Below are 288,358 nucleotides of genomic sequence, written 5' to 3'. Positions count from 1 at the left end.
ACTGTACTCACCCCCTTGTGGCTACTGTGATTACCACCCATCCAGCTCCGGGTAGGCAACCGCCAGTATGCGGGCCATCAGATGGGTCAGGTTCCGACGGGCACCCCTTCCTTGTTGGGAGACAATCCCCAGCTGGGCCTCCACAGTCTTCCATGCCCAGCGTCTCAGGTACTCCCACCGTTTCCGACAGTGGGTGCTCCGCCTGCCATAGACCCCCAGGGTCAGCAAGTCCTTGGCGAAAGCACGCCATAATCCCTTCTTTTGATGGGCGGTGACCTGCAGAGACGTTACAGACAGGAGAACACCATTAAACAAACAGTCCAGCATGTCACACAAATGTCCCAGCATTCCCGGTTCCATGACCATTGGCACACGCATCGTCCGGCGCACACCATGTACAACACTACAAGACATTCCCCCCGCCCCTCCCGATGATACGATGCTTGCACACACATCTCCATGCATCCTCCCCACATGCATCGTGCCCAATGTGTACTCACCTGTTGGTCTGGTGGCCCATACAGCAGTCCGTACTGGGGTAGGACCCCATCCACCAGTTGCTCCAGCTCCTCCGAAGTGAAGGCCGGGGCCCATTCCTGGTCACACAGGCCATGGTGGGTTCCAGACACAGGTCACATGCATTGTTGGTGTTCTCCTTTTGAAGGTCAGGAAACAAGTGAGGAATCAGATAGTAAATGGTGGTCACGTCCAAGGCAGTGTATACCGTCACCACCAGCGCAGATCCCCATTGGCCACTGTATTCCATAGAGCCCCATATTATCCAATGAGGAATTGCACGGCAGTGCAAGACTGCCTTCTGCCACGATGCCCAACGTCAGCGGAATTACCTCACTTCCACCTGTCCCTACATACAGGACAGGCAGTCGCCATTTCGGGAGGTGGGGGACAATGGTCATATCGACATTAACTGCGTCACAGATTAGATTGGCACATACCTCGCCATTAACACTGTCCCATTACATAAATGCATCATGTACACTGAAGTTGTGGTTCCATTGTTCCAGTTGTGACAGCCTACTCACTCTTGTGTCCCTTAGATACCTACTGCTGAGGATAAATAGGAGGAGGAGCCATACCCCCGTGTACAGACCCCTTGTGGACTTGGCTACACTAGAGGACAGGCACAATATCCTCACCTATAGACTGGACAGGGCCACAATCACAGAGCTGTGTGCCCAATTGGGGCCAGACCTGATTTCATCTATCCAACAGGGATCCCCCCCTCTTGTGCAAGTGCTATCAGTGCTCCTTGGCAACTGGTTCTTTCCAAGTGACACTGGGCTTGGCAGCAGGAATGTCACAGCCAATGTTCTCAGTTGTGCTAGCAAGAGTCTTGTCTGCCCTGGTAAAACACATGTGCAGCTACATTTCTTTGCCCCCAGGTGGAAGATTTGGCCACTGTGAAGGCCGGATTCTATGCAATGGGACATATCTCCAATATTATTGGGCGATAGACGGGACACATATTGTGTTTTTCCCCCCTGCCAGAATGAACAGGTGTTCAGGAATTGTAAGAGTTTCCACTCACTGAATGTGAAGATGGTGTGCCTGGCGGACCAATACATCTCCCACGTCAATGCTAAGTATCCTGGGTCAGTGCATGATGCCTTTGTTCTGAGGAATAGCAGCATCCCAAATGTGATGGCCCAACTACAGAGGCACAGGGTGTGGCTAAGGGGTGAGCCTTGGTCCTCACCCACTGTATGTTAGTGTATGCCTTCAGGTGTCCCCCCCCCCCCCCCCCAGGGAGTGTGTGAAGCTAAATGGTCCCTCATTACTTGCAAGTGACTCTGGCTACCCAAACCTATTGTGGCTGCTGACCCCTGTGAGGAATGCCAGGACAGGGTCTGAGGAACGTTATAATGAGGCACATTGGCGAACCAGACGGATCATCGAGAAGACTTTTGGGCTCCTTAAGGCCAGGTTCAGGTGCCTCCATCTAACAGGTGAATTCCTGTGCTACTCACCCAAGAAGGTCTGCCAGATAGTAGTGACATGCTGCATGTTGCACAACCTGGCCTTCAGACTCCATGTACTTTTTCTGCAGGAGGAGGGGATTGGAGATGCCCCTGTGGCAGCAGTAGACCCTGAGGACAGTGAGGATGACGAGGCTGAGGACAACAGAACATCAGTTATCCGTCAATACTTTCAGTGACACACAAGTGAGACAGAGCAACTGACCATTCCTATGACTATTGGTGTATTCGGTGTGGCTGTAGCGTGATGGCATTAAATTCCTTTGCATCTCAACTTACAGTCACCTATGGCTTGTCATTTTTCAGATGTTAGTGATATAACAACTGTGTACCGATGTGCTGACTACAGACAGCTACAAGTCATTATTTTTATGCTCTCACAATGTTCAGATCATTTGCACTAGATTTAACTGTTTCCATAAATGCACATTTTCAAAACATAAAACACTAGTAGTCAAGTTGTGTTCAAGGGTGTTTGTTGTAGTGCTAAGAAATTGAGGGGAAAGTGCAAAGGAATGGGGTGATGGTAAAGGAAAGTCCAGGGTATTGTTCAAGTCTGTTTGTAGCACAGGTCCAGTGTCCAAGTGGCCATAGGAAGGGGAGCAAAGCCAGTTCAAAGTGGACAAGGTGACAGAGTGGGACACAAGGTGGACAATCAGGAGAGTCTTATTTCCTGGCGGTGGTCTTGGCAAGTGTCTCTGGCTTCTGTCTGGGTCACAGGGAATGTTTGCAGGGTGGTTCACCTTCTACAGGAGGGGAGGGGTGCTGGTGGCCTGTGGGTCTTGTGGCGGGGCCTCCGGCTCACTAGATGCAGCTGAAGTGGAGGGCTAGTCAATAGACTGGCTACTGGTAGGGCCCCGCTGCTGTGCTGTTGCCTCCCTCACAATATTGGCCATGTCTGCCAGCACCCCTGCTATGGAGATCAGGGTGGTGTTAATGGCCTGCAAGTCCTCCCTGATGCCCTGATACTGTCCCTCCTGTAGCCACCCGATTCTCCTGCAAGTTGTCAAGGATCTGGCCCATCGTGTCCTGGGAATGTTGGTAGGCTCCCAGGATCTCGGAGAGTCGGTACCCTGGTCCTGTCCTCCCCCTGGTGCACAGCAGTCCTCTCAGTGGCCTTGTTCCCCTCTACCTGTGTCCCCTGAACAGTGTGCCCACTGCCACTGACCCCACGTCCCTGATTATCTTGGGTATGAAGTGTGGACTGGGGTCCCTGTACAGGTGGGCACACTGCTGATTGGTGTTGGATGCTGATGGGGAGGCTCTGTGGTGGACTGTGAGTGGGCTGGGATGACCGGCTGTCTAGTGGTCCCTGATGGGCCAGGTTGTTGGTCTAGATCCTGAAGTGCAGAGTTACTGTCAACACTGGGGGCATCTTCTGTTGGGGGACTGGATAGTCGTGGCACTTCCTCTCTGCTGACATTGGCTGGGGCACCTGTGGGGATGTAAGTGATGTGTTATGCTTCATGTCTGTGACATATTGTACATCCCTATCTTCCCCTCTATCATTGGTGTTGCCCTGCCACCTTTTGCTTGTGTATGGTGATGTACTGTGTGATTGTTAGTTTCCCTATGCTGCACATGCTTTTGTGATGGGTGTCCATGCAGGACTGGGAAGGCTGTCCATGCATTGGTATAGGATGCAGGGCTTGGCATTGGGGTTAGTCATATGTGTAGGTGCAGTATGTGGGACGTGGTGGAGTGAGGAGGAGGATGTGAGATGGCATGCAGGTAAGGCGGGGTGATTAGTAGTAAATATTGACTTACCAGTGTCCAGACCGCCGGCTACTCCAGTGAGTCCCTCAAGATGCAGTAATGCCAAGACTTGCTCCTCCCATGCTGTGAGCTGTTGGGGAGGAGGTGGGGGTCCACCGCCAGTCCTCTGTATGGCAAGCTGGTGCCTTGCTGGCATGGAACGTACCTTCCCCTGTAGGTCGTTCCACCTCTACTTGATGTCGTCCCTTGTTCTTGGATGCTGTCCCACAGTGTTCACCCTGTCCATGATTCTCAACCATAGCTCCATCTTTCTTGCAATGGATATCTGCTGGACTTGTGCTCCAAAGAGCTGTGGATCTACCCTGACAATTTCCTCCACCATGACCATAAACTCCTCATCAGTGAAACGGGGGTGCCTTTGTGGGGACATGGGTGTTGTGGGATGTGTGTTGGTGAGAGTGTGTTGAGTAATGTGGTGGGGTGTGTGATATGGGGTGCGTGATATGGGGTGCGTGACGGATGTATGGGTGTAAGTGGTGTGTGTGTCTAGTTGTTGCAGTGGTCTTGGTGTCAGTCTGGTGGCAATAATTTGTATTCGTAAAGGGTTGTGGGCAATGTGGGTGTGTGTTTTATAGTGTTGTGGGTGTGGTGTGTGTATGAGTGTCAGGTGTGTGTTTTTAGTATTGGCCAATGTGGTGGTGTTTTGTATGTGGGTGTCCATTCTGAGCGCAGCGGTATGTTCCGCCAATGGTTTACTACCGCTGAATGTCTGCCGTGGTGATTCGTGGGTCATAATGTGATGGGTGTTGTTTTATTGGCGTAACAGTATATGTGTTAGAACCGCCACTTTTCCAGTGACCTTTGGGCTGGCAGATTTGTGTATGTGGCTGCATCCTGTTGGATTGGTGTGTGTGCGCCATAATATGGCGAATGGATATTCGCCACCGCAGCGGTATGTTGGCGGCCATCACCACGGCGGTAAGTGGGATTTACTGCCAGTGTCATAATGAGGTCCTTAATTACTAATCTGACAAATGAAAGTGCTGATTTGAAAGAATTGAATGAACCAGGTGTTTGAGAGAAGATTGGTAAAGGTTTTGCTTCAGTGGGAAATTGGCTCAGCAACATTTGGAATGGGATTCTATTGAAAATCTTGGAGGGGATATTGATTACTGTGGTTTGCCTAATTGGAATATGGGGATTGTGTAAATTATGCAAAATAATTCAATTGAACAGGTCGAAGAATAATAAGAGGAGGGAAGAAAAGGGAAAAATTGTTCAAGTAAAATTCAAAAAGGGAACAAAAGTATGAAGGGTTCGAATTGACAAAATTTTAGCTGATGGGTGGTAGTTGGTGTGATAAATTTTGTCATCAGAGGAGGGATTGCTAGCACAGGTGTTTTAATAAAAATTATGAGTGTTCATGTATTCTGAGTAATGGATTTGTGTAGAAAATATAATAACTTAGAAAATAATTGTAGGAAGGTAGCCTCTTTCTAGCCTTGTTACCCCCACTTTTGGCCTGTTTGTGAGTATATGTCAGGGTGTTTTCACTGTCTCACTGGGATCCTGCTAGCCAGGGCCCAGTGCTCATAGTGAAAACCCTATGTTGTCAGTGTGTTTGTTATGTGTCACTGGGATCCTGCTAGCCACGACCCCAGTGCTCATAGGTTTGTGGCCTATATGTGTTCCCTGTGTGGTGCCTAATTGTATCACTGAAGTTCTGCTAACCAGAACCTCAGTGTTTATGCTCTCTCTGCTTTCTAAATTTGTCACTGCAGGATAGTGACTAAATTTACCAATTCACATTGGCACACTGGTACACCCATATAATTCCCTTGTATATGGTACTTTGATCCCCAGGGCATTGAGGTTCCAGGAGCTCACTATGGGCTGCAGCATTTCTTTTGCCACCCATAGGGAGCTCAGACAATTCTTACACAGGCCTGCCACTGCAGCCTGAGTGAAATAATGTCCACGTTATTTCAGAGCCATTTTCACTGCACATAAGTAACTTATAAGTCACCTATATGTCTAACCCGCACTTGGTAAAGGTTAGGTGCCAAGTTACTTAGTGTGTGGGCACCCTGGCACTAGCCAAGGTGCCCCCACGTCACTCAGGGCAAATTCCCCGGACTTTGTGAGTGCGGGGACACCATTACATGCGTGCACTACACATAGGTCACTACTTATGTGTAGCGTCACAATGGTCACTCCGAACATGGCCATGTAACATGTCTAAGATCATGGAATTGTCACCCCAATACCATTGTGGTATTGGGGGGACAATTCCATGATCAACCCGGGTCTCTAGCACAGAACCCGGGTACTGCCAAACTGCCTTTCCGGGGTTTACACTGCAGCTGCTGCTGCTGCCAACCCCTCAGACAGGTTTCTGCCCCCCTGGAGTCTGAGCAGCCCAGTCCCAGGAAGGCAAAACAAAGGATTTTCTCTGAGAGAGGGTGTTATACCCTCTCCCTTTGGAAATAGGTGTGAAGGGCTGGGGAGGAGTAGCCTCCCCCGGCCTCTGGAAATGCTTTGATGGGCACTGATGGTGCCCATCTCTGCATAAGCCAGTCTACATCGGTTTAGGGATCCCCCAGCCCTGCTCTGGAGTGACCACTCCCCTGTACCTCCCAGGGGAGATGCCCAGAGTTCCTCCAGTGTGTCCCAGACCTCTGCCATCTTGGATTCAGAGGTGTTGGGGGCACACTGGACTACTCTGAGTGGCCAGTGCCAGCAGGTGACGTCAGAGACCCCTTCTGATAGGTTCTTACCTCTCTTGGTAGCCAAACCTCCTTTCTTGGTGGCCAAACCTCCTTTTCTGGCTATTTAGGGTCTCTCCTCTGGCGTATTCTTCAGATAATGAATGCAAGAGCTCACCAGAGTTCCTCTGCACTTCCCTCTTCGACTTCTGCCAAGGATCGACCGCTGACTGTTCCAGGACGCCTGCAAAACCGCAACAAAGTAGCAAGACAACTACCAGCAACATTGTTGCGCCTCATCCTGCCGGCTTTCTCGACTGTTTCCTGGTGGTGCATGCTCTAGGGGTCACCTGCCTTCACCCTGCACTGGAAGCCAAGAAGAAATCTCCCGTGGGTCGACGGAATCTTCCCCCTGCTAACGCAGGCACCAAAAGACTGCATCACCGGTCCTCTGGGTCCCCTCTCAATCTGAAGGTGGGTTGGGAGCACACTGCCTCACATCCCAGTCGAGTTCGCCCCTTTGCATCCTGGTAAATGCAGTTCAAATTTAACGCTTACTTGAAAGTGTCCGTAGTTTTTCACTAAAGTTAGTGCAGTCATTGCTGTTCATCTCTATACACGTGTTTCAGGGTAATTGCCCTTCATCAGTAGAGAGTAGAAAGCATCAAAAAATATCTGGGGTTGCTGGAAATGCTGCCAAAAGCGTCTCAGGTCTAGTACCACTCACAGGCTCACAGGTGCGTCTCCAGAGCTCGTCAGTTCAGTGGCTCAAGGGAGCCTTTTAACAGGAAGGCGGGTTGGGAGCACACTGCCTCACATCCCAGTCGAGTTCGCCCCTTTGCATCCTGGTAAATGCAGTTCAAATTTAACGCTTACTTGAAAGTGTCCGTAGTTTTTCACTAAAGTTAGTGCAGTCATTGCTGTTCATCTCTATACACGTGTTTCAGGGTAATTGCCCTTCATCAGTAGAGAGTAGAAAGCATCAAAAAATATCTGGGGTTGCTGGAAATGCTGCCAAAATCGTCTCAGCATTTCCAGCAACCCCAGATATTTTTGAAAAACTACGGACACTTTCAAGTAAGCGTTAAATTTGAACTGCATTTACCAGGATGCAAAGGGGCGAACTCGACTGGGATGTGAGGCAGTGTGCTCCCAACCCACCTTCCTGTTAAAAGGCTCCCTTGAGCCACTGAGCTGACGAGCTCTGGAGACGCACCTGTGAGCCTGTGAGTGGTACTAGACCTGAGACGATTTTGGCAGCATTTCCAGCAACCCCAGATATTTTTTGATGCTTTCTACTCTCTACTGATGAAGGGCAATTACCCTGAAACACGTGTATAGAGATGAACAGCAATGACTGCACTAACTTTAGTGAAAAACTACAGACACTTTCAAGTAAGCGTTAAATTTGAACTGCATTTACCAGGATGCAAAGGGGCGAACTCGACTGGGATGTGAGGCGGTGTGCTCCCAACCCGCCCCCCTCTCAATCTGACCAGCGTGGTCCCGGGAACACAGGAACTCTATCCAAGTGACTCCCACAGTCCAGTGATCCTTCGGTCCGAGTTTGGTGGAGGTAAGTCCTTGCCTCCCCACTCTAGACTGCAAACCTGTGCACTGTGTGATTTCCAGCTGCTTCGGCTCCTGTGCACTCTTCCAGGATTTCCTTCATGCACAGCCTATCCTGGGTCCCCAGCACTCCGCCCTGCAGTGCTCAACCCTCTCAGTTGGCCTCCAGCGTTGTGGGACCCTCCTTTGTGACTCTGAGCCAGCTCCGGTTCACAAATCTTCCATCTGCCTGATTGGGTGCTTCTGCGGGTGCTGCCTACTTCTGTGGGGGCTCTCTGAGTTGCTGAGCACCCCCCTCTGTCTCCTCCTCCAAGGGGCGATATCCTGGTCCTTCCTGGTCCCCAGCAGCACCCAAAAACCTCTACCGCGACCCTTGCAGCTAGCAAGGCTTGTTTGCGGTATTTCTGTGTAGGAACACTTCTGCAACCTTCATCGCAACATGGGACATCTTCCATCCAAAGGAAAAGTTCCTAGTCCTCTTTGTTGTTGCAGAACTCCAAGCTTCTTCCACCTGGAGGCAGCTTCCTTGCACCTTCATCCGGGGTTTTCTGGGCTCCTGCCCCCCCTGGACACTATTGTGACTCTTGGACTTGGTCCCCTTGCCTTGCAGGTCCTCAGGTCCAGGAATCCACCTTCAGTGTCTTGCTGGTGTTTGTTGTTCTTGCAGAACCCCCCTATCACGACTATTGTGCTCTTTTGGGGTAATAGGTGCATTTTGCTCCTACTTTTCAGGGTCTTGGTTTGGGGTATCTTGGACACCCTGACTGTTTTCTTACAGTCCCAGCGACCCTCTGCAAGCTCCCATAGGTCTGGGGTCCATTAGTGATTTGCATTCCACTTTTGGAGTATATGGTTTGTGTTGCCCCTAGACCTATGTTCACCTATTGCAACCCATCGTAATTCTACACTGTTTGCATTACTTTTCTGACTCTTACTTACCTGTTTTGGGTTTGTGTACATATAACTTGTGTATATTACTTACCTTCTTACTGAGGTTACTCACTGAGATACTTTTGGCATATTGTCATAAAAATAAAGTACCTTTATTTTTAGTAACTCTGTGTATTGTGTTTTCTTATGATATTGTGCTGTATGATAGAAGTGGTATTGGAGGAGCTTTACATGTCTCCTAGTTCAGCCTAAGGTGCTTTGCCATAGCTACCTTCTATCAGCCTAAGCTGCTAGAAACACCTCTATTCTACTAATAAGGGATAACTGGACCTTGCACAGGGTGTAAGTAACACTTGGTACCCACTATAAGCCAGGCCAGCCTCCTACAATAATGCATGCATTTGAAAATGTGATTATGATGATTGGCCGCTAATATTCACGAAGTGTATTTATTAATAGTCTAATGCTGTGAAATGCATTATGTATTAACTTTATTAGTTGTAGGTCTTAACTTAGCGAAGGTCTTGGCCTACTTGGTAGGCCTCATGTCAAGCTGTATTTCTTAATGTTTAATAAATAGGTGTCCCAGAGAGTTAAACTGTGATTTTCAATTGTATTGTGTAAATGTGCTCACAGCTGAGAAAGTTTTCTCATGAGAACCGACTGCTCGAAGATGCTGTTCTTGCTAAATGTAACATTGTGTGTAATGTTTGTAAGACTGACTTTCTCAGGAGCAGAACAATGGAGACACTGACTGGAGTAGAAGCTGCAACAATATTGTTACCTGATGAACCGGATGATGAGAACATTGCAGGAAAAACCATCTGAACGTAGTAGGGGTAGAATTCATAGATTTGGAGTTTTAGTTTTATTACACAAAGTGTGAACATGCGATCCCTTGACCAATAGGGATTTGGGAAGTAGTTTTGGGGAATTTAACTTAACAAGACTGCACCGAGGGAAGACAGCCGCATTGCCCATTTTCTTGCCGGCCGAAAGGTCAATATTTTCTTGTCCGTCTTGACAAGAGATGTGCTTAACTTTATTGCTTAAAGACTTTGCGTTTTCTGAACTTTGATGCTGTGTCCTGATGCCTTGCTGATCGACTGATGTCCTGATGACGGACTATCTTATCTTGCTGATCCAAATGAGGAGAGGTATTATTTGTACCCATGTGTCTGTTTTGCATATTTTCTTTTTCATTCTAGGTACCAACCGCACTGTTTTGCGAGAGCCATAGTTAGATGTTTTTCCAAATTCGTGTTACTAAATTGTTTTGCATGAAATCCAACATGCTGATGCTAATCTGGTTTTAGTTAAGGATCCTCACTAATGAAAATCTGCTAATAAGGAATGATGTTTGATAAATTTCTTTGCTGAATCTACTTGAAAGTGATCTCGTAACAAAATTGTTCTTGTACTTAATTTGCACTCTAACCTTAGAAAGTGTAATAGTTCAAGCTTGGATTAGATTACATTTTCTCTGTCGCTTTGAACAGCCAGTGTTGTTTCTGTATGTGTATCATTTGATTTTGAAATTAATTTACATGACTTTAGCATTGTTAAAAAAAGGAAATAAATATCCTAACTTTTACTGAAAGATGTTGTTATTCATGGCTGAAAGGTCATAGTGCGTGACAATTACTGACTCTATTGATTATTAATGTTATTAGTGTTGATTATTGATATTGTGTGTTGGTTATTGATCTGCATGTACTGGAGTTATGGTGGGATCATTTGAATTGTGAGTCAAAAGGTTCATCGACCTATTTGCGTCCCCTTGGAAGTTAACTTATTAAGGTCAGATGCGTTAACAACATCTACAGCAAATTTGCACACCAACCCAACCGCAGAGATCTAATCGCTAACTTACCCACCACCAATCAAGATGACCCCCTGACCTAATGGACATCCCTCACCAGAAACGACACAGTGACAATCATGCGGACTATCCACACTGGGACCCCAACGGACCTGTGCCCCACCACATCTACAACTTGAGAACATCACTAATCAGCACCTCCATCATGTCCACCACTTTCCTGGATGAAAGGAGATTTGCTGAAATCAACACCCTCCTCAAGAATCCTACAGCTAACCTGAATTAACTGAGCAACTTCCGACCCATCTCCCCTATCCAGGCAAAGTGATTGAGAAGGCCATTAACAAGCAATTCACAACCCACCTCTAACTTCGACAGCTTTTAGGCAACACACAATCAGGAGTTAGAAAGAACCACAGTATCTAAACAGCACTCATCAGAGCCACCAACGACTTTCAAAACATCCTGGACCGAGGAGAAACTGAGGCCCTCATCATGCTTTGACCTCTCCTTGGCCTTTAACACTGTTTCTCACAACACCCTCATCAGAAGACTCCACAAGACTGGCACACAAGGATCCACTCTTAAATGGATCTGTTCCTTCCTCACAGGAAGAACCCCAAAGGTCAGACTGCTACCCTTCACATCAAAGACCTTAAAATTGATATGTGATGTCCCACAGGAATCGTCCCTCAGTCCCACTCTTTTCAACATTCACATGACACTGCTCGCTGACATCATCCAATCACAAGACATCACTATCATCTATGGTGATTACACCAAACTCATCCTCTCCCTGATGGACAAGACAAGCACCAGCATAACCAACTTTACTGACTGCATGACCGTGGTAGCAGACTGGATGCAAAACAACTACCCGAAGCTCTACTCCATGAAGACGGAAGTACTGGTCTTTGGAAACAAGACCTCCCCATGAGATTCCACCTGATGGCCGTTGGAGCTTGGACTAACACCCACAGATCACACAAGAAATCTAGGGATCATCCTAGATGAAAAGCTCAACATGACTGCACAAATCAGTGCAGTGTGCACCTCCTGCTTCCACATGCTATGCATGCTGTGAAACATCTTGAAATGGTTGTCTCAGAATACCAGACAGACCATCACATAAGCACTCATTACCAGCTTGCTGGGCTACAGCAATACTCTCTAAGTGGGAATGTCCAAACAACTCCCTCACAGACCCCAGACCATCCAGAATGCATTCACAAGACTCAAAACTTGATTTTCCATGCCAGGCTACACTCAAAATACACCACACCTCAGGAAGCTTCACTGGCTCCCCTTTCACAAACACAGGCTATTCAAACTTCTCAGGCAGACATACAAAGTGCTGCACAGCACAGGACCACAATATCTGAACAGATGCATACACGTTCACCAACCCACCAGACACCAATGTTCTGCCTCACTTTCACACTCACCACGTCAGCAAAAGTAAAACAGGAGGTTGCTCATTCACCTGCATCTCACCCAAGACATGGAACGACCTCCCTGAATACATCAGAGCTGCCTCCTCCTTACTTCTTGAGTTCCGCAAGAAGCTAGAGACCTGGCTCTTCATATAAGCACCTTGGGAGTACACACCTTGCCCAAGCACCTGGATACCCTCTCGGTGATTAGTGCTCTATACAAATGAACATAACAATGTGCTTGAGGGCTTACTGAATAGTAATGTCTTTGTGAACCAGACGTGTTGTTCTGACAACATGTGAGCAGCACAACAAAATAAAACAAATATACTTCAGTGATTAGTAAATAGCACTGTCTACAAGGTATTTAAGTAGCACACAGTTTTTACGAAAAACAGCAGCAGTCAAAATGTTGTTCTGTCTGTAAATACATTAACAAAAATCACACTGGCTTGTAATTGCAATCAAGACAGTTTGTCAAATTTGCAGTAAACAGCATCAGTGTTGCCAAACTCCTGTGGGAGCACAAATGGGAGAAATGTATCCTTCCATGAAATGGCATGACAGTTCATGCAACCAATGGCAAACCGTAAAACACATAAAGTCCAATGGCTGGCTGAAGGTGGATGACTCGAGGCCCACTCTTTCCCTGTACTCCTTACTCTACTTTTTTTCAATAATAGATGGCATGGTATCTTGCAGACAGATAAAGCAGAAATGCAATATGTTGACAATCATTGTTGGGACAGGTGAAATGATCTGGTGACAAAACTCGAAAAACATGGATCTTATTGACACAGTGTGGGCAAGTGGCTTTTGCAACCTCAGCTTCAGTTCTAATGGGCACATGCTTAGAAATAGATTAAAGGTGTATTTAAAGTGCTCTATAAATAAATGTATATCCAAGTCAAGTTCAGGTTTATTGTTAGATACCTAAACTGGAATGCAGTATATCAAACAAATTACAAACACTGCTTAAACCATTACTAAAAACGCATACGTTGGCTCTTTAAACAGCTTTCCAAGGAAAGTATTACCAAAAACCTACCGAGTAAGTAAGGCTCCTCAATCTTAAAGCAAACAGATAAAATCAGCACAATAATGTAAAAGGCTGCAAACTTCTTATTGAAAACTGAAAATGTAACCGGGAAATCAGTTTTCATTTTGATTATTTTCTTCTTCCATGCCCAATCTCGCCATAAAATCTATTCTACCACATGCTGGTTAACCACATTCAAGGTGAAGTGAAGCACCATCTAGAGAGAAATATAATACTGCCTTGCGCTCGTGACTATTATTATTATGCCATTACACCCAAAAGACCTGCTGATACCATAACCATCAACCCAGCCAGTGGTCAGTGGCAGGATTTCCAACCTCAAGCTGAAGTTCAGTTTCTTCATTTCACGGGGGATTTTTAAACTGAGATAAACTTAAATACAATCAAAAGGTAAATGGGACTGAGGAAATGTCCCCCCTTTGTTAGCAGGGTTAGCTTTCACACACACAATATATAGCCTTGAATTTCGATCTATGGCGGTGCAATTAGGTTTTGTGATAAGTCTCGATATAAGCAAACCATAGCTCTGCTTCAAACATGGCAACTAAAATATGGTAGGCTTCAAAAGCAGTTGAGACAATGTACAAGTCAAATGGAAAAACGAACGATTGCCCCAGAAAATCGTGCAAGCGTCTTTCTTCTTTCAGTTAGCCTGAAAGCCCCAAGGGCACTAGCAAAATAGCGGATTGTTAGCTAATAAAGGGTGCCACTGTTCAAACCGGGTTATACTCAATTACATTCTTCCAGCATTCAATATTTTGGGACCACTGACACAAAATCCTTCAGGAGTGTCTGACACCTATTGTGATATAGAAAATAAAATTTGGATCATCTGCAAAACTTATGATTAATGGAATGGTGGCATTTGCAGTGGCTGTCTCATCAGTATGATCATTCAGAAACGGGGTTAATTGTGTTGCCGCCAACACAAAACAGTATAGAATACCAGGGATTACTGGAATAGGATCAGTACACTCCAAGTGTATGCTTTCTATAAGCATTTACAGAGCGGCAATCATTCTGTTAAAGTGTAGCACTTTCAACAGAAGAGTCCTAGAAACGAGGTCAAATGCAAAAATGGCATCTTCAAAAGTCCTTTCCTTAAAAGCACATACTTTCATCACAAAAGTAAACACAAAAACATTGCTCAATATTATTTATTCAAATTCGTTAGCCTGCTGGGACAGAAGATTTATTGGAGCGTAACCCACCAGTAATAAAAGTAAGTAGCACTTTGCCAGATATCTTTTCAAGAGTGTGATTGAGTGAAATCTGTTCAGTGTTTTGATGGATTTTTCACCCTTTTCTTTCTTTGCACATTGGACGACTTATATAAATGGTATCCTGCGGATTAGTAGGCCTGCCTTAGAGATGAGCAGAAGAAGAGGTGCCAAATTTGGAGATTGGATTTAAATACATGAAATTACATATATTCTGGACTTAGGGCATTGTTCTTCATTTGCACAACGAGAGAGAGGATGGCCTCTTCCAAAGAGAAGTGGGCTGTGTCAAAAGCGCCTGCCCCATGTTTGGTAGGCCCCACAGCTTGATTACACATATACTTGGGGTAATTGTTGGAGACTTATCATACAGGCTAGGACATCTGCCAATTAAACAATCCAACCTTTGAGCCCAAGGCTACTACCGGCCAAAACCCCTTAGCCTGTTTGAAATTGCTGTCTTCGATTACACTGCACCAGTTAACCGGGCTCCCATTCCTGTCGGTTATTACATACTTGAATGCCGACCTCAATTGGGATATTGTAATCATTTATTCTGATTGTTCTCCAAAGGATACCTCATGGTTCTATGAAACTCCCTTTTTAGCCAAGACCACTCACTGACAAACCAGGAATAGTTGGAATTCAGCTTATCCTTTAGAGACTGTAGAGTGGTCTGACTAGATGGTACATAATATACTTAGACCCATAACTTAGCATCTTAAGATCAATATGGACACTGGTTAGGGGGCTAAGATGTCTTCAAAGTGCAGGAAAAGCATGGATATGATCAAGGGAAGCTTTGCCTTAATCAAAAGATCTCGACTCAACAGACCTGGAGCAAGATTCAATTTCCAGGTGAGGCTCATGTATGCTGGATGTTTGTAAGAGAGGTAAGCTGAAGACAGCAACATGTTTAGTGTTAGATAATAGGCACATTCTGTTCTCAGGTGACCAAGCAACCTTCATCTAGACACAAAACGTTATCACTTGGGCATCAGTGTAAATCTTTCGGAGAACAGCTAGGCTAGAACTGAAAATTATCAGCTTTCCACTAAATCTTCGATAGACCAGTGTCCTGGCCAAATAAGCGGAAGCAGGGTCTTTTGCTTCAAGATTGCTTGTCCTTTTTTAATGACCATAACCTGTAAGCACCAAAATGACACGTCACAACTCAATAAATAAAAGAGGACAACAAAACAGATAATTTAATCAGAACATAATACCCATAGTATTTCATCAGATGCTAAATCAGACTGCCATGGAAACCTAGAATGTCATGGGAACCCTGCAACCATTTGGAGTGCCACTTGATTGCCAAAACTGTGTAATGCGTTACAAACTGCAGCATGCGCTTTGTAAAAATGCCTGTTATTTAGCATAGAATTACATTGTGCGGCCCAACCACCTATACTCTGAGGAGTGACAACATCATACTTAGCTGGAATGTTATATCTGCATTTAGAGTCCAAATGTGTTTTCCACTAGGCAAGTCCTCACCGGATACCACTGAGTTATTAATTTGCCATTTTGTACAACTGTTTGCAGAATAGACTCTCCGTAGGCCAAGTCTTCCTAATAAATGCCCTAAATCATCAGTAGTGCACAGATTTCTGAGGGTTACATTGGGATCTCCTGTTCAATAAACAAAACGGGGAAGTTAGAGCGATCAGTTCTATCGAATTAATACGCCTAGCACTCAGCAAATAATTAGTACAGAGCACCCTTGAAGAATCACCTTGCTTGATATTAGTAGTCTATACATTGATCAAATCAATCCGGAAGTTTACATATTTGGAACTAATTATTAGCATATAAGAATACTTTTCCATTTATAAAGAGCAACACAAAATCCAAAAAGGAAGGTGGAATGATGTGCAGTACTTAGCAGAACAGTATACACATATTGCATAAAAACATAATCCTATTAAAACACAATTGAAAACATGATGTATATCCCTTGCTAATGGCAGGTTTGTGTTTATAACATAAGGTATGCATTCAGTGCGGCACAAAACCAAGAAACCCCCCTTAGACTCTTGACATTTATTGTAGGATGAATACAGTTGTAAACCATGGCAGCTTAACAATCAAATACAACATTTTTTATTGAGCAATTACCAAATGCATATTCGAATTGTATACATGAAACGTTAGACAGATTTATAAAAAAATTGATAACTTATTTAAAATATGCACAGTAATCACTGAAAACTCATTACATTTGAACTAAAACCTGACCCCGAAATCTCTCCCATAAACCACAAATACTAGCACTCAAACATGTAAAACAACAGGCCTAACTAACCATTTGCGATCCTAATCAATAATCTTATACAATTCACACATGAATTTTGGATACTGGTCGTCGTGGCTAATGAGCATTAAAATGACTTTGATAAATCTTTCTGTGGTGAAAGAGAAATGTAACACAAGCTTGTTCAGGACAGCAAAAAGTTGTAACCCTGGAGTCACCAATGAGATTTCACTATTCAGTCAGGGTCCGAAGTAGTAGGAAAATGCCATAAATTTATTCACAGCTTATGCTAGAGGAAAAGGCATTATACTCTGTCCACTTGTTAAATGTACTATGCTTGGTATCAGTAGTGTGATAGAAAATCCCGGAGTTAATACAGATGTCCATCTAACTCAATTTATCATATCGTCATTGGAGGCAACACATCTGGACTATCTGTTCATTTGTTTTCGTAGAAGTGGATACATCTCATAGATATTATCTTTCATGTACCTTATGTTTTTTATATGACGGTGACAGGTATCACACATCAGAATTAGCCAGTGTTGAATCAGTACGTGCATGTACGGTAACTGTACAGCAGCTAAAACCAATATGAATCTACCCTTCAATCCTTTGGAGGCTCGAGATGTCATGGCAGGTCTACTGAAGGCATTGTTCAAAGATTGGCAGAGTACTATGTCAGGAACGTTTTGCTGTTTTTGGGGTGTGTTTGTTCTGGTATGTCTGCTGCTTCGCATTACAGGTATAGCAAAGTTTGAGTTCTAGATCTGGCCTTCCCTCTAATCCGGAAATAGCCAGCCTATAAATAAAAAAATGTATGTCACTCACCAGAAATGAGTTCCATGGTTTCAACCAACCTATCTCGTATGCCTGACGAAATTAGGGCTAGGAGAATGCGAGGCTAAGGTCGATGAGGTGTGCTTTCCTTCTTCATGCTGGTGACCTGAGGAAACACATCAAACACAGCTAGTGGTGCACACCAGACGTAAGCAACATTCTGTGTTCCAGTAAACATCGTGATAGTTGTGGGAGGCATTCTATAGGGCGCAACACTTGTGATGGACTGAAGGTGGCCGGGCTACCTGTCTGGACCAGTATGATTCCCACCAGTGTAAGAATGTAGGAATCTTTGCCAACCAAAATGGAGTGAAATGGGAATAGCATGCCCCTCAGAGGGAAGAATAATGTATGTGTGATGATGAAGCATCAGTGCTGGAGGACTGCTCCCTTCTGTGCAAACGGAGGTTTGTTTTGTGAGAAAGCACTAAAGGGTGAGAAGCGAATAAAGGAGGGGATAGAACCAAATTCGAGATGCAGTGACACAAAGAAAAGACATGAAAAAGCATTACACCCCTGAAGAGGATTGGCAAGGCACCACTAAAAACAAGAGTATCAATGCAGTCATTTTGTTAGGAGGACACTAATTTAAGAAATGATACATAAAGGCTTTGTGCATGCTGAAGACAGACACTCATGGGCTATCATTTTACACAAAAGGTTGGAGATCCCTGGGCTAGACATAGTAAACTCCACTGAAGCTTCACAGCAGGAATGCAAGTTGATGTTGGCAGCAGACCGCGCATAAATTGTACCTTCTTGACTAATGCAGTCTCATAGAATATCTCGTAAAAATTGGGTTACTTTGTAGATACAGTAAGAAGTGTTTACCAAAGACTCAAGTGGAGCAAGTTGTAACAGACCTGCAATGATGGCGCTGATTGAGACTGAGGAAGATGCTGACACATCAACAAAAAAAACTGGAAGGTAGAATTGATGAATAGTGGGTGCACAACGTCTTGCTCTGCCGCCAAGGCCTCTTAAGTATTTCAGGCAGGAACCCTGAAACAGAGGGTAGAGTGTCAGAACTGGAAAATATAGAACATTAAATGAATCTGAGAGACCCATCACTTAACTTCTGTCATGCAGTTGGAAAAAAGTGCAAAAGATGTGGAAAAAACGGCCTGGAAAAATATCAGTGGTATGACAGGCATTCTGGCAGCAACAAAATACAGAAAGACAGAGGTCTGAAAACTGACCAGATTGGGGAAAGCAAAGCTTTACACATTCTTTGTGGCTTTGGCACCAGGACCTTCCCCAGCTGTTTCAGATAATGCACTCTCTGCTAAACAAATTAACTATAACTTTAGGAATATCACTCTGCAGTCAACAAGGAAACAATGCCGGAAACAATATTAGTAAATAATAGCATTTGTTTTCTGAGACAATATCAGATATTTGCGAACAACATAACCCCCTTGAAAAAGTTAGAAAGAAACTAAGCGAGCTGTATATAACTACACGGAATGCAACATCACTGAGATACCACTGCATAAAAGGCACTATAATGGAATTCTTATTATCTAGAACGCCGTTGTTTTGTCTAAGCTAATTACAAGGGTAAGAGTACTAAGTCTAACTCTAGGTCTAGCCCATTATCTTAATCTTTTCCTTATTTAAGTCTCACCCGAAGCCTAGCCAATACTCTCACTCTAATCCTAACCATATCCATAATTAAAAACTAAACCCTTCATTTTTAACACAAACCCTAATAAATCTAACCTTACCCTAACCTGAACACTAACAGTGCCTATTACTGTAACCTTAACTTGCATTCTAAACAAAACCTTAAACCCTACCCAAATGCTTACACTGGCCTATAGTAGGCATATCACAGAATCTGAGATTAAGCCTACCTCCACCTGTCACTGTGTAACCCAATCACTATCTCTTACCTTCACTCTAAACCTTAGATTGGTATCCATTTTATATAAAGGATTAATATTCTCCCTATTCTCAGTAGGGCTAATTTATAAGGAGCGCCATCTTTTGTATTTGTACATTAACTGAGTGCTTTTTCAGTACAGGGGTATACCACTGAGATCCCTTTTTTGCAGTATGTGTTACAATTATCAGTAAACCTAAAAACTGAATGCAATGGCTATGTTCTTTGACCTGTCTGGAACAGCATAGCTAAACGTAAAGAACTATCTAGGTGAATCAGCAAGGAGGGCAAGAATGCCAGTCTAGGGGCCTGCAACTCACTGGTGGCAGAAACTAACACGATTGACCTAATAATAAGTCCTGTTGAAGAAGTAGTGTGGAGGAGAAAGAATGTGAAACAATTATGAAAATGATTACAGCTTTGGGGTGGCATTCATGCCAATATGCAGAGGAAATCTGAACTACCACACTGATATGTAATCCCTGGGCATGGGAGCTTATTACCCAGTAGGAGGCATGGAAAGAAGATATTTACCTTTTTACAGTTAGACTGAAGAAATGAATGGGGATGATATGGTTTTAATTCTACACATGGCACTAAAGATTGTTCGCTAGGAAGTGTAAGAGAGAGAAGGGAATTGGGGGATAGAATTTGGGGAAAGTATTACACAAATTGAGGTAATGTGCCTCTGAGGTAGTATTATCGGGGTAGGGGCACAGATGAGGAGGAGTTAGATTTGGTTGTGGAAGAGTTAGTTCTTTGAGTATTCGCGCTGCAGTGTACAATGATTCCTATTATATTTATGAAGCATCTTAATTACATTAAGGTCAGTGATCATCAGGGTCTAGATGCGTGTTTACTTGAGATGTAAGAGGACATAGTGATCAGTTCAAACCTGATTGGTCATATTTTGAGAGGCAAACTCTTCATTTTCTCCTTGAACCACACCTAGTGGGTCCAACATGATATTTTCGATGGGGAAACGTTTCTGCCAACTCTTTCATGCAGGTTTCATGAGTGGCTCACAAGAATTTGAAATTGTATTCAGGAAAGACATGGAGATGCAGATGGGGAAGGCCCAGTGAAGTTGATAAAGTCAGTAGGTGTGAGAGAACAGGGCTGATTGCAGAGGCCCCCTAACTTGTTGCCCCCATTGTCCACTTTTTGCTGGTGTTTTCCTGACTCTGATGGTGCCCTGGGTACTGCTAACCAGTCCCAGGGCCTGTGCTCTGTGTAAAATCAGTATGCAAATTAGGCTAATTATAATTGGCTAAGTCCACCAACCTATAAGCCCTAGTATATGGTAGGGCATTTAGGTTTAGGGACCCCAGCATAGGTAGTGCACCCATAGGTGCACTGCTGAGGTGCCCAGTGTCATTTTAAAGGCTGGCCTGCCTTGCTGCCTGCTTTTAAATTAAAGTTATATGCAAATTCGACTTTGGAATTAAAAGTAGTTCCAAAGTCTTAAACTACCTTATTTTTACATATAAGTCACCCCTAAGGTGTGCCCTATGTGCCCCTAGGGCTGGGTGCCATGTAACTATAAGCAGGGACCTTAAAAAATAGTTTTGTAAGCCCTGGTGAGGTAAAACAGCCACATTTGTTTTTCCCTCATTGTAGTGAATGGCCTCCATAGGCTAGAATGGGGAGACTTTATTTTAATTTTAAAAGTCCCCTTAAGTAACAGATACCAAGAGTCTGGTATCAAATTAATTGTTATAATAAATCCCACAACTTGCAGTTGTTGGATTTAATATAACTTGTTCAGGTAAAGAGTTTGAAACTTTATCTGAAAAGTGGCCTACTTCAGCCCTGCAGTGTTTTTGCTGCTGTGCTCTGATTGGCCAGCCTCTGGCAGCCTGGCCAGGCTGCCTTGATGAGGTGTGAAGTGGCCTTGCTTCACAGAAAGAGATGTGCCTGTGGGAGGAGATCTCCCCCCAACAGATGGTGAGGTAGGAAGGGGGAGGGCTGCCAAACTGATCTTCAAAGGCAGAAAAAGACATTTGGAGCAACCCAGCAACACCCCGCCTCCTGCAAACCCAGACAATTAGGTGCCCCCTTGATTAGATTAGACGAGGGCAGGAGAGGGGTGTGTTTAGGATTTTTAGCCACACCAGTGGGTGGGCTCAGCCAGATATAACCTCCAAAAATCACTTTCAGCCATGATGGATTTTTGAGGAATGTTGCTCCCTGGGATTGGTTTTTGCCACACTTCCCAGGAAGTGGTCATCACAGGGGGAAGGACCGTGCCCCTGATTGGAGGACCAGGACCCCCCTGTTTTTCACCTAGGAGCAGGGATAAAACTGGCAGACCTGCACCCACACCTCAGATCCCATTCAGATTCCAACAAGGAAGAACTACAGGTAAAGAAGGACTGCCCTGCTGGACCCCTGACCTGCACCTGGACACTGCACTCTGCAGGGCTGCACACTTGGGCTTCACCACTAAAAAGACTTTACCTGTCTTCTACTGCTTCAAGAAGGGACTCCCTGTTTGCTACAGGTACAAAGGAGCTGCCCAGAGTCCCCTGCATCAAGTCCTGCAAGCAGAGCCCAGCTGACCAGCGTCCAGTGGCCATTTGAGGATTCTGACCAGTTGCATTCTGGAAATTGTAGTCCCAACTCCCAAGGAGCAACTCAGAGCTTCTGGAACCTTGGATCAAGTTTTGGACACTTCAAAGACGCAAAAGGACCTCTGGAAGAAGATCCAGAAGTTTGGAGACGTTTGGAGCAACTCCATAAGTTTAAAAGGTGCATTGTGGGAGTTGTAGTCCCAGACCCCACGAGGCACACCAGAGCCTCAGAACCCTTGGCTGGTGCTGTTGACCAGTTTCCTGAATCAAACACTTCTGAAAGTAAGTGTGACAGTGTTACCTTGTGGGTGGCCTGAACTCTGGACTTTGTTGCTTTCCAGTGTGACCTTTTTTAACCCTTTGAGTGCTAGTTGCTTCTATGCGCTAGAAAGCATTAATTCTTTAAAAATTCATATCTCTGGTTCCCCTTATCTAATTTTATTCGTTTTGGTGTCATTTTACAGATAAAAATATAATCTATTTTTATTAATTAGTTTTGGATTTTTAAACTGTTTCCTGTGTTTTATTTAATTACTGTTTTGTGATATTTGAATGCTTTACACTCTGTCTCCTAAGCTAAGCCTTGTCGCTCGTTGCCAAGCTACCAAGGGTTGAGCTGGGTATAATTTACTGAGACCTAACTGGACCTAAGTGGAGGTTGGTGGCCTATTGCTAAGTGTAGGTACTTACCTGCCCTTACCAATAACCCATTTTCCAACATTTTTGGTGCGCAGTGGTGGGATCCTGTACTTGTGTTCAGTATCACATTACAGTTTTAAGTAAAACAAATTAAAAGTCCTTTAAATTGTCCTAGTGCAAAAATTGTTTTTAATTTTTAATTTGGATTAATTTAAATTATTTAATTTTTGTGATTTTTCTAAATTCTTGTTTCCAATTTTTGCAAAAAGTTTTTGTTGACACAAGGTACTTACCTGCCCTTACCAATAACCCATTTTCCAACAGTAGGGAAAGCAGTGGTAGATAAAGAATTGAGATCCTGAATCACTTTATTGCATTGGCGGAAGACTTTAAAAAAAATGTGATTTTAGAGGTACCGGACAGGTCAGATGTAATGGCAGGTATTTTAAATTCAGCACCAGACAATAGGGCCCAAATAGCAAGTTTGGAGAAATATTTTGTGCAAATTTCAGGCACATTCCAGGTAGCTGATTGCAGATATGGGTGGAAATCTCTGCACGAAATTCCTTCAATTATGAGTAAGATACCTCAGATAGGGTAATAACTTGGTAGAATTCTGCAGAAAATGCCCAACTCCGAGGGGTTTAATGAGGACATTTACCACCTGCTCAGAGCAGTTGGTAAATATCTGCAGTACCGCTCTATGGGGGAGGGTAAGGAGGGCAAAGAAGATTGTTGCAAGAAAGGGGGGAACATTACATGCCCTTCTGTGCCTTGGCTGATGATTTAAGTGCAATGCACCCCTTTCCCAAAGTGATTTCACAGATTGGAATTTTTGGCCACTGAAGCTGGGTCTAATGTTCTTCCACCCGGAAAGTCTGTGTGTGGGTACAATGGGCCACTGCTGCTATGAAGTTGAATTCCACACTGGTTTCCACTAGCAGTGCTTGTAATGGGGGCCCAAAGGTGATTGAGGTGAGAAATGTCCCAGATAGGGTCATGGAGTTCATACTGCTTGGTCAGTTCACTTAGACACCGGATTAAGAGAATGCCACCCAAGTGAGGGAGGGCATCTCCCTTACACATGCACTGGCACATTGAATTATCTTTTATCCCAAACACAGAAACATGTAGGCTATTCAGCATTGAGTTCTTTTCAATGTCAATTTCAGACTACTGCTGTATAATAAAGTGTGACTGGCCAGACCAGGTTGTCAGGCTATATGGCGGCTCCTCATATGACACTAACTTCTGAAAGAACCATCATATTACCATGCAACTAAAACAATAGTGCTTTAGTTTAAATGAGAACTCAGTGTCACCACGAATGACATGCTATTGGTATATAAAATAACAGTTCATAGAAAGGCCTCAGGCATGATTACCCAACAACCACAGATCAGATTGTAAGAAAGGTCACTTTATAAGGACAGGTCTGCAGTATCTCCACATTATTAACATGTGATACATGAATAATCCCAAACCTCACTAATACATAGTATACCAGCTCAGCTAACCCCCACTTAAAATATTCCCCCAAAATGGAAACATCATCCCCAAGGACCTCTCACTTGTCTGCCTTTCTTTTTTCCCTTTCACATCTCAAACCCATTCTTGCCAGAGCCACCTCACCCTAGCATGCCATCAAATGCTTCCATCTCTCAATCATCTTGATTGTATATTGCAACAGTCCCCAAGGTTATTCCCCCAGGATCTGCTCTGTGCTCCACTAGAGGAGTAGATACGCCTGCTCGTGACTCACCATACTCCAGCTACTGCCACTGAGGACAACCTTGCTAAGGTATTTTCCTGCCCCATCCTTCCCCACTATTTATTGAACCATGTACCACTACTTCCAGGAAAACATACATCTAGCACCAAAGACATTCCCCCCACAACCTCACCAATAATTCCTGTAACTCCATCAAATAATATGCATTGCCAAACAGTGACAAATGAACCTATCATCCTTAAAAACATTAACAGCAGATTCAACAATATGTCCATACGCCAAAACTTGTATGCCCATTGACCAACAGAAAACTTGCATCGCCCCGTTGAGCTTTATCCTCGCTTTGACAATTGCAACATGCTTTACCACACTTCACTAATGTCTCAGGGACACATACTCAGTCCACGTCTGTTGTAAATCAGTAGCGATTAGATTAAGCATTAGCAGAAGACATCTTATATTTAGCAACTATTGTAAACATTTCGCGGAATCCATTTTCTCTACCATGTGCTCGCCATGTGCTCTGTCCTACCTTTCTGTTAACTACTCTTGAAAATCTGTCTAGTGACAAGTTATATTTAGCATCTCCCACTTTCGCACATGCCCAGTAAGATCTGCAGCTGTTAGTAATCAGTAACAGACAGTAATGTGTTAACTAGTCCTTGAAAACTGTTAGTCCCTCCTACCTGTCAACTGTGCATTTCCATATGACCTTATATGTATGTAAGTCTTGCTTCTATAATTGTACCACCTTCTTTTAGCCCCTGCGTGGGTATAAAAGGAGCATGCTCTCTTAGTTCAGTGTGCTACTTCAATCATTACCAAAGGGTGCTGTTTGAACTGTAGTACCACCTCATGAGGTTTAATAAACGTTGTCTTTTATTTCAGTTTCTGTGCCAACTTCTTCCTATATGGTCTGAGGACTTTGTGCAGAGAAGGGCGAACCCCTTGCACTAGTAGGCCTTGCTGAGGCTTACTTCGACATGTCAGGCAAGGATCATTCCAAAACTGTTGTATCCTTGTTAAATCTTCTTTCATTGCCTTCAGCAGTAACAGGCCTGAAAATTGGAATAAATCACTCTCTCTCAGATGAACAATTAAAAGATCCAGATAGTCTCCACCAATGAACAATTCTGCTAATAAGGGCAGTGACTGTTTTATCTCATAACAGTCTGACCCCACCAACAGACCTCATGTCAGCTACTTGCCAGACCTAATAATTGTCCACCAGGTCTGTTGTCTGCAACTTTTGCCACTCATCGAACCAAAGAGTGGCCCACAATTCAAGTCACTGTTTTCTCTGAGGCTGGGCCTTTCATACAACCTATAAAAATAAAAGCAACATTAGTATAACAAAACAACAAAATTGTTCAAGATATATCCTTCCCCCGTCTTACATGATGGTCCACACGTCTAGGAAGCCACCTCCCTACCCTCCACATGTCATCGCTCTGAAGACCTAAGTGCGCTACTTGAGATGTAGCTCCAAAACAAAAGGAATGCATGCCCAATCTTCTAGATTCACAGCTCAGGTACTTCAGCGCCTTCTCAGTACCTTCATCTAGTTATCTCCTGTACCCATTGCACCGTTGGCATGACAAAATATCTCACCCATTTTAGTACATATGCCATACTGCCAAAGGACAAACGTCCCCCACAAAACACTGCTTAGGAATGATCCACTTACCTCTGCCCCATTTACCTGTCTTCAATCAGCACAGTTAAATCTTCAGGACCCCATTTTTTCTCACTATATCTTGAATTAGTAAACCAGACCTGTTGTTGAAACCAAACAACTTGGACACCCTGAAAGTCCCCAAAAACATCAAAACCATGCAAGGCTTAAAAACCTCTGCCTCAAACTTGTGAAAACACCAAAAAATGCATTTGACAACTTGACAAACAGTGCAAATATCATTGGTTCATTTGCAGTTCCCAATATTCCTTGCATCTATGATCACCCCAACAAAACCATGCAAAGCTTTAAAACCTCTGCCTCAAACTTGTCATAACAACAAACAAACAAAACATCTGACAACTCGACTAGCAGCGCAAACAAAATTGGTTCCTTTGCAGTTCCTTGTATTCCTTGCATCTTTGATCACCCCAACAAACGTGCTACTTGCTGCACCAAATGGCCTTCCACTTGATCGTAACACTAAAACAACTTTTCATAGAATGGCAAAACAGCCATCTTACCAGAACTAATTGCTAATGATGAACCTTTACTTATTAAAGACTACACAAATCTCATAACATCACCACGCCACTGTTGAATACTATCACCTCCATTGTCTCTCAGGCTCACCTCGATTTCCCAAAACTCCTTCCGTGCTTGCAAATATGACTGCCGTGTAGACCTGGAAACTGAATACTCCATGAAAAGCAAAACATTTCCCCAGTGCCCAGATGTCCAGTGGCAACTCTGTTTTCTTGTTGTCTTCTCCTGGGGCCAACTGGCGGAACTCCTGCCACAGTAAACGAGATAAAGTGTTAGCCATATCATTATTTGCTGCCAGACATGAATCGCTTTAAAAATCATATTAAAATATAGACAGCTCAGCATAAATCTCTTTAACAACCTCAAAATCCTCAGGACCAGAGCATTCTGCATGTTCACCAACTGGACAACCGTCATATTGTCAACATTAAAATTAACCCATCTATTGGCCAGCTCACAACCCCAAACTACCAGTGCCTTTGAAAATGGGGAAAATTAGAGGAAGACAATACTATTACCTTTTTCAACCAATTCCCAGTCCGGCCGCTGCTCGGCACCCTACTGTCTGTTGCAAAAAAGCCCAAAGCCCACTGCCTGAGCTGCATTTAAAAAGTTTGCACTTGCCATGTAGTTTCATCCTCCCCAAAAAATCATGCTGACCACGTTGCAGCAAACCAAAAATTGCTGTTAGACTTTATAATCGTCCCTCAAAGCCAGCATAACCCTCACTCTATGATGTTGTAACTGCACCCCTGGCTTGGCCAAACCAATCTTCCTCCAGAATGGTCTTCCTACTCTAACAACTCTGCAAGCAAAATTAAGATCACCTAATCAGCATTGCACGTAGAGCAATTCCAATTTCATCTCCTTTCTTGCCTCTTCCAACAAGGCAATATATTTTTTTCACTTTGTCAGCTGACAGTCTCACCTCCATATTTTCCGTATCAAGTTCAATGCCTAGAAAAAACAACTTTGTGTTTGAACCTATTGTTTCCTCAAGAGCCAGGGGATGCTTAAACATCTGCAACCACTTGAAAAGTGTTCAACTGTTTACAGCATTGCCCTGAACTGCCTCAACCAACAAACAGAAAACCATTCAGCTAATGTGACATCGACTTTGAACCTGCTTTCATCATCACCACTCACTGCAACAAAGTACTGAAACACTCAAAAAGGGAGAATTAAATTACACCGCCAGAGAGCAAAAATCTCTCCACATACATTGCCCCTACAAACTGCATTCCTAAAAGCTGGTAATCAACTGAATGAATCCGCTTTAAGAGAAATGCCGACTTCACATAATATTTGGCCAGTTCTGCTCCCTGACCACTTCTGCACACCAGCCTAATGGCATTGTCCACTGTAGCATAGTGAACTGAAGCATCCTCATCTGCAATGTAATCATTGACCAATGAACCAGATGGCCATGATAGATGGTGAATCAGGCGTTATTCGTCTACCGTTTTCTTATGAACAGCCCCTAATGGAGATATCACATGATTAGGTAGTGGCCAATCGCAAAATGGACCCACAATTCTACCCTTCAGTACTTCTTAGACACCTTTTCCCTCACTACATCAGGCATATAATTTGCAGATCTCAAATTATCTGCCCAACACTGTTGTCTAGGACTCTGGTAACCCCACCTGAAACCAAACCAAAAAAACGCTTGAAGTTTCAGTGCTGCCTCCCTGTCAGGATACCATCACAATGACCAGGACAATTTTTTAATCTTAACCTGAATAAGTGATTTTGTGTAAAGATTGGTTTTGTTGTTCCCAAAAAGGCCTCCCATGCTCACCCTGTGGAAACTGTCCAAAACATTGTGTAAGTGGGTGCCTACCACTGCACCCTGAACACTTGTGCCCGTACCTGCACCTGTTACCTGTTGGAAACACACTCCTCTGTTGAATCTCCAACATGCTCCACATGGCACCATTGGCTGACCTCTCCCACCAAACTCCACCTCTCTTCTGTGTGGGAAATCCCAGAAAGGACCGGTAATGTAACAGGAGTCGCCTAGCAGTGTGTGCAGTGGATGCCAGATGTGTTGGTGATATCCATTGTAACAACAACTCTGAATGCACCTCATCCCATGGCTTACGTGGCTTACATGGCTTAATACTTACTCTAGCCTTAAAGCTGTCATTGGAACTGTGTCGTAAGTACCTCTATAACCTGAGTTGGTCATCCCATTTTAGCTTTGTTTTACAGTTCATATTTTATTCATTTTAGTTAGGCCGTTTTTAGCAACAAAAAAAATTTATATTTCTAGCAGCATGCTTTTATTCGAGGAAATTTAGGATCAAATTGCTTGCTTAGTTATCCTTTGTACGACTTGCAATCAGTACTTTCTGTCCAGGGTTTAAGAACTCTGTACACGATTTGCTAGTGGTGTTGCCTATTCAGGAGACAGCTTCTAACACCTAGGCACAACATTGCATGAGGACTGTATTTCCAATACAGTATGGTTTAGTATATAAACAGTGCACAGACCCAGAGGGGGCAGAGGGCACTCTGGCCACAACTATCCTGGGATGTGTGCTGTGTGACATGAGGCGTTGCTGGTGCTGATCTACAAACCTCCTGAGAGGATTGCCATCTACATCACAGACCAACTTGTGACACTGTTTCCAGGTATGGCATTGGGGCTAACACCTTAGATCAGGCCAGGCAGCATAGACATAGAGTTAGGTAGGAACCTCTAGAACATCTAGAACCACATACACCATGGTTGGACTTTTACCATGTTCATAATGCTGATCACCTTGCTTTGTTTCATCTGCCTAATTATTGCAGCTCATTATTTATATGCTAGATGGCGATTGTTTTAACTCCTCTTCTGTCTTCCTAACTTGTCATTCTGCAACACCTTCTGCCTTCTCAAAATTCCTTCCCCCAGATATTAACTTGTCTTTTGTTAACTCAAAACCACACTCTTGTTTCCCCCTTTGATGGACATACTCTAGCCTCCTGTTTAGACACCCCACCATAATTACCATGTCTCCAACTCCCACCAATTTTGTGTGCCTTCTTACTTCCCCTGAAGATCACACATCCCACACTGACCACCAAGTCTGCCCACCATTTGAAAGCTGGCTCCCCATCTCTGACCAATCGTCTCAAACCCCGATCTTCAGAAAAACATCTCCACCTCTGCAGGGAGGGCTGAGGTGCCTCATCTACTCATGATTCCTGAAAGGCACCAAACTACCTACTCTGATTAACCAAACCACCCCTCATATATCTTAAGAATGGTCTTTGCCCTCAACACGCACTCCACAATCTCTCCCTCTTTCACTTCACCTTCATCATCATCAAAATCCAGGAACAACACATCATTAGCAGTCTCTACATGTGTGTCACCACTCACTCCAGGTTGTTCTCCATCGCCCAAGCAATCCATCAATCAACCAATCGACTTGTAAAGCCCGACTTGTCACACATGAGGGTCGTCAGCAGGGTCCAGGGTCTCAGTCAAGTGAATCTTGCTGCGTTGTTCTGGATGGTCTGTAGTCTTTGAACTATATGGGCCTCGATTCCCACGTAGAGGGTGTTTCAATAGTCCAGTCGATTTAAGATGAGGGCTTGGCTGATGGCGCGTCTCACGTTTTTGGGAAGCCACTTGAAAATCTTATGTAAAATGCACAGGATGAAGAAGCAGGAGGATGACACTGCATTGACTTGGGACCTCATTGTGAGTTTTCTGTCCAGGATGACACCAAGATTCCTGGTGTGCTCAGCTGTGGTTAGAGGGGGCCCCAATTCTGTGGGCCATCTGGAGACGTCCCAGGCGGGAGCTGTTGCTGCAGAAGATCAAGGCTTCCATTTTGTCTGTGTTGAACTTGAGGCAGTTATTCCTCATTCGATTAGCGACATTAGTCGTGCAATGGTGGAAGTTGGTTCTGGCGGTGGTGGAGGTTTTGGAGAGGGAGGGGATGAGTTGCATAGTATATAATGTTTAGTCAATGGGATATGACTATGTTGGTGAGGGCATGTAGATGTTGAAGAGGGTGTGGCTGAGTGATGAGCCTTGAGGGACTCTGCAGATGATTGGTCTGGGTTTAGAGGTGAAGGGTGGAAGGTGTTTCGTCGGTGAGGAAGGAGGCAATCCATCTGAGGGTGGCTCCTTGGATGCCTATGTCCTGATTTGGCAATGAGAGTATAGTGGAAAACGGTTTTGAAGGCTGCTGAGAGATTGAGGAGGATAAGTGTGGTTGTCTCCCTTTTGTCGAGGAGAGGCAAGAACCTGTCTGTGACCTTGATCAGGGCTCCCTCAGAGCTGTGGTTGCTGTGGAATCTGGATTGGGAATCATCCAGTAGGTGGTCCCATAGTGAGTTGTTGGTCAATGGCTTTTTCAATGACTGGCCAGGAAAGGGAGCAGGGATATGGGTCTGTAGTTACTGAGTTTGTTGGGGTCTGCTGAAGGTTTCTTCAGCAGGAGTTTGATTTCTGCGTGCTTCCAGTCTTCTGGGAAGGTGGCAGAATCCAGTGAGGTGTTGAGTAGGGTGTGAAGTTCAAGGCTGTTCCTGGATGCTCCTAGGTTGAAGGTGTGATGGGGAATGAGTCAGATGGGGCACCTGAGTGGATGGATTTCATGATGATAATGATGTCCTGAGTGGTTCCAGATAGTTAGCCTGGGGATGGTTGTATGTGTGGAGGTATGGTAGTTGAAAAAGTCTTCAGGGTTGTGTTCAGTGGTTGAAGTTTCTGTAGATTTTCGCTATTTGTTCAGGAAGAACTCTGTGAGGCTATCAAGTAGGCCCTGAGAGAGTTTGCTTTTTGTCATTGCAGGAAGAACTGCTAGGGTGGCATGTTGAGCAAAAGAACGATGGATTAACCCAGATCTGTCTGTGACTGGGGGTGAGTGTTTGAAAAGTTTCAGCACTCCAGCAATCATCCTTTTGTGTTGCTAAAGCCACCCTAAGTGGGAAGGGTATGCCCAGATGTGGGTCCCATGCTCACTGTGCCACTGGATTGAAGCTAGCCTGTCTGATGAGGGGTGATACCCTGAAACCGGTCCCAGAATGCTGGTCTCCGATCCAGGGAGTACCTGGCCTGGCAGTTCAGGCTGGACTCTTCCCATGTGGAGCAGGGTCGAGACTGATTTGCATATGGCTACGGAAGCTGTTCTTATCTGATAATAGATCTGATTCTAAAGACGTAATGGAGCCAAAACAAAAAGTTAGATGTGAATCCTTATAAGGTGTTATTTTCCTTGTAATATTAGTACTGTTGCTAATAGGAGCCGTTCGTCGACGTTTGGAGCTAACTAAAATGGAACTCAACTCGCTCTATACATCGCAAGCAGAATTTGCCTTACAGAGACTGAAAGGCCATCATTAAGAACACGGCGAGAAGGCAGGCCGTCTACTGGCTGCTCAACTCCGTCAGAGGGAAGCGGTGCTGGCCATCCCAGCTTTACGCAATCCCGACGGTTCGTTTATCACCCACCCACAGGCAATTGCGGAGGAGTTTGGTCGTTTTTATCGAACCCTATAAACACCAGAAACTACTGAAGATATTGGACGATTGGAGGCCTTCCTTGATAGAGCAAACATTCCATGCCTTTCAGATGAGGGTAGAGCACTCTTAGAGGGTGACATTAGCAAAGAGGAGATACAGCAAGCTGTGGCCAATCTTTCTTACCATAAAGCACCTGGTGAAGACGGATGTACGTCAGAGTTTTATAAATGGGTAGGAGTAGATGCTGTTGATGCATTATATGAGGCATTTCGAGGGGCTGATCAAACAGGTACATTACATCCTATTTCCAACAAAGCCTCCATAGTAGTTCTCCCCAAACCGGGCAAAGACCCTCTTCTATTCAGCAGCTATCGCCCTATATCTCTTCTTAATGGAGATATTAAGATATTGGCAGGGATTTTGGCGTCTCACCTCAGAACGTTAGCCCTTCTTTAATTCATCATACCCAAGTAGGTTTTGTTCCGGGTTGTTCGTCTCGAAATCATCTTTGCACATTACTTCACGCTATTTGGACTGCCTGGGACTCCCAGGAGGAGGCCCTTGCTCTTTCACTTGATGCTGAAAAAGCAATCGATTGAATAGAGTGGTGGTATCTCTTCGAAGTATTGCGCTGTTTTGGGCTAGGGACGAATTTCATCAATCGAGTACGTTTGCTCTATAACTCCCCGACAGCTCAGGTAAACTGTGGTGGGTTCCTTTCTGATGTTTTTTCAATTAGTAGGGGGGACACATCAAGGTTGTCCTCTGTCCCCATTAATATTTATTTTTGCCGTGGAGCCCTTAGTGGCACTAATACGCAATTCCAATCTTATTTCCGGCATTCCTGTTCCAGGTGGTCGATCCACCATTTATTTGTATGCTGATGATATTCTCCTCACTCTCACTGACTTATCTACTTCTCTTCCAGCTCTTCGAGCTGTTCTGGAGGAGTTTGAACATATTTCCGGTTACCAAATTAATTGGGACAAAAGTGAGGTGTTACCATTATCTCCAGTAACGGTTTATGCTTTAGTCCAGGGACTTTCAGTTAAATGGAAACAGGCACGTCTCTGTTATTTGGGTATTGATGTCTACAGAGGTTTGGACAACATGGTGGCAGATAACTTGGATCCTTTAATTTGCAGTATGAAACGGGATTTTGCAAAGTGGACCCATTTGGGCCTTTCTATGTGGGGTAGATTTCAGGCGGTGCGAATGGTGACCTTGCCACGTTTCTTGTATGTTTTAGGTATGCTGCCTCTACGAATACCCCTCTCCCTCCTCCGAGGGATAGATCGTCATATTCAGTCTTTTGTTTGGGGATCCTTGCGTCCGCGGTTGCCCCGAACCACCCTACTTGCCAGACGTGATTACAGAGGTTTAAGTGTTCCCTCAGTAGAACATTACACCTTGGCTCTACACTTATCGCAAATGGTCTATTTACTCCCGGGAATTCGAGATCCGCAACATTGGGTGGAAATCGAACGACTGCTTTCAGATGCCAAATCAGGACTCCAAGTTATATACAACGCAGGTTCGACTCCCCACTGTATTCACAACCCTATGATTGGGGCCATGCGTACTGCATGGCGGGAGGCACACCGTTTATTGAGTCTACATACACGACAGGGCAATCATTTGGGGCAATAAAGGTTTTCTTATTGGAGGAAAGACAATTTTTTGGAAGGATTGGGGCCTGAAAGGTCTTATGAGGATAGATCAGTTTCTTAAGGAGGATAGGTGGAAGACGTTCTTGGAACTTAAGGAGGAATTCGGGCTTTCCAAACACCATTCATGGCATTTTATGCAGCTCAACCTCTGTCTGATGAGTCGTCTTGGGAATCCTCCTCAACGACTTATTCAATCTCCAATACTTCATTACTTGGAAACGCGGGGACAACTGAAGGGTGCTGTATCAGGCCTGCAAGCCTTGCTAAATCGTCACCTCTTCTTGCTCCCCCTCCTGGTTTCTCTCAAGAACAAGGGGGAGGCGCGTCTACAGGTTGACTACGACTTAGAAGATTGGGCGGATATAATCGAAGCTAGAGACCGTGGAGCTCGGGAGGCCCGCTGAAAATTCAGTCTTTTAAAAACATTACACGATTGGTATTGGACCCCCTTGAAGCTCCGTACTGCGGTGTTACTACATCATGCCTCCTGCTGGAGGTGTCCTCATGAGCGCTGCGATTTACCTCACATTTTGCATGATTGCCCAGCCATACAGCCTTTCTGGCGAGCTACTCTTCGGGAAACACTACCCCTGCCACTTTATCTTATCCCTCATCTTCTTTTACTGCACGACACCAGGGAGCTCCCTAATCTCTCCAGACCACAATGTCGCTTGTTGCACACTGCTCTAGCCACGGCAAAGATATGTATCCTCAGATATTGGCGACCGCCACGTATACCCTTCCACGGGGAGTGGATCACTGCAATGTATCAGACTGCCTCACATGAGTGTCTTATTTATGATCTGCAGGATAGGTAAGAAATGTTTCTACAGACATGGGCGCCCTTTCTCTCTGGACCGATGACCTGATCATCCTCTGTGCGGAATACATCACATATGCCCCAGTATGAACCGGTCCTTTTTATTCTACTCTTCTTTATTACACATTGGACTCCACTGAGTGTGCACATGCATTCTCTTCACGTATTCCTCCATACCTTTTCTTCCCTCCCTTATGTATGTTGGTCTTCCGTAGGCGTGTTTGTTGTTTTTCCTCCCTTTCCCCCTTGGTCACTATTAGTATGGTTATTCTTACTTTTATTACTATTATCATCATCATTGTCTTTTTCTCGGCTTCTGTCCTCTCTAATTTTCCTCGTTCTCTTTCTTCTGCTTTTACCTTTTCTGTTATCTTCTTTGATATTTTCATCCGATCTTATCAGATATATTTTCCTTAAATAGGACTAAATTCATGTCATTGAACTCTACTATTTAGGGACACTTATCTCTCCCTTTTATTTGGGTCCATAGAACATCATGTACCATGTACTAAAATCAGATTTCCCCAGCTTGGAGGTACAAAAGTGTTCTGTACCTATAGTTCCTTCAACACTCAGTTGGGGTCTTTGTAATGAACGACCTCTAATGATGGGGCAGGTTGGAGAGGGTGGGTCTATTAGGTCGATTAAGTCCCTCAGGAATACATTGTAAAATGTTGATGATGAATTGCTCTTATGCGTACGTTATGTTGTTTTGTTCTATTTTGCTATATCATCTCATTTCTTCATTGTGGAGCGGTGTTTAGGTATTGTATTACAGATGCTTCATATGGTATATTACAGTAGATGTTGTATATTTTAGAAATTATTGCTAGATAGCAGACATTTTTGAGAAGTTTTATATCCATTGCTTGTCCAGGTGGATTATTCATACGGACGTTAAGGAATTATTGCTAGCTCTTTGTTTCTGTAGGCTGTATATTGTTTTGAAAAGTGACAATAAAAATATAAAACACAAACTGGGGCAGCATGGTGAGCAAAAGAATGATGGATTTAACCCAGATCTGTGACTGGGGGTGAGCATTTGAAAAGTTTCAACACTCTAACATCCTTTTGTGCTGCTCCAGTTGGGGAGACTTCCACACTTCACAGCAGTCGATGTAACCATGATCACCTGGTATGGGCCACGCAAATGCAGTTGCAGACACATTTTCCTAATATGTTTCTTCACCAAGACCCAATTTCTGGGATTAAGGTCATGGCAAAGTTCTTGTTACGGGGGGGCTGTGGCTGCTCCGACCTGATGAAACAGAGAATGCACTACGCTAGTCCCTTGTAATAGTCTATGGCCATATCATTTGTTATATTCACAAGCGCATTCTCAGGAATCGCCGGCAGTCTCATCACACTCCCTATCAGGATTTCGTGGGGCAACAGTCCAGTCTTCCACTCAGGTACTCTCTGAAGACTCATTAAAGTAAGGGGCAAAGCATTGGGTCATTTCAAAGATGTCAAAGCACACCCTTTTGCTAATCTTGATTTCAGCATGTCATTTACTTGCTCAACAAGACCCGAAGCCTTAGGTCTGTCGCTGCATTGCAAACTCCATTTGGAATGCTGCACACAATTTCAGGACCTCATTGTTAAAATTAGTCCCTCGCTCTGATTCTAAAGAAGTCAGAAAATCAAATCTGGGAATGAGTTCCCTCAACAGTAGTTTGGCTACAGTAAAACTTTAATTTCACCTAGTTGGGTACTCTTTGACCCAACGGGAAAAAATGCATCCAATGACCAAAGCATATCTCAATCCGTTGCACACAGGCATCTCAATAAAATACACCTGTATCCTGTTGGAAGGCCCTTTTGACCTTCCTATGTGGCTCAATGTAACTTCAGTTCTTTTCCCACATTGCTCTGTTGTCAATTAACACGCCTGTGACATAATGTTTCAGACATCAATCTGAATTTTGAATTAAACCAGGTCTGCCTGAATAACCTCTCCATTGCGTCCCTACCAACATGAGCTGGACTATGCAAATGTCTAGCCATACTGTATGAGGCAACAAACTATTTCGTAACACTGGTCGTCCATCCATTAAACTGAATGTCATCATCTGTTTTGACACAACCTTCTCTTATCCAACTCTGTTGTTTCCCTTCAGACACTTCCTCTTGAAGCCATTTCGCCTCATCCCAGGTACCTGCTGGTATCAACAAGAGGTTAAAGTTAGTTTCAACCATTCCCTCATACTTGAAGTCCCCATTTAATGTACAAACATTATGAGTGCAATACTTGGCAACCTCATCAGCGTACCTATTGCCCAAAGTCACATGATCATCTCCAGAATGATGGGCAGGGCACTTGACCACTGCAACTTGTTCAGGCAATTGTAGTGTGTCGAAGAGGTCTCTTACTTTTACGCCTTTCCGGATCGGAGATCCAAGTGACATCATAAACCCTTGCTGAGACCACAGTTGCCCAAAGTCATGAACACCACCTAAGCTGTATTGACTATTAGTAAAGATTGTCACTTTCAATTAATCAGAAACACAACATGCTCTGGTGAGAGCAATCGATTCAGCCACTTGGGCAGAGAATATTCCTTGACGCCAGGAAGCTTTGACAACTCATATAGGGTACAGACAGCATAGGCTGCTCTTAAACTTCCTCCACTGTGTCTCAAGCATGAGGCATCAAAGTAAATGACCTAACTGGATTCAGTTAATGGTTCATCTCATATATCTGGTCTCAGCTTGGTTCACAGTTCAGGAACATCAACACATTTGTGGTCCCCTTCACAATCTTCATTGGTTCCCTGACCCACTGTTCTCAACAGAGTAGCAGGATTCAAAATTCCATGATGTTTGATTGTCAAATTCTCTATAGCCAGGATCACTTGCTAATATTTGGTCAGTCGACTGCTTGTCAGATGCTGTGTTCTAGGTCTAGTAAAGAAATGTTCTACCAAATGGGGCATGTACACAGTTAATGGGTGACCCATAACAATAATTTCACACCTCTTGATAATAGTGCTGACTGCTGCGACTGATTTTAGACATCCAGGCAATGCAGAAGCAACACAATCTAATGTGGCCGAAAAATTTGCCGCTGGTCTCTTAACATTTCCAAGTGTTTGAGTCAGCACTGAGAGAGCACAGCCCTCCCTCTCACTGCAGAACAGTGTAAAAGTTTTTTTTTTAACATCAGGCATTCCCAGAGTTGGGGCACAACAGAGATATTCTCTCAGCTCTAGGAATGAGACAAGGCAATCGTTGTCCCATGGTACTGGATCAGACACATTCTTATGTGTCAACCTCTGTAAAGGTTTAGCTACCAGGGAAAAGTTGGGTATCCACTGTCTACATTAGTCCACCATTCTTGAAACATTCTGACTTCTCTCGGTGTAGTTGGCGGACGCGTTTTCAATATGACAGAAATCCTCTTTTGTGACACTTTTCTCACTCCTTTCTCAATGTGGTACCTCAGATATTGACCCTCTTTCTAACAATATTGTAACTTTCCTGGGGATACTTTATGTCCATTCTCAGCCAGGTGGTTCAGAAATACAATGGTTTCCTATTTGCAAGCCTCTTGAGTATTCGACTCCACCATCAGGCTGTCGATGTACTAAATCAGTGAAGTTTTTCTTCAAAATCAAATCGAAGGAGACTCAGTATAACCTTGTGGAACTCGACACTGTGCCAAAACCCTGTTTCTGAGCCGAAATGTGGAGGGAAATTGACTATCCTTGTGCAACATGGAATCTGAAACAATATCACAGCTGGATTTGGTACCATGGAGCAACAAGGAACAACAATATTATAGTTTCCTAAGATCCTGTACAATTTTGTACATGCCACTTGGTTTCTGAAGACCCTTTTGGGAGAGTTACATGGACTTGCCATTATCTCCTTCGGAATTCCCTGCTTTATCATGAACTCAATTACAGGCGTTATTCCAGCAATTATGTCAGGGGTCAAATTGTACTGTGGGGTTCTCAGGAATTCAGCATTAGGTTACCAGCTATTCAGACAGTTTCTACACCTTTCATCAGTCTGATATCTTACCCTGAGGAATCCCACATTTCCTCCTTGACAGTTTCTCTCAGATCTGAAGGCAAATCATTAGCTGTAAACAAAGTCAATAACGTGAGACAAGATTCAGTTCTTAATACTTTAAAGAAAGCATCTTCATCGTGAGTCTGAATCTCAATTCCGTCTGGGGGTACAAAAAAAGAACACAATTCAGCTTTGTTAGCAAGTCTGTTACCAAGAGGTGCACTGGGGTGTGGTCACACAATATACACCTATGCTTGTCCACAAAAGATCCTATTTTGACTGTGATTGAGCTGTCATTTTCTTATTTTCAACACCAACAGCTTGGACCTCAAAAGGGGTAGGTTTGGAACTTCTACTGTTGTTAGAGTAGAACGGGTAGCACCAATGTCAATCAGAAATGACACGGGGTGGCCATCCACTTCACTGTCTATGAATGGTCCACTCTGGTCTACTTTTAAGGCTACACCAAGTACACAGTGTTCCTCTCCTCTTAGGCATTGTCAGGCTGACTGATCAGAGCCATTTCCCTCATTCAGATCAAACAAAGGAAATTGTTGAACTGGATTATTATCCTGCGTCTGATTCGTACTCATTCTCCAACTCGGATTTATGTTCTGATGCAACCCAACAGCATTTTGCTGTGGCATCGGAGGTTGAGGTACTTGCATTATTAGAGCTTGGGGCACATTAAAATATTAGCTCCTTGGTCTTTGGAAGCCCTGTATCTGATTAGAATTATTATTCTGACAAGGCACAAACCCTGCATTTCGGTCCTGATTGGCTGGATTCAAAGACATTCCCGCTTCCAATGTCCCAGCTCATTGCAGATGTGACAAGGAGTTGATCTTTTTAGGTGTTTTACATCCATTCAGGTACCAGGATCTATAGGGACTCCCCAACCTCTACCTTGCATTGGAGTTTGTGGTTTTGATGTACACCTTGGATTGTTCCTGCATTTTTTACAGCTAGGGGCATCTGGCTAGTTCTTTGAGTGGCTTTCATTTCAGCGACCATCAACTTTTCCATGAGCTTTTTCTGCTTCATCTCTGTCTCATCATGGCAGTATGTTGCACAGCACAAAATTTTAATAGGCTCATTCTGCCAACAAAACAAATATTGCTGTATCATTAGAATTATTTCTGACCTCAGCTCTGCCACAAACCTTGGCAAAAAATGTCTCAAACCTTAGCCCCTATAGTCTCTATACCACTATACTGTTTGAATGCTTGCAGTAAAGTTTCATAATAAGCATGGGTTGACTTCTTTGACTCTTGAGTTGTCCTGTCAATCTTGACACAATCACCATCTTGAAGAGTTACCTTTCCTTTGAAAAACATCATGACCTCCTGAAGAACCCTTGGTTAATGTATATCTATTCAGTTCCACCTCATGCCACCTAGGCTCCTTATTAGTTTCAGCAACTGCTGCTTTAGAAAAACATGCAAAAAGCAAAGTTCACATTGAAAGTAAAAAAACAGGAAAGATGTGAGCCTTCACTTGGCCAAGCTAAATATGCACAAGTACACTTTCACATGAAATGGTTTCTGCATGTCTTCTTATGTTAAATATAAAATGATAATAAAGAATAATAGTGCTTAAAACACTGTAACCTAAATATTTTTCAAACAATGATTAAATGTGGCATACATGAAACATTATATTATCCTTTTCATATGCATATCAGTGCAACATGGTTAAATGAAGAACACGTTACCTTTATACAGGAAAATAACCACCCCTTCATTTCATGTTTGAAGAGATGTAATGGGACAGCCAGGTTATGCTCTTCTAATATCACTGCTTAATTTATAAAACAATGACACCCAAGCCTAAAATGTTGCTCAGAAGGCCGTGGCCAGTGAAACACATTTCAGAGGAGCTGAATATCAAGGGTACACAGACTTGATTACATCTCTATCCTCTTTCACCAGACCACCAGATGCTCCATGCCCCTTTACCTCACTCTTGAAGATTATTTTTCATCCCTGCTTTCTCCCTTTTGCATTGTTTTTCAGTCTTCTCTTTCTTCCCCTCTCTTTTATGTTTTACTTATCCTTGCTCTGGCCAAACGTTTGATGAGGAAAAATAAGTGCTGCCTCCATAGGGAGTGTTGATGGACCCCACTGGCTCAAATAAAGCACTGTGTATGTCATATGGGCTGCATAGAGTCTAGCCACAAGCATATGTTGTCTTTTTTGTGCGTCACATGTCATATACAGCAGTATTTAAGAAAGGCTTATTTAAATTTAGAGAGCTACTGGATGATGCATGTCTCCTTGTACATGCATTTTATATATTGTATCGCAGCTCAGAACTTATTGGCTGCACTAGCCAGTTCAACTTCTGCTATCTCTAGACTTATAGAGGAGCTGATACAAAACTCACACAAACACCTACTTAATGTATACTCTATACCAGTGCTTACTTTGTAAATGGATCGGTCCCGGGGCCCCAAGTTTTATTCAGAAGCTTGCAACTGGCACTATCAAAGGTTGGAGTGCCGAACACCAAGGCTGCATATTCTTGCTTCCACCTCAGACCTCGCTAATTTGCCACAGGACACCTACTCGCTCCTGATCTCACTCTTTCAGGTTATTTTTACTGTTTAGGAAAAATAAGTGCCAGTCCACAAAAATGAGTGCTGGTAGGCCCCAATTGCAACCACCAGCTCAAAATAGGCATTGTTTGTTAATTAATATAATATATGTGAGTGACGGGAACACAAACATAGAAACATTAAGGACATCGCCACCCTATGCTTCTGTCTGAAAAGCATCCAGCTCTAGATGTCCGAAAATATATTGTACTGAACACACACAAAACAGGAGTCCTCAATCTTACACCTTCCCATAAGTGCACACTTGACTTACAATCTTGGGTTCACTGAAAGTCAAAAGATATACTCTCTCATTCTTAAATCCCTTGGCTTTACCTTAGGTACTACCCCCCCCAAGTTGCATACCTCACATCAACTGAGTGTCTGCTCTTGTCTGCCTTTGTCCCCCACGCATTTCTAACACCTTATACCACCTCCCCCAAGTTGCATACCTCACATCAACTGAGTGTCTGCTCTTGTCTACCTTTGTCCCCCACGCATTTCTAACACCTTATAACTACAGACCACCTGAAAACAGCAGTATGTGCTCTCGTCTTCAGAATGGACTTTGGGAATGTAATCCTAGCATGTGTCCCACAATCGTCTCTTACTGCAAAAAGCAATATTTCATTGAGTCACGTTATTGTGCAGCCATTTTAGCTATAATTGTACACGTTATTTTAGTAAATTAGGAATGCCGATGTGCACTTTAACCTACATATATTTTATTCAGCTTCGTTTTATTATTTTAACACTAGCCACATTTGCGGTCTTGTTTTATTTTCTCTTTCTAGCTGTTCTTCACCTAGGTCAGAACTACGTTCTTAAACAAAAAATTTCTTTCACTCTGTGCTTTTCTCAAGGCTGCAGTAAGATAGGGTGCTGGCTAAAGTGGTACGCTTTGTCTCTAATATTCACAGAAACATACACACTGTTACGTGTGGATCCTTTCTTAGAACATCAGCTGTTTTATTATAGAAGCACTACTTTGACCCATGTATGTTAGATGGAGATTCCAGCCAGATGACCGTGACTGTATGCTGATTGCTTCGCTGCAGCTGCTTATGTAGACTACAGGCCTCTTGCTCAGGTATGAGGAATGTCGTCTTCCCAGGGGAAACCTGAAGGGCAGAATTAGAGCTTAACATGCTGTGCTCTAACATAGCCTAATTAGGAACTATCCTTAACAATCTCAGGGACACTATGATAGTGTTATTTTTGTGTTTTACTCTCTTTGTCACAATTTTAATCCTGTTGTGCTTCATCATCTTAGTTCTTGCAATACTTGCCTTATTATCTAAGATGCAGTTACTTCAATAAAACTTTATTGAACTATACTCTGCCTCTGATTGTCCTTTCATACGTGAGACTAATGTAACTGAGAGAAACAGATGAGATCTGAGTGACCACGATTTCCCTGAGGAGTCATTTGTGTCATGCGCCCGGTTTTCCCAATCATCCCTGCTCTCGGGTGGAGATGAGGCACTGCTAGCTAGCCGGAAGAAAACCCGGATTAGGCCGACAGGTGCCACCTGGTGTCGGATCAGACTCAGTCCCCCACAATACAAGTGATTATGCTGCCCGAATCTAGTGGTTTTATTAGAACATTGAGAACGTATACGACAACTAATCTTGTTTGCTTCAACACTATTCAACAAAACACTCCTCTTCATATGAGCTTAGAGGACGCTGAAGTTGGCACACCCTGCAATTTGTGGGCAACTAAATTCAGAATAACACTTGCACATAAAACATGTTTCACTTGTGCCACAGCTATCGGATGGATACCCTTACCACTCAGCATAAGGGCTGAGTCCTTTTTCCTTGCGTTAGGAAATCACCTAAAACTCTTCTCTTTTGCCTCTCACTCTGCTAATGGTTATTCTTTCCCTATACCCTCAAATTTGTCTCACTCACTGTTTCCTGTCTCGTTTTCCTCCGTGCAGCCCGATGTTCCCTTGCAGCTTCTTAATATGGAGTCATTGATTATCTTTACTAACTACATGATTACTGAGCCATGTGTAAAGTACCCTAATACCTATCTTATAGGAACTAGGGCATGGGACTAAATATTGAAAATACTGAGTTTATAGCAGTTAGGTTGATTGCTGGGGTCGCTGGTGCATCCAAGTGAAAGTAGTCTCAAGGTCAGTAGATCCACAAGGCATAATCCTATATGTCTACACAGCATGCCTGCAATGGCAGGTTACATTGAGAGTCCTTAAACGATTCTAATGTTGATTATGGAAAAATCATATTATAAGTTAGGCTCAAAGGTACCACTAAACTATAGGTCTGAATGTTGCTATAGGAATGTTGTGGAACCCAACAGTCTTCTTCCTCTTTGGCTGTTCCAAGACTTTTCTTCATACTGATGGCGAAGAGGGGGGAAGGGTGATATGCAAATGAAAGAAGGCACACAAGAGTCACTGTCGGGTTATAGTCAATAACTCGTCTCATGCACTGGATGCTGACACAGGTGTTCTGCAATATGAGTGACAACTCTGTTTTACTAACCAGAACACAAGACTAATGTTATTCTTTGCTCTGACAGTATCAATTGCATATATATTTTTTCTTTTACTTGAATTGTAACATTCTACAAAAAAATGAAGAAAGACCAGAATTACAACAGGTACATTATACTAAACACTCAATATATGAATTGCACAATAGCTTTATCTTGCTGGAGCCAAAGGAAGCGTTGTGAAACTGGTCCTGTTTCATTGTCCTATTCAGAGTTGTTTAAACTCCACAACATGAGGCCTCTAACATAAAAACGAAGATGTATTCATTCTTTGTAACTATCTCTGTGAAGACTCAACAGACACTCACATGACAGCTTAGGCGGTAAGGCAGAATTCCAGTCTGTTAAATCAAGAAGCAGTTCAAACATCCAACAGTAGTTTCACAAACCAAACATTTACAAATCTAACTCTCTCTAGGTAATCACTAACTTGAGGCCTCTGAAGACAGCTCTGTAAGAGATCTAAGAGTTACAAGGATGTAAGGAAATTCCTTGATGAGTCCATTGAGTCAAATCATTTTTTTGAAGTGACACTGCAGAAGAAGTACAAGGTGCACTACAAGCAAAAACCCTATGCGAAGATGAACTCATCATCCACTTTAAGATTGTCTCAGCTGGAGAGCCAGGTCCACAAGTGAAGATCAGAACCCAATTTGAGACTTCCTCTGATAAATAGGGATAAAAGCCAAGCACCTGGCCATGCCCTAGGTGTGGCCTCTAGGTACTGTGGTATCCTTGAATCTTGCTGTAGATCCTCAAGTGCTGAGATACGTTAATCTGAAATTCTCATTTTCTGTGGTAGGTCCTTGAACCTATGGATCCTGTGTTAGATCCTCGATTCATGATGTATTCTGCCACTCACATGGTGCATACTGTGTCAGCTTTTGGGGTGCTGCATGAGGACAGGATTGGGTATGGTTATAGGTAACAACTGGGCAGCACACATGTGGCAGACACAAACCTGGGTGTTATAATTCCTATCTCACTAGGGCAGCCCATATTCTGAATGTCAATGTCCTGAGCAAGGTGGGGCGACGCTGCAGCAATAATGCCCAGGACCAGAGGTGGATGGGGTGGGGCCAACACTTGTGCCAAGCAATGACGTGGCATTGACGCATAAACTATTCTGGTCCACATGGGTCTCAAATCTGCATGCACCAGGCATGCGCTCCCTCCTGCCTGACACTCTCCTGTCAGGAATAAGGCCATGCGCGTTCCAAGTCCCGCCCGAACCTCCGCTGCGCGGCTCTGCAGCACTTTCTGCGCACCACTTGTCATCCCCTCTTGCTCCAAAGGTGGCCATCAGCGTCGTCTGCCCTGTGGCAAAGCTCATAGAGCTGCAGGTTCCGGACATTGGTGGACAAGATGCACTTATCAGTGCTATTCCATGAAGGGACTACAATTCCCATGTTTTTAGAGGCAGCTGCCATTTTGGGGTGTGGCAGGCCTATAAAGCCCACCCACACCCAAGCACATTGCTCACTATTTTGAAAACTTAGATGGAGTCAGACCTTGTTGGGGGTTCTCTGAAGAAGAGCAGAGTTCCTGCATGGCAGAGTGACATCCAATCGAAGTATCCTTATTTCCATGGTGAATTCAAAAACGAGTAGGCCGTACTCGTAGCGGTAAGGCCTTGATGAATCCAATTTTGGAAGAAGTCATTACTTCCAGAAGTAAAGCGCCCCTTAGCACAACCAGGAAAGCGGTTTGAGTTTCCAGAGTACATCGGCCTTGGCGCGACGATCAAAGGCGTTTTAGAGCACAGGTGTAAAGCGCTCTTTGTACGACAATTCAAGTGCTTCAGTTCACAGATGTAAAGTGCCCTAGGCATGGCAATTCAAGCGCTTCAGTCCACAGGTGTAAAGCGCTCTTGGCAGGGCAATTCAAGCGCTCAGTCCACAGATGTAAAGCGCTCTTGGCACGACAATTCAAGCGCTTCAGTCCACAGATGTAAAGCGCTCTTTGCACGGCAAATCAAGTGCTTCAGTCCGCAGGTGTAAAGCGCTCTTGGCACGGCAATTCAAGCACTTCAATCCACAAGTGTAAAGCGCTCTTGGCACAGCAATCAAAGCGCTTCAATCCACAGGAGTAAAAGGCTCTTGGCACAACAGTCAAAGTGATTCAGGCCACATAAGTAAATTCCCCCTTTAGCATAACCAGCGTAGCGCTTCAGGCAAGACAAGTAAAAACGCTTCCTGGTATTATAAGTAAAGCGCTTCAAGTTCAATGAGTAAAAACTTTTCAGCCTTTATAGTTGTGAATGTGAAAGTATTTTTGGAGATAAGGAAATCATAGTTTTCATTGTTTTTTTTGGAAAGCATAATATGTGAAAAGCATATTTAATTCTTTGAGATTTTCTAGGTCATGATCAAAGGTTTATGTTATGAATGCATAGATGTTACAGGATTGATATTCTGAGTATGATCATAGTCCAAAGCTCTTGCCATCTCTTGGTTCTGAGGTTGTAGTTTATTCTTGTTTCATGATGATCATAGTCCAAAGCTCTTGCCATCTCTTGGTTCTGAGGTCGTAGTTTATTCTTGTTCCATGATTCAAAGAAGGGGCTTTGCCCTCATTTCAAAAGGGGTCTCCATCTGATATCGGAGACGCATTTAGTCAAGAGTGTATTGATAAGTTATATTTCTATGAATGAGTAAGTGCATATTTGTTCAAACCTTTTCTTTTCAGATCACTCTCCCTGCTATTCGCTACCCTAATTCCCTTCCCCCCCGACTGGCTTCATCATAACTCTGTGCTATAATAGCTTTCTGAGTTGGTGACGCCAGAAGGTGGGCCTTTTGTTCAGCAACGTGCAGAGCCCGAGGAAAGGATACCGTGACATCTCCTTGCTGTGTTGGGTGGTTAAGCCATCTCCCCTTTCTTTTTCCATCTACAGATGTTCCCCTGTGCTTCTTGGTTCCTGGTTGTGGAGAGCAAAGTGGGATGCAATGCAACACCATTCGTACCTACTGATCCTGAGTTCTTAATCCTTAATTACTCAACTAGAGATAAATCCCTCAATAGTGTTGGGTGATCTATCACGGAGGTCTTCTGGACTGTATAAGCCAATCTTCTGGTAGCCCAGTATGTGTGTGATTTTGTCTTCAAAAGAAAAATATTACATTTTGCTACACTGTTTGTGAAAATTGTTTGGTTGGTATAGGATAAAAATTTGACTATGCAGTCTGCAAATCCACCTCCTCCTTTTCTGCAATCGCTGGGTGAACCACCCATTAAGTGGAAAACCTGGTATAGGACTTTTACAAAGTATTTGGGAGCAATGGGAGGGAATCAATATTGTCCAGAGGAAAAGATTCCTTCTTGAACAGAATCTGTGATTTGAGGGCCAAGCCATATATGAACATCTCCCCCCGTTACAACATGCAACAGATGATGAAGAGGACAGGGATGAGTTACAGGAAGCAGTTCAGAAATTGGGAAAGCAATTAGATTGTCAGCCAAGTTTGATTGTCAACAGGCACAAATTCTTTACTAGAGAGCACCACCAGGAGGAGTCCATAGACTTACATGTTGCAGCTTTACGCATTCTACCTGCAGATTGTGCATTTGAGGTTTTCACAATCCAAGTATATCAGGGACCCGATTGTAATCAGGTGTCAGGATAACAGGTACAGGAAAAACTTCTCACATACAAGAACCCATCTTTAAATGAGACTATTGACATCGAAAAAAGGCATAGAAATATCCCATAAAGTGACTAAAGAATTGATTAAAAAATATAGGGGGTTATTCTAACTTTGGAGGAGGTGTTAATCCGTCCCAAAAGTGACGGAAAAGTAACGGATTTACCACCAGCCGTATTACGAGTCCATTATATCCTATGGAACTCGTAATACGGCTGGTGGTATATCCGTCACTTTACCGTCACTTTTGGGACGGATTAACACTCCTCCAAAGTTAGAATAACCCCCATAGTGTTGGGGCGGTGACAGATAGTAGTTCAGCGATTGAGACCATTAGCAAAACCTAGAGGGGGCAATAATCTTTTTTTCAAGCAAAAATATAGGTTTCAGGAGTGGTTTTTCTCAGCATGCTCCTACGGGACATCCCTGTCCTGCTAGAAGTGCCATTTGCAAAAACTGTGGAAAGGTTTGGCATTTCACCAAAGTATGTCAGTCAAAATGTCAGTATGCCAGTCAAAGAAAAATAGGGTGAATGATGTGTGGGACTGTGATTCTGGCGACAATATATTTGATGTTGTGGAAAAAACAAAAGACTTATTAGTATTAGTTGTACAAGAGGAAGACGAATATGATTGTAGAGACCTATACACTTATTTGAGTGTGGATAGAAAGATGTTGAAATTGCTGGTTTATTCTGAAGCAAAGATGGCCATTATCACAGAAGAGTTAAAAAATACATGGGACAACAAAGAGCTGTTGCCTCCTGACAGGTGTCTGGTTTCTTATAATGGTATGTTGCTAAGAAAGGAATTATATTCTAGGATGGTATCACCAAGGGCTTTTTAGTTTGACTTTGAGACCTGGTAAGGATGTTCAGGTATCATTAGTGAGGGAGGGGCACTCTGATATGAACAATGTCTGGATTGAAAAATTTCCCAAAATTTTAGAGGAGAGACTAGGGAATTTCAGTGGGTTCAAACACGAGATCAAGGTTCAGGATAATGCTGTACCAATAAAACACAAGTAGAGAATGGTGCCTTTTAGCATTAGAGGTGAGCTGAAAAACATACTTGAGAAAATGTGCATGCAAGGGGTTATTGGGCCTATAGAATCTCTGCTTTAGTTGTCTCTGTTGGTTATCGGCAGGAAAAAAACCAGGAGATTTGAGCGTTTGTATTGACCCGTGCAATCTTAATAGAGTCATCTGGGTGGATTTGCATCCTCTGCAATGAAACGATTATATTGTATTCAGTTTTGCTGGTTCATCTGTTTTTAGCAGAATTGGTTTGACTTCTGCCTACCATCAGGTGGAACTGCAACAATACTGCAGGCATCTCACAGCTTTTGCCTCTCGAATGGGCACGTTCCTGTTCAAGAGGATGCCTTTCGGGTTAGCATCTGACGTCTGTCTTTCAATGCATCATGAAATCTTTGCTCAAGGGGATCAAGGATGTAGTGGAGTTTCAAGACGATGTACTTGTAGCTGCCAGAGATGTGCAGGAACATTACAAAGTTATGCATAATGTGTTGTAAAGGTTAGAATGGACTGGGGTGGTTGCAAATGTAAAGAAATGTGAGTTTGCCAAGTCCAAAATTGAATATTTGGGTAGAACCACACCAGGGCTTAGTTGAAGCTATTGTGAATGCACCTCCACCTAGCAATACAGAACAAATGTCATCATTTTTGGGTGTTTGCTAATTTTATGCTAATTTTATCAAGAATTTTGCCAGTAAGACTGAGAGGTTGATAGATTTACTGAAAAAAACATTGTTTTCAGTGGAATGAGAAGTGTCAGGAGGATTTTATTCAGTTGAAGCATGAGATACATTCAGAGAATATTTTGTCTCCTTTTGATTCTGCCAGTCAATGCCTTATCATGGTTGACACAAGTAACAGTGGGGAAGGGGCAACTCTTGCCCAAGTAGTTGGAAAAGTTGAAAGGACTGTTAATTTTGCTTCCAGGGCTCTGTGAGACAACGAGAAAAAAAAATCTACATTTGAAAAATAACTGCTTGCATGTTGTTGGGCGGTGCAGCATATCAAATGTTTTGTTTTGGGGGAGGAGGTTTACGATATTAACAGACCATAAATCTCTCATTGTTATATTGAATGGAAATGTTATCATAGATCATAGACACAATGCAATTTTGATGTGGAGTACATCCCAGGTGGGAAGAGTATTAGGGCGGATTATCCGTCCATATCACCATCCACTCATATGGGGGATGAGCCTGAGGGTGTAGATAAAGAATACCTCATTGCTGGTGTTGATCCATGTGTTGGGAGTACTTTTGACTGAGTAGAATGGATGGATTGTATGGGGAAAGGTGAATTTCTAAGTACGGTTAGTGAATTTGTGGTTGGAGGTTGGCCTAAAAAGAGCTCATTACCATCAAGTGCACAACCTTACTTTAAAATTTAAATAAAGCTGATGATAGAGAACGGGAATTTAATTATGAGAAGTGACAAGTTCATACCACTGGCTTTACTTAGGGAGTGATCATTTATGCTGGACATGAGGGTCATCTGTGCCAAACAGTCACTAAAAGAAGAATATGTTGGATGTAATGGTGGCTTAATATGGACAGGGACATTGTACAAACCATCAGAAATTGTGTCATATGCTCGAATAGTGCTAAAAACTGCTAACCTACCTCGTCACCCTGTTGAGTTCACTGAAAGACCTTGATCCAAGGTTACTGTGTATTTTATCGGACCATTCAGTACTTAATCACCAAGGTGTGGGTACGCCCTTGTTTTAGTTGATTATTATAGCAAGTGGTGGGAGGTGAAATATGTGGAGGAACCAAATACTGGTACTGTATATCATTTTTCAGCGAAATGTTTGGGAGAAAAGGGTTTCCCAAGGATTTATTCTCCGACATTGGAGTTCAGTTTGTCTCTAAAGACATGAAAGATGTTTTTATTAAGTTTGGAATAAACACAAAAGAGTTGCACTATATCGTCCACAAGGAACACTTGTGGAGAAACACTAACAGGACATTATTGGATTGTATTCAATGGTCAGTTAAAACAGGATTCAGGTACATTTGGATGTGGATAATATGTTGTTTGCCCATTGCACCAGTCTCAATGCTATTACAGGCAAAACACCTTTTGAGATTGAGAGGTAGAATACCAGCTAGTTAGATGTTTCCAGCATGGATGAGAGAGTAACACTCTTGTACAACGCATTATAAAGAGGTGAACAAGTGAGTTTGCTCGAAGGTGGAAGTGGCACAGGAAGAAATTAAACAAAAATTTGATATGAAACATGGAACAGATGCATGTGATGACAACATTGTTAAAGGACATTGGGTCCGCATTAAGGAGCCTTGTCATGTACCTAAAGGTCAATCAAAGTTCGGAGAACCTGTAAAAGTTGAAGATGTCAGTGGCCACCCAGCTAGAGTGAGAGGAAATGAATGGCGGAATTGCTCGAGAGTGGTGATAGTTAAAGAGGTGGATGCCAAGGAAGAAGGGTGCTCTTCTGGGGTTTCAAACCAAAGTGTAGATAATTCTACTCGTCCAAGAAGAGTTATCAAGAAACCTGTTAGGTTCCTTTAACAACTGGTAGCATGCTTGTGTAGCACAAGTTAAGTTTATAAGATTTAAAAGTTACGTTTTCCTTTATATTTATCTTTGTGTTGTATTTCCTGTTTTGCTGCCAGGTTTAATCGTTTTTTTTAAAGTTGCATTTTATTCTAGGATCAGAAGCAACTTATCCAATATGTAAGATTGGAAGATGTTGTGGTCATCTATCACTGAGATCATATGTTCTGTGGCATGTGATGTGTATGCATTCCAAGTTATTATGGAATGTTTGTGTTCAAACCAGACAGACCGGACTTTTTTTAATTTTCTGCTGCTGTTGAGACCTGACATGAATAAAGACTTCTCTTCTGCATCCTGTGTATGGTAGTGTTCCTATCTACCACATCCTGCCCTAGGGCACCAGCTGTGGGCCCAAAACACTACTCATCTGAGTGACTAGGACTTATTCAATATTTCAGTGCATGTTGGGCCAATTCACATAGGGTTTTTGCGTCTTGCTCCTGGTGGTATGATCCAGCGAGCAGGGGTGTGCTTCCGGGGTCTCTTAACCCCAGTACTTAATTTGGATTCTAGGTGTCTTTCTGCCTCTGTCTCTGCTGCCTCTTCCTCCTCAACTCTGCCTAGCCTGGTTACTTGCCTCTAGGACTTCAAAAAAACCATTGTGTTAACTGGAACCAAAGGTCTGCCAGTCCTCCCTTTGACCATGTGGGAACATCTTGCTAGCTATGTGATAGAGCTGTACTGCTAAGAGCTACGGAGAGTCCATATGCCATTTCCCTAGTATAGGCCTACATTGTTTTCAGAGTGCTTTGATCCGTCAGCTGGACAGGATAGTATTTACCTCTCCCAGCAGGGCTGATTAAAGCACAAATCTCATTAAAACTGGCCTAGGAAAATATGCCACATGAAGTAGTTAAATTATGTCCAAATATGTCAAATTTGAACTTGAATTTGACTTCCGGACCAACTAATTTGAGTACACGGAGGATGCATTTCTCCGTTGTATTACAAACCAATCTGGAAATAACAGTAAAATCCATTTTACTGATATAGTGTGCAGTAAAAAGATTGAACATAGCACTATATCTAGGATAGGATAGTGCATTCACTTTTGGTCTCAAGTCAAAATCATAATAATTTGAAATTGGCCAAATCTGCAGCAATGCTACCTGTCTGCAGATTCTACTCTGAATCAAGCAACAGTATTCTTTGCTCAACCTGCCCTGATATGCACATGCAGCTTGTGCAGCGCCTCTTTCCTCAACTGCACAACACATGTGGGCACATGATGGGTTGCAGCTCAAAACTATTTTGACAAGAGCATTGTAGTGGGTGAAACTCAATTTAGGAGACTTACAACAGAGGTCCAGAAACCAAAGGTGATAAAACTGTGTTTTTCACAAGTCAGAACCCACTTTTGTAAGATTTTGATGAAATATCAAAACATGGCGATATTGTGGAAGCAAGAATGCTAAAGGTGGCCATGGACTTTCACAATTAGTTTGAATTAAAAACATCTGTTTGATAAATACTTACTGTGAGAAACTGGGCTGTTGGTTGAGGGGGTGAAACCCTGCTTAAGTAACAGCTACAACCCTTGTCAGGGTGAATCACAAAAAGTCACTAAATTAATCTTTGCTTAACCCTCTGATATCTTGACAAATAAACAGTCACGCTTAACATAGAGGCAATGTGGAAAGTATATATGCAGCACTTAAACACTAATTAAATGAAAACACAACACAAGAAAAATCCCACACCAATTTAGAAACATAGAGTAAATTGTACTAGATTATTTGACACCACAACAGAAAAAATCCAATCAGTAGAACCGGAGTTAATCATTTTTAAAGGTTAAAGTGAAAAACAGCCCCGAAAACATCAAACTGCCAACTGCAGAGCTGTTGGAGTACTGGAAAATTTTAGCCAGTGATGGGTTTTTACAGACCTGTTGGCGGTGGTTGATTGGACACTATTACATACACTGGAGCTCACAGTGGGCAGCTGTCATTAATGTGCAACAATTCCAGGAATTTTTCCTTTCAAACTCTTGTCCTCTATAGAACTGATAATATTCCACGACCAGTGTACACTGATGTTTTTTCATTAATTCCTTTTAAAAGACACTTTTGACATATATATTACCCTTGATTCCTTCAGGTACTAACTCTAACCTCTGCCTATCAAGTTAGCTTTTAATGTTATCCAGTCATATCACTGTTACGGATGCTTTGTACTTCAATATGTGTCAATTTCTTATTCTTCAATATGTAGCATTGGCATTAATTTTCTCAAACAATGCTTGGGGCGGGGTTTAGAATTTCTAAAGCCCTTATAAAGTTGTATTTAAATTGTATTCCATTTTGACTAACATTGCTGCTTTAGTGTTGTTCCATTCACCATGACATATGACAAGCCCTTTCCCTGAGAATCTTCAAGCCCCCAGTGAAGATTCCTACTAATCTTATCGAATGTTGGCCAAGTTTACTTGCTTAGTGTACTCGCTGCACAATACTGAACACTTATGTTCTTACGTATTACATGGGAGACTCTGATACCCCGCCTGTAAGGATGTCTTTAAGCTATGTTCGGTTTTGAGTAATGCCCTAAAGTGTACTACCAGTCACCTGCTTTCAGCTCCGGAGAGAACAGCATAAAAAAATGATATAAATCCTATTTACCACACCATTTTTTCAAAGCTGTCACATTCAAACCGTCCCTCCTCCCGCTAAACCCTTCTTTGTCATTGCTGGGGACACCTTCGAAACACATATTCCCAGCCTACGACTCTGAGGATATGGAAACAATTGTACCAAGTAATGTACTGTAAATCCCAAGGCAATTAATGCTGTGCCGTAATATGTTTGTGCACACAAATTATTGTTGTTTTAATTGTAGTAATAAAAAGTAGGATCCACTTTATTTTTTGAAAAAAGAAAAGAAATGGAAACCCTTGGTCATAGTTTTGGCTTTTAATGAAAACTGCATAGATCGGTATGATGAGTGAAAGTCAAAAGGAAAAAAATTAAAAAACAGACGTGGAACGTATTACCGTGATTTTTAAAGTGCCGGAAAAACAAATGCAGCAAGTAAGAAACAAATGAAATAAAGGTTGCTAATGATTGCAAATGTCAAGGATCTTTCTGACGATCAAGTGTTCCGGCCTGAAACTTTTTCATGGGATGTAAAATAAAATAAACACAATACAGTGGTAAAAATATAATATGTTTACGTTTGTGAGCAGTAGCATATTTTACAATTATAATACTGTATCTATGTATGTCTATAATAGAATGTTTATGTTCGTGAGCAGTAACATATCTATCTATCTATCTATCTATCTGTCTATCTGTCTATCTGTCTATCTATCTATCTATCTATCTATCTATCTATCTATCTATCTATCTATCTATCTATCTATCTATCGATCTATCTATGTTAGCTTAAAAAGCCAAAGGTTACAGGCATGTTATAGTTAGGTTCACATTTTACTCGCACAAAACCATAGAAATTCAGTAGTTATAGTTATCGATATCTCAAGTAACTATAACTCACTCCCTTAGGTAACTATAACTTGTGCCCCCGCCATATACAGTTTTCTCATCAATAAATTCACTACATATGTTATCAATGATGTAATAGACGATGTTATGAGTGATGTAATATGTGGGGTAATTCGCAGGGCATGGCAAGGGCGTGAGTTATAGTTACCTTAAGGCATGAGTTATAGTTACTTGCAATGACCAAAGCTATATCTGCTGAATTTCTATGGTTTTGTGTGAGTAAAATGTGAACCTATCTATAACGTCCCAGTAACCTTTGGTTTTTAAATCAATTTCTTTGTTTTTTAAAATTCTATTTCCTAACTATAACGTCCCTGTAACCTTTGATTTTTTTCAGTGAATTTCTATGGTTTTATTGGCGTTAAGAAATATTTAGGGCCATATGTACGAACACATTTTCCCATAGACACAAAATGGATAAAACCCTTTTATACATCTGGCCCTTAATTACCTTATGTTACTTTACGTTAATTCGTGATCTGTTAATTGAATAAATATATAGTGCATCTCCTGCACTACAGCTGCGTAAAGGATGCCCAGGTAATTTGATTCCTAGTTCTTCTTCTTTGTTTACTTTATTCGGTGCAAAAAGACCATAAAAGACATAAAATAAATAAATAACATACAGATTTCACAATCATAAAAATTTCTAAAAGCGTTGTTAATACATTTTCCGAACACCAAAAGCAGCATGTATAAAATTTAGCACAGCCTGAATTATGTCCATATTTCCCAAGTCATGTAAGTGGGAGTAAGAAAGTTGGCTAGTTCTAATGCTGTTAGACTGAAAAAGGGGACGTAAAAATCTTTTTCTTGGAGCAGTATATAAAATACAGAAAAGCATAAAATGTAGTGTACTTTGAGATGTCTTTCCATCGCAGCAACAAGGAGGGAGGTTCTTAAACCAGGTTCCAGCAACTGGAAATGCTACCAGATGGTGTAAGGTGTTTAGACGTAGTCTTGTGAGTAAAAACCTTTGTCGCTCATGGTTGGTGATGGTCAGATACAGCTTTGGTTGAAGTTGTTGTGTCTCATAACTTGTCCATAATCTCATTGAGCTAGAGGCTGGGTCCATGTCCTGATTTTTCTGCCAGAATATGTCTTTGACCTTCTTAATGTCTTGTCTTGTTAGAGTTTCTGGTTTGAGGAAAAAATCTCCTAGTCCTAATGATAGGAAAGAAAGATAAACATATCTAAGCCAGGGTATATCTAGAGATCGTGACAGGAGACAGTCTTGTATCACCTTTCTACATAAAAGCGCTTCAGGCTTAGTCCAGATTTTTACCCACAGTATAAGAGGTTGAAGTTTTATATAGCTAGATATGTATCTTAAACCTACTTCTTTATGACAGAACTTTGCTGGTGTAGATTGGGGGACTGATAGTAGTCTTCTTAGAAATGTATTTTCTATAATCTGGAGCCCTGAACATTCTGCAAGCCCCCAGACCCCAGCTCCAAATGTCGCGACAGAGAGGCATTTAGAAGTGAAGACAGTCATCATTTCTTTAACAGGTTTATGCCGAAGACTTCTTGCAAACCTAAAAAGAGCTTCAATGGTTTTTTGGAATTGTGTTGAGCGTATATTAACTAAAAACTTCCAATTAAGATCAGCATCAATAGGGACCCCCAGATACGTAAAATGTGGGACCTTAAGTATGTCATGCCCATTTAGAATATTTTTTTTAGTTTTTGCTAATTTAGGACCGCACTTTATAACAAATGACTTAGTTCTGTTAATTTTAAGACCAAGGTTCCTCATAAAGGTATTAAAAGCATTCAATAAAATCTGGAGGCCATTTGCTGTCCTTGAAATTAGTACTGCATCATCTGCATATAAAAGTACAGGGATTGGGGAGTTATTGATAACTGCGGAATCTTTCCCTAATTCGCAAAGAAATTTCTCCAGCCCATTTATATATAGGAGAAAGAGGAAGGGGGCAAGAACACATCCCTGTCTGACCCCTTTTAATGAGGGGAATTTCTCTGTCAGGCCTCCCTCCCGGGAGTAACGGACCCAAGCCTCTGTGCAGGCATGAAGTTTACTAAGTAGTATAACTATGTCTTTTTCCACGCCCATACCCAGCATTACCTTCCATAATTTCTCCCTGCTGACTGTATCAAAGGCACAGGAGAGATCCATAAATGCTAAGTGTATACAGCCCCTTTTGGCTTTAGTATATTTCTGGACTATAAGTGTCAAATTAAGAGTTTGTTCGACTGTACCCACCCCTGGGCGAAAGCCAAATTGTATTTCTGAGAGGGAGTGAGTATCAGTCACCCATTTTTCTAGCTTGTTTAAAATTACACGGCCTCAAATTTTGACTGAACTGTCCAGCAAAGAGATTAGGCAATAGCACAGGGGGTCTGCCCTATCTCCCTTCTTGAAAATCGGGACAATGATCGCTTCTTTCCAAGAGTCTACTAAAGGGCCTGCCACAGCCGTTCTCATGACATTGGTTAGCAGTGGACCCCAGAAGTCTGGAAGAGCTTTATATAAGTCGGCAGGAATTCTGTCTGGACCCGGGGCTTTCTCAGATGGACTATCTTGGATTGCTTGTTTAACGTCCTCCACGCTTATAGTATTACTAAAGGCCGAGCTTAGCTGATCATTACCTGCAGGTTTTAGACAAGTTGGCATTTCTGATTGGGTATTTGTCTCTATGGCGAAAGTTTTTTTTAAAATAGTCCACCCAGCTCTTGGCTGGGATGACAGTGTCCATGGGCGTCTCATATTTATCGCACAATAGTGGAGAGTTAACCACACGCCAGAATGCAGCTGTATCTTTGAGTTTGCTTGCAGCCATCAATTCCTCCCACGCAGATTCACTTAGTTCAACTTTCCTTTTGGCAAGAACTTCCTTATAGTTTTTCCTGGCAATCTTAATTGCTTGTAGATCTTTGGGAGATGCTTTGATTGTTTTTTTAAGCTTGCTTAGGGATGTGGTACATGCGTGGTTAAACCATCTTGGCCCATGGGCTTTATTAGCTCGTTGAGGCTGTAGTTTCTCTGCCATATATTTTGTCAGAGAGGAGAATGCACAAATAATTTCACGTGGGGCCTTATTTTCATCCATGGATGTCATAACGTCTGGCCATTTATTCAAAAATAAATCTCTAAAAAAATGTTGCTGTTTATCTTCCCCCATTTAATTGTAAGCCCTTTTTGGGATGAGAGCTTCATGGCAGCGTGTTGCTTCCCTCTTCTTGAATCATTTGTCAGATCTAAATTAATCTCAATGGACAAGGGATTATGATCACTAAAACAGGTCGGGGTAACCCTGAATTGTCCTGTAATAGAGGACAATTCTCTAGAGTAAATAATATAGTCAATAGTGGTGTGAGTGTCCCTCCTTACAAATGTTGGTGTACCTCTAATAACAGGTGTGGGGAAGGAAAGAGAATTTACTGTTATCAAAGAATTAAGAGCATTCCCGTACGGGGAATGTTTGAAGTGTTGAACGGGACTGTCATTCTCGGCCAGGATTCCACAGCAGTCAAGGAGCTCTGGCTCGCAGAGGTGGGCATTGAAATCGCCAACCCAGACTATTCTTATGTCCTTTTTGCTGGATACTGTTACCTTATGTATTAAGGTCTCCAAACTACTGACCGCGCTAATGTTCGAATTATCAAAGGTGTTGTTATAGTAGTTGATCAGTAGTATGTCAAATGGTTCTTCTAGTTTCAGAGATAGGGCCAGAAAAAAAGGCGATATGCCTACAACACGTGCTTCCGTCCCTCCAGCCTCCACAGATAAGAAGATGGCCAGACCGCCCTTAGCTCTGCCTGCAAGGGCCTTGGTTGCAGGAACATAGTATGTGGTATAGCCATTGATATGTGGTGATTCTATGAGCCAGGTCTCCTGGCAACAAATAATAAGGTTTCCCATCACTAGATCTATCCAATCAGGGTTTCCAATTTTTGATTTTAGACCTGCAACGTTCCATGAAATGATCCCTAGGGGTGTCATACCCTGTATATCGCGTATATCAGGGATTCCTTTAGATTCTAAGGGGGACTATGGGAGTACGTTTGTCTCCAAGGGGCCTTGCAGGGATGACTCAGTTAGTGATGGTCAATCTAACTGCTCTAGTGAGGTCAGGGTCTCATACCTATTAGATAATGTTAAAGGAGTGTCAGAGGGGTTAGAGAGACCAGGGTTGCTGGGATTCTGATTCCCAAAGTGGGTTGAATCAGAATAACATGAGTTTGATAGCGGAGGGATGAACTTGGTGAGACGTTGGACTCTTATAGACCCTACAGATGATCTCATAGTTGAGAGATGGTGATACAAAGCATTAACAGTCCAGGGGGTTCTAAAGTTTATTATTATACAGTCCCCAGTAGAAATTTTAGGGGATGAGCCAACCCAAGGTACCCTTCTTACAGTTAGAATGTCCCTATGGAAATCAACCCGCCCTCCCGTGTGTTTTCCTACCTAATGAGTCACCTTATTCAGCAGTGAGATATGGGACTCGTAGGGGGTGCTTTCCAATATAGGGGCATTTTCCAAAATTAAAACATAGGGGGCGCATGCCAGTGGTATCCTTGGGCAGGCTACCTGAGTAGTTGTAGTCTCCTGGCCCAGCCGGCCTTCCCGTTTTGTTTGTGCCCCACTGATGCTGTAGGTTAGTAGAATCCTGTGAAGCCTCTATGTTCAAGGGTTTTTGGTTTGGATTCTGGGCAGGAGATATTCTAGAATTCTGGTGCTGTTGAGTAGGTGGAGCTGGTAAGCATTCAGGAATGGAATGAGTGTTCTGAGATTCTGCCCTCGGTGGTTTAGGTTTTATATTCGTTATAGATTCGACCTTCTGCTCGAGAATGGTCACTCTCTCCAGAACTGATGAGCATAACTTTTTGATGTCTCTAAGTTGATCTTCAATTTGCAAAAAACAAGTTTTAATTGGGTCCGAATTTTTAGAGTCTTTTGGTTGTTTCCCTATAGTTCATTTTATTTTTTGGGTTTTAGAGGGATATTTGCTCTTGGTCTTCTTGGTTCCTGATGAAGACTCTCCTAAGCCTTCCCTATCTACAGGAGATCCCACTTGGTGTATGGGGGTTACTGCCGTATGGGGGGGAATTATTTGCCTGCTTTTTTTTTAGGGTGGGCTCTCTGGGGTTGTAGGTGAAATTAAATCAATTAAATCAATTTCTGTTATTTTCAAGGGTTTCTTTTCTTAGTCTTGCTCGGCAGCAGTGTTGCCGGCGGATTCCGTCCCCCCTCCCCAGCCTTCCCTGCTTTCTCAAGAGACGACTCTAAAGTAGCTTCTACCCTCCCTATCTCTGTCTTAATGGCACCCATTACAGACGTTAGGTAGCTTGTTATTAGCCTGGGTGGGGGGGCCTCCTGAGTGGGCTCCCTTCCCCCGTTGTCTCCCTTACGTTTTCCCATTTTGACAGGCTAATCCCTTTTATCCAAGATAGGGCGCCGCAGATTTCTTTAACGGATATAACAGACTCAAATCCCCTGACTGGGGAGAAAAAAAGAACCAAATTATACTCAGACCCTACTTGGTTCAAATGTCCAGACATAGCCTTTTACCAGACCGAGTCCCCTGCAGTTGTGGAGTGGTAGGCCTGACTTACGCCTTGCGCGTAATTTGCCTATGTCAGTATTTACGTGAGGGGGGGCGAGTTCTTCAATTTAGAAATCAGTACTCCTTCACAGCAGCACCAAAGACGCACTTCCTGAAGACCCTATTTTATGTTAGAGAATAATCACCAGTACCTCACCTTTAGGTAGCTGTGTGCATTTGGGCTATCTGGTCCAGACGTCTTTGGATGGATGTCAGGGGGGTGGCCTTGCCCTGCCTCTTCCTGGCAATGACGGGCACGGACAGGCCCGGGCGCGTCCCGCGAGGCGGGAGCGTGGTCTGATTTTTAAAGGGCTCCTGCCCCTCCTCTCCACACAGAAGCGCTTCCCGCGGCGGCGGGAGCGCGGTCTGATTTTTAAAGGGCTCCTGCCCCTCCTCTCCACACAGAAGCGCTTCCTGCGGCGGCGGGAGCGCAGCCAATGTTTTCAAAGGGCTCCTGCCCCTCCTCTGCACACAAACGCGCTACCCGCGGCGGCGGGAGCGCGGTCTGATTTTTAAAGGGCTCCTGCCCCTCCTCTCCACACAGAAGCGCTTCCCGCGGCGGCGGGAGCGCAGCCAATGTTTTCAAAGGGCTCCTGCCCCTCCTCTGCACACAAACGCGCTACCCGCGGCGGCGGGAGCGCGGTCTGATTTTTAAAGGGCTCCTGCCCCTCCTCTCCACACAGAAGCGCTTCCCGCGGTGGCGGGAGCGCAGCCAATGTTTTCAAAGGGCTCCTGCCCCTCCTCTGCACACAAACGCGCTACCCTAGTTGGGAACCCAGGGGGGAGCCTCAATGGCCCCACAGGTTCCCCACTTCCTGCTGGAGCCTGCTTTGCTCCTGCACACAGGGAGCTGCTAAAGATGCAGCTCCGTAAGTGCAGAAGCAATCCTGTTGTCTTTTTCCCTGCCCACTTAGCAGTGGGCAGGGAAAGAAATGAAATGAACAGTAACTCCTCTACCAGCAAGCGGGAGTAGGAAAACTGCTTCCGCTTGTTGGGAGTGGAGTTACTGTTTGCTCTCGGTTGGCGGGAGCTGTAAAATCTCCCACCAAGTGAAAGCAAACTGCTATCTCCTGAGGGTGGGCACCTCAGGAGATAGCAGGAGCTGGCCCTGGGGGGTGGCAGACCACAAGACCATCAGTGGCTCCAAGAGGGGGGCTGCGTGCCACCCCTCCTTTGTTTCTAATAGGAGGACCGGGGGTGGTGGCCCACTGTGCCTAAACCGGCCTGAGAGAAGGGCTGTGCTCCCCCCTCCCTTTCTACAATTTGGCCATACCTCAGGGAGGTGGTGGTCCGTAGGGCCACACAGGAGGCTTGCATGGCTGCTTTCAAAATACTGAAGTATGCCCCAGGGGGGGATGGTCCCCGGGGCTAGAGCGGAAATACTAGGGAGGTCCGTGTGGCCCCCCTCCATTTTTCATACAAAGTCCAGGGGAGGTAGTAGTCAATAGAGCTTGAGGAGAGGGACCGTGTGGGCTCCCCTTGTTTTATATCTGCATGCTACCCGGACCTTTAAAGAAACAACTGCGGGATCACCAGATTTTCTGATCCTCTGTGATTTTCAGCAAAAAATAAAAAAACTGCTTTGTTCATTCTGACAGGGTCCATGTGGGACACCAGCACCTGGGCTAAGGGGAAAGGGTATTCCTAATCTGCCCAGTTTATTTTTTTCAAAATGGCTGCTAACACGTCCTGGTTAAAGTGTTGGCAGCCAACCAGATTTCAGCATGAGATCTCTGTGATACATGGAGCCTTTGCGACCCTAGATATACAAGTCTCTTATTCCTTTAATAACTCCAAAACTACAGAATGGATTAACACCAAATAACAAAAAGCATGATCTGTGCACCAAGATCTAGCATCCTAGCAAATTTTGTGCTATTCTGTTCAGGGGTTCAGGCTGTAGTCGTATCTAAAGTCCCAATAGGAAAATGCATGGGGAAAACACATTTGGGACCCCCTTCTTCTTGGCCCCCACTTAACAAATCACTCAGCTGAAGTTAGTGGTGTACTAATTTTGTCAATTTTGTGAAGGTTCGTCAAACAGTGCCAAAGTGATTGGCAAAAGGAAAAAACAATTTTCCTATGGAGACTAGGTCCTAACTATAAGTACCTACATGCGACTAACAGTAAGCAGTTATAGTTAGGACCGTGGTTCCATAGTTAAAGCTTTTTTTTTACGTCTATGTCTTTGCTGTTGTTTGTCAAATCTTCATGAAATTAAAAGAAAAAGCGTGCCAGTGATTCTTGGAGCAAATGGAAAGTTTCAAGGTGATCTGTCAAGTAAAACCAAAAATAAGGGAGGGGGTGTAAAAAAACAATTGGCGGTTCCCTGTTAATTACCATAGGAGTTTGTAACATGACTACAGCCTGAACCACTGGAAGGAATTACACCAAGTTTGGCAGAAAGGTAGATATTGTTCCACAGATTGTACTTTGTGTCATTTGGTGTAAATCCATTCAGTAGTTGTTAACCTCTTAGCTGCTGGGCCTTTCCCCCCCCCCCCCAGTGCTGAGCCCTTTTTTGGCTATTTGGGGTAGTTCACGCTTAGGCCTTCATAACTTTTTGTCCACATAAGCTATCCACGCCAAATTTGTATCCTTTTTTTCCAACGTCCTAGGGATTCTAATGGTACCCAGAGTTTGTGGTTTCCCCTGGAGGAGACCAAGAAATTAGCCAAAATACAGTGAAAAATATTGTTTTTCCAAACAAATGGGAAAAAAGGGCTGCCAAAGAAGGCTTGTGGTTTTTTCCCTGAAAATGCCATCAACAAAGAGTTTCTGGTGCTGAAATCACCATCTTCCCACCTTTCAGGAACGGGCAGACTTGAATCAGAAAACCACATTTTTCAACACAAATTTGGCATTTTACTGGAATATACCCCATTTTTACTATTTTTGGTGCTTTCAGCCTCCTTCCAGTTAGTGACAGGAATGGGTATGAAACCAATGCTGGATCCCAGAAAGCTAAACATTTCTGAAAACTAGACAAAATTCTGAATTCAGCAAGGGGTCATTTGTGTAGATCCTACAGGGTTTTCCTACAGAAAATAACAGCTGAAATAAAAAAATATTGAAATTGAGCTGAAAACAACAGCCATTTTTCTTTATGTTTTACTCTGTAACTTTTTCCTGCAATGTCAGATTTCTGAAAGCAATATACCGTTTTGTCTGCTGGACTCTTCTGGTTGTGGGGATATAAAGGGCTTGTAGGTTCATCAAGAACCCTAGGTAACCAGAGCCAATAAATGAGCTGCACCCTGCAGTTGGTTTTCATCCATACTGGGTATAAAGCAATTCATTTGCTGAAATATGAAGAGTGAAAAATAGGTATCAAGAAAACCTTTGCATTTCCAAAATGGGCTCAAGATAAGGTTTTGAGGAGCAGTGGTTATTTGCACATCTCTGAATTCCGGGGTGCCCATACTAGCATGTGAATTGCAGGGCATTTCTCAAATAGATGTCTTTTTTACACAGTCTCTTATATTTTGAAGGAAAAAATGTAGAGAAAGATAAGGGGCAATAACACTTGTTTTGTTATTCTATGTTCCCCCAAGTCTCCCGATAAAAATGATACCTCACTTGTGTGGGTAGGCCTAGCACCCGCAACAGGAAATGCCTCAAAACACAACGTGGACACATCCCATTTTTTTGACAGAAAACAGAGCTGTTTTTTGCAAAGTGCCTAGCTGTGGATTTTGGCCTCTAGCTCAGCCGGCACCTAGGGAAACCTACCAACCCTGTGCATTTTTGAAAACTAGAGACCTAGGGGAATCCAAGATGGGGTGACTTGTGGGGCTCTGACCAGGTTCTGTTACCCAGAATCCTTTGCAAACCTCAAAACGTGGCTAAAAAAACACGTTTTCCTCACATTTCAGTGACAGAATGTTCTGAAATCTGTGAGGAGACACAAATTTCCTTCTACCCAGCGTTCCCCCGAGTCTCCCGATAAAAATGATACCTCACTTGTGTGGGTTGGCCTAGCGCCCGCGACAGGAAATGCCCCAAAACACAACGTGGACACATCCCATTTTTTGACACAAAACAGAGCTGTTTTTTGCAAAGTGCCTACCTGTAGATTTTTGCCTCTAGCTCAGCCGGCACATAGGGAAACCTACCAAACCTGTGCATTTTTGAAAACTAGAGACCTAGGGGAATTCAAGATGGGGTGACTTGTGGGGCTCTGACCAGGTTCTGTTACCCAGAATCCTTTGCAAACCTCAAAACGTGGCTAAAAAAACACGTTTTCCTCACATTTCAGTGACAGAAAGTTCTGAAATCTGAGAGGAGCCACAAATTTCCTTCCATCCAGCGTTCCCCCAAGTCTCCCGATAAAAATGATACCTCACTTGTGTGGGTAGGCCTAGCGCCCGCGACAGGAAATGCCCCAAAACACAACATGGACACCTCCCATTTTTTGACAGAAAACAGAGCTGTTTTTTTCAAAGTGCCTACCTGTAGATTTTGGCCTCTAGCTCAGCCGGCACATAGGGAAACCTACCAAACCTGTGCATTTTTTAAAACTAGAGACCTAGGGGAATCCAAGATGGGGTGACTTGTGGGGCTCTGACCAGGTTCTGTTACCCAGAATACTTTGCAAACCTCAAAATGTGGCTAGAATAACACATTTTCCTCACATTTCGGTGACAGAAAGTTCTGGAATCTGAGAGGAGCCACAAATTTCCTTCCACCCAGCGCTCCCCCAAGTCTCCTGATAAAAATTATACCTCACTTGTGTGGGTAGGCCTAGTGCCCGCGACAGGAAGTGCCCCAAAACACGACGTGGACACATCACATTTTTTCATAGAAAACAGTGCCTACCTGGGGATTTTGGCCTCTAGCTCAGCCGGCACCTAGGGAAACCTAGCAAACCAGCGCATTTTTGAAAACTAGAAACCCAGGGGAATCCAAGATGGGGTGACTTGTGGGGCTCTGACCAGGTTCTGTTTCCCAGAATCCTTTGCAAACATCAACATTTGGCCAAAAAAAACAGTTTTTCCTCTCATTTCGGTGACAGAAAGTTCTGGAATCTGAGAGGAGCCACAAATTTCCTTCCACCCAGCATTCCCCCAAGTCTCCCGATAAAAACGGTACCTCACTTGTGTGGGTAGGCCTAGTGCCCGCGACAGGAATAGATCACACACCGGTCAATGTTGGTCCTTACATGAGGCAGCTGTTGACCCTGGGGTGATCCATTCCTGACGCAGGCACTAGGTGTAGGCACTCAAGTGGGGTAGTATTTTTACCAGGACAGGTGAGGAGTCACTGGGTGGTAGGAATTTTGTGGATCCCAGCATATTCCTGTAGTTTGTGTGACAGAAATGCGAGAAAAAAAGAGTTTTTATTCAACATTTCAGCTTTGCAGGGTATTCTGGGTAAGAAAACTTTGGGCAATCCACACAAGTCACACCTCTGTGGACTCCCCCGAATGTCTAGTTTCCAGAAATGTTTGGGTTTAGTGTGTTTCTCTATATGGCCGCCGAACCCAGGACCAAAAACACAGGTGCATGCCTTACAAAACCAGTTTGTTTTGCCATAGATAATTTTGATGTCTCCACAATACGATTTGGGCGGTGGAATTTGGGGCTGAACTAAATTGGGAAGCTCCCAAGAGAACACTCTCTCTCTCTCTCTGCTTGCCGCCGCATTCACCTGCTCTCTGGGTTGGGCTAACCCACTATTACCCAGTTGCACAAACTGCTTGCGAAGGGACAGCAGGACTGTCCTCATCACCTCCCTCATAATGTACTGGAAGAGGAGTTATCGAATGGGACTCCTCCGACTGAAAAATCACTCCCAGAGTCTGCGCCATTGTCCTATCCTTCAGATGCTGTCTCAGTATCTGATGTCTCAGTCTCTGATCCTATGTCAGAGCTGTCCTCTATAACATGAGTGCCGGCAGCTGTCATCCATCAAGATGCCATCTCTGCTATTGGCTGAACTGTTGCTCTAAAACACTAGCCTACGTAGACAGTCACAAAATCGATGGTGTGTGTGAGATACGTGAAACAGTAGAGGCCACCTTACCTGCGCTTCTTCCCTCATTCAGCACGTTCTTTCAAGACACTCAAAAAACACCTTGTCACATACCATTCGTCACAGTCTTTAGCACCTCCAGCGCCCCCTGTCCAACAATCATTATTGGTGCTCCCACTCTCTCCGCCTCGGATTCCCTCATTACCACCCAGCAAAAGTGCCCTTCATCTCTCCATAGCCGCCCTCCACCCCGCACATACATTTCATTGGTATTATAGCGCAGGTAATGGCTGACTTTACTAATGTACTCAGCTATTTACATAAAAGACAGATTTGCTCTTTGCAGTAGGCATATAAACCTTCTGCGCTTCTTTATGGCACTAAAACTGCCACTAGACAAGTCTGACCCTTTTGTAGCAGAAACATAGTCACAATACTTACTTGACTTTTTTATTGCTGCCTAAAAGCTACAGTTGAAAAGCGTCAGTTGAAGTATGTGCATTACTTTGAAGACGCAAGCTGCAACTGCAAGACAACTGGCGGCAAATCTATATATATATATATATATCACTTTTATATGTGGGCCCCCAGGGAAACCCTACCACAACTAAAAAAAATATTGCCCCCACAGGGGGTCGCCCTGCCACGGGCGACCCCCTGTCCATTTATTTTTATTTATTTTATTAAAAAAAAAAAAAAAAAATGTTTCCCCTGGGGGGGGGGGGGGGGGGGGACCTACCTTTTTTTTTTTTTAAATATGCCCCGGGGGGAGGGGGGTGGTGGACCGTTTCCCTAGGGGGCCGACCCCCCCCAAGTGAAATCCCTGGCGTCTAGTGGTGTTTCCTGGCCCCCGATCGAGCCAGGAAACACTTTCAGAAGGCCTCGGAAGAAAGGGGAGACTCTCAGCTTTCTCACGAGGCCTTCCCGAACGTGGGGAAGGTCGTGTTCCCCATCGGAGCAGGAAGTGGCCGCAAGGCTGCTTCCTGCTCCGATGGGGAAATCAACTTTGTTACGTCAGCGCGCCGGGCGGTTGGGAGACACAAAAGCTTCCGTGTCTCCCGTGGATAGAAAAAATAAATAAATAAATCCTCGGGTGCGACGCACCCAAGGATTTATTAACCCCCTCCCTGGTGTCGGCCACTGGTCGTGACCCGCACCAGGGAGGTAGTGCGGGCGTCGGCCTGTGGCCGACGCCCGCAGTGAAGGAGTTAACATATTGAAGGGAATATAAATTTGTATATCTAGGGCTGTGGATCTGTCACAACATTTTCACGGCAATCGTGGCGAGATTGCAAATGCACCTATTGATCTCTCTCTCAAAGGTTGAAGGGATGTTATAGTTAGGAAATAGAATCCAAAAAAAAGGAATTAACTTAAAAAAACAAAGGTCACAGGGACGTTATAGTTAGGCTCACATTTTAAATGTACAAAACCATTTAAATTTACTGGTTAGAGTTATTTCAAGTAATTCATGCCCTAAGGTAACTATAACTCGCACCTTCGCCATGCACAGTTATTTGTTCAATTGAAAATTCTGATTTCAGTAAGCAGGAGCATTTTGACAACTCCCGCTTGCAGAAAGCAAAGTTTTCACTTTTGCTTGGCGGAAGCTGTCAGCTCCCATCAGGCAAAAGCAAACAGCTACCACCCTAGGGTGGGCAGTGCAGGAGGAAGCAGGCGCCGTCCTTGGGGAGTGGTGGTTCCCAGGGCCATATATGACTCCAGGAGGGGGGCACTCGGCTCTCCTCTTTCTATTTTAAAATATTAATTGGGCCCAGGTGGTGGTGGGACCTTGGGGCCCCCGATCATTATGTATTATTGCCCCAGGGGGTGGTAGTCCCTGTGGCCCAGGGGATCCACGGGGCCCTATGCATAATTGTATTAATTTAGCCCTGCATCTATTTTTAATTTATTGGCCCAGGGAGGTGGCGATCCCCTGAGAGGTCTGTGCCGCCCTCCTGCATTCATTTTATATGTAGCCCTGAGGAGGAGGTGGTCTCCGGACCTTAGAAAGTTCTAGGAGGGAGACCCGTGCCCACCTCCTCATTTTTTTTATAAGCCTGCATGCCCCTGAAAGCCTGTCCACCCGCACAGGAGATTGCGCTTGCTTTTTTTCTTTTTAATTCACAGAAGTTCCGGATATTCTCAGATTTCACCATGAATTAAAAAACTAAATGTTTTTTTAGCCTGGCAGTGTTCCAGGGGGATCCCTGCACCAAGGCTAGGGGATTAGGGCAAACATACCCTTCGCTCTTTTCTTGTGTTTAGGTTGAAGTGTTGGCAGCTAATCAGATCTCGATATGAGATAGGGAGGATTTGCTAAATATTTGCTCTTCTAGATATGCAAATTTGTTTTTCCTTTATTTCTCTTAAACTACTGAACAGATTTACAGCAAATAAGAAAAAGTGTAATCTGCATACTGAAAAGCTGCCTTTCTGCCAAATTTGGTGTAGTTTTATCCAGCGGTTCGGGCTGTAGTCGTGTTCAAATCTCCTATGTGAATTACCATGGGAAATGCACTTTTTTGACCCCTCTTTATCTCAGCCCCCACTAGATGAATCACCCCGAAACCTCACATGCACAACAACATTTGTGGGCACACTTTTTTTGGAAATTTTCTTGAAGATTCGTCAAATGATGCCAAAGATATGGGCAAGCCAAAAACACTTTTTCTATTGAAACTAGGTCCTAACTATACCTACCTATTGGCGACCACCAGTGGGTGATATATATACTCATTTAAACAAACAAAGTTTACAAGGATGTTACAGTTAGGTTCTAAATTTACTCACACAAAACCAAAGAAATTCAGAAGTTACAGTTATAGTTATTTCAATTTGCTATAACTTGCGGCCTGTCATGCGCAGCTTTTGTTCAATTATTTGACTTCTAATGTTTCATGGATATTTTTGTTGACGTTATAAAAGTTGTCATGAGTTCTGTAATATCTGGGGTAATTAGCAGTGCGTGGGGAGGGCACGAGTTATCGTTACCTAAGGCTACGAGTTATAGTTACTTGAAATAACTATAACTATAACTGCTGAATTTCTCTGGTCTTGTGCAAATAAATTCAAAACCTAACTATTAGGTCCTCGTTTTTTTAAGTGAATTTCTACGTTTTTAAAATTCTATTTCTAAAAGATAATGTCCCTATAACCCTACTGTGCACTGTATGCATAGGAGGTTGGCCGCAGGGTCTGGCCTGTGGCCAGTTCCCATGGGCAATGCCCCTATCCACCCAACCCTGTGCCTTTGGCCATGTGCGGCGGGAATTGGCCAAAAGGCCTGTCTTTTTGGGTGTGAGAATAGGTGTGAGAGGGTGGCTTTAGGTGTGAGAGTGTCTGTCTGGGTGTGAAAGAAGTGGGTGTGAGGGTCTATGTGGATGTCAAACTGGGTGTGAGTGTGTCTGTCTGCATGTGAGAGTAGGTTTAAGAGGGTGTCTCTGGGTGTGACATTGGGTGTGAAAGTGTCTCTGTGAACAGGTGTGTCTGTGTGGGTCTGTGAGTGTATGTGTGAGAGTCTGAGTGGGTCTGTGAGTGGGTGCCTGAATGTCTGAGTGGGGTTGTGCGTGGGTGCATGAGTGTGTACGTGGGTCTGTCAGTTAATGCGTGAGTCTGAGTGGGTCTGTGAGTGGGTGTCTGGGTGGGTCTGTGAGTGGGTGCTTGAGTCTCTGAGTGGGTCTGTGGGTGGGTGTGTGAGTCTCTGAGTGGGTCTGTGAGAGGGTGCATGAATGTGTGAATGGGTATGTGAGTGGGCGTGTGAATCTAAGTGGGTCCGTGAGTGAGTGCATGAGTCTCTGAGTGGGTTTGTAACTGAGTGCATGAGTCTCTGAGTGGGTCTGTGAGTAGGTGCATAATTCTCTGAGCGGATCTGTGAGTGCATAGATGAGTATCTGAGTGGCTGTGTAGGTGCGTCAGTAGTTGTGTGTTTGTCACTGCCACAAAGGAACCTCACCTGCCTTTTTATCCTTCAAGAGTCCACAGTTTTGCATGAAATATCTACCCAAGTGGAGGTCTTTCTTCCTCCTTGGGTAAATGTCCAGTATGTATTCTACACTACAGCTGTGGGAGCACAAGGAAATATCACTAGTTACCTTATGTGCATTTGGCAATGCATTTGTTCCTTGTGCATCTTTCTCCAAACGTCTGCGATAATATAAATCCTCCTATAGAGAGGCAAACAAGACTACAAAGATGTAAATCCCCACCAAACTAGTAAGTGCTTCTTTGTTTTGTGGAGATGTCCTCATACTCCTCAGCGTCAAGATAGTGCCATCAGAATTGGTGGGAAACACACTGGGGACCCTGTGGTAAGCTGTCTATTAACCTGGCAAAGAGGGGAAGACATATGCATACTACTTAGGTAGGCAGTGTGGGGCCAAGCAGGTGCAGCGTCTAGGTGAGTTGCAGTTTGAAGGGAGAACCATGGGGTGGGAGGACCATAGCACCCACTCATCCAGCTGATTTCACCCCCAGGGACCCTATCCCTCAGGGCCTTCCCCTATTCAATGGGGGACTGGGGCCTTGTGGCCCTTAAGCCAAATTGGGCCCCGGGGAACCTATCCCCCTGGGCCTGGCCTTAAAATATATTATTTGTTATTAGGGAGGGGGTTGAGCACCCTTCGCCCCAGGCCAATCTGGGCTTTGGGATCCCATACCCCAGAGCCCAACCTTTTCTTAATGGAGGAGGGGCGCCACATGGCCCCCTCCCTGGGCTGGTTTTGATCCCGGGCACCCCATCCCCTGGGGCCCGGCCATCTTTCCTGGGTGCCTTCCAGAGCACCCAGTGTGCAAAGCAATCGAGGTGAGGGGAGTCTGAAGGCCTCACAGTCTCAGCTGGCTCCCTGCCTCCTGTAGGGAAACAGAGGAAACTGCAGCTCCCAGCTAGTGAGAGCTGTTTAACAGTGTTTGCTCTGACTTGGCGGGAGCTGTCAAAGCTCCGGCGAAGTCCAAGCAAACAGCTCTGTCCCTGAGGTGGGCACCTGGGACACAGCAGGTGCCAGCCCTGGGGGAAAGGGGTGTGATCCCCAGGGCCATTATTGGTTCCTCAAGGGGGGGCTGTGTGGCGTCCCTCCAACATTTGTTCTTAACCCTGGGGAAGCGGTGGTTCGTAACTGACCCTCTATCTTCTTTTATTTCAGCCCTGGAAAGGTGGGGGTGCCAGGGGCTTAGAGAGCCACTTGGGCCCCATGTATACATTTTAGAATTAGCCCAAGGAATGTAGCGTTCCCTGGGGCTGTGGCAGAGGCCTTACAGGCCTCCACCATTTTAAATAATGATTTTGCCCAAGAAAGGTGGCGGTCCCCGGGGCTATTTGAAACCCTATGAAAGGGGCCTTGTGTGCCCCCCTCCTTTTTCAATCCCTTGATAAAGGAGGGGGGCACATGAGACCTGGCTCACCCAGGGACAAATTTTAAAAAAGGGCAGGACACCGCCTTTTAAAAAAAAAAAAATTGGAAAAATCTACGGATACCGATCCACTGTTTTTTCCAGGATTTCTTTCTTAAAAAATGCTTGTTAGCCCTGGCAGGGTCCGTGAGGGACTCCTAGGCCAAGGCTAGGGGCTCAGGATGTCCCTACCCTGCCCCTATTCTTTTTTTTCTTTTTACTTTTTTTGTGGGACTCAGCTGAAGCTAAGTCCAAGAATGGTTGCCAACTCTTTCTTGTTGAAGTGTTGGCAGCCAATCATATATCAGTATGGGGACAGTTGGGTCTGCGGACCCTAGATATCTATATTTTTTAATCTCTAATTACTCCAAAAATGCTGAACAGGCTTACACCAAATCACAAAAAGCATGTTTTCTGGCCCCAGAGCTAGATGTCTGCCAAATTGGGTGTAATTCCACCCAGCGGTTCAGGCTGTAGTCGTGTTCAAAATCCATACGGGAAAATGCATGGGTAAAACGTGTGTTTTGGGACACCCTCTTTTTATTATATATATATATGTCCAAGCGTGTCCTGTTATTCTTCCTGTGCTCACCTGAAGAGGTGGGTGCTCAAACAATGGGCACAGGACCCATTCTAAATATGCTTCACATAAGATTCAAATGACGGCACTCCATGCAGTTTGCTGTCCTTTATTTATGTCAGAAATTCCATATCAATTCAAAACCTCATGGAATCACAGGTTTGGGGCGACGTGTTTCAACCATCACGGTCTTCCTCCTGGCCCTCCAAGTGTTCAAGTCATGTGATCCATCTTACTCTTTAAATAACCACTAGTCTAATTAATAGACATAGAAGAAATATCTATTTTTTTCCCCTTCTTCTTTGTGTCCCATATGCATTGCTCCTCTATGTGAATTATACATTTCTAATTACCTAATTCATCTTTTCATCTCTGATGGGCATCAGTGCCCCTCCCAACCTCAAAATTAACCTATAGGACAATACGTCATTATTTATACCGTTCCTTGTCTCCCTTTAAGGAGGAGTCACCACATGACTTCACTAACTGAGTTAAAACTATAAAACTAAAAAACTACCAATTTGTGGAACACTAACCCAATTCTCCCTTTACTGGATTTTGTGCACTCATCCAATATGGACATGAGGTTCTTCATCCTTGTTCAATCCCCACGGGAAACGACAATTCAATCGAATAATGTATTCTGATTCCATGTTCCACAATTGGTTCTCTCTGTCGCCCCCCCTGATGGTACCCATTACCCTATCAATCCCAAAGAATCTCATCTCATCTAATTTCCCATCATGTACTAAGTTACAATGGCGCGCCACTGGATATGTAGGCCCGTATTTATACTTTTTTTAGTGCTGCATTTGCGCCGCTTTTTGAAGCAAAACGGCGCAAACCTACAAAATACAATGGTATTTTGCAAGTTTGCGCCGTTTTTGCGTCAAAAAACAACGCAAATGCGGCGCTAAAAAAGTATAAATACGGCCTGTAGTATCCTTATTCACTATCACTCTCCAATGTTCTAAGATACATTTTGTAAGAGGGAAAATTGTACTGCCAACATGTTGCAACCCACAAGGGCATTCAATGACATAAATGGCAAAATCTGAGGTACAGGTGATAAATTTCTTAATATTCTCTTTTTTGCCCGTCGGTAAAATATACTGTTTCCGATTACTACTATGTCTGCATGCTTTGAATTCGGAACATTTGTAGAACCCCAATTGTGTGTCTAGAAAGGTTCCCTCCTTTTTTGGTACAAAACTGTGTACCAGAATATTTAGCATGGAACTACTTTTTCTGTAGGTTATCAGTGGTAGGGGACTGACTAACTGGCCAATCACTTTATCAGCTTTAATTAAATGCCAATATTTGGTCATAATCTTCTTAACCTCCAATGAATATGCATTAAAAGTTGTCACAAATCTCGGGGGACCAGGGTCAGTCTCCTTCTTTTTCGGGACTAAAAGTTTCTTTCTATGAACCTCCCCTGCCTTACGACATGCCTGCCTCACAATATTATATGGGTATCCCCTGGATTTGAACCTCTGTATCATTATATCTCGTTCCCTGTCAAAACTTTGCCGTGTACTACAATTTCTCTTTGCTCTAAGCAATTCTCCATAGGGAATGCTTCATTTAACACAGGGTGGGTGGTGACTTGCGGCATGTAGGTTACTGTTACTGGCTGTGGTTTTCCTGAATAGCCTAGTATGTAGGGTGCCATCTGCTACGCTGACCTCTACATCTAAGAAATCCATATTCTGGCTGTGTATTTTATATGAAAACTGTATATTCAAATCATTATTTGGTAAGGCACTCAAAAATTCATGTAACAGTAATTCTGGAACGTCCCAAATCATAAGAATATCATCGATGTATCGTGTCTAAAAAATGATACGTTGGAACCATTTCAAGTTCTCATCTGCCATTACCCATTGTGTTTCCCACCACCCCATAAACAAAGCAGCTCCCCATTGCAGTTCCGGTAGTTTGTTTATACCACTGATCCTCAAATATAAAAAAATTGTTCTCCAAACAAAACCTCAACATATTCAAAAGACACTCAGAATGTTCCAAAAGTCTAATAGGTTTGTCTCTGAAAAAATGTCTGCATGCTCGAATTCCCTTCTCATGTGGGATGCATATATACAGTGATACCACATCTATGGTCACCATGATATAATTAGTTTGCCACTGTATGTCCTGTATTTTGGTCAAAAAATCCATAGTATCCCTACAATACGAACTTAGATTCAAAACATACGGACTTGGGAAGTGATCTAAATAGATTGAAGCATTCTCTAAGAGACTGCTTCTTGCTGACACAATAGGTCGCCCAGGAGGGTTATCAAGATCCTTATGTATCTTCGGTAACAGATAAAAGCAAGGTGCCACTGGTTTCCGTACCAATAAAAATCTATACTCATCCTCAGAAAGCAGGCCTCTGCTGACACTATCAGACAAAAAATCATTAAACCTACTTGTAGATCGTCGGTATGCTGAAACAGTAGATATCTCATAACAAGTAGATTCTAGCAGTTGTCTCTTTGTTCCATGCAAGATATTTTGGTACACAGTTTTGCACCGAAAAAGAAGGGAACCTTTCTAGACACACAATTGGGGTTCTACAAATGTTCCAAATGCAAAGCATGCAGACATAGTAGTAATCGGAAACAGTATATTTTACCGACGGGCAAAAAAGAGAATATTAAGAAATTTATCACCTGTACCTCAGATTTTGCCATTTATGTCATTGAATGCCCTTGTGGGTTGCAATATGTTGGCAGTACAATTTTCCCTCTTAAAAAACGTATCTTAGAACATTGGGGAGCGATAGTGAATAAGGATACTACACATCCAGTGGCGTGCCATTGTAACTTAGTACATGATGGGAAATTAGATGAGATTAGATTCTTTGGGATTTATAGGGTAGTGGGTACCATCAGGGGGGGCGACAGAGAGAACCAATTGAGGAAGATGGAATCAGAATACATTATTCGATTGAATTGTTGTTTCCCGGGGGATTGAACAAGGATGAAGAACTTCATGTTCATATTGGATGAGTGCACAATATCCAGTAAAGGGAGAATTGGGTTAGTATTACACAAATTGATAGTTTTTTAGTTTTATAGTTTTAACTCAGTTAGTGAAGAGATGTGGTGACTCCTCCTTAAAGGGAGACAAGGAACGGTATAAATAATGACGTATTGTCCTATAGGTTAATTTTGAGGTTGGGAGGGGCAATGATGCCCATCAGAGATGAAAAGATGAATTAGGTAATTAGAAATGTATAATTCACATAGAGAAACAATGCATATGAGACACAAAGAAGAAGGGGAAGAAAAAGGAAAAAAAGAAAAAGGAGAAAAAAAAGGAGATATTTCTTCTATGTCTATTACTTAGACTAGTGGTTATTTAAAGAGTAAGATGGATCACATGACTTGAACACTTGGAGGGCCAGGAGGAAGACCGTGATGGTTGAAACGCGTCGCCCTAAACCTGTGATTCCTTGAGGTTTTGAATTGATATGGAATTTCTGACATAAATAAAGGACAGCAAACTGCATGGAGTGCCGTCGTTTGAATCTTATGTGAAGCATATATATATATGTATGTATATATATATATATATTTATATATATTACACAGTGGCAGTTTCCGCTGTATAGTTATAGTTAAGTCCTAGTTACCATGGGAATTGTGTTTCTTTGGTTCGCTGATAGCTTTGAGGCCATTTGACAAATCTTCATGAAAACTCCCCCCAAAAATAATTCATCCTCAATAGTTTTTAGGTGGTCAGTGGGGAGAAAAAAGGGTAGGGGCCCAAAATGCTATTCCCCGAAGCAATTTCCATAAGGATTTTTGAACAGCGCTACAAATTGTTTTAAATTTGTCTCAAGTCCTCGCAGGAATTCAATGGGACCAGCCAAGAAATAAAAAAAAAATGTGGAACACCGCATTTTGTGGTTTATATCGCAGGTGTGGGTGATTATGGGGATGTGGGGTGCATGGAGACCCCTGCCCCAAAGCTACATTCTGGCTTCAGGGATCACATCCACTGGGGCCTGACGCCATGTTAGGAACCCCTTCCCACAGGACAGAGTGGTAGTACCTCCCCGCACTTGAAGCAGCCTGGGAAACAGTGATGTGTTGTTGCCGGATTGGAGCCTTTTCCCGCACAACCCCGTAGCACAGGCACTGCATACGATGAGCCAACAGGGCCATGGGAGGCGCAGGGCACCCCCTGCGGCTCCCACAATAAAATAAGCAGTGGGTGTCCTGGGTAGGACCAGGCACCCACATTTAAAAAAAAAACAAACACAAAAGAATAATAAATGGAGCAGCTCATTTATTATTCACTGCTCCTGGACAGAAGTGTCCGATAATGCCCTTCATGTGGCAGTTTTTCATATTCTTTGTGCCTTGTGGTGCCCCAGTCTGGGCAGGGGCACCATCAACATGTAACAAGGGTATAGTAGGTGCCACAGCTAGCTCAGCAGCCTCCCAAGAAAACCTTTTTTAAAGCAACCCTATGTTTCCTGGGGTCTATTGAATGTGAACCCAAGAAAAGTTAGTAATGTCTTTAAGCTTTTCTTGAGTGGGAGCTTTTGTACTTTAGCTGAGGATTGCAGGGGTCTCTTGTGGTTGTTGTTGTGGTTGTATTATGTGGCCTGAAGAGTGTAAAAGAAATACTCTGACAGAGTTTATTATTTTTGACAAAGTCAATGGCTTTGCCTTTATATATTGTGTTAGTGACTCCTTGACAAAGCCAATAGTTTTTGTTTGCATATTTATGTGGTTACCCTTTAACAAAGCCAGTAGCCTTGTCTTTATATAATAATGTGATCACCCTTGACAAAACCAATATGTTTACATTGTATGTTAACATGGTTACCTTTTGACAAACCAATAGGATTGCTGTTTTTATATTGACATGGTGACATCTTGAGAAAGCCAGTCAATTTGCATTCTTTAAAATGAATCCACTTTATACTGTGATGAGCCCTCTCATTGGCTGGTCATGCAGGGGTGGGAATTGGCCTCCTGTGCAGCAATTCAGTACATGGATTGGCAGCATGTGAGGGGATAGCTGTGAGATTTAGATAAATTATTTGAGACCAAAACTGCAAAAATCAAAATAATAGAACTAGAGTTATGATTTTTTTTAAAGGTTAAGGTAAAAACTAGTGCTTAAAAAATCAAAATGCCAAATGAGAATATTTAGTCACATGACCTTGATATGAAGCACGAGTTGGATACAAAAAGTGGATTTGCCCAAGTCAGTGCTTACCTTTGGACTTGGAAGAAATTTGAAAAAAAAGTATTTGAGAAGGTAAAGTTCAGTGGGGCAAGGCTGCAGGGGGTGTCCAAGGAAGAGGCATCATCACCAGGTAGCTGCTGGACAAAGTCACAGAAGATTTCCACATTAGGACTTAGGGCTTGATTTACAGTTTGGCAGAGGGGTTACTCTGTCACATACTTGACGGATATCCAGTCCGCCTATATTACAAGCTCCACAAGCTATAATGGAATCGAAATTCCATGCTTGGGATATCTGTCACATTTGTGACGGGGTGACCCCCTCTGCCAAACTCAAAAGCACACCCTTTGTCTCTTTTTTAGAAGTTGAAAACTTCCAGTAGGGAGAGGCTGGAGACTGTAGTTGATGAGAGTTCCAGGAGGCCGGATACCCCATTGGCAAAGGACTGCTAAACAGGATTTGATGCTGGGGGCAAGAATATAGTGGGAACTGCCACAAAGTCAGGCCAACCAGTGATGCACCTTGGGGGGGGGGGGGAGAATACAAGCAGGTTGGTCCCGGTCTCCACTTGGGCTCTCAGAGAATTTTTTAGCCAAAACTCTTCCAATTCCCAAATTTTGGATTTTGGCTATCTGGGTGCCTTTGCACCATCACTAAGGATCCAGGACTGGAGGAGCACCATTTGGAGGGGGGGAGGGAGAGGTGGAGGGGGGTGGTTAGGACTCACTTAGATTGTGTCCAGGTGCGGGTTCAAGATGGTTGGAGTCTTTTCTGTACCTGAGGCTCTGATAAGGTGGCCAGCAAACTAGCCCTTGTGTCACTCTGGCAGTCCTGGGTTCAGCAGTAGAACAGGGCTCAACAACAGAGCAGGCCTCTGAGGGTTCAAGGCAGGCATCAGCCAGCAGACCAGTCCTTTCAGGTGCAGCAAAGCAGTCTTCTGAAGTACACAGCAGGTCACAGCAGCAAGCAGTCCTCAGAGTCCTTTCGTACGTCCAGAAAGTGAACTGAAGAGTGAGTCTGAGAGTCGTATTCTTATACCTGGTGCCCCCTCTGAAGTAGCAGAAGTTTCTAGACAACTCCATTTGAGGTCCTTGAAATTTCCTGCCTCCCCTGCCTGGGATCCAAACTGGCTGCATGAAAAAGGCAGTGACTGCACGTCCTTTGTGTGTAGTCATAGCACAGCCTATTCAGTGGCAAGTGGCAATCCTGACAGTTGATGGCCCATACAGGCACACCTAATCTCTATTGTGTGGCTGGCTGGGAGGAATAAACAAAGTCAAACTGCCAACTACACCCTGTTATGTGACCCAGGAGCAGGCTGCAGGTACCAAATCGTGAGAGCAGGGAAATGCCTACTTTCTAAAAGTGGCACTTTCAAAATCATAACTTAAAATTTGACTTTACCATTAAAGAAGGTTTTAACTTATAATTTCCCAGAAACCAAATATGAAATGTTGACCTGTTCCCAATCAACAGCACCTACTAGATTTAACAAGGCAACCCTATGTTTTCTATGGAAGAGGAAGGCCTCACAGTAGTGAAAAACAATTTAGGAGTTATTCCCTACCAGGACATGTAAAACCTAAACATGCATGTCCAACCTTTTAATTACAATGCACCCTGACCTTAGGCATATTTTAAGGGTGACATATACACAATAAAAGGTGAGTTTAAGGCTTGGCAAGGGAGTTATAGTACCAAATAGAATTTTCAGTTTAAAACTGCATTTGGGCTGTCGTGGCAGACCTTGGACATGTGTTAAGGGGCTAAAAAAGTGGGTGGCATAATCAGTAATGCAGTCCCACTAGTAGCATTGAATGTACAGGCCCCAGGGTTATGGTATACCACTTTACTAGGGACTTATAAGTAAATTAAATATGCCACGCTGCAGTAAGCCAGTTTTACCATGTTTAATTAACAAAGTACAAGCACTTCAACACTGGTTACTAGTGGTAAAGTGTACAGAGCCCTAAAGACAACAAAAAACAAATTTAGCAAAATCAGAGTGGTGAAGGCAAAAAGTTTAGGTGTGGCTCTACAGGGAAGGATAAGTCCTACAGCAGGCCGTTAGGGCCTGGGTTCTTTCTTCTCTTCAACTATGAGAGATCTTCTGATATTTCATCTACCTTCAGATCATCCTCCAAAATGTCTTGATGGTTACAGTTATGCATATCATTATACTTGTTCTATATCACTTGTCATTTTAGAATTAAGATAGCAATTCAGGGGCAAATTAATGTTGGAAATGGCCCCTTTTGCAAGGCTATTCCCAAACATTTTTTCCTTCTTCCTCCTATTTTTCAAGCTCTGTTTTGGCTGGTTTATTGTCTCTTCACACTTTACCAATACAGGTCAGTGCCAAAGTGCAAAGCACTCCCTGTGTAAATTGTATTGGTGATTGTGGTTTAGCTATGATTGGTATGTTTGATTTATTAGCTCGTCCCTAGTAAAGTACACCATGTGTGCCCAGGGCCTGTAAATCAAATTCTACTAGTGGGACTGCAGCACTGATTGTGCCACCCACATAAGTAGCTTGTAAACATGTCTCAGACCTGCTACTGCAGTGTCCGTGTGTGCAGTTTTAAACTGCCAATTTGACTGGGCAAGTGCATCCAATTGCTAGGCCCAAACCTTCCCTGTTACTACATGTAAGTCACTCCTAAAGGTAGGCCCTAGGGAGCCCCATGGGCATTGTGCAACGTATTTAAAGGGTAGGGCATGTACTTGTGAATTTTATATGTCCTGATAGTGAAATACTGCCAAATTTGTTTTTCACTATTGCAATGCTGATCTCTCCCAAAGGTTAACATGGGAACTGCCTTTAAAATGTCTTTTAAGTGCAGTTTCCCACTGGGAGCAGCTAGAGATCTGGAGTTTGGGGTCTCTGAACTCACAATTGAAAAATACCTGTTTAGTTAGAGTTGGTTTTTAGACTGTTTGAAAATGCCACTTTTAGAAAGTGAACAAACAAATGATGGATGGAATACGGAACCAATCAAACATTCACCCCCAGTCATAGATCTGGGATTAATCCATCAATTCTTTTGCTCACCAGACCCAGCCATATGCAAATCAGTCTTGACCCTGTTCCCTATAGAAACAGTCTAGCCCGAACTGCCAGGCCAAGTCCTCCCTGGACCGGAAACAAGCATACTGGGACTGGTTTCAGGGTATCACCCTTCATCAGCCAGGCTAGCTTGAATTCAGTGGCATAATGAGCCTGGGACCCACGTCTGGGCATACCCGTCACACTTGGGGCAACAAAAGCAAACAAACACAAATAATGGACGGAATGTGGAACCAATCAAAGATTGCTGCTTTTGCCTGAAAGAGGACAAAGAGCTTGCCTCCTGTTGGAAGTCTCAGGGATATCAAAGACTTCAAGTTAATCTGCCTATAGCACTGGGAACTGTGTGCTTTGTGCTGCAACAGAAAAAAAGCCATCACAACGCCATCAACAAAGCTGCTGCCTGCGCTGTAACCTGACAACACCACACACCACACTCAACCCTGGTCTTACTGCCACCGCCACCTGATGCTGCTACTGAGCCTCTGCTTGCACTGTGACCTGTGAACCCCGCACTCCGCACCGCCTTGCTCACACCGCATCCTTGGTATCCCCGACGACAATGCTCTATGCTGACACCAATGCCGCTGTCTGCACCGTGGGCCTGAGGACACCGCTCGTGAGGTACACGAAGCACCGTCCTGTCCCATACCACTGCCCCCTTCCTCTGACGGCAGCATCATCGACTCCAGCATCGTCAACAGATGCACCTGCCTGCACCGTGACCCGTGGGTGCCGCCCAGGGCCTGCCCCGCCCCGCGTTGTACAGCTGCCTTTGGCCCACAGAGGACAGCACTTCAGCAACTTGATGACACCGCACATCATATCGCCCTGCTTCACACCGCAGCCCTGGTCTCACCGAAGCCACAGGACGCCATCACTGAGCTGCTGCCTGCACCGTAACCTGTGGGCACCACATGTCGCATCGTCCCGCTTTGCACCGCAGCCCCGATGCCATCAACGCCAACGCTCCTGACTTCGTCATCAGTCTGGAGTTCGATCTGCAAAGCGTGTGACTTCAGGGGCCCGATGACCTCGCACTGACCTCCAAAACTGACGCCCGTCGACACCAATGACGCCGCAATCCAGATCTCATCGCGAGGACCATGATGCCCTACATTTCTAAGGTACTGTTTGCGGGTCTTCCTACCACCGTAGCTGGCCCGCGACTCTGCAGTCGGCCTGAAATGTTGGATTTGTTGTTTACGACACAGTATTAGCTCCAGAAGGAGCTATTGACTTCATAGAACTGTATTTTTAAGTAATTCTTGCAAAGTTCATATCCTTATTGCTGCATGTTGGATTTTTTTAGTTATGGTCTTGTTTTACACAGATAAATATTGGCTATTTTTCCTAAAACTGGTATGGTGTCCTTTTGTTGTGTTTTCACTGTATTACTGTGTGTTATGTGCAAATGCTTTACACATTGCTCCTGAGATAAGCCTGACTGCTCGTGCCAAGCTATCAAGCGGGTGAGCAGAGTTATCTAAACTGGGTATCTCCCTTACCCTGACTAGAGTGACGGTCCCTACTTGGACAGGGTGTAATTCCGACTGCCAATTAGAGACCCCATTTCTAACAATTACCATGCAGGAATAGTAACCTCTAGCTGAAGATAAGAAAGTGTATTCCCCCGGCAAAAGAATTGTAGTAAGTACTCTAAACATCCGTGAGCCCAAGAATATCAATCAGTGAGGAGAGAGGCGTCGCTCCATCATCTGCATTCATTTTCTGTGGATGCCATATGTCTAATGTTGGGGCTACCACCCCATTCCAGTCACCCTCCAGCACCACCATACCCTCCGGCAAGTCACCCCATAATTTTGTCAACATTTCGTGAATAATCTTCCCAGGGGCTGTGGGGCATACATGCAGAGCAATGCAAGTGACTCTCCGTAGAGCAACTCCGTCACTGCAATGTAGGAACTGTAGGGGTCCGACCATGTCTTAAGGTGCTGGAAGGAAAGCGACCCGTGAGTCAAAATTGCTATGCTCCGGCAGCCTCTCAGGAACCCAAAGTGGTAAGCCTCAGTATACCCACCATTGTTGACATGGGAATTTGTTGCTGCTGAAATTAATCTTCTGGAGCAGCAATACCATGGCCTTCGTTTATTTAGCCTGCTGAAAGACAACACCCCTCTTGACTGTGTCTAGGAGACCATTGACATTCCAGGATACCATACGGAAGTTGTCATCGGGCCCAATCTGATTCTCAGGGTTCTGGTCTCTATGATGATGTAGTGTCTGCATAAGTTAAGTTGACCACGTGACTTGGAAATAGTAGACAAAGAGTCTCTGGCATATTAGTAGTTTATGTAAAGTGTGCCATAGTGCCAATAACAACAGAAAACAAAACCAACCATAACTATAGCTCAATAACCCTCTCAACCCAATACTTTGAAAACATGAAGTATCTGTTGCTGAATTGGAATCAAGGAGACCCCAACTGGGTAATTGGCATGACCAAGTCCAAAGAATCCAACCCTGAACCCCTAATAAACCAGGAAAGAAATAGGGAAGATCAACAGGAGGGAGAGGATAGGTAAGAGGAGGTAGTGCTTGAACACAACTCACACAAAGCTCCCTGTTAGCAAATCAGAAACATATACAAGGAGATTGATCAGTAGACCATCGGGTAATAGGGTCCACGTTTAAGAGTTTGTCAGTGGAGGATTTCTCAGCCATTGTTGTTGAATCCATCTGTCTGGGCCGCTGCCAGTTGGATACGTCCTGCAAGCATTCTGAGACTTGATGTACTTGAGCGGGTTAGTTCTTTGGGACGAATGTGAGTCCCATCTTGGTGGAGTGTGAGGTTCAATGAGAAATCTCTCATCTACCCACTGGAAGCCCTCCTTCGGGGCATCAAAAAGAAGGACTACGCCTGATAAAGCTCTTTAAGTTTAGCAGGGAATCGGAGCCTGTATTGAATGTTCAGGTCACACAGACGTTGATTGGCCTCTTGAAAGGATTGACAGCGTTATTGTACTAGTTTGGTGTAGTCTGGTAAAATCAGGATGATGTGGGACTGATATTGTATTTTGTCCTGAAGGTGAGCATGTTTAAGTATTGCATGTCTGTCAAGATAATTTAACAGTTTTGCAATGACGAATCTAGGCCTAGCCCCCAAGGGGTGACACAGAACAAGGGCTCTGTGGGCTCTTTCAAACACAAAATAGGAGGATAGAGTTCCAGGCGGCACCAGTTCTTGGATTCAAGTGTCTAAAAGCCCTTTGCAGCCCCCGGGAACCCAGTAAACCTTAAGTTGTTATGACGAAACCTCCCTTTAGCGTCTTCCAATCATGATGCCAATTCCTTCGTCACTGATGTCAACCTTGAAACTGATAGTTTCAAGGAGTTGATTGTGTCTTCCGCGTCTGATACATGGGGCTCTGTGGCCGTACTAGGTTCAACAGCATTGCAGTAGCTGGACCGCGGGTCCAACAGCTCCTATCTTGGCATCAAGGGTGTCCCTGGATTGCGTTATAGCTACCAGGATCGCAACATTTTCTGGTCCAATACTAGGTGGGGTGTTGTGTCCTGCTGGCATGATGGTAGCAAGAATGTATGTGGCTGCCGATTGGCATCTATCTTTAGACATGTTGAACACAGTCTATATGTCGAAGGCAGCCAATGTTATGACTCCCTCGGGGTATCGCCAGTAAGCGAAATCGATCTCTAGGATACTGAACTCAGTAAGTAAGTCCACCCAAGCCAGGAGATGCTATGGGAACTGAATGTTGTGCCTATAGTCTGGAGCACCCTCCTTAACTTCGGAGCCAGTAACCCCGAGACCCGAGTGAGGGAGCCGATGCAGCAGTCCGTCGAGGAGTCCCTGAAGACTGCAACATTGTCTTCCAAGTGCCCCCACCTCCTCTGTTCTGAGTGTCAATTATGGTATCATCCAGATGGAATGAGAGCCGTTGCTTTATCCACTGTCCTAACGGAAATTAAACTATTGTCTATTCAATATGGGCAAGCAATCAGGGTTATACAGATAGTCTCAAAGTATCATAGGGCTAGCAGCGTTCTTATTGTTACTGTGGTCATCTTGAAGCTTCAGCATAAAGTTCACATGTTGTCAAGGGGAGGACAACAACCCCACCCCCCCATGTGGTATGTGCAGACTGGAGGGTGAGGGGAAGAAAACTACTCCCCTCGCCACTGCACTGGGAAACCAAGGCACTCCTCCATGTGCTCCATTGCAGCCCAGGCCTCCACTCGAATGACTGGGCCCGAGTGTGACAGTAACTGCCAGTGTTCTCTTCAGGCACCGGTCTTGAAGAATCACTGCATAGTACCGGCAGGGCAGCACCACCCGATTAGTCCCTCTGCAACCAGGGACAAGGCCCGCTCACCTTTACAGTGTGGCCCCCGGTATCCGCTGGCCTTGCCTCCACAAGGCCTGCTCTGAACAGCTATCCAGCTACCCCAGCAGCTGCCGGCCACAGCAGGTAAGATCACTGGAGTCAGGAGCCGTCCAGCCCCCGCTAAAGCCTACACTGCAGCCTCCACCACCAACAGATGATCCCGGCAGACATCGGCCCCAGTAGACTCCTCTTGTACACAGCAGAGGCAGCACCGTCCAGTCAGCTCCTCCGCAGCCTGGAACAGGCCCCCCCGGTTGGAGCCCGCCACACAGCCTCAGACTATCTCAGACCTCAGTGCACCATATCCACTCCATACACTCGGACAGTCAGTCCAGGTGGCCGTATCTACCTTTGGTAGGATCGAGCACCAGAACTGGGCACTGCACTGAGCCCGATGCAGCCAAGTGGATCGGGCACTCGTTCCTGATATCACAACCTCCAAAATCTCCACTGTCGCTCTCACTGGCCTGGTGATGATATCTTAGCCTGACACCCAATTCATTTTATGTACATTGTAGATGGTAGTAAGAATTTCTGCTGTGTTTAAAAGCACAATTTTGACAGATGACTGGTGGCGGCACAGAGTTGTGTTAAATTGCGCCCACTATGTTTGGTGTCCAGGCGACGCCCCCCCTTGTCTCCTCTTAACTAAAATCCTACATTCCTCTTTCTTAATCATGAATTGGTATTCAATATCCACAATCAGCCTCCTTAGATATTGGCCTTGAAGTTCTAAGAGTTCATTGTTAATGACTAGTGCCTCTTCCTCATCCAATTTTTTTCTTTCCTGCCCCCTCAGAACAGTTTTATATGTCTCTCATAATGTAAGAGCCTAATTGACCGAGATCTCAATGGGTAGTAAGCCAAAATAGCCCTTGCAAGGTATGCAAGTCTTTAAGTATAGAACTTACAGTTGAACGAACAGGCATTCTAGCCTAGAAAGGACTTTGGAACTATCCCTTTGCTCTCCAACAACTCCTTTAGTGCCACGCAACAGCCCTAAATAGCAGTGTTCTCCTTGCATTACAGGAATAAACCCTGGGTGAGCTAAAAGAGTGCTTTCCTTTGTCAAAAAATATAGTTATTGCCCATTACGTGTATTCTACTACTATCTCTCGTCTATGTCTATTAAGAAACTGGAGCACCACCTCTCTTTTGAGTTTGAAGCCTAGGCCACTCAGAGATCTTGAAGCCACTCATGATGGTGATTAATCCAGGGCCATTTTCAGTCTCTGTTTCTGTGAACTGGAATTCAGTTTAGGATTATTCAGCATGTGGGAATCATCAAGTCGTACCCCAGGTCATATACCCCATGTATGGGTTCAGGTGGGGGGAGCATCAACTCCTTGCTATCATCATTGCTTGTAGTCGTATAACCCTCAGCACCTACTCTGCATAAAATGGCATGCCCTTATCTTCCAGTGCAGCCCTTGTTACGACAGGCTTTTTTCAACATGACAGGGTGACAGTGACAGGTTTGAAAATTTACATTTGTCACAATGTAGCTTTTTAAATCTGTTATTTTAAAATTATAACAAGGCAACAAATAAAGAGCAGAGCAGCTTTCAATGCAACACAACACACCAGTGCAATGAGTGTTATCAATTACTCTGTAACACAGCAAATGCAAGTAATAAATAGTGGACCACACATAATACATCATTTTGAGCTGTCAGTTGTTCAGGCTTAGAGCACAAGCATACATTGTGGCCCATTTAGGAACATCACTGTTGGGCAGCATTCCCAGCAAGGTATTTAATTGGCCCCAGATAGCCTGCAATCAAAACATTCTTGGGCTCATAGACATATATAGCGCTGATTCCTTGCAGCACATAGATAGATTCCTCAGCCAGTATTCAAATTACAGAGGCTCTCTGGAGAACCTCTCTCCTTGTAGGGTGTCTGAATATTACTATGTTATAATGGGTTGGTCACCCACCCATTCAAGCTTAACTATGAGTGTCCTAAGTTAGCCAAATAAGGCTCTAGTAACCAGGACGGGCAGATTCTGAAATGGGTATAATAATTTAGGCAACAGCACCATTTTCATAAGTGCTACCCTGGCTGCTACTGACAAAAGGCCGCATAATCCACTCCTCAATGAGCTATGTTAAAATTACTAAGCATTTACCTTAGTTTTCTCTAAATATTTTGTCTATGACCCAAAGGTAATGGATACCCAAGTATTATATTGGTTCTATCTGCCACTTTATTTGGATGTCCAAATCTGGTGGAAGGGTATCTTTATGGTTTATGCTTATGGTAGCCTACAGGAATTAGACCAATTTATCAATATGCCTGACCAGCTATCAAAGGTGATTATTTCCCTCATTATAGGATTCATATTCTGCTCCTGAACTTTAGCCAGCAAAAGAATGTCATCTGAACACATTGAGAGCAAGATTCTTTGGTCTCCAAATTTGATACCACAGTGACAAAAAGGGCTATTAAGACCTTTTTATTTGTCTAAGCTTATCTGTTGTGTTTTGTCTTCTTTTGCCCGCTTTTAGTGCTGTGTTGTGTTTACCTTCTCAAAGCGCCGGGACGCCCCTTTGCTGGGGCAGCTGTGCGCGGTACAAATAAAAATAACATAACATAACATAACAATGGTATTCATTAGGGATATTAGCAATGGGTTCAACTGCCAGGTCAAATAGAATTGGCAACAGCGGACAGTACTGCCTCGCCCCCCCCTGCAAATTGCAATTTTAGTTCTTGCTTTAGTTTCTACCCACAGTAGATTAATCGATTGAAGCATAGCGTTACCCATGCCCATTTGCTCTATCACTGTTAATAAATATGGACATTCAATAAAGTCAACAGCTTTGAAAACATCCATAAACGTGGCAGCTGCTGGTATGCCAGTATAATTTTGTTGGGCAACTGCACATAGAGTTCACAGACTTTCTCCTGTAGGTCTACCAGGAATAAAACCTGACTGATCTGGTCTGTGACCAATCCAGGTAAGAGAGGAAGATGCCTATTGGACACAATGTTAACTGGTATGTTATCAACATTGATCAACAATAGTGTGTGATAGGATTGCCATACGTGTGGGGGGTGTACCATGTTAAGTAGGGTAATCACTCTAGCCTTACAGAGCAATGGAGGAAGCACTCCCTGTTCAAATACTTCTTCATAAACTGCCAGCAAGAATGGGGAAAGCTACTTTGTGTATTCTGTGATGAGCACCCCATCCCCACCATGTGAGGACCTGTTTCTCATAACCCTATTCACTTCTTTTATTTCCTCAGAGAAGAGAGCAGTTTGCGCTTATTTGCCTCCAACCATGCTAGCGTGGCTTTGCCCAAATAGTTGTGAATGTCATGGGCAGTTAAGTCTGACCTAGCAGAATATAGCTCAGTGTTAAATAAATTGAACATGTTCAGTATACCTTTAGGGTGGTGGGACGTATTGCCCCTCCTTGGATTCTATTTAGCCAATATCTGATGCAGCCCACGAGGGGCAGATTACCACTGCAAGTGTATGTCCCTGGTGCTCTTCTATCATCTGGCACCTATATACCTGGGGATTTAACCTCCTGGCTGCCATAACCTCAAGTCTACTAGGTTTAAGTTCAGGTCTGTTAAAGAGATGAAGTTCTGCATCCTGCCATAGTCCTTTTCCAATGCTGTAATTTTAAATCTGAGTATATCGAGCCACTTACAGATTGACATAAGGATACCATGACCCTTTGCAATACATTCCCTTGTACTACCGACTTGAAACCCTCCCACAATGTGGCAACTGATCCCTGATTTATTACTTAGTTGGACTTTCTCACTTGCAAAACCCTCACTTAAATACAGTGTTCAGTAATTCACTCTACTGCAGCCGTCTTAACTAATGTAAACGCACATCCCTGGGGACAGCTAATGTTAAGATTTCAGGTGAGTAGTCTAAAAGGGGCCTGGAGAGGTGTGAAATAGAGTTGCCACATCCCTGGTAGCCAACCAATAGTCTATTCTTGATGAAGAACCATGCACAGTGGAGTGAAATGTAAATACTGTGGAACCCCTGGTGCTCTCGGCCTGTGGCAGGTGGTCCACCTCCTTTCCTGATTCCCCAGATGTCACTCTGTGTGCCATCCTTCCATATACCAATCTGACCAGACCGTCTCCATGAGCTCCATTTCCCTGGGGAGTTGTTTCTCCTCCCAAGTAGACATCCACTACAGTTAGGAGGAAACCATCCGTTTAGTGGGGCTGCGCCTTTTCGCCTGCTGGTCAAACCCACCATGGCCTCCAGCCAGTACTAGGCATCCTCTGGGATGGTGAAAAACTGCACCTTCTCTTCATATCGGACCCACAGTTTAGCTGGAACATTAGGCCTATACAGACGTTGGCTGGAAAGGTGTGGAAAAGTGAAAATGTGAACTTTGACTGTCATCTCATGCTTCCTAGACAGAAGAAGCAACAAAGGGAAGAGTTGTCATTGAACCATGGCTCGCGCTTGATAGTGTGGCCTAAGCAGGAGGGTAATCTGTCCAGAAAATGCTTATGGTGATGTGTGTAACAACTAACGAAACAGTACTGTTAAAGTTAGAAAGAGCCTAAAGGTCTAGCCAAATTAATTGAAAACAATACATAATGCATAAGAAAAAGATCGCAAAAAGAAGAATGTTGGATTAAAGGTAAACATAGGGGGTGCAAAATTGTCTTTGGGAAAATGATAATAGAGTGTTCAAAAGCAAAAATCAAAATAATCCATTATTAAGAGGGTCTATTACGGTGAATTGCACTTATTAACTGAGCAGCTATAGCATTTTGAACATAGTAAGCACTATGGTGTATAAAACAGTGCCATAGGGTAAATTATTTTGAAATTAAATTGAGGTAATCAGTTCTTCTGTGGGATATATAAATGGCCTTGGAAAAACAGAACAGATAGCTTATAATACAACTTTTTTTAGTGTAACATACTGTTGTAAAATAAACATTTTTACATCAGGACATAACAAGTGGGGCAATAGTTACTCATGACCTTCTAGTTGCAAGAGATGGTACTCCAGTACTTAAACTTCTTGGGGCTGAGACTGCATATAATTCAGGTTTTAGAAAGTTGAGTGGAACAGGCCTACAAAGTAAAACATTCTGGAACCTAGTAGAGACAAATGTGACTTGGGTGAAACTATGAGATTTCTGGTTAGGGTAGGTTCTGGGTAGGAGTGTATTGAGAAGCAATGTTGAATAAGGTGTGGGAGCCATTTGAGTGTATTGAATCCAAGCCTCAGTAGTTTACATTTGGTCTTGTTTTTGGTCCGAAGCCATTGAGCTCAGAGCTCATGTTATGAAGAGTGATTATAGCCAGGAAGATTACACAACATTAATCTTCCTTATTCTACAACTTTAACTCTAAAGAAAGTGACATAATTTATGTTTCTTGCACCCATCTCTACTGGAAGTGGCAACACTGCATTTCCAAGCATACATCTCTAGAGGAAATGACTTCTCTGGTTTCCAAGCATAACCACCTTTAAGAAAAGAAGAAGTCTGACAGAAGCTCTTTCCACATCATTCATCCTTACATGAAGTGCAATTAAAGAAGTTCCAAGCATCCATCTCTACAGGAAGTGACGTATTTGCCTTTTCTAACATCCATCTCTGCAGGAAGTGATTGCATTGGTTTTCACCTGAAATCTATTGCCTCATCCTCTACTTCAGTTAGCTCCTTGATGCATCCCAATGCTTGGAGATGCTAGCCCAGGCACTCTCTCTACTCTTTTTCACAATCTCACACAGCCATAGACCACACAACCACACACTGCATCCTCACAACACACATACACAACCTCTTACATGTCCCCTTACCAGCACACTCTGACTACCAAACACATGTTCCAGCTCAATCTCATTAACGCATGCTGTCCAGTGAGCCATGCTATGCACATTGCAGACCTCAAATCTTATTGCAACCTTGATGCAAAGTTTATTACAGAAACATAACTCACTCCCACTGCTTTGCACATCCTAGATGGCCTTACTCACACAGGACAAACTATGCATGTGGACTGGAAAGGTTCAGGCTTAACTGTCATCCATAAATCCTCCTAGCCCAGTACCCTAGATACCCAGTTGCTTGAGGCTCTTACATGTCACTACCTACTCTCAGTAAATCAGTCCTCTCCTGTACTCCTCATTGTTGGCCTGCTAAACAGACAAGTTATTTGATCTCCTCACCATCTCATCCAACTGACTCACCCAGATCCTTCTCAGTGACTCAAACTCCCAGACAACTCAAACATGAAAAAACAAGACACCCTCCTCAACCACATCAACATAGTGAATGCGGTAAAGCATGTCACCTAACCAGACACTCCAAATCCTCAACCTTGCTTTTATGACAACATCAACCATCCATTGCAAACTTCCCATAAACCTTGACTGGCCTGATTCGCTAGCCATCCCCATCCTCCTGCTCAGCATCCAACCAACACACCAAGGTAAACTCAAAAAAGCGTAACACAGCTGTAGATCCTTCAAAGACTTCCCCATTGACAATCAAAATCTCACACTCATGTTTTGTCCTGCCACCTCCACATCTAATGTTAACATTCTTCTGAAAGACTCCAACATATTTCTGGAAAACCAGAAGAAACTATACTCTCTCTATAACATGCAAGTGCAGACCCTTCAGCTCCATGGTATGCCAAATAACTTACATACAGCAAATGCTGCAGAAACAGACAGGAATGAAAGCGCTAGAATATATAACCCGCAGAGACCTCACACTACTAAGATCCCTCTGTTCAACACACAGACAACTAATCACATCATTCAAAGCCACATACCATACCAACACCATCAATGGAGCTCTCAACAGAGGCAGAATGCTCTTTCAGACAGTAAAACATTGCATTGACAACCTGCCTGACTCTCCAATTCAATACTCCATAGACAAATAAAATGCCATCAACAACTTCTTCAGTGAGAAATTCCAGAAGATCCGGCAGAACATCAACAACACCAAGCCTGTTTCTACTCTGATAATCTCCCCTCTGTGCCACATACCACAATGATTATTCCTCCAACCCCTTACTCTCCCAGACCTGGCCAATGTCTTTCACTTCCTCAAAGCCACCTTTTGTGAAGATCGTGTTTTACCCCATCCTTCTTCAAGTCCCTCACCAGAGAAGTAGTCTCACTCTTACTCACCATTGCTAAGGTCTCCCTCACTTAAATAATTTTCTCTGTATCTGTTGAGATAGGCCAGGTCCTTCCACTCCTGATGAAACCCACACTATATCCTGATGACCTTGTCAACTACAGGCATACCACTTACCCACTTTTTGTTGACAAGATAGGAGAAAAAGCAGTCTACAGACAACGCTGAGATCAAGATCACTTCAACACTAACCATCTCCTTCCACAACTACAAATCTGGCAGCACTATGGAGACAGCTACATTACAAATCATGGATGATTCCCTCCTGACCACAGATAAAAATGACCCTGTCTTCTGATATTGCGGTACCTCTCAGCTACCGTCTGCACCACTGACCATGCCATCATCATTTACATGTAGAAGTCACAAATGGAATTCACTCTCAAAGTCATTCAATCGCTCACCTTTTGTCTATTCAACTGACATCAGTTTGTTCATACCGGCACCACCAGATTGCAGAAGATCTCTATCACCTGCAGAGTCCCACATGATTCCCTCTTGTCCCCTGTTCTTTTCAGCCTCTACATAGAGTCCCTTTGGACTCTCCTGACCAATAGCATCGTCTGAATTTACCAATATACAGAAAAAAACATAACTTTGCTTGAAAATCTCCTCGGTTCCAGACATCCAATGCCTCATATATTCCCTGCACCTTATCTTTTAAGTCCAGCACCTAAATGAAACTTAAAACCATCAAGCCAGAATCCCTACTATTCACCAATAACAAAGAGCAATAAATCCTCCAAGTGTTTCTCAAAGTATGAACCTAGATGGATTTGAACCTCAACTGTCAACAACTGTCACCCCATGCCCAGTCACTCAGTTTCACCTTGGACATCAGCCTCATCCTCAAGGAACACATCATCAAAACACCAAGATGATCAGGTGCCAGCACTGCAATTCCTCTCAGGATAAGGACTTCAGAACTGCTGTTCAAAACCTTGTATTGTTGCAGTTGGGTGGTGGCACTGCCCTGCTTTTTGGCCTTCCAGCCTCTCTACTGCCCCCCTCCTTAGAGGCATTTTACACACCAAACCATGCTCCATCAATGGCCTGAAAAACTATGACCACATTGATCTCACCCTGGTGGAATTCCTATGACTCCCTTTCCCAACCAACACCATCTTCAAAACCAACTGCATCATAGACAGAGCCATAACAAATTATACCCCTTCCTATCAGGATGGCAGGCCCACTGGGTCTAGAGGCTCTTGGCAGACATTCCACAAAAACATCACTAGAGATGAAGCAGTGCAAAAAAGAAAAACTTAAGCATCAGGTTTTATCCGTGTTTGAATGACTGACATTTCTGTATCCATCACCTCTACCATTAAGGGGAGGTCCAGTAACCCCAGCTGTATCTGGGTCAAATCTCAATACACAGTTATAAATATACAGAGGGGATAGATTATATACCCATATATTACAAATGAAAACATCAATTAGTCATTGTAGACAATTGTCTTTTTTATATTTTTAATAATTATTGATGTTTTTGTGTCTCCCTATTTGACTTGTATCAAAAAGTGGAATTGCATAGTGAACACAACTATACACATAACTACAACACTATATTCCCGACAATATACAAAGAGACAAATAACCAATAAACTAACAAACATCCTAAAACCACACAATTAAAATGAATGAAAATAAAGAAAAAATGATTTTTCAGCACTGAAATCAGTCTTTTTTAAATAAGCTGCTGAACCTTCTTCCGGCAAACAGTCTTATACCGTGAGGTAATGGTATTTGGTATTGTTGTCCTTAGGGGTATTTCCTCCCAATGTTTATACACAATACCATCTCATTTCCATTGTTCCATTACTCCAAAATTTCAAGAACATTCCTCTAAAAAATAGTCGGCACGTTTCGGCCTTTCAACTTCTGGCCTCCTCAGGACATCAGACACAGTGCCTATATACAGATTTACAATAAATTACTATCAATCAAAGCCATATAGACAACACCACCAATGCTGCAGAGGCAGCACTGTTCACCCTTATCTACACCATATATGTGCCACCTAAACCAAGCAATGTCACTATAGGGGTGATTCTGACCGCGGCGGTCGGCGGTCGCCGCCCGCCAAGCGGTTCCCGCCGAAAGACCGCTCCGCGGTCAAAAGACCGCGGCGGTCATTCTGGCTTTCCCACGGGCCCGGCGGGCGACCGCCAGAAGACCGCCGGCCGGCCCAGCGGGAAAGCCCCGTCAACAAGGAAGCCGGCTCAGAATTGAGCCGGCGGAGTTGAAGGGGTGCGACGGGTGCAGTGGCACCCGTCGCGATTTTCACTGTCTGCACAGCAGACAGTGAAAATCTTTGTGGGGCCCTCTTATGGGGGCCCCTGCAGTGCCCATGCCATTGGCATGGGCACTGCAGGGGCCCCCAGGGGCCCCTCGACACCCCATACCGCCATCCTGTTCCTGGCGGGCGAACCGCCAGGAACAGGATGGCGGTATGGGGTGTCAGAATCCCCATGGCGGCGCAGCAAGCTGCGCCGCCATCGCGGATTCCCATGGGCAGCGGAAAGTCGGCGGTACACCGCCGGCTTTCCGCTTCTGGCCGCGGATGTACCGCCGCGGTCAGAATGCCCGGCGGAGCACCGCCAGCCTGTTGCCGGTGCTACCGCCAACCTCCGCCCTGGCGGTATTTACCGCCAGGGTCAGAATGACCCCCTATGTGTTATTTACTACCTTATTGCCAAACACAAGCAAGCAAAGTCATCCCATCCAGTGTGGCATGCCCGTCAATAATATTTTTCATATAGTGCTCTTAATAAATATCCAATTTTTTTAAAATAAGCAAAAAACAACCACAAATAAAAAACCAAAATCATGCATATCAAGGCAAGCCTTTACTGTTATTTTTGTCTTTAAACACTCCCTTTTACTGGTGTTATTTTGTAATTGAAAACAAGATAAACATTGGCTGACCTTATTTTTATGTATAGTGGCCTTTCAAGGAGCTATTTTTCATGAAAAAGATTGCTGTGCGTGTTGTATTATCCTTCCGTTAAGCTGAAACCATTATTGCAATATTCTTAATAATCAAATGAATTCACGCTATATTTGCTTCAACCATTTTTTCATAACTTGTGAAACTACTTACAGGAGATACTCAGTCTTCGATCCTGAAAGGACATCTGACGCGTAAAAAACGCTGTCCTTGTCTCGGGATTCAAGCCTTGTTCTGTTTGGGAACGCGTGTGTATTTAAACGCGGCGTTCCTGAAGCTGATTGAATTGTAGCGTCGGACAGACAGCGAAAGTAAAAAAGGACAACACTTCCTGAAATGTGAATTGACTCTATTAGTGTGCTTGGTACTGATTAGGAGGGAGTAGACAGAACCTTAGTTTTAGATGTGTGAGACTGCAGTGGAAATAGCTAACCCCTCCAAATTGTAAACCTTCCCTACTGTTGCTTAGACTGGAGTGGGATTATTAAATCTAACCCCTTGGAAGTCCAATGCTTTCCCTACTGTTGCTTAGAATGTCGGAATAGTAACTCTAAGCCTGTGAGTCCTTTGAGTCCAACTTTTTCCCTACAGTTGATTATAGTTGAATTTGAATATTTATGATATTTTTGTTTATTGTTATAATTTTGTTATTTGTTGTGTTTAAAAATGTTTGTTATTCTTGCAAAAATGTTTTTTACTATGTTTATTGTTGAATGAAAACGTTATATAGTGTTTTAACCTCTTAGCTGCTGGGCCTTTTCCCCTCCAGTGCTGAGCCCTTTTTTGGCTATTTGGGGTAGTTCGCGCTTAGGCCTTCATAACTTTTTGCCCACATAAGCTATCTACACCAAATTTGCGTCCTTTTTTTCCAACATCCTAGGGATTCTAATGGTACCCAGAGTTTGTGGTTTCCCCTGGAGGAGACCAAGAAAATAGCCAAAATACAGTGAAAATTTCGTTTTTTCCCAAAAAATTGGAAAAAAGGGCTGCCGAAGAAGGCTTGTGGTTTTTTCCCTGAAAATGCCATCAACAAAGGGTTTCTGGTGCTGAAATCACTATCTTCCCACCTTTCAGGGACGGGCATACTTGAATCAGAAAACCACATTTTCCAACACAAATTTGGCATTTTACTGGGACATACCCCATTTTTACTATTTTTGGTGCTTTCAACCTCCTTCCAGTTAGTGACAGGAATGGGTATGAAACCAATGCTGGATCCCGGACAGCTAAACATTTCTGAAAACTAGACAAAATTCTGAATTCAGCAAGGGGTCATTTGTGTAGATCCTACAAGGTTTTCCTACAGAAAATAACAGCTGAAATAAAAAAATATTGAAATTGAGCTGAAAACAACAGCCATTTTTCTTTATGTTTTACTCTGTAACTTTTTCCTGCGATGTCAGATTTCTGAAAGCAATATACCGTTTTGTCTGCTGGACTCTTCTGGTTGCGGTGATATAAAGGGCTTGTAGGTTCATCAAGAACCCTAGGTAACCAGAGCCAATAAATGAGCTGCACCCTGCAATTGGTTTTCATTCTATACTGGGTATACAGCAATTCATTTGCTGAAATATGAAGAGTGAAAAAGAGGTATCAAGAAAACCTTTGCATTTCCAAAATGGGATCAAGATAAGGTTTTGAGGAGCAGTGGTTATTTGCACATCTCTGAATTCCGAGGTGCCCATACTAGCATGTGAATTGCAGGGCATTTCTCAAATAGACGTCTTTTTTACACACTCTCTTATATTTGGAAGGAAAAAATGTGGAGAAAGATAAGGGGCAATAACACTTGTTTCGCTATTCTATGTTCCCCCAAGTCTCCCGATAAAAATGATACCTCGCTTGTGTGGGTAGGCCTAGTGCCCGCGGCAGGAAATGCCCCAAAACACAACATGGACACATCCCATTTTTTGATAGAAAACACAGCTGTTTTTTCCAAAATGCCTACCTGTAGATTTTGGCTACTAGCTCAGCCGGCACATAGTGAAACCTACCAAACCTGTGCATTTTTTAAAACTAGAGACCTAGGGGAATCCAAGATGGGTGACTTGTGGGGCTCTGACCAGGTTCTGTTACCCAGAATCCTTTGCAAACCTCAAAAAGTGGCTAATAAAACAAGTTTTCCTCACATTTCGGTGACAGAAAGTTCTGGAATCAAAGAGGAGCCTCAAATTTCCTTCCACCCAGCATTCCCCCAAGTCTCCCGATAAAAATGATACCTCACTTGTGTGGGTAGGCCTAGCGCCCGCGACAGGAAATGCCCCAAACACAACGTGGACACATCCCATTTTTTGACAAAATACAGAGCTGTTTTTTGCAAAGTGCCTACCTGTAGATTTTGGCCTCTAGCTCAGCCGGCACATAGGGAAACCTATCAAATCTGTGCATTTTTGAAAACTAGAGACCCAGGGGAATCCAAGATGGGGTGACTTGTGGGGCTCTGACCAGGTTCTGTTACCCAGAATCCTTTGCAAACCTCAAAAAGTGGCTAAAAAAACAAGTTTTCCTCACATTTCGGTGACAGAAAGTTCTGGAATCTGAGAGGAGCCACAAATTTCCTTCCACCCAGTGTTCCCCCAAGTCTCCCGATAAAAATGATACCTCACTTGTGTGGGTAGACCTAGCGCCCGCGACAGGAAATGCCCCAAAACACAACATGGACACATCCCATTTTTTGACAAAATACAGAGCTGTTTTTTGCAAAGTGCCTACCTGTAGATTTTGGCCTCTAGCTCAGCCGGCACATAGGGAAACCTACCAAACCTGTGCATTTGTGATAACTAGAGACCCAGGGGAATCCAAGATGGGGTGACTTGTGGGGCTCTGACCAGGTTCTGTTACCCAGAATCCTTTGCAAACCTCAAAAAGTGGCTAAAAAAACAAGTTTTCCTCACATTTCGGAGACAGAAAGTTCTTGAATCTGAGAGGAGCCACAAATTTCCTTCCACCCAGCGTTCCCCCAAGTCTCCCGATAACAATGATACCTCACTTGTGTGGGTAGGCCTAGCGCCCGCGACAGGAAATGCCCCAAAACACAACGTGGACACATCCCATTTTTTGACAAAATACAGAGCTGTTTTTTGCAAAGTGCCTACCTGTAGATTTTGGCCTCTAGCTCAGCCGGCACATAGGGAAACCTACCAAACCTGTGCATTTTTGATAACTAGAGACCTAGGGGAATCCAAGATGGGGTGACTTGTGGGGCTCTGACCAGGTTCTGTTACCCAAGAATCCTTTGCAAACCTCAAAAAGTGGCTAAAAAAACAAGTTTTCCTCACATTTCGGTGACAGAAAGTTCTGGAATCTGAGAGGAGCCACAAATTTCCTACCACCCAGCGTTCCCCCAAGTCTCCTGATAAAAATGATACCTCACTTGTGTGGGTAGACCTAGCGCCCGCGACAGGAATTGCCCCAAAACACAACGTGGACACATCCCATTTTTTGACAAAATACAGAGCTGTTTTTTGCAAAGTGCCTACCTGTAGATTTTGGCCTCTAGCTCAGCCGGCACATAGGGAAACCTACCAAACCTGTGCATTTTTGAAAACTAGAGACCTAGGGGAAATCCAAGATGGGGTGACTTGTGGGGCTCTGACCAGGTTCTGTTACCCAGAATCCTTTGCAAACCTCAAAAAGTGGCTAACAAAACAAGTTTTCCTCACATTTCGGTGACAGAAAGTTCTGGAATCTGAGAGGAGCCACAAATTTCCTTCCACCCAGCGTTCCCCCAAGTCTCCCGATAACAATGATACCTCACTTGTGTGGGTAGGCCTAGCGCCCGCGACAGGAAATGCCCCAAAACACAACGTGGACACATCCAATTTTTTGACAAAATACAGAGCTGTTTTTTGCAAAGTGCCTACCTGTAGATTTTGGCCTCTAGCTCAGCCGGCACATAGGGAAACCTACCAAACCTGTGCATTTGTGATAACTAGAGACCCAGGGGAATCCAAGATGGGGTGACTTGTGGGGCTCTGACCAGGTTCTGTTACCCAGAATCCTTTGCAAACCTCAAAAAGTGGCTAAAAAAACAAGTTTTCCTCACATTTCGGTGACAGAAAGTTCTGGATTCTGAGAGGATCCACAAATTTCCTTCCACCCAGCGTTCCCCCAAATCTCCCGATAAAAATGATACCTCACTTGTGTGGGTAGGCCTAGCGCCCGCGACAGGAAATGCCCCAAAAACCCAACGTGGACACATCCCATTTTTTGACAAAATACAGAGCTGTTTTTTGCAAAGTGCCTACCTGTAGATTTTGGCCTCTAGCTCAGCTGGCACATAGGGAAACCTACCAAACCTGTGCATTTTTGAAAACTAGAGACCTAGGGGAATCCAAGATGGGGTGACTTGTGGGGCTCTGACCAGGTTCTGTTACCCAGAATCCTTTGCAAACCTCAAAAAGTGGCTAAAAAAACAAGTTTTCCTCACATTTCGGTGACAGAAAGTTCTGGATTCTGAGAGGAGCCACAAATTTCCATCCACCCAGCGTTCCCCCAAATCTCCCGATAAAAATGATACCTCACTTGTGTGGGTAGGCCTAGCGCCCGCGACAGGAAATGCCCCAAAACACAACGTGGACACATCACATTTTTTCATAGAAAACTGTGCCTACCTGTGGATTTTGGCCTCTAGCTCAGCAAGCACCTGGGGAAACCTAGCAAACCAGCACATTTTTGAAAACTAGAAACCCAGGGGAATCCAAGATGAGGTGACTTGTGGGGCTCTGACCAGGTTCTGTTACCCAGAATCCTTTGCAAACCTCAAAAAGTGACTAAAAAAACAAGTTTTCCTCACATTTCGGTGACAGAAAGTTCTGGAATCTGAGAGGAGCCACAAATTTCCTTCCACCCAGCGTTTCCCCAAGTCTCCCGATAACAATGATACCTCACTTGTGTGGGTAGGCCTAGCGCCCGCGACAGGAAATGCCCCAAAACACAACGTGGACACATCCAATTTTTTGACAAAATACAGAGCTGTTTTTTGCAAAGTGCCTACCTGTAGATTTTGGCCTCTAGCTCAGCCGGCACATAGGGAAACCTACCAAACCTGTGCATTTTTGATAACTGGAGACCCAGGGGAATCCAAGATGGGGTGACTTGTGGGGCTCTGACCAGGTTCTGTTACCCAGAATCCTTTGCAAACCTCAAAAAGTGGCTAAAAAAACAAGTTTTCCTCACATTTCGGTGACAGAAAGTTCTGGAATCTGAGAGGAGCCACAGATTTCCTTCCACCCAGCGTTCCCCCAAGTCTCCCGATAAAAATGATACCTCACTGGTGTGGGTAGGCCTAGCGCCCGCGACAGGAAATGCCCCAAAACACAACGTGGACACATCCCATTTTTTATCAAAATACAGAGCTGTTTTTTGCAAAGTGCCTACCTGTAGATTTTGGCCTCTAGCTCAGCTGGCACATAGGGAAACCTACCAAACCTGTGCATTTTTGAAAACTAGAGACCTAGGGGAATCCAAGATGGGGTGACTTGTGGGGCTCTGACCAGGTTCTGTTACCCAGAATCCTTTGCAAACCTCAAAAAGTGGCTAAAAAAACAAGTTTTCCTCACATTTCGGTGACAGAAAGTTCTGGATTCTGAGAGGAGCCACAAATTTCCTTCCACCCAGCGTTCCCCCAAATCTCCCGCTAGAAATGATACCTCACTTGTGTGGGTAGGCCTAGCGCCCGCGACAGGAAATGCCCCAAAACACAACGTGTACACATCACATTTTTTCATAGAAAACAGTGCCTACCTGTGGATTTTGGCCTCTAGCTCAGCCGGCACCTGGGGAAACCTAGCAAACCACCACATTTTTGAAAACTAGAAACCCAGGGGAATCCAAGATGAGGTGACTTGTGGGGCTCTGACCAGGTTCTGTTACCCAGAATCCTTTGCAAACCTCAAAATGTGGCTAAAATAACACGTTTTCCTCACATTTCGGTGACAGAAAGTTCTGGAATCTGAGAGGAGCCACAAATTTCCTTCCACCCAGCGTTCCCCCAAGTCTCCCGATAAATATGATACCTCACTTGTGTGGTTAGGCCTGGTGCCCGCGACAGGAATAGATCACACAACGGTCAATGTTGGTCCTTATGTGAGGCACCTGTTGACCCTGGGGTGATCCATTCCTGACACAGGCACTAGGTGTAGGCACCCAAGTGGGGTAGTGTTTTTATCAGGACAGGTGAGGAGTCACTGGGTGGTAGGAATGTTGTGGATCCCAGCATATTCCTGTAGTTTGTGTGACAGAAATGCGAGAAAAATTGAGTTTTTTTTCAACATTTCAGCTTCGCAGGGTATTCTGGGTTAGAAAACTTTGGGGAATCCACACAAGTCACACCTCTCTGGACTTCCCCGAATGTCTAGTTTCCAGAAATGTTTGGGTTTAGTGTGTTTCTCTATATGGCCGCCGAATCCAGGACCAAAAACACAGGTGCCTGCCTTACAAAACCAGTTTGTTTTGCCATAGATAATTTTGATGTCTCCACAATATGATTTGGGTGGTGGAATTTGGGGCTGAACTAAATTGGGGAGCTCCCAAGAGAACACTCTCTCTCTCTCTCTCTCTCTCTCTGTTTGCCGCCGCATTCACCTGCTCTCTGGGTTGGCCTAACCCACTATTACCCAGTTGCACGAACAGCTTGCGAAGGGACAGCAGGACTGTCCTCGTCACCTCCCTCATAATGTACTGGAAGAGGAGTTATCGAATGGGACTCCTCTGACTGAAAAATCACTCCCAGAGTCTGCGCCATTGTCCTATCCCTCAGATGCTGTCTCAGTATCTGATGTCTCAGTCTCTGATCCTATGTCAGAGCGGTCCTCTATAACCCAAGTGCAGGCAGCAGTCATCCATCAAGATGCCATCTCTGCTATTGACTAAACTGTTGCTCTTAAACACTAGCCTACGTATACAGTCACAAAATCGATGGTGTGTGTGAGATACGTGCAACAGTAGAGGCCGCCTTACCTGCGCTTCTTCCCTCAATCAGCACATACTTTCAAGACACTCAAAAAACACCTTGTCACATACCATTCGTCACAGTCTTTAGCACCTCCTGCGCCCAGTCCAACAATCATTATTGTTGCTCCCACTCCCTCCTCCTCGGATTCCCTCATTACCACCCAGCAAAAGTGCCCTTCATCTCTCCATAGCCACCCTCCACCCCGCACATACATTTCATTGGTATTATAGCGCAGGTAATGGCTGACTTTACTAATGTACTCAGCTATTTACATAAAATACAGATTTGCTCTTTGCAGTAGGCATATAAACCTTCTGCGCTTCTTTATGGCACTAAAACTGCCACTAGACAAGTCGGACCCTTTTCCCCCCAGGGAAACCACACACATATTGACAAAAGTGATATATATATGACAGCCAACCACCTGAAACTCAACCGAAGCAAAACCAAAATAATCGTCTTTGGCCCACACAAAAACACCTGGGACCCCTCATGGTGGCCCACCACGCTAGGCCCTGCACCCACCCCCGCCAACCACGCACGCAACCTCAGCATCATCCTAGACTCCTCCCTCTCGATGACCCAACAAATCAACGCTCTCACCTCATCATGCTTCAACACACTCCGTATACTGAAAAACATTCAAATGGATCCCCACAGAGACCAGAAAAACTGTCACTCACGCATTCATCAGCAGCAGGCTTGATTACGGAAACGCCCTCTACGCCGGCACCACTCTAAAACTCAAGCGCAAACTACACGCATCCAGAACTCAGCAGCACGACTCATCCTCGACCTCCCCCGACACAAACACATCTCTCCACACCTCAAATCCCTCCACTGGCTCCCCATTGACAAAAGGATCACCTTCAAGATCCTCATCCTCGCACACAAATCACTCCACAACACAGGCCCTGCCTACCTCAACGAGAGTCACCTTCCACACCCCCACACGAAACGTCCGCTCAGCTGACCTCTCTTGCGCCTCTGTCCCCCGCATCACACGCATCACACACACCACCACCGGGGGTAGATCCTTCTCCTACCTTGCACCCAAAACCTGGAACGCCCTCACAACCCACCTTCGCAAGACCCAAAACCTACTTCTTTTCAGGAAGGGCCTCAAAACCTGGCTTTTCGAACAATGAACCTCCCAGCCCCTTTCCCTCCCCCCGTCCCCCCTAGCGCCTTGAGACCCTCACGGGTGAGTAGCGCGCTTTATTAATCTCTTTGATTGATATATATAGATCTACCTCTACAGTATATATATATATATATCTATCTACATAGATATATCTATAGATATATCCATGTACATAGATATATCTATAGATATATCCATGTACATAGATATATCTATCTACATAGATATATATATATAGATCTATATATAGATCTATTTTTTTTAGTTGTTGTATGGTTTCCTTGGGGGCCAAAATGGCCCCCAGGGAAACCCTACAACATCTAAAAAAAAATATTGCCCACACAGGGGGTCACCCTGCCCATGGGCGACCCCCTGTCATTTTATTTTATTTTTTATTTTTTTATTTTATTTTTGGGGGAATAAAAAAAAAAAAAAACCTGGGGGGGGGCGCGATCGCGCCCCCCCCAGGCGGCACCTACCTTTTTTTTAAAATAAAAAATATGCCCCGGGGGGGCGGCCCGTTTTCCGAGGGGGCCACCCCCCCAAAGTGAAATCCCTGGCGTCTAGTGGTGTTTCCTGGCCCCCGATCGCAGCTGTGCTGCGATCGGGGGCCAGGAAACACTTTCAGAAGGCCTCGTAAGAAAGGGGAGACTCTTTTTATTTACACCCTCCCTGGTGTCGCCCACTGGTCGTGACCCGCACCAGGGAGGTAGTGCGGGCGTCGGCCAGTGGCCGTCGCCCGCATTTAAGGGGTTAATTTATTTTGTTTATATTATTTAGAAGAAATTGTAAAAATATTAAAACATTATTAATAGATGTTAAATAAATTGGTTTTGTTTTTAACTTAGTAAAGAATGTAAGTAAACAAGTGTTATTTTAATAAGCTTATTTTAATATTATATTTTGGTTAAATAGTTGAGTTGTTTTACATATACGTAAATCTTAAAATTTGAATATTAAAATGTGTTTGTTATTGTTGAATTATTCTAAATATATATATTTTTTTATAATTAAATATATATAAACATCATAAAAAGTACTTTAATTTATCAAATAAAATGCATATTACCTTTAAGGAGTGAAATGTTTTAAATTCAGTACTTTAAAGTCGATCCTTATTAAAACTGATATTTTTGTCTGTTTTTGGTTGATATTTCAAGATTGTTTTACACAATATTTTTGTAATTTACATTATAAGTATAGGACCACAATATTTTTGACAATTATATTTTTGACCCACTATTTTGTATTGTGATATTTTTGCTAAAAATATTCTATCAGTGATCCCATTTCTTGAAACCACAGGAGGATTTTGCTCAGAGTGCGGAGCCCAAGGGTGTGAAAAATTACCAGTTCAATAGCCTAGAGTTTGTTTGGTCAGTCACACATTCCTGAGAAGCTAGGAATGTAGTGAATCCTAGTTTGTTTTTAATGGGATAACAGGAGTTAGCTTAGCCTCTGGCTTGCAGACTCGTGCCCCAGTCACCTAGTGACTTTTAACCTACTTAGCTTGCTCTGTCCTAGCCCATTTAATTATTTAATTCTTCTAAGATGGCTGCCTTGTTTATAGTTAGGCCACTTGTTATCAGTTACATTATCAGTGTCACCGTGCTAAGGCATCTAGATCAAGCAACAAAGACAAACAAACAGTAGGTGTTCACACTTAGGGATTTTCCTTCTCTATACTTTCGAGGGATTGTTTATATTAATTGCCGTCCCAAGCATGTCTGTTATCTATTGTTTGGGAACACACCTACGTCAGGGGTCCTTGTAGATCTGTATAAATACATCGCACTTTAGACAGATAATCAGAGGGATTCCGACCAGAGGGCATCGCCACCATCGCTGATATCGATGCTGCACGTCGTCTTGACGCTGACCCAGTCTTTGTGTCCCTGCAAATGGCATTGGCAAATTAGGTTTAGCAAACCCAGCTCTCCTTTAGGTAGGAGATAAGGGCTTTCACATTAGGGTATTAGGGCATATTACATCTCATATGTCTTTTCTATGCATTGCAAGATGGTGGGGGTCTTTATAATAATGACTCTCGTCTTCACAATTCTGTTCCTTGCATTATTCATTATCCTAATCATTGCAGCCCATGCAACTTATCGCAAATTGCAGTTATGTTAAAAAAAAACTATTGAAACTTTACTGCATCTTTGTCATTGCCTGTGTTTGTATGAGACATGATATATCTGTGAGAAAGGGGTAATCTCCGTTTAACCACGACACTCCCTGAGATGTCTTACTCTTGAGACAATGCGTAAAGGCTGCCACAAATCACCTTTTACTATTGTGCTTCTGGTGAGGTGCTGCTAGTGAGCCGGTAAGGTTGGGACAACAGTTGTGACTTGTTGTAGGAAAGGCGTAGTTGCCTACAAGCAAAAGTACTGTCATCCTTTAACCAGCAGTCTTGCCCAGATCAAGTGTCCAAAACTACGACATGGTGCCACCAACTATGGTGTTTAGGCACTAATTTACGGATACCCCGACTATCACTGTCTCACAGACAACAGGTACCCTAAGTACCATTATACGGAGACGTCCGTGGTCTTTGGGAAAAATCCTCCTCAGTTGAAAAGGTAACACCTGACGAAGCTGTAGGTTGTTCAAGCTCAAACTCATAAAAGGACTTGTACTCCCCATTTTGGTGTTCCGTTTCTCTAAACAAAATGGCTGTTGCCATTGACATTCCTGAAGATGCTAGACAAGCATTAACACAACATTTATTAAAGCATGGCCTTACAGATGAGGGTGGGATGTTACTTTTATAATAGAAGCTAATGAAGAATACCAAACAGAAACATTTTACTGTTGGGTCACCTTTCCTGAGGTCGACCAAAGAACACATACCTTCCACACATATGAAATTGCGAACGTACCTCAACGGTACCGAGCATACCAGTATCATGAAATATCGCTCACATACCAAGAGCATCAGAACTGGTTCGAAGGCGCCCTACCACATGTACTACAAAGAGTGAGGTTAGGTCCATTAAGTAATGACGGACCAACATGGCCTATGTTTGCCACATACACACCTCACCCAGGCATACAAAATAGGCTGATAGCAGATCTGCGAGATTTATATAATGAATTGGTGATATTATATAGACGATTAGTTCAGTTTGTAATGCGTACATTGAACACAACACCAGCGCGTCCAGCACCGCCAGCACCTGGTGGTTATCAATTGGCTACTGGGATTAATCCACAAACAGTACATACTATTATGGGTAAAGTCCCCACGGAACGGGAAAAAATACCGCTCTTGATTGCCCAGAAAACTAATCAGCTGGAAGCTGTGTTTCCCCATACGGGACCACAGGAAAAACATAGATTGCTCACTATGTGCTTGCCTTTTGGAATGGTTCCCTCAGTGGATGACTGTGCCACATGGGGTACAGTCTTCGCTGCCATATATACTACCACACATGGTACCCCAACACTTGCCAATTTACCGGAAGTGCTAAAACAAATACAAAATGAGCATGGGGCTGCACCAGCCCTTGATTTGGGGATGAAATTAATGAGTAACTTCGACGCGGTTTCCTCAATAATACTCAGTAACGTTAAAAGGGAAGAAGTAGCACTTGCATTTCGCCAGCGTCTCCGGGAAACTCCACACCAGGAACAGGAGAGACAGCTACCGAAAATTATTTCCGATACCTATACTAGTATAGGACGTATAGGACGGGATAGTTTGGGAGCCAAACCAGAGAAATTGGAGTTACAAGGTACTGCCCATAAGGAAGGTACAAAGCATGCGCGAGAGGGCTCTAAGAAGCGCTGGGACAAATAAAAAGATTTCAAAGAAAGAAGAAATAAGAGAGCTGATTCTCCACACCCGGAGAACTCCGAAAGGAGATATAATCTCAGAAATAGGGAAAACATTTAAACTCCAGACAGATATGCTGATTCACGTCCCTCTCGTTCCTTTCAGGACGCACCGGATAGACGTAGCGAGAGAGGGGGCCGTCAAGATCGACGTCCTGAATACGCGAAAGAAAAGAAAGACTCGCCACCTAAAAAGAAGAAAAGACTCCTCAGCAAAAGCCACAGTTTAAAAAGAAGAAGGTGGCAGCACTGACAGCTAAAAATGTCAGTATCCTTGAGAACACTGTTGAGGAACAAGACGTGGGCAGCGACTCTGTTAGACAGCGCGGCAGAGGTCACGATATGACGCCAGAGTCTGAAAGATCATCTGGATGCGACAGCAACTAGCGATTTCATCGCAGTTGAAACAGCGGATGGCCGCGCTCTCCCCCCGATAGGGTTTATGTTTTAAAGATTCAGATAGAGGGAGAAGTGGAACGCACTATTAGTGTGATATTTTGGGATGAACTTACTAGTGATATCCTATTGGCCGAAAGAGACTGGCAACCTAAACACGTCCGCAAGCTCCCACATGGGGAAGATGTCATTTTGCCTTCTTTCTCCGATCTTGTTCCAGAAGCAGACAAAGAAGCCTATGCTTCTGAATGGGCTTTAGCGCAGGCACCTGCTTTATATCGCAATTATGCAGGTTGGGACAAGGAGTCTCCTTGTCATGTTATTTCCGTTTCTACACCCCAACCGCAGCCACAATATCCTGTTAAACATGAAGCAAAAGCTCCGGCTTGAGTACCAGAGAGTGATTGAGCCCTGTACATCTGCAATGAATAATCTGTTATTCCCCGTTGCAAAGCTGGACCATTCATATAGAATAGTCATTGATTATAGACACTTAAATAGTCATACACGCACATATGCTATACAGAATTCACACAGCATGGCACTAATAAACAATATAGTGCGTAAAAAATATAAAACAACATTAGACATATCTAATGGATTCTTCTGCCAGAATTTAGCACATGAAAGTCGGGACCAGAGTGCATACTCATTTGGCTCTCAGAAACGATTTTGTTGTTTACCTTAAGGCTATAAAAATAGCCCAGGGCTATTTTCAGCCAGTGTAACATCAATATTACATGATATTGATTCTGAGGCGTTATCCTACGTGGATGACATATATCTCACATACGACGTCCTCGACATTCATCTTGCGAGGGTCGATCGGATCATTTTGGGATTTGCAGACCTCGGTTACAAATTCAATTTTAAGAAAAGCAAGATAGCCTTTCTTAGTGTATTATTCCTGGGATATGAGCTATCAAACGAGGGAAAGAGGCTGGCCCTGCACTTTCTAGAAAAATGTGCTCAACTGCACCCTCCTAACACACTAAAGAAACTCCAGTCATTACTAGGTTTCTTTAACTTTGGCAGAACATACATTCCAGATTATGCACAACGGATCAAGCCACTTTTATGACTTAGTTCAGCCCAATTTTTCTAGCAGACACTGGACAATTGAACAAACCTGCATCCTTAGGGAAATGCAACAGGACTTGCTAGAAGCTAAACATTTGCACACACGTGACAATAAAACAAATTTGGTCATCAGAATAATTGCTGGTGCCATTGGATTTACTTGTGTCACCCTCAATGAGGATGACACGGTACCCATAGCATATAAATTACATTTATACTCCAATGCCGAACAGCGTTTTGCACCTACAGAAAAGATTCTGACAGCAGTTCAGATGGCCATCATAAAAGAGAGGCCACTTGCCCAGGGGAAACGTATTATTGTTGTCTCCCCGGTGCCGGCCTTAGAGGCTGTAACAAAAGCAAGCATTCCTAACGCTAAAACATTACATCCAAGTTGGATTCAATGGGCAACGTCTCTGATCGCCACTGATGTCGATTATATATTTGATCCAAAACTTCAGACACAAGAGTTTCTCCAGTATGAACAAGAGTACCCCGCTCCTCTAAATATCTTGCCACTAGACAACTACCATTGTGTCATATACACTGATGGTTCAGCACAACCGGCTGTAGGTACTAAACATCAATACTCGGCAGCTTGCGCAGCCGCGAGCGGAGTGATGGAAGATGGAGTCTTCCACCCTCACAATACCTACACGCAGACCTTTGGGGCTGCACAGCCCAGTTGGCTGAGCTTAAAGCTCTTATTCTAGCGCTCGAACATACTGAGCCAGGATGCCGGACTTTAATAGACTGTGACTCTTATTACTGCATCCAGTCATACAATGACTTTCGCAATCATTGGAAACTGAACGGATTTAGAGATTCTAAGGGGAACACCATTAAACACAAAGGGGGTTATTCTAACTTTGGAGGAGTGTTAATCCGTCCCAAAAGTGACGGTAAAGTGACGGATATACCACCAGCCGTATTACGAGTTCCATAGGATATAATGGACTCGTAATACGGCTGGTGGTAAATCCGTCACTTTTCCGTCACTTTTGGGACGGATTAACACCTCCTCCAAAGTTAGAATAACCCCCAAAATATTGTGGGGTGTGTGGCTGATCTTAAGAATAAGCTGCCGTGTGTCCATGTAGTACATACATTGGGCCACCAATGTGTAGGAGTACACGTTACTGGCAATACATTGGCTGATGAAGTGGCCAAAGCAGCAGTAGCTACGGCTTCTGTGGCTGCAGTGACTCGTTCTCAGACAAGATTGGATAATGAAATATTGACTGCGGTTAAAGCCTCGGCTGCAGGCAAGCCCCTTCCGAAAGGATACCCTACAAACTATACTTACCATATCAGTGCACAGAATGTTCCTTACACAACAATTCCTGGGGTTGGAGATCGAGTGATTCCCAATGAAGACCAGAGATTAGATCTAATTAAAGGAGTGCATGAGGGTGTCGCTTCTGCACATGCTGGTATATCGGCCATCATAATACTCCTACAGAAACGCTTCTGGTGGCCTGGTCTATGCAGACAAACAAAGCAGTATGTCCTTTGCTGTGACATTTGCCAGCAGAGAAAGGGCTCTAATATCAAACACCCACCCCAGACATCCCTCTTAGTGTCCAACAGGCCTCTACAGTGTGTGTACCTGGACCATTGTGGTCCCTTACAGCCTGATGGTGCATACAAATACATTTTAGTCGCTGTAGATTATTGTTCTAGATTCCTGTGGGTATGGCCACAGCAGTCGGCTTACGCCCGGACTGTTACAAAAGACTTACTGATCTTTATCGGCACATATGCGGTTGCAGCATTCTATTCGGACCAGGGCCCTGCATTTGCCTCTAAGGCATTCAGGGACACCATGTGGAAGATGGGTGTTGAACTCCAAGCAAAGTACTGTCATCCTTTAACCAGCAGTCTTGCCCAGAGCAAGAGTCCAAAACTACGACAGAAACAACTGAAGCAACTCCCTCCCTAGGGTCGCCTATATTTTATCAGATTCCTTTGAGCTGCGTTCAGTGTCAAAAGTTATACCTGGGCCAAGTGTGTGTTGTATTTAGCTTTCTTTCCAATACTTCATCAACTCACTGTGGGTGGAAATAGCACACCATATCCTGTTCTGTTTCTCATAACATAAAGATTAAAATATATATGGCCCCATTACGAGTTTGGTGGTCCCACGCAGGACCGCTAAACTTGCGGGGAAGATGCCACCACCATGGCGATAGCAACACCCACCCTGTTACAATGTTCCTGCCACCAGTCTTACCGGCAGGAACATTGCTTTGAGATATCACTCGGCTCCATTAAAGGAGCCAAGTGCTATTTCATAGCACAGAGGGGGCCGACGGGCACCTTCGGAATGCGCACTGTCTGCTTTGCAGACTGCACATTCTGATGGTGCTGGGAAGGGGGTCCTGCAATGCCCATGCCATGGGTATGGACAGTGCAGGGGCCCAGCTGAGGACCCAGCATACCCTCACTGCCAGCCTTTCCATGTCGGTGAAACCAATGTGGAAAGGCTGGTGGTGAGGGGAGTTATAATCAGCCAGGCGGTGCTGAGTTCAGCGCCGCCCTGGCTAAGTACAACACTGATCAATGTCATGCCGTCAGAAACCATATTCCCGGCAGGGATGGAGGTCCCCTGGCAGGTCTGCCTGCCAGGGTTGTAATTGGGCGGTCTGACCGCCTGGAGTGTGGCGGACCAACTGTCAACACGAGTGTGAAAGTCTTCGGTCTGCCAAACTCGTAATGAGGCCTATATTCTAATTCAATTTTCAGATTTGAACTTTTCAAGTACATTTGTGCCTATGCTGTAAATAATAAATCAGTGGATGTCATCATGTCAATTCCAGGACTTATAGGTAACGATATTAATATAATATTGATTCCACATGCAGACCAACATAGTAGCTCTGCCTGTGGCCTACCTAGAGCACATGAGGAACTCTGGATAGGGCAGAATATTTGCACATGCCATCATTTACACAAATGTAAATAGCTGAGGGTGCCCAGAACTACTAGTTAGCTTAAAATGCATCAGTTAATATTGTATAACGTCCCGTCACTGTCACCCTGATGGCCTAACATGAATTCTGGTGAGGACCCAGGTAGCAGCGGCTACACAGAGAATGAAGTACATGCATTTACTACCTAACACATAGTGGTTGTGTCCTGGTTAGCACACCTCAGGACACTGCTTAAGACCAACATCAACGGGTCCCAGAGAAAAAAGACTGAATGAGGGGACATCATGGGCGGAAATGATTTTGCGCAGTAATAGTCCTAGATCTAGAATCGCTATCAGAATTTTCTAGAATTCAGCATAAACCACTCAAGCATGCTCCGGTTTAGCCTGTCCACAGAATACTCTTTAGCATCATGCAGCTTCATGCTACATCCATCTTCTCCTTGGCTTAGTCGGTCTATGAAGTGATATATTCTCTAGATAGGTCTCAATTAAGTTTACATATCAATATCTGAACTTTAATTATGTATTTCCAGTAGAGTAAATAAAGAAAATGGCGATTTCGTCTTATGCTGTATACTTCGCTCAACCATTCTGAATATTTCTCGAAACAATACAAAGAAACTGCTTAGCTGAAATGAAAACGCATAAAGATACTTGCAAACTAATTGGCTTGATTCTGTAGAAGGGACCTTTTCTTCTGTGAAATTATAGAATTTCCGAGCAGCTAATTAAAAATACACTATTTCAATTGTAGCAGTGGCTCAATGCATGCTGCAGTCGCTCTATAGCAAGATACAGGAAGCAGAGTGATGACACATATATTTACATATACAAGCAGTTACTTAAAATTACTCAAGACAGATGGTTGCACACAGAAGACTGAAATATTAACAGCGAGATCTTCATAACAGGAAAGAAATGGCTGCCTAGTTTCAGAAACCCATTGCCAGGCTCGGTATAAGGACACAAATTATGTGTACATTTTAATGTGTCTATGCTTCATAATTATGCACGGTTGTGTGCGGTTATAATTGACGTAAAATATAAAACAGGTCAGGGTGCAGCTATTAAAACTATTTTTCATTTTGTTTCCTGACAGCCCGCCACAGCGATGCACGGGAGAGTTAATAAGGGCGTACACGGAATGCAAAGATAGTTATATAATTTAAATCATATTAAAATCCCCAGAATGTGTTGCCTAATTGTTTCATACATCCCTGCTAAGTATGATTTTATTAGGATGCAAGCTATTGCATGTTGAACAATTAGAGTAAGTGAAATAGTAATGGGAGCGAGGCAGATACTTCATAAAATATAAGGAAAGCAGTACTTTTTCTCCACCCTTCAACAGCAGAATATTAAAAAGATAGATATAAAAAGTCGATTGATGCTACCTTTTCTGCTTTATTATTTCAGGTCATAAAGGCTGCCATGTGGAATCTGCAGATTATCTTTCATGGATTTATATATGAGCTCGACATTTTGAAAAAACAGATGACGTTGAAATGGACAACATACCTCCTGGAGCCAATTGCACTGAAACAATTAAAATATTATGGACAAGTGAATGTTTCTGTCTACAAAAACCCTGTAAATGTATATTTTGCAGATTAGTGTCCTTCTACCAAATGTAGAGATGTGCATAAAACTGCTCCACCTGTCTTCTGTTATGGTGTCAAGAAAGCTCAGAAAGTTAATGCGCCTACAGTAGAGAATGTTTTGTGATTTCCCAATATTGTTACTCCAAATAGAGAATCATTCTCTAAACAGGAGATCGCAAATTGGGATTGTGGGGCCAGATGTAGGAAGCACTTTGCGAGTCGCAAACGGCAAAATTTGCCGTTTGCGACTCGCAAATGCGTGTTTCCTATGCAGAAATGCATTTTGCGAGTCGTTACCGACTCGCAAAATGCATTTCCGAATCGCAAATAGGAAGGGGTGTTCCTTTCCTATTTGCGATTCGCAATGGTATGCAATTCCATTTGTGACCGCTTATGCGGTCGCAAATGGAGTCGCAGTTACCATCCACTTGAACTGGATGGTAACCCATTCGCAAACGGGAAGGGGTCCCCATGGGACCCCTTCCCCTTTGTGAATGGACCCCAAAATATTTTTTCAGGGCAGGGAGTGGTCCAAGGGACCACTCCCTGCCCTGAAAAAACCGAAACAAAAGGTTTCGGATTTTTTGAAATGCAGCTCGTTTTCCCTTATGGAAAACGGGCTACATTTAAAAAAAAATGCTTTATTGAAAAGCAGGTCGCTAACATGGAGGCCTGCTGACTACAGCAGGCCTCCATGTTAGCGAGTGCCCATACTCGCTATGGGGCCGCAATTTGCGACCCACCTCATGAATATTCATGAGGTGGGTCATTGCGACCCCATAGCGAGTTGCAGTCGGTGTCTGAGACACCGTACTGCATAGCAATTTGCGAGTTGCAAATTGCGAGTCGGAAGGACTCGCAATTTGCAACTCGCAAATTGCTTCCTTCCTACATCTGGCCCGTGATTCCCTGAGCACATGTAACAAGCATTTCCTAGATGCAAACTGGCAAATGTATCAAACAATTTTGCATTTGCAAACACTGCAAATTGCTAAATTCAACCATTTGGGAATGCAAAATAGCCTTTCCAAATGTATGATATTCATTGGCAATCCAATTTTAGGAAGTCACAATTTTTTTGTGAAAAAATTGTGACTCCAAATAGGGACTCACAATTTGCGATTTCCTAAATAGGAAATCTCAAATAGGGATTTCATGCGATTCCCTAAGCACATGTGCAAAGCATTTCCTAAATGCGAAATGGGAATTTAGGAAATGCTACCACCATTGACTTCAAGTTGATGGTAACCATGTGTAATTTTAAAAAAATGCATCAAAAATATTTTTTTTAAAGTGCCAAGTAGCTCACACATGCACAATTTATTTTAGGGGTGCATCAACAGGGGTGTTGGATTTTTGCTTATGCAGGGTCATCCCCAATCTTGTTTGCCTCCTGCCCCCTATTTTTTCTGACCTGTTGCTGTTGGCTTTTGAACTCTGAGCACCTTACCACTGCTAACCAGTGCTAAAGTGCATATGCTCTCTGTGTAATTGGTATGTAATTGGTTTATCCATGATTGGCATATTTGATTTACTAGTAAGTTCCTAGTAAAGTGCACTGTTAGGGGGTGCAGGACCCCAGAAGGGAGGGTGGGGGAGGGAAGCCTCAGCCCTGGCCCTAATCCAACCTGGAGGTACAGACCCCAGGTTGGAGGACCAGTTGCAGGTTAACATCCCTGCACTGGTGGGAAAATTGTGCAGGACTGCTTCTACAAGCACCCTGACAATTTTGGACTCTGGGGGTGCCACTCCTGCAAGGAGGATTCAGAGCCCCAGAGGGGAGGACCAGGGTCAGGTTGTCATCCCTGACCTGGTGGAAGAGAGAGTGGTCAAAGGGTGCAAGGCACCTGGGGCTACTGCCCTTCCCTCTCAACAGTCACAGTGGTTGGAGAGGCCTGAGGTCGGGCTCTCATCCCTGACAGTTGTCAGGGGTCACTGTTGCTTGCTGTCCTGGTGGACAGAGTCGCCCCTGGGGGGGGGCGACGAGAGTCACATCCCGGGGTTGGAGTGGGCAACAGTACTGTGTTGGCCCTGGTGGTACTATCTGCCCATTGGGATACATCTGTGAGAAAAGTAAAGTTAGGTGCTGCACAGATGGTATCTGCAGACATGGAGAAGGGTTCGCCAGGGGTTCGCTTAGTGGGCCCTGAGAGTGTGGACAGAGGGATCCAACTGGAGTCAGGAAGGCGTAAAACTGAAACATGCCCCTGCTGTTGTGGGCCTGGGTCCCTGTTCTATCGCCCAATCAGGGAAGTACATCAAGGTATTGATTGTTCTCCCCTGGCTTTAGACTGGTAGGGGGTTGTGTTGGACTTTTTTGCTTATGCAGGGTCATCCCCAATCTTTTTTGCCTCCTGCCTCCTATTTTTTCTGACCTGTTGCTGTTGGCTTTTGAACTCTGAGCACTTTACCACTGCTAACCAGTACTAAAGTGCATATGCTCTCTGTGTAAGTTGTATGCAATTGGTTTATCCATGAGTGGCATATTTGATTTGCTAGTAAGTCCCTAGTAAAGTGCACTAGAGGTGCCAGGGCCTGTAAATCAAATGCTACTAGTGGGCGTGCAGCACTGGTTGTGCCACCCACATAAGTAGCTCTGTAATCATGTCTCAGATCTGCCACTGCAGTGTCTGTGTGTGCAGTTATTACTGTAAATTCGACTTGGCAAGTGTAGCCGCTTGCCAGGCCCAAACCTTCCCTTTTTTTACATGTAAGGCACCCCTAAGGTAGGCCCTAGGTAGCCCCAAGGGCAGGGTGCAGTGTATGGTTAAGGTAGGACATATAGTAATGTGTTTTATATGTCTTGACAGTGAAATATTGCTAAATTCATTTTTCACTGTTGCAAGGCCTGTCCCTCTCATAGGTTAACATGGGGGCTACCTTTAAATCTGATTAAAGTGTAGATTCCCTTTGGGAGCAGACGGACATGTGGAGTTTGGGGTCTCTGAGCTCACAATATAAAAATACATCTTTTAGTAAAGTTGATTTCAAGATTGTGCGTTTGAAAATGCCACTTTTAGAAAGTGAGGATTTTCTTGCTTATACCATTTCCTCGACTCTGCCTGTTTGTGGATTCCCTGTCTGGGTCAGTTTGACAGTTGGGCTGGTTGCACCTCACACTAGACAGTGACACAAAAGGAACTGGGGTGTAGTCTGCATTTCCTGATGAGCCATCTGTGCTAGGAGGTAGGGGAGGAGTGGTCACTTACACCTGAAAGGGCTGTGCCTGTCCTCACACAATGCAGTCTCCGACCCCCTGGTGAGTGTCTGGGGCCTGTCCTGGGCAAGGCAGGATTTTACATGCAAAAGAGACTATACTTTGAAGTAGGCCTACTTCAAAGGAGAAATTGGGTATAAGAAGGGCACCCAAAACCACAGACTTGAGATCACTTCTGGACATCAAGAGGAACCTCTGCCTGGAGAAGAGCTGAAGAGCTGAGGAGAAGTGCTGCCCTGTCTGTGACTGTGCTTTGTGGAGCTATTCTGCAGTTGCTGCTTCTGCCAGAGTAAGAGGGCAAACACTGGACTTTGTGTGCCTTCCATCTTGTGAAGAAATCTCCAAGGGCTTGATTTAGAGCTTGCCTCCTGTTGTTTGAAGTCTCAGGGACAGCAAAGACTTCTCTCTGCCAGCACCTGGAGTTTCTGGAGAGACTCCTGCTCTGACAAGTGGTGGCCTATCCAGTCCTAGGGCCCCTGAAAGGAAAGCTGGTGGAAATCCAAGGAAATCAACTTCAGACGACTTCGGACCGACGCCGCTACTGAATCCGGTGACGCCGCCTGCAACGGACTCCGTGATCTTCGCTGGAACGCAACGACCTTCGCAGGCCCGACGCCGCTGCAGCCTCACTGAAGTCCGCGATTCCGTGGAAGTCACTGAACCACATCGTGACCGACTCCACTCGAAGGGCGCAGATTCAATGTTTCGCACAGACGCCGCGATTCCTGACTTTGCGCATTAACTTGTTTTTACACTTCACCAAAGGTACTGTTCTTAGGTGTCTACGCGACTCTGTGTCCGGCGCCGCTGGTGTCGGCTTGTTGGGAACGACTCTGTCACAACGCCGTGTTAACACCTCATCGAAGCATTTTGTGTTTTTTAAGTGCTCTTTTTTAGCTTAATCTTTAAAAATTCATAACTTGACTTGTGTATGTCGGATTTTGTCATTTTGGTCTTGTTTTGTTTAGATAAATATTTCCTATGTTTCGAAACTGGTGTTGTGTCATTTTGTAGTGTTTTCTTTAAATTTCTATGTGTATTGGTACAAATACTTTACACCTAGCACTCTGAAGTTAAGCCTGCTGCTCTGCCAAGCTACCAAGGGGGTAAGCAGGGGTTAGCTGAGGGTGATTCTCTTTTACCCTGATTAGAGTGAGGGTCCTTGTTTGAACAGGGGGTAACCTGACTGTCAGCCAAAGACCCCATTTCTAACAGGGGGCCGTAGGTCCCTAGCACCCTTGGTTTTGCATTGCCTAATTTGTGATTTCCTAATAAGAAATCGCAAAATAGGAAATGCAAACCTAATCGCTGTCCCACAGGAGCTAGTGGAGTTGCTATTTGGTTACATACCATTTTGCAGTTCCTAAATAGTTATTACCTAAAATTTGTGATTTAGGAAATCAAAATGGAAGTTTGACACATATGGCCCAAAACAGGCATGTAGGAAATGTTATTACCATCGACTACAAGTCGATAGTAACCATGTGCAACTTTTAAAAATGCATTCTTTTAAGATGTGATGTGGTGCACACATGCCCCAGGGCATGTGTGCGGTTTACATGGACACCTCTTTTTTGGGGTGCAGGCCCCTAGGCAGCCTTGGTAGGAATCACTATTAGGAAATTGCTATTTTATAACATACCATTTTGAATTTCTTAAATAGCAATTTCTTAAAACTCACTATTTAGCTAATGCAAACTGGAGCTTTGATACACATGGGTCCTGGTTGTAACAAGGGAGGGAGAAGTTTTAAATTACAGTGCGGTAGAGTTAGCCTTTTATTCTTCCCAAGTAGATAAAATTGGTATCATTTAGTTGGTCAGTAATAACGTCTCTTGTTGTAGCGCTAGGACATGGCAGATTAAGCAATGCAATCTATTGCTATTGTTTTATGTTAGTATTGTTATATGTGGAATTGTTAATGAATATAGTGTGACAGGTTGTTCGTTGACTGACACTTTGCCTGGGAGCATATTTTAGCACATGGTTATCCTTTCTGCGGCAAAATATTGTCTATACTTGCTTTGGAGAGTTCTTTCTCTGGACTCGCATCATGGGCTCAGGTCTGCTGAAGAGTGCCTGCTTCTTATTCAGAATGCCTCTTTGTGCCTTCCTCGTATTCCAGTAGGTAATGTTTCAATTATTCAGTCTCTGTTCTTTTGTCTTATGATTTAAACCATGCATGGTTTTTGGTTGAGGTCCTTTCTGGACTATCTCCAATCAAGCTTTATCCTTTGGCTTTGTGCAGAATCCCCTGGAGACAAGAACAATTATTTCCATATAGCATCTTATCACTTGCCTTCTTTTTCTTGCTGGTTATAAGACCCCTTACTTGCCCGTTGGTACTCATGTTACTGTCCGCCCACTCTTTTGATGCCTTTTACTCATTTTGATATGTCAGATATATCCAAAGACCCCTCACCTACCCAATATTGTCTCAGACTTCACACCCAATCCTTTTCTCATCCTCAGGATTCCAGCTTACTGGAAAGCTATCCACCATAAACAATATGCTTAATTTGTGCCAGTGGTGGCTGATGATTCCACAAATTGCCCATACACAGCATTACACCATGCAGTTGAGGAAACCTGATCCCTGATTTTCTCAAGGAGCGTCTGGCATGGAAGAGCGGGTGAACACGTTCATTTTTCCACAACTCAATAGTTTTCTTTTTTTTTACCTTCAAAGGATGAAAGGTTGAGTGGAGCACTGGAATTGAAATCATTGGATCAAATACCGATCATCAGACTTGTTAGAAGGCTTAGTGGATGCATTAGTCCAATGAGCGTGGAACCCAGCTATGAGGCAAGAGTCCTCTGACTGACCAGATTCCCTTCAAACATTCACCAGTATTCCCTGCATATGTTTAGCACAATTCCTCATCAACTCACATTTATCCATCCAACTATACACTCTCATTCCCCCACTGAACTATATACTCCCATCCACATACTCGCCCATTCTGCTGTTCAACCACTCATTCATACCCATTCACACACTCAATCATACATTCTCATCAAGCTACCCTTCTACTCATTCAGCTAATTCACATTGCCTTACCCGCTAACTGTTGTATTTTCAGTGTTTGAAATATGTTACTGGAGGCAGCAGGTTGCATTTCAGTCAATTAATTGTGTTTTTACAAGCTTTCGTCTACCTATGTTATCCTCCCCAAAGTCATCCACCCATTTACTCACTCAACATCATTCTCCTACCAACCCTATTCAACAATGACTTCACTTTCTCTCACCTTGCATCATTCACCTACCTACTCACATTCACCCATTTGCATCAAGCTTTCCACTGGCATTCACCTAATTCATATAACCAGTCATCACATTTACCTATCCACACAGTCAACACCCCATATTCAATGTCTCGCCCATTCACACAAACACACCAAACCACTCATTGAGTGACCACCAATTACACTACTAAAAAGTAACACTAAGTGGCCTTGTTAGTGTTCGTGCTATCCTCCTTGCAGATCACATCTCGGTGCCCACTGCCACAACAATAAGCACATATAACCTGCAATGGAGATAAAACAACCACATGTAGTTGTGGCAGCAAAGAGTTTTGCACGGACCCCATTAGTACGGCAGAGAATACAGCAGTTAGAAAGGAAAAGAAAAAGAAATGAGAGAAGAAACAGATTTTTACTTCTTTCCCCAAACTTACTTGTGCAGTTTTTTTGAGGCAGCTGCTGATCTGTTCCTCTTTCTCATAAAGGTTATGTTACACCACATTACACCACATTTTTGTTCGTATTTAAAACTTGTACTGCTTTTCATGTGGTAGTCACAGGGACAAACACATCCTGTTTCAATCCTTTCTGATCTTTACTAAACTAAGACCTCCAGAATGAAAGTGTGTACATCTCTTACCTCAAATACAGTGTTTTCCTCACATCTATACTGTATGACAAATGTTCCAGGCCCTTTCCTGCTTCACATGTGAAACTCTCCTCTTTATTTTCCTAAGTTGTTCAGGATGGGATCTCAGCTTCTCATACATGCTGACATGCTGTGCTGAGCATAAACGTACTCAGTAATACACTAAATCAAGGGCGAACTGTGAAACTTCGTGAACTCACCCCTTCACATCTCGTCACAGGGTGGGGTTTGGTCAGTGAAGCTTGCTGCCCCACCTCACCCTGTGACGAGCGATGAAAGGGTGGGGTAACTGCTGTTGAGTGGCATGCAAACTCGTGGAGCCCGGGCTTGAAAGCTAAATGCCTGAGCCTGTTTTTAATGGGTGCTCTGGATGAAGGAGAAGAAATAAAAGCAACGTCACAGCACTGTGAAGAAAAAACAGGGCTGTGCGTGGATAAGCCCTACTAGTGCTGAATCAGGCACAGTCTCACGAAGGGGCACGCCTTGCAGAAATGCCTAGTAATGTAACCTCATTTTATTTCTGTTTAGTTAAGCTTTCATTCTAGGAAGCTATTAAAGCAAAGGGGGCATAGCGCCTGCGCCCATACACTGGAGCCGCTGCTGGTGGTTGCAGGCACAGGGTACAGCACCAATTTTACATTATCCGACTTTGACCCAGAGAAAGAGAGAACTAAATAGAGACAGACGGAGATAGAGAAAGAGTGAAAATAACTAATATCAGAGAGTAAAAAGTACCTGCATGAGTGAGATAAAGGGACAAAAAAATAGGTTGGTGGAAGAAGGCGGCAGGAGGAAGACCTAAACAAGGCAACCTTGGCATTAGCAACCTAGCAGTTAGCCTAAGAAAATCTTTCAGCCCTATAGCTTTTTTTTTTATTTAGCTATTTATTTTTATTATTATCTATGTATTTATTTTTAACAAATTGGGCTCTCCATAAATATTTTGTATACTTCACCAGCAGAGTTAGGCCAAATGGTCTCTTTTATTTTTGACGCAGGTGGAGAATGGCACTAGGTAATGCACCCCTTGGGCACCAGAGACTGCGGTTTTGGAATCCACAGGCAGATCGATGCTAGGTGACTCACGGTGGTTTAGCGGGTGTAAAGAAAAGAGGCAAGATCCCACCGTCTTCTTCCCAAGTGTGTGGCCAATGTCTTTCTATAGTGCAACATTCAGACTAGCTGTTTGAGAGAATGTTTTCTGTTTCATATTTTTTTGACATAGGTATGACTTACGTCACAAGGTCAATCAGAGCACTTATTTTTCTATTTCATAGTTAGAAAGTAGTTGTTTGCTTCATACTACTAATTGACTGCTTAACCAACCACCGAGGATGCTCTATATGCGAATGTCGACTACAAGAATCTCATGCTACAACAGTATAGCAAGAATATTGCCAAATTATTGTGGAGGTAAGTATATATTCGTTTCTAAACTCTGTATACATATACCAAAAAATGTAGGCTTCAACAAGGTACACATATGAGGACTGAAGTATAGTAAACTTATACTTACCTAAATAAATTGATCCTGTTGATATTTTGGCTGTGGACTTTGTTTGCTATGATAGTTTTGTAGCACGATATTTTAAACCCAGTATTCTGGAACCATACACACCAAGCATGTAGAATATTTGAAATAGAACCTCCATTTGTGCTATTACCTAATGGTTAATTTCTGATGGTTTTCAACCTCAAAAGGTTTCTTACTGTTTTTCACAAAATAGCAATAACGGTAGCGTACAGATTGTCTCACTAAAATAGGCATAGACATTTGTAAGCATTTGATTTCCCCTTTTATTCTGTTGTTTCGCTTTAAAAGAGCTCAGTTTTAAAAAAATGTGCGATTAAAGGCTATTTCTGGAAATAATGACCTACGCTGTGCCTTGTAATGAGAAAACCCATTGTGCACAAAGGAGCACATGGAAGCAGTGGACACTGATAATAAGCCTTCTTTACTGCCCATCTCTGAAGTGTGGCTGGTGAATCATCAGTCAACATTTCTACGACTGAAGCGCTCCTACACAAATACTTAAGCATTTATTATTGTTTGGCGTGCAGCGTTCTAGCTGTGTTCATTAGAACAACTTGTGCTTTGTGTGGAAACGTTTTAGCATGCATTGCATATGGCATTGTTTTTACGGCAGAAGCAGTCATTGTGAAGGGCCACTCACTCGTTCCTGTCTGGATCCCACTGATTTCCCCTCGTTTGCCCTCAGGTAACTGGTCTGTGTCTCCCCCGTTCGACAGCACACTGTGTTACTCATTTTCAACTCTGCTGGGTGTGTAAAGGGTTAAGGGAGAATTGTGTATTGATATGTCATTCCAGTCAAACCACGCAACAATCCAGTGCAAGCCTGTCCTGCTGAAGCGAACCTTGGGGCATATTTATACTCCGTTTGCGCCGAATTTGCGTCGTTTTTTTCGACGCAAAATCGACGCAAAACTAACTCTATAATTATACTTTGGCGTTAGACGCGTCTAGCGCCAAAGTTCATGGAGTTAGCGTCATTTTTTTGCGTGAACACCTTCCTTGCGTTAATGATATGCAAGGTAGGCGTTCCCGTCTTAAAAAATGACTGCAATGCATATGCGTCGTATTTATACTCCCGGGCAAAAATGACGCCCGGGAGTGGGCGGGACTAAAAAACCCGCATTTGCGCCGGATTTTAGCACCTGGGTCAGGGCAGGCGTTAAGGGACCTGTGGGCTCAGAATGAGCCCAGAGGTGCCCTCCCAAGCCCCCAGGGACACCCCCTGCCACCCTTGCCCACCCCAGGAGGACACCCAAGGATGGAGGGACCCACCCCAGGGACATTAAGGTAAGTCCAGGTAAGTATTTTTTTTTTTTCTTTTTGTGGCATAGGGGGGCCTGATTTGTGCCCCCCTACATGCCACTATGCCCAATGACCATGCCCAGGGGACAGAAGTCCCCTGGGCATGGCCATTGGGCAAGGGGGCATGACTCCTGTCTTTGCTAAGACAGGAGTCATTTCAACGGGGGATGGGCGTCGTAAAAAAATGGCACAAATCGGGTTGTGGCGAATTTTTTGCCTCAGCCTGACTTGCACCATTTCTGGACGCCCATACGCCATTTTCCCCCTACGCCGGCGCTGCCTGGTGTACGTCTTTTTTTTTAACGCACACCAGACAGCGCCGGCGGCTAACGCCGGCTAACGTCATTCAATAAATACGGCGCCCGCATGGTGCTTCAGAATGGCGTTAGCCGGCGCTAATTTTTTTGAGGCAAAACTGCGTTGGCGCAGTTTTGCGTCAAAAAGTATAAATATGGGCCCTTGTGTCTGTCGTAGTCTTTTTTGAATGCACGCACCGACCCGGCTTTGAGTTCAATTGTTTTTTTATTGGTACACAAGAGTGGGGCTTTTTAGTGAAAAACTAAACTGATAACATATTTGACATATAAGACCCCACGGCCTTCTCGGGCATCCTTTGACCACTGAATCTGGCTCCCACACTGCGTGGCAGATGTATGAATGTGGACCAGTTGATTTGTAAGTAGGTATCTCCAAGCCCTTCCTGGCAGAGAGAGGTAGAGAACTGTGATATAATGGTTGGTAGAGTGTGGAATGTGTGTGTGATGAATATCTGTGTATTCTGTTCTGTTCTGTTCTGTGCACATGTGAGGAACACAATGTACAGGTTCGAGTGTTGAAATGTTTTGCAAGTTCAGCTGGTGTTGCCTCTTATCATGGCTGCAGCTCTCTCGTTGCGCTTTTTACTAAACCTCTACCTCGAGGTATAAATTGCCTGGACCTTATCTCATCAACTGCTTTTGCCACCCCCGTGAATGTGGGGGACCGCACAATTTTAGACAACTCAAATTTCACCTCAGTCAGAATACCCGTAGTTTGATGAACCAGAGACAGTGTTAAACTTCAATCTTATGAAGCAATGTGTTCCCACTCTTCAGCACCTCACAATGCATCAAATACATCAGAAATGGGTCCATTCATAACTGAGCTAGGAGGAATAGTTAAAGGGTTTTATTACAAAATTCAAAAGTAAGATGATACTGAATGCCATGAAGTTCTCTCAATGTGGCAATACAGAGAAATGCAAAATCAGAATTAGTTTAAGTCCCAAGCGGGCAGCAAAATCGGGGAAGGAAGAGACGGCACCAGTAGTAGAACAGGAACGTCTCCGGCTACTCTCAAAGTAGTATATTTGTATATATTAGTTTTGCATATGAAATTAACAGTACTGCAGAATCACGTGGTGCGAGCAAATGTATCATTTAATCAGCAAATCATAGCACAGATCTACTAAACGTCACATCATGTTGCCCTAACAGCTAGGTACTATCCCACCACATGAATAATTATTCTGCCTTCTCTATGCTAATGTCACCCGGAAATATTAAAAAACTAGATACATAAACAACAGTGTGTCATTTGAATGACTAGGGCACATTGATGTAGCGAAAAGACCTTGAAGAAATAGTTGCAATTCTGTGACTGAGCAGTGCAAAGTTCATTGAAGACAGCATGAACAATGGGAGTGGAAATAAACAAATAATAATCTGTTTGACAACATGCTGCAGAAAGGGCAGACAGAGAGAAGTGCATGGGGATGGCAAGAGTGACAAAGGTGACATCCATTTTAAACACAATAGTGTTCAGTCCCAAATTGAGGCCTAGCTAACAAGAGTTAGAAAAACCCACTACTATACATCATGGATCATTTGTTCCAAAAGTAAAATAACTATATTAGTGTTTACATGTGTAATCAAGTGTGAAAATACATCCTACACATTGTTCAATTTGCACAAAAATCTAAACGTGTACACATTTCTAACACTCTTCAAGAAAAGTCTTATTTAGTCTGCCACAAAATATTTTGCAAGGATTGTTGTGTGCAAGGGTGCACCAGCAAATGAGGAACCTGTCGAGGGGAGCACGCACACCCATAACCATTACTTCACTCAAGTGTAATTTCCTTAAATTAAATTCAGATGTGTTTGCCTCCAGGTAAATGTGTAGCCTCACTGTGGCTTTTCATTTCCGTTCTGTTCCCGCCTTCTTTTATCTTGTGCAGGAAACAGTGATGGACTCTGCTTACTTCGCCCACATGACAATTTTGGTTTAGGTCTGGAAAAAGACCAATTGCCAGAGTTAGTAAATCCCATTCTGAATATCACGTCTAAACATTGACATCTATTTCTAGGCATCCATAATTGTCCATTGTAAGCCTTATCAATATTTTGCTGATCTTTCGTCCAACGCAACTGCTCCCCCAGGCATTCATGTTTTAACCAGCCTTATATAGTATGTAAATGGAGGCAAACAGAGACATTTAAGCTTAGGCATGTGCCACTGCGTGTCACAATGCAAACATACACATTGATTTATGTAAGTGCATGGCACTTGCAGGATGCAACCCACTTGCATATCTCGATTTGAGACAGGTGTGGATGGCTGATTCCATTATAATTCAGTCCTTCTACAAAAATGCATTCTACTTACCACTACACATTTAGGCCCATATTTATACTTTTTGACGCAAAACTGCGCCAACGCAGTTTTGCGTCAAAAAAATTAGCGCCGGCTAACGCCATTCTGAAGCACCATGCGGGCGCCGTATTTATTGAATGACGTTAGCCGGCGTTAGCCGCCGGCGCTGTCTGGTGTGCGTTAAAAAAAACGACGTACACCAGGCAGCGCCGGCGTACTGGGAAAATGGCGTATGGGCGTCCAGAAATGGTGCAAGTCAGGCTGAGGCAAAAAAATCGCCACAACCCGATTTGCGCAATTTTTTTACGACGCCCATCCCCCATTGAAATGACTCCTGTCTTAGCAAAGACAGGAGTCATGCCCCCTTGCCCAATGGCCATGCCCAGGGGACTTATGTCCCCTGGGCATGGTCATTGGGCATAGTGGCATGTAGGGGGGCACAAATCAGGCCCCCCTATGCCACAAAAAATAAAAATAAAAATAACTTACCTGGACTTACCTTAATGTCCCTGGGATGGGTCCCTCCATCCTTGGGTGTCCTCCTGGGGTGGGCAAGGGTGGCAGAGGGTGTCCCTGGTGGCAGGGGAGGGCAATTCTGGGCTCATTCTGAGCCCACAGGTCCCTTAACGCCTGCCCTGACCCAGGCGCTAAAATCCGGCGCAAATGCGGGTTTTTTAGTCCCGCCCACTCCCGGGCGTCATTTTTGCCCGGGAGTATAAATACGACGCATAGGCATCGGAGTCATTTTTTAAGACGGGAATGCCTACCTTGCATATCATTAACGCAAGGAAGGTGTTCACGCAAAAAAATGACGCTAACTCCATGAACTTTGGCGCTAGACGCGTCTAACGGCAAAGTATAAATATGGAGTTAGTTTTGCGTCGAATTTGCGTCTAAAAAAACGACGCAAATTCGGCGCAAACGGAGTATAAATATGCCCCTTAAGCTCTAGCACTCATATGTGATTGATGGATTTTATTTACCTTACTACTAATCCAATAACTCATCCTGCCAATACCTAGTCCTCCTTTGCCTCTCTGTCTTGGAGGAATACACAAAGGCCAAAGCTAAGCTAATCCTAGTCATTTGACCCAGGATTTCGCAAAAGGCAGAAATGGTTAGGACAAGAAAATGCGAACTTTCTAAAAGTGACTTAAAATCCAACTTTAGCATTATAGAGGGTTTTAAATTACAATTCATTTGAGTGTAAACATAATTTTCCTATCTGCTCCTAAACATAAGTTATCACTATATTAGTGTAATAAGGTAAACCACTATTATCCTTTGGGAGAGCAATGCCTTCCAGAAGTGAACAATGCCTTTAGGAGTTTTTCCACTGCCAGGACATGTAGAACTTAAACCCATATGTCAATTTTCTTAAAATATACAGTGTACCCTATCCTATGAGCCTTTAGGGGTAGCAGTGGTAAAGTGCTAAGACCAACAAAAGTGAAATTCAGAAAACAGGAGGGGTGAAGGCAAAAAGTTTGGGGTTGACCCTTCAGCAACAGCCAGAGCCAACAGGCATCAACAAAAGGTTTGCTCTGCTACGATCAAAAATCTCAAGCTTTCAGGAACAAACAGATTTTTATAAAAAGTATTTTTAGGCACAATTTTAGCTTTTTTTTCTAGGAGGTAGTCTGTCCATTTTTCTTAATTTCTGTGGTTTCAACCTACTTGCAGGTTTTGGTGGAAACAGATGTGAAACCTGTGGGCGTTCACAGAAAGCCTTTCTGAAAATTATACAAAATGTTGAATTCAGCAAGGGATCATTTTTGTTGATCCATGAACGTTGGTGACATCATACTCATCTGTAATTTTTATTACAATGGGCAGTTTAGAAAAAACAACATACTGGTATGCCTCTCAGACCCTTCTGTTTCCAAAAAACACAATACGGAGATCCAACAACTGACCTGCAGCTTTTAATGCTTTTTCATTGTGTGCCGACAATGCAGCAATTCATATAGCATAGTTTAATGAATAAAAAATGGGTACAAAGGAAACCTATATATTTCCGAAACGTGACAATATACTGAGGAACTGTGGTTATTTGTATACCTCTAAATTTTGGGTTACCCATTCTATCATGTGATTCAGAGGGCCTTTAGTAAATGGGTTATTTTTGCACACTGGTCTACATTTGGAAGTAAAAAATGCACAGAAATCCAGTTGGTAATAGCAAATGTTTCAATATTCTGTGTTCCCACATGTCTCCCAATAAAAACGGTACCCCAGTCTAACCAGGCTAAACTAGTTGGATGCAAAGTATGTTTCTATGTAATAACCACCTAAGCGTTGCGGCACCTTTAGCATATGTTTACTTTAAGTGTCTAGTTCAAAAACCTTGACACATAGATATTGAGAGGATGTACTAGACTTGCTTGATAGTGTAGCAATTCAGGCAAAAGGGTGTTTAGAGTTAAATACCACTTTCACAAATTCTGCGAACACTGACAAAAATGCAACTGCAGAGTAAACTGCAGACAGGATAACTAAAATAGAATAGCTAAAACAGAACTTGTTTGCATGTATTTAATAACCTTAAATCTTCGACTTAAATGAAAATAAGAAGCCTAAAAGCAGGAGATTCAAATAAATAAAACAACTGAATTATGAAGGGAAACAGTGATAGTGTTTATGTGATCCTTGAAATATTTCTAAACAAAACATCACTGAATGTGTTTTTGCATGAGTTTGATTATCATAACTTCAAGACACATTTACAGAATAGAAGAATCTGCTAAAAACATGCATTTCATGGAATCACAGTTCAACACTTATTGCATGTTCAATAACACGTTTCCGTACTGAAATAAAAGTGGTTCTTGCATTGGAAACATTAGTTTTAGGACAAAAGACTCCAATGCCCTTTATTGCTCAGTGTTAGAAATGGGGTCTCTGGTTGACAGTCAGGTTACCCCCTGTTCAAGCAAGGACCCTCACTCTAGTTAGGATAAAAGAGAATCACCCTCAGCTAACCCCTGCTTACCCCCTTGGTAGCTTGGCAGAGCAGTAGGCTTAACCTCAGAGTGCTAGGTGTAAAGTATTTGTACCAACACACACAGTAACTTAATGAAAACACTACAAAATGACACAACACCAGTTTAGAAAAATAGGAAATATTTATCTAGACAAAACAAGACCAAAACGACAAAAATCCAACATACACAAGTCAAGTTATGATTTTTTTAAAGGTTTAAAATAAAAAGAGTCTTTAGGTAGTTGTAACACCACACTAGCGCTGCTAGCGTGAAAATGTACCTGGTTTGCGTCAAAAATAACCCCGCACGGGCGGTGTGCGTCGAAAGTAACCCTGCACGGCTGTGTGCGTCGAAAACAACTCGGCACGGCGGTGCGTGTTGAAAAAGCCAGCCACACGACGATCCGAAAGTCCCGCGGCGCAGGGTGCGATCTCTCAGCCTCCGTCAGCGATGCTGCGCGTCGTTTCTCCTGCTCCGGGCGTCGGTTTTTCGGTCGCGTTTCCTGCGGCGTCGTTTCTCAGCTGCGGAACCGGCGTCGCGTCGTTTTCTCAGCCGCGATCGGATTCGCGTCGATCTTTTCTCCGCACGGCGCTCGGTGCGTGTATTTTTGTCCTTAGGCTGCCAGCCTCTCCTTTCAGGGTCCCAGGAACTGGAAGGGCACCACAGAGCAGAGTAGGGGTCTCTCCAGAGACTCCAGGTGCTGGCAGGAAGAAGTCTTTGCTATCCCTGAGACTTCAACAACAGGAGGCAAGCTCTACATCAAGCCCTTGGAGATTTCTTCTTCAAGATGGAAGGCACACAAAGTCCAGTCTTTGCCCTCTTACTCTGGCAGAAGCAGCACTGCAGGAAAGCTCCACAAAGCACAGTCACAGGCAGGGCAGCACTTTTTCCTCAGCTATCAGCTCTTCTCCAGGCAGAGGTTCCTCTTGGTTCCAGAAGTGTTTCTAAAGTTTGTAAGTTTGGGTGCCCTTCTTATACCCATTTTAGTCTTTGAAGTCACCTTTCTTCAAAGGGGACTCACACCTTCTTGTGAAATCCTGCCTTGCCCAGGCAAGGCCTCAGACACACACCAGGGGGCTGGAGACAGCATTGTCAGAGGCAGGCACAGTCCTTTCAGATGAGAGTGACCACTCCACCCCTCCCTCCTAGCAGAGATAGCTAATCAGGAAATGCAGATCACACCCCAGCTCCCTTTGTGTCACTGTCTGGTGTGAGGTGAAAAACAACCCAACTGTCAAACTGACCCAGACAGGGAATCCACAAACAAGGCAGAGTCACAGAATGGTTTAAGCAAGAAAATGCTCACTTTCTAAAAGTGGCATTTCCACACGCACAATCTTAAAATCAACTTTACTAAAAGATGTATTTTTAAATTGTGAGTTCAGGGATCCCAAACTCCACATGTCCATCTACTCTCTAGGGGAATCTACACTTTAATCATATTTAAAGGTAGCCCCCATTTTATCCTATGAGAGAGAGACAGACCTTGCAACAGTGAAAACGAAATTGGCAGTATTTCACTGTCAGGACATATAAACCACATTACTATATGTCCTACCTTATCCATACACTGCACCCTGCCCTTGGGGCTACCTAGGGCCTACCTTAGGGGTGCCTTACATGTAAGAAAAGGGAAGGTTTAGGCCTGGCAAGTGGGTACACTTGCCAAGTTGAATTTACAGTGTAAGAATACACATACAGACACTGCAGTGGCAGGTCTGAGACATGATTACAGAGCTACTTATGTGGGTGGCACAACCAGTGCTGCAGGCCCACTAGTAGCATTTGATTTACAGGCCCTGGCACCTCTAGTGCACCTTACTAGGGACTTACTAGTAAATCAAATATGCCAATCATGGATAAACCACTTACATACAATTTAAACAGGAGAGCATATGCACTTTAGCACTGGTTAGCAGTGGTAAAGTGCTCAGAGTTGAAAAGCCAACAGCAACATGTCAGAAAAAAAATAGGAGGCAGGAGGCAAAAAAAGACTGGGGATGACCCTGCATAAGCAAAAGTCCAACACGACCCCCTACCAGCCTAAAGCCAGGGGAGAACAATCAATACCTTGATGTACTTCCCTGATTGGGGCGATAGAACAGGGACCCAGGCCCACAACAGCAGGGGCATGTTCCAGTTCTACGCCTTCCTGACTCCAGTTGGATCCCTCTGTCCATACTCTCAGGGCCCACTAAGCTAACCCATGGGGAACCCTTCTCCACATCTACAGACACCATCTGTGCAACACCTAACTTTACTTTGCTCACAGATGTATTGCAATGGGCAGATAGTACCACCAGGGCCAACACAGTGGTGTTGCCCACTCCACCCCCGGGGTGTGACTCTCGTCCTCCCCCCCCCAGGGGCAACTCTGTCCACCAGGACAGCAAGCCACAGTGGCCCCAGACAACTGTCAGGGATGAGAGCCCGACCTCCGGCCTCTCTAACCACGGTGACTGTGGAGAGTGGGGGGTGGTAGCCCCAGGTGCCTGGCACCCTTTGACCACTCTCTCTTCCACCAGGTCAGGGATGACAACCTAACCCTGGTCCTCCCCTCTGGGGCTCTGTAACCTCCCTGCAGAAGTGGCACCCCCAGAGTCAAAAACTGTCAGGGTGCTTGTAGAAGCAGTCCTGCACAATTCTTCCACCAGTGCAGGGATGTTAACCTGCAACTGATCCTCCAACCTGGGGTCTGTACCTTCAGGTTGGACCAGGGCCAGGGGTGAGGCTTCCCTCCCCCTGCCCTCTCTTCTGGGGTCCTGAACCACCCAACTAGGAGTGGCCCCCCCAGAAGACAACATGGTAGGGGCACTGTTAGCAGTAGCCCCTTCCTCCAGGTCAGGGGGGACACCCTTAACCTGGCCTCCCAATCCGGGGTCTGTACCCACAGACTGGATCACTGCCTGGCAAACCAGGACTTCCTGGGGGGCATACCTACCCCCTACCAGGTCAGAGTTTACCCTCTGAACCTGGTCATCCAACCCAGGGTCACCACCCTGCGGTTGAACCACTGCCTGGCACACCAGGACTTCCTTGGGAGCACACTTACCCCCCTCAAGGGACACACTGTCCCGAAGGGCCACACAAGAGTCTGGCTGGCGCAGGTCCCCTGACCTCTGCCCATCTGACAGAGTCTGGATTCCCCCCAACCCAGAAATGGTCTCACCAAGGTCATTCATGGGGGGCTCTGCTCTCAGAGCTGACCCCTGACCCTCCAGGTTCTCCACTGGGGTCCGCAACCCCCTCTCAACCCTCTGTCTGGACTTCTGCACCCCCTCACTAGGAGTGGTACTGCCAGACACCAGAACTGGTGGGACGCTGGCTACAGCCGCCCCCCCAAGTTCTCCTGACACTGTGGGGTCTCCCTCAACAGATGGCCCTATGGTACAGGCTAGGCTCCCCTCCTGGTGTTCCCGCAGGGAACCCTCCAGGACCTGGGACCGGATCTCGGGCACCTTGGGCCTCAACCCATCCCCATTCCCTCTCCTCTGAGACTGGACATGGGGTCCCTCACCCATCCCACTACACTGGGACCTACCTGGGACACTACAATCCTTCCCTACCTCACCTGGTTGGGAACTACCTAGACCACTCTTCTCAGGAGCACCCCCAAATGCCTCTTCAGACTCTCTGGTACTCACCCAGAAGTCTGCCTCCATTGTAAGCTCCCTGGGGTCAGAGAACTCACACTCCACCTGGTGTTGGCATAGCTCTGGAAAATAAGGACTAGACATATGCTCTCCAGCAATTACATCACTCAGCCCCTCACATGAATTAACCAAAGTACCCTTCACCCAACCATCCAGTGACTCTGCTTTGAAAAAGCACCCCACATCACCCTCCTGAGACTGGTGAGACAGTACCTGACTGTCCCTGACACTCAACCCACACTCTTCTGGGATGTTTTCACACTCCATAACCAGGACTTCTACCTGGGGGGAACCCCTCTCTCTGTCACTCTCACCTAGAGTCAGTAGAGTGTCCCTCCCACCAGTAGGAATATGACTCTCCATGCCAGTTCCCCAATCCACCTCAGGGACCCTGTGCATCACTGGAGCTACCTCATACCCCTGAACCTCCTGGTGTGTGTTAACTGCCTCCTTCAAGTAGGGCACCACATCTCTGGGCATGTGCACTTCTTCAGCAGCACTGGATATACAATTGTTGCTGCCCCCATTCCAGCTGGACTCAGCCCTCATGACTTCCAGCTCTTTCAATTTAAGCTCGTAAGCATAAATCATTTTTTTAATCTCTAAGTTCCTCCTCCTTTCTTCCAACTCCCAATCGAGCTTTTTCAGCTCCCATTGGTACTCCCTCTCTGCCTGTCTGTCCTGTAACTCTTCAGGAGTCAGACCCTTGGGTGACACCCTGCCATCCCTCCTGGGGACCCTCCTCCCAGGCGTAACAGGTTCCTCCACTACACCACTGTGTATCCTCTGCACTTCCCCACCCATATTCTCCTCCTCTGTGTGCCCTCCAGCCTTCTTGATTGTCACCCAAGCCCTCTGTGCCTGTTGCAGCTCCCCCTCCCTGGTGGAGCTCTCAGTGGGACAGTCAAGATCTTTAAGGAACTGTTTCAATTGAGCAACTGAGTACTCCTTCAGTTTCTCCATTTCAAACACAGCTCCAGCTGTTGCATCTCCAGATTGAGACATGATGGTCACAAGTGCAAAGTTCCAAAAGGCAGAAAAAAATAATTTCCCAATGAAGTAAAAAGAATCAGTCAAGGGATCAGCAAAATCATGGAAGTAGAATAAAAAGAGTCCTTAAGAGAAAAATCAAAAGATCACCAAACAAGTAGTATGTGGTCACGTAGTGGTCTGAGATCAAAACAGTAGTGTACACTTAATTACTGTATGTCAAGTACAAATACAAGTCCAATCCCGACCGCTGGTCACCAATGTTAGAAATGGGGTCTCTGGTTGACAGTCAGGTTACCCCCTGTTCAAGCAAGGACCCTCACTCTAGTTAGGATAAAAGAGAATCACCCTCAGCTAACCCCTGCTTACCCCCTTGGTAGCTTGGCAGACCAGTAGGCTTAACCTCAGAGTGCTAGGTGTAAAGTATTTGTACCAACACACACAGTAACTTAATGAAAACACTACAAAATGACACAACACCAGTTTAGAAAAATAGGAAATATTTATCTAGACAAAACAAGACCAAAACGACAAAAATCCAACATACACAAGTCAAGTTATGATTTTTTTAAAGGTTTAAAATAAAAAGAGTCTTTAGGTAGTTGTAACACCACACTAGCGCTGCTAGCGTGAAAATGTACCTGGTTTGCGTCAAAAATAACCCCGCACGGGCGGTGTGCGTCGAAAGTAACCCTGCACGGCTGTGTGCGTCGAAAACAACTCGGCACGGCGGTGCGTGTTGAAAAAGCCAGCCACACGACGATCCGAAAGTCCCGCGGCGCAGGGTGCGATCTCTCAGCCTCCGTCAGCGATGCTGCGCGCCGTTTCTCCTGCTCCGGGCGTCGGTTTTTCGGTCGCGTTTCCTGCGGCGTCGTTTCTCAGCTGCGGAACCGGCGTCGCGTCGTTTTCTCAGCCGCGATCGGATTTGCGTCGATCTTTTCTCCGCACGGCGCTCGGTGCGTGTATTTTTGTCCTTAGGCTGCCAGCCTCTCCTTTCAGGGTCCCAGGAACTGGAAGGGCACCACAGAGCAGAGTAGGGGTCTCTCCAGAGACTCCAGGTGCTGGCAGGAAGAAGTCTTTGCTATCCCTGAGACTTCAACAACAGGAGGCAAGCTCTACATCAAGCCCTTGGAGATTTCTTCTTCAAGATGGAAGGCACACAAAGTCCAGTCTTTGCCCTCTTACTCTGGCAGAAGCAGCACTGCAGGAAAGCTCCACAAAGCACAGTCACAGGCAGGGCAGCACTTTTTCCTCAGCTATCAGCTCTTCTCCAGGCAGAGGTTCCTCTTGGTTCCAGAAGTGTTTCTAAAGTTTGTAAGTTTGGGTGCCCTTCTTATACCCATTTTAGTCTTTGAAGTCACCTTTCTTCAAAGGGGACTCACACCTTCTTGTGAAATCCTGCCTTGCCCAGGCAAGGCCTCAGACACACACCAGGGGGCTGGAGACAGCATTGTCAGAGGCAGGCACAGTCCTTTCAGATGAGAGTGACCACTCCACCCCTCCCTCCTAGCAGAGATAGCTAATCAGGAAATGCAGATCACACCCCAGCTCCCTTTGTGTCACTGTCTGGTGTGAGGTGAAAAACAACCCAACTGTCAAACTGACCCAGACAGGGAATCCACAAACAAGGCAGAGTCACAGAATGGTTTAAGCAAGAAAATGCTCACTTTCTAAAAGTGGCATTTCCACACGCACAATCTTAAAATCAACTTTACTAAAAGATGTATTTTTAAATTGTGAGTTCAGGGATCCCAAACTCCACATGTCCATCTACTCTCTAGGGGAATCTACACTTTAATCATATTTAAAGGTAGCCCCCATTTTATCCTATGAGAGAGAGACAGACCTTGCAACAGTGAAAACGAAATTGGCAGTATTTCACTGTCAGGACATATAAACCACATTACTATATGTCCTACCTTATCCATACACTGCACCCTGCCCTTGGGGCTACCTAGGGCCTACCTTAGGGGTGCCTTACATGTAAGAAAAGGGAAGGTTTAGGCCTGGCAAGTGGGTACACTTGCCAAGTTGAATTTACAGTGTAAGAATACACATACAGACACTGCAGTGGCAGGTCTGAGACATGATTACAGAGCTACTTATGTGGGTGGCACAACCAGTGCTGCAGGCCCACTAGTAGCATTTGATTTACAGGCCCTGGCACCTCTAGTGCACCTTACTAGGGACTTACTAGTAAATCAAATATGCCAATCATGGATAAACCACTTACATACAATTTAAACAGGAGAGCATATGCACTTTAGCACTGGTTAGCAGTGGTAAAGTGCTCAGAGTTGAAAAGCCAACAGCAACATGTCAGAAAAAAAATAGGAGGCAGGAGGCAAAAAAAGACTGGGGATGACCCTGCATAAGCAAAAGTCCAACACTCAGCTTAGTGCCTTGGACACAAAACACCCCAAAAACATGACCTTTATCACATTTAACCCAGCAAAATCAAAGCTTGTTTTTTTCATTGTGGGTAGCTGCAGTATGTAGGCCTTGCTCAGCCACCACCGAGAGAAACCTGTCAAACCCAGACATTTCTGGAAACTAGATAACTAGAGTTCCATATGATGCAACTTGTGTTTATCCCATGATGTTTTCTTAACCATAAGGCCTGGCAACCCACCTTCAACACAAACGTCCCTCACATCTCTGTAGGAGAAAGTTCTAGAATCTTTGGAAATTAAAAAATTTGTTCCACCCAGTATTCCCACAGTTCTCTTGATAAAAATGGTACCACACTTGCGTGGCGGGCCTAGTGGCTCCAACACTTATTACATCATGGAGACATTAAAAACTCTGGGAGAAAAGCAACCAGGTTTAGCGATGTGGACAGCTGAAGAATTTGGGCCCATGCTCCTCTGCCATCCAGAGAAACATACCAAACACAAACATTTATGAATACTAGGTGGCAGGGGAAATTCAAGGTGGTGTGGCTAGCATGGATCACTTGATGTTGTCTTACCCAAAATACCTTGCAAACTTCAAACTTAGACAAAGGGCCACATTTTCCTCACCTTTATGTGAAGTAAAGTTCTGGAATCTGTGGGGCTCTACAGTCATACTACCCAGCATTCTCACACTTGTCCTAATAAAAATAATCCCTCACTTGTATGGGTGGGTCCAACCAACACCTGCACAGGAAAGGCACCCAAAATGCAATATGGACAGATCAGATTTTTCTACTCAAAACTGACTTTTGTTTTGTGATGTGAGTAGCTGTGGATTTTGGACCTGAGCTTATTCACCATCCAGGCAAACCCACCAAACACAGACATTTATGAAACTAGACACATAGGTAAGTCCAGGACAGTATTGCTCTGGTGTATTCCATTATGCTTTCTTACTCATAGGGTCTTGCAAACCTCAAACAGGCAAAAAACATGCATTTTCCTGACATTTCTGTGAGAGAAAGTTTCCGGAATCTGCGGGGAGACACAAATTCCCTGTCTCCCACCATTTCCACACATGCTACAATAACAATGGTACCACGTTTGTGTGGGTGGGCCTATCACTAGTGACAGGAAAGCCCCCAAAACGCAGCATGGACAAATCAGAGGTTTTCACAGAAAACAAATAATTTTCTTGCCATATAGGTAGCTTAGGATTTCGAGCCTGGGCTTGACCGCCACCCAAGGAAACTTATAAACAAAGGCATTTCTGAAAAGTAGACACTTATGGGCGTTCAGGAGAGTCTAGCTTGTGAGGATCCCCCTTGTCTTTTCTTACCTACACTGCACTTCAAGCCTCAAACCTTGTCCACAAACACACATTCTTCTGACATTTCTGTGGCAGAAAGTTCCAGAATCTGTGAGGAGACACAAATTTCCTACTATCCCACAGTACTCCACTTGCCTTAATAAAAAACTGCACACCTTGTGTGGGAGCGTGAAGCCAACTATACAACAGACCCCCAAACACAATATGGATACATCAAAATTTACTGTAAAAAAATGACTTCATTTTGCTGTATTTGGGCTCAGGCGCCTGCCAAGGAGTCTACCAAACCCAGATAGTTCTGAGTTTGTTAGGACTTCCATTGTCCTTGGTTTCATCCATTTCTGTTGTGGGTGATAATCTCTGCCACACAATTGTGGGAACATTGGGTGTTAATAATCTTGTAGATTCCTGCAGATTCCAGACTTTTATTTCACAGAAATATGGGGAAAATTAATGATTTTAGACAAAGTCTGAGGCTTGCAGGACATTGGCGGTATGAAAACATTGTAGGATCCAGTCAAGGCACACCACTCTGTAAATCCTGGGGTGACTAGTTTTCAGAAAAGTCTGGGTTTGGTAGGTCATACTGGGTGACAGTGTTCCAGGAACCCAAATAACACAGCCATTTTGCATTGGAAGTGCCACAAAACTGGGATTTACTGCACCTCTGCAGTCCACTAGGTAAATACTATACCCAGAAGAATCCAAATTTCCTCTCACTTGCAATAGGGATAGGTACGCTTTAGTCTTCAGGGAGCAGAAAGACTGAGAGACCTTATAAGTTGGGGGCAGCCTGGCCCCACACCATTTTTAAAACAATATTCCTTGCACCAGCTGGGCTTTCTCTCTCCCCCCCCATTGGGCAATTTGGGGCAATCCTTCCCTCTGCCACATTGGGGGGGGGGGCAGAAAGCCTGGATTGCCCATTTTGAGATAGGGATATGGCCCAGTGCCAAGATGGGACACCCCACCTGTTTTGTCCCCAAGGATAAAATCCCTGTTGTCTGGTGGGCTTTCTAGCCACCTCCAGTCAGATTATGGGCAAATCCTCAATTTGGCCAAAACTCTGTCTGCATTTTGATATAATAAAATAGCTATTTTAAAATTCCTGAATCTAGTGCACACAATATTGTTTGGTCATTCCACAGAAGATAAAAATTAAAAGTAGTTAAGCGTTTCATGAACACTGAAACCAACAGGGAGCATTTTAACATCATTCTTACAATTCATAACCCTTAGCACCCTCACTCTGCTATCTCTGGTCAACATACTATTTCTTGCTGATGAATAAATAATAAGCCTATTTCTCGGATTTCAAAGGTCGTTACACAAATCTGGGACAACAAAGTTTGTTGTCTGCTTGGAATAGCTTGGCAGCTATTTCGAGCGCAAGGGCAATAAGATTGTGTGTGTATGAGAATACAATATGGCAGCAGTCTGTGAAGACAAAAGCTTTGCAGAGGCTCAGAGAGTTTTACTGGAGCCTTCTTAGGTTATGGTGGAATCTGGTGTTATGCTCAGTTGGATCTGTTTCATGGGTGAAGTTCCTCTCTCCCCAGTGGTCAGTTTTGGGGCTAAACTAGTGGGATGCAAAGTAAGTATGCTACCTATGTGAAAAGACCCTAAGCATATCATCATCCTTAAATCGTATTTACTTTAAGTGTCTTTAAGTGTCTACTTCTAAAACCTTGAGATGTAGATATCGAGACAATGTACTTGACCTATGGCACCTGATAGTGTAGCAATTCAGGCTAAATGGTGTTTGGACATAGATAGCACTTTTACAAGCTCTGCAAAAGATGATAAAAATGCTGAAGGCTAACTAAAATGGAAACTGTAGCTAAAATCAAATCTTTGTGCATGTGTTTAAGAACCTCAAAACTTCTACTAAAACTAAAATACATACCAGTCATAGGGCCTGATTCTAACTTTGGAGGACGGTGTTAAACCGTCCCAAAAGTGGCGGATATACCACCTACCGTATTACGAGTCCATTATATCCTATGGAACTCGTAATACGGTAGGTGGTATATCCGCCACTTTTGGGACGGTTTAACACCGTCCTCCAAAGTTAGAATCAGGCCCATAATGTTTATGACATCCCTGGAATACTTCTAAAAGAAATAATCACTGATTATGATTTTGCATGAGCTTGATTATTATAACATCATGACATGTTTACACATCAGAAGAATATGCTAAAAACATGAATTTGAAGTAATCACAGCTCATCACTTGTTGCATGCTCAATAATACATGTTTTCATACTGAAATGAAAGGGCTACCTGTATTTGTAAACATGAGTTTTAGAACAAAAGACTTTAGTGCCCATTGTCGGGCAGGGGTATGACTCGATGTCAGGTTGGGCTGCCCCTATCATTTTGTTTTGGGGCCATAAATCCCTGTCTAATGGGCTTTCTGCTCCCAGGGAAAAATTGGGCCAAAAACGTATCCTAAAAGTTGGGGTGGGTCTTTGGCCCAATGTCAAGGTGGGACACACCACCCCTGTTTTACCCCAGGTGAACACCCACCTTCATTCAGCCCCCAAGGGTGAGACAAAAAGACTAAGGGGGTCATTATCACCCCAGCGGTTGGCAGTAATATAGAGGAAAGTACTACCAACAGCCGGGCTGTACCTTCCTTCTTCATATTATGACATTGGTGGTTTGGCTGAAGCCAAACCCCCAATGTACCACACCGACCGCCACAGTGGTAACGGCCATCGGGCTGGAGACAAGAATCTCCAGCCTGGCGGCCGTCACTTGCCCGCCTGCGTGATTATGACCCCGCCTACCGCCATGGTTTTCGTGGCTTCCTTACCACCACGAAAACCATGGAGGTAGGCACTTTCAGTGACAGGGAATTCCTTCCCTGTCACTGACAGGGGTCTTCCCCACCCCTCCTCCACAACCCCCCACCTCTCCAGACCCCCCCTTCATACAAGCCCCTCACACATGCATGCACACACCCATACCCACATTCATCCACGCAGGCATGCATCCGTTCACACACACATCCACACACACTTACATACATACACACGGACACACATTCAAACTACTCAACATACAAGCACCTACACCCTGAAACATGCACACACATACAACATGCAACACCCCCTGCATACACGCACACACAGACATACACAAACACACCTACACACACACACAACACCCCCACACCCCTCCCCTGTCGGAACACCCACTTACCTGGATCCATTGGGGCCTCCGGCAGGAGACGGGATGGGGCGCTGCGGCCAGAAGCAGCGTCCGACAGAAGAACACCACCAGGCCGTATTATTCTTACAATATGGTTGGTGGAGGTCTACTGGCATGGCGTTGTTGTTGACAGCAGCACCACCTTACCGCCATCTGCCGGCATGGCCACAGCTGGATTTCCGTCATCCTTCTGGGGGAAATCCGGCTGTGGTCATAATTTGGCAGACAGCTGGTAGCCGCGGTGACAGACGTTTGGTGAACGTCACCGCAGCGGTGGGTGGTTTTTACCACCGGGGTCAAAATGACCCCCTGAGTGTGTCAATAAGTTGGGGGGAGGGGAAATGCCCATGACACAAGAGGGCCACTCCCGCCAAAACAATAAACCCTGGTGTCTAATCGTGTGGATCACTGGTTCAGAACCATCCTCTGAGTGTCAAGCTGGCATCCACTAGAGAAAGATAAAATTGGAAAGTTGGTATTCTTCCCTATCAAATAAAACTTCTGTCATTGAAATTGGTGCTTGGGGGAGGGGTTAGATATGCACCTGACCACAGATGCAAGTGAAAGTGAAATGAGCTCATCAAAGTAAGAAACAATTTCCAATCATTCTGTGGCTTTGAATTCGGACTCTAGAATATTTTATCAGTTGAGCTGTGGATGTAAGTGAAAACATTGTTGTTCCAATAGTAACATGGCTGGCACACAGCACTTTATTTAATGTCAGAAATGTTGGTCAAGAACTAATTAAGTGCTAATAGTAAATATCGTCCCAGTGTTATTGGTTGTATTGTTAACCGTACGTTGCTCTCTAGGATATGTTTGTATAGCTATTTGTGCAGCATGTGGGTCTAATATTGGGACCACAAAAATATTGAAATAAAATAACTCAAAGATAGTTTAATGGTGGATCCTTGAATTGTTCTTTCCCATCTTTGGGCCTAATTCACAAAGTGTATTTTGTTGTATGTAAATTAACATTAAAGTAGTTCTGCTCAAAGCAATTCACAAGCCCATGTTGGGAAACCTCTGCCTCTGTTACCTATTCTAGGCAGAGCCCCTTTTGGGATGGTGGCATGGCCTCATGCCAAGGTGGGAAACACCCACTTGTTTTTGTACCAGGATAGAATTCCTGATGTCTAATGCCTTTCTCTCCCACTTGGGAGCAGATCAGGGACAAACTCCCCTAGCAGGATAAACATCCTTTTTTACCCCTAGGGGACAGAAAGACTGTATCGCCAGGTGGCCTTATGCATGGCCTTATAGCAGGGTGGTCTTCCCCTACACCTTTTGTTTTTGGGGACAAGAGGCTGTTCAGCTGGGAAAAGGCTGTTCACACAGAGAGACTACAACTTCCATTCTGTTCCAGGGCCCCAGGAGGCAGTCCCTGGAATCACACACACCTGTTGCCTGCAAGGTCTATATAGCGCATTCTCCCACACAAGGACATAACTTCAGGGTGTGGTTTGGGGTACTTCACCCCCTAATAAATACATTTTCTGTTAAATAGTTGGGTACAGGTGATTCCAGTTGGCTATGGAGAGGTGCCTGTCAGATTTTTACATACACACAGACAAAAACATACACACACTCTCTCCCATTCTCTGTATCGAAACTTCAAAAATGTTTGTTATTTAACAAAATACTGTTTTCTCTCACTTAGTACCCCTACCCAGCCACATTCCTCTCCCTTTCCACTGCTCATGAAGCCCCTCTCATACGCCCTGCTTGTCATATAATGTATGTTTACATTATATGGTTACATGATTGTTGAAAAATCTGAATTTCTCACCCCTCCAATCGTACTGGCCAAGTTATGCCCCGGCTCCCACCCTGCGACACAGCGTGCCGGGTCAAAGATCGGGGCCCATCTGCACCCATCAGGGGCCAGTAGAGGCTGGTCTGGGCCCCCTCCTCTAATCAGGTCCTAAGAATATTGGCTTTCATTTGTTGCAATTATGGAAAAACATAAAGCTATCCCTAATCCCATGCAACCGTGGGGTAACTCATCCATTTTAACATACTTGTCATCCCAGGACAATGCAGGGTAAGTCTTCCATATTAACGTACTTGTCATCAGCAGTGGATGTGCTCATGGAGGAGAAGAAGAACTGGCTTTCCATGTTCATGCACAAGGGAGCATTTGTCCATTGGGTCCCAATGACATTACCATCCCTATCCCCCGGATTAAATGCCATGGTTTAATCTGTGGTTCTGGATGTATCCTCACAGACTTGTAACAGCAATCCAGTCTTACCCCTGCAATTATTCACCGGCCACTATCCTCTCCCGAATCCACCCTACCGGCCCCAAAGAGGAAGAAGAAGTTGGGTCTTAGACAGCGTAATACATCCCAGAGCAAGGCCTGAGGTCAGCCGCTGAATGAACCGTGCCAGCCTAAAGAAACCTGCAGATTACAAAGTGTACTGGATGTTTTTTTAGCACAAAATTGAAAGTCTAATCACTAAACCCCTGGCGCCTGCCCTCCGACATTTGGAGCAGATTGAGCAGCTGATTAATAACAAGGCTGAAGCTGCCCTGCCTAAACCATTATTCTCTCTGGCTCAACCTGGTGGGGAGATTCTGTTGAGGTTGGGTGGTTACGATGCACCCAGTGGCCTTGCTCTCTCTCAGGTGCCTGCAAGGCCTGGAGATACTCTAGCACTTGGCCAGCAACAGAATCTTGTTAATGAAGGGACCCGGGTGCACCCCACAAAGAGGGCAAATGCCAGAGGTCTCCAACCCCCACCTTAGGTGACACCCATCCCTCCCACACCACGGGATATAAATAATCCTTCTGAGGGGAACAAGCTGCGAAAAGTGACTAATCAACCTTCCACCAGAGGTGACTTCTCCATTGTGGTTTTGGGAAATGCTCCACCTCTTAATTGTGATTCAGGTGAAAACTTTGTACAAATAAAAAATAAAGTGATGCATTAGTTGGGGGTACACACCTCCCTGGGGACTCTTCTTGGTGCCTGGATTAATATGGTTAGATGGGTGAACTGAACTGGAAGCAGGCCGAAGCCATTCCTGGGGCACTGTGTGATTATAAACTTTTCTAGGGCCAACATGGCTGCAAGCATCTTTGAGTCTGTTGATCGGTTTACCAAATCTGTGCCTTACCATTGGCATACTTTTACAGGCCGACTTTCACTCCATCTAATCTGGGTCCGGTGCCTATATTGCGGCATGGAAGTAGAAACTTGAAGCAAGTGGCTACCTTCATGTTGGAAACCCTGAATAGCTTTGAGCCTTTTGGGTCTTTGTACTTCTGTGATTGACCAAACCAGCCTAACCCAAGCCCAAGTTTTCCAGTTGGGTTGAACATTTCTTCTGAGGGCGTTAATGCTTTGCGGCCTTCAAAAACATTCTACTTTATCAGCTGGAATGTTGTTGGTCTCTGGGCTTAGCTTAACGACTTTGACTGTGTGGAATAAGTGAAGCACTATGTGGTGATATGTCTCCAGGAGACTTGAGCCTTAAACAGTTGCCACGGGTATGAATCATATTGTATCCCTGCTAGAGAATCTCATGTCAGGCAATGGGTGACCTGAATGTTTTCATCTCCCTACCAGCCAAGGGAACTGTGGAGATCCTTAATAGAGGGTCCCCTAACCTGTAAGCCTTGTTTCTTTCTTTTGCATGGGCCCCTGCCATCTTGTTGAGAAACCGTTACAATGCTAAGACTTTCCGACAGGACACTAGTAATTTACTTCTCCTGGATTATTTTCTTGGGTCCATTGAGGGCAATAGATGGGAGGGCTTGGGCGTTATATTAGTTGATGATTTTAATTGTCATCTATGAGAGAACCTTCCTTTTTTGCCCTATAAACCTTGCCACTGCTTTTCACCAAAGGGCTTGCACTTTGACCATAGTCCACAGGGGATTCTGCTTTAGTTGTTCCCCAGCAAGCATGATCTGGTTTTTACCCTGGATAAAATTGTGTATTCTACAGGGGGTAAGCTCATCTGACCTTTACTGGTAGAGGGTGTGCTTCCTTTACTGATTTTATTTTAGCCTCGACCCTCATTTTTACTAACATTTTGGAGGTTACCATAGATTGTAGCCCTCATAATGACCATAATCTTAATTGTATCTTGTTTAGCTGGCATATGGAGATTAAGCAGAGAACTGAGGGCTTAGAGGATCATTTAAATCTTCTAGCCAGGATAGGCAGAAACATTGGTCGCAGGTCCCCCCTGACCATCTCCATCTTGCCCTTCTTACTAAATGCCTGCAGGAGCTTGTTATTTGTTCTAGTGGGTCAGTCTATCCTAGAAAAACTTTAGCTGCTTTTTCACAAATTGCATGCGTAGTCACTGAATCCCTTACTCCCTCTGGGGGCTCTAGTGTTAATACAGGCATAAATTGGTTCAATAACGTTTGGTCATTTGCTCTTAGAGAACTCAAATGTGCCCTTAAGGCTTCCCTGAGAGACGTTACTTTAGTATGTATCTGCCACTGTAATTACAAAGGTGAAGTTTCTCGGCACAAAAATGACATTAGAGATGCCATTATGGGAGAATCTGCTTGACCCAGGATGTCTGAGGAATACTGCAAAGTTCTAGTGTATTATTAATGTCCCTTTTTTCGCAAGCTGACACCCCTGCTATAGTGCAACATATTGAGGCACAAATATGGATCTCTCATTTTAGTGATGTCTGTAATGTGGGCCAAGAAATAATGAGAAGCAAGGGAAGTCATCCGATAGTAAGGGTTTCCTGTTTTGTAATCACTCAGGAAGAAGGCAAGAAGCGCATTATGGGCCTGTATAGAAGTAAAGCTCCAGGCCCTGAGGGAATCCTGCTAAATTTATATCAAAGTGATGTGGATGCTTGGATGCTGGTCTTGACTCATGTTTTGAATGCAGCTGTGAAGGTAGCCCCCTCCTTTCTTATGGTCTGCTGCTGTCATTATTCCAGTCTTCAAAAAAGGGGATAGAGATAGTCCCTCGTGTTATAGAGCAATCTCCCTTCTCAATTCTATCGTCAAGGTTCTAGGGGGAGTCCTACTGGATAGTCTTACGCATTTGTCTGGGGAGTGTAATATACTGTCTGACCTCCAACATGGTTTTTGACCAGGAAGCTCAACAGCTGATCAATGCTTAAATCTTTATTTAATTTTGAATGAATATACGGTGGTCTGTAACAGGTCTATCCAGTTAGCCTTTGTGTATTTAACCTCGGCCTTCGACCAGGTTATCTGCGATAAACTGTGGAGAATTATCCTAAACATGGGGGTTGACTAGAACACAATATTTTTTTTTACGGATCTTCATGCAAGCACTGCAGTCAAGTACTCCTCTGGCTCCTGTTGTGACTTGAGTGCTTCTTACCACTATAATCAGCCAGTCTCTGGGCACCACTTGGTTTCTGGATTGACCAAGGTAGGGGCGACCCTTTACAGTAGCCATGGTTCTGCTGCGAATAAAACACCAAGCAGGCTGTAACTTCCAGAAGGAGTCCCAGAGGAAAAAACCCAACGTGGGAAAAACCTTAGAATCAAGGGCTCCTGAAAAAATAAGAACAAAAGTACAAAAAAGAACTGGAACAAGCTGCAGGCAGACAAAAAACAGGAGAAATCCAAAATCACAGGATACGGGAGCAAGGAGCACAACTACGAAGGAAGTGTTTGCAACGCAAGGAACAGAAGACCAACTGTGTTCATATACTGACAAACAGGAAGTGACATGCAGGAAGTATTGAAGACACCATCTTGGATAGGGAAAGACCACATTCAGGTGAATGGAAAAATAGCCATATTATAGGAAGGTAGTGAGCAAGACATGCAGGGAAAGGAACACAGATTCTTGGGAAGAAGAAACATGGCTAAGGCAAGGAAAAGAAAAAAGGAAGCAAAAAGAAGAAAAGAGTAAAACAGCAGGAACAGGTAAGCAACTTAAGAGGGTAAAGAGCGAGGGCAGCGTAAACCGTGCCCAAAGGGAAAGTTTAGCCAAAAAGTGGACCGCAGCAGAAATGGCCGTCCGAGACGCAGAGCGCCGATCTGACCGCGAACCGTAAGTGAGGCGGCATCACAGTTGTACAAAGAGTTTTAAAACTTTGTGGGGTGCCCAGAAAGGGTGCATCTTGGTCCCCTTTTTGTTTACTTTATATATAAATAGACTTGAGCATGACTTAGTGTATGAGGGAATAGACTGCCCACAGGTTAGGGGCCGGTTCTTACCCGTTTTGTTGCATGCAGACAATGCTGTTTTAATGGTCAAAACGGCCAAGGGTTTGCAAGCTCTTATTAATGTATTTGTGGGGTTTATGGATGAGCTGGACCTTAGTACTAAAGTTAGCAAAGTCCCACATTATGGTAGTCGGCCCTACAATTACAAAAACCCTATGTTTTCAGATAGGGCCCTGTGCTCCTACACAGGTTAAAGCTTTTCCATATTTAGAAGCTTTATTTGATGTCAGCTTACGTTGGACGAACCTGCTCTCTGATAAGATGTCTGTTACCAATAGGTATATTACAGTACTCTGGAAATTTGCTTCCAGGCTGGGGAGGAGGCCTGTTAGTGCACTGCTACAAGTTTACCATTGTAAAACAGTATCTAAAATGATTTATGGGAGTGAGATATGGAGGTGTGTCAGGTACAACGCTCTACAGATAATTGAAAACAAGTTTTCATGACGGTTGCTCTGTGTCACATAAAGTACCCCCTCCTATATAGTACATGAAGAGTTGGGGACTAGTTACATGAGTGACACCATTGCCCTCTACCCTCTTTTATGCTGAGTTAACCTGTGGACCAAGGGAGCATAATTGAACACGGAGATAGTACAAGACTGCCTTATCCCTTGATTTTACTTTGAGAATCCCCTCCTTTAAGTATATTAATAAAAGGCTCCATGCCCTGGGCAGGGGAGATCGTTTTACTTGTTCAGTCAGAGTTGTAAAGGCTGATCATGGTTGGCTGAAAGATAATTTTTTGAGAATTGAAATGTTAATTAGGGAAACAGAAGCTCTCCAGAAGGTTTTGGGGCAGAAAGATTTATTGTTGAAAATATGTCAATTTATAGAGCTGTACCTTATGATGGTAGCTCCCTACCATGTTTGTTTCCTGCTAACCAGATTTAGAATGAATCTGATACCTCAACGTTTAACGTTTTCTCAGGAGTGGCATGAATTTTCATCTCTAGCACCCTGCGGCTGTGACCAAATGTCTCCGCAGGACACCATGCACTTTGTTCTCTTTTGCAATTATTATGAAGTCACGAGAAAGGCTTTTTTAATCCCCCTTCTTAAGGAGTGTGGTTTTAAACAAGTTCACCTAGCCCTTTTATTTCTGCAAATGCTGCTAAAAGATTTTGTCTTCCATGTTGCTAGTTACCTAAAAGCTACTATGTGTGTGAGTGATTTGATGAGGGACTGATCCAGTTTAATTTTACTATATGATTTGCTGAATACTTTAATGTGTTTTTATTAATTTTAACTATTGTATGATCTATTTATTTCTACTTTGCTGCAACAGACTGGCCACTCTCTTCCACAGGAAGATCAAGGACTTTTACGACACTTTTGGACCCCAAGACGCTCTGGGCCCACCAAATAATCACTGTAAGGATCAGCTGAACCCACTTGATTCCTCCACACCTGGACCTCCCTTATGACAGACGACACCCTCTCCATCATGAGAAGCATCCACTCAGGAGCCCCGACTGGGCCAGTGCCGCGATTGTGCCAGAACTCTGCAAGACCATCAACTGCTCCCTTGAAGCAGCAACCTACCCTGAAGACTGGAAGCAACCTAACATTTCCCCACTTTTAAAGAAACCCACAGCCGACCCCACTGACCTCAAGAACTACTGCCCCATCTCACTGCTACCTTTTCCAGCTAAAATCCCTTGGAAAGCATTCAACTCTCAGCTACTCCAGCGCATTGAGGACAACAACATCCTAGAGGTCTCTCAATCAGGATTCAGAACCAACCACAGTACCGAAACTGCCCTGCTTGCAGCCACAGATGACATCTGCTCCCTCCTTGACCAAGGACAGACAGCAGCCCTCATCCTCCTCATTCTCTCAGCCGCCTTTGATACAGTAGCCCACCGTACACTATGCACCAGACTACACACAGCAGGTATATGAGGCCAAGCACTTCAATGGATCCACTCCTTCCTGTCTGACAAAACACAGAATCAGTCTCCCACCTCACTGATCAGAGCCCACCGACATCATCGCTGAGCCACACGCCCCACACTGTTCAACATATACATGATCCCACTCACCACCATTGTCAGGAACTACAAGATGAATATTGTCTTCTATGCTGATGACACTCAGCTGATCAGCTCCGTGACCGAGAACCCATCAACAGCCAGGAAAAAGTTCAGAGACGGGATGGAAACTGTGGCCTCTTGGATGAGGAAAGATGCCTCAAACTGAACACCGATAAAACCGAGATCCTTGTCATGGGACCCTCAGCGTCTGACTGGGACGACCCCTGATGGCCCTCCACACTCAGGAAACTCGCCTCCCCAACAGACTGTGCATGCAACCTTAGCGTCATCCTCGACTCAACGCTCATGACTCTGTCGCCTCTACCTGCTTCCACATCCTCCGACTCCTAAGAAAGATCATCAAATGGATACCAACCGACTGTAGGAAAACCGTGACACCCGTACTTGTCACAAGCAGACTTGACTATGCCAATGCCCACCACCGTGGAGCCTCCAGAAAGAACCTGAACAAACTGCAACAGATCCAGAATGCCACTGACAGACTCATCCTAGACATCCCCCACCGAAAACACATCACAGAACAACTGAGAAACCTGCACTGGCTCACCATTAAGAAGAGGATCAACTTTAATCTCCTCGTACATACCTACAGAGCCCACCACGACAACAGACCCAACTACCTCAACAACCGCATCAACTGGTACGCCCCTTCCAGACCACTCTAGGGGTCCCAACAGTCACTCCCCAACGTACCCTGCATAAAGAAGTCCTCAGCGGCTGGAAAATAATTTTCATACTTGCCAGCAAAAGGATGGAACACCTTACGACCGCACCTCAGACAGTCGCCATTGCTGCCTCAGTTCAGGAAGGACCTCAAGACCTGGTTCTTCGATTGATCCTTGAGATCAACTCTCAGTGCCTTGAGACCCTATGGGTGAGTAGTGAGCTTTACAAGCTCATGATTGATTGATTGATGTTGTATTTATGGTCGTTTTATTACTGCTGAATAAAGCTTATTTAGATTTTTTTTAATTCAACCATTACATAGTATCAGCAACCTCTCAACATCTACTCTGTTGCAGGTATCAACATATAAATGTGTGGCCACCTTTTCCAGCATCTCTGATGTACAAATAAGTATTGGTGGGGAAAAAAGAATGTGAAATTATTCCATTCATATTCATTTGGTGTTTAAACTAGATATGGGAATCGATAGGTAGCAGTTAGGTACTGAATAGAAATGCTCTGATCAAGTTATTGTTTGCCACTCAGCAACCAATAAACATCCATTAGTCCATTTTTACTTACCCATGACACCCTTTGCTGGAACTAAGGCATGTTGCCTTTGCATCTAGACCTGTCACGGACATACCATTGTCACACCTTGGAGGCGTTTTTTGAGATGGGCTTTGATCTAGTGAAGAGACTTCTTATTTCGGGCATGAAGTGGTACCTTTCAAGATCATATGAATACCCTGGAATGGTAGTTTCCAAATGTGCACGTGTGGTACGAAATCAGATTAGCTCAAATCAGTCCGAAACCCCATTGTTCTTGAGCATCTTGCACTGTGTTGAACATTTCCATTCATGCACTAATTTTCAGGCCATTTTAACGATTTAGAGAACCAGAGTATGACACACACATACCAAACTGGACCCAGGACAAGTTGGTGCTTTTATGCTGCAAGGTGCTGGTGTTGCTGAGTCACAGCCTTTTGGCTCTGCTTACTATTCCTATGGTCTGCCAAAGAAAGTTGTTTATATTTCTTGAACACCAGATTAGCTTGTCAATTTTAACACTTGGATTTGGTCACCTAAATCCTACATTTCACATTCAAGATTTACACAGCACCGGTCAGAGTTTTAGATTACTATCTAGTAAACCACATCCTTGATTTTAGGTTATGACATGAATTGATAACAAGCAGGAACAAAACCAAGATGTCATGCCATGCTATTGGCTTTGGACTTGTTTATTGTTGCACTGGTATAGGCTTTGAGAATATTTGTCCAATTGTGGCTGTTGGCGCGCCTGGTCCTTAATAAGTAAACTTACAAGGGGACACGCATAGGTCGGTGAACCTTTTGATTCGCATGGAGTATCCTAGCCATGGTATGACCAATGTTTCTCAGTAATCAATGCACAATATTCAATAACCATTAGACAATTCATTAATCAATAATCAATAACCATCACACCATGACCTTTCAGTCATGAATTACCACACCAATATACGTTTTAGTAATTTTATTTCCCTATTTGTTACAATACTGTGGCCCTCATTACAACTTTGGCGGGCGGCCGCACTTCAGCGGCGGCCATTTCAACATCCCCGCTGGGCCGGCGGGCGGAAACCTAGTTTCCGCCCGCCATCCCAGCGGGGATGTCGGCCGCAACACGGGAGCCGGCTCCAAATGGAGCTGGCGGTGATGTGGCAGTGCGATGGGTGCAGACAGTGAAAAGCTCCATGGGGCCGTAGCAGGGGCCCCGCGACTCCCCTTTCCGCCAGCCTTTTCATGGCGGTTCCTACCGCCATGAAAAGGCTGGCGGGAGGGGGACTCGTAATCCCCTGGGCAGCGCTGCCCAGGCGGATTACAACCAACGTGACCAACGTGGCGGTAAACCGCTGGTCCCGGCGGTGCGACCGCGGCGCTTCTGCCGCGGTCGTATTACCATGGATTGAACCGCCAGCCTGTTGGCGGGACATCCGTCGAAACAGCCCTGGCGGTCTTTGACTGCCAGGCTTGTAATGAGGGCCTAAGTCATGAGATTTTTTCACCCGCAATTCTATCCAAACAAGATCATTAATTTGTTAGAAGATGCCAGAAACATAACTTAATCAAGATTTGCATCAGTGTACATTCTAAAGCATTTTCATAAGTCAACAATTGATTCAAATGCAATAAGTCAAATTGTGTCATGGAGTTCAGCAAATTAGTCCGTCAATCATTTCTCTCTGTAATCCGTCAACCGTCATGAAAGGAAACCCTCACCTAACTCAGATAAGCATCAGCATGTGGGACTTCATGCAAAAACTATTTAGGAACAAGAATTTAGCAAAACATCTAGCTAAGAAACTTTTTAGACCATGCAGTTGGTACCTAGAAAGAAAAGGCATAAAATATAATTCAGTCACATTGTCATATCTACCTATCCTCGGTATGGATCAACAACAGAGTCAGTCTTTGTCATCAGTCGATCAGCATCACATCAGGCTCTCAGAGAATATGAGCCCAATGACTGAAACTCGAATCACCTCTTCAATCTCGCAATCTCTCCCCTAACATCTGAAGTCTTTTCTCTTTGTCTCGTTGTTACATCAAATTCACCCAGACTATCCCCCAATTCCTAATTGGTCACCTAATCGTATGTTTTTCCCCTAAACAATAAAGTCTGTAAATCAAATCTATGAATTCTAATATTACACAGTTCATATGTTGTTTATTGGTCCACTTTACGATGTCCTCATCACCCGGTTCGTCAGGTATCGAAAATGTTGCATCTTCTTCTCCAGTCAGTGTCTTCTTTGTTCGAGACCTGGGAAAGTACACCCAGTGCGCTTTACACACCAGTCGTTACATTTCTAGTTCCATCATCTCCTGTCCGTCGGTTCACATGGAAGATTCAGCTAAGCATGATTTATTAAACAATGACCAGTTTATGGTTAGTTCATCTTGTCAGCACTTTTCATTAAACACTAAGAAATACAGCTTCTGCATGAGGCCTGGCAAGACTAGGCCATGACACCCGCTAAGTTAAGGCCTACAATTATTGCAAAGCATAGGGTATATCTCTCAATATGACATATTACTACATTAAACTATTACATTTTCAATATTTCATATATGTTAATTACTCATTTAATATAATTTGTGAATCCCGGTGGGCATGGTGGCCATTCTCCGAGGTCACAATTTCAAACTTGCACATTATTTTTCTACATTAATCATTTTCTACCAATTTCGTTATTCAAAATACATAACCATTCATTAGTATTTTCTAATTAAGTAATTTGCGTTAACAATCCCTCCTCTGATGACTAAATATGTCATCACACTACTTTTCCCCTCTACAATTTCATAATTCAATTTCCTCAGCATTTTGTCTTCTTTTCAAATCTTCCCTATAGATTCTTTCCTTTTTTCATTCTTCCCTCCTCTGATTATTTTTAGTCCTTTTCAATTTAATCTTTTGACACAATTTACATACTCCCCACACTCCTAATACGCAAGCAATTACAATCAATATTCCCTGTATAATTTTTAATAGTACCCCATTCGTAATATTACTAAGCCAATTTCCCACTGGAGCAAATCGCTTTCCAACTTTTTCCCAAACACCTGGTTCTTTCAATTCCTTCAAATCACTACTTGAGTTAGTCAGGTTAGTAAGTAATTCTCTTATCTCCTTACTGTTGTTAGGAATACACGAACGACAATGCCTAGAGTTAATCATTTTACAGACTCCGCCGTCCTTCGCTAGAAGGATGTCTAAAGCAGGACGATTTTGAAGAGTCATAGCTCTATCCACAGCCAGTTCAGTATCTATCAGGAGTATTGCCCCTGTAAAATTTGTCAGCAAGTTATCCACAATAGTGGACAACTTTCGTATCTTGATCGAGTTCAGGATGACTCCCAGTGAAGGAATCACCTCACCAAATATATCTCCTACTACCGCAAACAGGATTCCCTCCTTTGTTGCTTATGATGTAATTCAGTAAATTTCAGAAACTTTTTCAAGTCCTCTATCTGGTAAATCTTTGGGAATATTATCCCCAAATAACATGTCCCATAACATTCTCTTGGAAGACGGTACTAAGCATTAAGTCAACAAATATAGTAGATACCCGGAATTGCAGGGTCCTGACCATTCAACATAAAAGTCAATTTATTCTGAATCAAAAACACATGCCTACATTCACTCGTACCCACAAATAAAGTGTCAGTGCGTGACTTTGGCCTATGTATACCAAGCTTCCCTACATGTAATGCATCTAAAGCTAATTTCAAAGCTTAATTGCAGTGCAAGCAAAATCATTTTTGTAAGTCCTTTTCTCTAAGCCTTTTTCTAATTTCTCCTTTAATGCTTTTCTCCTATTATCAGTATGACCTAAGAAGCTCTTCTCTAAAGGTGCAAACAAGCATGTTAAATTGTTTTTATGAGCATAAGCCATCCCAAACGTTAGTGTAGGCTCAAAGAATCCTCTAACCAATACTATGTCATGATCCTTAGCTACTCAACTCAAATACCTAATATTAGGAACAAAAGAAAACACTATATAATGATTTGAATGAAAATATTGGATATACTCCTGGTCATAGAACCTTGTTAGTAGCAGACTACAACTTATCCTGTATGTTAATGGAAGGCTATGGTACGTAACTCCTTCCTCAACTGATAAAGGAATTTGCGTACATACAAGGCAATCCCTTGCATCCATCGTCCCAACATACTGACTCAACAAGCGATAGAAGACATTAGAAGAAAGTTCTCCTTGAGCATTAGTATAATCATGCAAATATTTCTCATCTAACTTAAACTTCTCCAAAGCTGTTAGTGTAGTAGTCTCGGAAGCAGAAGTATGGTTGGCTCCTTTCACATCAAGAACAGACATACCCATAATCACCACTATAAACAAAATCCCACACATAATTGTCAACCCAATGCTCATATATTTACAGCGCTTGGCATCTCTAACCTGGTTATTTAACTCAGCCATGATCTGTAAAGAATCAGAATGCAGAAGTAACTTAGAAAAGTGCATCAAAAATCAAAAATAGGCAATTCTTCTTTCAGCAGTTCAGTTTCACATCCAGGAACCCTTTTTCCTTTGTCAGAATTGATTAGCAGCTTGTCACATCAGGTTTTCAATGTCAAATAAGGTTATCAATGTATTTTCCAGTTTACTTTCAACAGTTTCTTTTCTCTGAATATTTTCAGATTTGTTTCAACAATTCAGCTCCTTGATCACCTTCAGGTCACATCAAAATACTGACTCGGAACTTCCCTATCGAAACAAAAAGACATAAATTTGTGTTGCCATTTGTTTGTAGTTGCATATCCCCATTCAGGACATGCGTATCTTCGAGTTGCTATTCTCTTTCTCTTTAACTTTCGATCATCACTCAATTCTCCTTCACTTAATTCTTCTTTTCTCGTAGTATGTACTTCTTCCTCTATTGTTTGATCTACAACCACTTACTTCCTTTTCTCTACTTGCAATCCAGGCCAATTATATCCTTTTGTCGATCCTTCTGTCAATATTCTCCTCAGAATTGGACTTGTCTCTTTTTCTTTCTCTATGGTGTTTTCTCTTGATGGACCTGCAACAGGCTTAGGAGGAGTCAGATCACTTTGACTTTGATCCAGCTCTACTCCTTCCCCTTTTGGTCTGGCACTTGCTCTGTTTGTTGCTCAGAACCGTCTACTTCTGGGATAGCCCCTGCTGTGCTAGGCTCTCCTGCTGCATCTGTAGAGATGGATTCTCCAGCACCCTCCTGTAACTCTTCACTTTCATCTCTTACAGGGGTGATAGAACCATCTTCCACAAGCTCTTGTTCGATTTCAGGTTATCTTTGTTCCTTTTCTGGTTCAGGTGCTGCAACTTGCTTCACAGTTATTGGTGCTCTCAACAACACTTCTTCATGATCCAATGGACATGCCACCTTTTTTGTGTGACTCGCGTGAATCCAGTTTGGGATTCCTACACACTTTACAGCTGTCGTAGTTGTCAAAATCACCTGGTAAGGACCTCTCCAACATGGCTCCAAACATGTCTTGCAAACATGATTTCGAACAACGACCCAGTCATCAGCTCTCAGGTTGTGCCCTGGATTGTGAAATGGTGGCAGTGTGGTGGCCCCCACTGCTGAGAGAAAGAGCGAACCACATCAACCAGACCCTTGCAGTAGTCCAACACCACATCATCTGTAATATTGACAAGTGCATTGGCTGGAACTGCTGGCAATCTCATTGCTCTGCCCATAAGAATCTCATGGGGCGACAGTCCTGTTTTCCTGTCAGGTGTATTTATCATTGACATCAACACCAAAGGCAATGCATCTGGTCATTTCAGATTCGTAGCTGCACACATCTTGGCAATTCTTGATTTCAAAGTACCATTCATTTGCTCCACTAGTCCTGATGCTTCAGGACAGTAACTACAATGCAACTTCTGCGTGATGTTTAGTGCTGCACACAAAAATTTTAGCACCTCATTATTGAAGTGCGTTCCCCTATCTGATTCTAAAGAGATCGGAAATCTGAAATGTGGTATCAATTCTCTAAGTAACAGCTTCGCTACTATGAGGCTATCATTCCTTCGTGTGGGGTACACTTCAATCCAGAGACTAAAAATGCACACAGTCACCAACACATATTTCAAACCTCTGCATGCAGGCATTTCAATGAAATCCAATTGTATTCTGCTGAATGGGCCTCCTGCTCTTCCAAAGTGGTTCAAGTTCACCACGGTCCCTTTCCCCGCATTTAATTGCTGACAAATAACACAGCAATGGCATACTGCTTCTGCTGCCTGTCTAAACTTGTGGTTCAACCAATCAATTTTGAACAAACAAACCATGGCATCCCTCCCAATATGTGCCTGACCATGAATAGTACCTCGCCATTTATGACAGCAAACTATTTGGCAAAACTATTTGACCCTCTTCTGATGCCCATAGCTCATCCTGTCTCTGGACACACTTCATCTTAAGCCATGACCTTTTTTTTTTCCTCCTTGTCAACATTGCTTTGCAAAGGTTTCAATTCTTCCATTGTGTCAATCACTTTTAATGTAAAACTTTTACATGTATTGTCTTCTTCAGACATCAATTCCCACTTGTCCTTGAACGATATATAGTTCAATGCGCAAAACCTTGGGACTTGATCTGCATATCTACTTCCCAGTGACACGTAGTCCTGTGACTTTAGATGTGCACTACATTTCACCACAGCAATTTCTTCAGGCAAATGTATTGCATTCAGCAACTCTTTTATTTTTTCTCCATTTCTCACTGGTGAACCAGTAGAGGTCAGGAAACCTCTTGGCGACCACAATTGACCAAAATCATGAACAATTCCAAATCCGTATTGGCTATCTGTATACACAGTGACTCTCAGTCTAGCAGATACATGGCACGCTCTAGTAAGAGCAACCAATTCTGCTACTTGTGCAGAATATACTCCTCGAAGCCAAGAAGCTTCTAAAGTACCTGTAATTGTGCATAAAGCTTAGCCTGCTCTCAATGTTCCTGTACCATCTCTGAGACAAGAACCATCAACGAAGCCAATTTGGTCATTTTCTTCTAATCGAGTATCTGTCGCGCCGCGGCCGCGAGCACAGGCCGCCGCGGCGCGGCATTCAATAAACACCGCGGCCAGCAGGCAAGCCGCGGGCGAAGCCACGGCTTGCGAGCAGACCGCGGGGGAAGCCGCGAATCAGGCCAGGGGTCACGGCACTCGCCGCGCCCCCTTCTTTCGTTCTTTCTGCTAGGGCAGATGCGGCAGGAGATGAGACTCCAAGCTGGGTCTCGAACCTGCCGCGCATAGCGCATTTAGTGCGCTTTACATTCTGGTACATTAGGTGTATTAAGAAACCCTCTTTTCCACCACTTACCGGCCAAACAAGCAAAAGCCGGATTTTTGCACATGATTCCCTTTTATGCATGTCCTTCTCTTTCCCAGCATGCTGCTCACTTCCTCTCTTCCCAGCATGCATTGTTTCTCTTTGTTTAGACGCATGTTCTTTATTCATTGATATAACCTCTTCCCCAATCCAAGATGGTGGTGTTTCTCCTTCCTGTTTTCTACTTCCTGTCTAGGGGTATATAAGGGGAATTCAGTTTCTTGCTCATTGCGTTGCAACACTCCTTTGGTGGTAGTCACGCTCCGGCTGGTTTCCTCTTGTGGATCCAGTTATTCTTGACCTGTCTTCGTCTCCAGTTTTCCTGTACTCTCGGATCTTCAGTTCTAACGTCCTTGTGTCCTCCTTCTGTTTCAGGGAGTTCCTGTTGGAGGTTTTTTACCCTTTTGGGGTTTTTCCTCCGGGACTCCTTCTGGAGGGCACGGACTGTAGTGGCTTGCTATTGTCAAACAGCACCGTGGCTACCGGAAGGGGTCGCCCTTACCTCGGCCAGAGCAGAACCTACCGGAATCGGGGTCGTTCCCCAACTCTCATCAACTTCGACTGTAAGCCCAGTGTAAACCGTGACAGTATCTCTGATGTCAGGTCTCGGTTTCGTGCACAACTCAGTTACCTCAAGACGATCACGCTCAATGTCTTCTGCTTTTTCTATTTCAATAGTATCACTTGAAAGTAAAGTTGCCGGGTTCAGCACTGTACTCTTTTCAGTGTTACATTTGGAGCACCTTAAAATGCTCGTCTCATACCTTTTCAGTCTGGCACCAGTCAAATATTGAGTTTTCATTCTTGTCAGTAAAATCTCAACTGAGTGAGGGACCATTACCGTCAGGGGGTATCCCATCGCTACTCCCTCACATTGTGAAAGACTTTGACCAACTGCGGCAACTGAACGCAAACAACCCGGTAAGGCTGTTGCAACTGGGTCCAATGAAGCTGAAAAATAAGCTACTGGGCGATAAGCACCTCCATGGACCTGTGTCAAAACGGACAAAGAACATGCATCACGTTCATGACAAAACAATGTGAATGGTTTAGTGTAATCAGGCATACCCAATGCTGGAGCTCTACACAAACTCTCTCACAACTCAGTGAACGCTTTCATCTGTTCCTGGTCTAATGTTATGGGATCGGTAACATCCTTATGTGTCAGCTGCTGCAATGGCTTTGAAATCTCAGCAAAATTCAGAATCCACTGACGACAATAGCCCACCATTCCCAGGAACATCCTGACATCTCCCTGTGAAGTCGGGTGACTTCTTTGCAATATCATTAAAATCCTTTCTCTGGAAATTCTCCTCAACCCTTTTTAAATTTGGTGTCCCAGATATTTCACTACCTTCTGACAGTATTGCAACTTCAGTGGTGACACTTTATGACCAAACTTTCCCAAATGATTCAATAGGGCAATCGAGTCGTACTTATACTCGTCCATTGTTTTGGATGCAATCAGCAAATCATCAATGTATTGTACCAGAGTCAATTGAAACGACAATTCCAATGACTCCAAGTTCTTTTTCAAGATCTGATTAAACAAGGATGGTGACTCCGTGTACCCTTGAGGAAGCCTGTACCAGCAGTAAATCAACCGCTGTGAACCATTCTGCATCACATGGAATCTGGAACATTATTACTGCTGGGTTTGGCACTACGGGACAACATTTGATCACCATGTCATTTACTTTTCTCAAATCCTGTACATTTCGCACCTTCCCACAAGGCTTCTTCAAACCCATTATTGGTGAATTGCATGGGCTGCTCAGCACTTCTTTTAAGACTTCCTGCTTCACAAAATCTCCAATTATCTGTGCCACTTTCATCAAGACATCTTGTGCAATATTGTACTGTGGAAGCTGCTGAAACACTAGGGCCCATATTTATACTTTTTTAGCGCCACATTTGCGTCACTTTTTGACGCAAAAGCGGCGCAAACTTACAAAATACAATTGTATTTTGTAAATTTGCGCCGCTTTTGCGTCAAAAAGCGGCGCAAATGCAGCACTAAAAAAGTATAAATATGGGCCTAAATTTGGCTTCAAAGTAACCTTAATCGACTCCACTCCCTTGATCAAACCCACTTCTTTACCTGTCAGATCCCACACATTTTCCTGTACCGTTCCCTGCAAGTCAGAATGATGCTCTTTTACTGTGAACATCGGGAAGAACTCAATTAATGGGTACTCCTCATTAGTAGTTTCATTCTCAGTTTCTGAAGTTAGTTCTTCTTCATCATCACTAGTTGTCTGAATCTCTGTTCTAGCAGTTGAACAAGTAATCGAACATTTGGTCTTGCACAATAAGTCCCTTCCCAGTAGGGATACTGGACTTGAATCACAGACTACAAACTTATGCAGTCCCTGGAAGTTGCCAATCTCAACTTGCACTGGATCTGTGATCGGATTTGTCAAATGCTTCTTCGCTACACCCACAACCTGAACTGTTCTTCCCGAAAGAGGTAAATTCTGAACTTCTGCACTCCTCACTGCAGAGCGCGTAGCTCCTGTGCCTACTAAAAATGAGACCTTATGACCCATTACCTTCCCTCTCACAAAGGGACCTTTCTGATCTACCTCTAAGGATGCTGCAAGCATACATGGCTCCTCATCCGAACTATCACTCATCCATTCACCATTTATTTCATTCTCACTGTGTAAGGGGAATTGGTGCACTGTGTCACTACTTCTGCCTTGCCTCTGACCCGTGACCTGTTGATTAAGCATCATCTGTTGCTGCTTCATCGGGGCTTGAGGTATCTGCATTTGCTGTCTAGGTATCATAGGAACCTGCTGCTGCACTGGTTGTAACTGTGTCAATTGTGCACAAGGCATTTGCACCTGCTGCATGGGTTGAAAATTTTGCATCTGATTCATGTTATTCTGAAAAGTTGGATTAGGACCTCTCATTCTTGGTACTTTTACATTTTGAAATGTATTGTCATCACCACTTTGCCGAACGACACCTTCTTGCACCATCATCGGACACTCCCGCTTCCAATGTCCCACGGCTCCGCAAACATGATACGGTAACATCTTCTTCATCCCTTGTACATCATTCTGAACCACTACAGTACTCACATCTGGTCCACGATTCATATTGACTCCACGACCCCTGCCTCTCATCTGAGGCTGGAACATAACAGTTCCCTGTTGCTGTGGTATCTGCTGCACAAAAGTTCCCTGCTCTACGGTTTGAGCTGCCTAATCTGCATTACCATCGTTTTCTCCTTCAGCTTTTTCTGCTTCAACTCAATTTCATCACTACAGTATTTCACATACTGCAACATCTCATCAATTGGCTTCACTTGCCAAAAAATCAAATGACTCTTAATCATCTGACCTATTTCAGGTCTCAGTCCTTCCACAAACCTGAACACAACATGCAACATGTCTTTTGGCTCGATCACTTCCTTGCCACTGTACTCCTTGAACACCTTCAATAATCTCTCATAGTATGCATGTATCGACTCCTTTACCTCCTGCACTGTCCTGTCAATTCTCTGCCAGTCAATATTTGTAGGCAAAATTCTCGTCTTCAGGATTTCAATCAACTTATAATAATGCTTCATTACTTCAGGTGACGGAGCACCTGTAGTTCTATCCCTTTCTGGTTCGCTTGTCGGCCAGTCTATGGCTCTCTTGCACTCAACCCACAAGTCTGCTGGAACCACTATCTCCAATAAAGTATTCAGGTCTTCCCACAACATTTAGAAAGCTTCACAAACCTGTCTGTCTGCTGATACCATTCGACCGTTTTTCCCCTCAATTTTGGATAATCATATGTGAATGACAGAATATCACTCCTATGCCAAGGAACATGAACAAACTGTCCTCCTGGAATCTCCCTCATTGGTAAAAATTTTACCAGATCCTTATCTTTCTGTACACTTTCGGACCCTTCTTGTTAATCTCGTTTCCATTTATCCTTCTTCTTTGCCCATCTGCCTTCCCACTTTTCTAATGCCCCCCCAAATCTGAGCACTCTGCAATAGTTCTTTAAGATGCGCTTTCATTCCGACTGACCTCAGGTGTTCAAAATCCTTTGCCTCAAAATTTAACCTGCATCTACTTTTCAAATGCTTTGTTTTCCCGATTTCCATATCATGTTTTTCTGCTAAGTCTGCCAATCTCTGATGTATCTTGCCCACCTCTCTCGTGATTCTCAAGCATAAATATCTCAATTCTTCTTCCGGATAGGATTCTAACCTATTCACCCCCATTGATCCTTTGACTAGTTCAGTTATTTCTGTAACCAATCTAACACGCTCAATCGGTTCTTCAGTCTTGGACACATTCTGTGGAGTGTTCAAACTATCCAACCACTCATTCAACTGCTGTGCTGTCAATTCTTGTAACATAATGTTACTTGCCTTTGGTGATGGCACCTACCACTGCACCTGGAGGTTGCAGTGTCAAAAGCTTCAAACTCTGACCTGCAGTCGGGCCAATTACAGCATCGGGAAGTGCGACAAATGACTGAGGCCCATTAGTGACCTCGATCTATCAAAGGCCTGGCCCATGGAAGAGACTACCTGCACCTGTTCACTTACCCCCTCCTTACGAGGCTCTGTGACATCTCACCCTGTTCTCCTGTGATTGATTTCTTCTGTGCAAACAATGGTACTGCTGGACCAACAGTACTAGGCAGCGATATTGCATCTGGGGCTGCACTAGCTCCTGCATTTTGTGGAAGAGTTACTCCCATACTCTGATTCATTGCTGGAGTAAATCTGACTGTGTCCCTGTTAATGGTGTAAACCTCGGTATACCCTGTGGCTGTGCCTGGGGCATCAATATTGGAGTTGGCTCAGTCTGGACCAACAATGGTCTCCGAACCACTTGCTCCGTAGGCACCACTAAGTTCGAAGTTGTCTCAATAATCGGCACTTCAGGATAAATTCTTTGTATCGGTGGCGAATGCAACTGTGCCCGGACCATCGAAGCAGTCAACACGTTAGGAGTACTCTGCACCACACCTTGTTCCTGTCCATTATCAATCTGTACTGGACTCGCTGTCCCCATTGCCTGTGCCAGGGCAGTTGGATCAGAAATAATACTCGGACCCCCCCTCATGCACTGCATATGATGGAGGTCAGTCCCTCAATATCTGAGTAATAAGATCCTCGTCATCTTCCTCTGTGATAGCAGGAAACAACTTTACATCCTGAAATGTCACTGTTCTCTACGTCTTCTGTTCCCAATCCCATCTCGCTTCCACTAGAGACTTCTCTACCTTTCTTATTCTCCTCTGAAACTTTATTTCCTGCTGCTGTCTCGCTATCAGCTCCCAAACTGCTAATGCCTCAAACTGTGCCAGTCTCAGACGGGGCCTTGTGTCATACAGCGCCATCCGCAATTGATCCAAAATTCTTAAATTAAATGTTCCATGCTCAGGAAACGCTAAAGCTCCCTGTTTCTCTGTTAATTTGCACCACTGCTTTAACCAAAGACATGGCACAACACCTCGCTCCTCCATCACAATGTAAGCCGGAGAATTTTCCTGTGGGGTAGACTCCCCATTGTCGCCTTAATGTATGTATCTCCCTTCAAGGCACTCTTAAACGCTTTGAAAAACTTCATCTTTTCTACCTTTTTGTGTATTTGGATCAGATCAGGAAATGACTTTTACTCCCAAGATTCCTTTCACCCACGTTCTCAACCAATTGCCTCTCACAGATGGCAGCCAATCCATGCACGACTCTTCTCACTAACCAAGCTATCCCAGTGCAGCTTCACTGACGTCACACGTACTGCAGCTGACAAAGTCTTGCGGCTCGTCCTCCTGACACTCTGAATCTCACAACTAATGGAAAATATTCCAAGCACTAACCAAAAACCAAACCAAAGCAAATCAGCTGGTTTACTACAGGAAGGTAACATAATCGCTTCAGAGACCTTAAGGATTTTCACTGATAGCCCTTTCGCTCATGCAGCTATTCCTCTTTCTCAGTCTCCCACATTCGCAAGCAAAATTCAACCCGCAAATTTTACTCTCAACTGATCAATGGGTCTGTCCTGGTGCACACAGGATTCCCCAAATCTCAGTCAAAAATTTTCTACCACCCAGTTAACTCACACACCGACTTGTTGACCATGCCCGATCAACCTACTAAACCAGATAGATTACAACATATAGCAAGTGTCTCCTACACTTGTCAATTAACTCCGGAGTCTTAGACCACGCAGGGTCCTTACATCAACAACCACGTGGACAGTTTTTGAGCACAAAACGGCACACATATGTGTGAAGTTCGACAACTTCCCTACTAAAACTTCATTTGGAGTACGCCGACTCCCTAACTTCCCTCACATACGTCACAATTCACCTGCAATTTGCATAAACTGTGCTGGCGCAACCTATCTCTCTCACGCTATCACTAGAACGCCAAGAACATACCCAACTCTTCTAGCAGGATACATGATCTGGGAAAGTCATTTCTGGGCTTAAGGGGACATCATTCTTGCTACAGTTGCCATTTAAAAAAACAAAATCCTAATCTCAATAATAATGAATAACTGACCTAACTCAAACTACCACCATAACCATCGGTCACCACATAACTAGTTCTCTAAGGAAACAAACCATCAAGCTGCTACCAAAAATTGTTGGCGCGCCTGGTCCTTAATAAGTAAACTTACAAGGGGACGCGCATAGGTCGATGAACCTTTTGATTCACATGGAGTATCTTAGCCATGGTATGACCAATGTTTCTCAGTAATCAATGCACAATATTCAATAACCATTAGACAATTCATAAATCAAAAGTCAATAAGCATCGCACCATGACCTTTCAGTCATGAATAACTACACCAATATATGTTTTAGTAATTTTATTTCCCTGTTAGTTACAATACTAAGTCATGAGATTTATTCACCCGCAATTCTATTCAAACAAGATTATTAATTTGTTAGAAGACCCCAGAAACATAACCTAATCAAGATTAGCATCAGTGTACATTCTAAAGCATTTGCACAAGTCAGCAATTGATTCAAAGGCAATAAGTCAAATTGTGTCATGGAGTTCAGCAAATTAGTCCGTCAATCATTTCTCTCTGTAATCTGTCAACCGTCATGGGAGGAAACCCTCACCTAACCCAGATTAGCATCAGCATGTGGGACTTCATGCAAAAACAATTTAGGAACAAGAATTTAGGAAAACATCTAGCTAAGAAACTATTTAGACAGCGCAGTTGGTACCTAGGAAGAAAAGCCATAAAATATAATTCAGTCACATTGTCATATCTACCTATCCTTGGTATGGATCAGCAACAGAGTCAGTCTTTGTCCTCGTGTCATCAGTTGATCAGCATCACATCAGGCTCTCAGAGCCCAATGACTGATTCTTGAATCACCTCTTCAATCTCGCAATCTCTCCCCTAACATCTGAAGTCTTTTCCCTTTGTCTCGTTGTTACATCAAATTCACCCAGACTATCCCCCAATTCCTAATTGGTCACTTAATCGTATGTTTTTCCCCTAAACAATAAAGTCTGTAAATCAAATCTATGAATTCTAATATTTCACAGTTCATATGTTGTTGATTGGTCCACTATACGAAGTCCTAATCACCCGGCTCGTCAGGTATCGAAAATGTTGCATCTTCTTCTCCAGTCAGTGTCTTCTTTGTTCGAGACCTGGGAAAGTACACCCAGTGCGCTTTACACACCAGTCGTTACATTTCTAGTTCCATCATCTCCTGTCCGTCGGTTCACATAGAAGTTTAAGCTAAGCAAGTTTTATTAAACAATGACCAGTTTATGGTTAGTTCATCTTGTCAGCACTTTTCATTAAACACTAAGAAATACAGCTTCTGCATGAGGCCTGGCAAGACTAGGCCATGACACCCGCTAAGTTAAGGCCTACAATTATTGCAAAGCATAGGGTATATCTCTCAATATGACATATTACTACATTGAACTATTACATTTTCAATATTTCATATATGTTAATTACTCATTTAATATAATTTGTGAATGCCGGTGGCCATTCTCTGAGGTCACAATTTCAAACGTGCACATTATTTTTCTACGTTAATCATTTTCTACCAATTTTCGAATTAAGTCATTTGCGTTAACATGGCATAACGTTGGCAAAGGTAGTGGAGTAGCAGACGGTTATTTTGGGGTGTATTTTTTCATGGTGAGATGGCCGTAATGTTGCATGTAGATGCTGCATTTGTAAACAAAGTCACAGTCATGTTGCCGGAGAGTGACCTATCAGCGTAGTAAAGCCTTCGAAAAGGGATGAATTAAAGCAGAAAGTGTGTAATAAATATGTCAAAGTTAAAATACATTTAAGCACTGTAAGCAAAGGACATAAAAGGCTTTTCTCAGTCATCAAGCCCTCATTAGGTCCATTCACAACAAAATTCTTCTCATGCTAACTTCATGAACACATGTCCTACTTACAAGTTACAATATAGGACGGTGATATTGCTTGGGTAGAGATAAATATTCTCGTTCTTATCCTTCAATTGCCATGCAGAAGTTCCCATTAATAATTACTCTCCTAGCATATTATCATCTCCTAATGGGAAAAAAATTATAAAAAGTGAGAAATAAATATCCGTGTCCTATTCCCATATGAGCTGCTTGCATGTTCACAAGCCCCTGTCATTAGGTTTATGCAATCTTCACATATCAAACAGCAAACAAAATTGAATGTCTTTACTCTCGTAAAGCCTTATATAATGGAAATATGGACGTCAACGCCTGATTGAGATTGTACGTGTATTGTTAAAAGGCTACTCAAACGGTGCAATACTTGTATCTTAGCCTGAAAGTGAACGGACAGGAGAGCAGGGGCGACATTAAACAGATAAGACAGAAATTGTGCTCCCATTCAGTGAAAATAGAAAGAGAATATTTCCGTAGAACATATATTCTGCCAGTTCGCCCTGGATCGCTTAAAGAAAGGGTTGCCAAGGAGGTGGGAATGCAGCCAGAGACAAAACAGGGTGAAAGAACAAGCCAGAAGCACACGATGCGCCAATATTAATGTTATATTAAAAAGTGAAAACGGAGCTTAACCTGTTAAGTTACCATAGTGACATCACACACGCTGCCACGTGAAACAATAATGGACTACTGCTATCGAAATCATTTGCTTCTCTAAGTAAAAGTATGAAGTCACAAGAAAAAGTAATGTTAAGAGACAAATGCGGTTAGGGGCAGAGTTATCAAACCTTTTTATAGGTGCTGCGTGTGTCACAGAAAGTGATGCACAAAAGGTCAAATGGGTATTTACTTTCCAGCTCTAATCCAGATTTGCTTGAAAAATAGCCTTGAAGTAACACAAAGTAGCCATTGGTGGGACATGGCTTTATCTTTAAAAAAACTTTATTTAGACAATCAAGTCCATTCAAGTGCCAGCAACATAAAGTAATAAGTTGCGCAAATATGATAAAAGTTATAATACATTGAACAAATAAAAAAGTTCTAATTGTGCATTACAGTCAATTCATAAAGCGATTAAAAACAAATAAAACTAATGACGTGCTATTTTAAAATGCATCCATCTAATAGTTTGGACATTGGACGGCGGGGTTGCATGGAATTCTGAGTTCAAGCTGGCCCTCCCTGCTTTTATGCATGTCAAATACTGTTGACAATAAACTGAGGCTTGAATATCTCTACCTAACCGAATCTTCTAACATTTTTTGACAGGGCAGCAGTTTTTGGCTCAAGACTTCTGAGGCTAAAATTGATAGCATTTCATTACTGTTGATGCAGTTACAGGTTAAAAATAAGTCAAAGTGAACCAAGAGGTTATTACTAAAGTGCAGAATTCTAAAGTTTTGTGTGCTAAAAAGTGTTAAAATGCTAGATATTCAGTAAAAATTCACTGAGAATTATACCACAAACAGGTTCTTAACTGTGAATTCCTAAATCAACAGAATACGCGAAGTTCGTCAGGGGGAATAAAGAACCAATAATAAGCTCAGGTAACCCCATATAGGAGTGACTACCTTCACCTAGATCCCTGCCCATTTGTTCACACATTAGCCAAAGTGTTAACGGCAATGTCTGTTCAAGAACAAAAAGAATTATCTAGAAACTAATATTAAACAGCACTGACTGGACCACTAGACTCCATCACATTAGATGCTGGCCTACTCAGAGAACATAAATATAAGAATCCTACAGTAAACACAGTAATGTATTTCTAGGCCCCTCTTTGAGCAAACTCTTAATGACAAAGTCAATATGCTTTCTTCTCATGAAGGTTCGACGATCAGTTACAAAGGACCCTATATGAATCGCTTTGTTTCAAGTAGCTTCACACATGTTAATGATGAATGGAATGGGATTGAGGGTATTGGCTGTAATGCTTCAATTTCTGGTTCATGTAAATATTGCTGTTGACACTAGGGTTGTTAGGTTAGTTGAAATTTGGTTAGTTTAGTTGAAATTATTGACTGCAAAGCTTCCTTATGTTAATAATGTATGAGCACTGTTGGAAAATGTTGTGCTTTGATGTACTTGACATTACTTTTGTTTGCTGTTGTATTTGAATAAATCCCACTTGTGTGCTAATACAAACTGGGGTAAGCCTATTGTCATTGTGTCATTTAGATGGAGAAGGCATGGACTTGATTTGTCACCTTCTAGTTCTATGACTTATCTGCTAAAGGCTTCCTACAGTGTTTAAAATGTGGCCAACATAGATGTACTACTATGGGAGGAACTCATCTTCAACCTATTTTATATGAATTAAATGTTGATTGGATTAATTTTATACATATATACAGATATATATTTATATATATATATATATATATATATATATATATATATATATATATATATATATATATACTGGTGTCCTAAAAAATGGAATGAACTTAGGTTCTGAGCATAAGACGGAGTTTGATGTTTTTGTCGTTCAACAGGCTGACTCAGATATTCATTCTAATATTCATTCTTCTGAGCTTGATGAAATGACTATGAGTAAATCTGTACCATTGCATTGAATAACAGTAATGCCTGCAATTTACAGTAATAGGCAATGGCAAAACTGTGGAAGGAAACAATTTATAAAAGCAAGCTGTTATTATCAAGTCAGGCTCAGTTCAAAAACATGTTCCTTTATGTATTTCGTTTCTAAAATTATAGCCTATAACGGTTGGTGTCAAAGTCAAGACTGAACATACAAAAGTGATTGAATGTTGCTGAAGATCTCATCACATTAATAATGCAGAGTAGTGCTTCCCAAAATTTTTAGAACCACTGCCTAATTTTTACGACAAACTTTCGCTACCCTCATTACTTTAGTGAACATGTGGTGTGCAATTTTTTTAAGTAACTAAAGCATTGTTTGATAGCACACTGCCATTTACAAACAGCACATTTTGCATTTAAAGATCGCTACATTTGCACTAAAACAGTTTTACTGCTAAAACTATATCACACACAAATGATAATGTGTGGAAATCTGGTTTCAGTGAATATGTATAATTTGTGCATCACCAAGTAAAGTGTCTTGAGTTGTTTTGATCCTAACAGCATCTTTGTTTCTAGTGCACTTCAGAACTAAAAAAAAAGTGCTACATTTTTGATCTCCTAACTGCTGAATGTGTACAGTTTATTTGCAGGTTTTTACATTGTGTTGTATGTTACAAACTAATGACACCCTGCAACCTTCCCTTTCACACTCCCTGAACACCAACAAGATTGTCACATATTTAACTTTACTTTTCTTTCTATGGCTGTAAGGTGAGAGGATTTTGTGAACACCAATCTCCATGTTAAAAAATAAGCAGCAGTTTGTCAGAAGGTATAGACTTAGATTTGACCTCTGACTTTGAAGCGCATAAAAAGTGACAAGATAAACACAAAATGTAAAGGCATCTCTGTTTCTAACTCTTTGTGACCGACCAGAAATCGGCTGGTGACTCACCAGTGCGTCATGGCCCACAGTTTGGGAAACACAGATGTAGCATATTAGCAGTCAAGAGCTCAAAAGTCAATTATATTATTTCTTAAGAAATATAATTGAATTAAATCCCGATGATGAACCAAGCACTAGCTTATCATAGAAATTAAATTAATTTCCCAGATATGTGCAAATATTTCCCCTTCCTGTCTGACTTGGTGCTTTCTTTAATTTTGCCAATAAACAGCTATAGCATCTTCCAGAATCGACGTCATCAGCACAGTACACATGCACAGGGGGGGCTTTGGCTCAGATGTTTCAACCCATTGATTTCTTTGGGACAGTCCAATTCAGAAAGTGGAGTATTCAAACTATCTAACCACTCATTCAACTGTCATGCACAGTCTGTTCTAGCCATAGGAATAGTTCAGTCTTACTTATTTGCACTAGCTAATAGATGCATTAGTATGCCCCCCTTAAAGAGTGAGCCCCATTGCAGTGCATGGATGGTGAATTGAAGCATCATGCACCTCTACTGAGGCAAATGTGTGCCCCTAAAAGTATTTCCACATTCCTGTTGATGCAGCAGCATTGATGATTTTACACCTAAATGTACATTTGCATCAAACATGATTTTTGCCCTCAAGAGGGGTTTGCTCAGCTTTAGGTGTTTCCAAGCCCCTGTTGCACCAAGGGTGATTTTGCACCCAAATGCGATTTTGCTTCTAAATTTGAGGCTAAAGTTGCCCCAAGTGTTAATGATACATCTTATTGTGCTGAGAACAATGTTGATGTGATATTAATACAACCTTTACACGCACATGTCGTCACATTTTACTATCACAGTTACTCTCTGTACTGAGTGATTTGGCACCTAAATGTGATGCTACGCCCATGTTGACATTGGACGCAGAGTGATATTTCTCGTAAACGTCATTGCACTCCTACATCTGATTTGTTTTGCAAAATAGGATCCCATAATGCTGCATAGTTTGCAGCAAGGGTGATTTTGTACACTTAGATGTTGTGTTTCACATAAATGAGATGTGTGCTCTTTAGAATATTTTCCATTCATGCTAATGTTGTGCCAAGTGTAATTTTGCTCTTCAATGTGCTGTCAAACAAACATGATGTCATACTGATGCATACCTGTAAGAAACTGGGTTATTTGTTGAGAGGGGTGGCAGCCCCACTCAGGTAACAACCACAATCTTTGTCAGGGTGAACCACAAAAGTCACCAAATTAACCTGTGCCTCCGGTAGCCTCTGGTAGCTTGGCACAAACGCTTTCAGGTTTAGCTTAGAGCCAATGTGCAGAGTAATTACTCAAACAGTAATATAGTGAAGACAGAACACAAGAAAAATCTCAACCCACTTTAGAAAAATAGAACACATTTTAATGAATAAAATGATGCCAGAACAACAAAAACCCAATCAGTAGAATCCAAGATATTCAATTTTAAAGTTGTAAGTGAAAATATGGTATAAAAGCACAAAGCTCCACTTGCAGTCATCTGGTCACATTAGACCATGGGAAAGTCACAAGTTCAGGCCAACTGCGATGGAGCGAGGGTTGGAGACAGAGATCATGTCAGTCCCACAGATGAGTTACCTTCAAAGTCTGGAGTGAAGAGTTCTGTTCATGTTGTAGGAGGACACGAGGAGGTGGCTGAGCATTGCAGACAGTCATTGCTTTAGCTTCCCATTTGTTGACATCATTGGCTGTTGTTGCTGTAGCTCAAAGTGTGTGTCTCATGCTGTTTGTCAAGACTAGTGGTCGATAGGACTTCCTTTCCTAACCCCACATCTGGTTCAGGATAGTTCTTCTCCTTCCCCTGTCAAGGCTGCAAACTGTCTGGGGGTGACAAAAGGCTGGACAGGCCTGGTGTCAGATTCCTTTGTGTGTGCAGGAGGTAGAGCCCTTTGAAGAGTAAATGGGGCTGGGTACAGCCCCTCCGTAGACATACTGACAGGATGGCCTATCCTGTCCACACCTAGGCCTCATTTGTGTTACTGTCTGGAAGCAAATTGCAAACCCCCAGCAGTAGAGCTATTCACAGTCATGTGACCCAGGACACTGGCAGAAGGCGCAAGTGGTTGGGACAGGATAATGCCAACTTTCTAAAAGAGGTATTTTTAAGAATCCTAACTTAAAACCTGACTTTGCAATTAAAGAGGATTTTATATTACAATTTATTTGAGTGTAAACAGCATGTTTCTAGCTTCTCTCAATACAAAGTTAGCACTTATTAAATGTAATAAGATAAGCCAGAGTTAGTCAGTAGGCGAGATGCAACAGTGAAAAACGACTTTAGGAGTTTATCACTGCCAGGACATGAAAAACGTAAGTACACATCCTATATTTAAATAAAGTGCACAATGCCCTATGAGCCTTTAGAGCCTACTATAAGGGTCACCTATGGTTCTAAAAAGGAAGGTCTAGGCCTTGCAAAAGGTTGATTTTCCCAGGTCGGAAAGGCAGTTTAGAATTGCACGCCAGGATGCAGCAGCAGGCCTTTGACATATTTTTTTAGAGGGCTAATTTTGTGGGTGTCAAAAAAGGTGGCTGCAGGCCCACTAGTAGCATTTAATTTACAGGGCCTTGGTACATGTAGTACCATTTGCTAGGGATTTACTAATAAATTAAGTGTGCCAATCAGATAGATGCCAATTTTACCATGTTGCAGGAAGAGAGCACAAGCATGTTATCACTGGTTAGCACTGAAAAAGTGAATAGCATCCTAATGCCAATAAAAACGGGTTCAGCAACAGAAGGCAACAATCTTGGGGTTACTCTGCAAAAAGGGCAAGGCACAACAACACTTTTCACACCTACAGTGACTTTTTACTACTCTAGTTTCTCTCTGCTCTGAGTCATACCACATTCCTGCAAATTGTGCACCAAGGGTGATTTTGCACCTACATGAGTTTGTGCACCTAAATATGTTTTTGAACATAAATGTTATTTTTACTTCTGGAGGCTATTTTACACTCCAGTTAATGTTCCACCTGTTGTGATGTGCACCTAAATATTCTTTTGCCTCTAGCTGTGTTTTTGCTTTTTCATATTTAAATGATAATTGTACACCTAAATATTCTTTAGTACTGAAATAAGATTTTGTGTCCAATTGTGATTTTCTTCCTAAATATGATTTGTGTTCCTAAAAGAGTTTTCACATTCCTGATCGTGTTATTTCATTGGTAATTTTACATCTGTGGAAAGCAGATTGTGACCCATGAGAACCTCAATTCTGTTTGCTTCTGGACTTTTTGTTTTTGGGGTCTCTGCTGTGAGCAAGTGTCCCTAATTGTCTCATTCATGTAAACCTCTATGAAAATGGATATGAGCTTTAACTGCTGGTACTTACCTTTTAAATAAGGCCAGCTGCTGTGTACAGCAGTAGTGACCAGTTTACAACATATGATCACATACGTATGCACAGATGTAGAGGGACTGCTTGTTTACCTCCAATTGGCATCTGCACACTGTGGCAGATGGGACCCAGATTAAATTGATTAGGTCTCATAATTTAATTCCAAATTCAAGGAGAAATTTCCCCTTTCTTCTTGGCTGCAAGGTACAATCTAGAACATTACATTTTTGCATTTTGAGCAAAGTGTATCTAAAATATATATTTTGATTGTCACAAGATAGAAAGTTCTTGAAGTAACTTTCCTCTAGATTTCAGAGTCACAATACATATCCAGTGTCAGTTTTACTCTAAGTGTGTTTGTTTATTATCTTGTGAAACTGGGAATATTTCTTCAGCCAACCATAATAGAAGCCATGCTTTGAGTTACCCTGCTTGCCCACTCATTAGCTCTGCTGGCCATCTGGTATTTCAAAGCGTTCCCTCGACCAATGGATCCAAAACTGGAAATGAAACATCTCCTGGCAGGAGAAAGGATTTGAAGGTATGATCTCCATAAGGTAATTAAATGTACCCTCTTACAAGTAATATCAGTATGTTCCCACATAGGACGGTGGGAGGACAGGCAGACCTCTTGATCCAGTCACCACAGGTGGGTTTCTTTGAATCTCTTAGGAAAGAAAACAGATCTAAGTGGAAGAGCTTCGTTCAGTGAGAGGGATAAGTCCAAGTTTTCCTTTAAAGTTGCCATTTCGATTTTTACCAAAGTGATGTACAAGATGTTTGGACAACAGGTATAATGATACATGGAAGTGGCAGTGAATATGGGAGTGATTTGGCATCTCTGGATTTGGTAGGGACTCCCATCTTCTAGAACATTCACTTCCAATTTTAAACCCTTGCACAGGGAAGAACTTTGAGCGAAGAGGAGCAACAGAAGATGGAATACATTCCATCTTGTTGATGAACCCTTGTCTGTAGAGGGAGGATCCATGCTGTACTTGTATCCTTGGACTTTATTTGGATTCATTCAGGACCAGTACAGGATGGTCTTGTTGGACAGGAAGGGTAGACTACTGTGGACTAGTCCTATTGTTGGGTGTGCTAGGAGTGGGTATCACAGGCCCCAGCTGGTTGCACAGGCACCCTGCAAGTGTCTGAGAGGCATAGGTGCTTGGAACGTACATACAGAGTGCAGACAGAGAGAGTGGTTTGCCTTGAGTGTGATGTGGTATTGCTGTTAGAAAGATCCCATGTCAGGAGACTGCCAGGGCCAGACAGGAGGACCGGTCCAGTTTCTTACAGCCAATTGCTGGAGAAAAAGAGGAAGAACCATTCAGAAAGTGCCAACAAACGTTTGGTGGACATGATGAACCACAAGAGGACATGTGGTATTTGCAGTGTGCACCTGGAGTCCAAAATAGCAAACCCTGTTAGATTCTGTCCAATGGAGCCCAAGATGTCTGCCTAAGAGAAAACTGCTCATGTGTTGCATGAAGAAATGCCTGCAGGACCATAAGTGCCATCATGCTATTTTTATATATTCCACAATAAGACATGGAAAATCTCCATTTGATCTCTGTTGCTGGGCCCCTGGGCATCCCTGCTGTGGCTTTAAGAGGAAAGGGTCCATCTGGGTGCTCTGCGTGTCATCATGCTCACTCATTCGCTCTCTTTGCACATGACTGTGAGTGCTGGGCCAGCAGGGAGAGAAGGAAACCACTAGGCCCTAAATCTACTTTGCTCCTTCAATGTACACATGTGCCTAAAAGTCAGAGATTTCCTTGTAGAGGGAGGTGTGTTAAAAGCTAGGAATTAAAGTACCAAAGCTGAATAGACAAGAAGACAGCCTCATAGTTGCATCAAACACAAGGTCTTGTGGCATAAGAAACCTCAATAAGTTCAAGTGTGGGCTTGAAACATATGCATACTTGCTGTTCTCTAGATGTGCAGGAACACCACCAAAAGTATTATGGTTTTTCTGGGAGGCTGCCAGGAGCAGGACAGCCCCCCCATAAGTTCCCTCTCACCAGGAATTAGTGCGATATTGTTTTCAAACACTCCCAGCACTGTCCTTTTGATGTGTTCTTGGAGTGTGTAAGCCCAGTTGAGTTCCAGGTCCTGACTGGATGCTAAGCAACATAGTTCAGTTGTATAAATATAGTCTTTCTTGAAATATTCACTGTATTGCAATGAGCATTTTTGACAGTGGGTCAAAACCTATAGGTCGGCCTTCTCCATTGTGAAAGGATAACTACATAATTGTGGTAATATCTTAAAAGGTTGATTGGTATAAATGTGTTCATATTTCATTGCAAATGCATGATGAACATCCTGCGACAAATGCAGTAGACCTGACCATTTGTAACTGTATTTCATGATCTTCTATAGCCTTCTTTGAGTGCATGATGATCTTAGGAATGGGGGTCTGCTAATGCAAAAAACTCTAAAGGTGATTCTGATCTACAAAGTCTCGTTTGCATTTACTCTGTTAAATAACCTTTGTGACCTTTCTGTCGAGTGCATTCTCTGTAGTTTATGTGATCCTTTATGGGGGTTTCCCATTGGTTTTTCAACCTGGCATTTTCAATTTGTGCATAGGATTTAATTGGGTGTGAATTAAAGTATTTTCCATTTTAAAAGAAACACTGCCTGATCATTGCTTTATTGAGTGTTATTTGATGTGTTGCTGAGCTCTGAGTTTCTAGCCCACAACACCTCTCCAAGTAATGGTTGACCTTCTCTGCCTCTCTACTCTAAGTATCTAATGTTTAAAGGGGCAGTTAGGGCTCAATTACATCAGTGACCATGGCGCCCTCTTAGCAGGATTTCTCAGAACACCTTACTGTGATTTAGAACCTAAATGTGATGCAGCAGTCGTCCATACTTGGCACAGATGGTGATTTTGCACTTAAAAGTGCTTTTTGCACACTAATGACGTTTGTGACCCTAAATGTTTTTCACAGTGACACTTATTTTGCACCAAATGTGATTTTTCACCTCAATTTGCTGTCAAATGGAAGATCATAACTATGCACACTTATTACAACTTACATGACATCTTACTACCACATTTTCTCTCCATATTGAGAGATACCCAATGGTAGTATACTGTGGGGTCCAATACTAAATCGGCTTCTGTGATGCAACAGCCTACATTTTTTGTGTGATTCTATTATGGCCATCAGCTTAAAAAATAGAGCTTAATCAGAGATCACATTTGCCCTGGTCTCTCCAAACATACCCTCAAATACCACAAACACTGAGCCTTGGAGGCCCCATCTGAAACCTTAATCAGTGATAAGTATATTTTTCAGTCTGAGCTCGATTACAGCTCACTTACACTATACACCATACTTTGTTTTCTTAAACTCTTAGAACATAAACAATCTCTAGCAGGAAACAAAAATTACTATCTCAGGTCACTATTAACAGAAATGTGTTCTACACATCACGCTGAAAATGGCCCTTTCTGGAAATAGGAAAGTTATGATTCAATTCTGGGTTATCAAACTCCATATCTTTACTTCTTGTTTCATGCCCTGAAAGCTTTTGCCATTATTAGAGGCATTAACACTGATAACATGCCTTCCATTTCTACTGGCTATGATACCCGCACTTATGCTCCTCCGGTTTCGTGCCTCCCCGTTATCATCCACACACCCCCTCAGGGAATGAAACGAAAAAGAATACTATCAGCCACGGAAGGTATTGGAGACCATAATCTTGACGGTACAGATACTGACACAAACCAAACTACTGTCAAGGATTAAGCTCACAACCCTCCCACTAGATACAATCACCCCTCGATACAGCCTTGCTCTGTTAATCAGCCTCCTTATCTAGACCAGCTAAATGAACAACAGCATACAAACCGACTCTCCACAGATGGAGTACACCACCCATAGGCATGATTCACATAAGAGGTGTGATCACCTGCTTAATATTTAATTACAGCCACTTTCATTTGGCTAGAGCATAAGTATCTTATCCAATTCCCAAAATGAAATGATTGACATAAGACTGAACCTGAATCACCTGCATTAGATGACACAAATTCTGGAAACCACACACTCGAGCTCTCTCCACAAGCACTCTCCTCCCAAAGGCTGTTAGCCTATCCCCAATTGCATCTGACTCAACACACCTACTTCTGCATTGTCCAGTATACTCACAACCTCAGTGCTTTCATTCTTCATGCATATTGCCTCGTCCCGAATACTTTATAATCACAGATCCTGCAGCCTTTCCTTTGCCTGCAATCTCCACACTAGGGCCCATATTTATACTTTTTGACGCAAAACTGCGCCGGCGCAGTTTTGCGTCAAAAATATTACCGCCGGCTAATGCCATTTCGGTGCGCCGTGCGGGTGTCAAATTGATACTTTGACGCACGGCGGCGCAAACCACAGGTGTAAGTCTTTTTTTTTACGTACACCGCAGCATCACGTCGTAAAGGAAAACGACGTTAACGTGGCGGAAATGACTGTGGGCCGATTTACAACACCGCAAACCGGATATGCAGCGTTTTTTGACACAATAGTGGCAAATTTCCCCGCAAAGACAGCCATTTCAGCAGAGGAGAGCCAAAATGGAGTCCAGATGCTTGTACAGACCCCAGGAAGATGACAACAGACCAGGAACCAGCCAGGAGGACCCACACAAGAACCAGGACAGGGAGAAGAAGAAAATAAAGTGTTGCTTCAGTGCAGAGGAGCAGGACATTCTGGTAAAAGAGGTGACGGAACACCAGCACCAACTGTTTTATCACCTCAAAGTTGCCAATCAGTATGAGAGAGGCAATATGGCAAAAAATTGTTGACAAGATTAACAGTGTGGCAGAAGTACGCAGAACAGTCATCGAGTGCAAGAAACGCTGGCATGACTGCAAGCGCAGGACCAAGGAAAAGATGGCCAGGAAAAGGAAGGCAGCACTGCAGACTGGAGGTGGGAGTCCAGCACACCAGGAGGCCCTGGACCACATGGAGGAGATGGTGGCAGCCGTCATCCCTGAGGAGATTGTCACAGGGATTCAAGGACAGGACAGCGCAGACTACCAGGAGACAATGCACATGCAGGGTAAGTCGCATTGGGAATTAAAATGCACTAATGTCAACTACAGCCGGGGGGGGATACCGACTACAAAATGCATGGAAGTCATCATATACATGGAGTGGCATGGGTAAAGGGGTACGGCATGGGGGCATGGCCTGTACAGAGAAAAGCTGGGGCACACCATAACACAACACCAACAACAGTTCCATGGGGGTATGCTGCCATGCCAACGATGTAGCAAAGGTAAAGCCACGCCAGGAGGGAAGAGCACAGCGTCAAACTGACATCCTGTCGCACGTCAGCCACTATACCACCTACATTAACTAGGGCCCAATTAACAACCTCTAGCCATACCGACAACTGGAATGTAACAGTGACAACAGTTGCCACTACCACCTCCGCTGTGTGTGCAGCTCAAGTAGCCAATGGCAGTAACATCCCCATGGATCATACACACCTAAATTAGTGGGTTGAGGATGACAACTTTAACAATCCCCTGAAACAACACAAATGTTCCAGTCATGTCAATTGTAAATGCCCATAGTTGCCGCAAACATCAGCCAATGTCATCAACATTAGGAGCTACACAGCACTAAGGTCACACCCCTGCAGCATATGCCAGGGTCCATCCTGTGCCTGGGTCACAATGCAACATCCCAAATGTCATACTGCTCAGACAACAGCATTGAGGGGGAGGAAACATGTAACTGGTCACTGAAATACACGTGCACAGTCAGAGGAGGAAACAGGACACTGTTACGACTATCAGGGCAATCCAATGTCCACACATTCCCCAACATCAGCTGTACACATTACCAATGCTAACATCCATATCGTGCCATAACAATGCTATGCATAGTATATGCTACATTTCAACTACATATAAGTGGATGTGAAAGATCAGAGACTGGGGCAGGTCCAGATTGTTAAGTGTGCTGCTAGTGCCATCAGAGCACCCACAGCCAGTGAAAGGTCTCACCATGAGAATGGATGTAGACGGAGGGTTGAGTAGGACAAGAAGGTGGCAAATCACTATTTCACCTAAACCAACACCTAGAGGAGATGATGCTGACAAGTCAAAAAACTTACCACAATACATGTGACGTACAGGTGGGGCATAGGCCTGGGAGAATGCCCATCTGAAAGACTGGAGCAATAAACAGGAAACAAGATCACAATGTGAAATCATCACAAGGCAGGCATGTCACATCACTAATGCCACAACACAGACACACTAATTGTACCCTATTTCATTGCAGAGGACGATGGATCTCCTGCGGATATGCCTGTCCAGGACTACCCTGATGACATGGATGATGAGCTGACAAACATCAGCCACCAGACCCTCCAAGATGTCCTTGGAACCCTCCAGACCCCACCTTCAGTCACAAGGAGGAGCACAGAACAAGCAGCCATCATAGAGGACCCACCCACCACCCCAATTGTAAGACCTGCCTGCTCCAATACAGCTGAGGACTCAGATGACACAGGCACCAGCTTTGAGAGAACTGTAGTCGGAGTACAGCGGGAGCTGGCCAAGGAGGTGCGGGTGGGGATGCAAACTATGGCAGCCAGCCTAGAGGGCATGCGTTCGTGCATGATGTCATCTGCAGATCAGGCAGCAGCCATGCAAGCGCTAACATCCATCCTGCAAGGACTACAGCAAACTGTAAAGGAATTCACCACTGCAGTAAGGGAGTTGCCACAACACCTCGCACCCCAAACATTCCACTGCATGCACAAATGCAATCATGACCCCCTCAGGGCCGACCTGGCTGCCTACCATTGTGATGTGGCTGCTATTCTTAAGAACCAGCAGATCCTCCTTGCGGCAGTACTGCCCTTAAGACCCTCACAGGTAGCAGCGACCGGGATGTCTGACTCCACGTCTTCAAACACTGAGGTGTGTGTTGCCCCTTCACAACCACCACCACCAAGGACAGAGGAGGCAACACACACATCAGAAGAAGAAGACATGAAACAGATCACCTTCACACGTAAAAGTACCCGGAAGCACTAGTCCCTGCCACATGGCCACCTATTACCAAGGTCCTGAGCTTTGTAACATGCCAGTCTTGCAACAACTGTACTCAATGACTGTTCTGCAAACCACTGTATATCCTGTCAGCCTGCCTTGTGATTGTCTCTCACTTACTCATTGGCAAATCCTGTCCCTCTGCACTGTCTGACACATCACCCCAGCATGTCAAATGCATTTTCCTTTAGCACTTGTGTAGGATCACAATAGAAGATGTCACTATAATGGACTCACAATCATGGTCAATGTACATATAGCACTATAGCACTTTTCAATAAATAGCACTTACACAATCACTTTGTCTCTGTGTAATGTGACACATCAACCGTGCAGTAGACCACTGAATTTTGCCTCCTGTCAAATTGCATAGCTTGTCAATACAACTGTCCTGAAATAATGTGGTCTGATAACTATGCACAGTGGCCTGGATTCTACCATACTCTGCCCTTCCTGAGGGTAATATCTGATGAAAAGAGAAATCATATACCATAATGCTGTGTTGGACAGAATAATGCTTCCTCAAGGGATTTCTAAGCCATTAAACAGTGCCAGCAAAATGTTGCCTCCATGCAAAACTAACACATATAACATTGCCCACAAATCTAAGCAGTCAACAAACTGCATGAATGAAGGTGTCTGAGTTTACATCCAAATAAGTAATCATGCTGAACAGTGTCACAAATGATCTATGTGAGTCATGAACACGATACTACAAGAGTGCTTACTACCACTCAGCTTATAAGGGTTTCCTTGAACATCACACTGCAGTCAGACATAACACAGTGTCCCCAATACCAAATCTTGAAACACTGTATGTGACATTGAAAACATACTTATTGAAAAAAACACGTTGGGGTCCATAGTAACTGTGATTGGTGGTTGCAATAAATGGTCTAATCTTTGCAAGGTAGCTTTGTGGTAGCTGCCAATGTTACAGCTAATTTGGGATTTGTTTGTAGCATAGGACACAAATTGTAATACAAAAGAAATCATGTACACTCATGCCAAGGCCCTGATCTACAAGCATTTCACACATACTGTAAAGAGTTTACTACATATTTATTAAACTGTAAAAACAGAAGAGAAAACTCGGGGAAAAGCCTTACCTACCCTAATCTACCCTAACTACTCATTACCCACAACTGTCCCTAACTAACCTAAGCTAAACTTACTTATCACATGTAACGAAACGTTCTAAACATCAATCCCCCATACCCCTTATGAGACAGGACACATGGAGGACAACAGATACTAACCTAAACACATACTATCTGAAACTAAACAAATATATATTTTTTAAAAACTTTTATTTTAATATTTTTTATATATTATTTTTTTCAAAACACACAAGAACCCCAACATTGCCCACCACCCACCCACCCACACACTCAAAAAGAAACAGTAGAAATAATCAGGACCCCCCACCCCCACCCACTAACACTAACTAAACTAACAGCCTATACTAACCTAACACTAAGCCCCCTAAACCCACAAAGTATAAGAATAAGGAAAGAGGATGGAGGGGAGGGAATCATGTCCATCAAAATGTCTATAGGTTGGCCTTCCGGAGGGTCCGCTTAATGGACCGCACCCGCCGGTTAATATGGCGAACATCCTGCCGCAGGCGACTCATTTTTCACAGGAAATGGTCCAATTTATGCTGCATCTCCATAAAAGTTGCAGCTGGGGTGGTCTGTGTGCCAGCTGAGGAAGTGTGGGGCCGTGTAGGCTCAATGTCTGAGGGCCGCCCTGCAGGTGGTGCTGTGCTAGGGCCTGGAGCACTTGCTGATGTTATTGCCACAACGGTTCCAGCTGTTGGTGGTGCCACCTGGGTGGTAGTGGTGGTGGTGCTAGTGGTGGCTGTGGTGGGCAAAGAAGGGCCGCCCTGTGGGAATGCCCTCCAGGCTCCGGAGGCCCGTTCGTTTCGGTATCTGCGGGACATTCTTCGATACCCTGACTCTACCTGCAGTATATACTGGTACCGCATTGCCCGCCTTTGGAATTCCCGCACCTGGATGGGTGTCATAGTTGCAACTGTAAAGAAAAATGAAAAAAAATACATTAGGAACTGCATTGTGTGAAATGGCACAAGAAGTAAATCAGACAATACATCTACTGTACTTGTAAAAGCTCATGTCATCATACAGATCATTGAATGTCCCTGAGGAAGTACATGGCAGGCCAGCCTACAAAGGTCGTATCACACATAGCACATCCAAACCCTACAAGATAGGTAACAACTGGCATGTTTTGGCATCAGAGTTCTGCCAGTTGTCGGCTAACAATAATGCAGCACATCCCCCGCCAATGCCAGGGCTACAAATGTCATTGTACGGGATAGAAATCTAGGGCCACATGATCTGCAAGTTGTAAATGGACTTGCTAGTATAGTACTCATGTGCGAAACATGAGTGTGTATACTAGGTTCAGACAAAAGATTCACTGATTTACATGTCTGTGTACCAAACTTGTATCATCAGTCCGAGGTACACTATTCACAAACCCATGCCTGTGTTTGAGGGTGGGGGGGTGGAGAAACAACTAACAATTTCAAACAACATGGACACCCAGGAAGCTTATGAAAGCTGGACATGTGTTTGGCTCTACACACACACCACAGGTAAGGTGTATCTACAAAAAGGAGACAGCAAACCCTTGACCAATCCCAGCGCCACACATGTCTGGAAATGCAGACCTTTGTCCACATCATATACTTCCAGTAAGCCATGACTTACAACTAACACAGAGATGCAAGAACACCCCTGGCCATGATTTGCATGCACACCTAGGCCATTGCACTCAACTGCCACATACTTGTAGCACTACATGTGGAGCTACATGCTGCTAGGAAGTTCAACCTACAGTTTAATAAGTGCATTAGTGAATAGGGAAGCAGAAGTCTGTGGGTAAGCATTTTGCAGCCCCAATCTGGGAGAATGTGGGTCTGACTGGCTGACTAAATCACATATTAGGTCCAGTGCGACTCTTGCTGATACAAGTGTTATCCACATGACTCATCCCCATTCACATTGCGGGGCCTACAGGAGTGACCTAGAATCCCTAAATAAGACAATAGGACAAGCATTGGCCAACTCTAAGATGGTGATAAAATGAAATCCCACTTATGGAACAAGACAAATGATGGGCCAGCGCATCACACCTTGCTATGTGTTCAACACACAGGAGTCCATCACCAGCAAACACAACACATAACAGACATATCAACACTTACTGGAGTTGTCTGTGTCCTCAAATGAAGCCACCTCGCCCACAGTGTAGGGTGCGGGTGCACCTGTAAGGCATGGAAGGGAGAAATGTGCTCAAATTCTGTGCACTGTCCAACAATTCCAAAGACAAATACTATGTGTAAGATTACATAAGTAAGTAAAGCCACTCAGACATGATGATACTGCATCCGATATAGCACGGCTAACATGTACATACCATGGGTCTCCTGTGAAATTTACACACATATCTGCACACATGCAGTGGCCCTAACTATCATGTGGTGGCAAACATGCTCCTTCATTAGTGAGCAGACATAATAATGGAGTGTATTCGTCTCATCATGTGTATCCAAGAGAGACATCCAAAGCCACTTTCCTTGAGGAGTGCATTACCATTCAACCAGCCATTGTGGCCATGAAAAATTTATGACACACAGGTACAATGAACAGAGGGGCAGGGACAGTTGTAAGCCCTCATGTTGTTACAGTTTCTTCATTTGATGTGGCCCAGCTATGATGAGTTGCACCAACCATAGAGATATGAACCCATGTGCATACCGTTGGCCAGCCATGTGTAAACGAAAGGTGGAACAACAAACACCAAATACCAGTCTAAGATGTTAGCTGAGGGCACCTTGCACTTTTTCCCCTATGTCTCCAAATCCAGATCTGACATGTATCCGAAATGAAGAAGAACCACAATAATCCCTAAGATTTATAGAACTTCCGTGAATGCTTGCCTTACACACTCACCAGACACACATGAGACATATGTTTGGGCCACATTGCTATCATCAATAGACGTGAAGCCTGCACTCATTTTCAGCATCATGTAGTGTTTCGAAGTCAGTCTAGCTGTTGCGTCAACAAATGTTGGTAATGATTTTAAATCTGTACCTCACAGGCAAGTGTGACCTATATATATACATAATTGGCTCTTGATTTGTGTTGCTGTTTAACACAAAGGCGGCACCAACTTACATTAAGCAAAAGTATTCAGTAAGTTTGCAGAGCACTTGCTTCCTGACAGCTAGCAGTTGTGGTCCTTAACATAGTCCATCAAATGACCCTGTATGTTTCCAAAGCATTCCACACACTCAACAACTTTGCTGGCAGATATTGTACAAATCATCTGATGTCACTACAGAGCATTTAATCTTGCACATTTACATGATATGTACTCACCAACAGGGCCACCAATCACAATTCCCAGGTGGTCCAGCAGAGCTTGCTCCCTGGAGATGAGGTCATCCCAGCGGTGCTTCAGCTGGTGGTAATTCCTTGGGGTCCGATAGACGCGTTGCAAGTGATGCAATACCTTTCCCCACCGGAGCCTCCGTGCCTCGGTGTGATACCCCTGTATCACCTGCCCACCTGCCTCAATCATAAGGGGAAGGAAATGGCACACCAGCCATATGAAACCCCCAAGCACCTCCTCACCCATCTTGCCAAGACGTGGCCTACCCAACATCTTAGCAGAAAAATAGGGTAATAGGGGATAAAGGAGAACAAAGGAGAATAGGGGGAAAGTAGAATTAGAAAAACGTAAACTAAACAACTAAAACAGCCCAACTATCCCCAAACTATCACTACCCACAACAGACTCCCAAAAACAACAAAGACAATACAATACTAGACAATAGTACACAATAAACACTCAGACAGGATACAACAACAATATTTTACTCACAAAATGACAAGTAATGGACCACACAGGAGACAAAAGCACAATTTGACTAGACAAAACTCTGAACACAGCCACACAGTCTAGAAGAATCACAGACTGCAAAGCGAAAGTGAAAGTACACCCACTGTACATAATCTGTAAACAGGATATCTTATTACATCACTTCCTGCCTAAAACGGCGACCTTCTTTATCGTTATGCATCAAATAAAATTGACGCATACAGTCTGGGCGTCATTTTTTCGACGCACAGGAGTAAAAATGAGTCTGCATCCATATATTTGGAAATAGTCTAACACTTAAACAATTTTCAGGACATAATGTGTCGTTTTTCGGGCATAAGCGTAATTTGTTGACGCTTGTGCGTCATCTTTTGACGCGTATGCGTCAAAATTTCAGGGCATTAACTGGGTTTGGGTCATTTTACCATTATAATGTAATGTAACATTTGTGACACAACTGAGATAAGCTGATTGCACCCACTTTGGTCTTGACGGTGTATGGGCACATGTGAGACATCATACTGCTGCGGACCATGATCCGCTACTTCCTTAACATGATTTTCACTCTTGGCTGACGCACTAGATGGCCATATGTGTGGCCTACATATATGAATTGCACAAATTGGGCATGTTTGGCGTCAGGAGAGGATAGCAAGGTGACGCACATAAGTACAATACCTCAATGCCTATGGCTCAATGTGTGTGCATTGGCTACTAATGTAGTTGTTGACCCAGTGTGTGTGCATCACAAGATGCATTATTGAAAATATGCTTGTGTGAATGTGAAGTCAATGTGTCCAAACCTTAGAAGCAAGTCAGTGTGGAAATGAGAGAGGACATGTGTTAGTCATACATGTAGCAACATCTGTAGTGTGCACTTCCAAGATTTTGGGTAACGTAGACACCACAAATTACAAAGCATGCACCGGATAGATGGCAGACGCTTGTTTATGTCAGTGGTCCAAAAGTTGCCCATCACATGTCCTGGAAATTTGGAAACTGCTTCCTAGGCACTTGTTGGTGAACCGACCGTGAGTCAGGCACATGTACAGACTAAGTGGGTACCACGTTATTGACACGGAAAGCCAAAGGTGACCCACAACTGTAATATCACCCCACAATTGTGGTCATATGACTGAGCCACAACTCTCCTGTGGCAGTGGTGGACCAGCAGACAAGGCTGCACGTGGCCACATATTTCCAGTGATCAATTGCACAGAGGTGTCTGCTACATGTGTGTGGTCCAATGTTGATCCTGTATATTTTTAGGGGTCTATGTAGTCACAGTTACGTCCAGGTCTCATCATGAGTCAGAGGCGGCTATTCCTGTATCCACTGAGTATCCTTCGGAGATCAATGGAAGTAAAGTCGATGAGGACATGAGAACCTACATGGGGATGGTCCCACCCTGTCACTGCAGACGTGTTATGAGACTGTCAACAGGGCAACCTTGGTGTGCTGAGTGAGATCACATCTCAGGAGTCATGTTCCGGCAGGTGTAATTACAACGTTTGTACACAGGTAGGCCTGTAAAGTTCCCACTGCATCTGGGAACATCATAGCCTCTGTGTTGATTAATCTTGCAGCTCTTCAGCACACATGCCATCAATATGTTGTGAGCAATCTGATTCAGCGTGTGAACTGTCAGGGTCCTAACATGTGTGGAATTTTCATGCACATTATCAGAGGTTGCTGGTTCTGCTGGAGGCACCATACCCAATCCCTACATACGGCCCTGGTACACTGTCACACTTTGTCCTTCATGCATACATGAGACCCAGACAAGGGATAGGCCATGATTTTGGTATTCGAAAATAATTTTACAATTATGGTACAAAAAAGCAGATGATGCTATACAATGTATTTGAGTATGCATTGAGGAAGCACCTGACAAAATACCCCCTGAGGAATGTGCGGTTTGGGAAAGCAAGTGTGGTACACATGTAGCAACAAGGAACCTTTATGGTAACGCACAGAAAGGTGCCAATCAGGCTGACAGGATGCAGGGTCAATCAGGATCCAGCAATTTCACAAGGTACATACTCAGTTGTCTGACTTACACTGGTCGGAGGAAGAACAAGACAGTTGACATGGAAAACTGTGTTTGTCCTGTGTTTTAGAAGGTGACACATAAACCCAAGGGCTGTGTTACACTGCTTATTTTCTAGCAATGCATAATAGTGTAATCGACAAAATGGCAACTTCTATGCTGTTCCAAGCAACTGCAAGGGCAGCGCATGTTCAAATGGGTGGTCTGCATGGAGGTGCTCACAGGTGTGTGCTGCATCACTTTATCACAAGTCCTGTAGTTGAGATTTGAGTTCAAATGGCCAACAGTACCTTTCACATGGGAAGCAATCTACAGGTGATAACAGGGCTTAGAAACTAAAAGCCAGTGTATTAATTGACCTGACGTCCATGCAGTCAGATGTACTATGACAATGGCATACCATAGGAAAGGGTGAAGCACACTGGATTACTATTGTTAGTCTGTGTGTGGAGAGGAGGGAATATCTGGCTACACATATTACCATTCCAGGGACCTCTTCAGACAGGTGGGGTGAGACCAGGAGCATGGGTGTGTCAGGAGTTAGGACATGGGCTGACATGTACATGGAATGTCATGTGCGCAATGCTTGTCATAGGTGTGGCACTTGTGCTGTCTATGTTCTGCTCATATGGAACTCTAGTCACAGATAGTCCTTGCAGAGATAGGTGCTGTACGACTTACTGCTGACAAGGGTCTGGTCATACATTCTTGTTACCAATGCAATAGTACATCCACTGCCTCATGTATGAGGCATTTTTTTCCCTTACAGACTGATGGTGTGTTAGTTGTGTGCCATATGCTGCGATGAACCATGTTGCCAACATGTATGTGTGAAATAGGTGTGGTCCTCTGCTATTGCCATTCAAAGGTGAAATGTACAGGACATATGTCATTTACAGTGTGTGTGTATGTGACTGTTGTGAAATACGCATCACAACTGCTTTGGAATGTTCTGTGTCCTGATTGGTATATCAGCAATGCTCCATGAGGCTACACTGTCATTCTGATAGTTAGAGATAAAGGTGAGCAAAAATTATTACCCAGACCATGATATGGTGATTATTATTGGTGTTTATTTACATATGTTGCTACAGTGGTGATGGTGAGTTGTTTTAAAAGAAATTGTTCACAACATGTTGGTGCCTACGCAATCCAGCAGCTGTGTTTTGTTGTTCCCCCTCATGTTGCAGGCCAGCATCCTCCTCTTCCTCGTCTTCCTCCTCTTCAGGCATTTGTGGCTCTGGTTCTAATAGGGGAATGTTCCTTCATATACAAATGTTGTGCAGCATGGCACATGTTAAAATGATCTTACAGACCATTTCTGGTGAATATAGGAGGCTGCCACCAGTGATGTCGAGGCACCTGAATCTCGACTTGAGGATGCCGAAGGTCCTCTTGACTATGGTGCGTGTCCCCCTATGTGCCTCATTGTAGGCACGCTCTGCTGCAGTGCTTGGTTTGCCAAAAGGTGTCATAATCCATGGCTGGATACCACACCCCTGATCAGCTGAAAAAGAAAATGATTGGGATCATGTTGATGTAGCTTGCCCCATTAATATCACCTTGCATGGCAGTAGTTGTCTTGTGTTGTCTGTGACTCTTTTGTGTTATTGTGTTGCTTCATAGGCTTCTAGGGTGAACCATCTGCATTGGGTTGTTTCCTTGGCTGAATGGGTGTTTGCCTGCTGACCGGTTGCCAGCAGTATGTTTTGGGATTTGCAGTACAGTGTGCACTCCCTAGCATTGTGACTTGTGATACAGGTGTCCCTGTGTCTTCACTGGGGGTGAGATGATAGTTCCATGCACAGATTCAAATTGACAGTGGTGGTAACACGTTTGCATCTATGTACCCTTGACATCCCATACCTTTAGACATCTGCAATGGATTAATTTAAACATCAGAGAGACGCTTACATTTTGCAAGGTGACAATTAGCCAAACCTCTCCATACGTTGTGATCATTGACGTCTTAACATTAGACTGTACACTAATTTCAGATGTGTGACAGGTTCACTGCAGACCTATCAAACATGGTTAGCGGTGTCACAACCTCAGTGTGTTCCTGTCCACATGTTGCTGTCGTGGTGTATGTGTTGTGTGTCCTAGAGGGTTGTTGTGCAGTGTGTATATAAGTAGGTTTCTGTACTTACCAAAAAGTAGTCCATTGCCATATCGTCCATCCTGGAAGTGTTGATTGATGGTACAGTGATGGAAGATGAATGAGTCATGGACCCTCCCAGGATACTTTGCCACGATATTGGTGATGAGTCCTTGGTGATCGACAATGGCCTGCACATTGATGGAGTGTGTGTGCTTCCTGTTGCGGTAGAGGTGTTCAGTTGCAGCAGGTGGCACAAGGCGTACATGTGTGCAGTCAATGGCACCAAGGACGTGTGGGAATCCATTAATGAGGTAAAACCCCTGTTTTGTCTCCTGCTGCTTCTGCTGCAAACGCATCTTCCACCACGCAACTACCACGACCACAAGCCCACGCGCCATCAACCACCTCAAGTGCATCCTGATCAACGCTCGTTCCGTCCACAAGCACGCCGTTGAACTTTGGGACCTCCTGGACTCCACAGCCCCGGACGTCGCCTTCATCACGGAGACATGGATGAACGCCTCCTCTGCTCCAGACATCGCTACCGCCATCCCCGAAGGCTACAAGATCTCCAGAAAAGACCGCACCAACCAAGTAGGAGGAGGTGTCGCCATCATCTTCAAAGACTCCATCAGCGTCACCACCTCCACCGAAGACCCCCCCCTCGCCGCTGAACACCTGCATTTTCAGATTCGCACCGACCCAAGGACCACCCTCAGAGGATCCCTCGTCTACCGTCCTCCCGGACCTCGCGCCTCTTTCAGCGACGCCATCGCCGACTTCATCTCCCCGCACGCCCTCGCCTCACCGGACTACATCCTCCTAGGCGACCTCAACTTCCATCTGGAACAAAACAACGACCCCAACACCACCACCCTGCTCGACAACCTCGCCAACCTCGGCCTCAAACAACTGGTGAACACCGCCACCCACATCGCCGGACACACGGCCGACCCTATCTTCTCCGCCAGCAAACACGTCTTCTTCAGCCACACCTCTGCCCTACACTGGACCGACCACAGCTGCGTCCACTTCACATTCCGACGCGAGACCTCCCACCTCCGCACTCAACCCATCCCTCATCGACAGTGGAACAAGATCCCTGAAGAGCAACTCTTCTCCGCTCTCGCCGCCAACCAACCCACCCTCACCACCGACCCCAACGACGCAGCTCTCAACCTCACAAACTGGATCTCCAACTGCGCTGACAACCTTGCTCCCCTCAAACGCACGCATCGACAGACCAACACCAAAAAACCTCTCTGGTTCTCTGACACCCTCAAAGAATCAAAGAAAACTTGTCGTGCCCTTGAGAAGGCCTGGCGCAAGGACCACACCGCTGACAACATGACCGCCCTCAAGAACGCTACACGCGAACACCACCACCTGATCCGCACTGCCAAAAGGAACTTTTTCACCGACAGACTAGACAAAAACAGCCACAACAGCAGAGAACTCTTCAGCATCGTCAAAGAGTTCTCCAACCCCAGCGCCAGCGCCAACGCCGTCACGCCCTCACAGGATTTGTGCGAATCCCTCGCCACTTTCTTCCATCGCAAGATCAGCGACCTCCACGACAGCTTCGGACACCAGACCCAACCATACACCACTGAACCCGCTTCCCCGGACATCACCCTCAACAACTGGTCCCACATCAACACGGAAGAAACCAAATCCATCATGAACTCTATCCACTCCGGCGCCCCTTCGGACCCCTGCCCGCACTTCATCTTTAACAAAGCCGACGACATCATCGCCCCGCACCTCCAGACCGTCATCAACTCTTCTTTTTCTTCTGCTACCTTCCCCGAATGCTGGAAGCACGCTGAAGTCAACGCACTACTAAAGAAACCTACGGCTGACCCAAGCGACCTGAAAAACTTCCGCCCCATCTCTCTTCTACCTTTCCCAGCCAAGGTAATAGAAAAGACCGTCAACAAACAGCTGACCACCTTCCTGGAAGACAACAACCTGCTCGACCCTTCACAAACCGGATTCCGAACCAACCACAGCACGGAAACCGCCCTCATCTCAGTCACAGACGACATCAGAACCCTGATGGACAACGGTGAAACAGTCGCCCTCATTCTCCTCGACCTCTCGGCTGCCTTTGACACCGTCTGTCACCGCACCCTAATCACCCGCCTACGCTCCACCGGGATCCAAGGCCAGGCCCTGGACTGGATCGCCTCCTTCCTCGCTAACCGCTCCCAAAGAGTTTACCTCCCTCCGTTTCGCTCAGAACCCACCAAGATCATCTGCGGCGTACCTCAAGGCTCATCGCTCAGCCCGACACTCTTCAATGTCTACATGAGCCCCCTCGCCGACATCGTACGCAAGCACGACATCATCATCACCTCCTACGCCGACAACACCCAACTTGTACTCTCCCTCACCAAGGACCCCGCCAGCGCCAAGACCAACCTACAAGAGGGTATGAAGGACGTCGCAGATTGGATGAGGCTCAGCCGCCTAAAGCTGAACTCTGAAAAAACGGAAGTCCTCATCCTCGGCAACACCCCGTCCGCCTGGGACGACTCCTGGTGGCCCACGGCCCTCGGCACCGCACCGACCCCCGCAGACCACGCCCGCAACCTCGGCTTCATCTTGGACCCTCTTCTCACCATGACCAAGCAAGTCAACGCCGTGTCCTCCGCCTGCTTCCTCACTCTCCGCATGCTCCGTAAGATCTTCCGCTGGATCCCCGCCGACACCAGAAAAACCGTGACCCACGCCCTCGTCACGAGCCGCCTGGACTACGGCAACACCCTCTACGCCGGGACCACAGCCAAACTCCAAAACCGCCTGCAACGCATCCAAAACGCCTCGGCCCGCCTCATCCTCGACGTACCCCGCAACAGCCACATCTCCGCACACCTGAGACACCTGCATTGGCTCCCAGTCAGCAAAAGGATCACCTTCCGTCTTCTCACCCACGCACACAAAGCCCTCCACAACAAGGGACCGGAATACCTCAACAGACGCCTCAGCTTCTACGTCCCCACCCGCCCCCTCCGCTCCGCTGGCCTCGCACTTGCTGCCGTCCCTCGCACCCGCCGCTCCACGGCGGGTGGGAGATCTTTCTCCTTCCTGGCGGCCAAGACCTGGAACTCCCTCCCCACCAGCCTCAGGACCACCCAGGATCACTCCGCTTTCCGGAGACTCCTAAAGACTTGGCTGCTCGAGCAGCGATAACCCCCCCTTTCCCCCCTAGAGCCTTGAGACCCGCACGGGTGAGTAGCGCGCTTTATAAATGTTAATGATTTGATTTGATCTGTGTGTTTGGAAAGCAGATGTGGCGGGGTGTGAGTCCAATGAGGCCATCCAGTACGTTGGGCAAGAAGGCAGAGAATAATGGCTGTGACATCCCGGCAACCAGGGCGCCAGTGCTTTGAAAGGAGCCACTTGCCAACATGTGAAGTACAGCTAGCAGCTTGGTTTCTGTTGGGATGGTGCAGGGTGTCAGCAAGGTGGGTGCCAACTGTGGCTCTATGTTGCGCAGCAGCTGCTGAATGGCCTGCCAATTCAACCTGTACCTCTGGATGATGTCATGTTCCCTGAGGCCATGAAGGGTTGTCCTGGTGCGGAATATCCTCTCCTGCCTTCTGCGCTGCCTTTGGGGTCCCTGCTGGTGTTGTGGTAGCTGCTGTTGTTGTTGCTGGGCTCTGCGTCTGCGTGCATGCTGGATGAGAAGCAGCTCCATGTCTCCCTTTTGCTGCTCTGCTGTTGCTTCTGTGTGTTCTGATTAAATACAGGTGGGTTTGCCCCATTTTAACGCCTGCCCTGACCCAGGCGTTAATTTTTTACGCATATCGGGCTGTGTGTCATTTTCCGACTCCGCCTCCTAGCCATGCGGGATTTTTGCCCGGAAGCATAAATACGATGCACGGCCGTTTACGTCTTTTTTTGGACGGGAACGCCTACCTTGCATATGATTAATGCAAGGCGGTTTCCCGCATCCAGAAAATGACGCACACGGCGGGATTTTGGCGTCCGCGGGCTTCAGCGTCAAAGTTTAAATATGGGGCAAGGTTTGCGCCGATTGTGCGTCAATTTTTTTTACGCACATTCGCCACAGACGGAGTATGAATATGCCCCTAGATTTTCTAAACCCAAAGTCAGATCAATCTTCCTAATGAACCTCAGGATAATAACCCCTTCAGTTGTGTTAAGCATATACTATACATCACATCAAAACGGCCTTCCTCAGTCTAGTGCAAATTTCCACTTTTTCCCTCCTTCAAAACCCTGACCATGATGCTACTGCATTCCATCCGACTTTCGTACCACTAGGATACAACACTGTCAACCTTGATGTGGATAAAGGGAGTTGCATCTTAATGACTGTTGTGCCTTCCATATGCTTCTGTGCAGCAGCTCTGATTTCACTATGACTGTCCTATTAAGATTTTTGTGTGTTTTCTTTCGACATCTGCCCTACCTCCAGCTCTTCTCTAATTGCAGCAATCAACAGACATCATCTGAACCAGATCTTGATATATCCACCATTATATGAGGAATAAATAATCACTAATCTCTTCAGAGTGTTCTTAGAAGCAAGTCAGAGGTAAGATTCACCAACTGAATGACCAAAGAATGCAAGGAGTCCTTCACATGTCAGGGGTCAATTCTTCCTGTACAACACATCATTTTGCCTGAACTTATTTTAAAGTTACCCACAAGACTGCAAGAAAATTCAAGCTTAATTGTTTCTCCATTCAGGCTAAGCAGCAGAGGCCGAGCACAAATAAATACATTTCAGTGTCTTCACATCCATTTCTCCTACCACAAATAAAGTTATAATTACAAATTGATGAACAGTAAAGCAGCAAAAAAATTAAGGTGTACAGGAATTTACAACCAGGGTGTGCACAGGGAGTTGCAGTAGTCTGCGCTGCCCTCAGCATCACAAGCATGCCATTTTCTGTCAGAATCATCCCAATTTTCCATTTTAAATATTTTTCTAAAGGTGGATTTCAAACTAGAGTATACTTGTAATTACCTAATAGTCCTGGCAAAATTATTGAGATATATATTGACAAGGAGAAACATGCCCCTGACAGAAGAATAATTATGTGAACTCCAACTGCACCACACCTGGAGCATCCTCCGCGCACCACAGCATCTAAAAGTGCATTCCAACATCCTCAGTGCACATGAGCACCTCCCAATCCTTGCATATATAATTTAGAACCTTTGTAACTGCAGAGACCTCCAGTCAGGGGCAACAGATGAGTGAAAGTGTTGCACTTAAGCTGGTACCCGCTAGTACAATGGCTTGCACCTCCCAGATCATGTGTAGATTTGTGTCTGTCTGTCACAATGTGCACTGAGACTACGCTTATCTTTGCCCAGTGATTCCTCAGTGCAGAGCTCAGCCCCTATATGCAACATAAAAACTCCCATTGAAGTCCGGAGCCTCCAGGTGAAGCTTTGCCTCGCACTCAGTGCCTCTCTGCACAGCTCCTGCAGTATCCAGTGCAACCCAACACTTCTGTGTACAGCCACCTCCACCTTCCAGGGTTCCTCCGTACTGAATGCAGGTGCTGAACTGTTTGGTGTTGTTGCCTTGTGTGCAGTCCTCATGGATTGTGATAGAAAGCTTGCACATTGGCAGCATAATAATATCTTGGGGCAGTTATTCATCTCTGATTAGTCTTGCAGCTGTGAATGCTTTTATGTATCTGTGGACACTTAAGTGACCCATTTTGAATCCTACTTAGTCTTGTACATCCTCTTGCAGGAGCACCGCATCCTGATCGCGGAAGTTTACCAGCCGACCTATGTTGGGATGTGGTGCTGCACCGGGGGGGGGGGGTGCTGGCCATCAGAGACTCTTGACAGGTTCTCCTACCCAAACATTTCTGGCAGTAAGTTCTCTACAAAGCTGTCCATTGGCCCTGTATTAATTGACTCCAGTATTTCTGTAATTCTAAGGTTGTTGCAGTGGGATTGCACCTCTAAGTTTTCGTTTTTGACGTGGATCACCACCAGTATCCTCTCCAAGTATAGACACTTTGATGTGACAAACTGCACGTTATCTTCCACATCTGAGACTCACTGCTCTGCAGCCACGCTGTTTGTTTGTCTAGTTTGCCCACCATATGATCAATGTGAAGATTAAAAGAGTCAGTTTTATCATTGATTGATTGCAAACTCTGTTGCATAGCTGCTAAGGTATTCTCTAGGAATAGTTCTTTGGGGGACTGTAGCTCCTGTGTAAGGTCGGCTTGGGGGTCAGTCGGTGCCATTGTGCTCTTCCGGGACTCAAACTGAAGATGCGGTTGATGCTTGTCCGCCTATACCGTTCTAGAAGTCTGTGTACAGGTTACAGTTTGGTGACTGTCATCAATAAAGCCCACACACTTGGATTACGTCTCGGTCTAGTGGGTCTGATCAGGTCCTTGTGATTGTCAGCTTTGTATCTGGTATTACGGGTGTCTCTCCCTGTTGATCAGGAGACTCTAGTGTTCAAAGGGAGTGAAGTATTTGTGATGCAGTATGCACCACCCCTTCTCAAAAGTTTAATCTATATTCCACAATTAGGGCTGGGGTGTGAGGCATGTCCAGGTACCTATTGATTTGATTATGATGCCTAGTTTGTCATTTCTCAAAACCCCTTTGTTAGGTGTCTTGCGCTGCCTGTAAGAGAAGCCTTTCTCTCTCGTAGAGTTGCATTAGCCTCTGCTGCACATTATTAGTAAAGCTTGGATCACGAACTACCATAAAAATGGAATCCTGCATGCTTTGCATTTATGGCAATGAGAATTTGTTTGGCATAAAGAAGAAAGTGGAAGGAATTTGCACCAGATTGTTTGGAATGCACAGGTTAATGGATTGGGGTACAGCCATAGTTTGAAATGAAGATACATCCCCGGGCTCTGACCTAAAAGTTTCCTTGAGACATATTGCTTTTTGGTGTTACAAAGTTAAACCAAACAGATCTGATGTAGTGCATTGCACCTTCACGGTTGAGGCCCCGAGATTCCTATGATCAACCGCCTAGCACCACTCTGCACAGGTCTCGAGGTCACTCCCGTCCTATCCTGCCTCTGCCTCCCATCAGCTACCAACTGCACTCCAGTCTTTCAATGCTTCTTTTGGCCGCTTTGTGGGTCCTGGGGGATTTGCTCAGTCCCCCCTCTCCTGTGGGTCTGACAGTGTGGCTCCTGACCACCGTTCTCTTCCACACCAGATTCGCTAGCCCATGCTGAAGTTAAGGGGGACAGCAGGCCCCACACCACCAGCAAATGTGCAGTTCTGTCCAGGATGGGGGTCCACAGCATTCACTTTTGTAGGATTCAGGCAAGGGTGCTTACAGAGTGCTGAAGACTATCCTCGCCATCACTCGCAAGTGCAGTCGGCTCACTGTAGTGGTCCAAGATCTCCTGTTTTCAGGTGGCCGCCATCCTAATTTGTCGTGGGCTTCCTCCGATGACCGCATGTTAAGTGATAAAGATTCCGTATATCGGCTCCTACAGGATTTTCTTCAGTAATTGCAGGTGGTGGCACTCTGCTCTGCACTATAGCATCTAGTTAGTCGATGTTTGTTGAGTATTGAGTCCTAGTCGGCAGAGCTGCACTTAGATGCGGCCATCTTGCCTCAGGCTCTCTAGTGCCCTCCCCAAGCCAATTCAATATCTGACTTCGATCTATCATTGGAAGGCTGGCATGAGACACGGTATATGGTAGAAGCTTTAGGGTTGGTGTGTAAAAGATTGCCCAGTGTGGAAGGGGGTGCAGAGGTTTGCAACCGGAAATATTTAAATTTGATAGGAACATCCCATATAATGGATTGTAAAAGGTGACATTTATGTTGAAAGGATGATGGAGAATGAAAAAGGGATTAAGTCTGAGAAAAAGAGCTATTAGTAAAACGTTGATTAACCCAGACTAGTCCTGATTTCCTCCAAGCCTTTCAATAAATAGATCTTTTACTGTGCAAGATAGAGGTATTATACCATACGGGAGAGTTAAGGAAAGAACATCAATAGGTTCATAAAGGATCAAAGGTTTTAAAAGGAAACAAAGATGTTTTAAAAAAGGTTAGTATAACTTCTGAGGTGTTTCAGAGAAAGCCACATTTTCACAAAAAGAAAACAGGAGAGATGAAAGATTTCTCCAGTTACAGCTATAAAGGAGAGTAATCATTGGACTCTAAGATCCAGTGAACAGATTGTTTCAATGGAAAGTCTGACTTATATTTCTGAAAATTAGCGAAAGTAATGCCTCCATCTGATATAGAACCTTTTAATTTCATTAGGGACACACAAGATTTCTTGGCATTCCATGAGAAAGATGAAAGTATAGAATTAATTTGCTTTAAAAAGTTTAAAGGAATAAAAAGAGGGATGTTACAAATAGTGTAGAGAACAATAGGAACTATCATCATTTAATGGTGTCTAAACGACCCCACCAGGAAAGAGTCAAGGGATACCAATGATTGGCCAGGGTAGTTATTTTAAGTTTACATTTCTCCAGACTACCCTAAGCATTAAGGGCCTGATTACGACCTTGGCGGAGGGGATTACTCCATCCCAGCTGTGACGGATATCCCGTCCGCCGTGTTACAAGTTCCATAGGATATAATGGAAATTGTAATTCAGTTGGCGGGATATCCGTCACATTTGGGACGGAATAGTCTCCTCTGCCAAGGTCGTAATCAGGCCCTAAGTTTGGACATGTTCCAGGAAAAATTAGTGGTTGAAAAATGATGTCTGGAGGTGTATTTGCTTATGGGTAAGATTTCACACTTTTTGTGATTTCATTTGTAGTCGGAGAGCAAGAAGTGACATCTTGAAGAAAGGCAGGAAGTAAAATGTGAGGTTTGGAAATAAGTAATAGAATATCATCTGCATCGACTGCTGTTTTAATTTGTTGATCAATCCATGAAAAAGCATGTTTAGTTGAATTGCGTCTAATTCTGGAGAGGAAATGTTCAAGTGCCAGATTAAAGAGAAAAGGTGAAAGAGGGCAGTCTAGGCGTACACCTCTGCCCAGAGTGAAATAGGAGGAAGTATGCCTATTCGCGGAAATCGCTGCTTGGGGAGAGGTATAGAGAAGAGAAATAAGGGAAATTTTTTTTGGCCCAAAGCCAAACCCATTTAAAGTATGAAAAATAAAAGACCAGTTTATGCGACCAAAGGCCTTCTCAATGTATAGAGTAATAGCTGCTAAAGAATGAAGTGAGTGTTTGGGTTTGGAGAGAAGGTAAAAAAAAAGCATGTATTATTATGTATATAACATCCCTTGACAAATCCAGATTGTTCTTTTCCATCTAATTTACGTAAAAGGGATGCCAAATGAAGAGCTAACATTTTAGAAAATATTTTATAATCCATATTAGCAAGGGAAATAGGCCTGTAATTTTTGCATTGATGTACGTCTTTGCCTTCCTTTGGAATGAGACAAATGAGGGCACCTGAGAAAGAGCCAGTTGAGTTACCTGTTTGGAGGAAGGAAGTTATAAGAAGGGAGAGTTGAGGAAGAAGTAATTTGGAGAAAAGTATGAAAAATCCAGCAGTTAAAACATTGTGTACTGGAGCTTTGTCCGATTTGAGGGAAGATAAAGCAGTGCAGAGTTCAGGCAAAGTAATATCCTTCTCTAGAACCGTGAGATCTAGGGGCATATTTATACTCCGTTTGCGCCGAATTTGCGTCTTTTTTTCGACGCAAATTCGGCGCAAAACTAACGCCATATTTATACTTTGGCGTTAGACGCGTCTAGCGCCAAAGTATGAGGAATGAGCGTCATTTTTTTGCGTGAACGCCTTCCTTGCGTTAATGAGATGCAAGGTAGGCGTTCCCGTCGAAAAAAATGACTGCGACGCAAATGCGTCGTATTTATACTCCCGGGCAAAAATCACGCCCGGGAGTGGTCGGGGCAAAAAACCCCGCATTTGCGCCACTTTTTAACGCCTGGGTCAGGGTAGGCGTTAAGGGGCCTGTGGGCTCAAAATGAGCCCACGGTGCCCTCCCCTGCCCCCAGGGACCCCCCCTGCCACCCCTGCCCACCCCAGGAGGACACCCAAGGATGGAGGGACCCACCCCAGGGACATTCAGGTAAGTTCAGGTAAGTATAATTTTTTATATTTTTTAATTTTTTTTGGTGGCATAGGGGGGCCTTATTTGTGCCCCCCTACATGCCACTATGCCCAATGACCATGCCCAGGGGACATAAGTCCCCTGGGCATGGCCATTGGGCAAGGGGGCATGACTCCTGTCTTTACTAAGACAGGAGTCATTTAAATGGCGTCTGGGCGTCGAAAATAATGGCGCAAATCGGGTTGAGGCGATTTTTTTGCCTCAACCTGACTTGCCCCATTTTAAGACGTCCTAACGCCATTTTCCCCCTACGCCGGCGCTGCCTGGTCTACGTGGTTTTTTTCCACGCACACCAGGCAGCGCCGGTCTGCTAGCGCCGGCTAACGCCATTCCATAAATACGGCGCCCGCATGGCGCTTCAGAATGGCGTTAGACGGCGCAAATTTTTTTTACGCTAAACTGGGTTAGCGCAGTTTAGCGTCAAAAAGTATAAATATGGCCCCTAGAGTTTTGTCAAAATCTTTGTGAGTTTTGGAGAGATAATTAGTAATATCGTAGTCAGCTGGAATATTCTTAGGTGTGTATAAGGATTTCCTCATCTTTATGTAGTAATTTAGAGTGGGTATCAGCAATAGATTCAATTTTGTTTCTATTCTTTCTAATTTTAAGATAATTGGCTAATAATTTGCCGGACTTGTTTTGGCTGCTATAATGTTTGGCACTGGATTTAAGAAGAAAGGAAGACACAGTGGAGAATTTTTTTAACTGAAGTTTGGCTTTAATAGGATATTGAAGGCAATCTTTAGATTTACAGGTTAATAGGTATGTTCTAGTTGTTTAATGTGATGGAGTATTTCAGTATTGTTTTACAAGATTTATTTTTCTTTTTAGAAACATATCTAATAATAAAATTATGGGCGGAAGCTTTGTAGGAGTCCCAAATGAAGTGAAAATCAAGAGCATCTGTACAATTCAATTAAAATAATTTGTGAGAGAAAGATGAGAAAGCAGAAGTGAAAGAGTCTAGAAGTAGTGCATTAATGAATCCCAATCTATTAGACTTAGCATTGTTGGGTAAAATGTTTAAATGAATATATACAGGGCATGATCAGAAATTTGAATAGTGCCTATTTCTCGGCAATGTGGATTTTGTGCTAAGGAGTGTTAGATAAATAGATAATTGATTCTTGATTGAGAGTGGTGTGTGGGTGAGCAGTTACTGTAGTCAAGTAAAATAACAAACATTTTTTATTGACATTTTTAAATTGTTTTGCATTGTACTTCGGCATCTTGAAAGCATTCATTCTTCATGATAGAGTCCTATGCATTTGTGCAATTCTATCAAAATGGAACACTCATGTAATGTTCAATTACTTCACAAAATGTACTTTGCTTGTGCTTTTATGTTCTTTGACTGAAATAAAGTGTTGAAACAGAAATGTTAAGTAGGATTAGAAAGTCTCCAAGCATCTGTCAATGGATGTTGTAAAATTGCTTGGATAAACAATTTCTGGATTTGTTGGATACATAAGCAGAAGAAATTCTATCGATAAAGGGATTAACAATCTGATAACAATCTCCTGCAAAACGAAAATGTTCATCAGAGGTTTTGAATGATATCTGACCAAAAGTGACAATCTGGACTGGTAGGGCCATAAAGATTAAAGATAAAAACTGGAACATTATTAATCAACAAACATGTGAGTAACTATCTCCCCTCTGAATCTTTTTCCTGTGAGATTAAATGAACATTAAGCAATTTATGACATAACATGGCAACAACATTTTTCTTACCATTACCTGGTATAAAAAAAAACTTTCCCAGCCACGCTCTTTTTAGTTTTACAGATATACCTTCTATAAGGTGTATTTGTTGTGTAAGAGAAACATATGCACTGAAGTGTGATAAATGTGTCAAAACTCACTGATGCTTAATTGGTGAACCCAAGCCCTTGACATTCCAGGATATGATTTTTTAAAAAATTGAAAAAGGTTATTTGAGCATGAAAGAAGGACATGTAAGTTTGATCAAGCTAGAAGCAACAAAAGACAAAAAAGGAAAGAAAAGAGGATAGGAAAAAGACAAAATTATCTTGGAAAAAGGAAGGGAACACACAAAAAGAGAATAAGGTAGTGCATGAGGTGGGGTCCTAAAAAAAGACAAAATAATGAAATAATAGAATGAAGGACACATGCAAAAGAATCATACCTAAAGGTATTTTTCAAAGAGGGCGGAAGTATGACACATCCGAGCTCCAGGGAGATGACAAGAGGGAGACAGTTGATGATGGAAGAAGGCACATTGGGGTAGTCTCATGATAATGCTGGGAAACAAAAACCTTCAAACAGAAATGTGAGGTAATTACAATAGAACAATTTGGAAATGGGTATTATACTGAAGTGAAAAGGTTAACATATCATATGTATATTAAGCACAACAGCTCAAAAAGAGATAACAGGTAACTACAATACTAAAACAAAAAACACCTTAAGTCTTGGTGGATTTGGAAATGTCCATGGACTCCCCATTGTGCTCTTGAAGAAAAGCCCTCAGGCGGGCTGGATCCTCATAGGTGTAAGTTTTGTTGATATAGATGACTTTGAACAGGCATGGGTGAAACAGACCAAAACTTTCTCGAAGGGGTCAGAGGTCAGGTCTCATGGAATGAAATTCTTTGCATCTGTCTGCCATGTATTTAGCATAATCTTGGGAAAAATATAAGCTATTGCCACTCCATAAATCTATTTTCTACATCTAGCAGTGCACAAAACTTTAAGTAGTTCTGTATATTCAAGAAAATAAAGTATAACTACTTGAGTTCTTTTGGTTGCTGTGTGAGATACATGGACCAGACTATGAGCACATTGTATATTCAAAGAAGATGATTCTGGCATAGGAAGAAAGGTTTATGAAGAAAGGAAGGAAAGGAAGAAAGGAAGGAAAGAAAGAAAGGTTATGAAAAATGAGAGAGGATCTGAGCCTTCTGTTCCTTTCGGCAAACCATGAATGCATAAGTTATTCCAGCGATTTCTGTTTTCTAAATCGTCAACCTGTTTTCGAAGCAAGAAGATCTGAGATTGAAGAGGAGGGACTGTATGGACTGTGCTAGTAAGGTTAGCAATGTATTGTTCAGCTAAGAGCATTATCTCCTCCATTTTAGACCACTTATCATCTAGACTTTGAAGTTTTGCATTTGTTTGCACCATGTTGGCGAAGGCAAAGCAAGTATACTGCAATTCCATATTGAAAAATGAACTGATATCTTTTGTGGAGGTGAATGCATCTTTCATCAATTGGAGCACTATCAGACCCTCTCACACCCACTCTCACACCCAGAGACACCCTCTCACACCTATTCTCTCACCTAGAGAGACAGGTACTGTGGCCAACTCCTTCTGTGCTTGACCAAAGGCTGTGCGCAACATTGGGTTGGGTGGTTAGGGGGGATTGGCCAGAGGGACTGGCTGCAGGCAGTGGTTGGATTAACATAAAGTAATGAAAATTATTTCACGTTGAAAAAAACAAAGACATTTATGGAAAATACCAAAGGTTACAGGGACATTATGGTTAGGAAATAGAATTTAAAAAAACCTTAGAAATTCACTCAAAAACACAAAAACTATAACTCGTGACCTTGCCATGCACTGCTGATTACCCAGATATTACATCACTCATGACGCATTCTACAATGTCATTGATAATATCACTGTAACATTTGTTAAAAAAAATATTCATTAAAAAAACTGTGCATGGCAGGGGCACGAGTTATAGTCACCTTAGGCTATGAGTTATGTTACTTGAAATAACTCTTGCTATAAGTGCTGAATTCTCTGGTTTCGTGCGAGTAAATTCAGAACCTAACTATAACGTCCATGTAACCTTTGTTTTTTTAAGTGAATATCTATCTATCTATCTATCTATCTATCTATCTATCTATCTATCTATCTATCTATCTATCTATCTATCTATCTATCTATCTATCTCTCTCTCTCTATATATATATATATATATATATCACCAAAACACAATCACGATTATAGAAACGGTAGTGCAGCGGTCCCAGTCCACATCAATCCAATTCCTATTGTACAAGGAAAAGCCGGGACACCATCGTACTGCTGTGAAATCCTGAATACAGGTAAAAGTTTCCCCTCCAACATGTTTTGGCCGTAGCCTTGCTCACAGATGGAGTACACATTTAAATACCACAAAGGACAATAGTTTGTATATCCTACAATGTGCCCCACAATGATGGCAGCCATCTTAGAACTGTGTTTCATAATGTTCGTGTAATATATAAATACAATCATTGTGGGATTCAAAATTGTTCTCCACCTACGTTGAATTAAGCTTTTTTTTAAAACATATTCATTTTGCGACAAAACCAACCATGATTAATTAGAAACCAAGGAAATTATCAATGTTAAATACAATTGTAATGTTTTAATTCCAGTGTATAATACACACTCCCTAATTATAGATATCGCTTTTCATTTCTTCCCAATCTGGCCCCAGTGGATGATTGCCAATGTTATTTCCAGATATAGTTATCATATATACAATCACAAAAACAGCTGCTCTGTGTAATTAATAGCTAATCCTTAATTTTTCAACAATTAAAACCGATATATGGCTCATCCTTTGGAAAAATCCAATCGTCAATCAAACCCAAGTGGGTGACACCTTGATTAATTGTCAAATATATAATGGGTAGGAAAAAAACATAAATCCACAGAATATCTGTCCGAATGCATTACTTTAGACATGTTCATATCAACTATAGAACATTGGTGTAGGTGAATAAATCTGTTCTAACCCACAATTGTATTAAAAATGTATAATCATGATGATCAGAATAGTTTGCATGATGTCAAGACCAAATATGCTGATTAACCGAACACAAAATGGTACCACCAACATTCAGATTATCACCACTGGCGTAAAATAAAAAACATGTAATAAAAAACATCCCCAGACACATAATTAAAACTAAATTCAAAAGAAGCTCAATGCATAACTAATATTAATCTCAAACTGGTCAATCACAACAAATCAAAGTAAGTTTTCATTTCTAAAATGATGTTTATGGAAATGTCTCACTACTGGATAGCTCTGATCATAGTTTTTGATGGCTCTCTTATGTTCCAACACTCTTTTCTTTGCACGGTGAGTGGTGCTACCCACATAGATTTTTTCTCATGGACATATTAAACAGCATACACAGTAATCTGTGTTATAATTGCAGTGTCCTTTAATGTAATGTTCCTTTTTATTATTTCCCACTCTCAGCTTCTTAAAGTTTTTACTGTTCTTAGAGGCACGACATTTGATACAACAATAAAAGCCAGATGGAAGCGTATGACGCCTCATCATTTTGCTCTCACCTGTCACTATATTATGACTGATTTATTCTTACAAAATGTAATCTTTAGTGTTTCAGGTATAAAGTTCCTTAATATTGGGTCAGTTTGTAAAATATGGCAACTTTTTTCAAAGATTTTCCTAATAATATAGGATTGGCTACAGTAAGGAGTAATAAGTCTCACTGTACTGGTTTTCTTCCTGATGACACCGGTCTTGTGCAGTAAGCTTTCTCTAGAGATTTTATCAACTTTCAGTTTGGCCTGCACAATGGTATTCAAGCTATAACCTCTTTCCTTCAATCTCTTACACATGATGTTACTCTTTACTTCATAATCCTTTGTAGAGCTGCAAATCCATTGTGCTCGTAGTAGCTCACCATAAGGAATGCTGTTAATTAAACTAGCTGGAAGAATTCTAAATTAAACACTGTGGAATGGAAACTTTTTCCTTAAAAAATTGACAGCAGTGCGATGGTGTCCTGGCTTTTCCTCTTACGATAGGATTGGATATATATATATATATATATATATATATATATATATATATATATATATATATATATATATATATATATATACATATACATACATATGTGTGTGTGTATGTATATATTACCTTTGTCAACACCAGAGCAATACGCGCTCTATTGACGACAAAAATGCAAAAACCCAGCACTCTCAAAACAAAGTAATTTATGCATTGTGCTGATATGTTGTGATTTAACCTTTTGCATTGCAGAGTTCAATCCTGAAAACTTATTTTTAATATGCTTACAAATACTGTTCCTTTGCAATGTATTGCTGCAGGTTTTCAGAGTGTTAGGGTGTGGCCCCTTTCCAGGGCCTTCCAGAGACTTTCCCTGCAACATGCCTGGGTGTTGTTCTGGGCTGGGCCAAGACGCTATAAAAGAGAGCCAACCCAACTCCCAGTGCTCACTAATCAGAGGTCCCGGTGCAGAGCAGCAGTTTCTTCCTGAGCTCCTGTCCCGGCGGCTTATTTGGATCTTCCAGTCTTCTGCCCTAATCCTTCATTGGTGATCATTGTTCCAGGCGGTAAGACGGTGCTTGGACTGTCCCGACACCGTTATTTAGAATTTTCATATTCTTGGTTTAAATTCTTAAATGAGTAACAGCTTACTTGCGCGCTACCATTTCTTGACATTTATATGGTAGTTTACAAACAGGAAAGACGCGCAATTTATTTCGTAAAGCTTTGACTTTGTTATTCATTGCGCGCTACCTTTTCTTGACATTTTATATGGTGGCTTAAGAATCGTCAAGACGCGCGATTCGTTTTATGGTGTTTAAACATTGTTGTCCATTGCGCGCTACTATTTCTTGATATTTACATGATGTTTTACGAATTGGCAAGACGCACAACTAGTTTTTTAACTTTGTTGTTCATTGCGCACTACCATTTCTTGACATTTTACACGGTGGCTTAAGAATCGGCAAAAGAAGCACGATTCGTTTCATTGTACTTTGATTTTGTTATTTATTGTGAGCTGTTATTCCTTGACATTTACATCGTGTTTTACGAATCGGCAAGACGCGCAATTCGATTAATGATGATTTGACTTTGATATTCACTGCGTGCTACCATTTCTTTGTATTTTACATGGTAACACTCGAATTGGCAAGACGCACGACTCTCTCCTCGAGTTTAATTCATGTTGCTTATTGTATGCTACTATTCTAAGATATTTATTATGTAATATTCGAGTTGACAAGTTATGTGATTTGTTTCCTGAATCCATATTATGTTATTCATGGTGCACAATCCTTTTATGGTGTTTACTATATATATATATCTGCAATATGCGCAATTTGTGTTGAAACATTTTAAGAGTACACAGAAGGCCAGAGTTTCTAGATGCAATATTATATAGTCCTAGTACACATTCTCAAAACAGGATTTATATGACTGGTTTAAAATTTAGTCAGAATGTTTTTTCTGATTCTCATGTGAAGGAGAGTACTTGAATAAGAAAGTTTTCATTTAATTCATCTTGATTCCCCTACAGGTATCCGGCCATCTTGAATCTTAGTCATTTTAAACTTAACTCTTAGATTGTTCATGTTTTCAAAGTGACTAGGCTTAGAATCATAGTCTAGTATTGATTTCAGGAGATATAATTTTCATATTGTGTGTTCTAACCTTTTTCTTACTACAGGTCTCCTTCCCAGCAGTTCCCTTCCTAATCCCCTCTTCCCCTCTTGGACTCTCTCAGTCTCTGTGATTTATCTATCAGAGTCTTGGAGCTGTTCAGTGGTGGACGTGTTGGGAACGTGCACAGACCCAGAGGATCTGGTGACTCTGACAACCTTGTGGCAGGCACCACTACGTAGTTATAGTTAAGACCTAGTTGCTATGGAAAAAGCAGTTTTTTATATGCCTCTGTCTTTGGTGCCGCATGATGAATCTTCACAGAATTTTTCCAAACAATTTGACAGTCACATCAGCTGCTGTCTGGAAAGTTTCAGAGTGATCTGTCAAGCATGGGGCGAGAAAAGGGGGGGTAAAAAAAGGAGCATTTCCAAAGTTAATTCCCACAGGGATTTTGAACAGTGATAGCGCCCGAACCACTGGATGGAATTACATCAAATTTGGCAGAAATGAAGCTCTTTGTCCAGAAAGCAACCTTTTTGTTATTTGATGTAAATCCGTTCAGTAGTTTTAGAGAAATTAAAGAAAATCCAAATTTGTATATATGGGGACAATAAGGCTTTGTGACACATTCTGATCTCTTCAACAAGGAAGTGTTGACAGAATAGTCCCAGAAAAAAGGTTAAAAAAAAACAGAAAAAGGGCCAGGGTAGTGACACCCTGACCCCTTAGGCCTGGTGCTTGGATCCTAGAGGGACCCCCCAGAGCTAAAAAGCACTTTTAAAAAAAAAAAATTGCCACAAATTTGTGTCAAAATGGCTCCTGTGTGTCTTAATCCCTAAGCTCCTGGGTGGGCCAAGTCCCAGGGCATTGATATTTGTACTGTGGAGGGCACCTTGTCCACCACAGCCCTGGGAACCGCACCTCCCTAGAGTTAAAATCATTATGTGTGCAAGAGGCCCCCCGGGCCCCCACAGCCCCGGAGACCACCATCTCCCTGGGGTACAAATGTGAATGGAGTGCAGGGGGCCATCAGGACCCTACAGCCCTGGGGACTGCCACTACACCGAGGCATTTGTCTAATTGTGTGCGGGGAGCACGTGGTCCCCTTGCAGCTCCCGGGACCACCACTTCCCAGAGGCACTCTATAAATTGTGTACAGGGTGACCGCGCGGCTCCCCCCAACAGCACCAGGGACCACCACCTCACCAGGGCAAATACTAAAAACTAGAAAGGGGTTGGTTTTGGACCCCTGTAGTCCCAGTGACCACCACCTCCCCGGGGCTCTTTTCATGAGAGGGAGGCAACGTGGTCCACTTTGAGAAGTCGCTGATGGCCCTGGGCTGGCTCCTGCTATGTCCTTGGTGCCCACCCCTGGGACACAGCTGTGACTTGGTGGGAGTTGATAGCTCCCATCAAGTCAGAGCAAACACTCCGCTCAGATGAAGTGAGAGCTGTCAACTAGCTCTCACTTGATGTGAGCAGAGGTTTCCTCTGTTTCCCTGCCCGTGGAGATGCAGGCAGGGAAACAGAGGAAACATTGTTCTCAAAGAGAGGGAGATGCTTTAACAATGCAGGCTCTCACAGGAGGGAGGGCACCCAGCCCACACCCTAAAAAAAAATTAAAGGTTTTGGCCAGGCCCTGGTGGATGGGGTCCCCAGGGCTGAGATCGTTCTGGAGAGGGGGGCCGCGCAGCCCCCCAAAATAAAAATATCAAGGCCAGGCCTTGAGGGACGATGTCCCCCGGGGCCACGATTGGCCTGGGAAGGGGGGGCCGCATAGCCCCTCTCTCCAAAGAAAAAATAAATGTTTATGCTCGGCTCCGGGGGATGTGGTCTCTGGTTCTGAAATCAACCTGGGGGGACTGTGCGGCCCCCCTCCCCCCAAAAATTAAATCTTAGACCCGGGCCATGGGGGATGGGGTCCCTGGGGCCCATATTAAACTGGGGAGGGGGGGCCGTGCAGGGTTTGGTTGGTATAGGGGTTGGCCACAGGGACTGACTGCAGGCCAGATCCTGTAGCCAACACCCGCTGTGCATGACCAAAGTTAACTATAACTCGTGCCCTTCCCATGCATATCTTTGAAAACATTATTGGTAATATCAATGTAATATTTGCAGTAACATTTTTGACAAAAAAACTGTGCATGTTGGGGGTGCGAGTTATAGTTACCCTAGGACACAAGTTTAAATAAATCTAACTATAACAGGTGAAAGTCTATGGTTTGGTATGCTTAAAATGTGAGCCTAACTACAACATCCCTGTAATCTTTGTTTTTTAAGTGAATGTCTATGTTTTTTTTTATTCTGTTTCCTAACTACAACATCCCTGTAACCTTTGTTTTTTTAGTGAAAAAAAAAAATATATACATATATAGATATGTATATTACCTAGTGACGGTCGCCACTAGGTATAGTTAGGAACAGGTTTCCGTAGACAAAGTGTTTTTTGACTTGACTATCAAATATAGAAACATTGGATGCTGCCTTTAATTTTACAGTATCTGGTCCCTTTACGCCCATTGGGGTGATATGGGATATTAGGGATAGAAGCCATTGAATTAATTATTAACTCGAAAGTGCCGATACTAGGATTTAGAGACATGAGGGGAATTACCATCTTATTATGGCAGCCGTTTAACATCAGTTGTATAAGAGGTTGTTGGCTCTTTTTCAGTGCCACAGATTCAATCCTCTAATAGGAGCAACATGTGTGAACTTTGTAAATAGAGCTTGGTGCCCCTGTGCTATTGTAATCCATGAACATTGGGAAAGACATTCTGCCAATATGCGTCTGACCGTGGAGAATTAATTAGTTTTATGAAAGCCCCGGGAGTGCCCTGCTTTGTTTTTTGCCATATATATATATATATATATATATATACTCGCACACACACACACACCTACACCTGCTGGCGTTCACCAGTAGATAGTTATAGTTAGGTCTGCTTTTCCATAGAAGGAGAGTTTTTTGGTTTGCTAATACCTTTTGCCCCATTTGATGAATCTTCACAAAACTTTCCAAAAGAAGTTCATCCACCTCAGCTCCTTCCTGGAAAGTTTTGGGATGATCTGTCAAGTGGGGCCCGAGAAAAATGTGGTCCAAAATTTTTAAATCCTCATGCATTTTCCATAGACTTCATCAGACAGCAAAAACTGCTGAACAAAATTATAGCAAGTTTGTCAGGAAGCTAGATCTTTGTCCGCAGAGTGTGTTTTTTGTGATTTGGTGTAAATCCTTTCCGTAGTTTCTGAGAAATGTGGGTAAAAACGAATTATATTTGGACAGTTGGGCTAATGAGAGTCCTGCGGGTGTCCCGCAGGAAAGAGATTTAGAAATGGAAGCCTGAGATTGGTTGAGAAGCCTATTTTTCACGTGAGCTTTTATTCTCTCACAGTTGCAATAGGCTCTCACAAGTCTTGCGAGAGCGAGCGCTCTGATTGGCTGTTGGAATGTGAGAAGTGAAATGGTGGCCATTACTGTTTACTGTAAAATAATTCAAGGTGTTGTGGAAATGAAATAAGAAAGCTATACAAGGGAGAAGCAGAAATGCATGCTGCCCCCCTATTTTTAAAGAGGAGGTGTCTAAGGGATAACTACTGTGAAGAAAATTAATGTATATTGTTTTTAACAAATTTTTATTATCTTCTGGACTTTCATGAGATCATGAATAGCCAAAAGGGCTAGATGAGTTTTGACTACACTCCATTAGTAGGAGTGCATATTTTGGTCATTGTTTTTGAGAAGAAGTAAATATGAGATAAATACTGTGATGAGAAGATGGTTAATTCCTATTTTCAAAAAAAAAAAAGTACGATCTCGCTTGTGGCATCCTGAACAGTAGAAAGGAGTTGTTGATCTTTGAAAAGATTGTGGTATGCACACTTGCTACTGAAGCATGGAGTATTACTGGAGATGGTGTTTGTCAGAGTATACTATTTACGCCCATCAGTTTTGTAAGAGTTGTAAGTATGGTATAGTCTTTCGTCACACCCTACTACGCATATCCATTATCAAAGCGAGGGGTGTTAGCAGGGAGAACAGTCTATGTACATCTTTTATCCAAGAGAGAGGTCTCAGCAGAAATGCTAATCTCTCTCCACACATCCTACTACGCACACATGTCTTCTGAAATAGAGTTGTGACAGAAGAGGTCAGTCCATGCACACAGCCTAATACACACACTTGTCATGTGAGAGAGAGGTCTGACGGGAGAAGCTAGTTCATGTACATGCCTTACTATGCACAGCCCTCATTAGAGACAGATGTCTGACAGAAGATGCTAGTCCATTCATACACTCTTCTAAGCACACTAGACATATGAGACAGAGGTTTCAGAGCCCAGTCTTTCTCCACACAGCTTGTCATCTGAGAGAGAGTTCTGGAAGGTGGGGGTTGCCCATATACACACCCTTCAATGCACAGCCAGCATCTGAGACAGAGATCTGATAGAAGAGGGCAGTCCTTGTACACACTGCAGTATGTACACTGGTGATCTGAGTCACAGGACTTAGTGGAGAGGTAGCCTCTCTCCAAACACCTTACTATGCAAACCCACAATTTGAGAGATAGGAATAGAAGGGGAGGACAGTCCATGTACACACCTCACTACGCACTTCTGTTATCTGAGAAAGAGGTGTGGAAAGAGGGCAGTCCCTGCAGACACCATACTAGGCACATCTTTTATGTAAGAGAGAGATCTGAGGGAAGAGGCTAGTCTCTTCTCACACCCTACTATGCACACGCATTATCCAAGAGATGGGTCTCACTGGAGAGACCAGTCCCTCCATACACACTACTAAGTACACCCTTCATCTGAGACAGATGTTTGTGTGGTGAGGCCAGTCTCTCCCCACACCCTACTACACACACATGTCTAGTGAAAGGTAGGTCTCAGTGGAGAGGATACTCTATCCCACATACTACTATTTACCTAGCATTTTGCTGCGATTCCACAAGACTCTCACAAGAGTAGCTCACAAGCATCAGAGAGTGAAGGTTGCTGCATGGACACATGCAATCTTGCAAGAGGCTCCGGAGACCTGGGTGAAAATTACTGAGACTGCCATGAAGTGTTTTATGATCCTGTGAGACTCTCGCAAGACCTGCATTGAAAATGACTGGGCCTGCCAGAAGGTGCAATCCTGGAAGAGTCTCATGAGATCCTATAGGGGGAAGTAAAAACGGCCAAGGCTCAACCAATAGTTACCATTCTAAATAAGTGGTGGAAGAGCTGTGTTGTGAATGGGTGCAGAACCAGGGATAACTCAGATTGTTCTTGGTGATTTAGAGGAGCACGAAGCCTGTTGGAGTTGTGCTCAGCAGAAATGACTGCATTTATAACTGAGACAGACATGGGACTTCAGCTGTGTTCAAGAAACTGCTCTAAGTTCAGGTAGTTGGAAATATAATTTATGAACTTTGTTGAGAAGTGGCAGTACTGTTCATAAATGTATTCAATACAAGGTTTAGTGAGTGAAAGCTGTTTGAACAGGGTTATGTTTACTAATATAGGTTTTGAGAGGTAGCCTGTACTTTAGGATGTTGTGTTAAATGTATATTGTTCAATCTGTATGCAATTGTAAGTAAAAGAGGCAATGTTTCTGAAATTCTAAAACAAAGCATCTCCAATCTGTTAATACAAGGCCAAGGGTTTTTATGAACCTTAATTTGTACATATTTTACCCCATGAGATGTTTGAGTGGAGATATTGCCATTTCTCGAGTAAAACACTGCGCTCACTGTCAGGAAAAGTGTGTAAAGAGGAATGTGCTACTTTACAAAGTGTTATGGTGTTCTTTCTGAAGGCATATTATGTGTAATTGTGGATAACAAAATACAATGTTCGAGGCTGTGGTCTTTTTTTAACAGAAAGGAACATGAAGTTAGTGGTGCAGAACATATACAAATGATTGTGGGTGAAAATTGATATCAATTACTAATCAGCATGTAATTTAATATTTTTTGATTATTTTGTCTTTTTTAGGGAGAAAATATTAAAAACAGAAGCTCTGAAAAACAAGTACTATGTCACACAATATAAGGAAGAATAAAACAAAAGTTAATTACTTTGGAAGAAAGATGAAACTGTAATTGCGTGGAAAGACAGGGAAAACAATTACTTGCACAACTGATGTTGTTCTTACTGCTTACACCAACATTTTTACCCTTGGAGAAGCTTGTTCTGTGTAGCTCTACTCTACTTGTTTTTGATGACAAAATTATCTGCTTACTCAAGCAGCAAAAAGGTGCCTTATTTATATAACGAGGGCTGTTATCTGCTTGAACATTGAGTACCTTGGTAGGTACAGTGTCACCCGGTTCAAAAGGTAGGGACACCCCTGAGGAGTTATCAAGCTCTGCAGTACAGGTTAACTCATCCTGAGTAAGGTGTTGAGGGTGCACATCCCTCAAATGTCACCACATGCGGGTGGTACTCAGGCGGTACATTGCTTGCTCTAGCTGATCCTGCTGAACTGTTGTTTGTATTGTTCTTTCTGTTTTTTTTTTTTAACATCTATTTTATTGTTTTCAGCACAAGGATTCAGCAATGAATGCAGTTAAGAGAGCATCAGGATAACAGCTGTTCTGTAATAACATAATAGGAGAGCAACAAAGCAATCTTATCTTTTTGATGGAGTCCGCTACCCCACTTTCCAACAACCGTGTACTGGTGGATTGTGTTGCAGTACCATGTGATATAGTGTGCATCCCGGATGTTTGTTTTTGTGGAACGTGCAAGTTTTTGACTTGTCAACTATCATGTCCGTTATTATGGTTACATAACCCTAAGGTATTTTCGGGTGTACCGGCATCTCTATTGCAACTTTGTCATTCAGCCCTTGAGTTGAACTGATCCAGCAACGGTCTCCTGGTGCGCTCTCTCTGGGAGTATTATGTGTAGTTACCTCATTGTGTTCATGCAACGGTGATCGGGGACCCCCTTCTCCTGGCCCCCTATGCGGTTTGTCGTACTATGAGGGAAGAGAGCAAATGGTGCAGCAGGTGAGTGCAGGCAGCGCAGTCAAGATACCCCCTCCCCAGCATGTGTGCTCCGTGCTATCAGATTCACGGCGGGTGCTCGTCATTCTTGACCTCTAGTCTAGTGACAAATGTTTCCCAGGCGTCACGTCCCGTGCGGGTCTGACCTCTGTCTCGCAGCCTGCATAATACTTGATTCTCCGTACGCGCCCAGCGTAGTGTCAGGGCGCGCCACATCTTAAGCTCTGGCGCCTTGGGGGCCTTCCAGTTCATTGCAATCAATCTTTTGTACATTATGAGTGCTAGATCTGCAAACCTATGAATGTATATGTGTTGTTTGTTTCTAGTTCTAACACCCAGTGAACGAGATCTAGGTTCTGGCGGGAACAAATGGTCCGTTATATCAGAGATATCAGCTACTACTTCCCGGCACAATTCTTCCAGGGGCCCGCACTCCCATACCATATGATAGAAGTGGGCCGACGGGGAGCCACAGCGGGGCATAGAGGATCGGACGCAGGGAACATACGCCTCAAACGGGACGGTGAGAGGTACGTCTGATGTATAAAATTAAATTGGGTGTAACGATACCTGGAGTTCCGCGACACCTGCTGGGTGTGACCAAGGGCATGCAACCAATCCTCCGTGGATAACGGGTTCAGGAGAACAGCGTTCCACCGCCCTTTTGTGTTTTCCAAACCAATTTCGGGAGATCTGTTCAAGACTTTATAAAGATTTGTTATGACCTTAGTTTGACCGTCGTACGATAACATGTGGTATAGTGGAGGGGAAATGGCTGGTTCCTGGTCACCTGACGTCCGCACCCTCTTGATTAAATGGCATAAAGAGTAGTAAGCTATGAATTGACCTGGCCCCACCGACGTGAGATCTTTTACAGCCTCAAATGTCATCAAAGTGTCATCCTCAAAACAGTCCCCTACCGTTAATATTCCTACCTCTGCCCAAGCGGCAGCGGAGTACGCTCTGATCGATTTAACACTTCCCGGTAGCTGCCCCAAGGGGATGAGGGGAGAGTATGGGGACCTCGTGCGGCTTTTTTGTATATGCCGTTTCCAACATTCGTGTGCATCTGTCATTAAGGGATTACCAGTGGCATCTTTCACCATGTTATTCGACAGCCATGTGAGCAACGGCACTCCATTTAACTGCGTGTTGACCCACGCAGGTGCTGCCGATTCAGGCCTGTGTATCCAGTTCAGTACCCATTGCAGTTGCGCAGCAGCAAAATAAAGTTTAAAGTTGGGGGCGCCTAACCCGCCCTCACTTAATGGACGGTGTCGGGTGGCAAGTGCAACTCGAGTCCTGCCCTTTCCCCATATGAGTCCCAGTAATAGTTTATTCAGTTCGCAAAAAAAGCTCTTGGGTACTGCGACCGGTAGTACTGCAAAGTAGTAAAGAAGATGGGGAAGTAGCAGCATATTCGCCACCGCTACCCTGCCCAGCGGCGACAAGGGAAGCGAGCACCAAAAACGCAGAGAACCCTTCATGGAGTTCAGCGTTTGACCCAAATTGCCATCCCTCATGTCCTCGGGTTTATGATAAATATGGACTCCCAGGTATTTAAATGTGTTGAAGCACCACTTCAGACGTCCCACAGGAGAATCCTCCCTCGCGCTCAGGGGCAAAACAAGCAAGACTTATCCCAGTTGACCACCAACCCCGATATACCCCCATAATCGTCTAACAGGAATATCACCGAAGACATCACCTCGCTCCCCCTTTCCAAATATATCAATGCGTCATCCGCATATAGCGAAATGATGTGATACATTCCAGATCTACTCACCCCCCACTGCCTCTCCGCCGCACGTAACCTAGTCGCCAATGGCTCCATCGCAATGGCGAGCAGCAAGGGAGAAAGTGGGCATCCCTGCCTGGTTCCTCTGCTGATGGGGAAGCTATGAGATATGATGCCTCCCGTTTTCACCCTAGCCCTGGGTTCGGCATATAGGGGGTCATTCCGACCCTGGCGGTCATGGACCGCCAGGGCCGGGGACAGAGGAAGCACCGCCAACAGGCTGGCGGTGCTTCAGGGGCAATTCTGACCGCGGCGGTAAAGCCGCGGTCAGAAAAGGGAAACCGGCGGTTTCCCGACGGTTTTCCCCTGCCCCAGGGAATCCTCCACGGCGGCGCTGCAAGCAGCGCCGCCATGGGGATTCCGACCCCCTTCCCGCCAGCCTGTTCCTGGCGGGAACGGGTGTCGTGGGGCCCCTGGGGGCCCCTGCAGTGCCCATGCCACCGGCATGGGCACTGCAGGGGCCCCCTAACAGGGCCCCATTAAGATGATTTTCAGTGTCTGCAAAGCAGACACTGAAAATCGCGACGGGTGCCACTGCACCCGTCGCACACCAGCAACTCCGCCGGCTCCATTCGGAGCCGGCTTCATCGTTGCTGGGGCTTTCCCGCTGGGCGGGCGGGCGGCCTTTTGGCGGTCGCCCGCCTGCCCAGCGGGAAAGTCAAAATGACCGCCACGGTCATTTGACCGCGGTACGGTCTTTTGGCGGTCTTCGCCCGGCGGGCGGGCGCCCGCCGCCCGCCGGGGTCGGAATGACCCCCATAGTGTCTGTACCCAGCGTACGAAGCCGGGGCCAAACCCCATATCATGCATTGTGGCAAACAGGAAGTCCCAACCTAGCGTGTCAAATGCCTTCTCAATGTCTAATGACATCGCCACATTGTCGGACACCTCAGGCGGAGTAATCCCAATTACACTAAGCAATCTGCGAATATTTAGGAATGTATTGCGTTTTGGAATAAAGCCATTCTGGTCTTTATGGATTAGAGTGTGTATCATGGGGGCAAGTCTATTTGCCAATCCTTTACCCAAGATTTTGCAGTCTAGGTTGAGTAGAGAGAGCGGTCTATACAACCTAACGTCTGTGAGATCCCGGCCCTGCTTAGGAAGGACCAATATCAGCGCCTCTCTTTGCAATGGTGGAAGCAGACTGCGGAACCACGCCTCCTCGAACACCGCCAGCAAGTGGCTTTTCAAATGTTGCGAATAAGTGATGTAGTATTTAATTGGCAAGCCATCCATCCCTGGTGCTTTATTACGGGACATCTGTGCCACGGCCACCTCCAGTTCCTCTACTGTAAGAGGAGCCTCCAAAGTTGCCCTGTCTAACGGTGACAGCTGTGCAAAAGACGACACCTCAAGAAAGGTCCTAAGTTGTTGAGTGTTACATGTGGTTTGCCCCTTGTACAAGCCAGTGTAATATTCTTTAAACACTTTATTAATTGCTTCCTGAGTAGTAGCCATAGTTCCAACAGCTGAGCGAATAGCTCCTATGGGAGTCTGCTGGCGGTCCTCTCGAAGAAGCCATGCCAGCAGTCTCCCCGATCTGTCACCTTCTGTTTGTATGCGCACCAGGTGGTAGTTATAGTCATGCCGGCGGAGCTGTAGGTCTGCCTCCTTGTACTTCATCCGCTGAGCCCGAAGCGCCGTGAATGGTGCCTCGATTTGAGCTACCGCAACTTCCAAGACTCTAATTTCTTTTTCCAGTTTATCCACTTCCGCGTTGAGGGTGCGCCGCACCCCCCAAGAGGCCGATAGGCAGTGACCCCACACGACAAGCTTATGTGCATCCCACTCCATCACTCTTGTTGCTATAGAACCACTGTTTGATTCCCAGTATTGCTTTATTGTTGTGTTCAATTCTTCCTTAAATGACTGATCCAGAAGGGCCTCCCCCTGTAAACGCCAAGCAGGGTCCGCGGGGCGTCTCCTGCCCCACCGCATTGTCATCATCAGCGGGGAGTGATCAGAGAGTGTCTTGGCCATGTAGCCAGAATCTATGATTAAGGAGCATATGTCTGGAGTCCACCACAGAATATCTATCCTGGTGTGTACCTTATGGGGAGTAGAGTAGAATGAATATTCCCTGTGTGCCGGGTGGCCAATGCGCCAAATGTCATGCAATCCCATATCACCTGCCCAGGCCAACAGTGGACTAGTGCCGTGCCTGCATGCCATCCCCAATGGAGGCCGTGTCGAACGATCCAGCGATGTATCTGGGGTGCTATTAAAATCCCCACCCCAAACAGCAGGCGCTGCGGGGTTCATCAGCAACGCTGGGGAAATTATACAGAGGAATTCGGTCAACTTGCTGTTAGGGGTGTAAATCCCTATTATTGTGAGTTGTTTGCCGTCGAGCTGTTCCTCTGTCACCACATATCTGCCCCCCTGATCTATCCTATGTGTATGTTGGACGTATGGCACCCCTTGTGCTATCCACACTAATACCCCCCTCGCGTAGACCAAAAATGATGTGCCTAAGATCTGTCCCCCCGTGCGCGCCCTTAGCGCCTGCAAATCAGCTTCCAGTAGATGTGTTTCCTGCAGGATAGCAATGTGTATTCTTTGACGTTTGAGGTAGGTGTAAATTTGGTGCCTCTTGCCCTGCGCGGCCATGCCTTGCACATTCCACGTAATTATGTTGTACTCATACATAATGCGGAATGCACAGTGAACCATGTCCTATTGTACAATGTTTGTGTGTACCATCTGGGGAGCCATGGTAGCAATTGGAGGTGGCCCTTATAAGGGGCCCCCAACATTTAAGCAAAAAGTAAACGTATCGGCGCTCCCAAGGTTCATAACTACTTTATCCCCCCGGGCCCGAGGCAGTATGCCACAGGTGAAGGAAAAGGATATCAGGCTGGTACTTGTATGTAAAGGCAATGTCATTCCAAACTTACTCAACCCTGTAACCTCGAGGTTCCACTGCAGGGCCATGAAAAAGAAGAAAGAAGCAGCCCCCCCTCCCTCCCCTGTGGTAATCACAGTATATCTGCAGATCGGGTGTGAACGCCGGGCTCTTTAGCGCCTCCAAAACAGTCGAGTTGGAGCTACCAGAGTCCAAGTCCTTATGTTCACTTAGATTGGCCTGTAGCACTCCAAAAGAGTTTTGTGTGTGCAGAGTCGTCTCCTTCAGCACTCTTGCTCTCTCGGCCGCAGCTTGTGTTTCCGGGGGTTGCACCTTTGAGCGCTTCCTGGGTCTTCTCCATGCTGGCGATGTGAGCCACGCATCACCATTTCCTGTCTCTTCTTGGGTCTGTGCTATGCCCTTGGCGTGCATCCATGTCCAGGCATCCTCCGGGTGGTGAAAACGTGGGTTCGATCATCCGAAACCACTCTAAGTTTAGCAGGAAACATCAGGGCATACTTAGGCCCTCATTATGACCCTGGCGGTGTTGCACCGCCAGGGCCAACGGGGGCGGGAGCACCGCCGACAGGCCGGCGGTGCTCCCTTGGGCATTCTGACCGCGGCGCTTTGGCCGCGGTCAGAAATGGAAAACCGGCGGTCTTCCGCCGGTTTTCCGTTGTCCATTTGAATCCCCCATGGCGGCGCAGCTCGCTGCGCCGCCATGGGGGATTCTGACACCCCCTACCGCCATCCTGTTCCTGGCGGTTCGCCCGCCAGGAACAGGATGGCGGTAAGGGGTGTCGCGGGGCCCCTGGGGGCCCCTGCAGTGCCCATGCCAATGGCATGGGCACTGCAGGGGCCCCCGTAAGAGGGCCCCGCTAGTATTTCACTGTCTGCATAGCAGACAGTGAAATACGCGACGGGTGCAGTAGCACCCGTCGCACCTTCCCACTCCGCCGGCTCGATTACGAGCCGGCTTCATGGTGGGAAGGTCGTTTTCCCCTGGGCTGGCGGGCGGCCTTTCGGCGGCCGCCCGCCAGCCCAGGGGAAAAGTCAAAATACCCGCCGCGGTCTTGCGACCGCGGTACGGTATTTTGACGGCGGGACTTTGGCGGGCGGCCTCCGCCGCCCGCCAAGGTCCGAATGAGGGCCTTAATGTTATGATCACAGAGGTGTTGTTTAATTTTCATATAAGAGTGGCGTTGACGCTGTACTTCTAGGGTGAAGTCCGAGTAGGCAGTGATAGAGGTCCCCTCATAGTGGATTGGTCCTTTACTGCGAAAGTATTGGAGTATCGCATCTCGATCTCTATAGTTAAGGAATCGGGCAATCATCGGTCTAGGCGGCAGTCCCGTAGCTGGTTGTCTCCCTGGAACTCTATGTGCCCTTTCCACTGAGAAGAACTTTGATGGGACACCATGCAGCACCTCCTTGATCAGCCATTGCTCCAGGAATAACTCTGAGTTTTGCCCTTCCGATCTTTCGGGAAATCCCAGAAAGTGCGGCCTGCCCTCTGCTTCCTCAGCGCATCTCCAAAGGGCTTTCACCTCAGAGTCCAAGCATCGAATTTGTTTCTGGTTCTCTGAGACCAGTAGGTCCATCACGCCCAGCGTGGACTCTATTGACCCGACTCTCTCCGCCAGATTACGATGGTCCACCCTTAGCAAATTGAGGTCTTGAGATACTGTGTCAATTCTATTTTCACGTGATGATTTAGGGGGTCATTCTGTGATAAAGCGGCGGCCAACCCGCCAACAGGCTGGCGGTCCGAAAAATGGAATTCTGACCCTGGCGGGAACCGCCAACAGAGACCGCCAACTTAACACTCCGACCGCCACGGCGGGACAAACAAACAGCGCAGCGGTCACCGCCAACAGGCAGGCGGCAGACAATGTACCGCCCACCCTATCACAACTCACCAATCCGCCACCTTTTCCGGGGCGGGAGCACCGCCGATAAAAACACGGCGGAAACAGACTACGAACGGGAAAACGCTCACCTCTACGCACTCCACGAGGACGGAGGACAGCATGGAACCCGAATTGAACATCATACCTGCTCTCGTCTACCTGCTCATCTACCACGAGTACGAACTCCGCCGCAGACGTCAACGGTGAGTACTGCACCTACGACACACGGGAGGGGGGGAGGAGGAAAGGTTACGGGCACACACATATGCGACCCCCACCCCCCCCCAAGATGTACACACCAATGCAGAGCAACAACTCACAGTGACACCACCCAAACACCCGTAAAAAATACAATCACATAACCAAATTGAGAATAAATATTTATGAACAAAATAGTCTCAGAAAAGTATTATCAACCATCAAAACTTTTTTCTGATAAACAAATTATTTACACAGCAGTGGATAACTGAAGCAAGTAGTCCTGCACATCTTACGAATCCATCATGTCCGTGGGCCAAAGTGTAGCGAAACAAGGGCAAAGCCCACACAGGAGACCTGAGTCCTTTGGAGAGAACACTGCAGGGGCATCTGGTGACAAAACTACAGGCACCTCAGGGGGAAGGGAAGGGGGGGGCACCACAGCCACATGAGTCCACGACGCCAGATCCACGATGGGCCCACCATGCCCACTGTGCCATCCTGGGGAGTGCAAAGCCACAGTCTCTCAAGTCTCTACAGTGGGTGGGTTGCCCACTGTGCCATCCTGGGGAGTGCAAAGCCACAGTCTCTCAAGTCTCTACAGTGGGCGGCTTGCCCACTGTGCCATCCTGGGGTGTGCAAAGCCACAGTCCATCAGGTGGATAAATGTCCCCACTGGACAAGGAGGATGCATGGTGAGCACAGTGAACCCTGAACAGTGCCTGACAGGAAGGGCCCAGCGGAGCGGTGCTTGAGACGGCGGGGCCCTGTTCAGCGGTGCTTGACAGGAAGGGCCCAGCGGAGCGGTGCTTGAGACGGCGGGGCCCAGCGGAGCGGTGCTTGACAGGAAGGGCCCAGCAGAGCGGTGCTTGACAGGAAGGGCCCAGCGGAGTGGTGCTTGAGACGGCGGGGCCCAGCGGAGCGGTGCTTGACAGGAAGGGCCCAGCGGAGCAGTGCTTGACAGGAAGGGCCCAGCGGAGCGGTGCTTGAGACGGCGGGGCCCAGTGGAGCGGTGCTTGAGACGGCGGGGCCCAGCGGAGCGGTGCTTGACAGGAAGGGCCCAGCGGAGCGGTGCTTAACAGGAAGGGCCCAGCGGAGCGGTGCTTGAGACGGCGGGGCCCAGCGGAGCGGTGCTTGACAGGAAGGGCCCAGCGGAGCGGTGCTTGACAGGAAGGGCCCAGCGGAGCGGTGCTTGAGACGGCGGGGCCCAGCGGAGCGGTGCTTGACAGGAAGGGCCCAGCGGAGCGGTGCTTGAGACGGCGGGGCCCAGCGGAGCGGTGCTTGACAGGAAGGGCCCAGCGGAGCGGTGCTTGAGACGGCGGGGCCCAGCGGAGCGGTGCTTGAGACGGCGGGGCCCAGCGGAACGGTGCTTGAGACGGCGGGGCCCAGCGGAGCGGTGCTTGACAGGAAGGGCCCAGCGGAGCGGTGCTTGACAGGAAGGGCCCAGCGGAGCGGTGCTTGAGACGGCGGGGCCCAGCGGAGCGGTGCTTGAGACGGCGGGGCCCAGCGGAGCGGTGCTTGACAGGAAGGGCCCAGCGGAGCGGTGCTTGAGACGGCGGGGCCCAGCGGAGCGGTGCTTGAGACGGCGGGGCCCAGCGGAGCGGTGCTTGACAGGAAGGGCCCAGCGGAGCGGTGCTTGACAGGAAGGGCCCAGCGGAGCGGTGCTTGAGACGGCGGGGCCCAGCGGAGCGGTGCTTGACAGGAAGGGCCCAGCGGAGCGGTGCTTGAGAGGGCGGGGCCCAGCGGAGCGGTGCTTGAGACGGCGGGGCCCAGCGGAGCGGTGCTTGACAGGAAGGGCCCAGCGGAGCGGTGCTTGAGACGGCGGGGCCCAGCGGAGCGGTGCTTGAGACGGCGGGGCCCAGCAGAGCGGTGCTTGAGACGGCGGGGCCCAGCGGAGCGGTGCTTGACAGGAAGGGCCCAGCAGAGCGGTGCTTGAGACGGCGGGGCCCAGCGGAGCGGTGCTTGAGACGGCGGGGCCCAGCGGAGCAGTGCTTGACAGGAAGGGCCCAGCGGAGCGTTGCTTGAGACGGCGGGGCCCTGTTCAGCGGTGCTTGTCTTCACGGCGGGGCCCTCTTCAGCGGTGCTCTTCTGCACGGCGGGGCCCTGTTCAGCGGTGCTCTTCTGCACGGCGGGGCCCTGTTCAGCGGTGCTTGTCTTCACGGCGGGGCCCTCTTCAGCGGTGCTCTTCTGCACGGCGGGGCCCTGTTCAGCGGTGCTCTTCTGCACGGGGGGCCCTGTTCAGCGGTGCTTGTCTTCACGGCGGGGCCCTCTTCAGCGGTGCTCTTCCAGTCAGTGTAGGGAGTCAGACCTGGCCTGGACAACCTGCTCACTCGCCCTCCGAACGTGCAGTGTCAGGCCCCTTCAGAGACGGAGTCCTGGGCCCTTTGGTGTCGTCCTTTGCAGCCGGGATGGGGCATGTGGGACCCACCTGCTCCGCGCTCCTGCTGGCTGGCCTCTCCGCCCTGCTGCCCTTCCGCTCCTTAGATGGGGCTCTCGGGCCCTTGCCTCCCCTGGCTGTTGTGGCAGGTGAAGTGGCCTGAGTCACCTCCTTGGGGGCAGCCGTCTCAGTCCGCTCACGGCGGCCCTTCACTTTCCGGGTCCTCTTGCCTGGGGGGGGGGCTGCCAGTCCCCTTGCTGCTCAGTGAAGTGAAGGGTGGACTCCATATTCCATGCACCACTTGTACCTTGGAAGCTGGGCTGGTGGTGGCTGAGGTGCCTTTGGGACTTTTCCCAGATGGAGGGGGTGGGTCAGGGGAGGGAAAGAGGTCAACATTTGTGAGGTAATATTTCTTTGGGCCAGGGTAAAGGGTAGGAGTAGTGGAGATAGAAGTGGAGGAAGAGGATGTGGTAGTAGGAGAGTCAGGTGTGCTGTCCTTGGGTGCAGGTGACTGAGACGTAGGCTGTCGTGAGGTGGTTGGCTGTTGTTTGGGTGTCTGCCTGCGTTTATGTGTCTTGGAAGAGGGGGTGACAGACACAGTGGGAGAGCACACAGGGGACGTGTACATGGCAGTGGGGGTGGTGACTGCACGTGTGAGGACTGTAGTGGAGGGTGTGCTGGTGATGGAAGAACTGGCTGATGTTGGTGTGCATGCAGGTGTGAGTGTAGACGTCACAGGGAGGGAGGAAGGAGACGAGGAGGAGGGGGACACAGAGGTGGTAGTGACTGTTGGTATGTCTGCAACTGGGTGTTGCTTGGGTGAATGCTTGTGTGTTCTGTGGTGCTTATGTTTGGATGAGCTGGCCTTGGGTGTTGAGGTGTGTGCAGGTTGGTCAGATGGTGTGGATGGGATAGGCTGAGGAACAGGAGACAGAGAAAGGCTGGAGGCAGTTAGAAGAGGGAGACTGGAGACAGGGACAATGGCTGCCGTCAGTGCTGAGGCCAGAGAAGTGAAAGCTTGTTGATGGGCAGCCTGACCCGAATGAATGCCCTCCAGGTAGGCATTGCTCTGTTGCACCTCCCTTTGCACCCCCTGGATGGCATTCAAAAGGGTAGTCTGCCCAACAATGAGCGTCCTCACGAGGTCAATGAGCTCCGCACTGAGAGCAGCAGGGGTAACAGAGGCAGGGGCTGAGGTGCCTGGGGCGAAGGAGACGCGCGCCTTCCTGGGCGAATGGGCACGGAGCGAAGACTGAGGGGCTGCTGAGAGGGCGGTGCTGGTGCGCTGGGTGGCGGCTGTACCTGTTGTTGCTGGGGGCACAGATGTTGCCGCCCCCGCTAGGGAGCTCCCAAAGGAGGACGTGTCCGTGTCGCTGGTGTCTCCACCGGTCCCCGTTGTGGTGCTCCCCTCGCCCTCCGGATCACTGGTGCCCTCGGTGTCTGTGTCAGTGCCCACCGGGGCCTGGTGACCTGCAGCTCCCTCGTGCTCCGACGCCAATTCTCCTCCGCCTGATGATGCTAATGCACAAGAAACAAAGAATAAGGGTGGGGGAGAAAGAAAACAAAGTTGAGTGCATGCCTTGTCAATAGCCTTGGCGGAGAGGACAGACACAGGTGCCTCATGCACTAAGCCGCGAACTTGGGGTACACTACTCTGTACTTCTGACTAGGCCAACAGGTCGAGGGACAACAGACGCGCTCATGGGTGATGTTGGACCATGGATAGCTGCACTTGGCACCCTACAGAGGTGGTGGGCGGGGGCACAGGGCCATGTCTAAGGGAGGGGACTACACTACAGAAAGCGCCCTGGCCTACTGTCACCCACAGCCCTCCTCCCCCACCCAGACGCCTCCATTGCGCGTATAGATAGGAGAATGTGCTGATTCTCACCCCCTTGTGTCTGCTGTGATGTCCTCAAGCGCCCATCCAAATCAGGGTAGGCCACCGCCAGGATCCGGGACATCAGGGGGGTCAGGGTACGACTGGCACCCCTCCTAGGTCGGGAGGCCATCCCCAGCAGTGACTCGGCGGTCTTTCGGGTTCCGCGGCGGATGTCCTCCCACCTCTTTCGACAGTGGGTGCCCCGTCTGGTGTAGACCCCCAGGGCCCGGACTTCCTTGGCGATGGCACGCCAAATATCGATTTTCTGATGGGCGCTCACCTGTTTGACATGTACAGGGTGGGAAAGAGAAAACGTCACATTTCTGCATGTTTGAAGTACATGCCCCCCCTCCCCACCCTTGCCATGTGGCCCATACTCTCATCAGTCGTGCGTTGCATTCCTCATTTTCTCCCCACCCCACCAACTGACAGCCACCCCACTCCACACAGGCATTACCCATTCAATGTGCACTCAGTGTACTCACCTGTTGGTCTGGAGGACCGTAGAGTAGCGCATACGGGGGGAGGACCCCGTCCACGAGTTTCTCCAACTCTTCAGACGTGAAGGCAGGGGCCCTTTCCCCAGTCGCAGCAGCCATTGTCACTTCCAGACCGAGTTCACAGCAGCACTTGCAGTATAGGTCCTCTCCTGTGGATGATCAGGTCTCGAGTGATTAAGCAGTTAGAAAATGGCGGTCACGCCTGCGGCGGTGTGTACCGCGGCGGTGCGTACCGCGACCGCCGGCGCACATCGTCATTGGCTCCTGAATCCCATAGGGTTCAATGTTAACCAATGCGACTTCGTACAGCGGTCTTCGACCGCCTACCGCCACGGTGTGCCACGCCAGCGCATTGACCTCACATCCCATTGTCCCAGTTTAGAGGTCAGGCAGCCGCCATTTCAAGGGCCCACATGGCTTAAATTCTACTGCGTCACACAGGCCTAGGCCTTGCATTTGCACACATACAAACATAGCATTCAAAACATTTTCGTGTACTGTGCAAGCTGTGTTGTACGTACCTGTGAGTTGATTGACTCAGTGCTCCATGTTGTCCTTCCTAGGCACCGTCCGCAGGGACTTGCGAGGAGAAGGAGGAATCCTCCCATGTACCGGCCGCTGGTTGACCTGTCGACAATGGAAGAACGCCATATAATACTCCGATACCGACTTGACCGAGCCACTATACATGAACTGTGTGCCCAGCTGGAGCCAGACCTGATGTCACCCATCCGCCAACCCACAGGAATTCCCCCTCTAGTGCAGGTTCTATCAGTCCTCCATTTCTTTGCAAGTGGCTCATTCCAGACAACAGTGGCCATGTCATCTGGAATGTCTCAGCCTATGTTTTCAAAGATTCTGTCCAGAGTGTTGTCTGCCCTGATGAAACTCATGAGGAGCTACATCATATTCCCAGAAGAGGGTGATTTGGCCACAGTGAAGGGTGATTTCTATGCCCTTGGACCTATCCCCAACATCATTGGTGCCATTGATGGGACCCATGTGGCATTAGTACCCCCAAATGACGATGAACAGGTGTACAGAAATAGGAAAAATTACCATTCTATGAATGTGCAGGTTGTCTGTTTGGCAGACCAGTACATCTCCCATGTAAATGCCAAGTTCCCTGGGTCAGTGCATGACGCGTATGTTATGCGTAATAGCAGCATCCCCTATGTGATGGAACAGCTACAGAGACAGCGTGTGTGGCTAATCGGTGACTCTGGTTACCCCAACCTGCCGTGGCTATTGACCCCAGTGAGGAATCCCAGGACCAGGGCTGAGGAACGGTACAATGAGGCCCATGGGCATACTAGGAGGGTCATTGAAAGGACCTTCGGCCTCCTGAAGGCCAGGTTTAGGTGCCTGCATATGACAGGTGGATCCCTAATGTACTCACCAAAGAAGGTGTGCCACATCATCGTGGCCTGCTGTATGCTTCACAACCTGGCTTTGCGACGCCAGGTGCCTTTCCTGCAGGAGGATGGTCCAGATGGTGGTGTCATAGAAGCCGTGGAGCCTGTGGAGAGTGAAGAGGAGGAAGACGACGGTGAGGAAACAGACAACAGGGAAGCTGTCATACAACAGTATTTTCAGTAGCACACAGGTAAGATTCAGCCACGCCATTTCCCAGTTACTTAGAGCCTCATGCATCTCAACTTTATGTATTTCCCCCCAGCTCTTTTAAATAACATATTCTTTTTCCCTTCCCTTCTCAGTGCTTAGTGACTCAAAGCACGACTTCTGCTTGGTTTGGCCATGTACTACAGCGTATTGACATTGGTATGTTGTCATCACTAACTGACATCACATATTGTGAACTGTTATGTGTTGTACGATTTTTTGAGAATACAGCATGACTCCAAACGGTATTCTGTGCAATAATTGTTTTATTTTGTGTGCTTAGATAATGGTACATTATATGATGACGGTGATGGGGGGGGGGGTGGAGTGATGTCCATGGCAGAGTCCAGTTCTCAGTCTGACAGGTCTATTGTCCATATGCCTGTGGAAGGATGGAGCAGGGGCTGTTTGAGTTTGGACAGGGTGGCAATGTGGGACAGTGGGATGACTTCTGGGGGTATCTCATGCTGGCGGTGGTCTTGGCATGCTACTCTGTTTTTTTGGGGGGTCTTAGGCTCCTCTTGCGGGGTGGTTGTTCTTCAGCAGGAGGTGGGGTTCTTGTGGCCTGTCGTTGTGTGTGGGCCTCCTGTCCACTAGCGCCGGCGGAGGTGGTAGGCTGTTCCTGGCTAGTGACAGTGGCCCTGTGTGGTGCCACATGGTCCCGCAACGTGTCTTCTATCCTGTTGAGGGCCTGGACCATGCTCCCCATGGCGGTAGCGATGGTGGTGAGTTGGTTGCTGAACCCCATGTAGCGTTCTTCCTGCTGTGCCTGGATCTCGGTGAACCTGGCCAGTACCGTCGCCATCGTCTCTTGGGAGTGGTGGTATGCTCCCATGATGGTAGTGAGGGCCTCTTGGAGAGTGGGTTCCCTGGGCCTCTCCTCCCCCCCCTGTCGCACGGCAGCCCTCCGAGTTGCCCTGTTTGCCTGGGCCTCTGTCCCCTGGACGGTGTGCCCACTACCACTGCCCCCAGGTCCCTGTTGTTGTTGGGGTGTTGGGTTAGCCTGGGTGCCCTGTAGTGGCAGACACACCGCTGCTTGACCTGTCCTAGAGACAGAGGCATGGGCCTGCTGGGTGGGAGCTGTGCTGTTGTTCCCAGGGGGGTTGGGGTCTGCTGTGGCCTGTGTCTGTGTTTGGGGAACCCACTGCCCAGAGGTCCCCGATGGTCCGGGCTGGTCATCAGGTTCCAGGTCGCCAGAGCTGCTGTCCTCACTGGGGGCCTGTTCCGGGGGTGGGATGGACATTTGAGGACCCTCCTGACCGGTGTGTTGGCGTTCGGGTCCTGCATGGGGTGAGAGAGTATGGTTATTGTTTCTGTGTGTGAAAAAGCGTGCAAATTATGGGTGCCCTTGTCCCCCAGTGCAGGCATTCCCTTGTGGGTGGTGTTGTGAGGGTGGTTTGTGGGGGGGATGGGTATGTGCAGTGGTCATGCTTAGGTAATGGGTGTCCAATGTTTGTGGTGGCATGCAAGGGTTGGTGAGGGGTTGGGTGGGTTGTGCTAGGGATACATTCTCAGGGATGATGTGTGATGGTGGGTTGGGGGTGAGGGTGGGGGTGTGGGTTGGCATGCTGGTGGGGTGGGGGGGATGAAGTATATGAGATAGGACTTACCAGAGTCCATTCCTCCGGGTACTCCAGCGAGGCCCTCAGGATGCAGGATGTTTAATACTTCTTGCTCCCATGCTGTGAATTCTGGTGGGGTGGGTGGGGGTCCTCCGCCAGTCTTCTGCACCGCGATGTTGTGTTGCGACACCATCGAGCGCACCTTCCCCCGTAGGTCGTTCCATCGTTTGCGGATGTCGTCCCTATTTCTGGGATGCTGTCCCACCGCGTTGACCCTGTCCACGATCCGCTGCCATAGCTCCGCCTTCCTTGCTATGGTGGTGTGCTGCACCTGTGAGCCGAAGAGCTGGGGTTCCACTCTTAGGATTTCCTCCACCATCACCCTGAGTTCTTGGTCCGTAAAGCGTGGGTGTCTTTGTGGTGCCATGGGGTGGTGTGGATGAGGTGTGGGGTGGTGTATGTGGTGATGAGTGTGTTGGTGTGTGGTGCTTTGTTCTACTATGTGGTGTGTGTGATGTTGTAGTGTGCCTCTGTGTGTCTGGCTCTCTATTCTCTGATGTGTCTCTCTCTCCTTCGTCTCTGATTTTTGGTCGTAGGGGTTTGTGGGTGATGTGGGTGTGTGTTTTATATTGTATTGGATGTGTGGGAGTGTTGTTTGTATGTGTATCAGGTGTGTGTATTTCAAATTGTCCAATGTGGTAGTGTTTTGTAAAGGTGTGGGTATTTTGACCGCGGCGGTGTGTACCGCCAATAGACTACCGCGTTTGAAAGACCGCCGCGTGGATTTGTGGATCGTAATGGCATGGGCGTATTTCTGTTGGCGTGGCGGTGGAGGTTTGGTCATCTCCAGTTTATCGCGGGCCGCTGATGTGGCGGACTGCAATGGAGGTCGGATTTTTGGAGGTTTGGCAGTTGTGGGTCAGAATGACCGTGGCGGCTGACCTCGGCCGCGGCGGTATTGTGGCGGTCTTCTGACCGGCGGTAAGCGGCTTTTACCGCCGAGGTCAGAATGACCCCCTTAGTGTCCATTATTGTCTGTAGGATTTTCTCAAATTGGGCCGAGTGGGATTGTAGCGTGGTTTCCAGGGACTGCAGACCAGGTACCGCATGGTGGCCACCCGAGATCACTGCGGGGACAGGACGCTCTTGGGATTTAGACGCCTTGGATTTTACCGCCATGTCAGCTGGGTAGGATCGCACCTCTATGTCCTAAATTGTTCATCCAATGCGTGTACCGTGCACCAAACTGCACCCGGGGATCATCACCAGGATCTGCTCAAAGTCCACACAGCGCGAGCCCGACCACCCCAAACCGGCCACAGCCACTGCAGGCAGGGCAGCAAGGACACCAGGAGTCGCCACTCCTTGTACTGATGGTAATCAGTCGCGGGCCGGAGAGACTGACGAAGTGGCCAGGTCCTCTGTGATGTTATTACGTCACCTGGGGCATCCTAGTGCCCAATACAGGTAGCTGTTTTCGCCCCACTACTTCTTCCGTGGTCCATTGTCTTGCCGCTATTTGATTATATATAATGGTGTTGCTCGCCTCCAACAGGCTACTGGTCCGTCAAATTCACTCCTTTCAGCAGCGGGTACCGAGGAGGGGGGGAGGGGATGCCCACCGGATAGGTTTAGTTTGTCCCCATTTGTTTCAGCGGCACCTCGCTCCGAAGTGCTGTGTCTCCAATTCATGGAGCAGTGTGGGGTGCATGGGGGGGAAGGGTTGGGAAGAGCCTCCTGGCGGACGACGACCCCTCTTGCTGGTGCCCCCCCAGCCACTCACTGCACCCTCCTGCGTCTGGCCGCTCCATCCTTGGCCCACTCCAGGTCCCCGCCGTGCCTCTCCTGTGCGCGAACCCCAGGCTCCGACAGCAGGTGAGGCCTCACTCGCGTCGGAGGCCCACAGGATCGCGGCACCCGCCCCGTGTCGCTCCTAAGCACTCCGGCCGACCCCTGAGGGATTCTGCTAGTCGGCGTTATGAGTCTCTAACGCCCTGGGAGCGCCGAACAGGATAATTTGTTAGGCCTGGATCGGAGCCTGCGTTTTAGGCGTCCGCCGCTGCCGCCATCTTAGCCACGCCCCCCATGTTCTTTCTGTAGTTTATTAATGTTGTCATTGTTTTTTATGTTGTTAAGATGCTTTTTTAAAATAAAATGTTTGTTGTTGCTACTGATTTCTTTCCTTAATAGCTTTTAAAGATTTGAAAAGTAATACAGTCTTCTAATGTTGACTGAAAATGGCAGTTCATTCATCAAGAATTATGACTGTTCTCCTGCATGTATGAGTATGTTTAGGGTACTGTACAGAGATTAGTGTTTCATCCCACTGTAGAATAAAGATTTTTATACAAAAGGGAGGTTTTGGTACAGAGACGAATGCATTCTCATCGTATACTATGCACTGCTGTCTGCTGGTGGGAGAGGGTAGTTCTTTTGCACATCTTAGTATATATGCTTGTCGCTCTGCAGAGAAGTATCAGCACAAAGCTCTCTCTTTGTGTACACGGTATTACACATACCTATCCCCAGAAGGAGTTGTCTGAGAGAGAGTTGAGTGTGTCTTTATGTTCAAATATGCACACTGGTTGCACAAGACACCGTTGTTCATTTTACACTCTACTAACGACATTCATTATCATGAACAGAAGTATGAGCAGAGACAGCCGTCTCTACCCACATTGTATTTTGCACATGTGCTACTCTGGGGCAATGTATCAGCTTAGGGGGCTGTGTCTTTTTATATCATAGTCTCTATAGTTGTTATGCAATATATACTTATGAGTATAAAGGTAATTTCAACGACATACTTTACATGTACTTGTTTCATAATTGGGAAATATGTGACCACAAAGGTAAGTCACTTTTCACACCCTAATTTGCACAAACATTATCCAAGAGACACACCAGAGGGGAGAGGCCAGTCTCTCTACAAACTATACTACTTAGGGTTATGATGCAAGAGACTTTTCTGAGTAAACCAGGTAGTTTCTCCCCACAGCCTACTATATACACCTGTCACCATGAGAAGAGGTATGAGTAGAGATCCATTTCTCTCAAACCCTACTAGAGACAAATCTTACCCTGTTAAGTTGTGTTAGCAGAGAGATGACTTTCATCCCAGACAGCACTAAATATCGCTGTTGTTCTAAGGAGTTGTACGAGGACAGATGCCACTGTCCCTTACACTGTACTGTATATCCAAGTTGTCATGGAGATTGGTGTTAGTGCAAAAGACACTGTTTCTCTACATACTACTGTATATATAGGTCAAGCTGGGTAGAACTGTGAATGCGGCAGGGACATCCATTCATAAACACACTAATAAATATGGTTATTTCCCTGAGGAGAGGTGTCAGTGGGGAGGCTAGTACTCCTTATACTTAGTATCTAATAGTGAGGTCTTACAGGTGAGGTGAATATCATCCTACCCTACTATGCATACTACTCAGCCTGGAAAAGGTATGAATGGAGAGGCAATGTCTCTTTACACCCTACTCTACACACCAATTATCTTCATGCAAGGTCTCAGTGGAAAAGGCAGTGTCTCCCCGTAGTCTAGTAGTGGGGATTGTAAGAGGTAAGTATTGTAATGAAGGAAAATGTAAATTCTTCCTAAAAAGTATTTTTATGATCTCAGGACTCTTGTGGGATCATTAAAAAAAAGAATAATGGTAGCAAAAATCTGGTGCATATAAATATACCCTTTGCAACGGGTTAAATTCCATTATAAAAGTATGCTCTTGCGAGATGCTCACAAGCATAAAGCATCAAACACTGCCCCTCAGAGTAGATGCAGACGACTGTTGCCTGGCCCTCGAAAGAGGTCTACGAGAGTCAACCACAAATGAAAGCATCATGGGTCTTGAGAGTGTCTCGCAAGAGTCATGTAGATAAAAAAAAGGGGTACATAGTACAAACAACATTTCGAAATAAGATTTCCAACAACTGTATTTGTTTGTGTTTTTTAATATTGTTACCTTTTTTGTATTTGTTTTAAAAGGGATAGAATAAAACAAGAAACTGGAAGTAAAAGAACATCTCCTTGCAAAAAAAAAAGGAGAAAAAAGTTTAAGAAAATTGCCTATGTGGGCATTTATGATCCTGGACCAGCCTGTCCCATGCTCCCTTGCTTGTCTCAGAAGACGAAAAATAATCTCCTTGCATAAACAGCCAAAAAGGGCTTTGTTTAGATGTGCCGGATTGTTACCTGCTTGCGTTTTGAGTAACTAGGCAGCCACAGTGTCACCTGGTTGGAAAGGTGTGGACCACCCTGAGGAGTTATCAGGTTTTGCAGCAGAGGCTAACTCAGCTCGAGCAAGGCCTTCAGGGTGAATAGCTCTCAAATGCTGCCACATCCCAGTGGTACTCATGTAATATTGTTTGTTCTGCCTGTCCCTGCTAAACTCTTTTTGGCATTTGCTAAAAATTATATATTTGGCAGACACTTTTTTTCCAACCAAAAATAGCAGACCAAGGACTCCCTGGGTGGCTAAGGTAGCTGACTTTGCAGGAACAGGAGTAGGGTTCTGATCTGAATCAGATGATGACATTCTGATCACAGAAAATCAGCAAAGTCATTGAGGTAACCAAAAGGTGTAATCAGAGAAAAACCTAATAGGTAAATGATGCAACAACTAAGGAATCTTTTTTTGCTAAAATAAAGACATTCATATGAATCACAGTACTTCCTTGGGATGCCTTTCCTCTCCCGGATGCCTCACAGGTGTGGGTAGTGAGATTGTAAAATACAGAGCACTTTCTTTCTTAATATCTCAAATATGACAATGCATTAACTGTTTTTGTGTTTTAAACATACTTGTCTTATTTTCTTCAAAATGACAAAAATACTCTTTATGAACTTAATTTCAAAAGTCGCAAGAGATTCATGGGAGCTGGACAGGAAGCCCCCTTGTAGTGCACACTGGGGATTGTGTGTTCAGTTCCCAGGAATGTCTCGCAAGAGTTGTAAGTTTGTAAAAAGAATAATTATTACAGTATATATACCTTACTGACTTTATTATTAAATATTAGCATTCAATAATAAATGACCAGGCGCTCCACAACACCGGTCCAGCCTACTTCAACAGACGACTCACCTTCTACACCCGTCCCGCCAACTCCGCTCAGCCGACCTCGCCCTCGCCACCGTCCCCCGCATCCAAAGAGCTACTACCGGAGGCAGATTCTTCTCCCACCTCGCCGCCAAGACCTGGAACACCCTTCCCTTGCCCCTATGACAGACGAAGACCTGCTGATTTTCAGGAAGCGGCTCAAAACCTGGCTATTTGAGCAGTAGCAGCACCCTCCCCCCCCTCAGCGCCTTGAGACCCTCACGGGTGGTAGTGCGCTCTACAAATACACTGATTGATTGATTGATTGATTGAAAAAGAACTCCGTACCACAGATTAGAACAAAATGTAAAACTCTGCGATCTCATGAGCCTCTTGTGAGAACGATTACATGCCATAAAAATGGATGTCCACAGTAAAAACACATTGGGCTAAATATATGACTATTATGCTTCGCGACTCGCAATGTGCATTTTTTTGCAACTCGCAAATTATGAGTCACAAAACAAAAATGTACAACATTGTCAAGCACACTGTTTGTCATTCGCAAATGGGTCGCATGGGACCTGCCTCATCAATATTCATGAGGCAAGTCGCAAATTTTAATGCAGCCCATTTTCCTTAAAGGAAAACAGGATGCATTTCAAAAATAAAACTGAAATGTTTCAGTTTAATGTATTCAGAGTAGGGAGTGGTCTGGGGGACCTCCCTGGAATGACGCCCAATGTCTGATGCGTGACGACTTGAGTCGCACCAGACAATCTGGTTGCACAGGAAGTGTCACCAGTTCCGGGCCTCCCTGGAGTGAGGCACAACGTCTATTGTGCGATGACCTGAGTCACACCAGACGATTCTGATTACCCACAAAATGTTACCAAATGCTGTACCTCCCTGGAATGAGGCACAACGTCTGGTGGGCAATGACTTGAGTCGCAACAGACAATTCTGAATGCACACAGAAAGGTAGCAATGCTGTACCTCCCTGGTATGAGGCACAATGTCTAGTGCAAGATGACTTGAGACCCACCAGACAATTCTGATCACCCACGGAAAGCTACCAATGTCCGTACTGCCCTGGATTGAGGCAGAGAGTCTGGTGTGTGATGGCTTGAATTGCACCAGACAATTTCAAAGACACACAAAGAGTTACCAACTTCCGTACCTCCCTGGAATGAGACACAACATCTGGTGCATGATGACTTGAGTTGCACCCGACAATTCAGGCCACACACAAAAGACGCAAGTTCAGCAGTGCCACATGAGGAAGAATGTGGCATAGCTCCGGGTACGCCCCATCCTCCAAGGGTCGCAACCTGCCAGACTCATAATGAGGGCTAAAATTTTGAGCAGAGAAATTCCCAATTGTGGCATATCTCAGTGATTATTGACAAAACCACCTATACCATTAAAAGGGGTTTGGCAGGACGATTTCAATGATAGGAAACATTATGAGGCTGTTCCACTGCAATCTACTATTGGAGTTATGAGTAATTGTAAACTTTCCTAATGTTAACCTATGGGCAGAGCAATCCTCATTGGAAGTGAAAACACACATGGGTATTCTTCAGTCCCTTGGCACATGTGACCTGGCACACACACAAGTCTGCAGAGGCAGGCTGGACATAAGCTTGCGATCACCCAAAGGTGAAGTGGGCCCAAAGAGGCCTGCTGTGACAGACTCAGTACGAATTAACACACCATTGTGGAAGTGCGCACACACTGGCCTACAGTGGCCGGCTCAGCACATGTTAAACCACAATAGGGTAAGTGAACACACACAGGCCTACAATGGCAGGCTCAGTACCTTTTAACACATTATTTTGCAAGTGTGTACACACTGGCAGGCTCAGTACATGTTAAAACCATTGTGTAAATGAACACACACTGTTAGCGCCTCTTCCTAACATATGTAAGAAGGGCATGCATGCTCTACCACTGTTCTTACAGTGAGAAATTGACCTGGGCCCTTCGGCTACTAAGAGAGTATCAGCAAAACCTACAGGAAGTGCAGACCTTCTAGGTATGGAAAACCCACAGTGGTTCTTTCCTACCAGGGCATGAAGCACCCTTGTATACCTGCCCTGCCCTCCGCCTACCACCTGCTTCTTCCTCCAGGGGGTGCTCTACATGTAGGGTAAGGCCTACCCTGGGTTGGTCATGGAGTGGGAAATGTCACCCTGAGTGCAAGAACAACTGCACCTCCACAGGCCTGCTCTGTCAGGCCTAACACATGTTTGACAAGGCATTCTTGTGGGTGGCACAATCACTTCAGTGTGCCACCAGTAGCCAGGGCCGTACCCGCCCCTGGTATATGGTGTACCTTTTTGCAGGGCACTCCTGGGTACAGCACCTCAACCAAATGTAAGCACCCCTTCCTGACATGTGTAGGAAGGGCACACGCAGTTTCCTACTGCAGTCCCTCTTTAATTGTAAGGTCAGATTTGAATTTACAATTTTGGAAATGCCACTTTTAGAAACTAGGCATTTCCTGCCCTAACTATTTGGTGCCTGCAACCTGTTCTTGGGTCAGATGACTGGGTGTAGCTGACAGTTGGACTTCATTTATTCCTCCTAGACATCCACGCAATAGAGAGATTATGTGTGCCTTGAAAGGCCATCAATTGGCAGGATGGGTGGACAGGTCTGGGCAGAGTCCCACTTGGAACTGAATAGGCTGTGCTCTGCAGTCACAAAAAGGAATTGTCACCGCTGCATTGTTCATGCTGCCAGCTTGGAGTCAATGCAAGGGAAGCAGGAGACTTGAAGCACTTCTACGGGAATTCTCTAGAAACCTCTCCTACTTCAAAGGAGGCACCAGGTATACAAATGGGACCCTCAGATCAGCTCTTCAGTTCTGCTGCTTGAGCCCTCTACCATTGATGACCCAGAACTGCCAGAATGACTCCAAAGGCTAGTTGGCTGGCTTTCTGATCAGAGAATCAGGGACAGAAAAGGCTCCACCTATCTTGGACCTGCACCTCAGTGAGTCGTAACATCCAAGTGGTGCCCCTTCATTCCTGAACCCATTGAGGTGGTGGTAAAGGTGCCCAGACATCTAAAATCCAAAACCTGGGACTCAAAAATTAAGAACCAACATGCTTGTCTATTCGCCCAAGGTGTATCTCTGATCAGCCTGGCCTTGCAGCAGCTCCCACTATGTTCTTCTGCACAGCAGCATATCCTGTTCTCTGGTCCTTTGCCAAAGGGGTATGTGGGCCCATAGGGCTCTTGTTTGCTACAGCCTCCAGCTTCATTCTATTGGAGATTTTCAACTTCCAAAAAGTGACTAAATATGAAGAAATCTTCACCACAGCTATGTCCAGCAGCTCCCCAGTGATGAAGCTTCCTCCTTGGACACCTGCAGACTTGCTCCACTGAAGTTTACCTTCTCAGAGGATATTCTTCAAAATGTCTTCTAAGTCCGAAGGAATGTGCTGACCTAGGCCAATCTACTTCTTGTATCAGACCCACTGTCCATCACTGTCAGCCATATTTTTCTAATTTGACTCAGTCTCATCTCGTGCAACTAGATGTCCACGGTGTGGGTTTTCATCTTTTAGTTACTCATTTTCACATTCAAATTACAAAAATCATAACTCAGGGTCTACTAATTAGGTTTTTGTTGTTTTGGTGTTAAATAATGTATTAAAATGTACTCTCTTTTTCTAAATTGGTGTGGGATTTTTTTATTGTGTTGTGTTTTCACTTTATTACTACTGTATTTGTGTGCTGCATAATTACTTTACACATTGCCACTAAGTTAAGCTTCTGTTATAAGCTACTAGAGGATTAAGCACAGGTTAATTGAGTATATTTTGTGGGTCACCCTGACAGGGATTGTGGCTGTTGCTTGAACAAGGTGAACACCCCATTCAACCAATGACCGAATTTCTTACTGTTATTCATTTCAAATGGTTAGCTAGTTCCCCATCAGTGTTCAAACCTTTTCCTCTACATGTACCGAAACAAAGTCAACAATGTATCGCGATTCTAATTGTTTTAATCCTAACTCATGATTTTTTCCTCCTGAGGTCTTTTCCGATTGTGGCAATAACAAAATACATCAGATCCTCACAGGTAATATGATGTTTTTGTTGAAAATGCCTAGCCACTGGATATGTCCTATTGTGTGCTATATTGACCTCCTGTGCTCCAAAATCATTTTCTTGACAGTAAAAATTATACTACCTGTTTACCACATTGTGCAGGGACTCTCCAAAACACATCTGACATATGAGGTTGTGCTTGTGATAAATTTCTCTGTCCTCGTTTTTCGCTTGGTATCTGACACTGTGCACTGATCTTTATCCATTCCATTTCCACAGGTTTTCCAGTCTCGACATCTTCTGAAGTCTTTAGAATTGGAAACGGGTTCTATTGTCCTGCCTGAGGAAAGGTAACTTCAAACAAAAGAGTCTCTCAAAGTTCTTACTCTTTTTTAAATCTCAGTTGGTGAAGCACCTATGATATTGGATAGCTTAGCATCCAAGGAAAGTAATCCCCAATGTCTCCTTGGAATATTCCTGACACTCGTTTGCAGTTCACACTCACTGAGTGTCAATTAGATGTAGGCCATTTACATAAACTGGTGAATTTCAGTGCTTTTTTATTTTAAACATTGTTTTATCATTAGAATACCTACATATAGCTTCACTGTAACCGTCTTTGGTTTTGTCAGTGAATATAAAAGTTTTTTTTTTAAACGGTAGTTAAAATGTTATTACCTTACTTGTGCTGCCAAACCCTGTGCCCAACCCTCTGCTAGTGGCCAACAAGCTGCTGCGCCTGGCCTTAGGCCCTGCACGGTGGAGTGTTACCCCCAGGGCCTGATTGTGCTCAACCCCTGCAGTCAGCCAACCCCACCTACTGGTTACAGTGGCCTCTGCAGTAAGGGCTCATAGTTTCAACAAACATATTGGCCCTCATTACGACTTTGGAGGTCTTTTACAAAGACCGCCGAAGCCGCGGACACCAAAAGACTGCCATATTACAAGTACTGAAGGATTCCTGCCACAATTTGGGCGGAAATCGTTCAGCTGTCATGCTGGTGGTCGGTGGCACGGAGGCGGTTCCACATCCATCACCGCCACACCAAAAGGACTCCGCCCGCTGTATTACGAGCAGTACTACGGCGTGGAGGTGTCGTGATGGTGGGGTGCTGCTGGCGGTGGAAGTGCTGGGTGCCGTTCCCTGGCGGACGACCTCCTCGCCAGACAAGGAAATTGATCGTCCGACAGGGAGGGGGGTTAGAGGGTGGGTGGTGTTGTGTGTGGTTGTATGCATGGGTGTATGCTTGTGTGATTGTTGAAGTGAGTGCATGTTAGTATGTTTTTGTGAATACGTGTCTGTTGGTGCGAGTAAATGAGTGTGTGTATGTGTGTTTGTGAATGAGTGTATGCATGCGTGTTTGTGAATGAGTGTATGCATGCGTGTTGGTGAATGCGTGTATGCGGGGTGCGTGTAGGTGTATGTGTGTGTATGCAGGGAGGGTGGTGCTATCATGGAAGGGGTTAATAGAGGGAGCGGGTGCTGTCATGGAAGGCGCTGAGGGGGGGTCAAGGAATAGAAGGGGGGTGTTGGGGGAGTCGTCAACCAGTGACAGGAAAGGAATTTCCTGTCACCAGCAGCCTTTCCTCGGAAACCTTGGCAAAAAGGCGACTCATAATACTGCCGGCGGTCTTCAGTGGACGACCGGTCCAGAGGTGCTGACGCTGGTGGTACCAACGGAGGCACTGCCACACTTGTAATGTGGTGGTCTTCACTGCAGGCCTTGGCGGTTTTGGGACTGCCTGGGTTGTAATGAGAGCCATAGGCTTCTGGAGTTTAACACACCCACCAATTCAGATTTATTGCTGTGCAAGTTGTTTTTGAGAATGAATGGAATCCACAAAATAAAGTGAGCTGTGTTAACTGAAAAACAGATCGAAATTTATATTATCCTGGTTTATTTACGTCCTGGTTCGTTGTAGGGTATTGGGAGGATTTCTTAGTTTGACCTGAAGTGGCTACCGTATTCCTGTATTCTATGTTTCAACAGAGGTGTGTTGGTGTTAAAACCAAATGGACTGCTCCCCACGGAACTGCTAGAGGGTTTTAGGTTAACTTGTTATTCTGTGATGGTTACACGTTTTAGGACATTTTCTATCAAATTATAGAGTCGTGTGTGGGTTACTGATAATTGGATTTGCTTTGAATTAGAATGCATGCCAATTATGGTTCGGCTCACGTTTACTTCCCAATATATTATAAACACTTGCGTAAATAACACACTGTACAAAATTGCACTGCTTGTTATGCTGCAAGACGGATCCTGATTTGGGTCTCATACACTGTGGTACATGGGGGCTATTTCTCCTCGAGGATTACGGCATTGGAGTCAGGACAACGTTGCTGCGATTGTTTTTGTCCTAATGTTCTATCAATAGGACATTTGCTGCTAAGACATAGATTAGTGTTAGCCTCAAATGTTCCACTCTGCGTTGAAAATCACGTATCCAGCTTACTTCCACATTAATTCTAAATGAATCTCGATTTATCTATTTTAATTTTCAAGTTAGACGTAGGAAAATGGAAATATATGGATCAAAAAAATCGAACCATAAATCTTAACACACATCTGTAGTGCAGTTATAAAAATATCTGTGTTATATATCAAGAATATAAAATACGTTTTGACAAAAAATGGCTGTATATAAAGTCTCGGCTGAACTTAATACTTTTATTATATTACTGCAAACATACAAACATTACTACTAATAAAGAAAAAAAAATTCTAGGTGTTTGCAGACAATCTCTACACAGAAAAATATTCATTTTTTTAAATCGAGTTCCCCTTTTGTGTTTTTACCAAATACACGTATGTATCAACTTTTAGCTATGTTTGCTTGGCTTGCAAAACTCTTTCTAACGCTACAGGAGGACTGAAACACCATTAATCAAACCATCATTAGAGTTAAAGGGCTTTATTGAAAGGAGGGAAAACAGATGGCACATTCTTTGTATTGGATTAAAAATAAAATGTGTAGGAAGGGCAAGAATTTGGAACATGTGTATTGCTTTAAAAAAATACAGTGTAACAAATTCATCTACATAGTTTTCGCCTGTCAAGTCGAACGAAATGAAAAGGACTTCTTGTCGAAGGGGGATGTGCGTCCCACGTGTTTTCGTAAACACTGACCGACATTGTAATGCACGTTCCATAAAACTGAATCAGTCACTCACAAGCACAAGACGCCGAGCTTTATCTGTTTATCGTATCGAAACAGCCTTTTAACACCTCGCTTCATGAACAATGAACATTGGAGTTCAATGGTGTTCTTCGTCGGAGGTATCTATTCAGACTGGCTTTTAAATGAGTGGCTGCACTTCCTCCTAAAATCAGTTATTTTCAATAGAACGCCTAAGGTCAACGTTTGTGCCCCTTCTCGGTGCTACGGGTGTGGTGAATATGCTGTTCGAATATAAAAGCTCTCAGTTTACCGACCTCAGAAGTACAAAAGGCTGAGTTGACTTTCCTGGAATTCAAATTCGTAATCTGAAAATTACACCAGAGTTAGCAGCTAGCGGTCAACTCGCAGACATCTTTGCGTCATATCAGGGGCGTAACGTAGGCCCCTGTAGCCACTGCTACGTAGGGGCACCCAGTGCTTAATTTGTGCTTGTTGTTTCCGGTGCTGAGCACCAGCACTTATTTTTCAGGTCCGGTGCTTAGTCTTCTGCCCCAAGCATTTGCTGCGAACAAAAGGCACATGGGAAAGACGGAGGAAGTGAAAAACGAAAAAGCGTCACAATGGGAGAAAGCACAAAGCTGCAAAAGTGAGCTGAAAGGGCAGGGAGTAGCTTTAAGTGGTTTGAAGTGGGCCGAAATGACCTTAGGATTGCAGTGCCTCAGTATTCCGTGTTCCCACATTTAATTGCAGGAGCCGCATGTTTGCGAGTAGGGCTTTGAGCACCGGCACACTTTTATTTACAAATTAAGCACTGGGGGCACCCAATCCTCCAGGGAGCCCCTTGTGGTGGCCTGGGCCCCAGGCACTTATACCAGATGAAGAATGATATGGACACATGGGTGTATGGTACTAGAACTGGCCTGAGGGCACGTGCGCCCATCCCCTTTTATTGGCAGGGTTGCCTGACCGGTGACACCTGTGATGGATGAGTGAGGGGTGAGTGTGGAAGCTAGGCCTCACAGAGTGGCTGGTGGAAACACTAGAATGTGTTCCGCAGGACAATATATTCCTCCCAAACTTTATGAAAAATAAAAACAAGTCCAACCTGTAAGAGGCTACCTAGCCCGTACTATATCAGATCATAACCCACACTTCTCCATATTACTATGGGGATACATACATGCCAGCATTCCAACATGGCGCCTGCAACCAGACGCCCTGACTGACCCCCCCTTTAACACTGAATTGGCCACATGCCTGTCGACCTACTTCTCTCTAAATAAAAATACAACATCAACCCGAGCCACCGAGTGGGATGCACATAAAGTGGTAATTAGAGGACACTGTCTGGCAGCGTCGGTGGGCATTAAGAAAATGCTGACTTTAGAGCTACTAAAATTGGAAGCCAAAATACAAAAGGCGGAGACCGAAGTCTCAACAAATAAAGCCCCAACAGAAACGCTCATATCATTGAAAGCAAAATACAGAGAAACAGATCACAGTCTTAGCAGGGACAATTATAGACACTTTAAAACGAGACAACATGCCGAGGGGGATAGATCGGGCAAACTGCTAGCGTGGTTAGTGCGGCAATCCCCGCAATCATCGCCGATAGGAGCTATCAAATTGCAAACAGGGATGGTGGTTAACACTCAAACGGACATCAACAAAGCCTTCTATACGTACTATCACATGTTGTACCAATCCTCTATCCCCCCTACAGAACAACAATTGACCGAATTTCTAGTCCAGATTCCCCAAAATTCGAACGTCGTCAACAACGCTGATATCCTAGATGGCCCCATTACTATTGAGGAGCTCCGCTTGGCCCTCTCTCGGATGGCACGCAGCAAGTCTCCTGGCACTGACGGTCTACCACCAGAATATTACATCTCGCAAAGTAATCATTTGTTACAGCCACTGTTGGAGGTGTTTAACGAAGCACGCAATAGAAAACAATTGCCAGATTCTATGAGGGAAGCACTAATAGTGGTCCTGCCCAAGCCGGGACGTGATCCACTGGACGTCAGATCATAAAGACCACTCTCGCTACTGAACACTGATTGCAAACTTCTAGGGAAAATCCTAGCAAATAGATTGCTCCCCCACTTACCGCACTTAGTACATCCTGACCAGTCGGGATTCATCACGGGAAGAAACACTTTTCTCAATATAAGGCGCCTAATCCGTATCATGCACAATACCTCTGATCCAGATAGTGTGACCGTGTCACTAGACATAGAGAAGGCGTTTGATACACTGGGATGGGAATACCTATTCAGGACCCTCAAGGCGTTCGGATTCCGGAGTGGCTTCATTAACTGGATAGCTACACTATATTCCAAACCAACAGCCCGAGTTAAAACCGGTCAGGTAGTGTCGGAGGCCTTTCCTGTGAACAGAGGAACCAGGCAGGGCTGCCCGCTCTCACCATTGCTGTTTACAATAGCTATGGAACCACTTGCAATTAAGCTCAGAAGCGATGCGCACAAATGGGGCATAAGGGAGTTCGACACATACCACATAATATCCTTGTATGCGGATGATGCCCTGGTATATTTGCGTAATCACTGTCTCCCTGCCTAAGATAATGCATATACTGAATAGGTTTGCTCTTGTATCTGGATTACACGTGAATTGGTCTAAATCCTGTATCTTTCCTCTTATTTGCTTGCCCCCCGAACATCGAGCATCCCTCCCCATGCATCAACTACCATGGTCGCATCAAACCTTCAAATATCTGGGTGTTCAAGTATATCATTCTATGTCAGACCTAAAAGAAGGTAACCTAGACAGGCTGCTTCGCTCCACCTGTGGCTCCTTGACATTTTGGAGCTCCTTGCCCTTATCGCCTATGGGCCGGATAGCAATAGTTAAAATGCTAATATTACCAAGATTCTTATATTATTTCTCTGCACTTCCGATATCCTTACCACACTTGTTTTTCCACAAAGTACATTCCCTACTGACTGATCTGCTATGGGGCAGAGACAGACGCAGAGTAGCCCTAACCACCACACAATATCCACAAGAGGAGGGGGGCTTGGGCATGCCGAACTTAGAGCTATACTATGCAGCAGCCCAACTTCAATGGGTCACTAAATGGCTCAACGAGCCGTCCAATACAGAGTCTACAGCAATAGAGGCTTATATAACCCCAACAACAACACTGACATGGTTATTAACAGGACTCCCTCATCTACTACATAATACTCCCCTGCTAGATTCGGCTAGACATTGCTGGAAGAGATACATACAAGGTAAAAGGCAGCCCCTCCCCTACTCTCCCCTAATCCCAGTATTACAGCTGCCGGGCATCCACGCACTATCCTTACATCATGATGTACGGGCGGTTAATACTCTGAACACAGGAGACCTATATAAGGACTCCCGAGCAACCAAGTTTACAGAACTGGTGGCTACGGAGATAATGCAGCCACGTGCCTTTTTGACATTCAATGCCATAACTAATCTCCTACGTAACATATGGGGCTGCGGATATAATGAGCCAAACGAATCCCTCCTACTTACTACAATACTCTCAATGGGGGAAGCAAAACGCGTCGGTACCAAATTATATAAAATACTCCTAACAAGTAGCTGCAAAGCTCTAACCCAGGTCAAGCATCGCTGGGATTCTGCCCTTTCTGTACCAATTGCACAAAAATCCTGGGACACAGCCCTCACCTCGATCAAGTCCGTATCTCGCAACTTCAGACTAAGATATACACAATTTAATTACGTGCATCATGCATATCTTTCCCCTGCCCGTATTCATAAAATATACCCAGGAGCTAACTCCATATGTCCAAGATGCGCTACCCCTGCAGCAACTTTTTACCATATGGTTTGGGAATGTCAAACGATCAACTCTGGCTGGAACCAAATAGTTGCTACAACTGCAGACCTGATAGACCAGCCGCTTACCCCTACTCCAGAATCCTGCCTGCTTAATATACGACACCGCACAAAAAACGATAAACACACTCACAAGTTTGTAGACTTAGCATTCGTGACATGTAAACGCCTGATAGCTACACATTGGAAGGCCCCAAATGCCCCTTGCTACTCTCTCTGGCTTCGAGACCTACACGACTACACATTGGTGGAATCTCAAACCCTGAGGCAACTACAACACAGAGGCCAGATACAGAGCGGGACTGAAAGCTGGGACCTCTTTGTAGTCAGAATTGAATCCAGAGATGACAAATACCCACCATGAGTCAGCCCCTTCAAAATTCTTAGGATACGCTATTACTAAAATTATTCATAATAATTGAGTTTGCCCTAAACAACCCCAAGATATTGTACCACTGGGCCTTGCCCATATTATACCTACTCATCAGCCGCTCCATGATACTGCTACACCCTCATACCAAAGTGCATATACGGAAATGTAGCCCTTTAGAGCCTGTACAATTATATGCTTCCACTATAATAATTGGCGCCAACATATATATTTAAGAATAACATATTTCCATGTCAAATGTTACTAGTTATATAATGTTTAAGGAAAGCCAGTACACTAAAATACAGCAGTGATGTGCAAAGAAATGTAAAAACGCTCAGAAAAGCATTTGGAGAGTGGATGGGTGTTTTCCCACCAAATCATATGTAAAGTACTGATATTTTTGTGCCATGTTTTATGTCAAGTTTAATAAACAGATATAAAAATAAAAAAGAGTCCAACCTGTAAGAATAAACAAAAACACAATAGACCCCAACTTAGTCTCTCAGCCTTGAGAGGCAGTCTGCAAGACGGCAGTGGACAGGTGCAGCTTAGAGCATCTGGACATCTCTGCTCACGTCCATGATTTAACCAGCTATTACTGGGCACGAACACTGTGTAGATGTAGTCCGGATTTTTGACAACTGGTTGGTCAGTCCTGTACACTCTTGCGGTGATGGAGTTGGTGTCAACTCTTCAAACAGGGGTGCATCAGGAGTGTTAGCGAGTCTGTTGCAGAGGTTTCCATGGTTCCGTGGATGGCAAACCAGCAGAGACTGGGACAACAGTGTGATGTTTGAATGTCTTCCTCTGGGGCCTCGGTGCCTTCCGGTACCCATTGGTGGAGCAGCTTTAGTCTCACCTTTTGTGCTAGGATTCCCTCACGTCGGAATTTCCTTGAGGCCCTTTTCCGCTGGGTTGCCATGGGACCGTATGTGCTGTGTGGAGCCTCTCGTAAGCCACGTGAAGGGGTCGCTGTGGAACCACCAACAGGGCCACGGCCAAGTCGCTCGTGCAACCACAAAGGGTGGATGTCTCATGGCCTGTGTGCTCTTGCCAGCAGGACTCAGGTGCACGTGGGGCCCAAAAGATGATCTCTGAGTGACATGCCTCATCTGTCCCCTGGTGTTGATGTTTTGCAGACATAAGGCTCCAGTCTGGTGGTGAGATGCTCCTTAGGTGTTTCTTCTGATGATGCATGTGGTAACAATGGCTTTCTTACCAATTTGACAACTTTCGCTATTGGTGGCAAGGTCTTGCTTGGAGTGACGATGACTGGAGGGAGTTTGTAGCCATGTGCAGCTTTTCTTCTTTGGCATGTGCAGTAACTAGCAGAGATGCTATTTGCCACAAGCAGCCAGTGACAGGCGGATGGATGGTTGAACTGTGAGGTGTGGGATAGGTATGTGGTTCGTGCGTGCAGGTGGCTTATGCTCGGCACTCCCACTGGGCTGTCTCCAGTGATGTTGCTGCACCACATTGGCTGGCTTGTGTAAATGGACGTTGTCTCAGGTGGTGGTACGAGTCCTTGATCTTGAACGCATTTCTTCACCCATCTTGCGCAGCTGTGGTTGTCGGGTCTTTCAGCGTGGCAGGTCTGGTCACACTCTCTTCTCTCATTTTCCTTCCTGATTCATAACGTGCCATTGTGCCACGCTCTCTTCTTGCTTACTGTGATGTGTACTCACTTGCCAGGCCTAAACCTTCCCTTTTCTCACATGTAAGGCACCCCTAAGGTAGGCCCTGGGTAGCCCTAAGGGCAGGGTGCAGTGTATGGTTAAGGTAGGACATATAGTAATGTGTTTTATATGTCCTGACAGTGAAATATTGCTAAATTCGTTTTTCACTGCTGCAAGTCTTGTCCCTCTCATAGGTTAACATGGGGGCTACCTTTAAATCTGATTAAAGTGTAGATTCCCTTTGGGAGCGGATGGACATGTGGAGTTTGGGGTCTCTGAGCTCACAATTCAAAAGTACATCTTTTAGTAAAGTTGATTTTAAGATTGTGTGTTTGAAAATGCCACTTTTAGAAAGTGAGCATTTTTTTGCTTTTACCATTTCTGTGACTCTGCCTGTTTGTGGATTCCCTGTCTGGGTCAGTTTGACAGTTGGGCTGGTTGCACCTCACACTAGACAGTGACACAAAGGGAGCTGGGGTGTAGTCTGCTTTTCCTGATGAGCCATCTGTGCTAGGAGGGAGGGGAGGAGTGGTCACTCACACCTGAAAGGGATGTGCCTGCCCTCACACAATGCAGTCCCCAACTCCCTGGTGAGTGTCTGGGCCTGGCCTGGGCAAGGCAGGATTTCACATTCAAAAGAGACTTTGCTTTGAAGTAGGCCTACTTCAAAGGAGAAAGTGGGTATGAGAAGGGCACCCAAAACCACAGACTTTAGAACACTTCTGGAAACCAAGAGGAACCTCTGCCTGGAGAAGAGCTGAAGAGCTGAGGAAGAAGAGCTGCCCTGCCTGTGACTGTGCTTTGTGGACTATCCTGCAGTTTCTGCTTCTGCCAGAGTAAGAGGGCAAAGACTGGACTTTGTGTGCCTTCCATTTTGGGAAGAACTCTCCAAGGGCTTGATTTAGAGCTTGCCTCCTGTTGTTTGAAGTCTCAGGGACAGCAAAGACTTCTCTCTGCCAGCACCTGGAGTCTCTGGAGAGACTCCTACTCTGCCCTGTGGTGCCCATCCAGTTCCTGGGACCCTGAAAGGGGAAGCTGGCAGCCTAAGAGGAGGAAATCCACGCACAGAGCGCTGTGCAGGGAAAAGATCGCTGCAACTCCAATCTGCGGCTGGGAAATTGACACGCCGCCGGGTTCGTGGCTAAAAAACAATGCTCGCCGGAAACGCAACTGAAGAATCGATGCACGGAGCTGGAGAAATGACACACAGCATCGCTGACGCAGGCTGGGAGATCACAACCCGCGCTGCATGGTTTTCGGATCATCGTGCAGCTGGATTTCCGACGCAAGCACCTCTGGGCGTGTAAAAAGAACGCAAGGCCTGCCCGGACCCGAGAGTGCTGACTGGAATGACGCATCACTCTCCTGTGGAGAGAAGGAACAACGCGCCCTGACCCGACGAAAGGAGAAACAATGCAAGGTCTCGCTCGTGAGTGAAATCAACCCATCGCAAGCCCTTTTTGATGCACACTCGCATGTGCAGGGTTATTTTTGCCGCACCCAAGGTACATTTTGACGCTAACAGTGTTAGTGTGTGTTTTAAGCTACAGAGACTCTTTTTGCTTTTTAACTGATAACTTGACTTGTGTATTGTGGATTTTTGTCGTTTTGGTCTTGTTTTGTTTAGATAAATGTTTCCTATTTTTCTAAACCTGTGTTGTGCCATTTTGTAGCGATTTCATTGAGTACTGTGTGTGTTGTAACAAATACTTTGCACCTAGCACTCTGAAGTTAAGCCTACTGCTCATGCCAAGGTACCAAAGGGGTAAGCAGGGGTTAGCTGAGGGTGATTCTCTTTTACACTGACTAGAGTGAGGGTCCTTGCTTGGACAGGGGGTGACCTAACTGCCAACCAAAGACCCCATTTCTAACAATATCCTTCGTTGATGTGGCGTTGTGCTATGCTCGCCGCTTCTTCTGACTAGGTCCGGTCACTGGCAGTCCTCTCTTCTCCTTTATTTGTTCTTTCCCTGTTGTGGCGTCCGGCCACGTGTCACATGTTCACTTCACATGGACATCTCGCTGGTTGCATCCTGTTCATACAAACTGCACATCTTCTCCTGTTCTGGATATGACAACCACCCACACTCCACCTGTCCCTTCCTCAGGGATCTTCTTAGTACTCCACTTGCTGGATCACCTTTCTTCATCCTTCATTCAAGGGTGTAGTGCTTGTGCCTCAAGGCTGCACCGTCACAGCGCTTGCGCCCTCCTAAGGTTGTGCATTCTTGGCAGGATTAGTCACTTGGTGTGACGTTCTCATGAGAGGGTCAAGGATGGCCATTCGGTGCTGGGGCTATGTCCCTCTAGTTGGCTTGTGCACCCAGTGTGTGGTGCCTCTGGGTTTTTTAGTCTCTTTAGTGGGTTGTACTGGGTGAATTGCACCATGCGACCTAGGCTCTTCTTGGGATGCTTTAATGTCTCTGTCATGAGGAGGGGTAGTCAGAAATCTCTTCTCCCTTGTGCTGCTCGGCAAATTCGATCCTCCTTTCATCCTTCAACATCCTACGCACACTTCGGAAGATCTTCTGGTGGATCCCCACCGAGACCAGGAGGACCGTCACCCAGGCCCTCGTCACCAGCCGACTGGACTACGGTAACGCCCTCTACGCCGGTACCACCGCCAAGCTCCAGAAGAGACTCCAGCGGATCCAGAACGCCTCAGCCAGACTCATCCTCGACATCCCACGATCCAGCCACATCTCCGGACATCTGAGAGACCTGCACTGGCTCCCCGTCAACAAGAGAATCACCTTCCGCCTCCTCACCCACGCACACAAAGCCCTACACGACCAAGGCCCGAGCTACCTCAACAGCCGAGTCAACTTCTACGCTCCCACGCGCCACCTCCGATCAGCCAACCACGCCCTCGCCGCCGTCCCCCGCATCCGAAGAGCGACTACAGGAGGAAGGTCCTTCTCCTACCTGGCCGCCAAGAACTGGAACTCCCTCCCGACCGACCTGCGCCTGACCCAAGACCACCTCTCCTTCAGGAAGAAGCTGAAGACCTGGCTATTCGAGCAGTAGCGGCACCCCCCCCCCCCAGCGCCTTGAGACCCTACGGGTATGTAGCGCGCTTTATAAGTGTCATTGATTGATTGATTGATCCTAGGGGTGCTGGGCTTTGGGTCATCCTGTGGCTAGGACAGTGGTCCATCCTTTACTGGGTGACATTGCAGGCTTTTACTGCTTCCTCTTGGGAAAGTCTCTGGTTTGCATTATGCTGACCCTCCTTTGTTGGGCTGGGGTAGGGTTGGAGTGCTCGCCCTCCTTTCCCTGCTCACTTCATTCAATTCTCTCTATTTTTGTTGTATGTGTTGGAGCCCCCATGCATTGACGCTCATTCTTTCTTTTGTGTAATTGATGTAGTTGTCCCCTAGCACTGGTGCTCTCAGTCTTTATTTTGGCTTTGTTGTGTTCTTTGAGTTATGGAGGGACCACTGACCCCTTGTGCTACTAAAGTCGTGGTCTTCTGTGGAAAGACTCTTCGGTGACAGCTCTCTGGCATTTGTTATGACATGGTGTCCTCTAGTGGTTATTTCTTGCCACTGTGCTGCCATTTTTAAAGTTGATGCATTTTATGTTTCATTCTGACAATCACGGTCAGATGAAGGGTGTCTGAGGTTGGGAGACACGTAAACAACAGTCCTGGCAGCAGGTTTCAGCTTGGGTGGGGGGTCTCTGAGACACAGGTTGTATGGCAGGGGGGGCTTTGCCCCCTCGTTAGCGGCACTCGTCTAGTATCAGCTTTGGTATTACAGAGCCCCTTGGCTGGTGATCAGGTTCCTTTGAACTTGCTCATTATATTTGAGGGTGCTCTCTGCTGGCACCCTGCAGGTCTGCAGTGCCCTATACCTAGTTTGCTGGTTCAGCTCCTGTTCTTCCGGGGGGTGGGGCAGGAAGCAGCTCCCGCTTCTGTAGGCACTCATACGAGTGGCTTCAGATGGGGTAGGCAAAGCTCAGTGCTGGGTTATGCCCTCAATGTTATGGTCTCACACTTGGCCAGCGTCTTCTTTTTTCTTACCGCCCAACAGTCACCTTTCCTCCTTTGCGGTGGAAACAGACGGCCACCAGGTGGCACTGCAGTCACTCTTCCCCGATCGTGGCAGCCTCTCTGATGCTGAAGGCCATGCGGGGAGATGCCGGGGTGGTGGTTTGCCAATGCGGGAGTGACATTTTTGCTCCTCTGGATGTATTCTGTCACAGGTCACAGTTTCTCCCTCTAAAGTGGGGAAAGGGTTCACCCTCCTACTGGGGTAGTGTGAGGCCAGTTGCAGCAGTGGCTATGAATGTATATTCTCCTTCTTCACAGTGGGTGAGGCGACACAGCATGTGGGGTCAGACCCCTCATCGCCAATCTGGTGTCCTGTGCCTTAGGCCCTCACACCAGATGGAGAACAACACGGACACATGGGTGTATGGTACTGGAACTGGCCCAACGGCACATGCACCTGGCCCCTTTTATTGGCAGGGTCACCTGACAGGTGACACCTCTGATGGATGGGTGTGGGTTGAGTGTGGAGCCAGCCCTCACAGAGTGGCTGGCAGAAACACTAGAATGTGTCCTCCAGGACACTATGGGGGTGATTCCGACCCCGGCGGTCCTTGACCGCCAGGGCCGGGGTCGGCGGGAGCACCGCCAACAGGCTGGCGGTGCTCCTAAGGGCATTCTGACCGCGGTGGTATGGCCGCGGTCAGAACCGGAAAACCGGCGGTGTCCCGCCGGTTTTCCGCTGCCCTGAGGAATCCCCCATGGCGGCGCAGCTTGCTGCGCCGCCATGGGGGATTCCGACCCCCTCACCGCCATCCTGTTCCTGGCGGTTTCGACCGCCAGGAACAGGATGGTAGTGAGGGGTGTCGTGGGGCCCCTGGGGGCCCCTGCAGTGCCCATGCCAATGGCATGGGCACTGCAGGGGCCCCCGTAAGAGGGCCCCACTTTGAATTTCAGAAATTCGCGACGGGTGCTACTGCACCCGTCGCACACCTTCCACTCCGCCGGCTCCATTCGGAGCCGGCTTCCTCGTAGAAGGGTATTTCCCACTGGGCTGGCGGGCGGCCTTTTGGCGGTCGCCCGCCAGCCCAGTGGGAAACCCAGAATGACCGCCGCGGTCTTTTGACCGCGGTACGGTCTTCTGGCGGTGCCTGCTTGGCGGGCGGCTCCTGCCGCCCGCCAAGCTTGGAATGACCCCCTATACCTGCTAACCGTTCAAGGTGTTCAGCTGAAGATAAATGAATTGCATTTAGTCACCAATAGAGTTCAGTTTTGCCATATTGGGATATTTCCTCACAAATCAGCAATATTTTTCTCAATGGTGTAGGAAATGACTCAGCTATCAGTTGACTATTTTTTGGGCTAAATTTGGCCTTGTGTACACATTCTTATAATAAAGTGAGCCAGTGCCTCCTTTTAAGTCACAATTACGTGCACTGTCATCAGCTGCTATTGCCTCCCAGTCAGTGCCTATGCTGGCTTAACCCCCAGCCAGCCAGCATAAAGACTACAATTTATGTGTCACAGATGCATAGACTTAAGGTGATGACACGTTCGCCTATGTTACAATGTACTTGCTGGACATGTTTTCCCTAATCACAGTTTCGACTCACCATAAAAAAGCATAGAGGGTCAGTGTGCCTGCTGCAAAGCACAACGTGCAACATACAGATTGGTATTTTATGAAGATACCTCAGCGGTTTATTGCTTTTGACAGCAAGATCCTTTTGTTACTTGCAGTTCATAAAATACAATCCTAATATAACAGAGCAAATTATTAACTTGCATCAAGGAGCTGCATGCAAACTACAAGACATATGTTTAGAACAATTTCGCTTTTCCCTCAATCTTTCTTATTTTAAGGTTGCTAGAAAAAGGGTTACTTTGGGGAGTAATACATTCCTAGTAATATAGACAAACCCAAACACCATGTTAGGGTTGCCACCTTTCCTAGAGTAAAATACCAGTCATCTGTTCCGGTTTCAAGATTCTGCAAAGGGCAGACATTAAGTTGTTTGTATTAATTCTTAACATGGCTTCTATCTCTTTCTTTACTTTCATTATCAGTCAGGGGTCATTAGGGCAGCTGATAGTATTTTCTTCAAACATTTACTGTTTAAATTCTGGACTGATAAGAGAAAAAATACCTGCTTCAGGTGATTTATCTATTTTGTATCATCAGGACATTAAAATACTGTTCATGCTGGTATAAAACCGACCAGGTGATATCCCTAGTTAGATTTTTAAATCCCCGGTTTGTTTATTTCCAGTCCAACCACTCTTAAGATATAATGTCAACCATTATGGATGAAATGTGACGCTTACATCTTGTAGTACTCATTGTCTTATGTAACATTTGCTGTACATTGATTTACACATTTGTTTGATTGATTGTCTCAGTATGTGTGTAAAGTGCTCAGGCACACTACATCGAGATGAGTAGTGCTATATTAAATGTGAGAGAGGAGCTATAGAAAGATGAGGAGCACTGGTGAAGGGTGGAAGTGGGGGAATATCTGGAGAAGGGGGTCATTTGAAGGAGGGGGCAGCAACAAAGATTGTCAGACTAGGTGCCACCGACCATGAAGCCATCCCTCATCATTGGTACTCTCCAGACGGTACCTGGCACTTTCAGTCAGCCTATCTTCTCTACAGAGGTCGAGTGATGTGTGTGTGATCTTGGTTCTCACCCTAGACAGCGATTCCCATTGTTTTTTTTTATAACTTTCTGCTTTCTTATATATCAATTTATTTTATTAATTTAGCTCTCCATTATGAAGCACACCATCAAAATGTTAATGTGTTTTTCTCTCTTTGACATTATGTATGATCCAATAAGTGTTTCTACATATATGTTCTTGTCTTGAACTCATCACTGCACAAACTTTCAATATTTATTCATGGGTAAGTTCCTAAATGCTGCATGCCTCAGGCAGGCTCCTTTGGGGTGCTAAGTGGAGAGCGCAGATGTAGGGTTACAAATGGGAGCGATAGCACACAGAACAAGAGAAGTATTTACATAAGGATTCGGTAAGGTAATGTTCATTAATGAATGCTTCATTTTGAGGTCAGCTACCACAGTCTTGAGGGAAAGCATTTTTGCATCTTTCTCCTGAACCCGATATGTTTTTTCAACCAGGTCACGTGTCTTGTACTTGTGAGTTTAATATTGCCAACACTCTACTGTCAAAGTACTGGGGTGAAGGCTTCATCTTTGATATTGCTGTCTAACGTGGGCAATATGTAATACTGTGTTATATTGCTTGCATATTTGGGACGTCACTTAATCGTTTTGAAGGTTATGCTGTATTAGGTTAAGGGGCCAGTGTCAGGATTTTAGGGTCTGTCTGCAGAGGCTCATTAGCTTTAGGCCCAGGACTTTTATTCTTGATGCGGTTTAAGTTTTTCAGTAAATTATGTGGGGTGGAAGAGATATGCTATGCACTTGGTATTTTCGTTCTCTTTTGTGGGGGCACCACCAACATGCATGGCTAATATGCCTTGTGCTGAAAGGTTAGCAAAGGGAACATTTCCTCAGCATGAACAGTTGGAAATGTGAACACATTGAAACAGGAGCCCAGATTTACTAAGATTTTGCATCTTGGTTGTGTCAATATTTTAGCACAGTCCCATCGCAAAATCTATTTGGGATTTACAAAGCCATGCCAGGCCTGATTTGCAAGGCATTGTAAGAAAAAAGTAACGCAGGACAGCACATAGCACTGCCTTGTGTTAACTTGTGCCTGGGAGAAGTTACATTGGTAAATCATGGGTGATGGAGTGATTCCACCCATGTATTTTGACGCAAACCCATATTTATTAAAGTCAGTAAACATGGATTGCACCAAAACGGTATGCTTACCCAAGGCTGGCATAACATGGAGAAATATCTTTATTTCTCTTTGTTGCTTCCTCTTTGCATGTGTGCTGCATTTCGCAGCTCAAATACAAAGAGGAAAATCTCTTCTTGTACAAAAACTATTCTGATCACAAATAAGGCACCCTTGTGTTACAAGTGTGCCAGTGCTAGGAGAGAGCAGAACTGTGGCATATCTTTGTAAATATGGCACTGTTCTGTTCTGTTCTCTCCCTTATACACAATGTAACACAGCAACTTAGCTTGGTGCGATGAGTTGTTTGAAATCTTTTTTTTATAACTGTTTTTATTGATTTAAAAAAACATAACCATCAAAAACATTACAATGCAGTGCGTATCAATGTAAAGGATAACAGAATCTTCTTCTTTTGTTCCTTCTGATCAGATTCCTATAGGACGAGGTAGTCACATAGTCAGGAATAAGAATTTATACCACCCACTACAGTAGAAATTACACTCCACCTGCCCACCCAAAAAAGATCTACCAGAGCCCAAATCTTACATATCTTAAGAATTGCGTAGACACGACCTCACCACAGTTGGTCGTCGCTCCTTTAAGCAAGATAAAGAGCACTTAATCAATCATCCTCATCCGTGCTCTCATCTGTACTTAACTCTTCCACACCGGAGAACCAATCCAGTAATATCCTCCATGCAATCACATCCGTAACTGCCCCCTCCGCTCTCCGTGTCATGTGCATATGTTGTTCTTCGGTAACACCCCTTTCCATCAAATCTCGAATCCAGCAAGAGACAGAAGGGCACCGGGAGCTCATCTAACCTATGACCACCCTGTGTTTGGCCAACACCAAGGCCAGTTGTGTGAGTTTGTATGGGATGTTCCTACCCCACGGCCTCCTCACCACTCATAGAAGACATGTCAAAGGTGATACTTCTAGCCCAAGTCCTGTTACCTCTTCTACTCTACATACTACCTCCACCAGTATTGGTGCACCATCTGACAGGACCAGGCCAAGTGGAGAAAGGAAGCATCCAACAGGCCACATCTAGGACAACTCGCCCCCCTTGCTGGGTCAATCTTATTGGGCCGGTCAGGTGTGATGTATGTTCTGTGCACAGAGTTGAAGTGTAATAGTTTGAACCTGTGATTGCAGGACACCGTACGCACCAGCAATAACGCCATTGTCCAGTCCGCATCCTCTATAGATTCTCCAAAATCATGCTCCCATGCCCTGCACGCAACACTCGTAGGACCTGGTTGACCCTCCTGAAGGGCCTTATAAAACCGAGTGATTAGATGCGTCAAAATACCATCTTGGCTACAGCCGCCCTCCCCATTTCCGAGAGAGGTAGTCTATTCCAGAGTAGTACAGAACGCTCAAGACTGGACACTACTCGTTCCACATCATGCTTTTCATGGGCTGCCATGGTGTGAGTTACCCAGATACCTAAATATCCAAAGCTTTCAAGCTCCCATCGGATCCCCACCCTTGGTAGCCCCTCCTGGGCGGCACCACAGAAAGAACCCAACGGGAACAGGAGTGACTTTTTCCTATTCACTTGAAGACCGGACACAGCTCTAAAAGCCTCTAACAGCTGCAACAACGCAGGCACCGAAATACCAGGTTCACGAAGATACACCAGCGCATCATCCGCATATAAAGAGACAGTATGTGTGGTCTGCCCCACTCAGATACCCGAAGGTTCCAGCTCTTCTCGGATCCAGATCGCCAATGGCTCCACAGCCAAGGCAAAGAGAAGCAGAGAAAGTGGACAGCCCTGCCTAGTTCCCCTGCCAATCTCCCATGCTTCTGAGAGCTCTCCCACCACTCGAACACGCGTGATGGGTGCAGTATGTAGCAGCTGCACCCACGCAAAAAAGTGTGGGCCAAACCCCATACCCTGCAGCACCGCTAGTAGATAGCCCCATTCCACTGTGTTGAAGGCCTTCTCCAGGTCCAATGACAGTAGCGCTAGCTCATCTTTCCCACTCACAGTCTCATGCAGCACATGTTCCAAACGACGTAACTTATAGGTCGTGCTACGGCCTGGAATTAAACCACATTGATCTTCATGCACCAACCTCCGAATCACTCCGCGAAGCCTAATGGCCAATATTTTGAAAAGGATCTTCACATCACTATTCAACATAGTAAGCGGGCAGTAAGAGGAGGGATCACCAGGATCCCCCCAGGTTTAAGCATCAAACAGACAATGCCCTGGCACATGGTTTCCGGCAGGATGCCACGCTGTCGCACCTCTTCAAACACCACCAACAATTTCTCCCACAGAAGTAGGGGAAACACTTGATATAGCTCAATCGGCAACCCGTCACCCCCCAGCGACCTAGATTTCGTCATTGCCTCCACCGCCTTGCTCATCTCCTCAACTGTTATTGCATTCTCAAGGCCCTCCCTACATTCCAGTTCCAAGCGCAGACGCCACATGAGCTGTAGAAACCCTGCCAACTCATCATCTGGGATTACCGCACCAGCTCGCGATACTCGCTGCAGATGCTCCACCAATACCTTAAGTATATCCTTGCGCTTGGTAATCATCTCATCTTTGGCATTCCTAATATACAATATGGGGGGATTCTCCACTTCTCTTTTTAGGATCCATGCCAATGATTTGCCAGATTTATCCCCCTCCCTATGCAAGCATTGTCTACATGCTCGAAGTGTTACCTTTCTTAATGTGTTCCAGCAGTAGTTCACCATCTTGTACAGCCGGAGCTGTTCCCTCTCAGTCTCCTGTGTAAGTGGTGTCGGACACTACAAATCCGCCAACTTGTCCTCCCACTCAGTAGGTTCTTGCTCCATTTGTTTACGCACCCTACAAGCTGCACCAATGCACTCCCCCCTCACAACCACCTTCAGTGCTTCCCATTCCATACCTCCATAATCCGTAGTGGACCAGTTTAGGTCCAAATAGTCCTTGACAGCCACCACCACCACCTTATCACGACACCCAGAATCTTCCAGAAAGCCCACATGCATCCTCCAACTATGTCTTAGCTCAGTATTGTCAGGTCCCCACTGCAGCTGCATCAACACAGGTGTATTATTAGAGAGAAACCTGCCCAGATGACTAACGTCCAAAATCTGTGAGGAGTTCAGGCCACCCAAGAGAAACCGATCAAGCATGTGTGTCTTAGAATGACATGAATACTCCCTGCCATCCGTATATAGTACCTTCCATGCACCCCATAGCCCTAAATTGTGCATTACCTCCGCAAGTGTTCTCATAGTCAGTGGTTTGGTCTCCAATCTAGACGGGAGACAATCCTTTTCGCCATCCGAGATACAGTTATAATCGCACGCCCATATGAGAGGAGCATCCATCCCATCCCCTATCATCTCAGGGATACTGTCATAAAAGGAGTGATCATCCACATTAGGTGCATAAATATTCATTATGGTGGGGGCTCCCCGTCTAAAGTGCCTTGCACAAGCACATATCTCCCCTCAACATCCACCTCACTGTATACATGAGTGAATGGGACTCCAGGGGCGATCCATATCATCACACCTCTCGCGTAAGAGGAGAAAGACGAGGAGAACATCTGACCCCTCAATTCTTTGCTAACTTTTGAGTTTCATCCTAAGTCACATGCGTTTCCTGGAGACAGGCGATATGAACCTTATGACGCTTCAAAAAGGAATGCACCCTATTTCGTGTAATGTAATTCTTCAACCCCCCTGATGTTCCACATCAGTATATTAATCCGCCGCCCATTACCAAAAAAGTTTCCACCTTCCTTTCCACTTGCCCTCCACCCCTTTCTTCCCTACCAGAGAGATACAGCAGAGTGAGAGCCCATTCCATCTCCTGCACACACACACACATGCACTGCTATAGTAAACTGCACAGATTTGCACACCTGACCAACCAAACAACCCAACTCCGCAGTACCCACCCCGGATGAACAGTAAATCAAATACATCAAACCATACTGTAGATCCATATGTGTAATTGCTGCCAGGACAACAGCCTAATCCCCAACTCCTCAGCTACTAAGTCCTACCACAACTGTGGAGTAACCAACCTTCACCCAACCACAACATTCTTGTATGTGAGTCCCTACTAATAGAAAGCAGTAAACGACTTGTCCCCCCCATTGTGCAACCTATATGCAAATTCAAAGTTCAACAGTTCCCCCCCTTATTGCAGCACCCCCAACAGGCATTCCTGGTGCCTTCTGCGGAGGTCCAGGCCCCCCATCAATAGAGCACGGCATTCCAAAGCAAAAAAGCAGGTCAAGTGTCTACAGGGAGCATCTCCGCACCCTCGTTCCCATCGATCCATCAGCCGAACCAGGTTTTACCACAGCCATTGTTCCATCTTGTTGAATCTCGACTCTGGTGGGAGCAACAATGGCCACTCCGTGGTCTGCGGTGCCCTCCAGCTGTCTCTCCCCGTGAATTCTCCAATCTGGGCTAGCCGGGCCTGAAGGATAATGAACAGTCAAGCTGGTCCTCTCCAGCCTACCCGGAGCAGCTTTAGCCCACATCTCCAGCCATCTCCAAACCTCCTCTGGTCGATTGAAAAAGTGGGATTTCCCCACGGATACCACCTTCAGGCGTGCTGGGTACAGCAACATGTATCTGATGTTCATGTCATGGAGCTTGGCTTTCACCTCCATCAACCCCTTTCTAGAGGTCTGAACCTTATTCGTATAGTCATGATAAATGGAGATTTTACAGTTCTCAAAGACCGCTCTCTCAGACTCACGAGCTGCCCTCACAATACAGTCTCTGTCCTTATAATTCAGTAGTCGGGCAATAATAGCTCTCGGGGCGCCCCGAGACGAGGCGATGCCACCAGGGCCCTGTGAGCTCGCTCCACTACAAACACCCTGGACAATCCAACCTGCTGCAACGCATCCTTTATCCAACTTTCCACGAAGCCTTCCACGTTGGCTCCCTCTGCATGTTCCGGGAACCCCAGCAAGTGGATATTATTCCAAAGGGACCTGCCCTCTGCATCCTCCAATCTGTCTTCCAACCTTCTGACCGTGGAATTGACCTGCACCATCTGTTTGTGCAGAGAGCCCACCTCGGTCTGCAGCTCCACTATGGAACCCTCGGCTACCTTGACCTTCTCAGAGACCTTTCTGAGATCCGCCCGCAGGAGATTGACCTCCACTGCCACCATCTCTATTTTCCCCTCGAGGCCCACCCTGGAGCCCTATATAGCTGCAAGAAGTTCCACCCGCGAAGCCTCACTATTGGTCCCGGGCACAACTAGAGCATCCTCGGGCCCCCCAGATCATGTCTGGCGCTGTGGCAGAGGCACTGGTGTGGTGTATTGTTCAATGGTATTCCCCTGCGATGCCGCCGACTATCGGTGCCGACCCATACCACAGCTGGCAAGGGACCATGTGGTCTCCACACCACAAGTAACCCAGACAGGGAGCAGAGGTACCTGACAAATGCAGCACCACTTGGAGTAGCAGGAGTTGTTGCTAGGTTGTGCACCGTGCCAGCCGCATAGCGATTTTAATGCAGACAAGCAGCCCCGGGGTCAGTATGTCCGTTCTCCCCTTGGAGTCCTGAGCAGCAAGTCCAATACAGCCTACACCAGATAGGGCCACAACTGGGCTACGAATGCTTCTTTAGCCAGCTGAGCCACTGCTCAGAAGTCCGCAGCCCAACCGTCCAGGCAGCACCACAGTCTGTCCAGAAGCTTATAGCTGCTCCTACACTGCCCCCCACGCAGCAGATCCAATGCTTGTCGACAGGCCCCCGCTCCTCACCATTCACCAGAGCTGACAGGTGGGCCCAGCCAGTGCCTACCACAGGCGCACGAGCGCACAGGCCCACTCCAGTGCAGGGCCGCACCACCTCGGCAAACGGATCCTACCTTGCTGCGGAACCGCGATCCAACTGCACCAGCAGGTCCGGAATTCCTCCATTAAGATGAGGGGCCAATCACCCGCGCTATGCCAGCCCGACCGTGGCACGCCCGACGGGGCCACCGCATGAACACTTCCTTCTCCTGCAGCTCAGCACGGTCCAGCCGATCCGCTCGGCCCCAGAGCCACGGGCCAGAACCCCCAAACCAGGCCCTGAGGGTGTCTGCAAGGTCCAGACAACTTCCCCTGCTGTGGGGGGGGGACCTGTGACCACGGGCACCACAGGATAAATGCAGGATTAGGCCGGGATAGTGGGAGCTCACAAGAGCGCGTTCCGCCAGCCATCTTGCTTGGCCACGCCCCCGAGTAGTGTGAAATCTTAGTAAATATGCCCAATGAGTTTGGTAAATTCATTGGCATGGCAAGAGTGAGTGGGGCCCAGCAAAAGCAAGGAAAATTGGATTTCCCATCATCTGGTTTTGTAACAGAAAACAATCACTAATTGAGGTAAAGTGTGCTCCTTTGTAGAGTGTAAAGAGAGGTTGGAGACTGCAGGGTATGACATTCGGGATTGGGTTTACTCTTTGTTCATGCAGGCAGCATCCAAATTTGCTTTGCTGCTTCAAAGGGGAGAGAACACAGCACAGAGCCATATTTATCAAGACTGGGCTGCTGCTGCTCCCAACCGCTGTACTGGCACTCAAAAAAAGTTGCAATGCACAGCCTAACACCACAGTACAGAAGAGAGTGTGCACTGTCTATCACAGGATTTGTACTTGAACCATATCCTTCCAGTACAAATTCATCTGCATAAAGATATGCAGGGTATTCCACACATTGGATGTGGACTGCAGCACACATGCAATATGTCATTCCTATGAGAAGTAAACAAATTTCACTTTGTTTCTGCCTACTTCAAATGGAGATTAGCTTTTTTTGCTCAAAGCCCGAGGTGAGTATCATAGTAGATTGGGCTTTGCATCAAATCCTATTAGTAACTCAGCTTTCCTGAGAAGCTGCTAGCCACATGGGTGTAGGTGCCCATTACAAATGCTGACTCATAATAGCAGTAACATTTGCTTGCCATAGGTTTGTTTGTATTTATATGGTATTTCTGTAAGGCGAACCTAGACAAAAGGCAGGGAATGCTGCACTTGGCGAAATAGGGACCCTTCTGTATTTCTTTTGCCTAAATTGGGATGTTATGTATCTGATGGTAGCTGGAGAGATTTACATCTGCGTTTTGTTTTCTTCTGCACCGGCATCTGCAAGGCCTCTGACTGTGGAGGTTTGGTGCAGAGACTCATTGGGGATGTTTCTTAATGTTCATACAAGGGGAATGAGTGCACGACATAGGAAAAGTACAGCAGATACTGACGCTGCCTGAAGAGTGTCACCATCTTGATTATGGGTTCTACAGATAGCATCATGAACACTGTGAAATACAAGGGGGTGCTGGATTTTTGGGAGTTGTTGCCGAAAATCGTTGAGCAATGTTTTATTTGTAGCTTTATATTTTTCTAATATGTGCAAGACTATAATCCCCTTATATTGTGTTGCCTGTTATTTTCATGTTGCAAGGCATGTTTTGTTTGAACAGAAGAATGCCCTTGTAAGAAGATAATTACTCCCCCAGTCGCTTGTAATAAGCTATTACAGGTGATATCGGACATCACAATGCTTCTGTGGGCACTAAGATCACTCGGCTTGAAGGAAGTTGATATTCTAGAGCCCAAACACTTTTTGCGTGTAGCAGCAGCTTATTAAACATGTTGTCACTTTAGAGAGACAGTTTTTGGTAGTGGGGAGGATAGGGGGAGGGGGAAAGGGGTGCCGCATTGGAGCTTTCCTCATCCTCTTTTGGAAGGAACGCAGGAAGTCTTAGGCAACCTGTAGGAATGAACAGTGCCGGTCTTTCCAACTAACAACAAGCATTTGCAAAGCCAATAGGTCCCTCCTTTAAAAGGCAAGTGAAGACCAGTTTTGTTTTCCATTGCTTGTTTGGTTGGCATTGGTGCTTCGGTACATTTCGCTGTCAATTTCAATTTCAGTGTTTGCATTTTGAAAAGTGAAATTAAACACACAGAAACAGCTGCTGATGCCTCATGATACATATGCATGCATTTGCACATATGTGCATACATCCCGCTTTTAATGGTTTTCCTCATAAAAGAGTGGCCTGGTGGGTGCTGCAGGCCCTTAAACAAAAATGTAAAAAAATGAGAGTGGGACGGTTGGCTAAATAAATATGATGATTTCTTATGCTAATCACCCCGGAGGATAAGCAGGGGCTCTAGAAAGTGCAAACTGAGTTGTCTGAGAGAAATTTAGTTGAAATGCCAGCTTTTCAATTTTTTCCTGAATTTGAGCAGGGTCCTGGCTGCTCTGATAGGGAGGGGAGCTTGTTTCATGTTTCGGATGATGTGTGAGAAGGCGCTTCCACATGCTGTAGTGCGCTGGATGCAGGGGATGTGGGCGGGGAGTGGGCTGGCCAATTTGAGGTATCTGGAGGGCATGTGGAAGTGCCTATTGTCATTGAGCCATGGAGGTCCATCAGGTGCTTAGAGATGTATGCTTGCATAAGAAGGTTGAGTAGAAGTCTGGCAGCAATGTTTTGTACAATTTGGAGGGTTTTCTGAAGACTGGACTATCCTTAGCATGGAGAAGCATGTATGTCTCATTATCTACCAGTGTTTCTTCATGTTCCATGCCTTACTGTGACTCTCTGTGTCTATGTTTTAAATTACTTCTTGGCTTACGCGTCTCACTGTTTCCAAATAGTTCCTGTGTCAGCATTACCAAGATTCTGTATCTTCCAGTATTCATCTCTACAAGGAATTTCCAGTATCTCCTGTTTCTGTTTTTTCTGAGTGCTTTTCCATATTTGTGTGCCAAAGTGTTCATGTCCAGACCCTTAGCATGTTGCTCAGTAATGTCATATCTTTACCAATGCCATTTGGTTGTACGCAGTAAAGAGAAGAGAAAAATAATTCTATGGTTAAGAATGTAGGCTTTTACCAAAAAACAGCCTTGGTGTTTGTTTAAAAACGTACACTGTCTGAAAAATGGAGAGATCATTGAAATGTTCTCTCCAAGGTGCAGCTAGCAATGGGTACTGATTGGAACTGGACTCTTCATGTTTCGGTTACCTTACATGACTAGAATGTTGATTAAACAAAGGACAATAGTGTAGGTTTTCAGAATTGTTTAATGCTGCTAATAAGATAACAAAGGGCCACATGTATCAAAATCTTTTCCAGTAGCAAACAGGCTAATTTGGAGAATCGGCCCGTTTGCGACCAGTAAAAAGCAATTTGGAATGTATCAAGCCAAAACTGCAATTCAGTAGCAAGCTACCAAATCGCAATTTTGGTTTGTGACCAAAAGGTGCATCCCTTGCAAATACTGAATCAGAATGCTATGTACTAATGTTTTGCGACCGAATTCCGGTTGCAAAACATTAACAATTTACCTTCTACAGAAGTGTAGTGGTAATGCATTTGCAAAGGAGAAGGGGTTCCCAAGGCACCCCTTCCCCTTTGAGAATGTAAATAATCATATTTTTTAAGAACAGGTAATGGCCACATGGACCACTGCTTACTCTTAAAAAATGAAACTGCAAAGTATTTTTTTTCCTTTTTAAGCACATCCCATTTTCCTTTAAGGAAAATGGGCTGCATTTAAAAAAAAAAAAGATTGCTTCATAAAAAACTGATTGCAGACATGGTGGTCTGCTGACCTCAGAAGCCACCATCCCTGTGATGGCTATGATTCCTAATGGGTCACAAATTGCAACTAACCTCATTAACATGCATGAAGTAGGTCTATTTGCGACCCACTAGGAATCGCTAATGAAAATCAAAAGATTGTCATACATTAGGAATACTGATTTCCTAATTGCGCTTAAGAGAGAATCACAATTAGGAAATTGGTATTCCTAATATTAATACATCTGGCCCGAAATCCTTATTTCACAGATACCCATAAAATATTTTCCATATATCAAAGGGACACAGAAATCTTTTTCCTGTGAAATATGGGTTTTTATACCACAGTTGGGGCTATTCCTTCACTCTATCGATCCCTTGTTTGTCATGTGCAATGTAATAAGTCTCATCCACGACATACCTCTGATAATCTTGTAAAAGGTCACACTGCTTCGAGTTTTAGGAAACTTCAGACCATCTACATTTTGAAAGATACAAAGTGTTAAAGGATTTGCTATTGGTCTTAGTTGTGCAAGAAGTTGTAAAACAGCCGAATCTCGATGTTACTGGCATGGTTTCCAGTGATTTTGAGGAAGGATTGAGGAGAAGTATTGAGCAACACAGGCAACACATTCATTTGACCTCTTAGGAGTTGGATAGGAAGGGGCTGGGTGTAAGTTGCTTCACGCAGTTATCTAGGAATGAAGCAAACCAAGGAATAAGGGGACTTTAACACAACAGCTGCATCAGTCGTGTTTTAGAGTATGGTTTTGTGATGAACCATGCTGAGTGCCCCAATGCCTCTGTCCTTGGATAATCACCATATAATATGTACTAAGGATCATACTATAAACATTTGAGATACTGCAAAATCTACAGTATTCAAATATAATTTATTTTCTTTGCAAGAGATACAAGTTATTGAATATGCGATTGATGATCTCAATAGGTTTTCAGTAGGTTGATTTTTTTTTTTTTTTTTTTTTCTGTATTTGCAACAGGGAGCTTTAGTCTCTTTTAGCTGGACCTATTTCTAACATACACAGCATGTGTGTCGGGTCGACCTCTAGGGCTTTGCTAAAACTTTTTTCACTTATCATTGATAAGTTACATCAAAATAAAAGCTGGTCTAATCAATCACCGTATTTCAATGTTTCAATTATTGAAAGAAAATAATACTAGCGGCAATTTTGGCGTACCCTGGGAAGAAAAGACCAACATAAAAGGAAGAAAGGACCATGCACTTATGGGGGCATCAGTATTGGTTGATATGATTACATTAAAAAAAAAACATGTCCAGGAGAGATTGCTCCATGCCATATTTTCTGGATTTCCACGTAAGAAAAATGGACACACAATAATTCAACAATGAACTAATTTACGTGGCTGGGGATTATCATGAAATCTGCCCTGTCTGGCCTTCGGTTGGACTCCTGTTTTGAAATATACCTCGGAAAGAACAGATTTAAGAAAATCACCACATTCATCCCTTTCCCCATGTAAACCTTAGGCCCAAATTTAAGAAGGGTTTAGCGCCAACTGTCACCACATTATTGTCATTTCTTTATGCTAATGTGGCGGTAATATGGCAAAAATGAAGCTCCATATTTACAAAGTGGTGCAATGCTGGCATTGTGCCACTTTGTAAACCCTTGCGCCATATTATGCCTGAGCCAGGCATAATGTATGCAAGGTGGGCACTCCCCCATTAGGGGAACTACAAAAATGGCACTGTGGAATCTCTGAGATTCCACTGCGCCATTTTCAGCAACATTTTTAATGTCTGCACAGAGCAGGCGTTAAAAGGAGGCACACCATTATTTTTAATGGGCCTCCATGTATTCTGCAGGATTATCGCCAACATTTTTGGTGCTAATCCTGCAAAGTATCAAAATGGCGTAAAAAATTATGACCCTATTGTCCCTAACCTGCGTCATGGTGCACCGTAAGTTAAACACGGCGCACACATGGTGACGTTAGGGGGCGCAATGGGCCACAAGAAAAGTAGCACTTCATGACATGAAGTGCCACTTTTCTTAAATCTGGGCCTTAGTTTATCAATCCTATCAAAACAGACAGTGCACCAATTTTGTACTGCAATAATAATAATTAGATTAATAATGATAATTAAGACAAGCTTTGGCACCCATTATTGAAACATGTATTAGGCGGAAAAATGTTCTGCAAAGTAATTACCCTAATCCAAAGGAAATAGCTGATCACAATATACATTAAACGAGCATCTAGAGTCGAACTTAAACAGGCAGTCAACCTGAACAAAATGAGCGCAGTCACACAGGGCCAAGCACGTTAATTAGTTCTCAGTTGCAGGAACATTTAATGTCTCCAAAAGTCAAGAGCAAAATCTACAAGGGACAGAATTCAAGAGGCTGCACATGGGTGAGTGAAACTTGATCTCCCACAGTCATATGTGGCATCACAAGCCTCTCTGTGCCTCTCTGTGATTAGCACTGGGGCTGAGTAATGAGAAAAAAGATTACTCCATTACAAAGTGTTTTCAAATTTGACTAACGATATAAAGCGCCACTTAGATAAACACAAGGCCGCAGCTAATTAAATGCCCTCCATATTTAAGGTCTAAATTCAAAAGCGGGAATGATGCTTTGTTATGTTCTAAAAGAAAAGAGAGGAAAGTATGCTTTCTTTAATTTCACTTCAGAATATATGATGTCTTTTTTTATATATCTTTTCATATAAGTTCTTGATCTGAAAAGCTTATAACTCTTTTTCCAACACTACCGCTACTGCCTTGTTCCATTCTAAGGCAAGAATACACCCTTTGTGTTCGTTTGCTATTTTATTATTGTATTTTGTCTTTTTCGTAGTCTTTTTTGTGCAGGCCTTTTTCAAAATTTTGGGCATATTTAAGAGCCCCTAGTGCCTCCTTGCGCCACATTAGTGTAATTTTTTTTGTGGTAATGTGGCCCAACGAGGCCAAAATCCCTGCGCCATTGTGCCACTTTGGAACCCTTTATGCTACATTATGCCTCCGCCAAGCATAATGTTTGCAAAGGGGTCGTTGTCCCTTTAGGGGAGCCTAAAATTGCGGCACTTTTTTTGGCACTTTTAACGCTTGCTCTGAGCAGGTGTTAAAACGGGGCACACCAGTGTTTACTCTGCAGGAGTAGCACCAACATTTTGGCGTTACTCCTGCAGAGTACATCAATAGCATCATAAAAATTACACTATTGCCCCCTACCCTGTGCCATGGTGTGCTGTATTTTAAATACGGGGCACACATGGTGGCAGTAGGGGGACGGTAAAGGGTGCAAGAAAAGTGGCGCTAAACTGTGTGCAGTGCCACTTTTCTTAAATATGCCCCTTAATCTTTTCACTTCGTTCACTCTGTAACAGATTACTTCCAGCCCTGTTACGTCCGCTTAACTTTCTTGCTTTCCCCACTTCATTTTTTATTTCCCTTATTGTGTTTATTGTGCTGCTCCTCCTTTAACATGTTTCCTCCGCTTTTGACCCCACCCAGTGTTTCTTTATAAAAAAATTACTACCCAAAACCTCTGCTCAGAAGCCCGCGGCCAGCGCAATTTAATATTTGCTAACCCAACACCAAGGCTTTTTTAATCCACTACCAGACACTCCCTGCCACTTTATCTCACTCTTGCAGGTGGCTTCTATCTTCTTTTATGATGGTTTTCCCATCTTTCTCTTCCTCAGTTTTTCTGCTTTGTTTGTTTTAGTCTCTTGCTTATATGGGTGTTTTGCAATGTATAGGAGACTGCATGCATTTGAGCGTGCTGCAGGCAATGTTGTTGGTAATTTCACAGAAACCAAAAGTAAAAACCAGCACACCAGGCTATGAAACGGGCCCATTAACAACCAAAATATGACCAACACTCTGACCTGTCACATCAGACACAATGACCAGTATGACCGTGATCCCACCTCATAACTACCCCCATTCCCCGTAGTGTTCAGTCCTACAGAAGAAATGTAGACGACTTCTCCTGCAAGAGTGACATTCATTCGTTTTATCCTGAAAGCACTTCTAGAAATAGAAAAAATGTACTATCGGACCCCATAAATCGGAGGGCATGGGATGGCAGCAGAAATCGAAGGAGCCATGTGGTGAGGGTATAAGGAGTGGGGTCTGGCAGTCAATAACTTAATTGATATATTTTTTTTAACTCCGCCCCTGAAGACAATGGCAACAAGGACAGGTGAGAAGCTGTTCTGGCTTACCTAATTGGTCAAAGACTGCTTGTTAAAAAGACCTTACCTGTTTATGGCACCTGCGGCAGAGATCTTGGTGTACCCAGCAAGTTCCAGGATATAATTGCAGTAAAATGTTTTAAGTGGTTAATGCATTTGTTGGAGAGATCTCTGTGCAGTCCAATTACAGGTCTGACTCATCATAAAATGGCACAGTTGTTTAATGTGTCTGCTGTAAAGTACAGTGTGTAACATTCAGGACCCCGATTTCTATTAGCGGTACGTATCACAATGAATTAATGTTTTTGTTGTTTCCTTGTATTGTATCTTAATGAGCTATAATCCAGCATCAAGGAGCTGCATGGAGAAGCAAAATGGCAAGTATAGAATCTTACTGTGTCAGTCTCTGTCTTTTGTTACTCAAAGGTTTCTATCTGTTTCCACGATGGCATTGGAATCAAGTTGTAAGGCAACCGCTAGCCCCCAGACAGCATGAGACTTGAACAAAAGGAATACTGCTGGCCCAATTAGTGAGGTATTTTTGTTGGGCCCAGGAGTTGATAATAAGTGGCCTTGTTCTTTCCTAGCTCTGACCTCAAAGCAAACAAAGTAAGGACACTGCAAAATGTGTTGTGGTCTTGGCACCTGCACCAGGACATAGTGAGCACATTTCACTGGGATGCATCTCGATAGTAGCTGCCGATCAGGAATCTGGCCGGCTGGATCCCCCCTCTTTTCCAGCACTTAGTGAAAGTGTATCTGTGGCAGCAAAATGGGGTAAACCCGGGTTATTGAAAACGTTAAGACAGCAGTGCAGTGTCATGGCTACTTGTTAATATACCTGTAAGAGTGCTGAGGCTTCGCCTTAGCTGACGTGTATTATTTATTGATCATATTATTGCACAAGGAAAAGTTAAAAGTAGAAATGGCATCTATGCATGCAGATGGGCATGCGCACATAATTTTCTCTCTCTCTCTCTCTCTCTCTCTCTCTCTCTCTCTCTCTCTCTCTCTCTCTCTCTCTCTCTCTCTCGATGAGTGTGCTTCTATAGGAAGACGAATGAGAAGCACCTACTGCTGAATATTGAGGTTTACGTTTAGACTTGGTGTTTGGAATTGAAGGGTGAAAGCCTAAATAATACTCGGGGACCTCCACTGGCTTCTTTAAGCATCTTTACATAGTCACCATCTCCAAGTGGCTCCCCCAGCCAAACATCGCAAATCATGGAGAAATCGCATGTAACTATTGCATTTCAAGGAACATAAAAACAGGGCTGTTTTAAGTGGTTAACCACATCTGGCACGCCTTTGCATGTCTTACCTCAGAATTCCTTTTTATCACTGAAAGTTGAAAAATGTCTAGAAATACATAATATTCGTATTTTTCATTGGGCATCTCGTTCTGTTTTGGTCCTCTTCGAGAATCTGAGCTAGGGTGACCGCTCCAGGTCATTACAGACACACTTTCCAGTTCAGAATTTTTATTTGACTTCCATATTCATGCTGGGTGTTGTGTTTTTGCATTGCTTTAATTTTTACTAATTAGACTGACACCTTAAAACTGTGATTTGTCGACACTATGTTCAGGACTGGATAAAGGAAACCTACAATAAACAAGTCTTTAATAAACTGTAAGTGATTTCAAATAAATCTTATTATTACTACAAAACAAACATAATGTAAATACCAAGTTATCGTCCATTATATTAATTTAAGTGGTAAGTGAATTTCACTTTAGTGCAATACTCTTAAACGCTAGCAAAGTGCATATTAGCCCTGACTGTACTAGCTCCATATTACACCTTTTTTAGCATACAGAATGAAGTTATTACAACAATGTTCCACTTTGGGTTATTGTGTTCTGAATAATGTTCTTCACAAAGACCATTCTGTGCCACCAACCACTAAAATGAATCACTGAAATGGCTATGAAGGTTAAAACTAGCTCCGGGTGTATAGTCCTTTGGCTTTCTTAATGAAGTACTCTCATGCATCAACATACCCCTACTAAGCCATTGCGCGGTCCTCACCTCACTTCGCTTTGTGTGGGAGCGAGCCCTCACTAATATGTAGGCAGTACTTTTGCCTTCAGCCCGCACTAAACGTATAAAGTTTTTCTTATTCAAAACTACACTGCTCATAATCTTTCCTATGTGCTTTGAATGCATATTCTTCTCACCGCCCACCTCCATACATACTGCACTTACCTGTCTCTGTTTGAAGCCAGGCAGTGGCGTCACAAAACTTGGAGGCCCCCCGCACAATAGTACACGGAGGAGCCCCCCTTTGGATTCCCTCAGGAGCTCTCAGGCCAGGTAACTGTGCTGAAGGGGCCCAGGGGGTTTAGCCCCCCGCACCACCAGGGCTTCTGGGGCCCTTGTTACACCACTGAAGCCATGCCTGTTCTTCCCTGCTGAAGACTTCCCTTTCACACACTGAGTGGAGCGTGAAGGTTCTTGTACAAGGCAGGATTGGTGGGCTGTTTCTTTTCCACGGCTGCCATTCAGGCGGCCCCATCCTATGCAGTTGTGGTAGTAGGGCCTTTCTCATGCTGTGATGGGGGGCTAGTTGTAAGATGTTGTCCAAGGTTAAGCTGATACTCTCAACTCCCACCAGGTACCTACCACTGTGTTGCACTATATGATATGTGCGTGGGGGTCAGGGTGATGGGTTGCCTTGCCCTGTCATGGTGGCAATCTCATGAGGAAAAAATCTTCATGTTAAAGAGCCCAGTAGTTTAAACTGGTTAAAGCTGTAAGTTGCATTGTGTCCACTGCAGTGTGTTCATCATGGAAAGTAGCAAACGGGCAGCCAGGAGGAGGCACATCCATTCTCTGCCTTTTGAGAACAGCCAGCCCATGATCTGACATTACCTCCTGATGTACTGCAGGATTTGTGGATTGTACTGCTGCAGCAGCTTTACACCCACATTAGAAGGCAAATATGCCTTAGCTTGAGACAAAATCTAGGAAGAGGCTGATCGAGCCGGAACTCTACAAGGGAACGTTCATTCAGGGAAACCAGGTCCTGGAAGTGATGCAGCACTTTGGAGACAAGATGGGCACTGCGTTGCCGAAGCTTTGAGTTGACCCTGAAACATTCTTGGGTACTTGAGATCCTACTGTTTGTGATTCTCTGCCAACAAGGCCATCAGCACCACATTCCACTGTGGGAATGTCACTGCGTTGTTAGAACTGTTTTTTTTTGTTGCTTTGTGACTAAGCCGTATCCCTAAAGGGACTTCATACTGAGCTTCTTCAATCTGTAAAAATAAACTCCCTGCTTTTCAATGTGTCTTCTGTGAAAGAATGACATTTTTACTTTTTAACCCCAATTGTTTGCTGATTTTTATTGTTGATCTCTTTGCTCTGATATACTGCTGTCCAGTGCCCAGTGTGTAGGCTCTGACGCCTAAAACATGTACAGATTGGCTAATCCCTGACTGACTATTTTAGGTCTCCCCTAAAGCTATATTATATGGTATAGAAGCTACTTTTTTTTTTTTTTTTTTTTTTTCGAGTTTTACATAACGCCAACGTGACCCACTTTACACTTTACAGAGTTTGCACAGCAATATTTACAAGGGATACATCAGAGAAGAAAAATAGTAGGCATGCAAGCTAATAATATACAATGGATGGTGTTGTGGAAGGACAATAAAGTTCCAAGGTAGCGCGGGTGGTTTATTTCAGAGGTAGGCAGAATAGATGTGCAGTTATTTCTAGAGGTAGTGAAGTTCCGGCTCTAAGATGGTGGAAGTGGGAAGTGTAGCGAGGAAAGTTGATTATTTTAGGAGGGAGGGTTCAGGTATTTGTTGAGAAGAAATCATTTAAGTTTTTTTCTGCAGTGTAGGAATGATTGGTTGTCACGTAGATCCTGTGGAAGAGCATTCCAAATTCTAGGTGCATTCGCAGAGAATGAACAGGTGAGAGATTTTTGTTTCTTAAATTTGAGTGTAATTAGAAGTAAAGTATTTGAGCTTCACAAAGGCCTCTTTTGGCTAGCATTTTTATAGCTTGTTTATATAGCTAGCTTGTTTATAGCATGGTAGGTAGGGTTTTCAGTGTAGAAAGCTTTGTGGGTTATACAGACCATTTTTGATATACTTCTTGCTTCAATTAGTAGCCAGTTTTTTTATTAAGTGTAGTAGTGATATGACCATAGCGGCTCTCCCTGGAGAAGAGTCTAGCTGCTGCATTGAATGTGGATTTCATCGAGATAAGGAGGATTTTTGGGGTACCAGTGATAATTGTGTTATCGTAGTGCAGCTTGGAGAGGACTAGGGAATACACTGCAGTCTTTAGGTCTTCTAAAGGGATGACTTTTTTTTTAGGTGTTTCAGCATATAGAAAGCACTTTTAGTTTAAGCATTGATGTGGTAATTCATGCTCAGGTTTTTGTCAGGTGTAATCTCTAGTGATTTAACAGAGTTGGAGATAGATCGTTTGCAGTTTAAAGCAGGTAGGTTGTCAAGCCAGTTATGGACAGGATAGGACTTTCCTTTTGGTTGGATGAGGAGGAGTTCAGTTTTGTTGGGATTAAGTTTTAAGTGGTTGTTCCTCTGCCAGGATTATACCATGAAAAGAGTGTTGTTTAGGTGCTGAATGTGTTTGGATGACAAGATTTGGGTGTCATCTCCATAGAGATGTTAGGCAGTTATGGCTTGTTTCAGGATTGTTGCAAGAGTTTCCAGGTATAGGTTGAACAAGGCAGGGGACAGGATAGATCCTTGGTGAGCTCCTTGTGGGACTGATGCTGCAGGTGAGGTGGAACTGTTAGTTTGATTGGGTGAGATTGTTGGTTCAGGTATGAGGAAAACCGCTGAAGGACAGTAGTAGTACTGATGGCTACATGTTGTAAGAGAGTGTTTAGGAGTATGTTGAGGTTGACTGTATCAAAGGTTACGGTGAAGTCCAGGACCATTAAGAACCAGGCTTGACCATTGTCTAGAGATCGTTGTTGGTCATCCGTGATGTTCAGGATTGCAGTCTCCATAATGCAGGCTTTCCTGATTCCAGATTGAAAGGTGTCATGTAGGTTGAATTTTTCAATGTGGTTGTTAAGTTGTGAGAGGACACATTTTTCAATAGTTTTGGCTAGTAGGTTAGTTATAGGTCTGTAAATATTGAGGTCATTTGGGTCGACGTCTGGCTTTTTGATGAGGAGGTGACTTGGCCAAGTTTAAGGGAGGACAGTATAAAGCTGCTGGATAAGGAAGAGTTAATGATTTTAGTCCATATTGGGGAAATGATATGTCTGAAATTTTTGACAAGAGAGGAGGAAAGAGGGTCAGAAAGATGCAATGTCGACTTCATGCATGCTCAGATATTGATGATTTCTTCTTGAGATATATTTTCAGAATTTGGTCTAGGTTGCATTATTTTTCAGTTATATGTGATTTTGGCTGATGCTCTGGCTCAGTGAGGAGTCGGTCTGGGGGGCCCACCATTGGTTGGAGGAGTGGCACATGCGGGACCATCTTTGGAAGGAGGGGCATATTTTGTAAGTGGAGAAGAGGTGGAGGCATCTAGAGAGAGTTTGATGCTTGTTATTTTTTTAGAGAAGAATTTGGTGAATTCTTCACAGCACTTAACAGAGTCATAAGTTGGATATTGTGGGAATGAGGAGGTTTGCTGTCTGGTGATGTTGAAAAGGTCTTTAGGCCTGTTTCTGGAGTGAACAAGTTGGGCTCATAAGAAAGCTGAGTTTTCTCTGTGTTTATGTTTTTTGTTTTTAAGGCGTTGAGTCGGAGTAAAGGAAGGTGGATCAGCAAGGGTTGTTGTCTCAAGATTCTTTCAGCCAACCTAAGTTGTCATTACTCTGTACTAAAGTCTTTATTGAACCAGTATCTGGAGGGGATACTTCTTGCTTTCTTGAGTTGTAGAGGGGCAACAGTGTCAAGAGGTTCTGCCATTTTTGTGTTATAATGGGAATTGCGGTCATCGGTGGAAGTGAGGTTTGGTGGAGGTAGAACTTGAGAGCTGATTGGAGATTTTAGTTCTAATTGGGGGATTTGGTGCGTGTTACTCGCCCAGTGTTTAGGACAATTATTTTCGGTGTGGTGCTTAGGTTGGTTGACAATGAGATTAAATAGAATGAGATTATGGCCAGTCCAGTCATTGGGTAGGATGGAATGGAGGGATATGGTATCGGGGTGGGAAATTATAGTATGAGGATAGAGTCTTTATTGGGAGTTAGTGCTTGCAGTGTTGAGTGAGACCCTTCGTTTCAATGAGGGTGGATAATGCTTGGACTATTGTATTTTCAGCATCGTTCAAGTGCAGGTTTAATTCTCCAAATATAATGCCTGTGGTGTCTTTCAGGGAGTTTCATGTTATTAGGTCTGTTAAGGACTCAAAGAATTGTGTTTTGTCACCTGGTAGATGATAGATGATTTTGAATTTAATACAGTTGGAGCCTTTGGGGGAGAGTTCAGCTCCTAGCTATTTGAAGGAGTGTTCGACTGTGTGGAAGGGTTTTAGGTATAGATCGTTTTTGTCTATGATAGCTAATCCACCACCGATACGATCCTTGCAGTTGCAACGAATGCTTGAGAAGCCCGGTAGGGTGAGTAGATCGATAATGGGGGCTGAGTGGTCATTTAGCCAGGTTTTGGTGAGAAAACAAATGTCAATTTTATGTAGTAGGATGGTTTCTGCTATTTTGGTAGCATGTTTGACTGCTGACCGACAGTTTATTAGCAGGCAGTTTAATGGAGATGATGTTTTCAGTTCAGATTGGTTAAGCTGGATGGTAGTCAAATGGGCAGGCGGCCGGGAAGGGCTAATAGTAGAGGGGATACTCCTAGTTCCAAGGATGACCGGGATCTTGTGGGAACAGGGTTGGGTGAGAGCATTGCTGTGTGTGTTGCTCAGTATTTTGGCTTCCAACTGCAACATTCCTGTAGAAGTCCATCTAGGTTTAAGGTGGTAGTGAGTATAGGGGGTAGTTGACCAGGGGGTAAAGCACGGTGAGTCGAAGTGCATGTTAGTGACAAGAACAGTGTTTCCATGCTTGTGTGAGTGAGTGGCGAGTTGGCGCAAATCTTTGTCCTTTCATGATGTGGTGATTTTTATCCAGTAAAGTGTTGATTTGGAGCTCAAGATGGGTGATTGTGGGGATCAGTTGAGAGGTGGTTGGATCTGTGCCAGAGAGTGGGGTAGACTGGTGGCTGGCATGGGGCTATGGTTGGGTCTAGTTGATGAGGTCATGACTGTGAAAATTCAGGTGTGGTAGTTTAGTCGAATTGCATGTGGAAAGTGGGCCTTGAAAGAGGAGGAGATAGTTCTTGAGGTATGGCCGTGGTTTCAAGGGTTTTAGGGATGAGAGAGGTTATGGGGGTATAGGTGTTGTTAGTGTGACACGATTGGGAAGTGGGGGGTTAAATTGAAGGAGGAGAGAGTGTGGGGATATGTTCAGTGGTGGAAGAGGCAGAGTGATGTTGAGAGCAGAAGGCATGGAGGTGCAGACAGTGGGCAAATGGTGGTCGAAAATGGAGAGGTTCTGTTCTGAGGCTTGGACTAGGATGTTCCCATTTCTGTATAGGGATATGGATAGTTCACGGTCAAATGTATGTGAAGGGGATACAGTGAGTTTGGATCCTTAAGGGATGTTGATTGTGTTGGTTACATGCAGGTGCTGTAGGAAGTTTTCTCTCCATTTGGGTGGTTTCTTAGTGTAGAAGATGAAGTTCGTTGCAAGGCTTCTGTATGTAGAACTGTAGTAAGTGTCCGTTATTAGTGTTTCTTGGTCTTCTTTGAGGAGTTTGTGCTTGATGTTTTTCACAGCATATTTGGACAGATTTCATGCAGAAGGAATTGAGCCAATATTTTTCCATGACAGTGGCATGTGAGGTCATAGTTGGATGTGAGGGGAATAGATTCAAGATAATTGGAGGAATAGTTGGGTAGTGGCAACAGAGTAAAATGGTGGTATTTAAGTGTGTTAAAATGGGTTGATGCAAGAATTACTAGGTGGAGAGAGAATCCATTACCCGCAATAAATGGATGGCAATTATTCTTTGTGAGCTGGTTTCAGATTCATTGTTGTTCTGTTAGAATGTAGAAGTGGTAGACTTTGGGGCTAGGAGATATCCGAGTGTCATGCAAGAATGGAAAGGATTAGACATCTGAGGGCATTTCAGAAGTTTGCAATTTGGTTGCTCATGAAGGTTTATCAATATAGGGCAACATTCTCATTTAAGCCACAAGTTGGAGCTCCAAGGCTGTGGGAAGGGAACAGTCATTTTTTAGTTGCCCTGAGTGATGAGATAAGTGATGGTCTGGGCTTAGGGGCCTTTTTATGTTTTTAGGAAAGATTGTAAGGATGGAGGGAAGATGGCTGCCATGGGGGAGGAAAGCATGCGGCCTGGAGGGGCAATTAACCCAAAAGGGCGGCAATGAACTCAGGCTTCGCTGACATATGCTGAATGCCGGCTCAGAAGCAACCAGAACACACCACTCGGCCTCAGGAGCTGTAAAATGTACACCCAGTTGAATGCAGGGAGCTGGAGCGGCAGCAGAGGACTGTAAGTAGGATGCAGAGAACATATGGTGCACAAAAGTTAGAGTCTTTAAGCATATGGGACCAAGGCTGACCCTGATAGCAAAGGCCCACCTCCCACATGCTCCCAATCCACAACGAGCTAAGTGGATCAACAATGGTGTGTGGGTAGCCAGTCGGGACTTTCTAGTTCACTAGCAGAGATGGGAGAGTGCTTGCCGGGAGATGAAGCTCACCTTGAAGATGACCATTGTGGTCATGATCGATGAGGCAGCCCACCCAAAGAGTACTTGTGTGCTGTAGCAGGAGGGCTCCCTGCCTTCTCATGGGCATCAGGGACAGTGTGATGCAGTCACAGGTGTTATCTGAATGCTGCTTGTCCTATCTCTGTTGATGCAGAAATTGCAGAATAGAGACAGAGTAGTCAGGGCTGGCTGACATGCGTGAGAAGGATGCTGTGGACCCACTCCACAAACAACGGTGCATCCATGACATTGAGCCCAAAAATCAGAGTGGTTCAATGCCCCTTGAGTGCTTCAGGACCTCAGGGGGTACCAGCTAAGCACAACAGTCTGGTGGACAGGTGAGAGCAGGGGACAGTGGTCTCACCACAAGGAAGCACCATCACCTTTGTCTTCCCAGTTTCAGCAGTCTCCAAGGGGGTGGAGTGAAACAGGAATTGTCCCCTCGTCCAGGACATCATTCACTCTAAGCGGTGTGGGTCAGGTGGGTTTACATGGGTTTCTATGCAGTCCTGCAGCCATGGAGCAGACAGAATAGGTGGACCCGGGCTGGTGTCCTGCGTGAGGGCAGCATGCATGAGATCTTTCCTGGTAACCTCTAATTTCCTTGGCCTCCAGTGATACTTCACTCATTTTTTTCTCTTGTTCCCAGAGAGGGGGTGCTTGATGGCATGGCTTTAGGAGGGACTTATGCTGATGCCTGGCCCTGGGTGCCTCCAGACTGAGGTCTCACACGGTCAGCCATCTTGCATTGTGTTCAATGCATTAAAAATGAAATGTCACCTGTAGAATGCAGCACGTATTGTGTCATCCACTAATGTGAGAATGAAAACTTGACTTCAGATTGATCATTCTAGCCTGACTACTGTACTTTACCCCCGCAACCTGATCTGTCATAATAACGCTTTTGACAGAGGAAAACATTCCTTTGAAATACTAGCCCCTTAACTGCTGATGATTTTTCACCTCATTGCTAAGCCCTTTTTTTATATTTAGGGCACTTCGTGCTTATACCTTTATAATTTTTCTCCACTTAAGGTAGCCAGACAAAATGCGTGTCTTTTTTTCCAACATATTGGGAATTCCAAAGGTACGTAGGGTTTGTAGTTTCCCCTAGAGGGAACAGAGAAAATAGCCATGATAAAGCTAAAGTTTGTTTTTTTGTGAAATAATGGGACAAAAGTGCTATGCAAGAAAGCACATTTTTGTTTTCTAAAAATGGCATCAATCAATGGTTTACTGTGTAAATATAACATCTTTCCAGCTTTTCATGAAGAAGCAGACCTGCATCAAAAAATATTTCTTTTTACCAAAGCATTGCCATTTTTTGAAGAGGTGGCCATTTTTCATAATGTTTGTGATTTCAACCTACTTACAGTTTTGGTGAAAACAGGTATGAAACCCATGGGTGATACCAGAAAGCTAAACATTTCTGAAAATAAGGCACAATTCTGAATTCAGCAAGATCTACTTGTGTAGATCCCTCAAGAGTATCCCAAAGTAACTAACTGTTAGAATAAAAAAATATTGAAAATGAGTAGGAAAATACAGCCATGAGTGACACCATTTTCATTTGTAACTTCTTGTTACAATGGCCGGTTTACAAAAGTAATACAATGTTATGTCCAATCCACACTTTTGGTTGTAGGGTCTTCAAAAACATGAGATACCCAGAGACAACTGAGCTGCACCTTACCATGATTTTTCAATGTGTCCAAAGTATAGAGCAAATTAGGTGTTAAAATCTAAAGATTAAAAAATGGGTATGAAGGGAACCTTTGTATTTCTGTAATGTACACAAGGAACTGAGTATAAGGACAGTGGATAATTTTACAGCTCGATTTGTAGTTTCCTATACTAGCATGTGATTGACAGGCCATTTTACAAAATGTCTTTTTCTTTGCATACTGGGTTACATTTGGAAGCCAGAAATGCAGAGAAGTCCAATTGGTAATAACAAATGTTCTACTATCCTGAGTGCTCACACATCCTGGATACATTTTTTCACCCCATTTGTGTGGGTGGCCCTATTGCCCACGGAGGAATGATTCAAAAGCACGTCATGGAACTGTCAAATGTTTCCATTCAAAAATGTTTTGCAATGAGGGTAGCTGTGGATTTTGGGCCTGGGCTTGGGTGCCACCCAGACAAACCAGCAAACTCTGATATTTCTGAAAACAAGACACCTGGGGCAGTCCAAGGAGGTGTGACTTGTGTGGTTCTAGTGAGTTTATTTTACCCAAAAGCCCTTGCAAACCTCAATATTTGTCTGAAAACCCATATTCCTCACATTTCTGCCAAGGAAAAGTAGGAAATTTGCAGGGATCCGCACATTTCCTAACACCCAGAGTTTCCACATGTCTCCCAATAAAAATGGCACCTCACTTGTGTGGGTGGGCCTAGCGTCCACGACTAGAAAGTACCCCAAGCGGAAAATGGGCAGATCAAATATATCCACTGAGAACCAGCACTTTTTAAAATGTGGTGCTAACCCAGGCAGCACATAGGGAAACTTGCCAGATCCAGACATTTCTGAAAACTAAACATGTGTGGGAGCACTGGGTGGCATGACGTGCTTGATTCTCACAAGGTTTCTTTTTTATCCAGAACCTCTTGAAACATTTGCCTGACCTCACATTTCTGTGAGGCCAATTTCCGAAATCTACGGGGTGCTACAAAGTTACTATCACCCAGTATTCCCATATGACTCACAATAAAAACATGTCTCTTCTTGTGTGGCAGGGCCAAGCGGCCATGTCAGGAAAGGGCCCAAAACGCAACATAGACAGGTCAAAATGTTCCACTGAAAAACAAAAAAAATTCTGCTAGGTTGGTGGCTGTGGATTTTGGACCTGGGCTCAGCCGCAGCATAAGCAAATCTATTAAAATTAGACATTTTGGAAAACTAGGTAGTCTGGGGAGACCAGGATGGCATGACTTGCATGGTAGAACCTACACAAGACAAAGTGTTAACAGATCTTTTAAACAGTCCTAACTTATGATGAAGGATTATCAAATTGTTTAACTCTCAGATCACTGAAGACTTCAACACCCATGAGTCAGTATGTGGAAATGAAATTAAAAAACTCTCTTCTATATAGTCAGCACTTCTAACAAGACTGAAAGGCATCCTGGAATATCTCCTCTTCCACACATCTTAGTTATATTTTCTCAGACCATTGTCAGACAAAATAAGAAAAAATAGTCGGCTTCACCGTGACCGACAAGGAGTAATGGTCTATTCCCCACCACTTTAATGCTGTCCCAATTTCTGAATAATGGTTATTAGCACAGCTGAAGTACTCCATACTATGGGTCCCTCGTAAAAGGTATTATTTGCAACACTGTTCAAATGCATTATCAATACCTTTACTCGTAAAAGCCATTTCCCATATACCTTTGCAGTTTTCATTATCTTTCCACTGGTAAAAATGCAAAAAGCAGGCTTAAATAATGAGTTCTCTGCTGCCTGATTGCCGACCTTCTGCTATTGCCAAACTGATTGGAAAGGCTACTTTGTTGTAACTATAGTCTCATATGGAGAATTCCTTTGCTATTACCACTTCTAATCTCAATTTTTACTTAGCAATAAAACTGAGATGGCTTTCTTCTATATTTGCATTGATGACCAAGAGATGTCTGATAGTGAGATTTTATCACTTCTTTACCTTCCTGATGTGCCAGTCATCTTCTACACAATGGACTTGAACGTTTTCTTGTTTGGCCTCTTCCGAAGCTTCCTACCTGATAATAGGTGCCATATCCAAATGGGACAAATATCCTGCTCAATGACTTACTTCTCTACAATATCATATGAATTACCACATTGCCCAATTCTCTTTAACAATTAGTTACATGCACTCTTTTTGGTAATTTCTACACCAGATCAGATCCCTCCCCACTTTTACACTGATGACTAACAGATACTAAACTATTAGCCTGGGAAAAATTATTCAGGATGTTAAAACCTGAATGATCCAAAGCCCTCTGCTCCAGAGTAAGAATAAGACTGAGCTATTCCATCAAGGCTCAAACTCAGAGCCCTTGACATTTTGCCTTTTTTCCTTCTTTTTCTGTTCTACTCTAGTGTGTAATCTAGGTGCTTTCTTTGAAATAACCACAGTGCTCCCCACAAGAAAGGACTCCTTTCAACTATTTGTATTAAAACTTATTTTCCAGTTTACTCCTTCTAATCTTCAGCCCACTGTGGTGGGGGCAATGTTAAACTGCTCACTGACTATGGTAACTGCCTGCATGCTGGTATCACAAAGGGTGGTATTAATTATCTGCATAAGCGCAAAATGCTCCAGCATGGATGCTATTCCAGTTAGTAAAAGAGATCATGTCACAGCTAAACGTAGATTTAATTGACTGTGAAATCCATCTACTCTAACTCTGAGTCAATCCCATCACTGACCAAGCAATAACCCCCACCCCCATAATGCCCCATGTTGCTCAAACTTTCTCCGAACATTGTGTCCATATAAGGATCCACCCAGCAGTGCTCCTAATGCCAGCCCTCCAGAAACATTAAGCATGCAGGGGACTTCCCTATCTGAAATCTATTACCACATCATGGGGTTGAAATGAACATGGGTTAGTGAAAATTCAGATCTCTCTCTCAATAATCTTCTTTTTGAACGGTCTAACAATTATCTACTGCAACAGAGTGGTAAAGAGAAGAGGTGGAATGGCTCTACTTCACAAGGCCAACTTACTCTGTACAGAGATCACCAAGACATTGCAGTCATTTACTTTCCTCCTGGTTTCAGTTCCTCATTCTTGGATTTATTCCTTAAATTCAACTTGCAGCTATGCTGGCCAAGCAATTTCAACTTGAGAGTTGGCAGACCACACTTCAAACCCAGAATCTGAGTTACTTTAAAACATTAGGGACTTATATTTAATCAAAGTTGTGGAACCATAGCCATAATCAGATTGCTAGTCGTACACCGGAGATCATGCACAAATTTGAACCCTGCAATGTTGCAGTGCAACTCACAGATCATTCTATTACTACATGTCCTTCCACAGCCTACTCTACCATCCTATCTTCTGTGAGAAACAGACAGGCCTTACTATACTAGAAAAGAGAAGAGGAAACATTTGGGATAATGTATGGTTCTATCAACACTGACCTACTGAAAACATTGAACATGGACCCTTGCTGGAAAGCTGCTACTCTGTTTTTCAACTGTATTAAAAAAATGTACATCCCTCAGATAAAATAGGTGGTCGAATTTGGAACTTTACATCGCAGGGCCATATAAGGAATGGCAAGCTTCCACAAATCCCACCAACTGGGTCGCTGGAAACCCTCTGCAAATCTGGGATGATATTCAAATAGAGATTTAAAAACTTCTTGGAACACAACTCAGTACTCCCCAGAACAACCTCAAACAAGGAGATGGTATACTAAAAAAATTTAGAAAAAAGAAGAACAATTTGGACATAGAAGCCAGGGCCATTCACACCTCAGGAGATCCAGTAAGTGGAAAAAAATCACATTACTAAGGAAACCCTGTACAAAATCACTTTGAGCAACAAAGCAAAATAAAGAAAATGGAATCTGGATAGACCTCCACAAGGCGTGTCTCAACAAAAACCTGCAAGTCTTTTGGAATGTGATTCGGCATTCCAAAATAACAAATCAAGAATTGAAGGGAAATTTGAGGAGCCCCAGTCATGGATATCACACATCCAATCTTTGTACCTTAGGTAGTCAAATTCAGAACTGGCAGAGACAAAAAAAGGATAGGATGCACCCTTGAATGAAAATGGCACAAATTAATCTATGTCAGATGCAGAAAACACCCTCTTCAACAAATATGGTCGGAGCTGGCACAGTGCTACCAGAAGAATCACAAAGGACTAACTGGCCAAACCCATTGGTGATGACACAGTATCTAACACGATTTAGCTAATCCAGATGCCTTCAAAACACCACTAGTGCATTTCAACAGCACTGTGAAGGCTTGTGACTAAGTACAAATATCACAATAAGCTGAGACTCCATCTCTTGTAGCTCAAATCTTCTTATCGTACTTCAACTGCTGCTTTCTTAATTTTTATCCTTTGCCCCAAAAACCAAACGTTCATAATGAGACACACCTAGCCCTCTGCCCCAAAAAATGTTCCTGTGAAAGAATTGTATCTGGCAACAAATGATTAATTACTGGTTTCTGGAAGAAATTGTTTCCAAATGCCCAAAGCACATCATCATAACACCTCTACAAAAGAAGCCAGAAGTTCACCAGAGGGAACTGAATAACTTTAGACTGTCACCTAGTTTCTAACAATACATTTCCTCAGTATGATCCTGAAGAAGAATGCCACAGGACTACTCCAACAATATGGATAATTGAACTACAACCTTTGCGATTTCAATCTGGTTTCAGGACTTGAAAGGGCACCAAATTAAATCAAACACTGGTTTTCATCAGAGATTTGTTTCTCACTCTGGATGAAAACAAGAAGTCAGCTCCTTTGCTCCTTGATCTGTTAACAGGTTGTGATACCTCTAACTACAACATAATTCTGTGTAAGCACAAGGAATGTGTTGGAGTCCTGGTACCATCTTGTAATTATTCAAATCTTTCACATCCAATAAACTCTTTCTTTTCTTTATTTCGGCCAATTAGGCCATAAAAGATGTACACAAAAAACACACATATGAACATGTAAAACCATCAAGGGAAAGTAAACAGGAAACACATCAGATAAAAGACCATACAATTGAAATGAAAACTTAAAATTAGATAGGAGCCTGCAACTTTAAAATACGGGTACGAGTATGCCAGACATTGGTAAGGAATTTGGCTAGTGCAAACACAATTGGACCTGAAACATCAGTTTTTAAAATTCTGTACACCGGGAGGTACTCCCTAAAACCAAGGTTTCTAATAAGTGGTAGGAGCCAATATTTCCTGGCGGCCATGTAAGTTGGACAAAACAAGACCACATGCAGATCGCTTTCCTCTGCTCCCACACATGTCGGACATAGCTTGGTAGATGGCAGTGTTGACCAGGAGCAGGTGTAAGATCGCAGAGGCAATGTGCCATATCTCCATTGGAGAAAAAGCTTCCTGGCCAGCACAGGAGACATAGCATCCAGAACCCTCTCCAAACGGTATGAGTCCTTGCTTTGCGCGAATACAGATGTTAATGACCCCTCATTCTTGCAGTCTAGGGCCATAGCTAATTTCTGCTCGTGGTAAGCACTGACCAAAGCTCTTCGTGGGATCCTTAGTGAGGCGTTAGCTGGATCCGACCACAGGTCAGGGAGGCCCAATCCCATACAGGACTTTTTTATATATTTTATCCACGGGATCTGTAGGGCTTTAGGGTGGGTTAAAAACTCCCTCAGTTCCGCCCTATAAGAAGAGAGTTCTTCGGTGCTCCATAGCCTTCGCCAGAAGACTATGGGTCTGAGACCTAATTCATCTGCTATTGGTCTCAGACCCAGATCCATCCTCAGGGGGAGGAGCGGAGTACTGGACGGAAGTGCTACTATCTGTCTAATGAAGTTCTCAGTTATAGACAAACTGCAGGAAGCTGTGTGACCCCACAGTTCCGCCCCGTACATCAGAGCTCCTCTAGCCTGTGCCTTGTATATCTGGATAAGCGGCCCCAGCGGTCGATATGTGGAGCTTCTCATCAACCGAGCAATGCCGCCAGTGGTCTGCACTAATTTAAGGTTAACCCTAGTCTGGTGAGTTCCCCAGGACATGGTTTCATTCAACGTTACACCTAGATATTCAAAGGTGGAAACTCTCTCTAAACGTGAAGCTCCCAGTAAGGGGTTCGGGCGTGATCTTGGGGTTGGGTTCATAACCATAAACTTGGTTTTGTTAGCATTGATTTCTAACCCCCTATCTGTGCAAAAAGCCACAAAAGAATCAAGGATCCTCTGTATCCCCATGGGGGTTTTGGACAGCAGCAGGGCGTCATCTGCAAACATGATTGCAGGCACCCTGCCGCCATTCAATTTTGGGGCATCAGTGTATTCAGTTCCATTGAGATGGGCGATTACCCCGTTGACGAAGAGGCAGAACAGGGTCGGTGCCAATACACAGCCCTGTCTAACCCCCCTGTCAACGGGGAATCTGTCTGTTAATTCCCCATGTTTCCCGCACCTGACCCGGGCATAGTTATTATGGTGCAATCTCTTTAAAATTATCAGGATGTCTGGGGGGACCCCCATCTCAGCCAGAACACTCCAGAGTTTCCCTTTCACATCCAATAAGCCAGAATCAGAGCCTTTGATTAATCCTCCGAAAGGGGTCCTTACACATTTCCTTAGAGCAGTCACATAGTTGTCTTCTATTCAATGTTTCCATGCAGCCCGTTTTTGCTTCTAGACCTGGACAAAGTAGAAGCTAATGATATTCAAATTCAGTTTCATCTTGAAAACGGACCAGGATAGCATCTCAACATGTCTGAAGAACATATTCATTGTATGAAAAAAAATATGCTTAGCAGTAAGAGTTAAAACTGAGGTGATCAGGCCAATTAACTTTTATTTGGCCTCCCAGCTTAGGTCTATTTCCTTTCATAATGAAGAATATGAACAACTTGGAAACCAAAGGTATAAACTTCTTTCACTGCTCTGGAAATGTCTCCCTCTTTCTGAATGACCACCAGGTTCCGCTGACATGACCTCTGGTGAATTGACAACTTGATTATTGCAACATTGTTTACACTGCACTCCCAAACAGAGGTTCATTATTTGGCTACATGGCTCTGCAATCAAACTACCAAAATGTGCCTGAACCGACTCAGAAGAGATCACATCAAACCTGCTCTGAAATACCTTTTTTGCTTCTGAGATTAAAAGTTCTCTGAACTATGGATGAAATTTACTGTGTACTACAGAAATCGGCATCAGGCTAGGACCCCCATAGAGCATTATGATCAAGATTTGCTCACCTTAACTCACAAAGAGTTTTTAAGTGGTTGATGTGTGGAGGAAACACTTTTGAGACCAGGGGCCCAAGTTATGGCATGTCCCATGTCAAAGCCTAACTTCGGAATCAGAACACATGCACTTAAAGAAAAATCTATTATTGAACTAAATTCTCACAAGGATTGCAACAAATAATATCAATCCCACTTCACTAATTAAATTCTGAGGGCCTTGAGTCACAAAGGTAAGTTACACTAGTGAGTACGTTTACACTTTGGAGTAGGTTTACTTCTTTCAGTATTCACAAACTCTAAATGAACACTTACTACAGAAGTGCAAGTTACGTTTCCACCCCCAGAGTAAAGCTTTCTCTTGTGTGGATGGGTGACGTCCATCTTTAAACCGCTTTCTGACCCTCTCCAATCCCCTCTTACTACTCCCTGATCCCATCCCATTCAAGATTAAGGGGGTTATTACAACTTTGGACTTGAAAGGGAACTTAGGGGGTTATTACAACTTTGGAGGAGGTGTTAATCCGTCCCAAAAGTGACGGTAAAGTGACGGATATACCACCAGCCGTATTACGAGTTCCATAGGATATAATGGACTCGCACTACGGCTGGTGGTATATCAGTCACTTTACCGTCACTTTTGGGACGGATTAACACCTCCTCCAAAGTTGTAATAACCCCCTAAGTTCCCTTTCAAGTCCACTCCTCTGTGTCCCTTCCACATTTATTACTTAAACCTGTACTTACATGATCAGAAACTCCACAGTCTACACACCTAAGTAAAGGTAAAAATTAAAATTTGTAGTACATTTAGTAGTATGTTTTGTAGTACCACAACATGTACTACAAAGTGCAGTTTGTGAATCAGGCAAACATTTTTCACTACTCCAGTTGTACACGTTTCTGATCCAAGGTAGCATGCCAAAATAACCACAGGCCTGCATACAGCTTTTCAGAAAACGTCTTAAGAAAATAAATCAATACATATACAAATACAATAGGTGCTGAATGCAACCAGAATTTAAATGCATGGTCTTGTTCCTTCCACATTAACCTCTACAGAGCAAACTGCCCAGCTACTTCTCTTGCATAGTTACACTGTTTTAGCCTATCATGGGCATGGTACCAGAACATCAGAGTAAATATATACTGACCAAAATATTGTAGGCTAAATATTGTTTACAAAAATCTTGCCCTACATAAATGAATAATAGAAATCTACATCCAATTGGATATTTTTGTAAGCAATGTTTAGAACAATATTTATGTCAGATGGTGTTTTGACATATAACTCTATCTGGTCTCTAAGTTCCAATTGACATCATTTTTTCTGTCACCTTGAGTAACATGGAAGATGTTAGGAGAAAAAATCTACCCCAAAACGTCAAGAAGTAAGACCAGTCAGGGACATCTTAAGGGTTTTGGAGACCTTGAGCCAAACCTATTTTGTGGGCCCCCTTTCAGAACAGGTTTGAATTTATGATTCAATTTCATCTTTTTCATGCCCTCTTTGGCCAGGTCACTGACAGTGCACAGGTGTAATCTTCCCAACTCTAAATCTGTTTACATCTAATATACAGGGATAATGACCTGTGTTTTCAATTTTGTAACAGTAAATCACTGACATTACTGCAAGTAATCTCTGTGAAATCCTTCCATTTTTCACATGTGAGGTCCTATTGTGAGCTAAAAAAACTTTTGTATAGATGTTTCATGAAAAATAAACACAAAATGTATTTGCAAAATGTGTGTAATAGACACACATCACCCACATTAAAAATACATTAAAGGAAAATTGTATTTAAAACAATCTGTTTGAGAATTATTCAAGGTCATCAGGGCAAAACTCTGCAGAATAGAGCGGGCTCTATCAGGAGGCTCCCCGAAAGGCTGGGGGCCTGGGCCAGAGCCCACTGTATCCCAGTTGGCAAATCCGTAAAGCGTTCCTCCTCGGTTAAAATCTCAGGTAACATTCCAGTTGTCTGGAGGTGTCCAGTTTCAAGAGATGGTTTGCTTTGCGGTGGGCACTTTACATATCATCTCACTCACTCACTAGTCGCATGGCTAGCCATGCCTATACTTTTTCAAATCTTCAACTCCTTCTTTTATTTGTGCCCTACTGATCTCGCCATTAAAGGCCTGATCAACTCACCCATCCATAGTGCATGCCGATGAAATTTTTACAAGCAATGTATATGCAATGCTCTGATGATCATAGATAACAACTTTTCTACTATCCACAAAATGCACACGAATCCCTGGATTTTGATTTGCCAGGTCTTATCATGGTGGAACATTTGAATAGCTTATCACTGAAAGTTCATATCTATAGCTGACTACACACGCATGTTGTGTGTTGGTGACAGAAATACACATTTTTCCTGAACCAAGAACTGGTCGGTTTATAGCTAAGAACTGATAGCGCATCAGACCCTTGATAAGTAAACTTACAAGGAGACACACCTAGGCCGATGAACCTTTTGACCACGTCCGGAGACTTCCCAGTATGAAGTATCTTTCTAGCATCCCAAAATCAATACATCAATAACCCAATCAATATTCTTAGGAACTAATCAACTAGATAATCAATAACATTTAATAAGAATCAATAAATGTAAACATCATGACCTTTCGGCCATGAATAACCACACAAATCTAGTTAAGAGTTAGAATATTTATTTCCCTATTGGTTACAATCTAATATCATCTCCGTTAATCTCATTAGCAATTCATCTCATTAGTAACTCTTCAAACTTTGTAATTAGACACACAATTAATCAATTCATAGAGAATATTTATTTAGCATTATCACATCATTAATAAAGCAGCTAAGCAAAGTCTCAGTACACACGATTCAACAAAGCAAGAACTCAGTCATATGTCTATTTCCGTCAGATATTAGTGAACACCTTAACTAACCTCGAATAAGCATTAGCATGTTGGGCTTCATGCAAAACAATTTGGCAAACACAAATTTGGAAAACATCTAATTATGGCATTTATCAAAAGAGCAGTTGGTACCTAGAAAGAAAAGGCAAATAGACAATTACAATTTTCATCAGAATCAGCAATCAGCGTCAGTCTTCATCCTCAGGACATCAGTCGATTCACCATCAGCAAGGACAGGACAGGGCAAAGTCTCAGTATGGCATAGCTAAGGAATAAGGCCCTTCCCTCATATGGAGGAGAAGTAAGCATCAGTAAGGACTTAGATACAGCATGGTTTAAAGTATAAGAAAGAATAAACAGCAAAGCCTCAAAATGGCAAGGTATGGCTGATAATGGCTAATTTCTCCTTGGGTCATGCGATTATATCACAACTGTCAAACTAGCCCTTAATTCCCCATTGGATAATATTTGGTGCATCTTTATCTTTGTCCAATAATTCTTCACGCACCTTACTAGAATTTTCCACAGAACACATTTCTCATGCCGTTGATTGGCCCATTATATTGACGTCTTCATTGGGTGGAATATCAGGTAAGAAAAGTTACACTTTACTCTCCAGTCAGTAGTCCCATTGTTTTCTCCTATTCCAGGCAGCCTTGCACCTGTTACGAATTACACTGTTGCATTCAGCAAGAATGTCTCCTTGAGCAAGTCGGGTCCCATGAGAAAGAACTTACTACAACTACACACACATCTCTAGCTTCTGGAAAAGTACAGGGTTGTGTCCTTCAGGAAAGCAGCACATTGCACGTTAGGAAACACAGTTTAATA

The sequence above is a fragment of the Pleurodeles waltl genome, chromosome 3_1 (assembly GCF_031143425.1).
Source record: "Pleurodeles waltl isolate 20211129_DDA chromosome 3_1, aPleWal1.hap1.20221129, whole genome shotgun sequence".
NCBI classification, from domain to species: Eukaryota; Metazoa; Chordata; class Amphibia; order Caudata; family Salamandridae; genus Pleurodeles; species Pleurodeles waltl.
Note: the sequence above shows the minus strand (reverse complement) of the source record.